This window comes from Leucopleurus acutus, assembly GCF_964270905.1.
Source record: "Leucopleurus acutus genome assembly, chromosome: 3".
Lineage (NCBI taxonomy): Eukaryota > Metazoa > Chordata > Mammalia > Artiodactyla > Delphinidae > Leucopleurus > Leucopleurus acutus.
This window is the reverse complement of record NC_139145.1, coordinates 78,222,374-78,510,731: the sequence shown is the minus strand read 5'-3', so window position 1 is coordinate 78,510,731 and position 288,358 is coordinate 78,222,374. Positions and strand designations below refer to the sequence as shown.

The following is a 288,358-nucleotide window of genomic DNA, read 5'->3' as shown; positions in this document are numbered from 1 at the left end:
GAGATAGATCTGTGATAGTCACTAGGGCTGTTCACAAATACATCAGTCCTCTTTCATGATACATGATCACACTGCATTTTCTAGCCCCTCTGAAGTTAGGCATGGCCATATAACTTGACTTGGTTAATGAAATGTGAGCACAAATACTGTGTGTCACCTCTGGGCAGATGTTTTAATAGTGGTGTATGATTCCCCACCTCTCTTTATTCCTTCCTTAATAAAAGTAGAGTGATGTGTCTAGATGGTGCATCCATCAGCCTGGATCCCTAAGTGACTATAATTAGCAGCGGTCCCCCTGGCAATCCCACTGTACAGACAGTGTGTTATGCCATTCTGATTTGGGGGTTTTGATGCAATCACTTACTAGCTATGTGTTCCCAGATAAGTTAACCTCTCTTCGCCTCGTTTTCTTCATCTGTAAAGTGAGGAATATTATGTCCATCTTATAAGGTTATGATTATGGTACACTCACATGATACATTTAAAATGCTTAGCATATAACTTGGTTGATAATAAATGATAATGTTTCTCTTTACATTCATAACATTATATTTGGGGCAATGTGAAACTATATGAGAGGTTTCCTGGTTCAGAAGAACAAAGAAAATCCTCTACTTAAAAAATTAGTTTCTAAAAGTTTATTTGGGGGAAAATCAGTGTTCTGTAAATCCTCTGTCTATAGATGCAACGTGACAGTTTCAAAAGACCGTTATTAACAACTACTGGTGATGAGTAGAGCTAAGACATTTAGGTTACAGCACAAAGCTTTGCCACGTCTAGTTACAAAAGTTCATAAGGCTTCCAAGGTATGAGTAACCCTGGTACATATTATAATGGCAAAATGAAAATCACCAACTTTCAGTTCAATTTTTCTGTCAATCTATAGACAAGAATCAGAGGCAAGGAAAGGCAAAAAGGTGAACTCTTCTTGAGAGCCCGGTGTCAGGCAATTAACATACATTATCCCATTCGATTCTCATAACAATATTATGAGGTAACTATTTTTTGTATATTGCAGATAAGAAAACAAAACCAAAGAGATTACATGAATTGTCTTTTGGCAAAAACTGCTGATGATAAGTGATAAAGTTTTAACTCAAACTTGCTTCAAAACTCATATCATGCTATCTCCAAGTGACTGAAAACTGCTCAAGAATAAAGGAAGAGAAAGAATCAACAGACTAAGAAGGCCATTCTATGCCAAGTTCTTTATTTTGAGGAGCCCTACCTCTACAGAATGAAGCCAGCTGAAAAATTACTACTCTCCCCATCATCTTAAGGTTTTATTAGGATGCCCCTAATAAAAGGTTATTGGGGGGAAAAGGCATGTTATAGCTTTCCTCCCCAGGAAGGAAAGAAAACACCTATTTCAGAGCAGATGTTCAGAAGAATGTACTAATTTTTTTATTGTAGCTATATTTAAACAAGCTGGACTTGGTGTTCCCCCACTAAGAAAGCTAATTGTTTGCCAGATGTAATAATAAGCAACTTGGGATGTTTCATATGCTTTTTTTCTGCTCATGTTCCTGCGACCATCTTATCAGCACCTCCCAAATCACATGTCTGATTATCAAACATCCTTCTTCTACTCCTGGTCACTATAGTATAACCACTCCTGGTGACCAAAGCAAAAAGAATGAGAACTCCAGGACCCCACTTTTGCTTTGGGATTTTATGTTCAACTTGATCCACAGAAAAAAATAAAAGCTCCAAAAGCTGAAGAGATGATAGATCCTTATACCCTTCTGTCTCTTAAACTCTGCCTGTTGTAAGATATTATACTAAAAACATAAGACAGGTTTCCTGCTGTGACAGTACATTAATTAATATCAGAATAATATATCTAATAAAGCTGGAAAGGGGGGAGCAGTAGCAGCATTTGTAGTAGCAGTAGTAGTACAAACCCTATGCCAAACCCTAGCCCTATTATACTATAACTACTACTACTAAAACACCACCGTTACCAACATTAAAGCTTCTGTTTAGGAATGCAGTAAAGATCCAATTCCAATTGTGGGAATAATAAATATAAATCCATAGAAGATTCTTTTTATAAACCAAAAAAAGAAGAGGAACGAAATTTTAAATTTATAGCCAAAGACCATTATATTTTTCCCTCAAGATTTAAACTTTTAATGAGGCCTATGTCTGATGTTGGCTGATCCTAGGATTTTACATCAACAAAAAGGAAAATACAGAGACTGTACAGAAAGCAAGCTTAAACAACAGCCTTGGGTTCCATCTTTCCTTTAAGACACCTAAAAATAATGTTGTTTTCTGCTGAAGAACATACACAGATGATGGTTAATAAACAAAACAGAGAGAAAAGTATAGGGGTATATTAAGTTTTATATTGATGGAAGGTACATGGGAGTAGGTGATAAAGTCAGAGGGGAGAAAAAAGAGTCTGAGAACACTCCCTGGTCATTTGGAGGAAGGATTTAGGATCCCTCACGCATTTTTTCCCTCAAAAGAGAGAAAGAGAAATTGCCTAGACCCAAAACTAAGTCTACTCACACAGATACACACAAAAATAGCCTACTCATGAAAGCCTACTTCTTTCAAAAGAAGAAAGTCTCCAACTCTGAAACATACCATGGCTTAGGGTAGGGGAGAGAAAAAGGGCAATTCAATGCTTCTTCTGGCATTCTTTAACTCCCCTTGCTTTGGAGGTCTTTTTTTCTTTTTCTTGGTAACTAATCCACTTACCCAGTTACTCTGACCTAAGCTTTTATCCATTATTGGAATTTCCCTCATGGCTAAGGCACACTTTTATAATAGAAACCATGGTGTATAATGAGAAAGACAGAAAGAAGGCAGGAAAGAGCATACTTTGTGCGTGTGTGTGTGTGTGTGTGTGTGTGTGTGTGTGTGTGTTAGAGGAGGGAGTTATAAAACTCCATTTAGTTTGCTATTTTTTTCTCTTGTCATAAATGGAAAGTTTCTTACATGTTCTAAAAGGTTGAGATGTTGGTGAGCTCACTGAAACATTATTATTTACTAATGATTATGAATTATATATGAAATCATCAGGCTTCCATGGAAATTAAATAAAATGTTGATTGCAGGTTATAACCTTTTCATATTCTGTAAGCTTTTTTCTCAAGAAAAATTATATCTTTTTATACCCTAAGCAAGGTTAATAAGATAAACAGGAAGTTGGTATATCTCCTTGAATAAAAGCACCAATGGAAAAAATCTTGCTGTAAAATGTTCTTTTAAATAAAAAGTCTAGTACAAGAGAACACGAAAGACTAAAACAGAAATACAGACTACTGAAAGACATATCTAGCCCAAAAAAACTATATTTAATGTTATGCTACTTAAAAACGATTTAGCATATTACAAATGCTGTTTGCACAGCTTAGAATGAATATTTAAATAATGCAATCTGGAACGTTAAACTAACAGAGAAACACCAGAGGGGAAAGGAAGGTTATAAAAGTGCACAAATTTCTATCACAGATACAGTCTACTTGTCACTTAAGTTACAAATTTAACAAGTTATGCATTTTAAATTTTCTAGACAAAAAACTCCTACTTTCAAAAACTATGTAACTTTCCAAAGACATACCTCTTGTATGTAATTATTTTTCTCCAAGATAGAAAGAGCAACAGCTGCACACTCCAGTGTAGAAAGGCACCTATTAGTTGGTTGCGCCCGAATTACATACTGACTAGAAATGCTGGTTTTTAATTGCACCTGAAATCAAAAACAGAATAGAATGTAATTTTTCTTTTAAGTTTAAAACTATAAGGTCTGTTTTTTATTTTATTTTATTTTATTTTTGCAGTACGGGGGCCTCTCACTGTTGTGACCTCTCCCGTTGCGGAGCACAGGCTCCGGACGCGCAGGCTCAGCGGCCATGGCTCACGGGCCCAGCTGCTCCGCGGCATGTGGGATCCTCCTGGACCAGGGCACGAACCCATGTCCCCTCCATCGGCAGGCGGACTCTCAACCACTGTGCCACCAGGGAAGCCCTTAAGATCTGTATTTTAAATACTAATTACTCTAATTTCCTTCCAAAATTGCCAGTTTATAAATATTAAATGTATCAATATCTTCTATACATAATATCCTTTTATTATTGTTTTGTTAAATAGAAGCAAGAGGATAGTTATACATCTGACAAAGAAAATGTATTCAAAATATATACAAATTCCTACAAATCAAAAATAAAAAGACTAATAACCCCCTCCCAGTGGGCAAAAAGAGTGAACAGACACTGCACAAAAGAAGATATACAAGTAGCAAATAGGTACATGTAAAAGGGCTCAACATGATTTAATGTAAATTAAAATCACAATGAGGGGCTTCCCTGGTGGCGCAGTGGTTGAGAATCCACCTGCCAATGCAGGGGACATGGGTTCGAGCCCTGGTCTGGGAAGATCCCACATGCCACGGAGCAACTAAGCCCGTGCGCCACAACTACTGAGCCTGCGCTCTAGAGTCCGTGAGCCACAGCTACTGAAGCCCGTGCACCTAGAGCCCATGCTCTGCAACAAGAGAAGCCACCGCAATGAGAAGCCCTCACACCGCAATGAAGAGTAGCCCCTGCTCACCGCAACTAGAGAAAGCCCGTGTGCAGCAACGAAGACCCAACACAATAAAAAATAAATAAATTAAAATAAAATAAAATAAAATCATAAGGAGATAACATTTCACTCACTAGAACAGTTAACATCAAAAAGACTAACACCACCAAATGAGGATAGAGTAAATGAAACTCTCATACATTGAAGTGGAAGTGAAAATGGTTTAATCACTTTGGAGAACTGACGATTGGGATATTTTATTTTCTGGTTTATTCCTCCATTATTTCTTAAACTGATAAGCATTATGTCTGTGTGGGTGTAAATCTATATAAACACACAGAGATACACACACATACCAACACACATACACACACACACACATATATATATCCTCTTTTTAGATAAAAGAAGCATACTACAGATACTTTTCTCCATCGAGATAATATTTTAGCTGAGATAGAGTCAGACATGAGAAAGGCAATAGAAAACTGAATGTCAGCATTTTGGCCCTTTGATTCCGACTTTAATTAAATGAAACTCAAGTAACCTTACACTCATAAAGCCCACACTCTGACCAAAATCACATTTAAGGATATGTGATGGGAAATATGGTTTTTCCACTCTGATTGCTTTTTGTTCAAAAAATTATCCTCTACAACTTGTTTCCTTTCCTTCCTCAAAAAGAGATGAGGGGAGAAGGGGGAGGGAGAGAGAGAGGGAAACAAAGTGGGCATCATAAAAGATTCACTATAGAATGTATTGCCCTATATATGATTTTGGAATATATTATTTAAAGCATATTTGACTAATTATATTTTAGATATCATATTTAAATTACTCTGCATTTCTACCAATGGACAAGATGAAAAATAGATGCAGGGAGAGAAAGAGATGGAAGAAAACGGTTGAGAAACATGTATAATGATAAAAGAAAGCCTATGTTTAAATACTGTAAGAATAATTCATGATGTTGATTAATTGTAATTACTAAAAGCTTTGATATTTCATCAGGTCAACTAGTAGAACAGAGTACAGACAACTACTGCTTTCAATACTTAATTCCAAGTCATCACTGGAGGAATTTATAACAAGCATCTGATTAAAACAAAACCTTTGGAAAACATGCAAAATTCACAGTGGATTTTGTTTATTGGAATTAATTTGATTTTTAAAAGAAATTTGTTATTTCGGGAGGGTGTTTTATTTCTTACTGTGGCTCACATGGCTGTATGAAAACAGAATTTGAAATATATCATTTGTTAAAAGACTTCAAAATATGCTTCACAAATCATCTCTCTGGGAGTTACCTAGTAACTGGATATATTAAAAGAGTATATATAACTAAGATCTGTCATATTATTAGGATACCTGTTATTAAAGCATGCTAATGTGATCTCACGGCACCTCCTTTTACGCTTACGTGCTATATCACCTTCATCACACACTTAATTCAGTGAGTAAATGAGCAAGACTAAAAAGAAACCCTGTTGATCCATCTTCTTGAGAAGTCACAAGCATCATAATTTTTCAGAAACTGCCTCATCTTCATGAATAAGTGTTCAAGAAAATCCAAGGCAAAATTAACTATTATAAGAAATGAAAAAAATTAACATATGATGAAAGTATGGTATGTAGAAAGAGGAACTACTGAAAGACCAATATTATTATATCAAAGTTGACAATAATTAATCACTTAATTTCAGTCATTTAGTTTCTCAGTTTCTGCTCACTTGATAAAAATCAGATAGCTGGACCTGATGGTATTAAAACCTATTTTTTAGTGATCAATCCCAAGATCATATAATGTATATGTAATTTTAATGCTACATTAATTATATATCATTACCATTTCCAATTTTTGGAAGCCATGCTGATGCAAAGAATGCTTCAATAATTTTGATCTTCTTGGAAGTTGGTTCTCCATGGGTAGAAGTTGTCTGAGTGCTCTTAATGTGACTTCTTTAGGAACAGGAGTATCATTGGTTGGTTCAGAATTCTACTGGTATAGGTTGTAAGCCTATAATATAACTCCCATTTTAGAAAGAGCCAACTCATCCAAATTTGACTTCTAGACTGAGCTTCAGAACTTTTCCACTGATTCTCTGGATTGGCTAAAATTTGAATTCCTTAAAATTCTTTTGTTGTTAATGCCTTCCTTTATTTTCTTCCATTAAATATATATTTAATATATAAATATACCAGATAACAGTTTGACAGCTATGATCACTGTTCAGATGCTTTTTAAAAGGGTTTTTCCAAATGTCTCCTTCCTAGATAGACCTTTAGCTATTTTTGTGATTTGTGTCATTAATAGTGTGGAAGTCATAGCATGTTCAGTGGTTTAGTAATGACCTTTAGGACTCAAAAAAATATCCAAAGGATTAACATGCCATGGCTTATGTTTGCATAACATATGTCTTTAAAATAATTTACTATAATATAGTTAATTCTTTTGTCAAGAAAAATAAACTAAAAAAGACCTCAAAATTAAAATTTTAATCATCTCCACACACACACACACCCAACAAATGCTGTATTTTTATAATCTGATGGTGATTACGTGTTATCTGTTCTCAGGCTCTTTTAAGACAAGTTTCATTATTACATAAAACTATTGTGCTCCTCACTTAATTATTAACAGTCACAAGACATTCTAATCAGTTGATCAGCTTCCTTAAAGTTTTCTAGGAAAATCAATCTATTTTGCAGGCTTTCTGAAACAACCCTAGTCTAGAACAAGCTAAAAAAATTCTTTTTACTAACATTCTGAATTCCTTACCAGTGGAAGACACACATAAAAACCCTCCTTTCTGAAGCACCCTTTTTTCTATGATCTTTCACAAACGAGAATCAGTATCTGAGCTTATGAGCTGCCCTTTGAAGGAGTGGTACTAAATCTTTTCTTCTAGCCCCAATCCCTCAATCCACTTCATTCCTTTAATTTCCTCAGTTTAGTTCAAAACTATGATCTAATAGTGATAAGAGTCCAGCTTTGGCATCAGACAGTTGCCAGTTTGAACAGAGACTTAACCACTTATATGCAAAGTCTCATGCACTTGGACAGTAAGTGCTATTCTAGAAAATGTACATATATTGTCTCATTTAATTCTTGCAAAGAACCTATGAAGTACTATTATCTCCATTTTACAGATGAGGAAACCAAAGTACAGAGAGGTGAAGTAACTTACCCAACGTTCCAAAATCAATCATGGTAAAGCAGATAAATGAATTTATAGTCTTCTTTGAGAGCTTGAGCTCTTCATAACTAGGCTAATAATTAAATGGATGAATTCTTAAGCAAATCCCAACATATTAAACAAATAAAACAAAGCTATTCTGCTGGAAAGCAAGGCTGAGGGACTCCTGAATAATTTTAGGGGTCTTATGAACAGAGTGTAAAAAAAAAATGATAAAGGGGGAGGAGTCTTCTCAAGAATGAAAGTTTCTCACACATATCAATATCTATGTCTTGCTCCCATCTTCCCACACTGTGAAGCCTGTAAAGTTTTTATAGAAAGTTAAGATTCCAGGATTAATGTTGAAACTCAGAAAATTTGATAAAAATAAGGTTAAAGGGGGCATTAGTTATAGATAAAATGATAATATTGTGCTACTTCCAAAACACATTATTGTTTAAATTTTTTTTTCTGAGTTGACCTGAGAAACTTCATTTCATAACAGTTTCTATGGTAAAGCACAATTCCAAAATTACCAAAGAACTTGTAGAACGAACACATTGGGTTTAAAATTTAGTACTTTCTTACACATTAAAATGATAATTAAAGTTACACATTGCTTTTCCAACACACAAAAACTTTGATGTTAAAAATGCAAACATACAATTCAGAAGCCTAAAAATTATGCACTTACAAATTTCAAATTTAAGCAAATCTAAATAATGATACAAAATTAAAATTCTGTTGAGTGACATATTTAATCAAATATCTTGACTAGTGTTTTTTCCTACTAATAAAAATATTTAATCTACCACATAACTCCAAGTAGTGCATATCTGAAGTCACTGAGAACTATGGGTATGGAAATATCTAGAGAAGGAAAGTAAAAACACATAGATTCATGAGATCACAGAATTGGAAGTTATCTTTATAAGTCAAATAGTAATCTCCACGTTCCCAGGCATAATTATTCTTTTAAAAAGTTTAGAATGACAGAATTAAAGTTTAAAATAATATTGAAATATAATAATTTCTCTTAAATAAAAAAAGTTTTATCTGAGTTTTTAAGCTTCCTCTTTAAAAAAAAAAGAATAGAGGCATGAAAACAAAAATTCCTTAAGATTATTGGCTACCACCCCTGGTGGCGCAGTGGTTAAGAATCTGCCTGCCAATGCAGAGGACACGGGTTCGAGCCCTGGTCCGGGAAGATCCCACATGCCACGGAGCAACTAAATCCATGTGCCACAACTACTGAGCCTGTGCTCTGGAGCCCGTGAACCACAACTACTGAGCCCACGTGCCACAACTACTGAAGCCCACGCACCTAGAGCCTGTGCTGCACAACAAGAGAAGCCACTGCAATGAGAAGCCCGCGCACCGCAACAGAGTAGCCCCCACTCGCTGCAACTAGAGAAAGACCGCACGCAGCAACGAAGACCCAACGCAGCCAAAAAAGTTTAAAAAACAAAAAAACATCATTGCCTACAATAACTTCAGAGTGATTTCAGTAAATTAACAAAACATTACACCATTAAACAAGCCAGAAAGAAGAATGTGACTATAGATTACACGTCTTGGCATTACTTTCTGCTGCTATTTTCCTCAGCAATACTTAATGGAGACGAGTCTCTGTTGAATAATACTATAGAAACTAACTTTTGTGATATCTCCTGAAATTGAAATTGTCCAAACTAAGCATGTCTACATGTATGCATTTATTCATACTGGGCTTACACCAATTTATATCCTTTATTAGGAAACTTAGAACAGAAACTGACTTAGGATATTAGAAATTGATTTACTAGTCTCACCTAAGTAATAACCAATTTTATAATGTCTTGCTAGTGAAACATTTTCTCACCAAAGATAAATTTCATTTAACAATTATCATTTCTACTCATTTCAAAAGCTGTCATGGCTTTATAAACAGCTATTGGAAAATAAATCATAAATTAGCCTAGGTGTGAAATAAAGCACACATTAAACAATTACTTCATAAGTTCAATTTGTCACATAAAATTTTTATTTTAAAATTTACTGAGTTAAATTGTACACTCTTTTACTTTATTAACAACACTTTTCTATAACCTTGAATTAAAATAATGTGCATGAATTGGGAGACAGAAAAGCACAGTAACTAAAAGCATAAGAAAGGAAATTATTAACTCTACAAAGTAGTAGTACGACCTCAAACAAGATTTAAACTCTCAGAGCCTAAAACATTAACAACCTTAAAGAATGATTGTGCTCAGGCTTCCCTGGGGGCGCAGTGGTTGAGTGTTCGCCTGCCGATGCAGGGGGCGCGGGTTCGTGCCCCGGTCAGGGAGGATCCCACATGCCGCAGAGCGGCTGGGCTCGTGAGTCATGGCCGCTGAGCCTGCACGTCCAGAGCCTGTGCTACGCAACGGGAGAGGCCACAACAGTGAGAGGCCCGCAAAAAAAAAAGAATGATTGTGCTTTAAGATGCTAATATATGTGAAGTGCTCAGCAATGCCTGCCATACAGTAAGCAGGCAATACAGGCAAAGATGTTGATGAGGGTGGTACTGATGCTACTGATGTTAACCAGGATAGTGCTAGTGATGATTTACAGTGCTTTCTTCACAATCTAATGAATAAGTGTGAAGCAACTCAGCTTTATCGCAATAAAGCCAGATGAGTAGCCTGACCAACAGTGTGGGATAAGATAAAACTTAGAGCTAGAAGAATGTCAAATTTTACAGGATGGAAGAAGAAAAGCTATTGAACAGGTAGAGAAAAAGCAGTCTTAGAAGCAGGAGAAAAAACCAGAAAGGAGTTTCACTGAATAACAGAGAACAAGTTACATTGCCAGATAAATAAAATATTCCTAACGGTAAAATCCTGAAAAAGGCAGAAATATTTTCATTAAAGATATAATTTATATACAAGGAAAATATTCATATTTTACTCTTTTGCCCTTTAAGTACATGATCTAAGCATCATTAAAATGTGCAATAATTCCCAAAGTACTGAATCTTGTATCTAAATCTTTGATATTTCTTTAAAACATTCCCAAACAACACTATGTAAAAAAAGAGACAGACCAAGAATTTATAATGATTTTTGAAAATACTTTTAAAATGAAATTTTTTCATTTCTTGAATAACCTTGCATGACTCTTTTATCTGCCTAATATTTTCAATATATTTTCTCATCTTCTTCTACCTCTGCACATGTGTAACTTATCTGTAATGTTTAATTGATTTTATGACAGTAAAACTGGCAGACGGACATAAAAAAGAATTGGCTAACAATAGGGTGCTATGTTCCTTTGAAGAATACAGAGTACAGAATACTTAAATGATAAGAAATTATGAGTTGCAGAATATCACAATTTTTTTAACTGAAGTATAATTAACTTACAATGTTAAATAGTTTCAGGTGTACAACATAGTGATTTGATATTTTTATACCTTTTATTACCTTTGATCATTTTACACCAAAATGATCACCAGGATAAGGATAGTTAACATCTGTCACCATACAAAGTTATTACAATATTATTGACAATATTCCCTATGTTGTACATTATATCTCCATAACTTTGTTATTTCATAGCTGGAAGTTTGTACCTCTTAATCTTCTTCACTTATTTTGCCCATCCCTTTACCCACCTCCCCTCTGGCAATCACCAGTTAGTTCTCTGTATCTATGAGTCTGTTTCTATTTTGTTATGTTTGTTTTGTTTTTTAGATTCACACAGGGGAATTCCCTGGCGGTCCAGTGGTTAGGACTCAGCACTTTCACTGCCATGGCCCAGGTTCAATCCCTGCTTGGGGAACTAAGATCCCGCTAGCCACACAGAGTGGCCGAAAAAAAAAAAATAAAAAAGTGATATCACACAGTACTGGTCTTTCTCTGTCTTATTTCACTTAGCATAATACCCTCTAGGTCCAGCCATTTTATCACAAATGGCAAGATTTTGTTCTTTTTATGGTTAAGTAATATTCCATTGTGTATATATACCACATATTCTTTAGCCATTCATCTTTTCACAGACAATTAGGTTGCTTCCATATCTTGGCTATTGTAAATAATGTTACAATGAACACTGGTATGCATATATCTTCTTTAATTAGTGCTTTTGTTATTTTCAGTTAAATACCCAGAAGTGAAACTGCTGAGCCATACGGCAGTTCCATTTTTTAATTTTTTGTTTTCCATAGCATCCGTACCAATGTACATTCCTATCAACACTGTACCAGGGTTCCCTTTTCTCCACATGCTTGCCAACGCTTTTTATTACTTGTCTTCTTGATAACAGCCACTCTGAAAGGTGTGAGGTAATCATTTCATTTTGGTTTGGATTGCATTTCCCTGATGACTAGAGAAGTTGAGCATCTTTTCATGTGCCTGTTAGCTATTTGTACATCTTCTTTGAAAAAATATCTATTTATGTCTTCTGCCCATTTTTAAATTAAATTGTTTGGGTTTTTTGATATTGAGTTGTATGAGTTTTTTTAACCTATTTTGTGTATTAACCCCTTATTGAACTTGTCATTTGAAAATGTCTTCTCCCATTCAGTAAGGGGCTTTTTCATTCAGTTGATAGTTACCTTCACTATGCAAAAGGTTTTCAGTTTGATGTAGTCCCACTTGTTTACATTTGCTTTTGTTGCTCTTGCTTAAGGAGACAGATCCAAAAAAATATTGTTGAGACCTATGTCAAAGAGCATACTGCCTATGCTTTCTTTTAGGAGTTTTATGCTTTCAGGTCCTACATTTAGACTTTAATCCACTTGACTTTATTTTTTATAGATGGTGTAAGACAGTGGCTTAAGTTTCGTTCTTTTGCACATAGCTGTCCAGTTTTGCCAACATCACCTACTGAAGAGTTTGTCTTTACCGCCATTGTATATTTTTGCTCCTTTTGTCATAGATTAATTGACCATATAAGTGTGGGTTTATTTCTGGTTTGTCTATTCTGTTCCTTTGATCTATGTGTCTGTTTTTGTGCCAGCACGATATTATTTTGATTACTACAGCTTTGTAGTACAGTTTGAAATCAGAGTGCATGATGCCTCCATGTCTGTTAATTATTTTCTTAGACTATTTAATAGAGCTAGTGAAATCCAAAAAGTGAATTGGCCTTTCTTAAATAAATCCATTCAAACACAATTTGGACAACATAAAGTACCCTGCATAATAGCCATTAATGATATAATATATTCCCCTCAGAAATATAACATAATTCTGTCAACTTTGTAGCATGAAGAATATGTGCATAAATGTCAGATACTGAATTTGACAAGTGAATTAGTTTTTAGTGACACAAATAAGGCTGAAAAATTACCACCCAAAAAAAGGGATGAAAGACTGATAACTGCAATGAAGAGTAAAAATAATATGGGAAAAGAACACAAGGTAAAGAATTCTTTAAAAATTACAGGGATTTCTTTTCTATTCAATAGGAAAAGATCTGATTTCAAATTAAAACTTAATTTCCCCAAAGCTTATAATTCACTTTTCAAATGACTTAAAGGAAAATTCTATTAGATGGTTAATCAAAACACTGGCATGGGCTCTTCGGTGGGGCTAATGGTGGATTCTGGGAGGGCTCATGCCAAGGAGTACTTTGCAGAACTTCTGCTACCAGTGTCCTAGTCTCCACGGTGAGCCACAGCCACCGCCCACCTCCAGAAGAGACCCTCCAACGCTAGCAGCCGAGTGGCTGACAGGGTCTTCGTGCACTGGACGGGTGTCAGGCCTGAGCCTCTGAGGTGGGAGAGCGGAGTTCGGGACATTGGTCAACCAGAGACCTCTGGGGCCGATGTAATATCAAACAGCGAAAGCTCTCCCAGAGATCTCCATCTCAATGCTAAGACCAGCTCCACTCAACAACCAGCAAGCTACAGTGCTGGACACCCTATGCAAACAACTAGCAAGAGAGGAACACAACCCCACCGATTAGCAGAGAGGCTGCCTAAAATCATTATGAGGTGACAGACACCCCAAAACACACCACCAGATGTGGACCTGCCCATCAGAAAGAGAAGATCCAGCCTCATCCGCCAGAACACAGGCACCACTCCTCTCTACCAGGAAGCCTACACAACCCACTGAACCAACCTTACCCATTGGAGGCAGACACCAAAAACAACGGGAACTATGAACTTGCAGTCTGCATAAAGGAGACCCAAACACAGTAAGTTAAGCAAAGTGAGAAGACAGGGAAACACACAGCAGATGAAAGAGCAAGGTAAAAATGCACCAGACCAAACAAATGAAGAGGAAATAGGCAGTCGATCTGAAAAATAATTCAGAATAATGACAGTAAAAATGATCCAAAATCTTCGACATACAACGGAGAAATGCTTAAAAACCATCTAGAAGAACTAAAGGGGAAAAAAACAATGATGAACAGCACAATAAATGAAATTTAAAATTCTCTAGAAGGAATCAGTAGCAGAATAACTGAGGCAGAAGAATGGATAAGTGACCTGGAAGATAAAATAGTGGAAACAAATACTGCAGAGCAGAATAAAGAAGAAAGGATGAAAAGAATTGAGGACAGTCTCAGAGACCTCTGGGACAACATCAAACGCACCAACATTTGAACTATAAAGGTCCCAGAAGAAGAAGAGAAAGAAAAAGGGACTGATAAAATATATGAAGAGATTATAGTTGAAAACTTCCCTAATATGGGAAGAGAAAGAGTCAATCAAGACCAAGAAGCACAGAGAGTCCCATACAGGATAAATCCAAGGAGGAACACGCCAAGACACATATTAATCAAACTATCAAAAATTAAATGCAAAGAAAAAATATTAAAAGCAGCATGGGGAAAACAACAAATAACGTACAAGGGAATCCCCATAAAGTTAACAGCTGAACTTTCAGCAGAAATTCTGCAAGCCAGAAGGGAGTGGCAGGACATATTTACAGTTATGAAAGGGAAAACCTACAACCAAGATTACTCTACCCAGCAAGGATCTCATTCAGATTCGACGAAGAAATTAAAACCTTTACAGACAAGCAAAAGCTAAGAGAATTCAGCACCACCAAACCAGCTCTACAACAAATGCTAACGGAACTTCTCTAGGCAGGAAACACAAGAGAAGGAAAAGACCTACAACAACAAACCCAACACAATTAAGAAAATGGTAACAGGAACATATATATTGATAACTAACTTAAATGTAAATGGATTAAACACTACAACCAAAAGACACAGACTGGCTGAATGGATACAAAAACAAGACCCGTATATATGCTGTCTACAAGAGACCCACTTCAGACCTAGGGACACATACAGACTGAAAGTGAGGGGATGGATAAAGATATTCCATGCAAATGGAAATCAGAAGAAAGCTGGAGTAGCAATTCTCATATCAAACAAAATAGACTTTAAAATAAAAACTATTACAAGAGACAAAGAAGGACACTATATAATGATCAAGGGATCAATCTAAGAAGAAGATATAACAAGTGTAAATATTTATGCACCCAACATAGGAGCACCTCAATACATAAGGTAAATGCTAACAGCCATAAAAGGGGAAATCAACAGTAACACAATCATAGTAGGGGACTTTAACACCCCACTTTCATCCAATGGACAGATCATCGAAAATGAAAATAAGGAAACACAAGCTTTAAATGATACATTAAACAAGATGGACTTAATTGATATTTATAGGACATGCCATCTAAAAACAACAGAATACACTTTCTTCTCAAGTGCTCATGGAACATTCTCCAGGACAGATCATATCTTGGGTCACAAATCAAGCCTTGGTAAACTTAAGAAAACTGAAACTGTATCAAGTTTCTTTTCCAACCACAACACTATGAGACTAGATATCAATTACAGGAAAAAATGTATAAACAATACAAACACATGGAGGCTAAACAATACATGTCTAAATAGCCAAGAGAACACTGAAGAAATCAAAGAGGAAATCAAAAAGTACCTAGAAACAAATGACAAGGAAAACACGGTGACCCGAAACCTATGGGATGCAGCAAAAGCAGATCTAAGAGGGAAGTTTATAGAAACACAATCCTACCTCAAGAAACAAGAAACATGTCAAATAAACAACCCTTATATCTAAAGCAATTAGAGAATGAAGAACAAAAAAAACCCAAAGTTAGCAGAAGGGGAGAAATCATAAAGATCAGATCAGAAATAAATGAAAAAGAAATGAAGGAAATGACTGCTTATTGAAGCAAAGATCAATAAAACTAAAAGCTGGTTCTTTGAGAAGATAAACAAAATCGATAAACCATTAGCCAGACTCATCAAGAAGAAAAGGGAGAAGACTCAAACCAATAGAATTAGAAATGAAAAAGGAGAAGTAACAAGTGACACTGCAGAAATAGAATCATGAGAGATTATTAGAAGCAACTATATGCCAATAAAATGAACAACCTGGAAGAAATGGACAATTTCTTAGAAAAGCACAAGCTTCTGAGACTGAACCAAGAAAAAATAGAAAATATAAACAGACCAATCACAAGCAGAGAAATTGAAACTGTGATTTAAAGTCTTCCAACAAACAAAAGCCCAGGAACACATGGCTTCACAGGAGAATTCTATCCAACATTTAGAGAAGAGCTAACACCCATCCTTCTCAAACTCTTCCAAAGTATAGCAGAGGGAGGAACACTCCCAAACTCATTCTATGAGGCTATCATCACCCTGATACCAAAACCAAAGATGCCACAAAGAAAGAAAACTACAGGCCAATATCACTGATAAACATAGAATCAAAAATCCTCAACAAAATACAAGCAAACAGAATCCAACAGCACATTAAAAGGATCATACACCATGATAAAGTGGGGTTTATCCCAGGAATAAAAGGATTCTTCAATATACGCAAATCTATCAATGTGGTACACCCAATTAAACTGAAGGGTAAAAACCATATGATAATCTCAATAAATGCAGGAAAAGCTTTTGAGAAAACTCAACACCCATTTATGATAAAAACCCTCCCAAAAGTAGGCATAGAGGGAACTTACTTCAATATAATAAAGGCCATATATGGCAAACCCCCAGTCAACATCATCCTCAATGTTGAAAAACTGAAACCATTTTCACTAAGATCAGGAACAAGACAAGGTTGCCCACTCTCACCACGATTATTCAACATAGTTTTGGAAGTGTTAGCCACAGCAGTCAGAGACAAAAAAGAAATAATGGAATCCAAATAGGAAAACAAGCAAAGCTGTCACTGTTTGCATATGACATGATACTATATAGAGAGAATCCTAAAGATGCTACCAGAAAACTACCAGAGCTAATCAATGAATTTGGTAAAGTAGCAGGATACAAAATTAATGCACAGAAATCTCTGGCATTCCTGTACACTAATGATGAAAAAGCTGAAAGAGAAATTTAGGAAACACTCCCATTTACCATTGCCAATGAAAAGAATAAAATACCTAGGAATAAACCTACCTAAGGAGACAAAAGACCTGTATGCAGAAAACTATTAAGACGCTGATGAAAGAAATTAAAGATGATACAAACAGATGGAGAGATATACCATGTTCTTAGATTAGAAGAATCAACACTGTGAAAATGACTCTACTACCCAAAGCAATCTACAGATTCAACGCAATCCCTATCAAACTACCAATAGCATTTTTCACAGAACTAGAACAAAAAATTTCACAATTTGTATGGAAACACAAAAGACCCCAAAGTGCCAAAGCAATCTTGAGAAAGAAAAATGGAGCTGGAGGAATCAGGATCCCTGACTTCAGAGTATACTACAAAGCTACAGTAATCAAGACAGTATGTGGCACAAAAACAGAAATACAGATCAATGGAACAGGATAGAAAGCCCAGGTGTAAACCCATGCACGTATGGTCACCTTATTTTTGACAAAGGAGGCAAGAATATACAATGGAGAAGAGACAGCCTCTTCAATAAGTGGTGCTGGGAAAACTAGACAGCTACATGTAAAAGAATGAAATTAGAACATTCCATAACACCATACAGAAAAATAAACTCAAAATGGATTAAAGACCTAAATGTAAGGCCAGACACTATCAAACTCTTAGAGGAAGACATAGGCAGAACGCTCTATGACATAAATAACAGCAAGATACTTTTTGACCCACCTCCTAGAGATACAGAAATAAAAACAAAAGTAAACAAATGGGACCTAATGAAACTTAAAAGTTTGCACAGCAAAGGAAACCATAAACAAGACGAAAAGACAACCTCAGAATGGGAGAAAATATTTGCAAATGAAGCAACTGACAAAGGATTAATCTCCAAAATATACAAGCAGCTCATGCAGCTCATATCAGAAAAACAAAAAACCCAATCCAAAAAAGGGCAGAAGACCTAAATAGACATTTCTCCAAGAAGATATACAAATTGCCAACAAACACATGAAAGGATGCTCAACATCACTAATCATTAGAGAAATGCAAATCCAAACTACAATGAGGTATCACCTCACACCAGTCAGAATGGCCATTATCAAAAATCTACAAACAATAAATGCTGATGAGGGTGTGGAGAAAAGGGAACCCTCTTGCACTTTGGTGTAAAGTGATACAGCCACTATGGAGAACAGTATGGAGGTTACTTAAAAAACTAAAAGTAGAACTACCATATGACCCAGCAATCCCACTACTGGGCATATACCCTGAGAAAACCATAATTCAAAAAGAGTCATGTACCAAAATGTTCATTGCAGCTCTATTTACAATAGCCCGGAGATGGAAACAACCTAAGTGTCCATCATTGGATGAATGGATAAAGAAGATGTGGCACATATATACAATGGAATATTACTCAGCCATAAAAAGAAAAGAAATTGAGCTATTTGTAATGAGGTGGATAGATCTAATGTCTGTCATACAGAATGACGTAAGTCAGAAAGAGAAAGACAAATACTGTATGCTAACACATATATATGGAATCTAAAAAATAGGTTCTGAAGAACCTAGAGGCAGGACAGGAATAAAGAGGCAGATGTAGAGAATGGACTTGAGGACACGGGGAGGGGGAAGGGTAAGCTGGAACAAAGTGAGAGAGTGGCATGGACATATATACACTACCAAATGTAAAACAGATAGCTAGTGGGAAGCAGCCACGTGGCACAGGGAGATCAGCTCGGTGCTTTGTGGTCACCTAGAGGGGTGGGATAGGGAGGGTGGGAGGGAAACGCAAGAGGGAGGAGAAATGGGGATATATGTATATGTATAGCTGATTCACTTTGTTATATAGCAGAAACTAACACACCATTGTAAAGCAATTATACTCCAATAAAGATGTATAAAAAAAAAATTCAGGGGTTCCCTGGTGGCGCGGTGGTTGGTAGTCTGCCTGCCGATGCAGGGGACACGGATTCGTGCCCCGGTCCGGGAAGTTCCCATGTGCCGCGGAGCGGCTGGGCCCGTGAGCCATGGATGCCGAGCCTGCATGTCCGGAGCCTGTGCTCCGCAACGGGAGAGGCCACAACAATGAGAGTCCCGCGTACCGCAAAAATAAATAAATAAATAAATAAATTCAATACCTCTGTACATTTTTAAAAGTTTAAAAATAAATAAATAAAAGACAGATCATCCTCATAAATAAATAAATAAACAGATAAAACATTGGCATGTTAATTCCACGCTTCTTATGGAAAGCATTAATTACAATAAAAGTATCACTATGATGATATACAATATTTAACAAATTGTGGTTTACTGTTATGTTGCTTTTCACCATCTGCTTAATGAAAGGTTCTGTACTTTAGCTTACTATTATTTTATTAAGATTCCCATCAATTCCTTAATCCATATAAAAGCTATTTGCGTGTATTTAATTTATTGGCAATATTTACAGCCTAATTCCATCTATCTGTATTAATTAGTTCTTTTTCTACTAGACAAGGTTAACAGTCTCAGCCAGAGACACAAACACATAAGTCTTTGTAACTATCAGCATGACTTTTATTTTTTAATAACATTCTTTCCAACAACAGTACTCAATTCCAAGTCAATATCCTTTCTAGACTGAATCTCTGCAAATGCCTATCTGGACATCTTGCTTCCACTTCAATCTTCTTAGAAATCCTTCTATATGTATCAGCCAAGTGAATTTCTAAAAAACAAACTGATCACATTATTACTCATATTAATATCCTTAGCTTGCCACTAGGCAAAATCCTTACCATGGTCTATAAACTATCCATTTCATGAAGAACACTATTTCCCCACCTCCCTCACTACATAGCCAGACTAAGTATAAAAAAGTATTTACCTTTTCTTTGCCTGGCTAACTATTACTATCCTTCAGTTCTCAAATGCTAAAGAGGTCTTCATGAATTCCCAACTTCAATCAAATTGCCGTTTTAAAGCACCCCCTATATGCCATTCACAGAATTTAATTTGTAATTATATACTGACCTAAGTGGCTATTTCCACACAAAGTAAGCTCCACTAAGGCATGGATTATTTTACTTACAACTTACTGTATTCTAGTGTCAATAACAGTGCCCCATAGTGGCTGGTATTCAATAAATACTGGTTGAATGAATGAACGCTGATGATAATCATTAGAAGAGAAAAAAACTATAGCTATGAATTCAAACCCAGCAGTTAAATACTTAAATTTATGGTTTTTTGATAACTTTGCTGGGCAAGGAGACGTGGAAATGAGAGGTGGAGAAAGGATTTGTATAAAGACATTAGGGTTCTCTGTCTGAATTTAAACTTATGAAGTTGAAGGAATTCCCTGGGTGGTCCAGTGGTTAGGACTTGGTGCTTTCACTGCCAGGGCCTGCGTTCGATCCCTGGTCGAGGAACTAAAAACCCGCAAGCTGCATAGCATAGGCCAAAAAAATAAATAAGTAAAATAAACTTACAAAGTTGATAAACAACTGCTTTAGTCAATTATTAAATTTTATATAGAAAAGGTGGAAATGGGAAACAAATATTATTAGTCATAATTTATCTCTTTTGAGGGACTTCAGTAAGTTGTGTTTTAATTTTTTGTTTTTTAGGTAAGACGTGGATTTATTTAGAAATACACATTCCATAGGCAGAATGCAGACCATCTCAAAAGGCAAGAGTGGCCCCAGGGCATGGGGTCACCTTGGAAAGTGAGAGCGGCCAAGGGAGAAACACCCTCCACAGAGTTCGGGCCATCTCAGAAGGTGAGAGGCCTAGTAAGTTTATTAAGCAGGGAGAGCCCACTGACATCACACAAATCCTTTAAGAACTAGAAATTTAGCCAGTTGTTCATATTACAGGAAAAGAAATGCAATTCCTTTTAAGCTGAGAAATTTGTAAAAAAAATTGGACTTTGTGAAGCAAATATGAACTGTTTAATGAAAAAATATATATATGTATATATATAAGGTACATATCAAATCCTCTTGTAGGAATTTTAAAGGGATTACCTTCTTTTATTCTATGCAATTCTAACATTGTTTTCTATAATGCAAAATCTGAAAACTTTACATCTAAATATTTTCAGCAATTTCTTTTGAGATACTGGAAAAATTCAACCAGAGCAAAACTCAGCATGTTATTGAAATCTACATCAAGAACATAAATAAGTTATCTTTTCCAAACACTATGCTTTAATTCAAAGTGACATTTTTAGAGCACCTATTTGGAGAAAAAATTCTAAAGGGAATAAATGTCATGCAATTTTTTAAATTATAAAATCATATAAGGAAAGTAAGTCACAAAAACCTTTTCTATAATTATATTTGTCTAATCACATATATATGTACATAAACACATGCATAATTATTCTACCATAAAAATGGAGACACCAAAAGCTTCTAAATTGTCAACTCAAGAATATGTATAAACTTGATACCATGGGAAGCCAGTGTTTCATGGTCAATTACATTATATCATTCATATGTTTCTAAGACATTTAACATTCTGTATAAAGTTAGAATTTTTTAAAAGATTTTCAAATAATCACAGAGACTCACTTTTAGTAACCACATCATTTCTATTTTCTTCCCTTAAAATAAAAATATTTATAATCTTTTGCCCCAACTTCTCATAATAACATATTTACATTTAGTTACAGGTGTTAAAAGAAATTATAAAGAGATGAAGTACCATGCAGAGGATATTTGTTGAAAAACTTAAAAAATAAACTTTTATTTATAATGAATGGTTTTGGAATTGTTTAATAGTATTGCATACAAGTGGATACTTAAGTACTGTATCTGTAACAATGTAACATATATTAGTGGTCTTCTGACCACTCAAACATCAGCTTTAGTTTTAAATTTAGATATACTTTATATCAGTGCAGAAAACACTGACCCAAATTTGGACTTATTAAAATTCTGGTGAAAGATAAATATGCTTATCTGAAAGTCTCAAGTGAGAGTAAATGCTGGGCTTGGTGATTTTCAAAAACAAATATCCTTAGTATTAAGTCCAACATGACAGCTTTGTAGACTAGCATATAACTCAAGGTTAACATCTCATTAGCAAAATGAAAAAACTTTGAATTTGTGCTTTTACTTTCAATAGTCATCTATGTCTTTTCTAGATATTAAAATTTCATGTCAATTATAAAAGACCTATAAGATTTAGAAATGCATAATATAAAAAGTGAGAGTACCCTGTAATGTCACCACCAAGAAAAAATGACTACCATACAGTATTATTTCTTCTAACACCTTAGTTTTTAATACATAATTATAAAATTTTTAATATCTACAAAAGAAAATATGCAATATTTGAGTCATGAAGAATGACTAAAACTGGCATCCCTGAATCTTTTAGTAACTATTTAAGAAATACAATAGAAATAACCAAAATGAATCCTGAAATATAATGTTGTTAAAAAGACAACTTTATGGTTATTGCTTTTCATACTATGTTTAAGGAATATTAGACACCAAAGTCATCTAAAAAGAAAAGTGACAATGGTACCTGCAGACACACAGGGTTGGGTATGGGCCTGTTCCCACCAGCCAGACTAGAAAATCTCATGATTCATAGGTTATTGAGCAGAGTACACAGAAAGGTCTTTCCTCTCTAGTGGGGAATACGCAGCCCTAGACTGAGCACTTGAAAAGTGCTCATACAATTATACTCGCTTGCTTCCTTTTACACATCTGCCATCATCATGAGAGTATGACTGGGATAACCTACAGGAGAATGAGAAGTGGAAGAGCTTAATCATGTCGGTGACCATCCAAGAGCCAGTCTACACCAGTTATAAGAGTGAGCCCAGCCAAGACCAGCAGAGCTGCCTAGCCAACACCCACCTGACTCTGTAAGCAATAAACTTATTTTATACTACTAAGATTATGTGCTACTAAAATGCTTCTGGTTGATTGTTACACAGAATTATTGTGGCAACATGTAACGGAAACACTGTGTAAACTTTCACTTTGATCTTAAGGGAATCACAGAGCTTTGTATATTTCAAAATGAGATCTTCTTCTGCCATCTAAAATAATAAGATATGGGTTTCCCCGGTGGCGCAGTGGTTGAGAGTCTGCCTGCCGATGGAGGGGACAAGGGTTCGTGCCCCGGTCCGGGAAGATCCCACATGCCACGGAGCGGCTAGGCCTGTGAGCGATGGCCGCTGAGCCTGTGCGTCCAGAGCCTGTGCTCCGCAACGGGAGAGGCCATAACAGTGAGAGGGCTGTGTACCACAAAAAAATAAATTAATTAATTAAAAATAAAATAAAATAATAAGATAGTTGAACACTTGAAAATGTACACTTAAAATGGTTATAATGGTAAATATTATGTCATATGTATTTTAACACAGTAAAAAATGGAAAGGATCTTTCCATTATATAATGCCAGGCATTAATACCAAGGATGGCATTAAATACTCATCCCCAATCTAGGCCCTATCTTTCTTGCCCTTTTACTACTTGCACCTTATCTTCTAAGGATCCTGATCATCCTTACATACATGATGCTTTTTCTCTTGAGACTGTGCTCCCACTTTCCCCTTTACAGAAGCGTCCTTCCTTCTCTTTCCTGCTCTCTCTGGGTGACTCAACACATTCCTTAGGTGGGTTAACACCTCTTCTACAGGAAACGTTCCATAACTTCCCCTGCCAGGACACATGATATTTCTCTTCTTCCAAAATACCTACTATCAAGTTCTTGACACACTGTACTGTAATTATATTTATGTATTTATCTCCTCCAATTCAACTGTGCAACTAGAAAAAAGAAACCTTGCTTCTTCCTCATACTTGTGTTTATGGTACCTAAGAAAGGGCCTGGCACATAAGAGGTGCTGAATATAATTTTGCTTTATAAATACATATGCAAGTAAACAAGCAGACAAGCCAACCAGTCACACTCCCCTCCCAGGGCAGAAAGGAGGAGCTTTACCTTCTAATTCCTTCTATCCCTTTTTCCTCACCACTAAGGAAAGTACCCTGGAATAGGATCTCATTAACTGAAAGAAAAGTATCTAAGATTTATGAAGAAGACAGTAAATAGAAAAGCAGCTTCTGTACTCAGATACTTAGTGATAGTTATGAAAAAAGAAAAATTTTATACAGTAGCGCAGCTCTCTGTAAGTACTCTGAATCACAAAATACTGCACAGCTCCAAATATGTTTCCTGTCTCTATAATGGGAGCTACTTTTAAAAGTAAGGAAAGGATAAGGAATCTGGTCCCCTAACAACAGTTCAGTAAATATTAAAATGCAACTTCAGGAAGGAGATTTGCTTAAAAATGAGTTAGCATGACAGCAATAGAATTTTTTTAAGTAAAACTACTAAACAAGTAAAAGAAAGGACAAACCTGTTTCCCGCACTGATATTCAATGATATTCCAGAGTTTATATTTCATACACAAATTTTTATTTGCTGTTGAAAATACCACTTTAAATAAACTTTAAATAAATATATATTTCTTTAAATAAAGAACTATATATAAAGTAAAAAAATTAGATTTCGGTTAAGAGATTGATGAATGAACTACTGTGACTTTTTAGATTTGGCTCACTTTTTAATAAACCTTTAGCAGGAACACTATGAGATTTTCAAAACTATAGAACAATGAAGCTAAACAAAATTCCCTAGCTGGATTAGGAAATGACTTCCCATTAATTAAAAATATGAACAAACAGAACACTGTGTAACTTCATTATTCTTCTAACTTGTTTTTCTTACCCTTAGCTTTTACTAATAATATTCCCTCATTCATGATAGGCTAGCAAAGATTAAATAAGGTAAAATGAACAAATAAATAAACAGAATAGATTCCTTCATCCTTATAGTTCTATAAACCAATGAAATAATAATCTTATCTAATTATATTGTTTTCCTATCTTAGAAAAACAATTATTACAATTGGTTGTATCTGAACTCTTAAATGTATTAAAGATAATATGTATGAGAAAATAATTCCATTTTAAAGAAAATTACTCGGAAAAACAAAATGAATATCCATTATTTCCTTGAAATCTTTTTTATCATGGATCTATGTTAAAATATTATTTGAAATAAAAGCTACAAAAGGTTCCTTATCTATTTATTTTTCTGCCAATATGTCAGGTTACCATACAATATATCATTATTTTACGCACCCCCATAATTTTAATAATCAATGATTAAAAGTGATACAAAGTTAATGCACAGAAATCTCTTGCATTCCTATACACTAACGATGAAAAATCTAAAAGAGAAATTAAGAAAACACTCCCACTTACAATTGCAACAAAAAGAATAAAATCCTAGGAATAAACCTACCTAAGGAGACAAAAGACCTGTATGCAGAAAACTGTAAGACACTGATGAAAGAAATTATAGATGATACAAACAGATGGAGAGATATACCATGTTCTTGGATTGGAAGAATCAACATTGTGAAAATGACTCTACTACCCAAAGCAATCTACAAATTTAATTCAATCCCTATCAAACTACCAATGGCATTTTTCACAGAACTAGAACAAAAAATTTCACAATTTGTATGGAAACACAAAAGACTCCGAATAGCCAAAGCAATCTTGAGAAAGAAAAATGGAGCTGGAGGAATCAGGCTCCCTGACTTCAGACTATACTACAAAGCTACAGTAATCAAGACAGTATGGTACTGGCACTAAAATAGAAATATAGATCAATGGAACAGGATAGAAAGCTCAGAGATAAACCCATGCACATATGTTCACCTTATCTTTGACAAAGCAGGCAAGAATATACAATGGTAAAAAGACAGCCTCTTCAAAAGCGGTGCTGGGGAAACTGGATAGCTACATGTAAAAGAGTGAAATTAGAAAACTCCCTAACACCATACTCAAAAGAAACTCAAAATGGGTTAAAGACCTAAATGTAAGGCCAGACACTATAAAGCTCTTAGAGGAAAAAATAGGCAGAACACTCTATGACATAAATCACAGCAAGATCCTTTTGGGCCCACCTCCTAGAGATATGGAAATAAAAACAAAAATAAACAAATGGGACCTAATGAAACTTAAAAGCTTTTGCACAGCAAAGGAAACCATAAACAGGACCAAAAGACAACCTCAGAATGGGAGAAAATATTTGCAAATGAAGCAACTGACAAAGGATTAATCTCCAAAATATACAAGCAGCTCATGCAGCTCAATATCAAAAAAACAAAAACACCAATCCAAAAATGGGCAGAAGACCTAAATAGACATTTCTCCAAAGAGGATATACAGATTGCCAACAAACACATGAAAGAATGCTCAACATTACTAATCCTTAGAGAAATTCACATCAATACTACAGTGAGGTATCACTTCACACTGGTCAGAATGGCCATCATCAAAAAATCTACAAACAATAACTGTCGGAGAGGGTGTGGAGAAAAGGGAACCCTCTTGCACTGTTGGTGGGAATGTAAATTGATACAGCCATGGAGGTTGTATGGAGGTTCCTTAAAAAACTAAAAATAGGGGCTTCCCTTGTGGCGCAGTGGTTGGGGGTCCACCTGCCGATGCAGGGGACACGGGTTCATGCCCTGGTCCAGGAGGATCCCACATGCCGCGGAGCGGCTGGGCCCGTGAGCCATGGCCGCTGAGCCTGTGCGTCTGGAGCCTGTGCTCCGCAACGGAAGAGGCCACAACAGTGAGAGGCCCGCATACCACACACACAAAAAAAAAACAACTAAAAACAGAACTACCATATGACCCAGCAATCCCACTACTAGGCATATATGCTGAGAAAACCATAATTCAAAAAGAGTCACGTACCACAATGTTCACTGCAGCTCTATTTACAATAGCCAAGACATGGAAACAACCTAAGTGTCCATCAACAGATGAATGGATAAAGAAAATGCGGCACATATATACAATGGAATATTTCTCAGCCATAAAAAGAAACTAAATTGAGTTATCTGTAGTGAATTGGATGGACCTAGAGTCTGTCATACAGAGTGAAGTCAGAAAGAGACAAACAAATACTGTATGCTAACACATATATATGGAATCTAAAAAAAAAAAAAAATGGTTCTGAAGAACCTAGAGGCAGGACAGGAATAAAGAGGCAGATGTAGAGAATGGACTTGAGGACACGGGGAGGGGGAAGGGTAAGCTGGGACAAAGTGAGAGAGTGGCATGGACATATATACACTACAAAATGTAAAACAGATAGCTAGTGGGAAGCAGCCGCATAGCACAGGGAGATCAGCTCGGTGCTTTGTGACCACCGGAGGGAGGGTGGGAGGGTGGGAGGGAGACGGAAGAGTGAGGAGATATGGGGATATATGTATATGTATAGCTGATTCACTTTGTTATACAAGAGCAACTAACACAACAATGTAAAGCAATTATACCTCAATAAAGATGTTTAAAAAATTAATTAAAAAAATGATTAAAAGTGATATAAAATAATATCCCTGAAGATGACGAGAAAAAATAAAACTGACCTAAGTAAATTTGGAAAACGGTATTTTAACTTGCTACTATTGAGCTGAAGATGAAAAGAACTGTACATAAACATAGTAGTCTTGTTGGTGTGTTTTCTTATGGGGACGGAAGTTAATAACTCTGAAACTAGTTTACATGCACTGAATTCAGGTTGAACAAATAGACAAACTGTAGTAATGGAAAGGAGGTTCCTCAAGGTCAGAGAACAAATTTACAAATAAGCAAGGGAGAAAGGCTGGAATGAACCCTGTGGTGCTGGATTACAGTTGGAGACACCAGTACAAACTCATTTGCTTTAATATGTATGCAGATACAGACTAGCTAGATGCGGAAATAATTAGAGATGTATGTACACATATATTTTCTAGGGCTGTCAACTGAGAGGCCCTATCAAAGTGACACCCCAGTAGCAGCAAGCATACCTATAGCCCACAGATTAGTTTCTAAATATAATTTTTGTGTGTGTGTGTGGTACGCGGGCCTCTCACTGCTGTGGCCTCTCCCATTGCGGAGCACAGGCTCCGGACGCGCAGGCTCAGCGGCCATGGCTCACGGGCCCAGCCGCTCCGCGGCATGTGGGATCCTCCCGGACCAGGGCACGAACCCGTGTCCCCTGCATCGGCTGGCGGACTCTCAACCACTGCGTCACCAGGGAAGCCCTCTAAATATAATTTGTCAATGGAAGGAACCAGGGATCAATGGAGAAATGGCTGAGCTGGAGAAATTTTAGGACTGGGGCAGGAAAAATAGAAGATGAGCCTGGAGTACATTAGAGTGACAGAAGGTAAGGAAGTACTTGAGAGAGAGGGGAAAAAAGGCTGAAGCATGTCAGAAGGACACAGGAACCAATCTGAAAGAACTCCCAATGGCCAAAGCCGATATGACAGCTTTATAGTTTCTATCAAAATTTGAAACATGAATACCCTTTGACACAGCCATTTTACTTCCTGTTATCCACCAGATAAATACACATGTATACACATGTATTAGGATGTTTACTGTAGCACTGCTTATATAACAGCAAAGAGCTGGACACAAACTAAATATACAGCAGTAGGGAAATGGTTATATAAACTACAGCACATCTATTCAATGGAATGCCATGAAGTACAGTTTTTTGGTTTGGGGTTTTATTTTTTGTATATCTTAGGTATTGACAAAGATTTCTATAGGTGAGGCACTGTATTTTAGTGGCTGAAAGAATTCTAAAGCCAGACTAGAACTCGATTCACATCTAGACTGTTAACCACTTTTTATAACTTTAGACAAGTTCTTCTACCTTGTTGTGCTTGTAAACAATAACCTTGTATTTTACTGATTCTTAGACACTCATTTTCTCTCCACATTTCAACATCTCTAAAATTAGAATATGTCTTATAATAGAATTTTAGGTTCCTAAACTTCAGAAACAAACTGTTTTAAAAGTTCATTAACTCAAAAACACTCATCATAATCAAGTGGTAACAGTTGGGATTCTCTTCTGACTTTTTAAAAATCTCTTACACACTGCCTAATTTTCAACTGGAATGGGTTTTTTCATTAGGTTCCAGACACAACTAACTTGTTATTATTTTTCCTTGTTTATTTTTTAAAAATACATCTCAGTTTTTTTTCCATTCCCATATTATTTCAATTCTCATATATTTGTTAGGCTTTGAGACCTCTATAAACTCACACTACTGGCAAATATCAAGTACTAAAATGCATTCAAACTTATATATGAACCAAGACCTAAACTCTCTAATTTAAGTAAGCATTTTGCTTTGGGATTTTCCTTAACAACTAAGGTAAGTATGCTTTTTGGTATTTTCATTTGGCTTACTGAAGCACACTGAAAATCATTTCAATCACCTTAAAATTCTGATGCTATCAGCAAAACATTACATGCAAATGATCTGATCATCCTGATTAGTAACTTTGTACAACAGAATTAATCTCACAGTTTTAATGTTTTATATCAGATTTTGAATGCATTCTAATATACATCTATTTTGGAATATACATTTTATTTCTCCAACAAAACATTTAACAAGAACACTACCATGTATTTATCATATGTTCAAATTCACACAGAAAAAGCAAACAGTGAAGGTCTAAATACCAATCTTTAACATATCTATTAAGTGACATGAATCTTACAAGAACATGATCCAAATGCTATCTTTGCTTTCTTTTTTACCAGATTCCTATGACTCTAAATACCATGATCTAAGATTTTTTTTTTAAACCTCCATTGCTTACTTGAAAAAATGAGATTTGAGATTTTGAAAGTTCATGAACCTAAGAAATAACATGGTTTATAAGAGTATTATCAATTGAAAATATCATTTCCTTCTAATGACTTCCAACATTATTTGAAACTCATTTTTCTAGAACATCAACAATTCTCTCAAAAAATAGAGGAAAATCAAACACTACTCATCTTAGAGGGTAAAATTACTTCAAAAAATAAACAGCTGGCAAAAATGACACTTGAAAATGGTGGTGCTATGAGTTCGACAAATATTTATATTTTTGTACCTAATGAGTAGAAGAGACAGAATAGTATAGTTCAAGATAGACATCAGATTTTTGTAAATTTACAAGGGTTCTTCTTCTGTAGATACAACTTTGCAGCTATCAAATGAGAAACGAACAGGCAAAGAGAAACATGGAAACTATAATGAACATTCCCCATCTCTGTTGAACCATATATAGAATATTGCTAATAAAAATTTTCAAGAAGCACTAAAATTTAAGAGAAATGTACACTTCTTACTCCATGAAGAAGTTTTTGCATGGACACTTACTTTCATTTCTCTTGCATAAATACCCAGGAGTGGAATGACTAGACCATATGTTACGCGCATGTTTAACTTTTTAAGAAACTGACAAACTATTGTCTAAAGTGGCTGCATCATTTTACATTGCCACTAGGAGTGTACGAGAGTTTCAGTTACTCGACAGCTCTGCCAATACATGGTGTGAACAGTCTTTTTTAATTTTAGCCATTTTAATAGGTGTGTAATAGTATCTCATCATGGTTTTATTCGTATTTCTCTAATGACTAATGATATTAAGCATCTGTTCATGTGCATATTTGCCATTCATCTATCTTCTTTGGTAAAAGTGTTCAAAACTTTAGCCCATCCATTTTTTTAATGAGATGTTTGTTTTCCTATTACTGAAAACTGAAAGTTCTTTACATATTATGAATACAAGTCTTTTCTTCAACCTATTCTTTACAAATAATTTATCTCAGTCTGTGGCTTTTCTTTTCATTCTCTTAACAGTGACTTTTGAAAAGCAGAAGTTTTTATTCTGATGAAAGTCCAAGTCAATTTGTTCTCTTACAGATGGTGCTTTGGGTGAAATCTTGAACAAACCTAAGATAACAAAGAAAACTCCTCCCGGGGCTCTGGTCCTTCTCTCACAGGTACCTCCTTGCATTAACAGGCCTCAAATAAAAATGAGTAAGCAAAAAAAGAAAAAAGAAACAAACACAGGATCCATACAAAGCTATTACCAGAAAATTAAGGAGAAAAATGAATAGGAAAAACAAATGACAAAGGAAGAATAATTTAACATCAAGCAATAAATTACAGTACATCCATACATGAGATACAAGGCAGCTAAAAATGAATAAGGAACCTCTTTACATACAGATACAGACAGGTCCTAAAATAAATTGTTAAACGAAAAAGGCAAGGAACAGAGGAGCAGGTATCTACCACATATCTAGGAAAGGGGGGATTTAACTGTATATAAATAAAATAATCTGGAAAAATACATAAGAACTTGACATATTGGTTACGTCTGGGAACGGGAAATGGGTACGTGGGGTATAGAGGCGAGAAGAAGACTTTTCACTCTATACTCTTTCATATCTTTTAAATTTTCAGCCATGTGAATATCTCACTTTTATTAAAAATTAAATTCAAAAAAACTGAATGATACTTATGGTCTTTTCAACAATTATTTAATTATTGTGATGCAAGAAAAAGATTAAGTCATTGCTTTCTGAGACTAAAATGTATCCCTTAAAAAATACAGTTTTTCAGGAAAGAATGAAGAACTTTACTCAGTTTTCTATTGAAACTCAAGACCTTCTAGCTTCAGAAATATATACTACATTCTGTTACTATTTGGTAATATGAAGTAAAGTACAATTTATTAACTAAGAAAAAAGTAAATGAATTAGGCAAGCCTCAGTTAGCCAACGACATTATATACATTAGAAGTAAATAATACTTAGTGGGTACACACTATGAGCCAGGAGCTATGCTAAATACTTTGCCTGTATTATCACATTTGAATGTCACAATAATCTATTAAGTAAATGCTATCATTATTTCTATTTTCCAAATGAAGAATCTAAGAGCAGAGGTAACTTGCCATGTCAAACAGCAAGTAAGTTGTGGAGCCAGGTATAAAGCGAGGCAGTCTGACATCAGGGCCTGGGCTGACACTCATTAGGCCATGAGGCCTGTCCTACACATTCCATTAAATAAGGTACAATAAAGTTCTAGGCAGATAATCTTGTATATACTCTTCAGTAATTCATATTTTATAAACTCTGAAGTTCTTAGATTTTGAATTAATTCATTTAAATTTCTGTGTATCGGACTTCACTGGTGGCGCAGTGGTTAAGAATCTGCCTGCCAATTCAGGGGACACGGGTTCGAGCCCTGGTCCGGGAAGATGCTGCAGAGCAACTAAGCCCGTGCACCACAACTGCTGAGCCCACACGCCTAGAGCCCGAGCTCCACAACAAGAAAAGCCACCGCAATGAGAAGCCTGCACAACCCAACGAAAAGCAGCCCCCACTCGCCTCAACTAGAGAAAGCTCATGCACAGCAAAGAAGACCCACCGAAGCCAAAAATAAATTAATTAATTAAAAAATTTTTTCTATGTATCTTTTTTTAACATCTTTATTGGAGTATAATTGCTTTACAATGGTGTGTTAGTTTCTGCTTTATAACAAATTGAATCAGTTATACATATACATATGTTCCCACATCTCTTCCCTCTTGTGTCTCCTTCTCTCCCACCCTCCCTATCCCACACCTCTAGGTGGTCACAAAGCACCGAGCTGATCCCCCTGTGCTATGCAGCTGCTTCCCACTAGCTATCTGTTTTACATTTTGTAGTGTATATATGTCCATGCCACTCTCTCACTTTGTCTCAGCTTACCCTTCCCCCTCCCCGTGTCCTCAAGTCCATTCTCTACATCTGCCTCTTTATTCCTGTCCTGCCTCTAGGTTCTTCAGAACCATTTTTTTTTTTTTAGATTCCATATATATGTGTTAGCATACAGTATTTGTTTGTCTCTTTCTGACTTCACTCTGTATGACAGACTCTAGGTCCATCCAATTCACTACAGATAACTCAATTTAGTTTCTTTTTATGGCTGAGTAATATTCCTTTGTATATATGTGCCACTTCTTCTTTATCCATTCATCCGATGATGGACACTTAGGTTGTTTCCATGTCTTGGCTATTGTAAATAGAGCTGCAATGAACATTTTGGTACATGACTCTTTTTGAATTATGGTTTTCTCAGGGTATATGCCCAGTAGTGGGATTGCTGGGTCGTATGGTAGTTCTATTTTTAGTTTTTTAAGGAACCTCCATACTGTTCTCCATAGTGGCTGTATCAATTTACATTCCCACCAACAGTGCAAGAGGGTTCCCTTTTCTCCACATCCTCTCCAGCATTTATTGTTTGTAGATTTTTTGATGATGGCCATTCTGACCAGTGTGAGATGATATCTCATTGTAGTTTTGATTTGCATTTCTCTAATGATTAATGATATTGAGCATCCTTTCATGTGTTTGTGGCAATCTGTATATCTTCTTTGGAGAAATGTCTAGGTCTTCTGCCCATTTTCTGATTGGGTTTTTTGGTTTTCTGATATTGAGCTGCATGAGCTGCTTGTAAATTTTGGAGATTAATCCTTTGTCAGTTGCTTCATTTGCAAATATTTTATCCCATTCTGAGGGTTGTCTTTTGGTCTTGTTTAGGTTTCCTTTGCTGTGCAAAAGCTTTTAAGTTTCATTAGCTCCCATTTGCTTATTTTTGTTTTTATTTCCATTTCTCTGGGATCTATGTATCTTTGAAAACTGGTGGACCTTACTTTTTAGATAGAATGCAATCCTTAGGATATAAATTACAGCAAGTCACCAAAAGGCAAAATCCTAGTTTCACAAGTTTTGTGCTTTAATTACATGAATTACCTTCTTTAATTCAGATGTCTAATGAAGGCAGAGGCAGAAAGTGTTTTTTAAAATGTATATAGTGCATTATTATTAATCAGGTAAAAGAACAGAACAAAAATACATGGAGGGCTAAGTGTGAAATTTTGCAGGGTGACATTCTAACATATTTATATAACAATTTTATCAAAAATGAGATTTCATTAGTAACCTCTAGATGCAATAAAAGAGATATTTTAGTATGTCTTCTTTTTTCTGACTAAATTTGGCTACATTTTTCCATTTGTATTCAGGTTGTTTCCTGAATCTATAAGAATTCTGATTCTTTTTTTAAAAATTATTTTCATTATTAGTATATCAAAGTATTAGAAGGTCAAGTATTTTTTAGCCATCTGTTCCAACTACAGCATCCACATCACTTCATAAACAGAGGCAGTTTTATCGACGATGCCCTGTAAGTGAGGCACATAATCATACCAGCTGCCCAACTAGTCCAAGCATGCCTGCTATGCAAACAGCTCTTCTTTCTCTGAAATAATTGTGTCCACTGGGCCAATTGAATGCCGTGCTTCTCCAGCATTCCCTCTGCCAACTGTGACAGCTGTTGCAAGAAAGTCTACAGTGCATCCACTGCCACTCACATTCCACCCTAAACTGGGTGCAAAACATCTCTGAATAATGTACTCCTCTGAAAGAATGCAGTCAATTAGAGGCTTAAATGCCATCAGTATCATAATATGGCTCACAAGAAGTTACAGTAATTAATATATACAAACACAAATTCGTTTCACATTACTACTTTCACATATCACAACCCAGTAAGATCCATTGGATCAAACCATTAATATTTAATAAATAAAATGCATTACAAACCTTATAACAGTCATTGAAGTGACCAGGATAACCAATTACTACTGATTGAATTAAGACCAAACAGCTCTTATCTTAAACTTCTCTTAAACTCAAGCATCCAGAAGACACTCACAAACTGTTATGAAAGCAAGACAATAAAATAATCTAGCTCAATGTTGTCTAATAAAAACATATTGCAACATACGTATGTAATTTTAAATTTTCTAATAGCTGAATTTTTAGAACGAAAGGGAAAAGGTGAAATTAATTCTAATAATATATTTTATTTAACCAAAAAGATCAAAAATAAAATATTTTAACATATAATCACTATAAAAGTTATTAAGAGATTTTATATTCTTTTCTTAAAACCAAGTCCTTGAAATCCACTGTATATTTTATATATACATAACATCTTAATTAAGGGGCTAAATATCAAACATAAATTTTTTAATCTGTATTTAGATTTCATCAGAGTTTAAAAAGTAGTTCATGTATCTAAGTTGTTCAAAATATACTTCAGTTTTCCAATAACACATTCATGTACCACATAAACACATGCCTTCAATATTTTCATACACATTGACAAAATTGGTTCATCTTTTTTTAATTTTTTATATCTTTATTGGAGTATAATTGTGTTACAATGTTGTGTTAGTTTCTGCTGTACAACAAAGTGAATCAGCTATATGTATACATATATCCCCATATCCCCTCCCTCTTGAGCCTCCCTCCTACCCTCCCTATCCCACCTCTCTAGGTCACCACAAAGCACCTAGCTGATCTCCCTGTGCTATGCAGCAGCTTCACACTACCCATGCATTTTACATTTGGTAGTGTATATATATCAATGCTACTCTCTCACTTCGCCCCAGCTTCCGTTTCACCCCCACCGTGTCCTCAAGTCCGTTTTCTATGTCTACGTCTTTATTCTGCTCCTGCCACTAGGTTCATCAGTACCACTTTTTTAGATTCCATATATGTGCATTAGCATACGGTATTTCTGTTTCTCTTTCTGAGAAATAACTCAGTTTTGTTCCTTTGTATTGCTGATTAATATTCCATTGTATATATGTGCCACATCTTTATCCACTCATCTGTCTATGGACATTTAGGTTGCTTCCATGTCCTGGCTATTGTAAATAGTGCTTCAGTGAACGTTGTGGTAAATGTCTCTTTTTGAATTATGGTTTCTCAGGGTATATGGCCAGTAGTGGGATTGCTGGGTCATACGGTAGTTCTAATTTTTGTTTTTTTAAGGAACCTCCATATTGTTCTCCATAGTGGTTGTATTAATTTAAATTCCCACCAACAGTGAAAGAGGGTTCCCTTTTCTCCACACCCTCTCCAGTATTTATTGTTTGCAGATTTTTTCATGACGGCCATTCTGACTGGTGTGAGGTGATACCTCATTGTAGTTTTGATTTGCATTTCTCTAATAATTAGTGATGCTGAGCACCCTTTCATGCGTTTGTTGGCAATCTGTATAGTTTCTTTGGAGAAATATCTATTTATTCTTCTGCCCATTTTTGGATTGGGTTGTTTGTTTTTTTGATATTGAGCTGCATGAGCTCCTTGTAAATTTTGGAGATTAATCCTGTGTCAGTTGCTTCGTTTGCAAATATTTTCTCCCATTCTGAGGGCTGCTTTTCGTCTTCTATATGGTTTCCTTTCCTGTGCAAAAGCTTTTAAGTTTCATTAGGTCCCATTTGTTTATTTTTGTTTTTATTTTCATTTTTCTAGGAGGTGGGTCAAAAATGATCTTGTGATGTACGTCATACAGTGTTCTGCCTATGTTTTCCTCTAAGAGTTTTATAGTGTCTGGCGTTACATTTAGGTCTTTAATCCATTTGGAGTTGATTTTTGTGTATGGTGTTAAGGAGTGTTCTAATTTTATTCTTTTACATGTAGCTGTCCAGTTTTCCCAGCACCACTTATTGAAGAGGCTGTCTTTTCTCCACTGTATATTCTTGCCTCCTTTATCAAAGATAAAGTGACCATATGTGTGTGGGTTTATCTCTGGGCTTTCTATCCTGTTCCATTAATCTATATTTCTATTTTTGTGCCAGTACCATACTGTCTTGATTACTGTAGCTTTGTGGTATAGTCTGAAGTCAGGGAGCCTGATTCCTCCAGCTCCATTTTTCTTTCTCAAGATTGTTTTGGCTATTCAGGGTCTTTTGTGTTTCCATACAAATTGTGAAATTTTTTGTTATAGTTCTGTGAAAAATGCCATTGGTAGTTTGATAGGTATTGCACTGAATCTGTAGATTGCTTTGGGTAGTAGAGTCATTTTCACAACGCTGATTCTTCCAATCCAAGAACATGGTATCTCTCTCCATCTATTTGTATCATCTTTAATTTCTTTCATCAGTGTCTTATAATTTTCTGCATACAGGTCTTTGTCTCCTTAGGTAGGCTGATTCTTAGGTATTTTATTCTTTTTGTTGCAGTGGTAAATGGGAGTGTGTACTTAATTTCTCTTTCTGATTTTTCATCATTAGCGTCTACAAATGCAAGGGATTTCTGTGCATTAATTTTGTATCCTGCTACTTTACCAAATTCATTTATTAGCTATAGTAGTTAGCTATAGTAGTAGCTATAGCAGTTTTCTGGTAGAAAACTACTGGTTTTCTGGTAGAATCTTTAGGATCCTCTATGTATAGTATCATGTCACCTGCAAACAGTGACAGCTTCACTTCTTTTTCGATTTGGATTCCTTTTATTTCTTTTTCGTCTCTGATTGCTGCGGCTAAAACTTCCAAAACTATGTTGAATAATAGTGGTGAGAGTGGGCAACCTTGTCTTGTTCCTGATCTTAGCGGAAATGCTTCAGTATTTCACCACTGAGAACGATGTTGGCTGCTACTCCAGCTTTCTTTTGATTTCCATTTACATGGAATATCTCTTTCCATCCTCACTTTCAGTCTGTATTTGTCCCTAGGTCTGAAGTGGGTCTCTTGTAGACGGCACATATACATATCTTGTTTTTGTATCCATTCAGCCAGTCCATGTTTTTTGGTTGGAGCATTTAATCCATTTACATTTAAGGTAATCATTGATATGTATGTTCCTATTACCATTTTCTTAATTGTCTGGGGCTTTTTATTGTAGGTCTCTCCTTCCTTTGTGTTTCCTGCCTAGAGAAGTTCCTTTAGCATTTGTTGTAAAGCTGGTTTGGTGGTGCTGAATTCTCTTAGCTTTTGCTTGTCTGTAAAGGTTTTAATTTCTTTGTCATATCTGAATGAGATCCTTGCTGGGTAGAGTAATCTTGGTTGTAGGTTTTTCCCTTTCATAACTTTAAATATGTCCTGCCACTCCTTTCTGGCTTGCAGAGTTTCTGCTGAAAGATCAGCTGTTAACCTTATGGGGATTCCCTTGTGTGTTATTTGTTGTTTTTCCCTTGCTGCTTTTAATATGTTTTCTTTAATTTTTAATAGTTTGATTAATATGTGTCTTGGCATGTTTCTCCTTGGATTTATCCTACATGGGACTCTCTGTACTTCCTGGAATTGATTGACTATTTTTTCCCATATTAGGGAAGTTTTCAACTATAATCTCTTCAAATATTTTCTCAGTCCCTTTCTTTCTCTCTTCTTCTTCTGGGACCCCTATAGTTCCAATGTTGGTGCATTTAATATTGTCCCAGAGGTCTTGAGACTGTCCTCAGTTCTTTCCATTCTTTTTTCTTTGTTCTGCTCTGTGGTAGTTATTTCCACTATTTTATCTTCCAGGTCACTTATCCGTTCTTCCGCCTCAGTTATTCTGCTATTGATCCCTTCTAGAGAATTTTTAATTTCATTTATTCTGTTGTTCATCAGTTTGTTTGCTCTTTAGTTCTTCTAGGTCCTTTTAAATGTTTCTTGTATTTTCTCCATTCTATTTCCAATATTTTGTATCATCTTTACTATCATTATTCTGAATTATTTTTCAGGTAGATTGCCTATTTCCTCTTCATTTGTTAGGTCTGGTGGGTTTTTGCCTTGCTCCTTCATCTGCTGTGTGTTTCTCTGTCCTCTCATTTTGCTTAACTTACTGTGTTTGGTTCGTAGTTCGCATTATTTTTGGTATCTGCCCCCAGTGGCTAAGGTTGGTTCAGTGGGTTGTGTAGGCTTCCTGGTGGAGGGGACTGGTGCCTGTGTTCTGGTGGGTGGGGCTGAATCTTGTCTTTCTGGTGGGCAGGGCCACGTCTGGTGGTGTGTTTTGGGGTTTTTGTAAACTTAGTATGATTTTAGGCAGTCTCTCTGCTAATGGGTGGGGCTGTGTTCCTGTCTTGCTAGTTGTTTGGCATGGGGCATCCAGCACTGGAGTCTGCTGGTCATTGGGTGGAGCTGGGTCTTAGTGTTGAGACAGAGATCTCTGGGAGAGCTCTCGCCAATTGATATTACGTGGGGCCAGGAGGTCGCTGGTGGTCCAATGTCCTGAACTCGCCTCTCCCACCTCAGAGGCTCAAGCCTGACACCAGGCCAGAGCACCAAGAGCCTGTCATCCAAACGGCTCAGATGAAAAGGGAGAAAAGAAGAAAATAAATAAAATTAAAAAAAATAAATTTTTTAAAAATTATTAAAATTTAAAAATATTAGTAATAGAAAAATAGGAGAGCAACTAAACCAATAAACAAATCCACCAATGATAACAGGCACTAAAAACTATACTAAGAAAAACTTCAAAATTAGAAACAAATCAGTCACAGACAACAAACCCCAAGTCTACAGTTGCTCCCAAAGTCCACCGCCTCAATTTTGGGATGATTCATTTTCTATTCAGGTATTCCACAGATGCAGGGTACATCAAGTTGATTGTGGGGATTTAATCCGCTGCTCCTGAGGCTGCATGAAGCTCCTGGGCTTCAGCTTTGGTTTTGGCCCCACTGCTGGGTGTAGGTCGCCCTCAGGCATCTATTCCCACCCAGACAGGATGGGGTTAAAGCAGCGGCTGATTAGGGGGCTCTGGCTCACCTATGCCAGGGGGAGGGAGGAGTACAGGTAGCTACAACTGGATTGCGGAGTGTGTCTGTGGTGGCAGAGACCCGTGTGACATTGCAACAGCCTGAGGCATGCCGCGTGTTCTCCTGGAGAGGTTGTCCCTGGATCATGAGACCCTGGCAGTGGCTTACCCAAAGCCACCTTCTTCCTACATTTGAGCTTACCAAATTATTTTTTACCCAAAGTATTAATTGGACTGTGTCTCTTTTATCACATGACTCATATAAACTAAATAAAAGTACATGCAAGTTTTCAAATTTTGAATCAACTGATCTTTGCTATTGTGGGAAAGATCTTACATCCTATGAGCAACTGTATAGTGCCTTAAGTGAAAATCTTATATTTTTTGTATTCTCCTAAGTTTTTAACAAAATTTCCACAACATAATCATCTTTTTTACCACCTCACCATCTAAAAATGACTTACATGTGATCACGTAAGTTTTTAAAAACCTAAGAAATCTATTAAAAACCTACTGCCAATAATAAGCAAATTTTAAAAGGTCTCTGAAAAACAAGGTCAATATACAAAACTGAACTGTATTCCAATATATTACAACAAACAATTAGAAAATTAAATCAACAAAATATAATGTCAATATAATAGCATAAAAAAACATGAAACACTTAGAGATAGATTTAACAAAATATGTGCTAGACCTAAATGCTGAAAGCCACAAATTTGTTAAAACAAATTAAGGAAGAAAAATTAATAGAAAGATATACCATGTTCACGTTTATGGACTGACAGACTCAATTGTGTTAAGATGTCAATTTTCTCAAAACTGATCTAAAGATTTAAGGTAATCCAAATCAAAATTACAGCAGGCATTTTGGCAGAAACTGACAAGAAGATTCTAAAATTTACATGAAAATGCAAATGACTGAGAATTAGCCAAATCAATTTTTAAAAAGAACAAAATTGAATGACTTTATAATACCAGACTTCAAGGTGGTCTATAAAGAAAGCTACAGTATTCAGAAGAGAGTATTATCACTATAAGGAAAGGCACAGATCAATGGAACTGAATATAGCATCCAGAAATTGATCTACCCATACATATTCAATTGATTTTTTTAAAGATGTTAAAGTAATTCAATGAAAACAAAGATAATTTTTTCAATAAATGGTGGATAGTCACTGGGAAAAAAATAAACCTCAACCCTTAAGTCACACATACCAAAATTAACTCAAAATTGACCACCATAAAAGCAAAACTACAAATGGGGCTTCCCTAGTGGCTCAGTGGTTAAGAATCTGCCTGCCAAAGCAGGGCACAAAGGTTCGAGCCCTGGTCCGGGAAGATCCCACATGCCGCAGAGCAACTAAGCCCGTGCGCCACAACTACTGAGCCTGTGCTCTAGAGCTCACAAGCCACAACTACTGAAGCCTGTGTGCCTAGAGCCCATGCTCCGCAACAAGAGAGGCCACCACAGTTAAGAAGCCCACACACCGCAACAAAGAGTAGCCCCCGCTCACTGCAACTAGAGAAAACCCACACACAGCAACAAAGATCCATTGCAGCCAAAAATAAAATAAAAAATAAAATAAATAATTTTTTTAAAAAAGCTACAAATGTTCTAGAAGAAAGCATAAAAGAAATAGTTGTGATTTGGAGGGAGGTAATTTCTTAGGATATGAAAAACATGAAACATAAAAGAAAAAAATTATAAGTTGGACTTCATCAAAATTATAAACTTCTGCTCTGTGAAAGGCATTATTTAGAAAATGAAGAGATAAACCACAATGTGGAAGAAAATCCACTGCATATATCTGACAATATACTGATATCCAGAATATTTACAACTCATTCATAAAAAGATAACTTAATAATAAGAAGATACATAAATGGTCAACAGTCAAACTAAAACCATAGTTACATACAACTAGTCATCCATTAGAGTAGCTAAAACTAAAAACACAGGCTATACCAAATGTTATAAAGGATGTGAAGCAACTGGCTCTCAAACACTATTGGTGGGAATATAAAATGATATATATTTAGAAAACAGTTTGATAGTTTCCTATAATGTAAAACACACACTTACTGGCAATTTCACTCCCAGGTATCTACCCAAGAGAAATGAAAATATATGTCCACACAAAAACCTGTATAAGAATTTTCACAGCAGTTTTATTAATAATAGTAAAGACTGGAAAGGACCCAAATATCTATCAATAAGTAAACAGATAAACAATTACCCATACAATGAAATACCACTGAGTAAAAAAAATGAATAAATTATGCACATGCTTACATGGATGACTCTCAAGAGCATTTTGCTAATCAAAAGACATCAGACATAAAACAGTACATACTATACGATTACATTTATTTAAAATTCCAAAAGGCAGGGGGCGGGGAATCTATTGAGACAGAATTCATATCAGTGATTGTCTGGGGCTGGGATGAAGGATGGAGAAATTGAGCACAAAAAGGACAAGGAACCTCTAAGGGATGATGGAAACATTCTACATCTTGATTGTTGTGGTGGTTACATGATTATGCATTTGTCAAAAATCATCAACTGTATATTTTAAATAAATTCATTTTACTTCCTATAAATTATACCTCAGTAAAGTTAGTTTTTTAAAACTATAATGAGATACCATTTCTCACCTATCCAATTGACAAAATTCAAAAGCCTGACAACAAATTTGTTGAAAAGGCTGTTCGGAAGCAGGCACTCTCAAACATTACTGATAGGTACGTAAAATGAGAGAAAATAGTTGGAAAGGAATTTGATAATATTTATAAAACTACATAAGTATTTACCCTCTGATCTACCAATCCCATGTCGAGGAATTTACCCCAAAGAAGCACCTACACAATCATGAAACAACATATATACAACATTATTTGTCAGAGTAAACACTGGAAATAATCTAAATGCCTTTCTATGGAAACTGGTTGAATAAAGTATAGTTCATCTATTTAAAGGATATAAGGAATACAGGTACTATAAGCAAAAGAATAAGGAAGATCTCTACAAACTGATATGGAGTGATTTCAACGATAATGGTGTTAAGTTAAAAAACATGCAAAAGAATATGTATAGTAAGAGAGTTTTGTGTAAAAAACATAGAAATGAGACTATGAATATATGTATATATCTGCTTGCTTCTTGAAAAATGCTATAAGAATAAACAAGAAGTTAGTAAAAGTTATTACCCATGGAGAATATGTGGAAACGAGGAAGAAGGGATATGAAAAAGAGTGAGACTTCCGAGTATAGTTTTTATACAGTTTTCATTTTTGTAGATGTAACTAAATTACAGATCTTGATATAGGAAGACTCTCTCGAATTATATGGTGGGTCCAATCTAATCACATGAGCCTCTAAAATCAGAGAACCTTTCCCAGCTGGTCAGAGAGATAGGACTGAAGGGAAAAAAAGAAGAAGAAGAAGAAAAAAAGGATGCATGAGAGGATCTCAACCTGCTATTGCTGGATTTGAACATGGATGATGAGTACCACTAACCAAGGAAGGTGGACAGCCTCCAGAAGCTAGGAACAGCGTTTGGCCAACAGCCATCAAAAAATCAGGGATCTCAGACATACAAGCACAGGAATGGAATACTTCCAACAACCCAAAGGAGCAGGAAACAGATTTTCCCCAAGGTCCTCCAGAAAGCAACACAGGAGAAAAAAACATAGGAGATCAACACCTTGATTTTAGTCCAGGAACTGTACCAGACTTCTGATCTTCAGAACTATAAAATAATAAATTTGTGTTGTTGTAAGCCACTAAATTCATGGTAATTTGTTAGGGCAGCAATAGAAAACTGATAGAGGTTTCAAAAGTATGTACTTGCACCAATGTCTTTCTTCTAGTCTTCACCATCTATCACCTGGACTATAAGTTGTTCTGTCTCCAATCCTACTCTCTTTTAATGCACTCCTGCACTCTGTCAGAAGAGTGACCTTTCTAAAATGTAAATCTGATTGGAAAAGGTCATTTCACTTTTTCTACCCATCCTCACTTGGGATTCAATACAATCCCACTCCCACTTATTTTATATTGGAAAATAAAAAACAGATGCTAAAAGGTATACAGAAATGCAAAGGAAATCCAAAACAATTTTCACAAAAAAAATTAAAAAAAGGAAAAGAATAGAGTTGGTTGGCTTACACTATGTGATTTTAAGACTTACCACAAAGCTACAATAATCAAGGCAGAATGGTATTGACATTAAAGATAAACACATACGTAAGTGGAACAGAAACAGAACCATAGATGGTCAAGGTATTTTCAACAAATGAATCACAGTAATTCATTAGAGGAATGACAAATCTTACCCACAAAAGGTACTGGAACAACTACATAGCCATATCTTTTTAATGAAATTTTACTTTCTTCACACCACACACAAAAAATTAACTTAAATCAAAAATATCAGCTAAAAATGTATCACTCAAATAAAAATATATGACTTCTAAAAGAAAAAGTAGGAGAAAATCTTTGTAACCTGTGGGTAGACAAATATTTCTTAGGATATAAAATATACAAACCATTTTTAAAAAACTGATAAACTGGACTTGATTGAAATTAAAAGCTTCTGCTCTTCAAAATCAACATTAAGAAATGCAAAGGCAAAACACAGATCAGAACAAAATATCTGCTACACATATGTCTGAGAAAGAACTATTCTGCAGAATATATTTAAAACTCCTGTAATTCAATAATAAAACAATCAATCCCCCCAAAATAGGAAAGGACACTTCACTAAATAAAAAATATGATGATCAACTAAAAACATGCAAAGATGCTCAACATCATTAATCACCAGGAAAATGCAAATCAAAACCACAATGAGATACCACTACTCTGCCCTTAGATTAGCTAAAATTGAAAACACTAAGAAGTGTTGGCAAGAATGTGGAACAATTGAAACTCTCATACAATGCTGATGAGGAAGTAAAATGGTATAACCACTTTGGATAACTGGCCATTCCTTATAAAGTTAAACAAAAGACACAGGAATTCCACTCCTAGGTATTACTGAAGAGAAATAAAAGCATGCAACACAAAAAGACTTGTACAAGATCATTCAAAGCAGCTTTATGCAGCCTTTTTGCTTCCTCAGAAACATAATATACTATCAAACATCCTTTCTTTCTGTGACACACTTGACCTCTCCCTCTCAACTAAATCCTTCCCACTGTTTTTTAATTATACTTAAGTCTCCCCTACTTGAAATATATAATAAACGAAAACATCTTCCACCAACTTCACAATTCCCTTGTTTCTACCTCACTTCTCTTCTTACCAAACTACTTAAGATAGTTTTCTATACCAACTGGATCCATTTCTTCACCTCTACTTGCCACTTAAGCCTGACTGCCTGGTTTCCATCCTATCACTCCACTGTAACACTCTGACTAAAATAAACAATAACCGTCATGTCACTAAAACTAATGGATACTTCTCAGTACTCACTTAACTGATCTCTCAGGAGCATTCAACTTTGCTAACACTCTTCTTCCTTTGTTCTCAAGACACCACATTCCTTTAGTTTTCTTTCTACCCATCTGGCTACACATTCTTTGTCTCCTTTGTGGTTTCAACCTTCTCTCCTGGTTATTAAATACTCAAGTTTCTCAAGGTCCAATCTTAAATACTTGTTTTTAACTCCATATTCTCATTCTAGATAATATCATCCATAACCTGGTTTCACTTGCCACCTAAGTGGAAATGACTCACAAATGTATATACCTCAGTCTTTAACCACTCCCATAAACTTTAGATTGAAAATTATTACTTTAAAGGGATTCTAAATTCTCAAGTTCATTTTACTGGGAATAGTTCAGAAGATATGCATGCATATATATATATATATATATATATATATATATATATATACACACATATACACGAAAACATGGTAAGTGCAGAGATTCAATATCTAATTAATAGTTTAGGATTATCCTAAGGAAGTAGTATACTCTGATGGAAAAAACCTGAAAGTCCCTACTATTTCAACTTCAATATATATATGCTAGTGAGAAAAGGAAGAAAGTAGATATGAGTGAGTCCACACTGTAGGGCTGCCCCCCCAAAGAGAGTGACCAACAGTGCAAACATCCATATCTTTAGTGACACTGAAATGGTGGTCAAATAGCCAAAAGCACTCTAACTTGTGAGTGAGACAAGGTCAGAAGAGTCAGGTGGATGGTACCACCATGATCCTATCTTTGGAACAAGATTCCAGTCAGTGGGTGGAGCTTCTGTGGTCCAGTTTCTAGGAGCAAGAACTAGGGAGGTGGGGATTTAAGGCAGAGTTCAGTCCCACTGGGGGAAATGGAATGATAAGTCAGAAATCAAGGCTGAAATTCAATCACCTAACTGAGCACTCTAAGTGCACTAAAGCAGAGGGGAGACTCACTGTGATCATGAGTGTCCAGGGTTCACCTCAGGTATCCAAATATCAATCTCAGAACATCCCTGATGCAAGTGGACTGCATAATATCCTGCCTGCCTTGATCAACATTAACAACAACAACAATCATCTAAACACCAGGACTCAGGATGGTAGTGTGGTGCCCCTAAAACTGAACAGATGCCCATGAGCAGTGGGATTTGGAGTCATAAGATCTCCATTCTCACTCTAGTTTTTCTATTTTCAAACTTAAAAAATCACTCTAAGCCTCAGGTTTCTCATCTATGAAGTGGGATAATTAACAATACTATTCAAATCCACAGGAAGATGGAGAAGAAAGGAAATGACCAAAATGCTAACTATGATTATTTATGGATAGTAGGATTTCAAGCAATTTTTATTTTCCTCTTTGAAATTTCCAGCTCAATGTAGAAAATTTTCAAAATAATTACAAGGAGGATAATGAAAAACCTCTTGTGTCCCTAGTACCCAGAGTTTTGAGCTTCCTTCTATCATTCTAATTTAGAGATTATTTTTATTTGAATCTCAAAAACAGAAAAAAATAGTATTGTAAATAATTGGAGTAAGCTATGAAAAGAGACAACTTCTTAAAATGAGAGCCACATAATATTCACAAATATGAACTATTACAATCCAAGGCATATACAGAATGCCAAATTAACTGCTACTATAAAACACTATGATTCAATTTTTAAAAAATACTTATTCAAACCATCTAACAATTTGCTTAAAGAATGAAATTATATAATGCATGCTAAAATTTTCTAACATGCAATATTATCTAACAGAGATGTCATTTATTGTTAATACCAAAAAATAAACATGATTGTTGAATACAAATAAATTAGGATTGAATAACATTCACTCAGGAGTCCTGAAGGAACTCAAATGTGAAGCTATCAAACTATGAGCTAAAATTTGTAAAAGCCGCTGAAAGATTTCAAGAATTTTTCATGTTATTCATTTAAAAAAAGGCTCCAACGGCTCTCAAGGAACTACAAACCAGTGAGTAAAAAAGAAATATTTCTAATCACAGGTTTGAAAATTTTCCACTTAAGTGAGAATAATTTCTAGCCATAAAAAGTAATAATATTTTCTGCAAAGGGAATTCATGCCTCTATGGTTCTTCTGGAGGAAAAAAATATATATATGGTGCATCTCAGCCTATCATATTGCATATAGGTCAGATTTTTCATTTTCAAATGAAAAAATGAACCTGGAAACGGTTAAGATAAAAATAACTAGAATAGTCACTCTCTAAAGAGGATATAATAAAAACATTCTCTTCTTAGAAATATGAAAGCCAAAAGAAGATGTTACATGTTAATAAAATCACAAAGAGTACAGATAACATGAACACAGAATTATTCAGCAGAACAAAAAGATATCCCTTAACACTCAAAGGGAAGGTAGTTTGGGGAAAACAAAAGGAATTAATAACCACACATTACAAAATATGTGGTAATACAGGGAATTCAGAACTCCAATTATTCCAGCTAAAAATAATAATATAAGCTATTTCAGCAGTATAAAATAAATAAATGATCGGTCTATTCAGAATAGTCTGATTCTTAATTGGCATTTTAGGGCTGTAATACAGGAGAGGCCATATGTAGGCAGTCCAGTCAACAGTCCCAGCTGAGCACAGCCTTCCATCCATCGCTGCCAAAGTGACAGATTCATGGAGAAAGCTCTTGGACCCACCAGACCAAACCAACTATTAGATGAAAATCACCAAGTGACCTCTGTCAACAAGTCAAACTGAATTCTTGACCAACAAAATCGTGAGATACAATAATATGGCTGTTTTAAGATACTATGTTTTGCAGAATTGTGTTATGCAGTTTGCCATGGGTTCCCAAGACTACTCACAGGTCTAGTGATTCACTAGGACTCACAGAATTCAACATCTAGTTCAACGTATGACTAAGACTTATTACAGCAAAAGAACACAAAGCAAAATTACCAAAGGGAAAAGACACATGTCCAAATGAAATCAGGCTCAAGCTTCCAAGAGTCCTCTGCCAGTGAGGTCGAAGAGGATGCACTTAAATCCTCCAGCATTACACTGTGACAACCTGTGTTAAGTGCTGCCTACCAGAGAAGCTCATTAGAGACACAGGGCCCAAGGTCTTTACTGGAGATTAGATACATAGACACCCTCTGCCTGGCACGCACCAAAATTTCAGACTCCTACAGAAAAGCAAGTATTCATTGTACACCACGTTGTTTGTACAACAGTGAACCACTCATCCTTTAGGGAAAGTTTATATCTCTGCAGCAAACTGTTTACCATTCACATTCTCAGATGCCAAAGGCCGTTCTTGCAAGAATGTTTCTAAGGGGCTTCCCTGGTGGCGCAGCGGTTGGGAGTCCGCCTGCCGACACAGGGGACGCGGGTTCGTGCCCCGGTCCGGGAGGATCCCGCATGCCGCGGAGTGGCTGGGTCCGTGAGCCGTGGCCGCTGAGCCTGCGCATCCGGAGCCTGTGCTCCGCAACGGGAGAGGCCACAACAGTGAAGGGCCCACACACCGCAAAAAAAAAAAAAAAAAAAAGAAGAAGTGGCATATATATACAATAGAATATTACTCCACCATAAAAAGAAATGAAATTGAGTTATTTGTAGTGAGGTGGATGGCCCTAGAGACTGTCATACAGAGTGAAGTAAGTCAGAAAGAGAAAAATAAATACCGTATGCTAACACAGATATATGAAATCTAAAAAAAAAAAAATGGTTCTGAAGAACCTAGAGGCAGGACAGGAATAAGGATGCAGATGTAGCGAATGGACTTGAGAACACAGGGAGTGGGAAGGGTAAGCTGGGACAAAGTGAGAGAGTGGCATGGACATATATACACTACCAAATGTAAAATAGATAGCTAGTGGGAAGCAACCGCATAGTACAGGGAGATCAGCTCGGTGCTTTGTGACCACCTAGAGGGGTGGGATAGGGAGGGTGGGAGGGAGACACAAGAGGTAGGAGATATGGGAAAATATGTATATGTATAGCTGGTTCACTTTGCTATAAAGCAGAAACTAACACAACACTGTAAAGCAATTATACTCCAATAAAGTGTTAAAAAAATACATAACACAAAAACTATTGAAAATGTAGGAAAAAAAGGGGCTTCCCTGGTGGTGCAGTAGTTAAGAATCTGCTTGCCAATGCAGGGGACGTGGGTTCGAGCCCTGGTCCGGGAAGATCCCACATGCCGTGAAGCAACTAAGTCCGGGGACCACAACTACTGAGCCTGTGCTCTACAGCCCACGAGCCATAACTACTGAGCCTGCGTGCCACAACTACTGAAGCCCCTATGCCTAGAGCCCGCACTCTGCAACAAGAGAAGCCACTGCAATGAGAAGCCTGCACACTGCAACAAAGAGTACCCCCCGCTCACCGCAATTAGAAAAAGCCCGTGTGCAGCAATGAAGACCCAACACAGCCAAACATAAATAAATAAAATAAATTTAAAAAGAAGAAAATGTAGGAATAACTTCATTAAAAACACACAAATAGAAGCTTTCCATATATCTTTTTCAATATAAAATAGCCCGGGCATGCCAAAAATAACAGCATAAAGTAAAACCACAATAACAAACTAAAAAAATGTAAACACTTTCATTGTTAAATAGAGAAGGTAAATTTTTTATATTCATAGAACATGCACAAAAATTTGCCATGTATTTACCCTGATAAAAATCATAAAATTATTCACAATATTGTTGGCAATGTTATTTTATCATGATCCAACAAAATAAAAATAAAAATAGCTACAAAAATGTTATAACACTTGAGAATTAAGAACTCTGATAATCCATGGGTAGAAAGAAATCAAAACAAATTACAAATTATATCAATGGTATAGATACAAAAACACATCAATCCAAAACTATAGGATACAATGACAATTATACTAAGAAGAAACATTACAGTCTTCTTTCCCTTTATTATTAAAGAAGAAACTCACTAATCTTAATAAAGGAACATAGTACTTATAGCACAAATCTTACAATCAGAAAAAATAATTTAGCTGAAAAAGGTAAAATAAATTGATCAAGCTAAAAGTTCAAATTGATGAAGTAAGAATAAAGTTTAATAGCCATTAAAACGATCTAAAGGCTAATACTTCTAAAAGCTCAATAAACAAGGAAATCCCTCTTGAGTCTGTTCATGGGGGAGAAAAGTGTGTGTGTGTGTGTGTGTGTATGATTAGAAAAAAAAAGGGAAACATCCAGAAGAAATTAAAATAAGTACTTAAGAATATATAGGTATATGGCAAATAATCTGTTAACCCAAGGGAAAGGAATAATTCCCTAGAAAAGATAAACTATTAAAAAATGAAGCAAATAGAAGTAGAAAGCTTGAATAATTTTCATGAAAGAGTTTGAAAGAAGGGTTTTAAAGTTACCATTTTAAAGAGACCAGTACCAGGTGGCTTCACCATAGAGCTCCATGTAATTTTTAAGGAGCAAAACTATTATTTTTTTTTCTTCATTCACAATTTTTATTTCTTGCAGTGAACTTTTTATATCTTCAAAGTCAATTTGTCTTTAAAAAAATTAATACTTCTTATTCATGGTACAATCCATCCCCCCTCCCCCAAGGAAAACAAATTCAGGGACGGAGTCATTTGGGGGAAGTTGAAATAGGTACTATAGATTCTTGACAAAGGCTTCCCAGCCCACCGTCCTGTACATATACAACAAAATGGCAGCACCTCAAGTTCACCTAAATGAAGTTAGGTTAACTATTATTTAAACTATTCCAAGCCACAGAAAAATATTAAAATCACTCCTATTTATTTGGTGAAGCTACCATTATCTTAGTACCCAAATATTATAATAAAAGTACGTAAGACATATAAATTATAATTTAAAGCCATTAAATAAAATATAAGCTTCTGTAATATATCAAAAGGGTAGTACAATATGACCCAGTAGAGTTCATTCTAATAATACAAGAACAGTCCCACATTAGGAAATGTATCATCATCAATTACATCAACAAACTGAAGGATAAACCATATGATTATAATCATGAATGACAAAAAAAAGTATTTCATAAAAACTCAGTCATGCCTAATAAGAACAAAGTAATTTAGTATTCCAAAAATATTTAAACATAACACTTCTTAACAAAAACATTAATACACATAGAAATAAATAATCCTTACACTGCTCTGATTAAATGTCTGAGAAACTTTTAATACAGCTAAATACCTAAACTATAGTGAAATTTGATGGTAGGAACTGACAAAGAAGGACAAATTTGAAATTTTCTGCTTACATATAAAACACACACAAGCATATACATACCTCTGTACATACATTCGCATATCTAAACACCATCAAATTCATATATAAACGCATATGTGTGTCCTCTCACAGAAGATATATACATGTATAACCATACATTTGTATTTACTCTATGTTAAAATACTAGTTTACCTGTTTAGGCAGTCGGAACAAGGAATTCTTGTAGAAAATGTCCTTAGCCTGGCTCCATGTACCATCGATGATGATGATTGTGGAAGGATAAATAGGAGAATCTAATATAAATTCTTCCAAATTAGCAGCTTCAGCCCCTGGATATAATATTAATGTATCAGACTTCCGACAAACAGTTGAAAGTTCAGGATCTCTAAAAGTTTAAAATAAAAGTCTTTATTAGCCTGGCGGGGGGGGTGGAGTTTTATTATTCTTATTGAACTTCATTCAAAAATACATGTCAAAGCATTTTGTCACTAGAGATATAATAAAGAATGACACAGCCTCTGTCTGCAAGCAACAAAAACTTCAGGGGGAAGGAGACAAGTTAAAAGTCAATTAAAGACAATAAATGGTATAATCTTCAAACTATAATAATAAGTAGCATCTACAAAAATATACAGCCAATACCATATCTAACAACGTCCTTTTAGATTGGTATCAAGGTAAAGATAGGGGCTTTTGCCACTCATAATACACATTGTACTGAAGGTCCCAGTTACTACAATAAGGCAAGAAAAAGAAATAAGAGGCATAAACATCAGAAAGGAAGAAATATAAATGACCCTATCTGCAGATAATCCTACTTACATTGAAAGTTCTAGGGAATCTACAAAACAATTTCTACAACTAACAAATACATTTAGAAAGTCATAGTATACAGGGTTAATATACAAAGCCCAACTGTTTTCTTATATACTAGTGGCAAAAAACTGAAAATAAGTATTTTTAAATTCCATTTACAAAGGATACTAAAAGTAATAAGTCTCTTAATCATTCCCCCATGGTTACATCACATACTCTAACAAAAAACTAAATCAATCATTCAGGACTTCCCTGGTGGTGCAGTGGTTAAGAATCCACCTGCCACTGCAGGGGACATGGGTTCGAGCCCTGGTCAGGGAAGATCCCACATGCTGTGGAGAACTAAGCCTGTGCGCCACAACTACTGAGCCTGCGCTCTAGAGCCTGTGAGCCACAACTACTGAGCCCACGTGCCACAACTACTGAAGCCCTCACGCCTAGAGCCTATGCTCCACAACAAGAGAAGCCACTGCAGTGCGAGGCCTGCGCACCTCAACGAAGAGTAGCCCCCACTCGCCACAACTAGAGAAAGCCCACACGCAGCAACAAAGACCCAATGCAGCCAAAAATAAATAAATTAATTAAATAAATTTATAAAAATAAATAAATAAATCATTCAATTACCAGATTAATATTAAATCAATAATCTTAATCAGCTTTAGTTTAAAATCCATATGTGAATAATAATTTACTGAGTAAGCACTATATTTGGTACCATCAAAAATACTGAGCTTAGGGCTTCCCTGGTGGCGCAGTGGCTGAGAGTCCACCTGCCAATGCAGGGGACACGGGTTCGTGCCCCAGTCGGGGAAGATCCCACATGCCGTGGAGCGGCTGGGCCCATGAGCCATGGCCACTGGGCCTGCACGTCCGGAGCCTGTGCTCCGCAACAGGAGAGGCCACACCAGTGAGAGGCCCGAGTACCGCAAAAAAATAAATAAATAAATAAAAATTTTTAAAAAATAATAATACTGAGCTTAATATCATAGGCTCAAAATGGGATAGGCTATTTAGAAAAATATCAAGTTCCTCATCCCCACGCACATCTGTGGAAGGGTTACATAGCCAAATGTCAGGGATGACCCAGATAGTTTCCACTTCTACCACCACAGATGCTCACCATTTTTGCAATAAAATAACCAAGATCCAAGCTGGCAGATTATATATCCACATCTATCCAAGAATTATAGAGAAACTATCATTATAAAGAGCCTCTGTGTGAAAGAAGTGTCACAGTGTAAATTATGTGGTTGCTCCCCATGTGAAGGGCTCTGGATGGTGCTTCCACTCCCAACAAAACGGCAGAGTCTACAACGGCAGCACCAAGCCCAGAGCAAAGCTCACCTCTGGGGGACAAGGCAATGCAAACTGTGCAAAAGAAAAATCTATATGAGAAAAGAATGCCTAACCAATAGTTTCAGAGAAAGGAAAAAAATGATTTTATAAAGTTCTAACATGATGTTTTCATAATATAAAGCTAAAATAATAAAGGAAGGAAAAAGTTTGGTCAATTCCTTGGGCTTGGTGCTGCCACTAGTCTTACTTAGCATTTTCATAGTGAACTGAAAAAGAAATCTAAAAATATATTTAACTGTGTAGATAGGATCAAAGTAATTTGTGAAGGCTCTGAATAGGTAGAAAAGCAACAAATATGCTTCAAAGGTAAGAAACAACTTGTAGAAAAATTTCAATATACATACAGTATATTATATATATTTATAATAATGGGTTCTGTAATACAGTGTAAAATAAGATCCAAGAATATTACAGAACTGTCTGTGAAGATATCAACTAACAAACCGCTGCACATACTGGGCCTCATCAAAAAAAAATATTTTAAACACAACAAGAGAAGGCATTCTATCATTTTTTTAAAATATGGATGTGCCTATAACTGGAACACTAAATATAGTTCTAGTCACTGTACCTTAGGAAAGCCTTCATGGGCTAGAAATGAATATATGTTTATATAAATGTATATCATATATAATTGTAAAAGAAAAAGAAAGAAAAACATTAACTAAATCTAATACAAGTACACTAACATCCTGAAATAAAATATCTTAACAAAAATGAAATAAACAGGAAATATACATGCCTTTTAGGCTCAACATATATACCATGGAATTTAGATAATGCTATAATTTGTTTATTCCCTTTTGGTCTGTTTTTGTTTATGTTTTGCTTATCTTGTATTATTTTGAGAGAGAAGGCAGAAATTAAATTTTTTAACCATTTCCAATGTACCATGTTCTAGGTCTAATAGGTAACTTGAAGGAAACCATTTTTAAAGTAAAAAAAGAATTCATTTAAATTGCCCTAAAAGTTAATTTACCTTTCCTCACTGAAGCGACGACCAATCTTGACTTTACACTTATCTTGGGGGAGACATGCTGCTAGCAGAGGAACTGTCCGCAACACCTTGTTCTCCTGTAATTAAAAAATTAATTAAAATGTAGATTCTAATTAGATAAACACGCTTTTAAAACCTTTTGATGAACATCTGATTCACAGCATTATGTATAATTTTCACAAGTCTTTTACTACAGACCACAGTTTAATAAAAAGAGGTACAGTTTCTCTGACTTATCAGTATTAAATACAAGTGTATATTTTTATTCTATTTGGGTGTATTTACATGTTTACTGATCAAAAAGGATAACATTATTCTAAATAATAAAGATTATGAAAAATGTTAATTTGTGTTTAACTAAATTGAATTCATTTATTCTGACAAACTTTTTATTTCACTAGTAATTACATTTTGTAGTATGTCAACTTGAAGGTAACTGCCTAGATATTTATGCCCCAAAAGCAAGGAAGTGCTCAAAAAAAAACAAAACAATAGGGCATATCAACGGGACACAGAAGCCAATCTTAAAGAGCACCCAATGGAACAACTTGAGCAACAAAATAACAGTATTTGGATTATAACCCAAAGTATAAAATAAATACAGAGTCTAGACTGATATAAATAAATGATTGAATAAATAAATGGGAGAGAAGTGACAAATCTTCCTCATAGAAGAATTCCAAGTAATAAACATAAACTCTCCCCTCTCCAGGAGGTGGAGTTTAATCTCTCCCTCCTACTTGAGTGTAGGCTGGATTTATGGCCTTCCTTCCAAGGAATAAAGTATGGAAAAAGAAAATAATTATAACTTTAGTGTGAAAAAAGCTGGTGACCATTTCTGTAAATTGCATTAACTATCATCATAGATAATGTTCACCATAAATCAGTGGGTTTTTTTCAACGTCCTAACTTCCAACACTAAAAACCACCTTTCTGGTTGCTGCAAGAATTCCATTCTTAATCCTTAGTAAAGTCAGGTGCTTAGCTATTCTGCTTTAGCCTCATACTTTTCTTGATTATTTTGGTCTATAGTGCTCAGTCACTGCCTGGCTCTTCTCCACTGGCCCATCTCGGAATGTCATGCTTGATCAAATAAGTGACAGAGGCCCTCTCTAATCAGTTTACTTACATAGAGCCCAATGTTAGCTTTACCAGTTTATATAATCCTGCATATACATATCCTCACAGTGAATAACTTGTGTCTATAAAAAAGACAATGTACTAAAGGAATATCAAATATTACTTACTTTCCTTTAGGAATATCAGTTATTTAGTAAATACACAAAATAATAAAGTTATATATGAATTTATAAAAGTAATTAAAAATAAATTTATAATTACATTATTTACGTTTAAACAGAAACCAAAAGTATTGTAGTAACAGTATCCAACAACCAAACAGACACATAGATATACCCTCAGGGACATTTTTGTGTTTACCTCTTTCACCCCTGGGTCTTGGAAGTATTGATTAAAATAGCATGTAAAAGGTAAATTTACAGATGCTGAGAGTAGTTAAACTGATCTACCTAATATAAAGTTCAAAAAGGAAACAGAAGAGTCAGAATTTGCTGGGATTTTAACTAAAAAGAACATGTAGCAGGCTGGCACTCTGAGGAAGCCTGAAAACAAGTTGGAGCAGCTCCTATGATGAATGGGACTAGCAGGAGATAGGTGAGAGGGAAGTTTCAGGACATTTTCCAGCGTCTCATACTGTTTTCCTCCCTCCTTACCATCACTATTGAGACTTCGACACATAATTAAATCACTTTCCAAACTTTTGTCAAAGTAACACATGTAAAATAGTCAAATTAAATGGTGCCTAAAGATTTGTAATGTTCCCAGATACACTCCCCAATACTACTTCCTAGAGGCAATCACTTTAACTTTTCTATTTCTTCCAGTAGTTATGTCCATATTTCTATATATGTCTTGCTATTTCTTATCAATTTTAGATATTATCTAAAAACTACCATTTATTATCATAATAGCTAACTTTAACGTATATAATTCTAAGTGCATTTTATATATTATTCATTTACTATGCACCACAAACAAGTAATGAAGTATATTTTTTATTATGTCCATTTCACTAATGACAAAACTGAAGCACAGAGAGGTTAATTATCTTGCCCAGGGTTACAGAGTTTACAGAGCTGTTAAGGATTTAAACTCCTGAGCCTTACTCTTAACTACAGCATTCTATAACTACAGCCACTCGTAATAAATGAAAATTTAGCTTTCTTACAACACTCCTTACCCTTACATCTTCTAATATTTTTAGTTAAATCAATAAACAGTATTTACATCATTAATGCCTACATATACGTAGTTCACAAAACGCCAAGCAATTTAACACAACGTTTCTTTCTTGTATTTTTGTTATTCTTGAGATAACTGTTTTGTTTTTATCCTTAAGTAATTTTCTATATGCATATACCTACTCTTTGAAATGCTCCATCATATCACCTCCATTTCATCCACTCCATCAAGTCTTCTTTTCTCAAAGCTCCCTCCTAGAGCCTATCCAAATGGTTTTCAATCATTTTTTAGGGGAAGTCATCAAATTGGCTTATTCTTTTATTGAAAACAGTATGCTGAGATTAAGCACAAGGCAGCCAAGTATGACTGACTTAGATTAAGATTGTAAAGGTCCTTGGAACTTTAAGGAAAAACAATATGTATGTACTTGTACATACATAAAATACATTTATAGCACACACAATTATGGATGAATCATCTAAACTGTGAATTAACTATGAAGGAAGGAAGGAAGGGAAGGAGGGAGAGAAGGAGGAGAAAGTGGGGGAGGGGGTGTGGAGGACAAGAGAGGAATGAAGAAAAAAGGAACAAATAAGAGATATGAAAACATTAAAACTGCCACAAATCTATGAAAACACCTACATTTTAAAAGCCATCTTATGTCTGGAACCATACAACAATGAAAAGGCCCCATACTATGTACATGGCAAAATGAAAACAGCACTCAACATCAAAAGTCAAGTTTTAGCCACAACTGTTATGGCCGGTAAGCTATCATTTTATGTAAATTTGAGCTGCACCGTGTTGTATGTTTAAACGCAGTAAAATAATGCTAGTGATTAAAGTGTCACAATCCTGACAAAAGCATGTTGTTAACACTGAAAAAAAAAAAAAGGCTGCCCAACAAATGAAATATTTAACAATTTGCAATAAAAGAATAATTGCTTCATCATTTGGAAAAGGAAAGTGACAGATTAATATACTTTAATGTCTTTGTTAAAGTCTTCAAGTGGTATACACCTCAGAAATTTAAGAAAAAATTACTCCTCCTTCAAAAGCCTGGAAGAGTTTTAACTTCAGTTTACAGTAAACCCATTTTTGTACCATGCATCAACTAGTTTGGTATTGATGATAATTTCTGGTTTTCTATGATCTCCTTCGCTCCTCTCTTCATTACTGCAGTTAATCAAGAGTTACTAACATACATACACACTAGCACATGCATAATTCTCACCAACATATGAAATTATTAACTAAAAAGTCTTTCTATACAACACGTACACATATTTTTATATATTTATTTTTATATATACATGTAAAACATACATATTTGTTCTATTCACTTAAAGAAGTAAAAAATTTATTTTACGCATTCATTTTATAACACTAAAATGCTGAGCATTATCTCTGCCCTAACAAGAAAAGACATCAAAGGATAAAGCTATGACCAGAATTTAAAAAGCAATAATTTCTTAGCTCTCTACTCACAAAATCTTTTTTTCTCTACACAAAATTGTTGGAGTTCTAAACTTCTATATATTCAATATTCATTATACAATTCAGTAATGTACTTTCTATGAAATAACACCATTTTATGAAATAACACATTTTTTGTCTGTCTATAAAGCATATGATACTATACTATCATATAATATATAAAAGAAACTTTTTTTTTCCCAAAGAGAGCATTTATCATCAATTTATTTTCAAAAATGCTGAAGAGCTGAAAGGGATGAGTATGTTCATCTGTATGCTTCCTCTTGTATCCTAATGTTCTATCTGAAATTGTGTATTTTATAACATCTTACCTCTGCTGGATGCTGAATTATGTACAAGTGGGTAGAGATGTGTAGAGGATGCACTGGTAGAAACGGACACAAACACACTTTCTGAGGTCGGCTAAAGGGCAGAAAAAAAATGAAAACCTGTATGTTTAAAATAAAATTATATACCAATAACCTAAAATTTGAACATAATCTCACTTCATTATATAGATTTGCTAAAGCTGCATTCTTTAAAATGATACCAAGAATGAATTTAATCAATCATATTTTCAATATGAGAATTTGAAAAAAGACTCAAGTAAATTTTTTACCATCCATATAGATCAAAGTACCTCAAAAAATCTTGCCTTAATTATATTCAATGGAAGAATACTCATAAGTCACCACCATGGTCTTTTTATTCATGAAGAAACACTTCTAATAATTTGCATTCCAAATCAAGAACAGATCTCATGTCAAAGAGAAACCTGGCAATTGATCTAAATCATCTGAAGTTGGAGAGAACAAAATGATGATAAAATATTAGAATATAATTACCACCTAGAAGAGAGTTCTAATCAAACTTAGCCATCAGTCAACATGGAGAGCTTACCAATTGTGAGAAGAAACCCAAACGGGCCACCAAAATATTTTTGGCTAGAATTATATCCACAGAACGCCAGTCTATCCATTTGTTTTCCCTTTTGTTATTGTTTACTTTGTTGTTTTTTTTACTTACTTTTTAGTGCTTTACTACTGTTTCAAAAATACTTATTACAAAATTCAGATGGAATAAAAGGGTATACTTCCCATCTCAGTCCTCCAGCCTGGTGCATTCTCTTCCCTAAGGACAACCAGTGATTAGTTTCTTGTGTGTCCTTCCAAAGGTATTGAAGGAATATACATGGATAGTTTACCATTATATCCTATATTTAATATGTGTGTTTATAATATGAAATTCAACAAACGGCCAGATACAGTATATGATGGAAGTAAATTTCACAATGGATCACTATTATAGGCAGATGTTACATGCCATTACAATAGTACACAAGTGAATGTTATATTAAAGGGAATTCCCAACAGCATACTTACTACTAGAAAACTGATCACTATCAACTGTTTCCTCAATTTTACTTATGTTGAGTTATAGCCTAAGGTAAGAAATACTTATATTAATAAAACACAGTTTGAGTAAATTGGTTCAATTATATCTACCACCTCATTCTACAAGAAACTGTCAAACCTTTGCTCCTGCTGAAGAAATCATCTAGATAATATCTTACGCAAAGGTAGAAATGTATTGTACAACATGACCCCACTTGCCCTCTCCACCAATGAACCCAGAGTGGATGATTAACCAAAGGAAAATCAATATACTTGTTTTCCAGTGATGTCTGAAATGATTCCGTGTGACTACTCAGTCCTACAATGGGTTCCTTCTCAGGAATGTGAGATTTATAGGAATGGAGAGTCTTTCAGCGGTCCCAAGAAGACCACTTAAACATAAGTAAACACCGCAGCAGTGACTGATGGAACTACGTATACTGACAAACAGATCAAGGGCTGCAATTAGAAAGGATTTCCCATTCAATAGGAGGAGGAAGAGAATGAGATACATTAGAATTCTAAAAGTTTAAGTTTCTGATTTTTTTTATAAAGATTTTTTTGATGTGGACCATTTTTTTTAAAGTCTTTATTGAATTTGTTACAACACTGCTTCTGCTTTATGTTCTGGTCCCTTGGCCCCGAGGCACGTGGGATCTTAGCTCCCCAACCAGGGATTGAACCCACAACCCCTGCATTGGAAGGCAAAGTCTCAACCACTGGACTGTCAGGGAAGTCCCTAAGTTTCTGATATTTTTATATGAAACTCTGCATATGACTGCAATGCATGATCAGATGTCAGTAAAATTCTTTTATAAAATGTAATTTAAGATCAGATGAAGCCATTTTTAAAAAATCAGAATTTAACTGGATATCAACTTACATATTTATAAATTATATGATTCTAAGAATATGAAAGAATGCAAAAATGTCATATGTCTTATGCAGGAAGCATCTACATATCAGCAGGGCCAAAGAACTGCAAAATCCAACAAGTAAACAAGCTGAGTGAAAGCTGTAGATTTCTGTGGGTAGCAGAAAACTAGGTAAAATAAACAGTTAAAATAACATCTTTAGTTCATGACATATATAGTAATTATAAAGGTCCTTAGTATGACAGTTAGGATAGTGCAAAGAACTGCTTTAGCTATTGATAGATCTGGGTTTCATGTCTGACCAGAACCTCTGTTCATGGGGGGAAAAAAAGTTACCTGGGATAGTAATTTCTTTACTGGAAGGACATGTTTGATCTTTAGGAAGATTTAGAATTAAATAGTTTGGAGAGTTCTGCTTCCAGGATAACAGGGAAAGTTGCTTCAGAGACCCACACTCCAGTGAAACAAGCAAAACTGACAAATACTGTTTTATAAAACCACCATTTAAAGTCTCTGGAGGGACTTCCCTGGTGGACAAGTGGTAAAGAAGCCGCCTTCCAATGCAGGGGACGTGGGTTCAATCCCTGGTCAGGGAACTAAGACCCCACATGCCACGGGGCAACTAAGCCCACATGCCACAACTACTGAGCTCGTGCGCCTCAACTAGAGGGCCTGTGTGCCACAAACCACAGAGCCCACGCACTCTGGAACCCGCGTGCCACAACTAGAGAAGAGTAAACCCACACGCCACAACTAGAGAGAAGCCCACACACCACAACAAGAGAGAAACCCGCACGCCACAACAAAGAGCCCGCACGCCACAAACAAAAGATTCCACGTGCCTCAACGAAGTTCCCACGTGCTGCAACTAAGACCCAACACAGCCAAAACTAAATAAAATAAATAAATAATAAATAAATCTTTTTTAAAAAAACTTAAAACAATAATGTCTCTGGAAATTGTCCTAAGGGCATATTCAAATGAAGAAACATTATTCAAGAAAATCTATGAAAACTTGGTATTGGGATAGTTTGTGGCATTTGAGCCATAACCCATTTACTACCTTGCCCCAGTTTAGGTTGACAGAAACTCCACTCCAGGTAAGTGTGGCCAAGAGAACAGAGCTTCCTCTCAGCTTTCAATCAAGACTTACCATATGTCACAGAGAAAGGTAGACCATCAGCATCTCTCATCCTTCCAACTCCAAACTGAAGAAAATAAATTCCTGGTGAGTGTGGCCAACAGAGCAGTCTCCCTTCCTCCACCCAACCTCCACTTAAAAAACAGAAGCTTTACTACCGTGCAGTAGGCTGAAAATGCTGGGACCCCAACTGTTCTCACCCCAGTTCACTCGTAGGACAGAAGTTCGACACCAGAAGCAGCAAGTCAGAGGCTACTGACTAGCCCTGTGCCCAGAACAGTGACTCAGAGAATCCACCTTGGAGGAGAGGCAGACTATAAGAGAGCTCTGAAGCTCTCCCTAAAGTAACTGACTTTATTTGAAATGGAGTGTGAGAAGTTCAAGCCTAAGGGTGCTCTCAAAAACAATAACTCTTCTTAATTAAGAGCAACAGCTAAATCATAGGCCAGCTAGTTCGTCAGAAAGAACCATGGAAAGAGACAGCTAAGAAGAACACACATGCAGTCAGAAAAAAACTCAGAGTGGCCTCAAAAACTACCCCTCTCCAAATTTAACTGGATCAGACTGCTGAGCAATTTATTCTCCAGGGCACTGTATCGAAATGATAAAATGATCAACTGATAATTAGTGGAGCCTAATGGACAGGATGCAATACCAAAAGAAGAAGGCAGCTTAAAAGAAAGATGTTGTAAAGAGATACTCAAAGATAATCTACTAAAATCATTGTAATACTGGTGGTGTTTGCACAACTTTGCTAATATTACAGAAAACCTCTAAATTATACACTTTAGTAGGATAAATGCCATGGTCTGTGAATCGTATCTTAATAAAGCTGGTTTTTTAAAAAATATAAAAATGCAATGAAAAAAGAACGTTCAACCTAATTAGTAAGAAAGAGGCATTTTACCACTATTTGACATCATGTTATGTTAAAGTGGGTTTCCTTCTCTACAATGTAAGCTACCTAAGAGCCAAGGACTTGACCTACTTTCTTCACTTTTATATCCCACTACCTAGCATAGTAAGCTATCAATAAATACTGTTGAATACATGAGGGAATACCTTTGCATTCCCTCTTACCTTGACCTTGAAATTCCTTTCTCCTCCTACACAATTTCTTATCCTATCCTTTCATTTTCTTACATATCAAATACTGATCTCTCCTTCACTTCCTCTCTAGTACTAAAGCAATTAGTTTGTATTATAAATGAAATTCAGAGTCTCAGATCTTCCTTTGACATTTTTGTTGTTTCGTTTTCTTTTGGCCACAACGTCCAGCTTGCAGGACCTTAGTCCCCCAACCAGGGATCAAACCTGGGCCCTGGCAGGAAAAGCTCCAAGTCCTAACCACTGGACCACTAGGGAATTCCCTCAGATCTTCCTTTGTTATGATTTGTGATCTTTCTGGTAAGCAATACCATATAGGGAGAAAAAATATTTACTGAAGAAAATATTTACTTAAAAAAAAAACAGCTAAGCACTTTATGTACAAACACTGTTAACTGTGATTTAAGCTAAACCTAATTGTTTTGGTTTATGCTTTAACATGCTCATAAAATATCACTACCCATTTATTTTAAAGCATGTCCCCTTTATTAACCCCCTTATTAATTAATTAAGAATTTTGCTTATTTGTTATTAACAGCAATTTTTCTCATACTTTCCTACTCCACAATTGTCTGCATGTACTATGCTGGTGACTAGCTATCCAAATGTTAAACCATCTCTTACCAAACTAGTGAATAAGTGCAGAGAAATTGCTCTCCTCAATTTAAAATCTTTTTCCAAAAGAATAAAATACCTAGGAATAAACTTAACTAAGGAGGTGAAAGATCTGTATATTGAAAACTACAAGACATTAATGAAAGGAAATGCAGAACACACAAATAAATGGAAAGATATTCTGTACTCGTGGATTGGAAGAATTAACATTTTTTAAATGTCCATACTACCCAAAGCAATCTACAGATTCAATGCAAACCCTATCAAAATTCCAATGACATTTTTCACAGGAATAGGACCAAAATTCCTTAAATTTGTATGGAACCATTAAACCAAACAGCCAAAGCAATCTTGAGAAAGACAAATAAAGCTAGAGGCATCGTGCGCCTTGATTTCAAACTATACTAACAAAGCCCTAGTATTTAAACAGTATTATACTGACATAAAAACAGACATAGATCAACAGGACAGAACACAGAGCCTACAAATATACCCATGCATGTATGGTCAATTAATTACCAACAAAGGAGCCAAGAATATACAATGGGGAAAGGACAGTCTCTTCTAAATGGTGTTAGGAAGGTTGGACATACAGATGAATGAAAATGGACTACTATCTTATACCATACACAAAAATCAATTCAAAATGGTTTAAAGACTTGAGTGTAAGGCTGGAAACCATAAAACTCCTAGAAGAAAATATAGGCAGTAAGCTCCTTGACTTAGGTCTTGGTAATGATTTTTTTAATCTGACACCAAAAGCAAAAGCAAAAGCAGAAATAAACAAGTGCGACTATATCAAACTAAAAAGCTTCTGCACAGAAACAGAAACTATCAACAAAATGAAACGACAACCGACACACTGGGAGAAAATATTTGAAAATCATATATCTCATAAGGGGATATAAAGAACTCATACAACTTAAGAGTAAAAAAAAACAATCCAATTGAAAAATGGGCATAAAATCTGAACAGACATTTTTCTAAAGAAGATATACAGATGGCCAATGGGTACATGTAAAGATGCTCTACATCATTAATCATCAGGGAAATGCAAACCAAAACCACAATGAGATATCACCTCACATCTGTTAGAATGGCTACTGTCAAGGAGAATAGCAATAAATGCTGGAGAAGGTGTGGAGATAAGGGAACCCTCCTACACTGTTGGTGCAAATATAAATTGGTACAGCCACTATGGAAAACAGTATGGAGATTCCTTAAAAAAATAAAAATAGAACCACTATATGATCCAGCAATTCCCCTTCTGGATATTTATCTAAAGAAAATGAAAACATTAAATCAAAAAGATATCTGCATTACCATGTTGAGTGCAGAATTATTTATAATAGCCAAGATATGGAAACAAAGTGTCCATCAGTAGGTGAATGGATAAAGAAATTGTGATATATATGCAATGGAATATTATTCAGCCATAAAAAAAGAATGAAATCTTGCCATTTGTGACAACATGGATGGACCTCCAGGGCATTATGCTAAGTGAAATAAGTCAGACAGAGAAAGATTAATACCATATGATCTCTCTTTATATATGGAATCTTTAAAAAAAACATAACAAAACAAAAAAACCTAAGCTCATAGATACAGAGAAAAGATTGGTGGCTGCCAGAGGCAGGGGATGGAAGGGGGAGAAATGGATGAACTGTTTTTGTATTTTTTAGTTTAAAAAAATTGAACAAAAAAGTAAGTAAAATTTTTAAATAAAAATAAAATATTTTTCCAAAGAAAAAAAAAATCTCCCTACATTCAAACTTAATCCTTGAAGGCTTAAATATTTCAAGTCAATAATGGATTAAATAATTTGTAAATCCAACAAAATTTTATTCAAACATTTACTGTACATCTTAACTATGTACCAGACATTAAGCACTTGGGACAATAAAAGAGAGAAAGATTACTGCCCTTATTGAATGTGTATGTTTTCACTGTGCCAGAAAAAAATTTTTTAAAAGTTCCTTGCTTCCTATGAACTATTATGGATGATAGGAAAAAAACAGATCAGATAACTACACATCGAACCTTATTATTTATCATTATTTATAAATAATGAACATTCATCTTAAAATAAAAATCAAACTACTTTTACAATTTATATAGATCTAAGGAAGAAAATTTAATATCTGAATAAATATCAACAGGTAAATTGGGTATAGGTTTAGGGAATAACTATTAAGATATGTCACTGACAATATCATTGTCTTGCTATGTGATCCTGACTGTATCAGAGGTTTTCAATTTCCTTCTTCATAGAACTAGTAATAAGATACCAAGAAAGTTCTGGTGAATAACTACTGAATCACAGGCAAATGTAATAAAAATGTAATTTTTCAACTAACTTATAACAGAATGACCAAAGTAAGAGCTGAGATTTTTTTCCCTCTTCAACACCTACAACACATTGAAAATGTATTGTAAATACTGTTCTCTATCACTGGGGTTTATCTTCTTTAAAATCTATACAACCAATTAATGTTCATTATATTCTTAACATATAAATGGAATTTTCAAATAATTTCCCTGAACAAATTTTATGAAATAAGCTTTTTCTTCTTTTCTCAATAAGGTTGTAAAAATAAACACGTAGGCTTCCTGTCAGACTAGGACTGACTGGCTTCTGAAGTGAATGCTGTAAAACAGGGGTAATCTGTCACTCTGGGTATGCTATCTTTGACAGCCTGTAGGGAAATAAAATTATATCTGACATATGACTAGAGATGCTAAAACCTACAAAAACATCTTCCAAAAGTTTAATTAATATTTGAAAGTTTAATTAATTTCTAACATAATATTCACTGAAAGCTATTTTTCTCATAGTACTAATAAGGCATACTTTAAAGATTAGTGAATACGGGACTTCCCTGGTGGAGCAGTAGATAAGAATCTGCCTGCCAATGCAGGAGACACGGGTTTGATCCCTGGTCGGGGAAGATCCCACATGCCGCGGAGCAACTAAGCCCACGCGCCACAACTACTGAGCCTGTGCTCTAGAGCCCACATGCCACAACTACTGAGCCCACGTGCTGCAACTGCTGAAGCCCACGCGTCTAGAGCCCGTGCTCCACAATAAGAGAAGCCACTGCAAATATAAACCCACACAATGCAACAAAGAGTAGACACCACTTGCCACAACTAGAGAAAGCCCACACGCAGCAACAAAGACCCAACATAGCCAAAGATAAATAAAATTAAATCTTAAAAAAAAAAAGATCAGTGAATAGATTTACAAGAATCACTATCTTTAAAAGAATTTCTTTTACCCACTAAACAAAAGCAAATGTAGAGCCCAGAAAGATAACGCACCTCAAGTTTTCCAACACTCAACAAAAAATTTTTAGTCCCATAGACTGAAAAAGCAAAGAACAAAGAGTTTCATCACTTTTCAATAGATCAGTTGAATAGATACACTGCATTACACATAAAAATGGCAACAACTTTCTAATTTTAAAACAGACTTTGAAAAACGAAATGCCACAGTGCCCTCTACTGTCACTTTAAAGAAACTTAAATAATCTGTAAAATAAACTCTAGGTTTTACATTTTTGAAACTATATCCAATATAATCAATGAAAGAAGAAACAGCTTTTCCTTATTAATATAATATTATAATAAAATTTCATCTCATAAAGAGAAGCAATCTCAACCATGTCTGATTGCTTCAAGTGTAAAAGAAATGATATTCTCATAACCCCTTAAATCTGTTTTTTATCACTACATTATTTTATTTTATAAATGCCTTCAGGAGTAGAGGAACAATAGACTTAGAAAAAAATCACTGTTATAGGAGAGGAAGTAACTCTCTAAAGATAATAAATATCTTTAAATGAGACATATTGACCTAGGCATGCTTAGAAGTGTGGTGTCCAAAGTGAGTTAAGTAAAATATCCCAACGGGGTGCAAAAAGATAGTATCAATATTATCACTTCTATTTATAATTAAACAACTGATATTTAGTACATAGAATAACACTCCCTCTGTGAGATGGTATATCACATGGTAATGTGTCAGGATATGCAGTATCCTAATAGAAAAGGAGGAGTTTCATAACATGAAGTGTTAACAACAGCACCCACAAAGAAACTATATATACCCACAAAGAGTCTATACTGAAGAAATTCTAATTACATAATCACAAATAAGTATATGGCAGAGCTGTTCCTTTCTTACTGCTACTTCAAACTCTTCATTAGAGTTAATAAATCTAATTAGATGACAATAACTTTAAAAAGTAGCAATTATAAAGATTATTTGAACTATGAAATCACATCTTACTATCAGTAAGTTACTATCATAAACCTTACTGTAAGTATATATTATGTCTCAAAAATACTAAATAATAAGACTAGGACCCCATCACAATTAGCAAAACATTTTTAAATAGTTTATTTCACCATTATCTCTTCCCTTTTATCTATGTTTTTTTATGGTTTAAGAGGCAAGTCATACATTAGTATATGATAAATGTATATTATCATAGATAAATATGTATACCTATTAGAATTACATCCTAAATAGTTTAACCAACTGTGGTATGTATTCAAAATAATTTAGAGATCACTGGCCTAGAGATAAGCTTGTTCCTACTACAAGATCTATAACTAAGAAAAATTTTAGTAAGTGTTATTATATTAAAGAAGCCTTCAGGGCTTCCCTGGTGGCGCAGTGGTTGAGAGTCCGCCTGCCGATGCAGGGGACATGGGTTCATGCCCCGGTCCGGGAAGATCCCACGTGCCGTGGAGCGGCTGGGCCCGTGAGCCATGGCCGCTGAGCCTGCGCGTCCAGAGCCTGTGCTCCGCAACGGGAGAGGCCACAACAGTGAGAGGCCCTTGTACCGCAAAAAAAAAAAAAAAAAAAGAAGCCTTCAGAGGAGCCAGATGCTTGGAAAACAAAAGCCTTGTGTCCAGAGAGATGACTATATACAGCATCTATATAAAGCCCCTACTAGAGCTGCAATGACAAAGTGACAGATCAACTGAGAATCTTGTCATAAAGTAATCATCTACAGTCAGTTATCCTATTATTTACTTTGTCTTCTTATATCGAAATAAAACAAATATAAAAAAATAAACATCTTTCTTAATAGCAAGTTAAGTAAATCACTCTTTGCTCTACAAACTCTTATTTTATACTTTCATAATTTGTCTTAAATATTTATTACATAGACATGTTTTCCCTCACATTCAATTCACTATGAATTCTAGAGGAAACAATTTCTTAATTGTTTTTCTATGACCCAAGCTGTGCCTTTACTGGATAATGAATTAATAATGATTGAATGAACAAAGACTACCCATATGATTCATCAAATTAAGCCTCCAGATCCATGTGCAGCAGAATTCTATGCTCCTTAGCCACTGGTCAACTAAAGGGGACAGCATGAATGGCCATCCTGACAAGCAAGGAGGCAGAGGTTAAATTTTCCCAAGGACCAGCTATACCTCAGTAGAGATATTTTACAAAGAATAGCATAGAATGAAGGGACCATGTTACTAGAAAACATCTTCATTTTCTTTATTCTTTCTTCTCCTTTCCCTTGCCTAAAAGCTGTCTATATTTTAAAATGCAGATTTGGAATACCTGATTTATTAAGGAAATATTCCTCCTAAATTTATATAAAGGTCCATTTCTTCAAAAGAGCAAAAGAGAATTGAGAATCTTCTTTGATATAAGAGAGAAAAATATATAAGGTTTAAGATAGGGTTACTTTACTACATAAGAGAACACAAGAATGCTATGAATAAACCACCGATTTTGATGTCCCTAAAAAAAGTATTTTTCATCAATGGAATATTTATTTGTAGCTGGAAAGTGAGTATTTTAAAAGCCCTAGGATTATAAAATCTCCATCATGAGGCAATTTAATTATGGTGACCTGCAACATTAACATATGCAAAGTTATTTACTTGCCCTTAATCTCTGAATCTAGAAAAACTACCCAAACAGGGAAGAAGATGACTACAAAATAAACCAATTTTGTAAATAATAATAATGATAATTCATGGAGGAGAAAAAGAATGAGGGAGGAGGGAGAAAAAGAGGGGAAGGAAGAGGAGGAAAGAGAAAAAGATAAGAGATGAGAACAAGGAGGAAAGGGAAAGAGGAAGAATTTAACAACTGCACAATTTTGTGCAAATGTGCATATGCTATAGGCACTATGCTAAACACTTTACCTTCATTTAATTCTTACAAAACCTGTCAAACAAAGGTAGTATTATTGCCCTAATTTACAGATGAAGAAACCAAGGCTATGAAAGGTTAAATAACTTTCTCAAGAGAAAACAGAGCTGGGGCTAGAACCCAGTTCTAATTCCAAAGTGTATGCCCTTAATCAATACATTTTGTTGATTCCATATAAGCATTTAATATCAATAAAAAGTCTTAACATAACTCTGTAGTGCTTCCCTAGGTCCCAGAAGGCCTAGCACTAAAATTAAAATATTTGATGATAAATAAACCTAACCGGCTGAAAGAGACAAGGAAGAAGCAAAAAGTCAAAGTCAAAGAAAGGTCAAAGAAAGAACATTCCATCCAAAAGCAGGAGAATACACATTCTTTTCAAGTGCATATGGAACATTCTCCAGGATAAATCACATGCTAGGCCACAAAACAAGTCTCTACAAATTTAAGATGACTGAAACCATATCAAGCATCTTTTCTAAACACAAAGGTATGAGACTAAAAATCAAGAACAATAAAAAAAAAATTGCAGAAAACACAAACACATAGAAACTTAATATGCTACCAATGTGTCACTGAAGAAATCAAAGAGAAAAGCAAAAAATATCTGGAGACATATGAAAATGGAAACACAACAATTCAAAATCTACGGGAAACAGCAAAAACAGTTCTAAAAGGAAGGTTTATAGCAATACAAGCCTACCTCAGGGAATAAGAAAAATCTCAAAAAATCAATCTAGCCTTACATCTAAAGGAAGTAGAAAAAGAACAACAAACAAAACCCAAAGTTAGATTCAGGAGAAGATGGTGGAAGAGTAGGATGCAGAGATCACCTTCCTCCCCACAGATACATCAGAAATACATCTACACATGGAACTGCTCCTACAGAACACCCACTGAATGCTGGCAGAAGACCTCAGACCTCCCAAAACGCAAGAAACTCCCCACGTACCTGGGTAGGGCAAAAGAAGAAATAAACAGAGACAAAAGAATAGGGATGGGACCTGCACTAGTGGCAGGGAGGTGTGAAGGAAGAAAGGTTTCCACACACTAGAAGCCCCTTCGCGGGCAAAGACTGCGGGTGGCGGAGGGGGGAAGCTTCAGAGCCACGGAGGAGAGCACAGCAACAGGGGTGCAGAGGGCAAAGCTGAGAGATTCCCGCACAGAGGATCAGTGCCGACCAGCACTCACCAGCCCAAGAGACTTGTCTACTCACCTGCCAGGACGGGCGGGGGCTGGGAGCTGAGGCTTAGGCTCTGGAGTTTAGATCCCAGGGAGAGGACTGGGGTTGGCGGCATGAACTCAGCCTGAAGGGGTTAGTGCGCCACGGCTAGCCGGGAGGGAGTCTGGGGAAAAGTCTGGAGCTGCCGAAGACACAAGAGACCTTTTCTTGCCTCTTTGTTTCCTGGTGCGCGAGGAGAGGGTATTAAGAGCCCTACTTAAAGGAGCTCCAGAGACGGGCGCGAGCCGCGGCTATCAGCACGGATCCCAGAGACGGACATGAGACGCTAAGGGTGCTGCTGCAGCCACCAAGAAGCCTGTGTGCAAGCACAGGTCACTGTCCACACCTCCCCTCCCAGGAGCCTGTGCAGCCCGCCACTGCCAGGGTCCCAGGATCCAGGGACAACTTCTCCAGGAGAACACACGGTGCACCTCAGGCTGCTGCAACATCACGCTGGCCTCTGCTGCCACAGGCTCGCCCTGCATCCGTACCCCTCCCTCCCCCCGGCCTGCGTGAGCCAGAGCCCCCGAATCAGCGGCTCCTTTAACCCCGTTCTGTCTGAGCAAAGAACAGACGCCCTCTGGTGACCTACACGTAGAGGCGGGGCCAGATTCAAAGCTGAACCCTGGGAGCTGTGAGAACAAAGAAGAGAAAGGGAAATTTCTCCCAGAAGCCTCAAAGGCAGTGGATTAAAGCTCCACAATCAACTGGATGTACCCTGCATCTGTGGAATACCTGAATAGACAACGAATCATCACAAATTGAAGAGGAGGACTTTGGGAGCAAGATAGATTATATTTTCCCCTTTTCCTCTTTTTGTGTGTGTGTATGGTTATGCTTCTGTGTGAGAGCTTGTCTGTATAGCTTTGTTTTCACCATTTGTCCTAGGGTTCTGTCCATCCGTTTTGTTTGTTTGTTTGTTTGTTTTGTTTTGTTTCGTTTGTTTTGTTGTTCACTATTCAAAATTTTTTTCTTAATAATTATTTTTTATTTTAATAACTTTATTTTATTTTATCTTACTTTATTTTTTTGTCTCCCTCCCTCCCTTCTTTTCTTTCTTTCTTTCTATTTATTCTCCCTTTTATCCTGAGCTGTGTGGAGGACAGTCTCTTGGTGCTCCAGCCAGGCGTCAGAGTTGTGCCAATGAGGTGGGACAGCCAGCTTCAGGACACTGGTCCACAAGAGACCTCCCAGCTCCACGTAATATCAAACGGTGAAAATCTCCCAGAGACCTCCGTCTCAACACCAACAACCAGCTTCACTCAATGATGAGCAAGCTACAGTGCTGCACACCCTATGCAAACAACTAGCAAGACAGGAACACAACCCCACCCATTAGCAGAGAGGCTGCCTAAAATCATAATAAGTCCACAGACACCCCAAAACACACCACCAGACCTGGACCTGCCCACCAGAAAGACAAGATCCAGCCTTATCCACCAGAACACAGGCACTAGTCCCCTCCACCAGAAAGCCTACACAACCCACTGAACCAACTTTAGCCACTGGGGACAGACACCAAAAACAATGGGCACTACGAACCTGCAGCCGGCAAAAAGGAGACCCCTAACACAGTAAGATAAGCAAAATGAGAAGACAGAAAAACACACAGCAGATGAAGGAGCAAGATAAAAACCCACCAGACCTAACAAATGAAGAGGAAATAGGCAGTCTACCTGAAAAAGAATTCAGAATAATGATAGTAAAGATGATCCAAAATCTTGGAAATAGAATAGAGAAAATGCAAGAAACGTTTAACAAGGGCCTAGAAGACCTAAAGAGGAAACAGGCAATGATGAACAACACAATAAATGAAATTAAAAATACTCTAGAAGGGATCAATAGCAGAATAACTGAGGCAGAAGAACTGATAAGTGACCTGGAAGATAAAATAGTGGAAATAACTACCACAGAGCAGAATAAAGACAAAAAAATGAAAAGAACTGAGGACAGTCTCAGAGACCTCTGGGACAGCATTAAACACACCAACATTCGAATTATAAGGGTCCCAGAAGAAGAAGAGAAAAAGAAAGGGACTGAGAAAATATTTGAAGAGATTATAGTTGAAAACTTCCCTAATATGGGAAAGGAAATAGTTAATCAAGTCCAGGAAGCACAGAGAGTCCCATACAGGATAAATCCAAGGAGAAACATGCCAAGACACATATTAATCAAACTATCAAAACTTAAATACAAAGAAAACATATTAAAAGCAGCGAAGGAAAAACAACAAATAACACACAAGGGAATCCCCATAAGGTTAACAGCTGACCTTTCAGCAGAAACTCTGCAAGCCAGAAGGGAGGCATTTGATTTTGCTTATCTTACTGTGTTTGGGGTCTCCTTTTCGCAGGCTGCAGGTTCGTAGTTCCCGTTGCTTTTGGTATCTGTCCCCAGTGGCAGGACATGTTTAAAGTGATGAAGGAGAAAAACCTACAACCAAGATTACTCTACACAGCAAGGATCTCGTTCAGATTTGATGGAGAAATTAAAACCTTTACAGACAAGCAAAAGCTGAGAGAGTTCAGCACCACCAAACCAGCTTTACAACAAATGCTAAAGGAACTTCCATAGGCAAGAAACACAGGAGGAGGAAAAGACCTACAATAACAAACCCAACGCAATTAAGAAAATGGGAATAGGAACATACATATGGATAATTACCTTAAGTGTAAATGGATTAAATGCTCCCACCAAAAGACACAGACTGGCTTAATGGATACAAAAACAAGACCCATATATATGCTGTCTACAAGAGACCCACTTCAGACCTAGAGACACATATAGACTGAAAGTGAGGGGATGGAAAAAGATATTCCACACAAATGGAAATCAGAAGAAAGCTGGAGTAGCAATTCTCATATCAGACAAAACAGACTTTAAAATAAAGACTATTACAAGAGACAAAGAAGGACACTACATAATGATCAAGGAATCGATCCAAGAAGAAGATATAACAATTGTAAATATTTATGCACCCAACATAGGAGCACCTCAATACATAAGGCAAATACTAACAGCCATAAAAGGGGAAATCAACAGTAACACGATCATAGTAGGGGACTTTAACCCCCACTTTCACCAATGGACAGATCATCCAAAATGAAAATAAATAAGGAAACACGAGCTTTAAATGATACATTAAACAAGATGGACTCAATTGATATTTATAGAACATTCTATCCAAAAACAAAAGAATACACATTTTTCTCAAGTGCTCATGGAACATTCTCCAGGATAGATCATATCTTGGGTCACAAATCTAGTCTTGGTAAATTTAAGAAAATTGAAATCGTATCAAGTATCTTTTCAGACCACAACGCTATGAGACTAGGTATCAATTACAGGAAAAGATCTGTAAAAAATACAAACACATGGAGGCTAAACAATACACTACTTAATAACGAAGTGATCACTGAAGAAATCAAAAAGGAAATCAAAAAATACCTAGAAACAAATGGCAATGGAGACACCACAACCCAAAATCTATGAGATGCAGCAAAAGCAGTTCTAAGAGGGAAGCAATACAATCCTACCTTAAGAAACAGGAAACATCTCAAATAAACAACCTAACCTTGCACCTAAAGCAATTAGAGAAAGAAGAACAAAAACACCCCAAAGTTAGCATAAGGAAAGAAATCATAAAGATCAGATCAGAAATAAATGAAAAAGAAAGGAAGGAAACAACAGCAAAGATCAATAAAACTAAAAGCTGCTTCTTTGAGAAGATAAACAAAATTGATAAACCATTAGCCAGACTCATCAAGAAAAAAAGGGAGAAGACTCAAATCAATAGAATTAGAAATGAAAAAGGAGAAGTAACAACTAATACTGCAGAAATACAAAGGATCATGAGAGATTACTACAAGCAACTCTATGCCAATAAATGGACAACCTGGAAGAAATGGACAAATTCTTAGAAATGCACAACCTGCCGAGACTGTATCAGGAAGAAATAGAAAATATGAACAGACCAATCACAAGCACTGAAATTGAAACTGTGATTAAAAATCTTCCAACAAACAAAAGCCCAGGAACACATGGCTTCACAGGCAAATTCTATCAAACATTTAGAGAAGAGCTAACACCTATCCTTCTCAAACTCTTCCAAAATATAGCAGAGGGAGGAACACTCCCAAACTCATTCTACGAGGCCACCATTACACTGATACCAAAACCAGACAAAGATGTCACAAAGAAAGAAAACTACAGGCCAATATCACTGATGAACATAGATGCAAAAATCCTCAACAAAATACTAGCAAACAGAATCCAACAGCACATTAAACGGATCATACACCATGACCAAGTGGGGCTTATTCCAGGAATGCAAGGATTCTTCAATATATGCAAATCAATCAACGTGATACACCATATTAACAAATTGAAGGAGAAAAACCATATGATCATCTCAATAGATGCAGAGAAAGCTTTCGACAAAGTTCAACACCCATTTATGATAAAAAAAAAACCTGCAGAAAGTGGGCATAGAGGGAACTTTCCTCAACATAATAAAGGCTATATATGACAAACCCACATCCAACATCATCCTAAATGGTGAAAAACTGAAAGCATTTCCACTAATATCAGGAACAAGACAAGGCTGCCCACTCTCACCACTCTTATTCAACATAGTTTTGGAAGTTTAGCCACAGCAATCAGAGAAGAAAAGGAAATAAAAGGAATCCAAATCAGAAAAGAAGAAGTAAAGCTGTCACTGTTTGCAGATGATATGATTCTATACATGAAGAATCCTAAAGATGCTACAAGAAAACTACTAGAGTTAATCAATGAATTTGGTAAAGTAGCAGGATACTAAATTAATGCACAGAAATCTCTGGCATTCTTATACACTAGTGATGAAAAATCTGAAAGCAAAATTAAGAAAACACTCCCATTTACCATTGCAACAAAAAGAATAAAATATCTAGGAATAAACCTACCTAAGGAGACAAAAGACCTGTATGCAGAAAATTATAAGACACTGATGAAAGAAATTAAAGATGATACAAATAGATGGAGAGATATACCATGTTCTTGGATTGGAAGAATCAACATTGTGAAAATGACTCTACTACCCAAAGCAATCTACAGATTCAATGTAATCCCTATCAAACTACCACTGGCATTTTTCACAGAACTAAAACAAAAAATTTCACAATTTGTATGGAAACACAAAAGACCCCGAATAGCCAAAGCAATCTTGAGAAGGAACAATGGAGCTGTCACCCAGGTTATTATAGTAAAAACATTATTGTAGTCAGAGATGGAAGGAAAAAGTTAGTGCACTTACCCTGAGGATCAGAGAGATGTATTACTGGCAGCGCCCATCATATTTAACTCATCAGTCTGAGCTGTGTATATCCAAGTCAAGATGACAATACCAAAAACTCAATTAGTAGGTTCAATTTTAGCTGCCATGCTAGATTTATCAGGGGCATGAAAGAAATATTAAGATAGCAGAAAGGGTTCTGTGGTCGAGGCAATGTGGATGGATATATAGAAAAATATTTGAAAATCTTTTTATCTCCTGTAAATGCCAGAGAGTATCTATCACAGAAGAGGCACTATTCAACCAAGTAGGCAGAATGACTCAGCCAGTTTGCATCAACCGACCTCAGTAAACAGCTACACTGATGCTGTCATGATAGGCACCTGAACAGAATGACCATAAGTAAGGAGGAAGGCCATGTATGAGCGCTACAAGTGAGGTGGATGGACCTAGCGTCTGTCATACAGAGTGAAGTAAGTCAGAAAGAGAAAAACAGATACCGTATGCTAACACATATAAATGGAATCTAAGAAAAAAAAAAAAAAAGGTCATGAAGAACCTAGGGGTAAAACGGGAATAAAGTCACAGACCTACTAGAGCATGGACTTGAGGATATGGGGAGGGGGAAGGGTAAGCTGTGACAAAGTGAGAGAGTGGCATGGACATATATACACTACCAAACGTAAAATACATAGCTAGTGGGAAGTAGCCGCATAGCACAGCAAGATCCTTGCTTATGATAATTGCTGCATTTTTTCAGTGATTTCTTTCTTTGAGGGTTTGTATTAAAGATTCAATTTCAAGTACATTAAGGGTGATATATATGCTTTGTTAACTACTCAGATAACTGTGTACCTTCAATTTTGTGGAAATTGGAACTCCTGTGCATTGCTGAGGGGAATGTAAAATGGTTGCAGCTGCTATGGAAAACAGTTTGGCAATTCCTCAGAAAGTTAAACACAGAACTACCATATGACCCAGCAATTCCACTCCTAGGTATATATCCAAAAGAATTAAAAGCAGGAACTAGAATAAATATTTGTATACCAACGTTCATGGCAACACTATTCACAATACCCAAAAAGTGGAAACAAACCAAGTGTCCATCAATAAAAGAATGGATAACAGATAAATTAAGATGGCATATACATACAATTCAGCCATAAAAATGAAATTTTGATATATGCTATAACATGGATGGACCTTGAAAGCATTATTCTTAGTGAAATGTCAGACAGAGAACAAATATTGTGTGATTATACAAAGTATCTAGAATAGGTAAATTCATAGAAACAGAAAGGAGAATAGAGATTACCAGGGGCTGGGGGGAGGAGGGGATGAGAAGATATTATTTAATGGGTACAGAGTTTATACTGGGGATGATGAAAATTTTCTGGGTATAGATAGTAGTGATAGTTACACAACATTATGAATGCATTTAATGTCACTGAATTGTATGCTTATAAATGGTTCAAATGATAAATATGTTATATACATATTAACCTGATTTTTTTTAATTGACCTGCCAAATAACAGATTTACATAAACAGGTAGATCATACACATCTCTTTTTTTTAAGTTTTTTTTTTACAGCTGTTTTAGATTCACAGCAAAATTGATGGGAAGCTACAGAGATTTTCTATATACCCGCTGCCCAAAGACATGCATAGCCTCCCCATTATCAATATCTCCCATCAGAGTGGTACATTTGTTACAAATGATGAACCTACAATGACATTTTGCATAGACTTTTAAAAATAATTTTGAACTCTCTATTGAGTCTCTGTTGAGTCACGGTCATTACATTTTTTTTCCTTTAATTCTTTGAACCTATTATAAGCGTTGCTTTGAAGTATTTTTCTACTATATCCAAAATCTGGATCCACTCAAAGACAGTTTCTATTTGCTGTTGTTTTCCCTGTATGTGAGTCACACTTTCCTGTTTCTTTGCATGTCTAGTAAGCTTTGGTTAAAAACTAGACGTTTTAGACAATGTAGTGTAGAAACTCTGGACTCTATTTAATTCTTCTGGATGCTGTTCTTTGGAAACTGCCTGGACTTAACCTGCAGACTCCCTCCTCTTGTACTGTGCAGTCACTGGTATGTCTGTGCAGTTTTCTTTTCTTTTTTTAATTCTTATTTTTATTTATTCCTAGGGGTCACACCTGTGAGATCAGACACATTTCTATCAGGTCAATCTCTCTAACTCTTTGCAAGGTCAGGAGAATCATTCCATACCTTTCTGTTTTTTTCCTTGATTAATCCTGGAACACTTCTACTTACTTCTCTTCACTGCTCCCTTTTTCCCCACAACTTTTCCACTAGGCTTCCAGTAGACAAAAAACAAGAAACAAGCAAACTAAAAACTCAGCAGAGAAAAAAAAAAAAATCCTATCAATCAATAATACCTTCAAATTTGCCTTTCTAATTGAAATATGAAGAGCCACCAAGAGAAATGAGAGCTGACCATAGGCAGGTAAAGGATTCAGGAGGTAAAGGGTGGACCTTAAAAAAGGCAATAATTAAAATTGCCCATCCCAAAATAATTAAAAATAGCCATGGACAAAGGAAAAGGAAAAGAATCTATGGATTAGAAGAAGGCAAAGGAACACCTCACTGGAAGTATATATTATATGCAATAGGAAAACAAAGAAAGTCATACCGTTCATTTTAGTATAATTCATTATTACGTGATGCAGTAATGAAAATATGAAAGTTAAAGCAGCTCTGCCTCTGCTACTCCCCTGCCCTTAAGAATATATAAAAGAGAATAACTATTTAAATCACAAAGTTGTCTTATATAGTAAATAAAAACATACATGTAAGAAAGCACTTTGTAACCTGTGAAGTCTTTTAAAATAATGCCAAATTTATTTAGATACAGAGAACAAACAGGTTGTTGCCAGAGGGGAGGTGGGTGAAAGGATAAGTGAAAAAGGTGAGGGAAATACAAGATGTACACACTTCCAGTTACAAAATAAATGTTACCTGTATGAAATGTATAGTGTGAGGAATACAGTCGATAATTATGTAATATCTTTGTATAGTGACAATGGTAACTAGACTTATCGTGGTGATCATTTTCTAATGTATAGAAGTATCGAATCATTATGTTGTACACCAAGAACTAACATAGTGCTGAAGGTCAATTATACTTCAAGAAACAAACTTAAAGAAAAAGATCAGATTTGTAGTTACCAGAGGCGAGGAGTGGTGGGAGCGGGAGAATTGGATGAAGGTGGTCAAAAGGTACAAACTTCTAGTTGTAAGATAAATAAGTATCAGGGATATAGTGTACAACATAATATAATTAACACTGTTGTACATTATAAATGAAAGTTGTTAATCAAGTAAATCTTGGGACTTCCCTGGTAGTCTAGTGGTTAGGATCCAGCACTTTCACTGTCGTGGCCCAGGTTCAATCCCCAGTCGGGGAACTGAGATCCCACAAGCCACGCAGAGTGGCCTAAATAAATAAATAAAGTAAATCCTAAGAGTTCTCATCACAAGGAAAATTTTTTTTCTTTTTCTTTTATTTTTTATCTACATAAGATGATAGATGTTCAATAAACTTAATCATTTCATGGTGCATGTAAGTCAAATCATTATATTGTACATCTTATACAGTGCTGTATGTCAATTATATCTCAATAAAACTGGAAGAAAAAAATAAAATATATTACATATTTTAAAAATAAATGAAAAAGACAAATTTTAGACTAGACTATTAAGGAATATATTCTCTCACTACATAAGCATTAACAGTTATGAATTATTAATTTGGGGCAAATGTAAACATACTTAAAAAATTAATGTCCTTTGATATTCTTTGAAGAAAACTTCTATCTATCAGAGGGTAATAATAATGTTGTTATTTTTCTTGGGGAAAATAAATCAAACATTTAGAAAGCTCTAAAGTGGTTTCTTAAAATTGGTCACTCCTCTTTGGAGACTTAATTAAGAAAAAAATTCCCTCTTGAGATATATCATCTTTGCTCAACTTTGAACATATGATTAGCTTGCACAGTAATTTGTAAATCAGTTAGCTTCCCACATATCTTAGGAACGAACTAGTTCAAAGAATAAACATATTTTCTGTATTAACAAGAAAGAACAAATTAACTTAGTTAATGCACAAAGAATTAAATTTGCACGCTATCAAAATTTTTACCCTAAAAATTACCATCAATAATCTAGTTTATTTTAAATTTACCAAAACAGTTGGTTTTCTAATTCTAAGTGTTGATACCAGTTCAACAATCTTAATTATTGTAAACTAATTGCTTTGGGAGTTACCATTTTTCACTTCTACCTACAAAACCTGCAGACTGATTTACCCTCCTGCTCAGGCTGACCAGCCCACAATGACGTACATGAGACCCAGATCAAAAAGCAAATGCCTATGAGAGGCAGGCAGTTAATCATAGTTGAATTAAGCAGGAATGACTGGGAGCAATGATGACCTGGACAGATCACACCCAATCTAAAGGCACAACCAATACTCCGCTCAGCCAACTATTTTGCTCAGGCAGTTGACCCCCAAGCTGCTAGATCTTCCCATTCTCACAGAAAACAGAAATCTGGATTTTGATATAAAACACCTTCATTTTTAACTATTAGCAACTGGTAATTTAAAACTGGTAAAAATATAGTTTTAAACAAAACATCTGTGGGGCTGCCAGTTTGTGGCTCCTGTATTCTTCTTAAACACCTGCAACCTTCCCTGCTTCGCTTTCTCATTATTTTATCCCCAGCACCTTCTTCTCCAGAATAACCAAGCCTAAAGAATACGGAAAAGGTTAAGACATGGAATAAAGAAGCTAGACGTTGTTAAAGGGTACAAAGTTGGAACTAGAAGGGGAACAAATGCTGGAGATCTAATGCACAGCATTGTGATATAGTCAACAATACTGTCTAATATACTTCAAAGTTGCTAAGAGGCTACATCTTAAGTCTTCTCAGCACAAAAAAAGAAATGATAATTAGGTGACAACAGCTAACCACTACCAATGATAACCATACTGCAATACATAAATGTATCAAATCAACAGGATGTACACCTTAAACTTATACAAATTATACAACAAATATATCTTAATTTTCATTTTTAAAAAAAGGAGCTAAAGAATACCAAAGCTCAGGAATCCTGTTACTAAGCTTGAAGTAAACATACTTCAGCTTAAAAAGTATGAAAATCAGAGCTACTCCTGCAGCCTTAGTGGCTGCACTTCAGCTAGTGACTACATCCACTCGGCAAACAAAATCATAAGGCTTCTTCAGCAAGCGTGGAGCATAGAGCAAAGCCAAGCATTTGCAAGAGCTTGGAAGCCAAATGGACTGGAGCTGGAGACCCAACTCTGCTACTTGATTGTTACCTCTACCTTCTTATCATTTAAAAGCTAATGATATCATCAATTCTAGAATGCTGTTATGAGAAATAAATAAAATATTATACATAAAGCACGTAGGCTTGGTGAATAACCTGCAGATGACCAGTGCTTAATAAACGGGTGCTAAATATATTGATGTGGCTTATTATAATCCTTACAACTTTGTACTTTTGTAAGAAGAAAGCACTGGAGAGAGAAAAATTTCTGTCTCAGGGCCTATCCGTGTCAGCTTGTGTACATGTTCTCCCTGCTGTCTTCCTCCCTCTGACAAATTAAAAAATACTCTGTATTTAGACATGATTCCATTATTCTTATGATCAATGAATTTCAAGTGGTTTCTAACTCTTGTCCTCAGGCAGGAATATAAACAGAAGATATAAAAAAATAATTAAGATGTCTGGCATTTTACTGGAATAAGGCCCTAACTCTTCCCAGTCAAGCCTTTTACCATTGTATCACCATTCAGTTTGCATTTTTCTTAATATATAAAACAGAGTACAAATTGTGATAAAAGCCACCTATAGAAGTCAAGTTGTAACATCCATTCAAATATAAAAATACTTCAGTGGCTGTTTTGTTGGGTTCTAGTGCTTTAAGCTCAAACTCCCTAACACAGTTTATTTGGCCCTTCCCAGTGCAACCACCATTAATCCCTGCAGCCTCGTCTCTCCTTCCTTTCTGCCAAGCTCTCCAAATACACTGTACTCTATACAATGTACTCCTGTACATGCTGTTCCTTCTAACAGGGACACACTTTTTATAAAATCTGTATCTTGCAATAACAAATTAGTTTGGGATCTTTTAAAGAATATTTCATTAATGTTTAAGATATGTTGTATTTCTAACGAGCAAGATTCTGCTGAGAAGTTAAACTGAGTTTGCACTTCCTGAACAAAACCAATCTCTAGAACTCCTTAGGCTGTGACAATTATAGTAATGTGTTTAGAGAAATGAATAGTGTTTTAAATAAATGGCCAAATAACTGTGACTTACTGATCACTCAAATCTAAGAATGCATTTTAATTTTAAAAACTATTATAAGCATAAATGTAAACAAGTTCACTCAGGGAACTAATTAAAACCCTAACCGCCTAATAAAATAAAATATAAAGAGCTATAAATATTATACTGATAACACCTAAATATTCTCCATAATTCTAGAACTGCACTCTAACCAATTAAAACAAACAAAATGCACAGCATGCCAAGGGAAAGAGTCTTTAAAAGGTAGAAAATTTCACTAGAAAAAACAAAGTGCAGAAATGTCAGAATGAATTATAATGTTAAAGGATTAACTAAATGAAACTGAAAACAAGCTAAAATCCAGCAAGTCATTTTTACTTTTTAAACAGTAGATCAGGTTAGAGGGTAGAGAGGGATGAAAAGGCAGAGCCAAGAGGACTTTTAGGGCAGTGAAAACACTCTGTATGCTATCAATACTATAATAGTAGATATATGTTATTACAAATTTGTCCAAACTCAAAATATGTACAACACCAAGGGTGAACCCTAATGTAAACCATGGACTTTAAGTGATAATAATGTGTCAATGGAGTCCATCAATTGTAACAAATGTACCACTCTGGTAGGGGATGTTGATAACTGGGAAGCTCTGTATGTGTAGGGGCAGAGAGTATATGGGAAATCTCTGTACCTTCCTCTCAATTTTGCTGTCAATCTAAAAGTGCTCTAGGGCTTCCCTAGTGGCGCAGTGGTTCAGAATCCGCCTGCCAATGCAGGGGACACGGGTTCGAGCCCCGGTCCGGGAAGATCCCACATGCCGGGAGCAACTAAGCCCATGCGACACAAGTACTGAGCCTGTGCTCTAGAGCCCACGAGCCACAACTACTGAAACCCGTGCGCCTAGAGCCCATGCTCCGCAACAAGAGAAGACACCACAATGAGAAGCCTGCACACCACAACTAGAGAAAGTAGGGCACAGCAACAAAGACCCAATGCAGCCAAAAATAAATAAATAAAATAAATAAATTTTTTAAAAAATAAAATAAAAGTGCTCTAAAAAATAAAGTCTATTAATGGGGCAGAGAGGAGGAGATAAGAAAAATTATAAATCTTTGCTAGCCATAGAAGACTAATTTTTAAACTATTATAACTAGCAGTTCTGAGTAGACTAAAAACTACATGATAAAGCTAGCATAATTTAGCTCTGGATTTGTATTTGAAATACTTTTCTTTCCACCTCCTAGTGAGAGCCCTTCGAAGCATTTTTTTTTTCTTGGGGGACTGTGTTGAGTCTTTGTTGCTGTGCGCAGGCTTTCTCTAGTTGCGCGAGCGGGGGCTACTCTTCGTTGCAGTGCACGGGCTTCTCATTGCGGTGGCTTCTCTTGTTGCGGAGCACGGGCTCTAGGCGCATGGGCTTCAGTAGCTGTGGCTCGCGGGCACTAGAGCGCAGCCTCAGTAGTTGTCGGGCACGGCTTAGCTGCTCCGCAGCATGTGGGATCTTCCTGGACCGGGGCTCGAACCGGTGTCCCCTGCATTGGCAGGCAGATTCTCAACCACTGTGCCACCAGGGAAGCCCCGAAGCATTCTTAAGTGCTATCTCCTAACAACTTTAGACAACTTATTTAAATAAATTGTATTCACACACCCCGTCTGTTCCAACACACAGTCTCTTTTAGACACAAATTATTCACCCTCGTCAAAGGTCTACTGAGTATCTACTGCACATAGTACATTCAGAAAATATAAAAGGATCCTTACACTCAAGATCCTTCCTCTGAGGTCTTAGAATTCAGCTCTGGGAAAAGGTCAAAATGGCCCTGGTAAGAGACTCCAAGTATGCAAATGCTAAAGACAATCAACCAGCCGGTTCTTCTGTTCCCCTTCTTGGAACACTTCTCTCTTGGCTGAATCCTTCTTATCTTTCAAGTCTCAATATAAAGGCTATCTCTTCACAAATCTTTCCTGACACCATCCTGCTATTTTCTATGGCGGAATCCCACTTCTTTCATTGCTGTTCTTTTTTTTCCAATCTGTAATTACATATTTAGTTGCTTGTTTACTGGTTTATCATCTGTATCCAATAACAAACTGAACACTCTATGTGGACAAAGACTCCACCGTATTACCAGTAATTAGCAAAGCACTCAGTACTCAATGATTAAATGAATGCATACATCTGGTGCTCAGGAGAAAGGTCTGAGCTAGAGAGACTGGAGTAGAGGTGATAACTTAGCCATGAAAACTGGTAAGATCACCTGTGAGAAGTGTATGGGGTTAGAAGAGAACCTAGAACCAAGACCTTGAGGTAGCCCAACATTTAGAGTTTTAATAGAACAGGCAAAGAAGACTAGGATACAGAAGTCAGATAAATCAAAGCGAAACCAAAGAGACAGTGTTTCAAGGAGTGAGTATTTCAACTGCAGAATTCTGCCAAGAGGTCCAGTAAAAAGTGAACAGAAAAGGATCCATTAGATTTCACCTCATTAAGGTTAATGGTGACTTTAGTGAGAGCCATTTCAGAGCACCTAGGATCTGAGGACAAATTACAGAGTGATTCCCAGGTGAGGAAGTAGAGACACAACCTAATTGTTCAAAGTGTGAAGGACAACAGAGAGGTAGTAACCAAGAGAAATGATCCTGAACACCCAGGAGGTAAATATAATAGTATATCTGTATAGCATGAGATTCAAACAAGCAGGGAAAGCAATCCTCACAATCCTGAAAGTACACCAGCATAATTCAAACGGTCAAATAATGTTAATTGTTGGTGTTGCTAGTTTAATAAATTGTCTCCCCATTAGACTATAAGTGACCCAGTGAGCGCAGAGATAACGTATGTTTTATCCATGCCTAGGTTTCTAGGAACCTAGAACAGTGCCTGCCACACAGTAGGTGCTCAATAAATATTTCTAAGTGAATTCATAATTCTGAATACAATGTCAACTACTGGAATAGCCACCTTGATTGTCTCCTCTGATCCATTTTTTCTTTTTTTTTACTGTGAGATGACTATGTCACATAAGCATAAACGTGTTTTTACAAATATTACTGTCATTACGCCTTACTTCCCCTACCAGACACTCAAGCTTCTTAACAGCGGAACTTCTGTCTGCTCATCCCATGACCCGCTCAGTGTCTTGCAGGAAGAAGTAAGGCTAAATAATCCTGAACCTGGAGAAATGGCTTCTTACGAAAGAGCTGTGACAGGTATTTCACAGTGATTCCAAGGTCAACCAGTGGACCCTGCCACCCCAAGCGCGGAGACGCCAGAACCAGCGCTCCCCCGGCCTGGAACCGCAGCTGCCGCCTCCCCGGCAGAGGGCGCGGCAGCCACCGCGATACACATCCCCCTCCAAGTCGGCCGCCGGCCTCAGTCCCCGCCCCCGCCCGGCGGTCACCTGCAGCGGCTGCACTCGGGCCTCCGCTCAGCCGGCTCCACTGGCAGTTCCCACAGGCCGTCCGCACTAGCCCCGTCCGCCTCCGCGTCCAAGGCAGTCGCCGCCGGGGCTGAGCCGCCCTCCCGCCGCTCCTCCTCGTCCGGCTTCTGAGACCTAGAGGCCCCGGGTAGCCGCGCGACGGGGTCCCTGGGTGTTCGCGCCTCTTTCTGCAGCTCCATGGCAGGCGCTCAGGTCCGACCGTCACATTGAAGCCTCGCTGCCGCCAGGGGACGCCACAAGCTGGAGAAACCAGCCTCCGCCGCCCGGCGCCACGCACGCACGCCACGTACGGGGGGCGGGTCTCCGAAGCCCAGGCTGGAGACCCCGCCCCGCAGCGGACAAGGAATGAACCCATTGGTCTGTGCCCTGTGGGCTAGTTCACCTAGAACCCGGAAGGGAAGTGTGGATCGTCCTGGGGAGCAGGTGAGGTTAGGAAAGCGTCTCGGGGAGAAGTAAAGGAATCGCCTCTGAAAACACCTCAGGTGGCAAACTTGAATGTACTTTCCTTGTTTTCACCCCTTTAAAAGTGAAAATATAATGGAATTCTGCGTTTTCCCCCTTAGGAGGGCAGTTTAAGAATTAGCTCCGTGACCACGCGCAGTAACAAAGACTCAATGCAGCCAAAAATTAATTAATTAGTTAATTAATGTAAAATTTTTTTAATAAAAATTTTAAAAAAGAATTAGCTGGGTGAGTGCACACAGCAGTCTCAGCATCTGATGTACTTGATCAGCTTGTGTACTTGTTTCAGGCCTACAAAGGAGAGGTTGTACCGATTGAAAGTTGAATTCACGGCTGGTCTGTTTCAGCGGCTTTCTTGCTCTAGAAGGGCAGGGACCTTTGTCCTGTGTCTTGTACTTGGTATTTCTACTCGTCATCAAGAATACTGTTTTACGCTAGACACTAAACATTTGTTGAAATGCGGTTTTTAAATTGTCCGAGGCCACTAAGATCAAAGTAAGAGAGCTGAGATTTCATGTATGAGGGGAAAAGTAAGCCACAGAAAGATAACTACCTTGCCCAACTTTTTACAGCTCTGGAAAACAGCAATATAGCCCGCAGTTTTTTAAAAGCCAGAATGAACTTTACGTCAGCATGAAAGTGGCACTACTTCTTGCCCTATATCGGTGCTGATTGTTTTCATTTAATACTTTGTTACTTCTACCAACATTCATCGTTTTAAACAAAAATATTAAGTTTTTACCAGTTATATGAGCTAAGTTTTGCAATCATAATTATCTTGATTCTAGAGCTATGAAAGTTTAAATAAAAAACAAAGTAGATTTATCACTAACAGTAATAGAGCAGTATTGTATTTCTTAAAATAAAGTGTTTATCTCACTATTAAGTTTTTAGTCATCTTAAAATCAAGCCTGTAGGGCTTCCCTGGTGGCGCAGTGGTTGAGAGTACGCCTGCCGATGCGGGGGACACGGGTTCGTGCCCAGGTCCGGGAAGATCCCACGTACCGCGGAGCGGCTGTGTCCGTGAGCCATGGCCGCTGAGCCTGCGCGTCCGGAGCCTGTGCTCCACAACAGGAGAGGCCACAACAGTGAGAGGCCTGCGTTCCGCAAAAACAAACAAACAAAAACAAAAAGTTCAAACCAGAGATTCCTTATAAAAGTTCAAGCAATACAGATTTAAAGGATCCTATGTGGTTAGTCACTACTCTTGCTAGACTTATACAAATAATCAGGTAAAGTTTATTAAATCTAGACTTACTTTGCAAACAAATTAGTCTTAATTCGGCTATCTTTGTTAACAATTAGGGTGAGATTTTAGAGAGAATAGTTACGTTTCAATTAAATTATAATACATACTTGTAGATATTAGATTTTTTTGCTATTAACTTTCCTTGAGGTTTTGTAATTTACCTAAAAACTAGACTGAATTTTTTTAGTTTTCTCCAATATCTGGCTACAACTCTCTAAACTAACTTTTCCAATTTCTTCCCATCCATTTGACTTGGAATCACTGAGACCTAAAACTTTTCCTGAAGCCCTGCAAACTGAAGCTAAACGAATTGATATAAACTTCAGAGAAGTTGCCACGACAGCTTATATTTAAATAATCCTTGTGCCTGTTACTGTATGTCACTCAGAAAGTTTACCTGAACACCCAGTGACATCATCAGAGACGTTTCAAACTGCAAAAGATGCTTGGACACTGATATCTAGAAATTCTCTTGACTGACTGCCCCCGGGCTAAAAAACTGGTTTATAATCTGCTCCAATTCTTAACGTATGTTTTTCTTTTGTTTCCATAGAAGTGCCTCTTATTAAATACCCGATTCCTTGCACCATAGATCTGGCTTTGGGAGCCCAGATGCATTACTGAAATGAGATACAACTGTTTAAATGACCTGTTCTCAGAACTAAGAAACTGGTTCAATGAAATGGAGGACTCTGCTAACCTGTTCTCTCTCTCCACCGTCACCAGCTCAGCTTTGACTATGTGAAACTTCCAGGGAAGTTTCAGAGGAGGGAACTGTTGGAGCCCAGAGTAGGTTGTGCAAAGTGTGCCTCAAGGGCATATTGATTATTTTGAATTAAAATTACTTAAGAAACAGCCAACACAAGAGGGATACTCTGACCTTCCTGTCTCCCTGAAAGCAGGAAATCAGTGTTTCATGTGAAAGGTGCACCCCTGCATCTGGAGGTAGAAGGACACCCTTGTTGTCAAAGATAAGGAATTCCAGCCTAGAAGCCTGTGTAAACAAACATTGTTACTTCTTTAATTTACTACCTCAAGCCAAAACTCTGTTTAGATTCTTCACTAATAGGGCATGCAAAACCTACACTTCATTGTCCTGCCAATTCCTCACAAAGTCACCTAGCAAGTATAAAAAATGCCTGCTTTGGCCACTTCCCATGTCTCATTTCTCTGAGACCTCCATGCACATGAATTAAAATTGTTTCTTTTTCTCTGTTAATCTGTCTATGTCAATTATATTATTAGTCCAGCCACAAAAATTCAAGAGGGGTAGAGGGGGAAATATCCTCCTCCCCAACTGGTTCTTTTTGGCTGGGCCTGAGAATTAAATCGACATAAGACAGATCAAAAGGAGAAAAGAATACACATTTTTTTAGTGCAAGCTTTTTGTCACACGAGACCCTTCATAAGGAATAAGATCCAAAGATATTATGACACCAACTTGTTTTTATATTAGGTTGAACGAAGAGGCAGTCGTGGAAAAGTGACTCAACTATGTGGGCAAGCTAAAGTAAGATAGGAATTATTTTAACAAAGTCTGTTTGGATGATAGCATTCTCTTGATCTTAACTTCCTGTCCTTGATGATTAGAATGTACCTTCCTTCTGGTATAGAGAGGATATCTTTCACATAGGAATTTCACTTCCTGCTTTTAGGGGAAAAAAAAGTAAAGTCAGAGTGTTTTTCTTCTATCTGCAGTTTTTCACATGGCTTTAACTCAAAGGAGTCAATATGCCAGAGAGGCATATATTTGGGGAAGCATGTTCTGAACTCATCCCCTTCCTCTATCTTCAAAGCCAGTAATGGCAGGTTTTGAGTCCCTTTCGTGGTTTGACTCTCTCCTGCCTCTTCTTCCGTAGTCACATCTCTCTGACTCACTCTCTGCCTTCCTTTTCCACTTCCTTTTCCACCTAGATAATCCAGGATAATCTCCCTATTTTAAAGTCAACTGATTAACTGCTTAATTCTATCTGCAACCTTAATTCCCTTTTGCTCTGTAAAGTAACATAGTCTCAGGCATAACACCAGGGAGTGCAGAACTTGAGGGCCAAAATCTTACCTTCCATATCTGCACATCTAAATCTATGGATGCAATTCATACAAACTTCACATGAAAAAGAAAAAGGAAAAACATATACCCAAAGTATTACTGATACTTACACCAAGGTACTGGGATTAGAAGTCTCTGTGTGAGTGTGATTCTCCTCTATCTTACAAATGTTCTGCACAATGACCATGTAAACCACATTTTTAGAAAGAGGAATTCAGAACATTAACAACTAGATATCAGAATATTAAATGGTATGATTAATGGCAAGTAATATAAAGTGGAAGATGGTTTCTATTAATTCCATTCCTTGTTTTCCTTAGGCTACCTTTCCTTAAGACTGTATTTTTGCGTCTTTTTTATGTGAATTAGTAGTGAGTCTAGTGATTCTTTTATTTAATGCAAGTTCCCTAAGTACATGTGTCATGATTATTTTGACATAAATTGTTCTTAAGTGACCCAGTTCATGATAGGGAGGTGATTGCGTTTCCCTCACCCCCAAGTCACTGGACCCTTTGGTTTTCCTCAAGGATCTACTCTAATTTTTATATTTCCTGACTGTGCAGTTATGCTTTCATATTTTCTAAAAATTCTAGGTTTACTTAACTTGGAAATTTATTATCCCTTATCTACACATACAACATGGATCCTCTGCTCACAGGATTTTTTTTTTTTTTAAGCATCTTGTTTGCTTAGATTTGTTTGTTTTACCAATTAGTTTTGGAGACACTCATTTTTACATTTTGAATTAAATATCCCTGCATAGAATTAAATAATTAAAATTTATAAATCCAATTCAGATGACTGGCAAATTTTTTAACTTAACTATTTTTATGGCCAAGACTTACCTCAATTATTAGAAACAACTGAGTTTTAGAGCAGGAAGGGAATGTGAAGATCATCTAACACAGTGCTTTTCCAGCCTGTCTTACATGGGAATCAGAGGAAGAGCCCTACCCAAAGCCAATTAAATCAAAGCCTGGAAAGAAAGAGGGAACCCCAGGCATCAGTGTTCTTCTTGCAGCTTGAGTTGAAAACCACTGATCCTAAGATCCAGCTTTTTACAGATGAGGAAGCTGAGGCCCAAAGAGGGGAAATGGCCAGGTAGAAAGTTTAAAACTCCTGACTTCTAACCTAGTGAGTTTTCCCCTGACCTTGTTGTTCTCAATCTTTGCGGTGTCAGGGAGCAGAATTCGCCACCCTAAAATGTCTCTTTAGCATGCAGATGATTTCAAGCTGAAAAAATGATCAAGGCCCAAGACTCAGGAAGAAACTTTGATTTTCCCCCTAACTGCCTAAAAGAATGTAGGTAGGGCTTCCATGGTGGCGCAGTGGTTGAGAGTCCGCCTGCCGATGCAGGGGACACGGGTTTGTGCCCTGGTCTGGGAAGGTCCCACATGCCGCGGAGCGGCTGGGCCCCTGAGCCATGGCCGCTGAGCCTGCGCGTCCGGAGCCTGTGCTCTGCAACGGGAGAGGCCACAACAGTGAGAGGCCCGCGTACCGCAAAAAAAAAAAAAAAAGAATGTAGGTAGATGACCTGTTCCAGTTACAGATAACTAGGAGACAGGAAAGTCTGTTTGCTAGAATTCCTCTGTGTCCCATTGACTCTGCATGGCCCGGCAAACATTTGTCTGCCAAACATTTGCTTTTCTACCTAGAAGTCAATTTCCTTCTCCCCTTAGAAACCTCAAACCGCCACCTCCAACACGCTCCGTTATGTTTAGCTGAAAATGGTACTTAGGGTGAGGGTTTCAGCCATTTTGGCAAGTTACTCAGTTTTCCTGAGTCTCTCTCACGTATACGTGTTATTAAACTTTCGTTCGATTTTTCTCCTGTTGATGTGATCGTGTCAATCTTAGACCAGCCTGAAGAACCTGGAGGGTAGAGGAAAATCTCTTCCTCCCAGACAGGGATGCTTAGAACCCTCTTTAGAACATTCATAATTACTTGATAAAGCCCAAAGTTCTACCTCCAGCCTAATGAAGCAGAATCGGTCACTCCCTAGGTAGTTCAGATGAGCACCAAAGTTGAGAATCATTGCATCTTACCTAAAGTGGTGATTTTTCTCATAGGAAAAGAACAGAACATAATCATAATTTCTCTCCTCTATCTTTTAAAATTGTCAGTCTATGCTTTTGTTGGCAGATATATATATATTTTTTAATATACTACAATCCTATTTAAGGGGACATTTTCACCACAACAATAATTTGTTACCACTGTTGAGGAGGGAGAAATTTTCTCTACCCCTCTCGAGTTCTTGTGACTGGACTAATAATAAAATTGACACAAGATAGGTTAACAGGAGAAAAACAAACAATTTTAATTAATGCGCATGGAGGTCTCATTGAAACGGGATCTAGGTAGTGACCAAAGCATACAGCTTTTATACTTTTGAGATGAAGAAACAATAAATTTGTGAGGAATTAAGAGGACAAAGAAACTTGGGCTTTGGGTGCTTAATTAGTGAAGAACCTAAACATTTTGTCCTTGGGGTAGTAAATTAAAGTAGTAACAATGTTTGTTTGTATAGGCTTCTCCACCCTAAATTCCCTATCTCTGGTGATAAGCGTGTCCTTCTACCTCCAGATGCAGGGAATGCACCTTCCATATGAGAAATTTATTTTCTGCTTTCAGGTACACCCTGAAATGACATCCTGTATGTTAAACAGTCTCTCTAAGGGGATAAAAAAAATCTCAACCTTGAAATTCCTTGAGGAAAAACACCTCCTGATAGCTTTGAGCTGCAGGGCATCTTGATCTAACAAGTCATCTGTTGGCAATACCTCATTTGAGCCAATAACTAAAAGGCATATGCCCCAACCCTAGTTCTCCTTTTAATTCTCTCTGTGTTTTGAATTGAAGTATAGAGGGAAATATGAACTTTGCTTAAAAGCAACCTGGCAATTATGTTCTGCTCTTCATCCTCAGATATCCTTGAGGGAAAATGTTGCAAAAGTAATTATTAAATAACTTTTAGTTTTCAAAGTTGAAGTTCCAAAACCAGTATATAGAGTCACAATCCTTGAGCAGAGAGAGGGGACAGGTTTTGTTCATCTTCCTTACTCAAAGCAACAACCCTGTATGTGAGCTCCTATAGCAACCTGCTAGGACCTTAAACTCAAGACCTGTGCCTTTCATCACCCTATTCTTAATGTAGTGAGCCCATCCATTAACAAGGAGCTTCAAAATGGTGCTAGAATTCATCCTGAGGTGAAAATGAGAAAGGAAGGGGGCAGGGCACAACCTTTAAAAGAATGACATAGCCAGAGGATACGACATAAACTGGTTAGAATCAAATTGGTCTAAGATGGCGGACAAGCTGACTTCCACTAGACCTCGAGCCTCATTTTACGCTCATTTTAATACATTAGCATATGCTAAATGACACATCCACAGGCACCATGACAGTTCCGAGGCTGACCATAAAAGGCAGTAAAGTGGGCGGTGGCCCAATTCCTGGAAATCCCCACCGCTTCCCCAAAATAGTTGGAATAATCCTCTCACTCATTAGCCTATGAAATTACCCAGCCCTATAGAAACTGACAACCCTGTACCCTGGTGCCTCTCTTGCCTTCTAGGATGGCCCACGCTCTTTGGAGTGTGTTTCTCCCATGGCTTCTCTCACCTTCCAAGATGGCCCACTCTGTCTATGGAGTGTGTATCTCCCTGAATAAACCTTTCACTTTACTATGGCTCACTCTTGAATTCTTTCTTGCGAGAAGCCAAGAACCCACATGTGGCAGCTGACTCACCTGAGACCTGGGAAGTGACCATCCTCTCCAGCCCCACTTTCTTTCCTGCAACAAAAAATGGAAACACAGGGGCTTCCCGGGGCTTCCCTGGTGGCGCAGTGGTTGAGAGTCCGCTTGCTGATTCAGGGGACACGGGTTCGTGCCCCGGTCCGGGAAGATCCCACGTGCCGCGGAGCGGCTAGGCTCGTGAGCCATGGCCACTGAGCCTGCGCGTCCGGAGCCTGTGCTTCGCAACGGGAGAGGCCACAACAGTGAGAGGTCTGCGTACCGCAAAAAACAAAACAAAACATGGAAACACAAATCATCATCATGGAATTATGGAATTCTAGAACCGCTGGGCTCCTCAGAGATGACCTTCTATAATCTACTTATTTTATAGCTAAGAAAACTGAGGACCACACATTTTAAGTTACTAATGAAAGACCAGACAGCAAGGCAGTACTAGATAGAGCCGAGTCCTTACTTCCTTTCATGTGTTTTCTTAAAGGTACTGTAGGGGAACAAAATTTGCCACCCCAAGATGTCTCTTTGGCATGTGGATTATTTCCAAGCTGAAAACAATGAAAACCCAAAAGAATCAGGAAGAAATTTTGACATTTCCCTTAACTGCCTAAAGAACGCAGAGGACCTATTCCAAGAAGGAAACTACCACTGTAGATAACTATAGTGTGAACTAGGTGTAGTAGACAGGGAGGAATCTAGCAAAGTCGTCTTATTAAAATTCCTCTCTGTGCTATCATCAGAAGACCACAAATAACAAATGCTGGAGAGGGTGTGGAGAAAAGGGAACCTTTTTACACTGTTGGTGGGAATGTAAATTGGGGCAGCTACCATGAAAAACAGTCTGGAGTTTCCTCAAAAAACTAAAAATAGAACTACCATATGATCCAGCAATTTCACTCCTGGGTATATATCCGAATAAAAGGAAAACATCAATTCAAAAAGATATATGCACACCAATGCTCACAGCAGCATTATTTACAATTGCCAAAATATGCAAGCAACCTAAGTGACCATCAACAGATGAATGAATAAAGAAGATGTGGTACACACACACACACACACACACACACACAAATTGCTCTCTGTGTCACACACCAGCAAACCTTTGGGGGATTAGTGATGGGAGTAACTGAGTGATAATGCTGTCATCAATTGAGATAGGGAAGACTGGGGTGATGAACATGTTTGGGGGAGACGGGTATTGAAACAGGGTGCCAAGAATGCTGTTTTGTCCATGCCATGTTTCAAGTACCAACATTGAAATTAATATAGAAATATCAAGTATGCAGCTGGATATAAGAATCTGGACTATGAGGGAGAAGACAGGGATAGAAACATTAAATATGCTTCTTTTCCTTCCAGTTTTATTGGGATATAATTGACTTACAGCACTGTGTAAGTTTAAGGTATAATGATTTCACTTACATCATGAAATGATTATCACAGTAAGTTTAGTGAACATTCATCATCTCATATAGATATAAAATTAAAGAAACAGAAAAAATTATTTTCTTGTGATGAGAACTCAGGATTTATTCTCAACAACTTTCATATACAACATACAGCAGTGTTAATTATATTCATCATGTTACTAAATGTGCTTTTGATTTAAAAAAAAAGATTCAGCTATACCCTAGAAATACCAGGGGTTTGTCTGATTTGAGAGGGAACGGCAAATAAAACAAGCCATCACTGTACTATATGTCGCTTTTACTATAGCCAGCTCCATAGATCTTTTCCAATCCCTTTGATTATATTATATATTTTCAAGAGGCCTGGAACATGAAGGTGACCATTGATGCTTCTATATCTGTTTTTAGTTTATTGTTCGGGAGTAGGGCTGGTAGTGAGAGGAATGGAGAACACATGAACAGGGAAAAATCTGATATTTCTCAAAACAAATGTAAATCATTGAAATAGCATATATATGACTTAACAGAACTAGAATTCTAAAATAAATATCTTTTGAATTTCATTATAATACTAAGCTCAAAATTTCTGCAAAGATGAATGTGCTATAGCCTTGCCACTGACATACCCCTTTGAGCAGTTCAAATACAGCAGCATTACATTGAATTCCATGCTGAAGCAGATGATACTATAGCAAAGCCCTGGTGTTATTTCTGAAATTATAACTTACATTTACATAGCACTTTACAATTTATAAAGTCTTTTTACCAACATTATTTCATTTTGCTTTTCCCTACAGCCTTATAAAGTAAATAAGATGTTTACTTTTATTTCTTTTTGCCAGATAAGGAAAAATGCCAGGCTCTGAAAATGAAATGGTTTGTCTAAATTAAAATGGCTATTTTAAATTTATTTATTTATTTTTGGCTGCGTTGGATCTTCGCTGCTGCACACAGGCTTTCTCTAGTTGCCATGAGCGGGGGCTACTCATCGTTGTAGTGGGCGGGCTTCTCATTGTGGTGGCTTCTCTTGCTGCAGAGCACGGGCTCTAGGCGTGCGGGCTTCAGTAGTTGTGGCATGTGGGCTCAGTAATTGTGGCACAGGGGCTTAGCTGCTCCGCAGCATGTGGGATCTTCCCAGACCAGGGATCGAAAAAATAGCTATTTTAAGTGACAAGACTGTGTTCAGAAACCAGATCTTCTAACTCTGAGGCTGTTTCTTTCTGTGATACCATAAAACTTCTTTAGTTTTTTCTACACTGTTGAGTGGATATGTATTAATTGTTTCCCCAATTTCATAATAAACAAAATTGAGATAACTTAGAGTGAAATGAATGTCTTTACACCATGAAATTATATTGGAAAGAGCTAAGATTAGAACCTACATTTCCTAAGTTGCTGTTTCTTAACTAATCCATTAAACATTCACTGATGATTCAGCTAGAGATGTTTACCACTGTAAATCATTTCTACTACATAAATGCCTTGAGCTAAAACCTATGAGCAAAATATGCCTGGCAATAATTCAATTTCTTACCACTTTTACTACATTTTTTTCAAGTTTTCAGAGATAATTCATGTTTTTAAAACTCTCTTGAAGGAGGAAGTTTAAAAATCACAAACTTGCTGAAGCAGTTGTGGCTGTGACCAAAAAAAAAAAAGAGGAAGTTTAAGAAAAAATGTACAAATAAATGTTAGAATATCAGGTGTTAGGATGCTTGAGTGGACTCATTGTGGCAGTCACATATGGGAAATCTGACGTTTCACATGTTCCATTTTGAGACCTGTTATACACAAAGCCCCTATTCAATGAAAATCACATTATATGGGCATATCATGGATGACTTTTTGTAGTTTATTTTAGAAAAGATGTGAGTACCATTTAAGACTAGTCCAGAAAATCGTAAGTTGAAATTTTCTCCTCTAAGTATCATGTTTCTCTTCTAAAATATCTCTCCTTTTTTGTACAAAATCATTGTCAAATAATAGCTTTTGAATACAAACTCCAGAATTAGAATTCAATACGGTAACATCTTAGATGACAAGAATTAATTTTGGTCTGAGACATATGGCTTTATTCACAATGACTTGTTACTTGCCCTGGAAGTACTCCTATACTAAAAACACATACATTGACCCACACCTGTTACATAAAACAGGCCAATAGTTGAAGACCAAAAAAATTCATATTTTTCTATACATATATTTAGCAAAACCAAAATTATTCTAAGACAATATAATCCAATGATGTGAAACATCAGTGGTGTATATAATCCAAAATAGTCCATAATTTCCAAAAAGGAATTTAGGACATGCATTTTAGTAAGACATGGATATTTGACATCCTGAGAATTCACAACTCCTTAAAGAGATTAGGTTGTATTATGAATACTGAAGATCTAACTAGACAGGAGCTAGGGTTTTTAAAATTTTTTTCAGCTGCACAGCCTGCAGGATCTTAGTTTCCCAGTTCCCCAGCCAGGGATCGAACCCATTCCCCCTGCAGTGGAAGCATGGAGTTTTAACCACTGGACCACCAGGGAAGTCCTAGGAGCGAGGTTTTATATTCTGGCTCTTAACTACAATATTTTCAAACCAAAAATCATGATGAATTATCTAAAATAGTCTGAAATCAGTCCTGCTCTAGGTAACCCGTGAAGGCTAGCCAACACGCTTCTAGCTCTTAACCCAGTTTCCTGCCCCCATATCCCAAAGTCCTCTTCCCAAAGACAGAAACTGTTGATTCCCTGCCTGGCCCTATTTTGCAAACAGTGCTGTCTTTCCTTCAGTGGGACAGTTCAAAAGTTCTTTATTATTATGCTTTTCTGTATTTTCTAAATTCTCTATATAAGCAAGTTTAAAAATCAGTTTTTAAGAAGCAATAAACATATTTTTAAGGAATTTAAGGATTACGAGTTCAATATGCAAGTGATTCAGTAATAAGTGATACCTGGTCTTGCCCTTTGTTACATCCTAGCTCTGATTCCCAATAATGATCACCATTCTCAGACCCTAGGCCTTCCTGGTTGGGAACTCTATTTCCTTCCCTCCACTATCACAGAGGGCTTAGAGACCTTCACTGAGACTGCTTCTTGCCACTCTCATTCCTGAAACCCATTAACTGTTGGCTTATTTCCCTCTTACTGCTTGCTATAACACCACTTTCAGGTCACTCCTTTTACATCTGGTTAAGCCTTCCTGATGGTGACCACTTCTCTGGCTCACCACTATTATCTGTTGTCGTATCTCCTAGAGATTAAGTTCTGTTAAGTCTTGGGGAGGTAACAAACAGATGGCCCATAGGGCAAATTTGGCCCAGTAACAGTTGGTTTGGCATTATCAGTATTTGAAATTTTAAAAGGTGAATGTCTTTAGACCAAAAATATGTTCTCTGGTTTGCCACAGTCTCCAGCACTCCCTATTGTATTACACCTGCCCCTTTATTAATTTGTCTAACTGCCTGAGACTTGAAGTTATTTGAGTTAGACCTCTAGAGAGACAGCCCCTCCAACAACCATTTTTTTTTAAGATTTTTTTTTTTTTAACAGAATCTTTTTAAAAATTTCATTTATTTTGGGCTGTGTTGGGTCTTCGTTGCTGTGCACGGGCTTTCTCTAGTTGCGGCAAGTGGGGGCTACTCCTTGTTGCTGTGCGTGGGCTTCTTACTGCAGTGGCTTCTCTTGTTGTGGAGCACGGGCTCTAGGTGCACAGGCTTCAGTAGTTGTGATGCACAGGCTCAGTAGTTGTGGCTCGTGGGCTCTAGAGCACAAGCTCAGTAGCTGTGGTGCAAGGGCTTAGTTGCTCCGTGACATGTGGGAACTTCCTGGACCAGGGATCGAACCCGTATCCCCTGCATTGGCAGGCAGATTCTTAACCACTGCGCCACCAGGGAAGTCCTTCTCCAACAACATAACAGAGCTCTCATCATCATCCCAGCTGGGTTCTATTTACCCAGTACCTCAAAAGAATGTCTAATTCCAAGTCTCAGTTTCTCTTAGTCTTTCTGGCTCCATTGATACAACAAGTCCATTGTGTGAAACGACAACACCATCTCAGATGCCAAGAAAGTAGGGGATGGAAGGGGTGACATTTGAATGCTACTCTGGAATTATTGACTTGTACTGCAACCCTTGTACTACATACCTCCAAATTACAGATGCACTCTGAAAAAAATCTAAAAAGGAACTCAGCAGAAGAAGGAAGCAAAGAACAGCCCAGATATCCATGAAAATGAAAATTCTCACTACTGATGTGAGAATTAACCACACTTTTTGGTGAACTAAAAATGACTATCACAAACACGGATATTCCTTGCTCGGCCTCTCCATGTGTAGTAAGTCAGGGCTCCCTCCAGAAAGTGCCTTCAGACCTATGCCCACATCAGCTAAGTATTCATGCCTGCATTCCATGCAGCACATTAGGAATTTGTGGAATGCTGTAAAGCATTTCGTATCCATCTGGGGAAGATTTGGAGGGGTAAAGAGTCAGGATAAGTGGAACAAAGAAGGAGAAGTCATAGATTCCATATATATGTGTTAGCATACGTATGGAATCTATGACTTCTCCTTCTTTGTTCCACTTATCCTGACTCTTTACCCCTCCAAATCTTCCCCAGATGGATACCTAGGGGTAAGATGGGAATAAAGACACAGACCTACTAGAGAAGGGACTTGAGGATATAGGGAGGGGGAAGGGTAAGCTGTGACAAAGCGAGAGAGTGGCATGGACATATATACACTAACAAACGTAAGGTAGATAGCTAGTGGGAAGCAGCCGCATAGCACAGGGAGATCAGCTCGGTGCTTTGTGACCACCTAGAGGGGTGGGATAGGGAGGGTTGGAGGGAGGGAGACACAAGAGGGAAGAGATATGGGAACATATGTATATGTATAACTGATTCACTTTGTTATAAAGCAGAAACTAACACACCATTGTAAAGCAATTATACTCCAATAAAAATGTAAAAAAAAAAAAAAAAGGAGGAGTCAGAATGGCATAAGAAGCAAGCAAGCCTGAGTGGAAGTAAGGAGGAGGGAGAAAGGAAGGCAGGGAAGCAGGAAGGTAAATTAACAGTTTATTGAGCATGTACTAGGTACCAAGGGTGCTCATTCCTTTTATACACATCATATTTAATATTCACGCCCCCTTAAGTTCAGAGAGTTAAGGACTTACTCAAGGTCACAAAGGCACAAAACAACAAACTTAGACTATAAAGCCAATTCTAACTCAAAAGTCCACTCCCTCTTCCTAACACCACAACTCTCTCAATGATGATTTATTTTAACCAGTGCAGCAAGCAAGTCTTAAAAAACAAAATTCAACTGAGTACATTTGAAGATCTAATTGGCTTTATTAGGCCACTTAGGAATTGGGCAACATTCCATCTAGCAACTGGAAGGGAGCTTGGAGGGGTTGTATAGATGGGGCAAGGAAGCTATTAGCAAAAGAAAGGATTAATTTGGGGCCAGGACATCTTTTGTCGGGGAGAAAGGAAAGGTGGAAGAGTTTTATCATGCAAATTGTCTATTTCCCCTGGGGTGGGGAGGGGGATAAAGAGGGCCCACGTGGCAGATTACTTCTTTGGTGCTAACCAGAAAATTCCAGACTGGTTGATTCAGCTTACATTTCTGGTGAAGATTGAAAAACTGCAATTAGGTTAGGTATTAAATCTAGCTTTGGTACCATGGGCTTTAGTAAAGTGATGCCATTTGGGGCCTGTAGTTTTTCTCTTTAACAAGAGTTAACTCAGTAGTGTTTTGGGAATGGGTTGAAAGACTAGGTAAATTTAACTTTCAAAACAATCCTGTGAGATAAGTATTGTTTTTTCCTTTTTTCACAGAGTCAGAAACTAAAGGTCAAAGAAGTAAAATAACATACGAAAAGCCAACCACTTTTGCAAACATCCGCAGTATTACTCGGTGTATGCCTTAGGCAGAAGGGTCCCCCATACTCTGTTCATGTTGCAAAGAGATGAGTTAGGTAGGGTCAAGGTGAAGGGGGATGTATAACAGGACTGTGCTTCGAGAGAGGGATCCCACCCCCTGTTGCTCTCTCTTTACAGGGCAAGATGAGAGTGGACTTAGAAGCAAGGGACATAAAGTCTGGGCTTGGGCGCTGAATGGTCTGAGCTTAGGTGCCATTTGTCTGTGAACACTAGCCGTTAGCTCCTGTGGGAAGTTGGCTTGTTGTGCAGCTCTTCCCATGGGGAGAAAGGAAATCACTGGTGCCGCAAGAAGTTGTTTGAGACACAGCCCCTTCCACTGGTGAGGGGAGCAGGGTCCCCTGCCCCAGCTAGTTCACCCAGGCAACCCAGAGAGAACTTCTACAGTCATTTATTGGACAATCCAACTTCTCTTTATTCATTCACCAAAAATAGTGGCAGAACAAGGACTTAAATCATGGTCTTTTGTTTTTAGAATCCGGGTAGAAGTTGGAGAGCTAACCCTGGCTGAGTGAAAACAACAGCCAGATCCAATGGCTATGGCAAGCTCAGAACTGTTTCACGACTTATTTGCGGATTTCAGGTGTTCAAATGGCAGATGATAGTCAAATAGAAAAATGCCAGCATTCTGGTTCCAAGTGATGGAATCACTCATAACATCCTAGACACAGCTAAGAGCTTGAGGAGGAAGACGTCTCCAACTGGGAGAGAAAGGGCACCTCACTGACTGACAAAGGAAGTCAGGAAACCATTTCCATTAAACTCATTGGTTGAATTAAAGGGCAGCCTCATAAATAACTGTACTCTCTATTCTTCACCACAAAGGTTCTTTATGATAGAATTTTCCATATAGACAAATATAGAGGATCAAAGGACATTTCTACTTTACGAGGGTTGGATCTGTCCTAATAATTTTTTTTTTTTTTTTTTTTTGCGGTACGCGGCCCTCTCACTACTGTGGCCTCTCCCGTTGCGGAGCACAGGCTCTGGACGCGCAGGCTCAGCGGCCATGGCTCACGGGCCCAGCCGCTCAGCGGCACGTGGGATCTTCCCGGACCGGGGCATGAACCCGTGTCCCCTGCATCGGCAGGCAGACTCTCAACCACTGTGCCACCAGGGAAGCCCTGTCCCGCTAACTTATAATATCATTTTTGTTAGTAAAATGAAGTAGACTCTATGTAAGGAGTCCTACTGTGAATATTTTTGTGAATAACTACCCCACGATTTTTTAAAATTTCCAATTAACTTTTTAACTATAATTAATTTTTAATACAGGTTTCCTTATAGTGTGTTTACAGTTTTCTCTATTATATTTTCATTTTATCTCTATAGTAGCTTTAGAGTAAAAGACTTGCATGTTTCTTTATTCTCTAAAAGGTTGAGAGATGTTTTGTTATATCATGTAATAAACCGTTCTTATTAAGCAAGTACTGGTCTGAGAATGCACCTGTGTTTATTCCTTTCTATTCTAAAACTGAACCAGAGATAACAGGCAAAAAATAAGAGGCTTTCTTTTTTTAATGAAGCTTTTTTTTTTTTTAATAAGTAGCTCATTGATGAAGTGATATTACCTCCTTTCTGTCTGAGATCAAAATCAGGGCTTCAGAGAACAAATTGGTGGTTACCAGTGGGGAGAGAGAAGATGGGAGGGGCAATCAATATAGGGGTAGGGGATTAATTATTACAAACTATTCTGTGTAAAATAAGCTACAAGGATATATTGTACAACAGAGGGAATATAGCCAATATTTTATAATAACTATAAATGGAGTATAACCTTTAAAAATTGTGAACCACTGTATTGTACACCTGTAACTTATATAATGTTGTACATCAACGATACTTCGATAAAACAATTTCTAAATCAGGGCTTCAGTGTTCATTTACTCTTACATTTGCTCCTTGGAGGCATGGATCTGCGGATCAGATGACATATTGCTAAAGTACATGATTCACGGAAGTCATTTAAAGATAGAACATTCACCTTGTAAATAGATTTATTCTTTCTGTCTCTTCCTTTTAATTCCTTCCTTCTTCCTTCTTTGCTTCCTTCCTTTTTCCCCCTCTTTCCTTTAGCCTATAAGTTAACCCTTAAATAAACCTAATATTAATAATAAAATTATATTTTATGATAAAAGAACTGAGAATTTAAATATAAATATGAGAAAGTAACATTTTTCTTAATGATATTTTACAATATTTTACTTTCTGCATACAATTTACTATATTATTAATATAATATGTGCTTTGAACCTGTATATTGGTAGTTTTTGCGAGACCATTTCTTGGTACTTGGGTCAGTGGGTAGGTGGGTGCAGTGTGTCTTAGACTTAGCTTCGCCAAGGCATAGCCTGAAACCAGGATTTGAGTGCAGTTAGTTTACTTTGGAGGCGATCTCAGAAGCAGCAGTAGAGGAATGGGGAAGTGAGACAGGGAAAGGAAAAAGGAGCAGCAAAAATTATTATTATTATTAAGCAGATTACAGCTGTGGGCAACTGAGACTCAATCCTGCTGGATAACTCTGGCAGATAGGTAGAAATTGCTATTGAGTCATACCACCAAGAGCTAGGCCTCTCCCTGAGGGAGCAATAAGATATAAAGATGGAATGAGGGATGATAAGAAAGATCAGGTGACATTTGATTGGAACTATTAGTATTAGTAGAAACTCAATTTTTAGAAAGCATATAGAGGTGTGTGTGTGTGCCTATATATATATATATATATATAGGCACACACACACACCCACACAGAGTGATGGCATATCTACTGGAAGAGTGAGGTTTTGTCTGTGGGTTGACTGAACATTTTAAAGGAAAGGACCCATACCTGAGGGAGCTAAGACAGGTGGTAGTGACCTGAAATGATGTGAGAAATTCCCCAAGGGGAAACCCAGAGGGAAAGAGTTTTCTCTTTCTTTTTGGACAATATCCTTCTGGATCTCTTCTCTGCTATAAACTGTACATATTTTGCATCTTATTCAATAGGAAACTTGCCTAAGTCACTTTTCCCTTAATCAGTTCAAGAAAGCAGAATAACATTTACCATAAAATAAGCTTTTCTTCATTTTTATAAAATAAACATAAGGGACTAAGTATGCAAACTCAATATTTGATAAATAAGAGGGTTGTAGAAGTAAGAGGAATAGCATTAAGTAGAAGATTTGACGCTTTGTTTAAAAAACAGAGTGAGGTCAGCTGATTCATAGTGGCAGATAAGGTAATTCTTTTGGATCTTTTTGCTGAGGACAGCTATACCTCTGCAATAAATATAAAACATCTGCTCATGGACATCAGTGAGCTAAGAAGTCAATAAAGAGGTACTGGGTCAAGATGCAGGCTAGGACAGAACTACAGAAAATGAACCTGATATTTGGGAACACTTCTATTCTGGGTATGTATATCAGTTACTGAAAGAAGTTACTAAGAGTCTGAATATATTGATGTTCATAAATATATACTTGCTCTCCTTTCTCCTCTTATCTTCCTTAAAATACATTAAAATTACATAAATTAATAATTATAACAATGTATCATTGGGTCTTTTGACATTTATAGATATACAGATGAAATATGTATAACAATAATAACACAAAAACGGGGAAGGGGAATAAATCTATAAAGGAGTAATGTTTCTACATCTCACTGAAATTAAGTTAGTATACTTCTGAAGCTGATTGATGCTGATAAATAAAGAGGTATATGGTAAGCCCTAGAGTAATCACTCATGAAACAACCACCAAAATAGTGGAAAAAATCATTAATGAAGTTAAAATGCTACATTACAAAATATTCACTTAATGAAAAGAAAGAAATAAGGAGAAATAGAAGAACAAAACAGCATGATATATAGAAAACAAAAAAATCAAATGGCAGATGTAAATCCAACTATACCAATAATGGCATAAATGTGAATGGACTAAATCTAATCAAAGCTAGAGTGTCAAACTGGATTTTTTAAAAAACAAGATCCAGTTACATGATGACTACAGGAGATACATTCAAATATACAAAGAAGATTGAAAGTAAAAGGATAGCAAAAGCTAAATCATTTAAACATTTTCTCCTATGTTCAAAGCGATTCCCAAAACCCATCCCAGGTCCCTGAAAAAACTTTGGAACAGGGACTTCCCTGGTGGCACAGTGGTTGGGAATCTGCCTGGCAATTCAAGGGACACGGGTTCGAGCCCTGGTGTAGGAGGATCCCACATGCTGCGGAGCAGCTAAGCCCAGTGCGCCACAACTACTGAGCCCATGCACTGCAACTACTGAAGCCCGCGAGCCTAGAGCCTGTGCTCCGCAACAAGAGAAGCCACCACAATGAGAAGCCTGCACACTGCAATGAAGAGTAGCCCCCGCTCACCACAACTAGAGGAAGCCTGTGCACAGCAATGAAGACCCAACACAGTCAAAAAATAAATACATAAATAAATAAATAAGTAAAAAATTTTTTTAAAATTTGGAACAAATACCTTTTGCCTATGGAAATTCTGATCATTTTTCAAAGTTCAGTTCAAGTTCATCCTCCTCTGTAAAGACTTTCCTGACCATTCCCAGAGCCTTCTCCCACATTGATGAATATCTCCAGTCAATATTGTTTATACCATTTTTAGTAAAGAGTATTTCCAATGAATAAATTAGTATCTAAAAGCAAACAAAATTAACTTCCTTGATTTTTCCTGGGGCTCTGCCCATATCTCAGATCACTCTTTGCTGGTTCTGTATACCAGCCCCCCTTCCCCTTCCACAATGCTTTCAACTGGCCAGCACCTGCAGCACCTTTACCTCAATTTATACTTCTGGGACTTAAGTGACTTCCCCTTTTTGTATACAAATTGAAAAATTATTTCTTTTGGGACATATAACAAGGCGTATTAAGCTTTATAAATATCATACTAGTTTATTCTGAGTAGTTCACTACCTCAATTTATTGTAAGTACTTAAGGTAAACTTAGTAGTATTATGTCTATGAGTATATATATATGATTTGAGATTTTTTTGTCTTGGTAAGAAAAAATGATCAGACAATGCAGTAGCTACTTCAGTGCATCACCCAGATCTCCCCTTCAGGACCAAGGCACTCATTTTCCCAATTGCCAGTGTGAGCCCTTACTGGGAATCGTCCTCAGCTGAACAGACCTGCCTTGCTCAAGGTTAGACACCCTTCTTAGGTGTCCATATGGGGATAAAAAGGCCCAGGCCCCAAACTCAGTTGAGCACAACTCAGAAGAACCATCCCAGACCCATTTTCCCGTAAATTCCATAGGAGACCTCTGTTGCAACTACACTGAAGTTCACCTTTTCTCACTGCCCAATCCTGCTCCAGTGTTTTTCCCAAGAGCATTCCTGAAAGATCTCTTAAATGCAAATCTTTTTCTCAGAGTCTCCCAAAGAACTGTCCTAAAACAAAGTCATGCTTGGCATATGTATCAGTTTCCTAGGGCTGCCATAACAAAGTACCATAAACTGAGTGCCTGAAACAACAGAAATTTATGATCTCACAGTTATGGAGCTAGAAGTCTGAGATCAAGGCATTGGCAGGGCTGTGCTCCCTCTAAAAGCACTAGGGAAAGGTCTGTTCCAGGTCTTTCTCCTAGCTTCCAGTGGTTCTTAGTGGCAGCGTAACTCCAGTCTTCCCCTGGCATTCTCTCTGTGTCTCCATCTCTATGTCCAAATTTCCCCTTTTTATAAGGCCACAGTCATAATGGATTAGTGGTCACCCTAATGAGTTCATCTTAACTTGATCATCTGCAAAGACCCTATTTCCAAATAAAAGCATGTTCACAGATACTAGGGGTTAAGATTTCAACACTTTTGGGGGAAAATAAAATTCAACCTATAGCAGCATATTACAAGAATCAACATACAAAACATCCTCTTTATTTCAAAGGGCCTTTTTTTTTAATTTAAATATATTTAATTATGTACTTATTTTTGGCTGCATTGGGTCTTCGTTGCTGCGCGGGCTTTCTCTAGTTGTGGAGATAGCGGGCTACTCTTCGTTGCAGTGCAAGGGCTTCTCATTGTGGTGGCTTCTCTTGTGGAACAGGGACTCTAGGCTGAAGGCTTCAGTAGTTGTGGCGCATGGGCTCAGTAGTTGTGGCTCACGGGCTCTAGAGCGCAGGCTCCATAGTTGTGGCGCACGGGCTTAGTTGTTCCGCAGCATGTGGGATCTTCCCGGACCAAGGTTCAAACCCGTGTCCCCTGCATTGGCAGGCGGATTCGCAACCACTATGCCACCAGGGAAGTCCCCCAAAGGACCTTTTAAAAACACAAAACATAAAAACTTACATAGTCTAGGCAGTTTCATCCTCATTGGCCTGGGACTAACTGAGAGTCACAGTGCAACAACAGTACTTCTCTGACTTGGCTCAAACAACTTTGACAGAACTCCAGCTCCTCAAGGTGTTCCCAGACTGTTTTGAGGTCCTCAGAGGGTGACTTTTTTTGTACTCTGTGGACTACTCTGTTTTTTCATATGCACAATAGTATCCATTATTTTTCTGAACTACTGCTTCACCTGATTGAGACCATGTAATCTGCCCTTGCTGATACCCAAAGCTCCTGACACTTTTCTCCTCAAAGTGTCACCACAGTTAGTGGATATTGAATCCATTCTTGTTTGCACAAACTACATGGTCTTAATAAATGCAGCCCTATGTGATTGGGCAAGTGCTTTCAGCACAACCTGCTTCTTCTCTTTTTTCCACTTCTTCCTCAGGAATGTCTTGGCTGATCTTGGACCTTTGCTCTTCTTTATTATATACATGTTAGAGTCAGCTTGTCAGTTACAAGAAAAAAGGTTATATTGAGGTTCAGATTAGAATGTCATTGAATCTATTGATTCATGTATTGCATCTTCCTGCCATGTGGGAAATTACCTTGATGCAATGGTGGCCACTAAGTATACTCCCTGGCAAGCTATCCCGGACACCATAGGGCAGAAGGGCTCAAGGCTAAATTAAAATGCTCAAATCACATGGGTTGTTAAACCACTTTAACACACAGTGAGAAACAGGAGAAAGAGAGGAGTAAGTTAATACACTTAGGATAGGATCCAAGCTGGGTGGAAGGGCCACAGCACCTGGCTCTGTTTCTCTCTCCACCACATGAGCCTTACTCACTGATGGTGTGGTTACAAGGCCCAGTGCTGAGGTCTGAGCAAAGCAGCCCAGGCATTAGGTGCTTTGGACCAATGATACATAATTGCCCTATTGGAGAGACTCAGGGCCAAATACACTTGGTCACAGCTGTGGTTTTCAATTAGCCTATTGAACAATCTTGAGTTTTATTTGTGTTTACTGGGTAGAGAATACATGGGGCCAGAATGGATATCAAAAATGGATGGAAGTTGAATTAAGACCTCATGAATATTGAGTGCTTTCATATGCTATGCATACTTAGTGTATTATCAGTGCACTATCATACACGTGCACTACATACTAACTTCTTATTTATACTTAACACATCTAAAGAATTTTATTAATCTCATTTGTTTTCTTTTCTTTTGTAGCAGGATTTAATATTCTCAAACAATACAATACACTAACTATCCAAGAACATTGTACATTTTATTTGGTTTAATTTACTTAAATCTCCTTCAGTATCTTTCAGTGGTTTTCTTTCCTGCTCCTTAAAGGACTTATACAACATTTTTAAATGATTTATTCCCAAGTACCTTATATCTTTTGTAGATATTATAAAGGATCTTATAAATCTTTAATGACACCTTTACTGACACTCTCTAACCCTATTCAGGCAAAGCATTATAGTTGAAAGAGCATGATCTTCAGAGTCAGATAAAACCATGTTCTCTGCTTACTAGCTATGTGATCCTGGGCTTCTCAACCTCTTGGAAGGTCAATTTCCTCATTTATAAAATAAGGATAAAAATACCTAACCCACAGAGTTATTGTAAATTTTGAGACATTTTGTCATGTGGAGCTGTCCTGTGCATTGTAGGACGTTTAGCAGCATCCCTAACCTTTATCCACTGATACCAACAGCATACATCACCCACCGACCCCACCCCCCTTTTTAAAAAAATGAGAAAATATGTATAACATACACAGAACTAGTAAGTTCTCAAACATTGGTAGTTATTATTAATGAGCCATTCTGGGCATCTGGATAACCGAGTTTTTATATTTTACAAACCTAGAATCTCTTATTTTAATCAGATTTGACAAATATATTTCCAATATATGTTAAATATCTGCTTTCAAACAAAATACAGAACTAAACTGAACATTTTGTTGATCACTTGGAATCATCATTATGAATTATTATAATTTCAATAAAGGGGGAAGAAATATACACTTGAATGCCTGCAGTGTTATAGGCAATTTATGTCCATCATAAGATTTAATCCTCATAATAGCTCTTAGAAGCAGGCACTGTTATCCCTGTCTTATAAAGAAGGAAGCTGAACTGCAGAGAAATTAATTTCACTCATGCTAAATCACTGCTAAGTGACCAGGCCTGTCTGATTTCGAAGTCCATGTCCTATTTGCCACCCCAGACAGCCACATAATAAATCTGTCAAAATGAATAATGCATGTGAGGCTATTTGTCCTTAAACAGCCCAGATCACTGTATTTTTGAGTTTGTGTGTCTTGTTTTGCTCTGCCATGGACTTGTGCAGCAGAACCTGTTGATTCTGCAGGCCATCTTCTCTACAGCCATCCTTCTCTATAGCCTACACCCCAGATTTGTTCCTTGCTAAGAGAACCCCTGCTTCCTCAGGTCTAGGGTAGCCTTTAGATTTAAGGCAGACTAGACCCCTCCCCAGTGATCTTGTTTGGTGCCAATTATTGTCATTCCATTCCCCTTGCCAACAACTGGTTTAAGCATGGGCACGTGAAGTAACTTTGGCCAATGAGACATGACAGGAAGCCTACTAGGGGGTGTCCAGCAGAAGTTTCTCCTGGCTGATAATAATAGACCCATGGAAGAAAGTGAGTCCTCTTCTTCAACTTGATGACATATCATCTTATATCATCTTGTGATCATATGGGGACCTGCCTCAGAGCAAGAACAAACATGCCAAAGATGACAGAGCGCAAAACAGAAAAAGCCTGAGCCTTTAATGATATCATAGAAATTAATACACTGTACATTTCAACAAGGTACAGCCTGGGTATGCAGCTGGTGTTTTTTGTTTAGTTTTGAACATGTAATGTGCCGAACATCAGGTAATGCCTCCCTTCTTACATGTCTTCTTTCTAATAGATGAAAAACATTTGAAAAATAAAAATCAAAGTTAAGAAGGTAACAAAATGATTGCCCTGCACCCTTCTCTTTGTTTTTGCTCTGTAAAGTTATTTAGGAAATAGTCCTATCTCAAGACTATTCTAGACTTAAGAATGTTAGGGCTGGCTGCTTCACTACTATGGGAAAAACAGCAAGAAATGAGATAAGATGTCAGGTGTTCGTTATTGTGCCAATTTTGTAGAACACTGAAAAAACATTCCCTTGTCCTTAAAGGAGAGTGTCACACAGGAGGCAGATGGCAAAAATGTTTATCATGCCTCTAAATCTCTCCTGCAGTTCTGCCTATGTGGTACATCAGAGATACCATAATGATCAAGTCCGGTGGCCAACCTGTCTTAAGCATTTTAGGTGCAGGATAACTTTATCACTACTGGTCATATTATTTTTGCTTTTCTTTTTCGCCTTCTCTTGGGGACTCAAAGCATTATTTTGTTTAAAAGTATATTAATATGAGACAGTGTGAGAGCTTTTGGCCAAGCTATAATAGTTTGGGGTCTACTCATGGGTAACACAGAAGGACCTGTCCATTCTTACGTTCTATTTATCTGTGCCTTATATGTTAGCATAGATACTCAACAAATTACGGTATGAGTGAATAAATGGATGCTAGTATAAAATAAATGTAAACAAATTTTGATTAATGTATTCATTCATTCTCCTTGCTGTTGTAAAGTTTATTATACAGTCATGACAAAGTAAATAGATAATTATAACAAAGAATTATAGACATTACGCTAGAGGTATACACCGGGTACTGTGAAAGAACAGAAGCGTGGCTTTTTCAAGATGTGTATTTCAAGCAGAGGGAACAGCATATTCAAAGGGACAGAGAATTGTACATTGTCTGTTGTGGCTGTAGTGAAGAGCTAATGATGGCCTGCTCACACCTGTCCTTCCAACATTATTCCCAGAACCACTATCTTGGTTATGTCAATCTTTGTGCCTTTCAAGCCCGCATTAGGCAATTTAGCTGCAGGAGCAAAATCAGAAAGATCATGAGGTAGAAAGAGGATAGATGGGTAATAATGAGCCATAAGTGAGCTGAAATGTTGACTTAATCTGTGGGGTAAAGAACATATACGGGCAGAAAAAAGACTATGTGAAGCAGTTGGTAATTGGAGGAGAAGCAAATAGATACCTTGAAACAGATTCAAAGAATGTAGTAGAGATATATTAAGAGGGGAGCCCATAATTGTTCTAAACTTCAATTCCTATGGTATCACTATTTTCCTTATTGATAACTACCACCTTAAGAAAGTTAGTCTGAATGAGTTTCTCTGTTCTTTACAACTCAGAGTGCCTAATGAAAACCATCCCTTGTTGGTTCTCTCTGTTTCTGTTAACTAGGATTCTTCCTTCATTTTCCTATTTTCCCATAAATATGTCACTTTCATCCCTGCCTGTCTTCCATCTTTTATGTCATTTACCTTAGACGAATTCCCTTTTCTTCCCTCTAACTAGTCGTTCAGCTGACATTTGGAGCCTAAACAAAGTGCCAGCCACTTTGCTAGATGCTGGGGCTACAGAGATGACTCACACGCGGTCCTTACCTTCATAGTTGGAAACAACCTAAATGCCCAAAGAGATATGTTTAAAGTAATTATGGTATGCCTGACAAAACACACCACTCAACAGCCCTATAATCATTCTAAGAAGAACATTTAGTGACTTGGAGAAATTCACAAAATCTAATGGCAAATGACAAAAGCAGGTCAGGGTAATAGTAGAGAATACAGGCCACCAGCTTTGTTTTAGGCTTTGTAGTCAGATAAACCTACATTCTAGAGTTGGCTCAAATACTTTCTTTTTTTTTGGCTGAGTTGGGTCTTCGTTGCTGCACACGGGCTTTCTCTAGTTGCAGCGAGCAGGGGCTACTCTTCATTGCGGTGCTCAGGATTCTCACTGCGGTGGCTTCCCTTATTGTGCAGCATGGGCTCTAGGCATGCAGGTTCAGTAGTTGTGGCACAAAGGTCCTTGAGTGCAGGGTGTTCAGTAGTTGTGGCGTGAGGGCTCAGTAGTTGTGGCTTACTGGCTTAGTTGCCTGGTGGTATGTGGGATCTTCCTGGACCAGGGAGCGAACCTATGTCCCCTGCATTGGCAGGAGGATTCTTAACCACTGCACCACCAAGGAAGTCTCTCAAATACTTTCTAAATGTATGACCTTGAACATGTTACTAAACCTTTCTGAGCTTCAGTTTCCTTATCTATAAAATGGGGATAATTAATAGTACATATTTTCATAAGGGTCTTGTGATGATTAAATGAGATAGTATATGTAAAGTACTTAGCCTGGTGCCAGCTCATAGTAAGTGTTCAATAAACTCTACCCACTATTAGTATATCATAGTATACTGAAAAATATATATACATAGAAACTGGAAAGAAATATTGTAAAATGTAAATATTGATATTGTATCTGAGTGATATGACTACAGATGATTTTTGTTTTCTTCTTTATACTTTTATGTGTTTTCTACATTTTCTACAATGGCAATATTTTACCTTATAATAAGAAAAAAGTTATTTGAAACAATTATTAATGTTCTTTAAAACATGTTAAATATTTTCTAATTTGATATTTTTAAACAAGTCAAATGTTACAAGTTTTTAATTAGTAAAGTTAGAATTAGATTCTATTATAGCTTAAATTGTGATATTATTCTAAATAATATGCTTTTATGTATCCTAAGTCTATTTTACAACTTAATACCAGAAGTTAATGAAGAACACTGAACTTCCCTTAGAAAATATATATATCAAACATGTGCTTATATAGAAAGCCCTGCTTTAAGTGAGCCATTTTAGATTTAAATTTGCTGAAATTATGGTGTGTATGTATCACCATAGCAGCAGAAGCTGACTTAGCAAAATAAAATAAAACAAGATAAAATAAAAATGAAATGAAGCCAATGTTGTAAACACTGTACATGAAGAGTCAGGAGAAAAAAATATTGCTAGTCCCTTGGGCTATTGATATAACTACACCAGTGCCTATAATGAGGAATCACATGCTAACTATTCAAAACTGAAGCACGGACTCAAAGGTAACAAGACACAGGCTCAGAAAATGTGGAATACCTAAACTATCCATGAATCTGAAGTCATCACACATACTGATTTCTTCTTTTTAATTTTTAGCTGTGATGTGCAGCTTGCGGGATATTAGTTCCTCAACCAGGGATTGAACCCAGGCCCACGACAGTGAAAGCACCGAGTCCTAATCACTGGACCACCAGGAAATTCCCACACACTTCCTAGTTTCAAACTATATTTTAAAGTTATAGTAATCAAAACAGTATGGTATTAGCATAAAACCAGATACATAGATCAATGGAGCAGAATGCAAAAGAATGAAACTGGACCACTATGTTTCCGCATACACAAAAATCAACTCAAGATGGATTAAAGACTTGAATGTAAGGCCAGAAACCATAAAACTCCTGGAAGAAAATATAGGCAGTGAGCAGTGAGCTCCTTGATATCGGTCTTGACAATGATTTTTTTTCCTTTGGATTTGACACCAAAAGCAAAGGCAACAAAAACTAAAACAAATAAGTGGGACTACATCAAACTAAAAAGCTTCTGCACAGCAAAGAAAACCATCAACAGAATGAAAAGGCAACCTTAAAAATGGGAGAAATTATTTCAAATCATACATCTGATAAGGGGTTAATATCCAAAATATATAAAGAACTCATACATCTCCTGGACAAAAAGCATATAATTTGATTAAAAAATAGGCAGAAGAACTGAATAGACATTTTTCTAAAGAGGACATATATATAGCCAACAGGTATATGAAAACGTACTTAACATCACTAATCATCAGGGAAATGCAAATCAAAACCACAATGAGTTATCACCTCACATCTGTTAGAATGGCTATCATCAAAAAGATAAGCAATAAGGGTGGTGAGGATGTAGAGAAAAGGGAACCCTCATACACTGTTTGTGGGAATGTCAGTTCGTGTAGCCACTATGGAAAACAATATGGAGGTTCCACCAAAAATTAAAAATAGAACTATCGGGCTTCCCTTGTGGCGCAGTGGTTGAGAGTCTGCCAGCCGATGCAGGGGACGCGGGCTCGTGCCCTGGTCCGGGAAGATTCTACATGCCGTGGAGCGGCTGGGCCCATGAGCCATGGCGGCTGAGCCTGCGTGTCCGGAGCCTGTGCTCCGCAACGGGGGAGGCCACAGCAATGAGAGGCCCGTGTACCAAAAAAAAAAAAAAAAAAAAGAACTATCATATGATCCAGCAATCCCACTTCTGGGTATAATTCAAAGGAAGTGAAAACCGGATATCAAAGAGATATCTGAACATGTTCATTGCAGCATTATTCACAATAGCCAAGAAAGGGAAACAATCTTCAGCATTATTCACAATAGCCAAGAAAGGGAAACAATTCTAAGTGTCTGTCAATGGGTGAGTGGATAAAGAAGATGTGATATGTATACATACAATGGAATATTATTCAGCCATATTAAAGAAGGAAATCCTGCAATATGCACCAGCATGGATGAAAGTTGAGGTCATTAAGCTAAGTCAAATAAACCAGAGAAAGACAAATACTGCATGATATTACTTATATGTGGAAGCTAAAATAAAATGTCAAACTCATAGAAATAAAGAGAAGAAAGGTGCTTGCCAGGGGCTTGGGTGGGGATGGGGGGTGGAATAAGGAGAGGTTAGTAAAATGAGTAAGGTATGAGGATATAATGTAAAACATGGTGATGATACTTGATAACACTGTATTGTATAACTGAAATTGCTAAGAGAGTAGAACTTAAATGTTCTTACAAAAAAAAGAAAAGATAAATATGTGAGGTGATGGATGTGTTAATTAGCTAGATGGGGGAAATCCTTTCACAATATATGTGTATATCCAATCACCACAATGTATACTTTAGGTTAATAAAAACACCTAAATATGAATTTTATAATTCCCATTGACTTTTCCCATTATTAAATGATACAGAAAACTGCCTTAAAGGTTTATACACTTTTAAGAAAATGACTATTATATGTTATTTTTCAAAAGGGCAAATGTTATAGGAAATGAGTACAAAAAAATAAGAAACAGAAAGTGGAGGTGGTTTACAATGGTTTTAATTTTGCTGCTTGCTTTCACCCAGACAGAAAAACCTGCAGAGAGCTTTAAATACTATGCATGTGCTGATGATTCAGAAATTTACAACGCCTGAAAAATTCTTCTCTTCTCTTCATCCCAGACGTCCTCTTGCTTGTTCTTCAACTCCCAGCCTGAATGTCAATTTCCAGAGCTCCTTTTCCTGACCAAGACTAGGTCCATTTCCTCCAAGAGAGGAGCTTTTAATCCTTATGACTTTGACCCACAGTAAGAAATATATTTCATATACTGATCTGGTGCACACCCAGGGAAATATTCATTCCTGAATATCTCTGTGTGCCAGTTACTATAAAGCATGAGAGATACAAAATGAATAAGACTGTTAAAAACTCTTGTCCTGACAGAGCTTACATTCTGGTGTTCCTGCTTCTGCCTTTACCTCCCTTAAAGCTATTTTGAATCTAGCAGCCAGAGTAATGCTATTAAAACATAAGTCAGATCATGTTACTCTGTTGCTCAACATCATCCAATGGCTTCCCATCTCACGCAGAGTCAAAACCAAAGGCCCTTCTATGAACTACAAGGCCTTACATGCTCCAGAAACCCCACTTGCCCTTTCCCCTCATAGTCTGCTATGTCTCCCATTCACTCCCCTTTACTCACTTTGGCCTTGCTTTTCTTCAAATTCAGACAGGCCAGGCAAGATCAGTGCCTTTGCCCTGGCTATTGCTTCTGCCTGGAATGCTCCTCCTCCAAATATCCATATGACTTACTCCCCCAGTTCTTTGAGGTCTTTACCCAAAAGGCACCTTCCCATGGAAGTCTTCCTTGGCTACTGTTCCTAAAATTTCAACCCATACCCCTGACATTTTATATACTCCTCCTTGCCTTTTGTTTTTCAGTTTTATCACCTTCTAATATATTCTATATCTTACTAATTTATCTTATTATCTATCTTTCTCCTAGAAAGCACACTCCCTATGGTCCTGGATTTTTGTCTTTATTCACTGACTATATAAACTGAAATTTAAAAATTCACAAAATAATACTTACCTTATTAGGTGTGATTTACTCTGATATTTTCTGTTATTCCGTTTATTAAAAATACTGGTCTTAAGCCACTAGATTGGTTTCATGATCCACAGTTTATATTATACTGCCTTCATGTATGGTCTCATAGTGTCGTGTGTTTTTGTTTCATAGCATATCTCCTCTCTGTCTCTCTCTGTCTCTCTCTCACTACTAGTCCCTGCCATACTGTGAGTCCTATGAGGGTGAGGGCTGTCTTACTCAGTACTATATTTCTAGCACCTAGCATAGTACTGTAACAACTCCAAATCAGGTAAAAGCAGAAAGGGAGCAGAAACTGTAAGCAGAAGTTAGCCACCAGGCAGATAATGAGCAGAAGCAAAGAGGGAAGTAGAAACTATGACCCATGAGAGAGAGACAGAGCTGTTTTAAGTCCATAAGTATCTTTTTAGCAAACTTCTTTACCCTCTTTCTTAATTAGAGTGAGTTTTTTATCTTTTAAAAATAATGTACATAAATAGCAGATGAATGAAACATCTTCATCAGTCAGAGCAAACAATCCAAACACTTTAATAAAATAAATACTAATAGTTTCTAAATTTCAGATGGGTGTTAATGGATAAATGGAAGAATTACTTTAAAGCCTGGAGATGAGAAAGGCAGGAGAGTATGTTTGCTTCAATCAGCCCCCCATGTCCCTTTACCCGCTAGCCAACTTCCTTCTTTGCTCTGCTGCATGGCTGTGCCACACAGGAAGAGCTCCTGGCTGACCCCTTGCCCAGAAGGACAGATGTTCTAGATTGTATAAGGAAGATGCTTTCAAAGGTAAAGAGAACTTACAGGAGTAATCTCTCTCTGGGTGTCTTCTCTTCTTAGAGGTTTAGGTGAAACAGGCCTGATCCCCACCCAGGAAAATGTCTAGGTTAAGAATTCAGGCTTGCTCAAATTTACATTCTCTGTCTTACTCTTTTTCATTCTAGCACATTTCATTACTCCAGACTTCATTTTACACAAGAGTTTTGAAAGCTGAGTTTCAACTTTCACCAACTTTCACCATTTAGATGGTCCAGTTAAACTCACTAGATTCGATGTTGGAGAAAGGAGATAAAAATCCCAGATTGAAATAGTGTTCCTATGGCTGTTTCTGGTTTTACACACACACACAGACACACTTTTTTTTGGAGTGGTGTTTGTTTGGAGATACATACATATGAATTTCCTTGGCAGTGAAGATTTAACCCTGAAGCTAACAAAGTTTAAGCTTCAGTGCTTCTCATTTTCATGGGGCCCTTCTAAGAAACTAATCTAATTTTGTCTATATTTTTTAAAAGGGCCTCCAGAAATGGATAATTTTCATGCCCTATTAAAATCTGGATCTGCCTGTGCCTTCAGGAACATTACTGGTAGCATAGTCTGATTAAGGGTAGAGCTGTGTGTTTTAGGAACTCAGGTCTGCTCAGTAGTCCTGGCTCTCATGAGTCCTGACAGCTGTGTGGCAAGTTGAGGAGTTGCTGCTGTGACATTAAAAGAAAGGGAAAAATGGGACTTCCCTGGTGGTACAGTGGTTAAGACTCCACGCTCCCAATGCAATAGGCCCAGGTTTGATTCCCTCATTAGGGAACTAGGTCCCACATGCATGTCGCAACTAAGAGTTCACATGCCACAACTAAGGAGCCCGCCTGCTGCAACTAAGACCTGGTGCAACCAAATAAATAAATAAATATTTTTTAAAAAATTCTTTTTAATTAAAAAAGAAATAAAAGAAAGGGGAAAAAATATGGAGCAATTTTTGGTTTCTTCTTAGCCACTGAGGTGGGTAAATCAGGGTTCATAGGAAAGTACAAACAGAGATGAGCGACCATAGCTTAGCAAATGAGTACAGAAAGAAGTGCCAATAGCACAAGTAAATTCTGAATAAAAAATATATAATACTTTATAATCTTTATTTGCCTTGTGATTAAAACAGATCTTTAGTTAATCTTGGTTTGAAATGTTCAAGATAAACTGGAATTCTGGACAGAGAGGTATGAGACAAAACTGAATATTCACGTAGTTTTCAAGATCATTGTTATAAAAGATAACATGAGAAACATTTTTAAAAAGTGGTGAAGGCATGACACCTGCCTTGAAACAAATGAATAGAAACTATATGTGTCATTTTCAGGTTGAAGATTTTAAGAGTAAGTGTATAATTTATCATGCTTTCTTTTCTCTTATTCAGCAACCGGTGATGTCTAGATGGTGGAGGTTATGTTAAGCTGTGTATCTGAAAGAGGAAAATATGGAGCAGAGCTGTAACTAAATTATAATAACCACATGTCACACAAACAATAAGTGAACCTGGGGTTGTTTATTACAGCAATATATCCTAACCTGTTCTAAGTTTTGAATGTTTAAAAGGTCTATTACCTTTAAACCACTTCAAATTATTTCTAACTGATGTATGTATGATGTGGTTAAAAAAAAGGTAGACATATTCCACCATTCACTATCTGAAAATATTAAAAATCAGAAAAGAAACCCGGGTAGGATACAATACGTTTTGTTTTAATCCTCAGCCTTCTATTCCATCACTATAGGTAAATTGAACAAATTATTTTACTTTGTCCCTTTCTTTGTAAAATAAAAGGTGTCTACCCCCCCCCCAAAAAAAAAGTAAACGTGATTCTGGAGAGAGGAGGAAAATATCTTTCATACCTCCTTCCCTATTAACCATGAGACAAAGGAAATATCCCCAAAGGATATGGGGCCTACACAGGACACTTGATGGAGAGAGAGTACCATTCTAATAGGCCCTTAGAAATCAAATAGGATTGTCACCTCAAATCCACTATATTTAACTGCTCAATAGGGTAGAAAATTGATTGGGATGAATATTTGACTCTGAGAGAATCAGAACTAAAAGGACTCTTAGAAAAAGAAACTTTAATCCTCTTTGTTGTATAAATATTCTCTTTAAAAGATCATTTGTCTAAAGTCACAGAACTAAGACTGAACCCCAGCATTTGTAATTCTCAGACCAATGCACTTTGTAGGACATCTTATTCCTTCTCCATTTCAGAAAATCAAAATCCATGTGCATTAATTCTACTTGCCTGAAGTTTTTTACTTCCAAATTAGAAATCAATTTCTTTTGCCTGAGGAAAAACAATCTCTTATTTCTTTTAGGAGCATTAAATGTGGCTGGTTGATGCTTTCATGTGACATTTGATTTAGTTATAATAAAAGTATAAAGAGAAATACTAATTATTCCTATAATTAAAATTGCCAAAAATTCCACAAGAGAGATAAAGTATTTTAAAATCTTCAGCATCTATATAACATGTTTTACTTTTTAGATGTTTGTGGTGTTTATATAACACATACAACTTATCTGGTCAGGCAAATGCAGGCTAGCATACAGTTCTCCTACTCATTCTAAAATATAACCTAGTTTTTAAAAATTACTTTTGGGGGAATTCCCTGAAATAATATCCATGATATCATAAGCTTGAGGTGCTATTTATATTTTTATATATTCAAATATTTTAAAAATATTAATCTGTGTACTACCTAAAAGCACCTCATTGTGGGAAACACTGGTATAGTTCATGGAAAGAGCACTGAATTTGGTACAAAAAACAACAGGGCTTCAAAATTCAGTTATTATTTTTTTCTGTTAAATTTCTTTACCACTCTGAGCCTCTCTCCTAATATGTAAAATGAAAGAAGATACCCGTTCCGCTTTCCTTCCTAGGTTATTGTGAAGTTTAAATTGCGTAATGGCCATAACACTTTGAACTGTGAAAAACATGTTAGAAGATAAGAAGAATTTTATATAGGAAAATACATAATAAATATAAAACAGCAATACATAGGACAATAATAAAGTCAACTAGTTTTATGCTTACTGTATTTAAATAGTTACTTTTTAATCTGCAAGACTATACCTTTCTTTATGAAAGCAAAAATTGGGGTATAATATAGGGTTGCTATCTATCCCATCAACGAAACAACTGAGGAGGTGGGAAATCCTTGCCTTTTTCAGGAACAGAACCATTCTGTTCATTAGTTTGGTTTTAGCCACTGCAATCCCATAGTCTCTGAGGGCCATCTGCAGGGAACAGCCCAGAAGAAGGCAGAGCAGTGTGTGACTCTAACAGTGCACATATATCGACATGAGTGATCAGTGCAGAGCCAATATAAGCCATGTTTTTTTAATCGGTCAGTAAAACTTAAAGGGTGGATTCTTACACTCTCTTGCTACGAGGAGTCAGCTGAAGAACTGCTCTCAGGCTTCATTCAGGGTCACCTAGAGACACAGCAGCCTCTAGGAATCACTGATATCTGAACATTGAACATCAAAGGGCCACATTCAGCCTTCTGAAGTCATGTTAGGTATTCTCGAGAAAACAGAACATATCTAGGCTAGCATGTGTCATAAGGCTTCATATTTATCTCTGGTGTGCCTTAGCCTGAATACTAAGGTTCAAGCAAATGTGTCAGCACTATGCTATATACTTTTGCTTGTGTTAATACATTTAATACCTATTAATCTTGCCATTTGTGAGAACTCTAATGTTAACTAATGTTATCTAACTCTAATGTAATGAACGTGCCTTATAGCCTAACAAATGTTCGGATTTACCCACATGGTTATAAACAAATTATTCAGCTTCCTTAGGTAAAATTCCAATTATCTGTGATGGTTGGACATATGACTGTTTTACATATGACATTTAAACTGTTATTTTTTTTAAATTAGAATCTAATAAACAGTATTAAACTTATACTTAATACATTTAAATCTTTTTAATCTTAATCATCACTATAAATTCTATTATAATTGTAATGCTGTATTATGGCTATAAAATTATAGAAAACAAAATTGAATTCATATTAATCTCATGATTATTTCTTGTAATCTTAAATGCAGAAAAAATAGTTATTTGGATTCTCTGACAGTTTGGCTGAGAGATAAATAAGAATTTATTATAATTGTCAATTTTCCTAATTAGCAAGAAATTAGAATATGATTTTTTTAAGTTGTCAGCTATGCCCAGATAGGACCAGATCATCTCGTAGTGCCAGAAAGTAAGGAAATGCTAAAAGAAACAAACAAAAAACAATGATGTAGTGTATCAAAGCAGCAACGGAGCCAGTTGAAAGAACTCCTAAGGGCAAAAAGCTGGAACAATTTGAGTCACAAAATAAAGTAGCGTGGGATTATAAACCAACATATAAAGTAAAAATCCATGAGTACGTACTAATATAACAAATGACTGAATAAATAAATAAATGAGGGAGAAGAGGCTAATCTCCCATTCAAAAGAATTAAGAAATAATTTATGTAGATACTCTACCCTGAAGGATAGAGACCATAACTCCTGACTTACAGAGTTAAGGAAACTCCGAAAGTGTTGTCTGTGAATAGTGTCTTCCTTCCATAGAGTACAGTATGGGAAGGTGGGAAACAGAATGAGAAACACTACATCAGTCAACATCAACAGTGATAAACCAAGTAGACATATGTAGCCTTAACATGATGTGGTGAAAATGGCACTTCACTTCTGTGGTATTCTCCCAAAAACGCATAGTCCCAGTCTAATAATGAGGTAAAAATCAGACAAATCCCAATAGAGGAACATCTTACAAACTACTTGACTAGTAGTCCTCAAAACTTTCAAAGTCATCAAAAATTAGGAAACGTCTGAGAAAGTGTCACAGCCAAGAGGAGCCTAAGGACATAATGACTAAATGTAATGTGGTATCTTAATGGGATCTGAGACAGAAGCAGGGCATTGGGTACAACTAAGAAATCTGAGTAAACCACGGACTTTAGTTAATAATAATGTATCAATATCAGTTCATTAATTATAGCACGTGTACCATAATAATGTAAAATGTTGAAAATAGGGGAAACTAGGTACGAGATATATGGTAACTCTCTAAACTATCTTCTCAATTTTTCTGTAAATCTAAAACTGTTCTAAAAAATGAAGCCTATTGTAAAAAGAAAAGTTTTCAGTTATTTTAATAAAAGCATATCATTTATATATTACATCGTACTTTTTGCTTAATGGTAAGAGTATTAGGAGAATGACATTTTTTAATCTTAAAAAAATTAAGATAGGTTTAATTCTACTTAGCCAAAGTGTAATAAGCAACTGATTTAATTAATTTAATTTATCATAGGCTCTGAATATTGTGTGGATTTTTCAACTTAATTAGGAAAACTTTTACATTAAATCAGTACTGAATGTTTGCTTCTTTCAATTTATTTTATTTAACCTAATGACAGAAGCTATAAAACTTCTAATAAGATATTTCATTTGGAGGGGACGTGGGTTTTTTTTTCCCCGCATAAATAAGTTATCCCAGAATTGATCTCCAACAAAACTAAAACCTCTGTTTCAAGTTTTATAAACTATATTTAAAAATAAGACTCTCTAACGTTGTAATTTGCCACCACCCTTTATATGTGCATTTCACAGCACCTTATGGTACATTTATAGTGACATTTCCTAAATGAGAGAAGCAGATGAGTCAAATGACTTATACCAGACTCTCCATGAGTCAGAGGTGGAACTGTTCCATTGAGTCATTAACTGTCAGTCCTAAAGTAATTTTCAGGATAATTATTTAAACAACAACCATCTGAAATCAAAGTAAGGAAATAAAATAAAAGCCATTTTCCTACTAGTTTTCAACAGTAGGTTGTACGAGAACAAATTTGGGGGATTCAAATATCTAAAGATACCACTAAACTGAAATACAAAGACAGTGCTCTCACTTTTTAAAAAAATTTATATTAATATCTGTTGCATTTATGCTAACGTTAGGGACAAATACCCTAAGCCACTTAGAGCTTAAATCCTACTCTAAGACCCTTTTATTCTATTATTGTGCCTATATAGGAAGTACCTTAGACAAGTCAATAGCTGTCTATTAATTCTGTCATTACTCTCTCAGTATCCTAGCTTCTGAGGTAACCACCTTATAAGTAATGTAACGAACAATGTTGTATCAGAAAACATAATTCTGAAATTTTTGAATGCCATAAACCAAGAGTATCTGACCGCAGAGTTTTCACTGCTCCTTCCTTTAGTGATGAAGATTCTTATGAGCATATATACCAGAAATAAAACATCAATGTTTTGTATACAACTCTGAATTCTTATTAAAATTAGTTCTCACTTAGACCTCAAAATAGTCTGGGCCCAAGTAAGCTTCTTTTCAACCTACCATGTGCAAGCCTGTGCGTGTAAGAAACTGTATTTCAGGTAAAATCCATTTAAAGCTGTACGTTTTTTAAAATGGGTATTAAGCAGAAAAATACTCAACCTGAAGCACACTGGGAAAAATGATATTAACACAGATGATCCGGTAATTCTGGAACTGCTTGACATTGTCACAGGAGTCTCTAACCTTGTTGGTGGAAGCCTTGAGGGCAAGGAGAATTGTTGTGTCAAGCAAACAGCAGACTCTAAGCAAATTCCTGGTTGCCAAGTTACAGTACTCGATAATGAAAAAATAAAAACACTATTCCTATCAGTTAGTACATGTTCTGTTAGTATAAATTTATGGTGACATAACTAATAAAATGCTGGGACCTTACCCAAAGTGTGTATATAGTTTTGTATAATATAAGGCCTTGTTGAATCCTAGGGACGTAGGAATAACACCAAGAAATATCCCAAAGCCCCCATTAGAAAGTCATCTTATCATGAACTCATAGGATGTACGCTGAGGAGAATACTTTGCCTTATGGCTTCATTATAACACTCTTCCCAGGGCCCCAAATTGAGGACTCCTTTATGGGTGGGACCATGCACCTTCCCTCACAATCACCTCATAAATAATTTCCTCTAGTGGAGCCCAACACAGACTTGTGTCATCAAGGAAAGTCCAATTTCACTAAATATCTGTTTAACTCAAGTTTCTGTTTAATGAACCAATTCCCATATCCAAGCAAATAACCCATTAATAGTAAGGCAGGGGATATAGTTCAATAAATTGCATTGAATGGAAAGCTCCATATAGAAATGTTGTTCCCAAACATAGGTATATCCAACCCGACTATTTTAGAATTAAGTCTTTATGCTGTAACTGATTTTACATGTTGGAACTTTGATGGTCTACCGAAGAGAGGAGAAGGACAGGGAAGTGAGGCAAACATGGAGAAACCCACTGGGGCAGCTTTAAAAAAGTGCAAAACTCAAATGCTGTCAGGATAGAGGAGGTAGGCTAAGGACAAATTTACTGCTAAAAACACGCAGAAAGAGGTAGAAATAAAACAGGGGCACTTTGGTATTGGATTTGAAGCCTAACTTGACATCCTCCCATATGATGAGATTCAATAGCAACAACAACAAAGAATTCTCTAATATGAAAGTTATCCGTGTAACTGACAGACAAACCCAAGAAAAGACACTAGTTTACTAATTTTTTTTAAAGATCCATCTAGACTCTGTAACACTTGGTTTTCTTTAAAACATTCTTTAAATTAATCCCAGCAATTGTGACATTCTACCAAGTTCATCAAGTGGGAGTTCAATTAAACTGAATGTTTTCATTTTGTGAATCAATTTATAGCAAATGGCCAGCAGGGAGAAACGACTACTTGATGTTTAGAGGCTGAGCTGAACAGGTGCTTAGGTTAAATGAGATGTGTCAAAAATCAGTACGACAATATGTCTGGAAGAGTACCCAAAACACAGTGGTTGGGCTTCCCTGGTGGCGCAGTGGTTGAGAGTCCGCCTGCCAGTGCAGGGGACACGAGTTTGTGCCCCAGTCCGGGAGGATCCCACATGCCGCGGAGCAGCTGGGCCCGTGCGTGAGTCATGGCCGCTGAGCCTGTGCTCCGCAGCGGGAGAGGCCACAGCAATGAGAGGCCCGCGTATCGCAAGAAAAAAAAAACAAAACAGAGTGGTTACCTCTGGGAATTGGGTGGCTGGGAGACGAGGGCAGGAGAGAGACATCTCACTATATACCCTTTTGTATCTTTTAAATTTTAAATCATGTGACTGTACTATCTATTCAAAGAAGGAAATACAATATTTTAAAAGTTAAATTAATGTGTTTCCCTTAAAATATTAAGAAGACCAATGACAACATAATCTCTTAGGAAAATTGTATTCTTGAAACAGTAAAATATACAGCAAATGCCATTCTATCCCTCAGGTTAATGAGCTGTGCTATCTTGCAATCATAAAGAATGCACTCAATCAAGTGTCTTCTGGTGTCAAAGAGCAGTACTCCTAAAAGCTATTTAAACAATTGTATGTGTCGTTATACATTATTTAATATACCTTTAGGGCAAAAAATAAATGTGATTCCAAACTAATACTATTAGCTCCTACAGATAAAAGAGAAAGTTAGAGTATAGAGGGAAAGCAATGTTAGGTTTCTTTTTCTTTTTTCATCTCGGAAGCTTTTAGTGATCCCAGGGCTGACAGAAACATAAATCAAACTTTGAAGAAGGAGGATGGACAAGACCATAAATGACAGACCTGTGAATTATTCAGTGTAGATTATTTTAAATCCTATAATAAAAATATTTCTAATTAACTATATTATTACTGCTGATGGGTATTAAAATTACTGAATCCATTCATGACAACAAAGAAAAGCCCTTGGAATTACTTCTCTTTAAGGCTAGAATCATCAAGAAATTGGAGAGAGACAGAAAAAAGCAGCCAACAGAATGTTGTACAGAAGATGGGAGAGCATAATGACTATAGTGTTTTCCTAGACCCACTTCTCTGACTCTAGCTCTATACTTGTACCCCTTCCTTCCTTCCCTCCCTCTTTCCCCCCTTCCCTCCTTTCCTCCTTCCTCCCAACAAGACATTATCCCAGGCAACAGGAATTCTAAGAGGTATCTCTTCGATTTGTACACAAACAATCAAAAAAAATCACATATAGCCAATAAATGACAAATGCCATAAACAGAGCTATGAACATACAGGAAGGTGCAGATTCTGGTGTATTCTGACCTGGCCACATTCTAGCGCCATGAGTCCCAGTGTTGCCACAACAACATTTTTGCAAATGAAGATAAAGTTTGGATTAAGAGCTGTGATAAGGGAAAGAGAATTTAATAAACCTACTGAAATGAATGGTACACTCAATGAATAGGTACACTCAATTCTGCTTCCTCTTGGCAATTATAGGCAAATATATTTTTGCTGGAAGTTTTCGTTAATTTATTATTACAATTTTTAAAAAAGTGTTTATTTAAATGATCAATGGCAGTGCTTTGAATATTTGACAGCAACTCATAATGTAAAACTACTATTTTGCATTAGAATGCATTTGAGCAAGAGTGGAGGTAAAGGTTTACCTTTCTTGTGACGTTTTGCTGGAGCTAATGGTAAGAATAATTTTAGTCTGTTAGGACAGTAATGAGCTTTAAGCAGAGTAAACTGGATGAGGGAAAATGGTAACTAAAATTTTGCCAGAGTTAGTCCACAGAGAAGGTAATCCAAACTTAAATATACATGCAAGGCATTTAAATCCAAGGAAATACTGTCTGATTCTTTTCCTATTACTCTTTAAAAATGTTTCTCCAAACTCTTCATACATGCTTTTCAGCTAATGCCAACTGGCTATGGCTTCTTTTAGCTGCTTCTAACAGATTCAGTTCAAGACTAGATTAGATACTGCAAGGCTTAGTGATGGCATAAACAATCTCCCTCAGCTAAACTGACCTGAAATAGTAAGGTAAAAAAAGCAAAAAAGACTGAGATGCGAGGTTCATAGAGGAAAGGAAAACATTCAGTGTACTCAGAGGGCATTCATTTAACAGTATTTATATACGTGTCTACTGTGGCCCAGACATAGGATTGTTCTCAAATTGTTTCTATATGTCTAAATCTACAATGAGAAGCACCACTTCTGAACACATTTAAATTTGTGATAATCATGGTTAAAACCAGGAATATCAGAAGGGGCTTATATGCATTATTATTTTACTTAAAACAGCAATAACCACCACGAACATTTATTATAAATCACATATTAAGTATTTACTGTTTGTCAAAACTATGCTAATCTCTTTACTTTCATTTTCTCATCTAAACCTCACAACAACTCTGTGAAGAAGGTACTATTTTTAACCATTTTACAGATGGGAAAATCAAGGTAACTGACACCCAGTAAGTGTCATGACTGACTTAAAAGCCCACACACATCCTCTGTGCTATATTAACTTGGAATTTTAGCAATTTTCGCAATGAGGAGAAAAGAACTGGTGTTATTTATGTCACTACGAAGTGATTCACATCGGTATCTTGATGACAACTGCTCATATAAATTATTTCAATTTAAGCCAACTTCATCCTCTAATTTTACCTTTTAGGTGAACAACATTCCAGTTAGGCATACAGTTTTGGCTGTAAAACTAATTTGCCAATGTTAATAGAGCCTTTAGTATGGTCCAGGTGCTGGCCTGAGGTAGGTGTTATTTTTGTCAACCCTACTAAAGCCCTAAGGGGTTTAGTTTATACTGCTAGTGAGCATGAGAGCTGGGATTCAGACACAGGCAGTGTGACTCAAAGGCTCCATGTCGCTGCTCTATACAGCCCTTCAATTAAAACAGGCTAATGAGCCAATAATGATAATGAATCTTGTGCCTTGAGATGTGAGGGTCAGAGCAGAGTGCCTTAGGGGGCCCAGGAGTTCCATCATTTTACAGCATAACATTTCCTCCTTTGGAGCTAAATATTAAGTCAGAATTAGGCATCGGAGAGGAGAGGAATGGCCATAGCTATTCAAGTGGCCTAGGGGCCCACTGTATCAGCTCCCACTTAGGACCACCCACTTCCTAAAAGAGCAGCTGGTAAGGTGCACTGAGGGCTTGTTATTTACAGTTTGGGAATAAACATGAAAAGCTTCAGAAAAGATAAATTTCTGATTGCCTGTCATTTACAGAATATCTGCTCCTCCTGTCTTACTGAGTCCATAACCTTAGGTAGGTTCAATGCTCTACGCTTGCTCATCTTTGAAATGTCTTATTAACGCCTGAGTGGAAGGCACACTACTAATACCAAATATTAATTATACTTATCTTCAGGATTATAAACATAACTACAGATTTTAATGAGGTGGCATAAATTATTAACATTTATGTAGGGCTTTAACTTTTCACAATCTTATTTAGAAGGCACAATTTGCAATGTCATTTCCATGTCTTAGTTGCAGAAACAAAGTAACACTTTGGCAAAGTGACTTGCTTAAAGTTATGCAGCATACTGATAGTGGATATTCCTAGCCTGGATAGCTCTTTGACCAAAAGTTCTTATGCCATTGGTGATATAATAACAGTAGCAAAATGTAACGAGCACTTAACATGTACCAGATGCTGTGCTGAGCACTCTAAGCACATAATCCAATTCTTACAACAACCCCACGAGGAGGTTATTATTATTCCTATTTTACAGATGAGAAAATGGAGTCTCAGAGGGGTCAAATCATTTACCCAAGATTACATGCTCATTGGCAAAGAATCAGGATCCAAACTCTAGTCTCTCTGACTCCTAAGACTTCCCTCTAAACCCTGCAGAATAAGAGTACACGTGTAAAATATTTCCCTTACCTAAAATGTTTTAAAAAGTGAGAGGATGGGAGGAAGGGTTGCACATCTGGGCCATGAAGAAGGAAGTATGGTTATTAGCTTAACCCTCGAAACCTAAGGTTCAAAAAAAAGAAAACAAAGGTATGACATGTTCCTGTGTCTATCATTAGGTTTTACTCTGCTTATGTTCTAAATAAAAACCTACTGGGTTAAGGGCATTGAACTGTAGTTCAGCTGATTTAACTGTAATACTCCTCTCCATGTACAATGTTTACTAACAATGTTACATAGCAATAATAATTAGGAAACCATTAAGTGACAGCATGTAATGTTGGTTTTAGGTTGTAAAAGGATACTACAAAAATAGGAAATGATACTTGTGGGTACACATATACAGCTATATGCACATACACAGACACACAAATGTATATTTGTTATTCAGGTATAAGAATATTGGCCAAGTCTAAAAGTTGCTTTGTGCACTTGAATATCAGAATATGACTGCTTTTCAAATTGAATAACATCTGGTTAAAAGTAGGTACATTTGCACAAATTTATGCTTGTCCAGAATGAGGTTTCAAAAATCTGCAGCAACTAGATTGTGGTAGGAGAAGGTATATATTGAACATGTGGCATAATTCTTTTCTTAAAGCTAAGTCTTAGGGCAGTTAAAAATATAAGTAAGACTATTTATCAGGATCAAGATATATTTATAATAGTAAAAACAGAAACTTTCAGGTAAAACACCCAATTTATTAATCAAGAATTATGCTTTTACCAAATTACTTCCTTTCCTTTAAATTGCTTTATTCGAGGCAGGGATCGGGGTACCCACATTTCCCACGATAAACTGATCTCTTATTTCGGTCAGCCAATTTTTCTAGCCACCCAAAATGCAAGTCCTTGTGTAATAGGGAAGAGCCAAATCTGACTACATGTCGGATCTGTTTCTCTTACTTTAACCTTCGTTTCCTGTTACTTTTGATCACTACAAGGATACTGTCTGTACACCATGGTCTGCCTCAGGGAACCCTGCCTCTCCCTGAATGTTAAACCAGAGTGCCTTTGTTCAGGGAAACATCCTGACCCTGTCCACCTGTGGATGGCTGCAAGAAAGAAGAAATTAACACATACCCTCCCCGAGGCTGGCCATTCCAGGGGATATTTGCAAATCTTATGCCCTTTTTACTTTACTTCCTCATCTCCTCCCCTTCTCTGTTTTATAAAAGAAACTGGTATCCAAACCCCGATAAGATGGTTTTTCGGAGACACTAATCTACCACCTTCTTGGTCTGCCAGCTTTCCGAATAAAGTCGTACTCCTTGCCTCAACACCTCGTCTCCGATTTACTGGCCTGTCATGCGGCGAGCAGAGCGAGCTTGGACTCGGTAACAGAAGGAATGTAGCAGGATTTAAAGTATATATTATAACAATGATCAGAAATATGTAACAGAAAATGTAATAGGATTTCACAGGAGGTAAGTTTATTTACGAAGAACTGTGGTGTGTTTTCAGTGAGAATCAAAGATTTCACAGTATGGAGGAACATCAGATTTAAAGGGGGTCCCCCTAACAACGTGTCGATGTTTCTACTAGATTAGTTGCTGTGACTACTGTCGTTAGACAAAGCACAGTGGGAAGCTGATTATAAATCACAAAAGGCCCGTTCATGTTTAGGTTTCAAAAGAAGAGGTTTCCTTACCAAAGACTTAGTTCCTAAAGGTGCTTTTAACAGACGCTATTCAAAGACGTCATTATTTCAGAAGAGTTGGGAATCCACTTTCTGAAAAAGTCAGTGCCATCTAGGATTCTTCGTAATTGTCTTTGTTACTGGCCTGGCAAAGTTTTGAACAGCCTATAATCTGTCAGAAAGAAAGGGTTTATCTCCTCCAGATATATTATGTCCTAGCTAAAGAACTTTGATAAAATTATAAATTCTCTTTGGGAAACTTATAGCCTTTCTGAGCTAAAACAGTAAGTAGAGAGAATCAGTCTTAGGACTTAGATCATCTTTAGAACACAACAAAAGGTCATCCACATTTTGTTTACATGTAGAATCCCTGAGAAATTTATAGTCTATGAGGTCGTGGTTGTGGAATTGTGAAAAGCAAGAGTGTACCTCTGAAATTCTAAGCATAACTGTCCAGGATAATTACTGATTTTCCCAGGAAAAGGTAAACAAACATTAACTATTTGATCTAGAGGAAAATGTCAAATGGTGGAATTTCCTGGGAGAATCATCAACTCCTCAATAGAAGGTATCGAACAACAGTTTACATCCCAAGACTTGCCCCAAAAGCCTCACCTTGCTGTGTCTACTAATTCTAAACTATAACATCCATGTAATTCATATAACGATCCATATGCAATCCTAATCAACACTCCTCTCCGCCTAAAGTTAAAAGATCTGCCTTGAACCAAACTTCACAATCTCAATAAATACCCCAACTTTGTCCTCTCTCTGAGACACCATTAAGACACTTTTGTGGTAGTGTTCTCTCTTACTGCAGTAAACAATAAACTCAGCTTTGTCGTATCCACAGACTATTTAGCTGATGTGGGGGAACGAGCATTTGACCGTCCCTGGAGATTAGGGATTATGTCTTATTTATTTTTGTTTTTTACAATGCCTAATGAAACTTAATATACCCAGTAAACACTTTAAAATGTTGCAACTTAATATTTGCTGAATAAATGAATGACTGCAATATTTTTGAATTCTTGAATGTTAGGCAAGTTGGCAAAGCTCTTTCTGAGAGGAGGTAGTTCTCATGAGTGGTGGTACCACCTCTCTAGCGAGACTTTGGGTTAGGATTGCCAGATTAAGCATTTAAAAATACAGGGAGGGGGCTTCCCTGGTGGCGCAGTGGTTAGGAGTCCGCCTGCCGATGCAGGGGACACGGGTTCGAGCCCTGGTCCGGGATGATCCCACATGCCATGGAGCAGCTAAGCCCGAGCACCACAGCTACTGAACCTGTGCTCTAGAGCCCGAGAGCCACAACTACTGAGCCCACAAGCCACAACTACTGAAGCCCATGCACCTAGAGCCCATGCTCCACAGCAAAGAGAAGTCATGTCAATGAGAAGCCCGAGCACTGCAATGAAGAGTAGCCCCCGCTCACGACAACTAGAGAAAGCCCACAAGCAGCACAAAGACTCAACACAGCCAAAAATAAATAAATTTTTAAAAATAAATAAAAATTAAAAAAATAAAAATACAGGGAGCTGGAGCACAGAGGATTTTTATGGCAATGAAACTACTCTGTAAGATGTACGTACTACTCAATACATGTCATCATACATTCGTCCAAACCCATAAAATGTACAACACCAAGAGTGAATGGTAATGTAAACTATGTTCTTGAGGTGATAATGATGTGTCAGTGGAGATGCATCAGTTGTAGGAAATGTAACTTTCTAGTAGGAGACGTTGATAATGGGGGAGGCTATGTATGTGCAGGGGACAGGTGTATATGGGAAATCTCTGTACTTTCCTCTTAATTTTGCTGTGTATCTAAAATTGCTCTACAAGAAAAAAATCTATTAAAAAAATACAGGAAGCCCAGTTAAATTTCAATTTCAGACAAACAATAAAGTATTTTTAGTATAAGTGTATCCCATATAATATTTGGAACATACTTACATAAAAATTATTCTGAAATGATATGAAATCCAAATGTTATCTGACAATCCTATTTAGGATATGTACAGGGTATATTTGGTTGACATACTGTGAGATGGGGGGCAGTGGGGTGTGTGAGCCCTGTTGGCAGAGGCCAGGAATACTTAATGTCCTGAAATTATGGGACAGTTCCATGCAACAAAAAACTGTCCCACCAAAAATGCCAATAGCACCATTTGTGAAAACTGGCAAGACTTGCTGGGTAGGAAAAAAACTTTTCCTCTACCCTCTTCTGTATACTAATTGGGGGACTGCACATTAAAGTGACAAAAGACAAAAGACAGACTAACAGGAGAGAAACAGTTTATTTGTATGCATAAGGGAACTAACAAAAGAAGTAGCTAGCTCATTAAGTCGTTGAAGTTAGAGGTTTATATACCTGACTCAGTAAGAGAAAAGGAGAGAGGAGAAAAGACTTCTTTGGGAAGAATTATAAGTTTATTTAAGAGAGACAAATGGGTTTTAGGAGAACAAAGGAGAGATAGAAGTTTGTGATAATGTTTTTCTAAGCAGGTACCAGTGGTCTTTCCTCTTAAAGGTTATAAATCTCACCAGAGAGGGGATTTATGATAGATTTACTCTTGGCTTCCTGGGAGTAAAAACTGCCAGAAGAGGGAATTTATGGCAACCTCATTACCCAAAAGTTTCTGCTTTTAATAAAGGAAGCTCCAAGGCAGCTTCTTTCTTCATCTGTTGAATCTCAAATGTCTTTAGCTTAAAATAATCTTTATACCAACTCTGGGGGTCTGAGTGGATCCCCATAGACTCTTCTGTTTGGGCTGTGCCGCGAGGCATGCGGGATCTCAGTTCCCTGACCAGGGATGGAACACGCCCCCTGCAGTAGAAGCTTGGAGTCCCAACCACTGGACCGCCAGGGAAATCCCTTCCATAGGCTCTTATTTGTGAATTTTCTTTCTTCTTTAATGTCTTTTGTGTACAATCTTTGGAAAGAATATTCTTAATTATAAGCAGAATTTGTTAATAACTTTTCCTTTTTATCTTTAGAGGAGGTCAGCTGTGATACACTTGAAAAGACAGAAATTGAAGCCTACGGTTTGAATGTGTCTAAATAACTTCTTTTCTATACTATATACTCTCATAATAGTGCATAGGGTACTCTTTTTAATCAGTCCTGTAGTTCCTTTTTTTTTTTTTTTGCGGTACGCAGGCCTCTCACTGTTGTGGCCTCTCCCGTTGCGGAGCACAGGCTCCGGACGCGCAGGCTCAGCGGCCATGGCTCACGGGCCCAGCCGCTCCGCGGCATGTGGGATCTTCCCAGACCGGGGCACGAACCCGGGTCCCCTGCATCGGCAGGCAGACTCTTAACCACTGCGCCACCAGGGAAGCCCCTGTAGTTCCTTTTTTAAAAGTAAAAATCCAAGGGTCAATGTACTCAAAGTTAGAATTATGAACAATTTCTTCATTCATTAATAACATTGAAAAACCAGTGTGGTTCTTTTTCTCAATTTATATAATAAAAAGGTATTGTCAACTGAAAAATACTGCACAACCGAAAAGGAGTTTTTGCCAAAAAAAAAAAATAATAATAAGGTAGTTGGAACACGAAGAGATTACCGCTAATTAAAGAAAATCAGACATCTCAAATTAATGAATTTAGCACTTTTCTATATATGGGAAGATGCAAGAGTCTGGGCTTATTGAAATTGTTCCTTTGATATGCACCTTAACTATCTAGGGCCAGTATCCTGCTTTTCTCCATCCTGAATCCCCTCAGGGTGCACAGTCGGGGACAGCTGCAGTGGCTGATGGCTAGATGGCCTCAACATCTTTGTTTACTGATATGGCAGGCCCTCAGCCACAGTACAATGAATATTCTTTGAGTTGGGAAGTTACTAATTAGTAGCACTCCTTCACAACATATGACACGGTCACAGTCTGAATGAAAAACAGTTGTTTTGTTTTTCTAAGTTTTTGAGTTTTGCAGGGATCCAAGGTCTGAAAAATTAAGTTACACTTTCCCAAATATCAGCACTTTTTTAGTGTTTTACTTAAAACCTCATTGAGAAGTACAGAGATGCTTAATGTGACCCAATTCAAAACTGAATGAAAAGAAAAACAAATACCATAATTAGGAGTAGTTGTTAGAAACACTTTCAGCTAACTTATTTGGGATAGAAACATCCATGCCTTTCGTTCCCTTAGGTATATATCTGGGGGTCATACAGGAGAATTCCAGGAAAAGTTAGCTGTTACTACAAGAAATCTGTAGTTCTCCCAAACTGACTGGAATCCAAAACACAAATCTACCTTAAACAGTTTTATTTTCATAAAATATTTTCATATGCTCATGTTTTGGTTTTTGAAGTTTTGTTTGCTGTTCAAGTCTGAGATTTTTCTTGTCTTAGTCCTCAGTTTTTGAGTTTTATCTCAGTTTAAATGAAATCTGCTCATATTGGAAGTTCCTCAAGCACATATTTTCTGGTTGTATTATACTTTTTCCCAGTGAATAATGTAGCAGACCGTTTGGTAGCCTACCTAAAAGCCATTTCCAGTCCCCTCCTTTCTTGTATTTCTTTATCTAAGGCTAAAAAGCCAGTTATTCATTCACTTCCCAGCCTCCCTTGAAGCTAGGTGTTTGCAATGTGACCCAATTTTGGCCATGGAAATACAATAGGAAGTTTGCTTGGTAACTTCCCAGAAAGATTTTCCTCACTGGTAAAAGAAAAGTAGAAAGTGAGGACAATGCCTCTTTCCTTCCCCATCCTTCCTGCTTTGTTTTCTGGTGAGGAAAAATCTGGAGCTGCTATAGTCAACGTGTGCCCATCAGGAGAAATCCCACATTTTGTTGCTGTACCATCCTGGAACTATTTTTATCGTATGACATACTTATATGTCTTTATTGTTTAAGCCACCACTGGCTGCCTAGTCTGTTATGTACAGCCTAAAACAGACTATATAAATATTATTTATGTATTAGAATATTTACTATATCTGTCATGTTTACATTTGTTGATTAGGAAACATATGGTTATGTTCCATTTGTTCCTCCCCTGGAATGACTGCCAGAAAGTTGAAAAGGTTCTGTGGAAACCTTTGGAGCAATCTAATATTTCAATGAGAAAGGAAGAGGGGGACATATAGACGATTGCAATCGCTCTATATAGAAACATCATTAAAGGGATCCGTAACTAGGAACTGCCATATTAATATGAATATGCCTTCTAAAACTCAATAATTTTCTAATCCTATCCCATCTCTTACATGCACTCCTTTTTTAAATAGCTTTATTGAGACACAATTCACATATTATAAAATTCATACTCCCTCTTTGGAAAGGATTAGCATCCCACTTTGCAGAAAAGATGAAGACTATCAAGTTGAACATTTCTTGCCCCACCTCTATCCTCTCTAACCAAAGGTCTCTATTTCTACACTTACCATTGACAATTCCAACCCCTCCACCCTGGATTCCTTATATCCTTGGTTTTTAACTCCATCAAGAATGTTTAATATCTTTACATTTATGTAAGGAGGTAGCTCTTAGATGGGCCTTTCCAAAGGAGACATAAGCAATAGGGTGTGACCCAAATGGGGTTAGCTAAGCAGTGTGGTCAGACAGCAAGAGGCCTGGGCAGGGCAAGATTGCTGACTAGACTGACGCAGCAGGGCATGGCAAGTTTAGGAGACTCAGCAGGCTTTAAGGCGTCTTCAAAAGGTAGCAATCAAGGTCAGAGAAGCAAACTAATTAGACCCTTCAGGACAGTGCTCCAGAGCCAGTGCTACAAAGAACTTGTTCTCTGACTGAAGCCTAGGAAACCATTGCCCTTTTGTCAGTTGTAGTCTAAGTGTTCTCCAGTCAGCATCTTTCCCTGTCAGAGCTTTCTAGATATTGGGGAAAACTAAAACAAAAATTAAAAAGATTTTAAAAAGAAGTATGGTGGAAAGGAAAGAAGGAAGGAAAAAAAAAGGAAGGAAGGCAAGGAAAAAAAAGAAGATACTGTCTTCATCTATTCAAGAGCTCTCAGTGTCCAAGTCAGATTCAAGGCTTGGCCGAAGGACTGAGTCCCTCATGGTGGGCTAATTCTTCCAAGCCTTGTAATTTTCTTCATAGTTTTCCTTTCAGTTCCTGCCTTGGGAAAAGGACAATAAGTACAAAGGCAAAGACAATTTATAGATATTGCTGCCAGTTGATGCCTCCTTATGTCCTTTTCATGCATTTAGAACGTCACCAGTGATCTAAAATCCTAAATCCAATGCCAATGCTCTCTTCTTAGACTTTAATTATTTTCACAATCTGAGAAGCATAGTGTTTTTCAAGCAACATGCTTCTTAAAGTCCCTGCTATGTTTCCTTGATGCCTCTCCCATGCGCCTGACTACATTAGAGGAGCTGACTCCTGATTACTACTATTGGGTAGTCACTAAGCTTTAGTTTTTGGTTCTTCATTCCTTGCTTTCTTCACCTTCTCTCCTTAGAAACCACCTTTCTTCCTGAGGGTCAACTCCTGATACTTTTAATGTCTCTTTCTTGGTTTTATATTACTAGCTCTGTAATCATTCCTGAGCTCCAATCCCATTTCTCCAACTATCTTCCACCATGGATGTACCATGATTACTTCAAATTCAAACACTGAAATTAGTCTTAGTCTTGCCTACCCAAAATGGCTTGTCCTGCTATAGTCTCCTTATTTTTCACACATTAGTAAAACGCCAGTCATCTAATGCTGTCAATGAGCAGCCTGTCTCCATTCCTACTCTTCTATGAGAAAATTTCAAAACCTTATCTCCCTTCTTTTCCAAGATAAAAACTTTCTAGGAAGAATATTAAGCAAACAAATGTACCATGTTAGACACCATACGCCATTATCAACGAGAGAAATTTAGAAACAGGTAAAAAATAACATCGTATATATTTTTAAATTTCATTTTTGAAAATCACAAACTTGAGGATTTTTTTTTTCAGAAATAAATACTGTTAAAGTGACCTTTTCATGTATAGCAAAAGGGCATTTCTTTTATCTACCTCTGGCTCTTAAGATTCAGAAAGAAAAAAGTCCTATTTACTAAAAATCCATTATTGGTTCAGATAGATGTGCTTTAACTGAAGCACTGTTTACAACCTGGAACTCTCTGTAGATGCTTTTGATCCAGAAACTATAATCAAAAGCCTCTGCACTGAGCATAAGGCAATGTACTTCTAGAACACAGGAAAATTGTGGCCATCTGAATTCCTGGCAATTTCAGCTACAGAAAAGAGTTTTTTTTAAGAAAGCTGCTTACTGAATTTCCCTCTTAAAAAGGTTCTCTTTTTCTTTCCTCTGTTGTATGGAAAGGAAAAATCAGCAGGTAAGGTCAGAATAAGTAATTTATTCATTTTTCAACTCTGTTTTCTTTTACTTGCTCAGAGCTCTATTATACGTTTTCTGTGGAATTAATTTTCTACCTGGTGTCTATACTTTTATTTTTTTAAATCCTACAGGCAGGAATTGAACCAAGTTATGCTGAATTATGTAAAAAGCACTTTTCAGGAATGGTATTCTTGCCTTTCTCCCATAGCTAATGCTGTTCCCTCTGCTACTTCACATGCTAATATTTCCCAGATTCAGGAAAATTGGAACTCTCGTGCTGGTTGGACTATAAGTTACCATGTATTAGCCTTGTGATCCAAAGTGACAGAAACAGAATTAAAACTCAAACTAATTTAAGGGGTGGGGGAAGCAGGTGGGGAAGATTTTGGTCTTACATAATTGGGTAAGATGGGCACTACACAGGACTGGACCAAGGGTTCAAGTGAGATTATCATGACATCTTCTTATTCCCAATCAAAAATGAACTTTACTTTTCTCTCTTTGTTCTTTCCTAAAACACTCAAACATCACTCTATGTTCAGAGATGGTGGTCCTTTCTTTCAAAAATGTAACTGTTCCCTGCCAGCTACAGCAGAGAAATCCCAGAGAAGGGTTCTGATTGACCCAGGGGTCCATCCCTGAGTCAATCACTGTGGCCAGGGAACCTAAAATGAGCAGTATAGCCTAGAGGTTAATAGCATGTACTCTGATGGAATTTTGTAGATTTATGTTATCTCCTTTTAATGTACTCTCTGATACTTGCCAGGCTCATATCCCATTTTCATGGGAAGTCCCACTGCCATTTCCCCAGTTCAGTGTAGGGCCCTGGAGCCAAAGCGTTGACCAGTGAGAGGCAGCCCAGGTTCTGGCTGTTCACTGCTCTTTTCATCCATCCCTATATAATAGCTATTTCCACTTCCTTAGGTAGAAGAGGAAAAAAATAAGGATATACTCTCAGTCCACTTCTCTCTAAATTTGGGATTATTTGTGAGAATTCTAATGATTTGATTGTAACTTTCAAGGACTGCTTCTGGTAAATACAAGTAGAGCCACACTAAGCTTCAGCAAAATCTTCCACTTGTACATTGGTTGTAATTTTTTCTGGTTTATCTCTGTTCCTTTCCTAATGTAGCCATTACTAAAAAAATTTTGCTGGTAAAAAATAATAGTAATAATTTATATTGGGACTTCCCTGGTGGTACAGTGGTTAGGAATCTGCTTGCCAATGCAGGGGACATGGGTTCGAGCCCTGATCCAGGAAGATCCCACATGCCCTGGAGCAACTAAGACTGTGTGCCACAACTGCTGAGCCTGCGCTCTAGAGCCTGCGAGCCACAACTACTGAGCCCACATGCCACAACTACTGAAGCCCATGCTCCTAGAGCCCATGCTCTGCAACGGGAGAAGCCACCGCAATGAGAAGCCCATGCACTGCAACGAAGAGTAGCCCCTGCTCGCCGCAACTAGAGAAAGCCCATGTGCAGCAATGAAGACCCAACGCAGCCAAAAATAAATAAATTAATTAATAATAATACATATATATACTTTTATTTATATATACTTATTTATATATAATTTATATATATATATAAGTTATATATATATATGTATAATTTATAGAGGAAGTGTTACTTAATTAGATATTGGTGGACAGAGTGTGTGACTCAACTTCACTCCCCCATCTTCATGCAGAATTAGCCTCAGCTTATATTGCACAATTAAAGGAGCCACTCAAGTGACTCTCACCTAGACACAGATTGCTTCAAGTGTACTTGCTATGTTGTCCTAGGCAGAAAAGAGGCTCGCAGTTTCTTTTATTGGAAAATTTTGTGTCCTGCCTCATCAGTTATTCTATAATACATACATGAGTGAGTGCAAGCATAGCTCTGATAAGCTTTTTTTATAATCTAATTGGGTAAAAAACCTTTTTCCCCCGTGCACACATCTTCTGTTTTCTTTGCTTTCAGAATATATGTCTTTTGTAATTATTCCTTCCCATGTTTGAGAAACATTCCCCAAATTTCTGTTCATTCATTTACCTCCCTATCTTGTCTTACTGTTTCAGCTAGGAGGAAGTGGAAGGCTCTGATCATTTACCGAATCATAGTCCCCCTTCTTTTTTTTTTTTTAAGACAATTTTTTTAGAGAAGTTTTAGGTTCGCAACAAAATTAAGAGGCAGAAGCAGAGATTTCCCAAATACCCCTGCCCTCACGCATGCATAGCCTCCTCATTATCAACATCCCTAACCAGAGCGGTACATTTGTTACAACTGATGAACCTACACTGACACAGCATAATCACCAAAATTCATGGTTTGGACAAATGTAGAATAACATGTACCCATTTTGACAGTACAGAGTATTTTCAACATGCTCTTAAAAAGACTCCGTGTTCTATCTAGTCATCCCTTACCGCCAACCCCTGGCAATGACTGATCTCTTTACTGTCTCCGTAGTTTTGCTTCTTTCAGAACGTCGTATAGTTGGAAATCATACAGTATGTAGTCTTTTCAGGTTGACTTCTTTCACTTAATAATATGCATTTAAGGTTCCTCCATGACTCATCATGGTTTAACAGCTCATTTCTTTTCAGCACTGAATGATATTCCGTAGTCTTGATGTACCACAGTTTATTTACCTGTTAACCTACTGAAAGACAGAGTGTTTACTTCTAAGTTTTGGCAAGTGTAAACAAAGCTGTCATAAACATCAGTGTGCAGGTTTTTGTATGGAAATAGTTTTTAACTACTTTGGGTAAATTCTGAGGGGCATGATTGCTGGATTGTATGGTAAGAGTACATTTAGTTTTGTAAGAAACTGCCAAACTATCTTCCAATGTGACCATACAATTTTGTGTTCTCAGCAGCAACGCATGAGAGTTCCTGTTGCTCCACATCCTCTACAGCATTTGGTGTTGCCAGTGTTCCAGATTTTGGCCATTCTAATACATATGTAGTAGTATCTCGTTGTTTTATTCTGCATTCCCTCATGACATATGATGTGGAGCATTTTTCATATGCTTATTTGACATCTATATATCTTCTTTGGTGAGGTGTCTTTTAAGGTCTTTGGCCCATTTTTCAATCAGGCTGTTTGTTTTCTTATTGTTGAGTTTTAAGAGTTCTTTGTGTATTTGTGATAACAATCGTTTATTAGAAGTATCTTTTGCAAATATTTTTTTCCCAGTCTGTGATTTGTCTTCTCATTCTTCTGACATTGTCTTTCACAGACCAGAAGTTTTTTTATTTTACTGAAATTCAGCTTATCCATCGTTTCTTTCATGGATCATGCCGTTGGTATTGTATCTAAGAAGTCGTCATCAATCCAAAGGTCATCTAGGTTTCTCCTATGTTATCTGCTAGGAGTTTTATAGTTTTGTGTTTCAATTTTGGGTCTGTGATCCACTTTGAGTTAGATTTTGTGAAGGGTGTAAGGTCTGTGTCTAGACTAATGTTTTTGCACATAGTTGTCCAGTTTTTCCGGAATCATCTTTTTTTTTTTGCAGTACGTAGGCCTCTAACTGTTGTGGCCTCTCCCGTTGCGGAGCACAGGCTCTGGACGTGCAGGCTCAGCGGCCATGGCTCACGGACACAGCCGCTCCGCAGCATGTGGGATCTTCCCGGATCGGGGCACGAATCTCGCATCGGCAGGCGGACTCTCAACCACTGCGCCACCACGGAAGCCCTCCAGCAACATCTTTGCTCCATTGTATTGCCTTTGCTCCTTTGTCAAAGATCAGTTGACTATAGATCACAGTCTATTTCTGCATTCTCTGTTCTGTTCCAGTGATCTATTTGTCTATTCTTTCCCCAAAATCACACTGTCTTGATTACTGTAGCTGTACAGTAAGTCTTGAAATCAGATAGCATCAGTCCTTCAGATTTGTTTTTCTCCTTCAATATTGTTTTGGCTATTCTGGGTATTTTGCCTCCCATAAAAATTTAGAGTCAATTTGTCAATATGCACAGAATAACTTGCCGGGATTTTGATTAGAATAATCCCTCCACTTCATCACTGTCCCAAAGCCCAATGCTCTCAAGTTGCTCCCGGCTAACCAAAACTGCCCGCTGCTGTCTTCCACATGGCCTCTCCTTTGCCTTTCAAACTTACATCTCTTGACTTCTGCTTCCCCCTTAATGAAAACTCCAGTAGGTGTTAGAAGACCCACAATCTGATGCATGTGACTTATTGGTAGTTCCAAAACATTCCAAGAAGTACTTGCCTTTAACCAAGTGAATACCTATAACTGTGTATCAGGGAGTTTTCTGGTTGGAGATGTTTATTTTACCATTTAATAAAAGCTGCCCTTTATAGTCTGGGCGTGGGTCAAGGTAAGGAGGTGAGCTTTCCTTCCATCTTGTGGAAGGAGGAGAAAACTGTTTTGGGAAGATGGTTCTTTTTACCAGCTGATCACTGAAGACTCAACTTAAAGAAGTCCTGTCTCTTCTCATCTTGCCAGCTAGGGAATAAATAGTAGGCCCTGACTGAATCCACTTTGGGATTCAAGGGGCTTTGGAGAACACTTAAAGGGCCTTTGCAGCCCAAGAGATCTGAGTTCAAATCTTTGGGTGGCAACATGACCTTGGCCAAGTTATTTAATTTCTTTGAGTTTAGGTTTCTTCATTTGTAAAACAGAGATATTACCCTTAGAGTGTTGTTGAGATTTAAATGAGATAAATAAAATACCTATTACAGTACAGATCGGGTGTTTAATAAACACTAGCTTTTATAAATAATTGCCCTTTAATAGTTTATGGGTGGAAAACCCTCCAGTTGAGCAAGTGAGGGTGAGCCAATAGTATTTAATGGCCAATAGTATTTAATCTTCAAATATTAGAGGTATTGGAATTAATTTTTCTATAGTAACAGTATTATAAATAATGGCTAGGGTCCTATACCATTGCTCAAATATCTATTTAACCTATAATATTGCTGATGGAGTTTTCTATAGTAAGGTTGCTGTTGGCAATACAGGCAGGTTTCTGGGGCAGTCAATATCTTAGATGCTCAGAGATCCTCATTACTTTTGTGAGATAATGAGTTCAGAATGCTTACATGAAATTCCAGCAACATAGTCCTCCTGATTCAGCCTTTGTTATAGGATTAGGAACTCTTTTCTTCTGACCTCCCTCATCTGTTGGGTGTTGGCTGTGGGGATGGAAGCCCCTCTTGGTGGGTCCCTTGGCACAGGCCCTAGGAGGAAAGGGATTTATATTAATGAGTTTAGGATGGCAGGGAGGAGAGTAATGACAGGGATGTCAGTAAATAAGCTAGTGAGAAAGAGGCATGATTACTTCTCCATCTGAGCTGACTTCCTATATGCTCCTTCCCCCACCAAAAAAAAAAAATCTCAGAGTTTAGCCTGTTTGCTTTTCCTTACACTGTAACCACCCCTCAGTCTGATAAAAGTCCCCTTTCCCTTTAAGACCAGCACTGAAGAGAGCATATCTCTTTGTCCTGCCAGTCCCCAAAACCACAGTACTTTGGTTTTCTAAGAGATTTTGCTGCTAGCAATAAGGCAAAATAAGGCAAAATTTTATTTAAAAAAATTTATTTAAAAAAAGACTTCCTTTTTCAGACCCATCCTTCCTCTTTTATTTCTTAGAAATAAAGCTGAAGAATAAAACTAAAGAAACTACAGGGAAAAAAAGAATGAAAGAAACTAAAGGGAAAAACCACAAAGGCACATAGCCTTTGAGCATTCAAAGGACAGAATAACAAAATTCAATTACAGATCAGGGAATAGTTAGATTCAAGAATTCCCCTGGACTTTTTGTGTTAGGAGGTGGACTTGTGGCCTTTGGGCAGAGGGGACAGGGAAGGGAGGATGAAAGGCATAATTTACCTCCATCTCTTCCATTTCCTTATCTTACTAATTTTGCTACAAGGTCAGAGTTATGCTCAAGTTGCATAAGAAGTCAGGACTGGATTTAGGATTGAATAGAACCTTGTCAAGGGGGAGGTGAGTGACATTACAGGGTGATCTATGAAGAGCAGCAGTTTGAAAGTAAAGGGATTGCCTATGGCCACTTCTCCAAGGTAGTTCTTCAGGGACTCTTTATATATATATGTAAGTCAGGTCCTGTCTATATTCAGGGTTCAACTATTAGTGAGGATCTACTCTGTGCTATGATAAATATTGGGGAATCAGGGATACAATAGATGTATTTAAAGATGCTTGTGTAATCATCAACATGAAATGTTTTACTAATTAAGCTGAGTGGTCATGCAGGACAACAACCAGTCTGCACAGCAAAAGCTATTTCATAGATCATAGAGCAGTAGAGGATTCTTCCTATAAATTAGGGGTCGGCAAACTTCTTCTCTAATGGGCCAAACAGTAAATATTTTGCTTTGCAGGATATATAGTCTCTGTTGAAACTACTCAGCTCTGCAGTTGTAGTGTGAAAGTAGCCACAGACAATATCTAAATGTCTATGCATTGCTGTGTTCCAATAAATTTTACTAATGGACATGGGAATTTCATATAATTTTCATATATCATGAGATATTTTTCTTCTATTGATTTTTTCTAACCATTTAAAAATGTAAAAAACATTCTCAGCTCAAGGACTATATAAAACCAGACAGCAGGCCGTAGTTGTAGTGGAATAAATAGATATAGTAAAAGGATTTAGTTGTTTCATTGAAAGAGTCCATCTGCTAAACATCAAAGATAGGTTGTTGAATGGGCATTTTTTTCTGAATAAGAGTAAAAGGAATGTCCTCACTTTTCATTAGTTGTTGTACTGTAGTCCCATAGTTTTGGATACAGACTGGGATGGCCTCAGAACATTTGTGGCGTCTCAAACATCACTGGAAAATTTGATTTGGACTGAGGTTTGACACTATATGAAAACTTTAGAAAGAATATGTCAAAAGGTTAGATTTAATTTAATAATAATAGTGAGTAGCTAACATCTATTGAATTCTGACTATGTGCTAAACACTGTGTTCATTTAATCTTCATGATAATTGTATGAAGAAAGTCTATTACTATCCCCACTTTACAGATAAGGAAAGTAAAGCACGAAGAGATTAAGCAACTTGTCTAAATGACTGATTAGGCCAGGAGTCAAACTCTTGTTTATTTCAAGGATGAAGGAATTTAATAAAAACTAACAGATGTTTGTATGGAAATATGTTAATATAAATGTTTCAGACATTACATGAAATTTCTAAAAATCTTATATGTTCTGGTATAAGTCATAATTCTAGTTGTTACTTTAAAATATATATCTCAGAAATAACTAAATTTCCTTGCCAATTGCATTATTATGTACTTTCATCAAATCTTTAACCGTGGTCATTTTTAAGTCTTTTGTCATTTACAGACAGTTCTGGGTGTACTCTGATGCTTTTGCAAAAATATTCCCATAAAAGGGTTTCATCTTCAAGGAATTCATGGAAAAGACTCTGACAAGTACAGGTTTCTGGTAATTGACTATACTGCTGAACTGAATGAATAAGCATTTTCAGAACTCTAATGGAAAACTGATGAATTCATAAAAGTGCTAACAAAAGATCAAGATAAAAAAAATTAATTACATGGGACTGAGTGAACTGATAAGGATGATTATAAGTTTTGTGACTTTCTGTTTGAATAATAAAAAAAAAACCTAACAGATGTTTATCAGGAATAAAAATGCCAAGTAAAATGTGTTGATAATCAGGTTAAACTTGTTAATTTTACAGATGACGAAAACAAAGTTTACAAGACATTTTCCATGGTCACACAGCAAATGACAGATCAGGAGTAGATCTCAGATTTTCTAACTACTAGGTCCCTTAGTTTCTTTTATTCTGCTACACAGTATGCCCTTCAAAACCAAAAGATAGGCAGAATAGAATGAGTAAACATGTTAAACTTTGGGCTATACACAGAATTATGTGGAATATAGAAAAACCTTGATTTAAGATCTAAAATATAAAATTAACTTAAAGTCATTTAAAATAAAATCTGAATAATTAAAACACAAACTAAACTGTATGTTAGACCTCAATAAAATAGTTTTTTTTTTTTTTAAGACAAGTTATGTTTTAAATCCCTTATTTTTATGAGGAGACTGGGATAAATAATGGAATTCATTTACATCTTTCAAATTAAGAAAAGGGAGATGGCTCTTAAATTTATTTTTTTAAAAGTTTTTATTATAAAAAAAGTTTTTATTATAGTTGATTTACAATGTTGCATTAGTTTCTGCTGTACAGCAAGGTATATCTGTTATACATATATCCACTAATTTTGAGATTCTTTTCTTAAACTTATTTTTTAAGTAACTTTTTTTTATTGCTAAACGAAGTATATGTATACTGCAAAAAACTTAGGGAAAGCAAAAGGAAATAAAATTACCAGTACTCCTCCTACCCAAGTAATAGTGTGAACTTTTTGGGGGGTTGTTTGTTTTGCTTTCTGTTTTTTGTTTTTTTACCACAAGAAAAGGATATAAAATCAAAATCAGTTCACCAATTTTTTTTAAAAAAACTACTTTTTCTTTTTTTTTTTTGGTGGGGAGTTCCTATTTACATTCACTCATTTAACATTTTCTGAACACCTAGGTTGGAAAGCGCACTGCGCTAGACACTTGGGATACAGGACAGTTTGTCCCTAAGAGGGTACCTGGGAGGAGACATAAAGAGATGTTTATCAATAATAATACAAAACTTGTGTTAAAATACAATTAGAGTCGAATCTCACAGTTGAGACTGTGACACTAAACATTCTGGAATTCTTAGGTTTTTCCAAAACAGCTTAACGCAGGGCTGTTGCAGTACTGTTATCAGCACTACTTCAAAACGAATGTTAAGTTAAACATTGGCGAAAACCCTTCATTTTAGTACTTGTCAAATGTTTAAACCTTTCAAAATTTTCCTTTTTAGCGAACTGGAAACGCGCGTCCTGCCAAGGTAACCATTGCGCGGGGACAGAGACACTGCAGGGTTCACATTCACTTGGAGTATTCGCGGGACGCCTAGGGGAGCGGTGCTTGTTGGGACTTGTAGTCTCTACCGGGGCCGAAGACACCGCAACTGCATTTATAATGCACTTCTCCCTTTTAAGCTTTCTGGCCCAACAGTCAGATTAAGCCCCAACCTAAAGCATAATTTGACAACCCTTACCTCTTCCAAGGCTCTTTATGTTTTTACTAGGTTCCTTACGTTCAACATTCAAACGCACATCGTCCCTCACAAGCCTCAAAGAGATTGGTCTGTCCTCAGCAGTGGGCGGAGCCTTAGGTGGACTGGATCTCTGGATTGGCCAACATCTCACTCTAAGAGGCGTTTTCCACTTGCCGTTCTGCACACTGTGGTAAAAAAGTAAATCGTTTACCGCAGTGTTCCTTTTCGCCGCGAGAATCTCGCGATATTTCCGCCAAAGGGACCTAGCGACGCGTAGAGAGCCGCCGAGGCCAGTGGGGGTGGCCGGCACCGGAGCAGGGAAAAGCCAGGTTAGGGGGCAGAGGACTAGCGGGTGCTACTAGCGTCATTCGGGTTCGGTCCGGGCCAGCCACCCAGAACCCAGAGGAAGTGTTGTGGACGGCGTGTCCCTCCTGGCCGGTGGGTCGGCCCGGGGTCGCAGCCGCTGGGTCAACCCCGAGTTTCACCTGGGCCCGCGCGGGTTGTGACAGGTGCGCGGAAGAGCGCGGCGCTCCGCCCGCTCGCCGGTCCGCCCCCTCCGGGCCTCGCCTGCGCGGGCTCGGGATGAGCTGCGGGCCGCAGCTGAGCGGCTCCCGCTCCTGGCGCCTGTCGCTGCCGCCGTCTCCTCCCAAGAGCAGACGCCGCCCGTGAGGGAAAGAGGGAGGGAAGCGGCCGCTGACCCCGGGCATGAGCCGGATGCGACATCCGTTGCTGGATTAAGACGCCGACATGAACCTGCACCAGGTGCTGACCGGGGCTGTGAACCCCGGCGACCACTGCTTCTCCGTGGGCAGCGTCGGCGACCAGCGCTTCACGGTGAGTGAGGGAGGCTCCCGCGTCGCCCGTGGCGAGTCCGCGCCCCTGAGTCAGCCGGGCTCGGCCCAGAGTGACGGGCAGAGGCCGAGAAAGCCTCGTCGCCCTCGCGGGGCGTCTCCTACGGAGGTCCCAGCTCCTTAGGGCCGGCGTACCTGGCCTTTGAGAACGAAGGAGGCAGTAACGCTTCGGTCATTGAGTTATTTAATGTACAGAGGCTAAACTCGGAAGTTAGAATGTTTTGTAGGATTTTTAAAGTTTTCAATCTGACGTCCTTGGGCTGGGGAGGTTTACTAAAATCGTTTATCCGAGAATCGTCGGTGTGTAATGTGTATGTGGGCTTTTTATTGCCCCACTCCATAGGCTCTAATTGTCAAGTTGAGGAATAGTTGGGATTGGTTTCATTTCTTCCTCTAAGTTTAGGTCAAGTGTCTTTGTAGTTGAAAAGAATGGGTGTCTTAAAAACAGGTAGCTGTCAACAACTAGCGCTGAGTGAAAACAGTGCTTTTCACTTATTTTTCTTTAAATTCACTGGGAATAACTTTGGAAAGAAAAAACTATTTTTCGTAAATGGTTCACTCCTGCCATCCTTTGAATTCCATATGTAACAGTTTAGTAGTCCTGGGAGGCTTATATTTATTTTAGATTGTTCACATTAATTACTAACAGTTGCATTACTGTTTCTCAGTAAAATTCCTCTTTGATGTGTAGTGGTAATTCCAGGTTAAAGTTTAAATGAAAGTGTCTTGTTTTTCATTTGTTTTCCCCAGATAGTGAAAGGAAGAGGGCCCCAAACTTTTGCTGTTTATCAGTATATTGACATTTTCTGCCTTAACTATAGCGGTTTTTTTTTAAAGAATTAAGTATAGTTTTTATAATAATTTCAAGCTATAAGTCAGTATTACACATGATAGCCTATATCTGAATATATGTATAGTGCTCATGATTTTTGCTACAACTTGAATAGCTATCTCTTAGTTGTGATTAAAACTTAATTTTGCATAAAAAAGTGAAACAAAATAAACATCTTAGTAGATGCCCTAGATTTTCTTCTCAAACGATTTTGACTTTTTTTTGTCATCTTTATCAGTCGGAATAAATAATAGGAAAAAAAAGTAGTCATTATTTAACATGGTGTAGGCATTTAATACCTGAATTGTGCTTTTAGATCTGTGCCAACCAAGTACTTTGCTTTTGAATAGAGTCTGTACCTCCCCTGTAGAGTGACTCACACACACCTTAACTTGCACTTGACACTAGCAGTTTTAGAGATTCTAATTCTAAATGTTGACCTCGCTTCAGTGCTCAAGAGGAGGATGAACTCTGAGGGTCTCAGTGGGCAACCATAGTCTCCCTGCAGTTGAACATTGCTCACTGCTCTTGCTATTTAGAAAATAAAGATCATCCTAAGAAGATTTTGCTAGTGGTAGATTATAGGATGGTAACATTACATTCTCTGTCATCTCCTAAAATTATATGAGTGCTTCCTCCAATGTAAATTCTAACAACTTTTTCTGTGAAGGCATTCAGAATCTATGTAAGCAGTGATATGAACTTCAAAGCATATACAATATGATGGCCTATTTATACACCTAGATGATCCTTCTAAGTGTATATAAAATCTTGGTGAATGCTTCTGTTATGTTAAAGGAGAAATGAGTTAATGTACCAAAGATAAGACTATCCTGCGCCATCATGTAGCTTGTTGCACAGTTCTACTGAATTTTAAAGTCTGTTTCCATAGACCAGGCTTTAATCATCTCCCACCAAGCCTACTGCAGATTTCTTCCAGATCTCAGGAATCAGTCCAGTAAATAAGGTAAAAATAAACATTTTGTTGTTATTTAGTATAAAGAGATCCCAGGTCTCTATAATTTTGGTGATAGTTTATTAACAATCATCTTTTTTCCTTTGCAGCTAATCCATCCCTGACTCTCTAACATTAAATTGATATTCCATTATAAACCAAGTTTCTTGCCCTCGGTCTACTGGACACTATATACATCTTAAATTTATCTCTCTTGAAATTACTGTCTTTGCTAAAATGTAGAATCTGTTGTTTACTCCTTGAATTTTGTTTTTAACCTCTTTTGATTTTGGCTTCTTTTTCTTTTCATAGAAAGAGAGCAAACATTAATGGTAGATGGTATGTGCAGACTAAAAAACTCTCTCCAAATTCCAGTTTTACTTGAGCTAGGGACATGAAATCTTCTTGCAGGCCCACTTGAAGAATTACTTTGTTTGTCCTGTTACATTATGCCTTCTCTAAAGACAGACTTTACATTCGTAATTCATCTCTTTGCATGTTTGCAGATAACTTATTTGTTCTTGTTTTGAAAGATTACAAGAGATGAGATCTCATTTTTTGAATACAGTCTGACAGGTTTTAAATTGAAATGAAATTGAGTGCCATTTCTCATGGATTCTTGACTTTAAAATATGAAATTACTAATATAGTTAGTATATGTAAGTATTAGATACTTTTTTACTACTTAAACTGGCATCAAACAATTTTGACTTTTCTCTTAATAAGAAAGCTTCTAGTAGGCAGTGACCTTTTCTCTTATACTTTCAAAGCACTTTATTTGCGCTTTCGTTATATTAGTGACCTGTCTTGCCTTGTGTATGTCTTCCACAGTTTCATTGTGAGTGCCTGGAACAGTGATTGAAGTACTGGTGTCACCTAATAGTAGAGTCATTACCTGAATTCGATTTCCAACCTAGTCCTTATAGTTAGTTATGTATCCATGGGCAAGTTCTTTTACATTCTTTGAATTTCTTTTTTTTCTTATCTGTAAAGTGGGGCTAAAGAAGAACTTATTCATAGGGTTGTTACATGAAAAAGTGCTAAATTCATTGCTTAGTACCTGTAAAACCCTTGAAAATGTCAGTTATTATAAAGGCTAAACTCATTATAATGCATAGCACATAAAAAGTGCTTAATAAATACTGGTTGAATTGATGACTAATAGATAAAGAAGCCTTATCTATGTAATTAAAAATTGTGTTTTTAAAAAAATATTTTTAATAATTTAGATTTGAGTCCAAATAAAATACTTCAATTAAAGTTTAAAATTGTTTTCCAAAGTCATTTATTACGCATTTTGCCATAAATATCAGGTGAGTAACCAGGAGAGATTTCAGATACCCGAAGCAAAAATTCTTTAATTTTTATTTACATGAATTTTTCTCTCACTCCTTTTCCCTTGTTAATTTCATACTGTCTTTAGAGTGAAAGTATATGAGCAACCTGGTCCTAATCTGTTGACAACTTTTGTTTTTAGAATAAAAATTTTATTTGTAAACGACAAATAATAAGTTAAAAACAGGCATAGTTAGTTAGAATCTGGATTTTCTAATGTTTCTGTGCATGCAATAGATTATCCATACTTAGTGTTGAAATTGTGTTTTTACTGAAATGGAAAGGGAGATAATTTCCAAGAGACAGATTGTGTTAATATTTAGGACTTGCTGTCTCTAGTTTGGAATTTAAATGCCTTTGTTATACGAGGGATAACAAACATGTAATAACTCCAGACTCCCTTTTGTATTAGACAACTCTGTGTTCCCAGCTAAGGGGACCCAGATTAGAAGTCAAAAGACTGACTGCAGCTATCCGGGTGTTGGTAGAGAAATGGAGGCTGAATTAGCATTCTCCTTCTTTCTGTAATAGTAGTTTAACTTTTTGTTTTGTTCACTGTAGGGAAACCTTTATAGGAGGTTCTTATTTTGGAGAAGCACGTTAATGTTTGTGGATGGAGAGATACAGGAGGGGAAAGTTTGATACTGTTTGTATCTGGAGAAAGAGAATGATTTTTGTGGTACTCATATGCTATTACGAGTACAAATTGGACTTCTTTTTACATATTTAGCCTATTTAAAAATTTTATGTTTTAAATAGTATTAAGGTTCCTTTAAAATTATTGAAGTAATACGAATTCTTAATGTTGTGTTTAAAAAAATGAGAATAATGTTAATTACAACATGCCAAACATAACTCATTTAACCAGGAAGTATACCAGGAAGAAATTCTTTGGGATATTTACCTGGTGTGGTTGGTTAAAACAAAACAGTGAAAACAGGAAATCTAAGTACAGAAATCACAGGATTTCCAAATTAGAATGCTGACTGTGACAGCCTTGGGTAATTTTTGAATATTGGAGAAGGTTGTCTGCCAAATTTAAAGTTAAAAATCATGTTTCAGTTGTATGCTTGAAAGCACACATATGAACTCAGTTCTTTCTTTGCACCTTGTTTAGTCTCAAAGTTAGTAAACCCAATATTATGTATGCCTAATAAAAGGATTTTCGTTTCTCAATTTAATTTTCATTGCTTAGTAATAGGTTATTCTGATTACAGATCTTTTGACAGAAGCAGCTAGTGTACCAATTACAATATATACATATTAATTTCGAAGCTCAGGTAGTGTGGCAATTTATTTGATGAACCAGTGCTGTTCTTTTTGTTTTGATAGTAATAGGGCACCTTGAAATGAATTTTTCAGAACAATTTATTTTGGAAAAAATCTATAAAACTAGTTTTAGATTTTGGTTTAGAATGTTATGTATAGTATTACATCTTAGGTTTTTATTTAAAACCAGGGAGATGGGTTATTTTTATTTAAGAATTTAGTAAAAATGGATTATTTTAAAATCACACACAGCACATTTTATTTATTTTTTCTTCTTTATTTTGTTTATGTATGAATTACATTGATTGACTTTTAAAATTGAAGTACAGTTGATTCATAATACTGTGTTGGTTTCAGGTGTCCAGAAAAGTGATTTGGAGATTGTGTGTGTGTGTGTGTGTGTGTGTGTGTGTGTGTATACACACACACATATATATGATTATGTTCTATTATAGGTTATTACAAGAATAGTGTCCCCTGTATTATACAGTAAATCCTGTTGCTTATCTGTTTTATGTATAGTAGTTTGTATCTGTTAATTCCATACTCCTAATTTATCACTTGCCCCCCTCCCTTTTCCCTTTGGTAACCATAAGCTTGTTTTCTATGTCTGTGAGTCTGTTTCTGTTTTATATATGGATTCATTTGTATTATTTTTTAGATTACACATATAAGTAATATCATACAATATTTGTCTTTTTCTGTATGACTTCACTTAGTATGATATTCTCTAGGTCCATTCATGTCACTGCAAATGGCAATATTTCATTCTTTTTCATGTCTGAATAATAGTCCTTTGTATATATGTACCACATCATTATCCATTCATCTGTTGATGGACACTTAGGTTGCTTCCATGTCTTGGCTGTTGTAAATAGTGCTGCTATGAACTTTGGATGCAGAGCCCATTTTGAATTAAAGTTTGTTTTCGTGTATTTCCATGCTTATTAACTCATCATGTTGTATAAACTCTAGAGATTGAATTAATTTTAATAATATATTAAAAATATCCATAAGAAGATATGTTTATTTCAAGTGATTTTTGCATGATATCCAGTTTGGATTTTCTGTACAGATTCATCTCTCTATTTTTTCCCCCCAAGCTTTATTGACATACAGTTTACATGAAAATTGTGTAAGTTTAAGGTGTGCAGTGTGATGATTTGATACACATATATAGTGTGAAATCTTTACCACAATAAGGTTAGTTAACATATCCTTTAACTCACATAATTACCATTTTGTTGTTGTTATGATGAGAACATTAAAGCTTTATTCTAATAGCAACTTGCAGCTGTACAATACAATATTGTTAACTATAGTCACCATGCCGTGCATTAGATCCCTAGAACTTATTCATCTTATAACTGAAAGTTTGTATCCTTTGACCAACATCTCCCATTTCCCCCATCCATAGCCCCTGGCAACCACCATTCTATTCTGTTAGTACAATGTTTCTATTAGTACGATCTTTTTAGATTCCACATATAAGTGGAATACATTATTTGTCTTTCTCTGTCTGACTTAGCATAATGCCCGCAAGGTTGTCACAAGTGGCAGAATTTTCTTCTTTTTTATGACTGAATAATATTCTTCTGTGTTTGTGTGTGTGTGTGTGTGTGTGTGTGTGTGTGTGTAAAACATATTTTCTTTATCCATTCATTCACTGATGGACACTTAGGTTGTTTCCATATCTTGGCTATTGTGAACAATGCTGAAATGAATATGGGAGTGCAGATATCTCTTACAGAGATTTCATCATCTTTGGATATAATCCTAGAAGTTGGATTGGTGGAATATATGGTAGTTCTGCTTTTAATTTTTTCAGGACTCTTCCATACTGTTTTTTACAGTGACTGTGCCAATCTACATTCACACCAAGAGTGCACAAAGATTCCCTTTCTTCACATCTTCACCAACACTTTTATCTTTTTGTTGATAGCATCCTAATGGATATGAAGTGATATCTCATCCAGTTTTGATTGGCATTTCCCTGATGAGTAGTGATGTTGAACATCTCTTCATGTACCTGTTGGCCATTTGTACATCTTCTTTGGAAAAATGTCTAAGTCTTCTGCCCATTTTTAATTGGATTGTTCATTTCTGGTAATGAGTTATATGAGTTCCTTATGTATTTTAGGTATTAACTTTTTTTTTTTTTTGCGGTACGCAGGCCTCTCACTGTTGTGGCCTCTCCCGTTGCGGAGCACAGGCTCTGAATGCGCAGGCTCAGTAGGCATGGCTCACGGGCCTAGCCGCTCCACGGCATGTGGGATCTTCCTGGACCGGGGCACGAACCCATGTCCCCTGCATCGGCAGGCAGACTCTCAACCACTGCACCACCAGGGAAGCCCTAGATATTAACTTTTTATCAGATAAGGTTTGCAAATATTTTCTCCCATTTTTAGGTGGCCTTTTCATTTTGTTGGTGGTTTCTTTTGCTGTGCAGAAGCTTTTCAGTTTAATGTAGTCTTACTTATTTATTACTGCTTTTGTTGCTTGTGCTTTTGGTGTCCAAAAAATCATCACTAATTGTCAAGGGCCTTTTCCCCTATGTTTTCTTCTAGGAGTTTTGTGGTTTTAGGTTTAAGTTTTTAATCCATTTTTGAGTTGATTTCTGCGTGTGATGTAAGACAAGGGTCCGATTTTATTCTTTTGTATGTGGATGTACAGTTTTCCCAGCATCAATTTATGGAAGAAACTGTCTTTTCTCTGTTGTATATTCTTGGCACCTTTGTCAAAGATTAGTTGACCATATATGTGTGGGTTATGTCTGGGCTCATGGTTCTGTTCCTTTGGCCATGTGTCTGTTTTTATGCCAATACCATACTGTTTTTTTTTTTTTTTAACATCTTTATTGGGGTACAATTGCTTTACAACGGTGTGTTAGTTTCTGCTTTATAACAAAGTGAATCAGTTATACATATACATATGTTCCCATATCTCTTCCCTCTTGCGTCTCCCTCCCTCCCACCCTCCCTATCCCACCCCTCCAGGCTGTCACAAAGCACCGAGCCAATATCCCTGTGCCATGCGGCTGCTTCCCACTAGCTATCTACCTTACTACGTTTGTTAGTGTGTATATGTCCATGACTCTCTCTCGCCCTGTCACAGCTCACCCTTCCCCCTCCCCATAACCTCAAGTCCGTTCTCTAGGAGGTCTGCGTCTTTATTCCTGCCTTACCCCTAGGTTCTTCATGACATTTTTTTTTTCTTAAATTCCATATATATGTGTTAGCATACGGTATTTGTCTTTTTCTTTCTGACTTACTTCACTCTGTATGACAGACTCTAGGTCTATCCACCTCATTACAAATAGCTCAATTTCGTTTCTTTTTATGGCTGAGTAATATTCCACTGTATATATGTGCCACATCTTCTTTATCCATTCATCCGATGATGGGCACTTAGGTTGTTTCCGTCTCCGGGCTATTGTAAATAGAGAAGCAATGAACATTTTGGTACATGACTCTTTTTGAATTTCGGTTTTCTCAGGGTATATGCCCAGTAGTGGGATTGCTGGGTCATATGGTAGTTCTATTTGTAGTTTTTTAAGGAACCTCCATACTGTTCTCCATAATGGCTATACCAGTTCACATTCCCACCAGCAGTGCAAGAGTGTTCCCTTTTCTCCACACCCTCTCCAGCACTTATTGTTTCTAGATTTTTTGATGATGGCCATTCTGACTGGTATGAGATGATATCTCATAGTAGTTTTGATTTGCATTTCTCTAATGATTAATGATGTTGAGCATTCTTTCATGTGTTTGTTGGAAGTCTGTATATCTTCTTTGGAGAAATGTCTATTTAGGTCTTCTGCCCATTTTTGGATTGGGTTGTTTGTTTTCTTGTTATTGAGCTGCATGAGCTGCTTGTAAATTTTGGAGATTAATCCTTTGTCGGTTGCTTCATTTGCAAATATTTTCTCCCATCCTGAGGGTTGTCTTTTGGTCTTGTTTATGGTTTCCTTTGCTGTGCAAAAGCTTTGAAGTTTCATTAGGTCCCATTTGTTTATTTTTGTTTTTATTTCCATTACTCTAGGAGGTGGGTCAGAAAGGATCTTGCTGTGATTTATGTCATAGAGTGTTCTGCCTATGTTTTCCTCTAAGAGTTTGATAGTTTCTGGCCTTACATTTAGGTCTTTAATCCATTTTGAGCTTATTTTTGTGTATGGTGTTAGGGAGTGATCTAATCTCATACTTTTACATGTACCTGTCCAGTTTTCCCAGCACCAGTTATTGAAGAGGCTGTCCTTTCTCCACTGTACATTCCTGCCATCTTTATCAAAGATAAGGTGTCCATATGTGCATGGGTTTATCTCTGGGCTTTCTATCCTGTTCCATTGATCTATCTTTCTGTTTTTGTGCCAGTACCATACCGTCTTGATAACTGTAGCTTTGTAGTATAGTCTGAAGTCAGGGAGCCTGATTCCTCCAGTTCCTTCTTTCGTTCTCAAGATTGCTTTGGCTATTCGGGGTCTTTTGTGTTTCCATACAAATTGCAAAATTTTTTGTTCTAGTTCTGTGAAAAATGCCAGTGGTAGTTTGATAGGGATTGCATTGAATCTATAGATTGCTTTGGGTAGTAGAGTCATTTTCACAATGTTGATTCTTCCAATCCAAGAACATGGTATATCTCTCCATCTATTTGTATCATCTTTAATTTCTTTCATCAGTGTCTTATAATTTTCTGCATACAGGTCTTTTGTTTCCTTAGGTAGGTTTATTCCTAGATATTTTATTCTTTTTGTTGCAATGGTAAATGGGACTGTTTTCTTGATTTCACTTTCAGATTTTTCATCATTAGTGTATAGGAATGCCAGAGATTTCTGTGCATTAATTTTGTATCCTGCCACTTTACCAAATTCATTGATTAGCTCTAGTAGTTTTCTGGTAGCATCTTTAGGGTTCTCTATGTATAGGATCATGTCATCTGCAAACAGTGACAGCTTTACTTCTTCTTTTCCGATTTGGATTCCTTTTATTTCCTTTTCTTCTCTGATTGCTGTGGCTAAAACTTCCAAAACTATGTTGAATAAGAGTGGTGAGAGTGGGCAACCTTGTCTTGTTCCTGATCTTAGTGGAAATGCTTTCAGTTTTACACCATTGAGGATGATGTTTGCTGTGGGCTTGTCATATATGGCCTTTATTATGTTGAGGAAAGTTCCCTCTATGCCTACTTGCTGCAGGGTTTTTATCATAAATGGGTGTTGAATTTTTTCAAAAGCTTTCTCTGCATCTATTGAGATGATCATATGGTTTTTCTCCTTCAATTTGTTAATATGGTTTATCACATTGATAGATTTGCGTATATTGAAGAATCCTTGCATTCCTGGAATAAACCCCACTTGATCATGGTGTATGATCCTTTTCATGTGCTGTTGGATTCTGTTTGCTAGTATATTGTTGAGGATTTTTGCATCTATGTTCATCAGTGATATTGGCCTGTAGTTTTCTTTCTTTGTGACATCCTTGTCTGGTTTTGGTATCAAGGTGATGGTGGCCACGTAGAAGGAGTTTGGGAGTGTTCCTCCCTCTGCTATATTTTGGAAGACTTTGAGAAGGATAGGTGTTAGCTCTTCTCTAAATGTTCGATAGAATTCGCCTGTGAAGCCATCTGGTCCTGGGCTTTTGTTTGTTGGAAGATTTTTAATCACAGTTTCAATTTCAGTGCTTGTGATTGGTCTGTTCGTATTTTCTATTTCTTCATGATTCAGTCTTGGCAGGTTGTGCCTTTCTAAGAATTTGTCCATTTCTTCCAGATTGTCCATTTTATTGGCATAGAGTTGCTTGTAGTAATCTCTCATGATCTCTTTTATTTCTGCAGTGTCAGTTGTTACCTCTCCTTTTTCATTTCTAATTCTATTGATTTGAGTCTTCTCCCTTTTTTCTTGATGAGTCTGGCTAGTGGTTTATCTATTTTGTTTATCTTCTCAAAGAAGCAGCTTTTAGTTTTATTGATCTTTGCTATTGTTTCCTTCATTTCTTTTTCATTTATTTCTGATCTGATTTTTATGATTTCTTTCCTTCTGCTAGCTTTGGGGTGTTTTTGTTCTTCTTTCTCTAATTGCTTGAGGTGCAAGGTTAGGTTGTTTATTCGAAATGTTTCCTGCTTCTTAAGGTGGGCTTGTATTGCTATAAACTTCCCCCTTAGAACTGCTTTTGCTGCATCCCACAGGTTTTGGGTCGTTGTGTCTCCATTTGTCATTTGTTTCTAGCTATTTTTGATTTCCTCTTTGATTTCTTCAGTGATCACTTCATTATTAAGTAGTGTATTGTTTAGCCTCCATGTGTTTGTATTTTTTACAGATCTTTTCCTGTAATTGATATCTAGTCTCATGGCGTTGTGGTCAGAAAAGATACTTGATACAATTTCAATTTTCTTAAATTTACCAAGGCTTGATTTGTGACCTAAGATATGATCTATCCTGGAGAATGTTCCATGAGCACTTGAGAAAAATGTGTATTCTGTTGTTTTTGGATGGAGTGTCCTATAAATATCAATTAAGTCCATCTTGTTTAATGTATCATTTAAAGCTTGTGTTTCCTTATTTATTTTCATTTTGGATGATCTGTCCATGGGTGAAAGTGGGGTGTTTAAGTCCCCTACTATGAATGTGTTACTGTCGATTTCCCCTTTTATGGCTGTTAGTATTTGCCTTATGTATTGAGGTGCTCCTATGTTGGGTGCATAAATATTTACAATTGTTATATCTTCTTCTTGGATCGATCCCTTGATCATTATGTAGTGTCCTTCTTTGTCTCTCTTAATAGTCCTTATTTTAAAGTCTATTTTGTCTGATATGAGAATTGCTACTCCAGCTTTCTTTTGGTTTCCATTTGCATGGAATATCTTTTTCCATCCCCTTACTTTCAGTCTGTATGTGTCTCTAGGTCTGAAGTGGGTCTCTTGTAGACAGCATATATAAGGGTCTCGTTTTTGTATCCATTCAGCTAATCTGTGTCTTTGGTGGGAGCATTTAGTCCATTTACATTTAAGGTAATTATCGATATGTATGTTCCTATTCCCATTTTCTAAATTGTTTTGGGTTTGTTATTATAGGTCTTTTCCTTCTCTTGTGTTTCTTGCCTAGAGAAGATCCTTTAGCATTTGTTGTAAAGCTGGTTTGGTGGTGCTGAACTCTCTCAGCTTTTGCTTGTCTGTAAAGGTTTTAATTTCTCCATCAAATCTGAATGAGATCCTTGCTGGGTAGAGTAGTCTTGGCTGCAGGTTTTTCTCCTTCATCACTTTCAGTATGTCCTGCCACTCCCTTCTGGCTTGTAGGGTTTCTGCTGAGAGATCAGCAGTTAACCTTATGGGGATTCCCTTATGTGTTATTTGTTGTTTTTCCCTTGCTGCTTTTAATATGCTTTCTTTGTATTTAATTTTTGACAGTTTGATTAATATGTGTCTTGGCGTATTTCTCCTTGTATTTATCCTGTATGGGACTCTCTGTGCTTCCTGGACTTGATTAACTATTTCCTTTCCCATATTATGGAAGTTTTCAACTATAATCTCTTTAAATATTTTCTCAGTCCCTTTCTTTTTCTCTTCTTCTGGAACCCCTATAATTTGAATGTTGGTGCATTTAATGTTGTCCCAGAGGTCTCTGAGACTGTCCTCAGTTCTCTTCATTCTTTTTTCTTTATTCTGCTCTGCAGTAGTTATTTCCACTATTTTATCTTCCAGGTCACTTATCCGTTCTTCTGCCTCAGTTATTCTGCTATTGATCCCATCTAGAGTACTTTTAATTTCATTTATTGTGTTGTTCATCGTTGCTTGTTTCATCTTTAGTTCTTCTAGGTCCTTGGTAACTGATTCTTGCATTTTGTCCATTCTATTGTCCATTCTATCTCCAAGATTTGGGATCAACCTTACTATCATTATTCTGAATTCTTTTTCAGGTAGACTGCCTATCTCCTCTTCATTTGTTAGGTCTGGTGCATTTTTATCTTGCTCCTTTATCTGCTGTGTGTTTTTCTGTCTTCTCATTTTGGTTATCTTACTGTGTTTGGGGTCTCCCTTTTGCAGGCTGCAGGTTCGTAGTTCCTCCTGTTTTTGATGTCTGTCTCCAGTGGCTAAGGTTGGTTCAGTGGGTTGTGTAGGCTTCCTGGTGGAGGGGACTAGTGCCTGTGTTGTGATGGATGAGGCTGGATCTTGTCGCTCTAGTGGGCAGGTTCACGTCTGGTGGTGTGTTTTGGGGTGTCTGTGGCCTTATTATGATTTTAGGCAGCCTCTCTGCTAATGGGTGGGGTTGTGTTCCTCTTTTGCTAGTTGTTTGGCATAGGTTTTCCAGCACTGTGGCTTGCTGGTCGTTGAGTGAAGCTGGGTGCTGGTGTTAAGATGGAGGTCTCTGGGAGATTTTCGCCGTTTGATATTATGTGGAGCTGGCAGGTCTCTTGTTGACCAGTGTCCTGAAGTTGGCTCTCCTACCTCAGAGGCAGAGCCCTGTCTCCTGGCTGGAGCACCAAGAGCTTTTCATCCACACGGCTCAGGATAAAAGGGAGAAAAAGTAGACGGAATTAGTAGAAGTATGAGGAAAGAAAGAAGGAAAGGAGGGTAGGAAGGAAGGAAGAAAGAAAGAAAGAAGCAAAGAAGGAAAGAAGGCAAGAAGGAAAGAAAGGAGGGAGGGAGGGAGGGAGGAAGGAAGGAGGGAAAGAAGGAAAAAAGAAAGAAAGAAGACACAGTAAAAATAAAATAAAGTATAATAAAGTTATTGAATTAAAAAATTCTTATTTAGGAAAAAAAAAGGGACGGATAGAACCTTAGGACAAATGTTGGAAGCAAAGCTATACTGACAAAATCTTACACAGAAGCATACACATACACCCTCACTAAAAGAGGTAAAGGGGGAAAAATCATAAATCTTGCCGTCAGAGACCACCTCCTCAATTTGGGATGATTCGTTTTCTAAAGGAGGGAAGGAAGGAAAGAAAGAAAGAAAGAAAGAAAGGACGAAGGTAAAGTATGATAACGTTATTAAAATTAAAATTGATTATTAAGAAAAAAATTTTAAGAAAAAACCATGGATGGATAGAACCCTAGGACAAATGGTGGAAGCAAGACTATACAGACAAGATCTCACACAGAAGCATACACATACACAGTCACAAAAAGAGGAAAAGGGAAAAAATCATAGATCTTGCTCCTAAAGTCCACTTCCTTAATTTGGGATGATTGGTTGTCTATTCATGTATTCCACAGATGCAGGTACATCAAGTTGATTGTGGAGCTTTAATCCGCTGCTTCTGAGGCTGCTGGGAGAGATTTCCCTTTCTCTTCTTTGTTCTCACAGCTCCCAGGGCTCAGCTTTGGATTTGGCCCTGCCACTGCGTGTAGGTCGCTGGAGGGCGTCTGTTTTTTGCTCAGACAGGATGGGGTTAAAAGAGCCGCTGATTGGGGGCTCTGGCGCACTCAGGCCGGCGGGGACGGAGGGGCACAGAGTGCGGGGCGGGCCTGCGGTGGCAAAGGCCGGCGTGACTTTGCACCAGCCTGAGGCGCGCTGTGCGTTCTCCCGGGGAAGTTGTCCCTGGATCCCGGGAACCTGGCAGTGGCGGGCTGCACAGGCTCCGCGGAAGAGGGGTGTGGAGAGTGACCTGTGCTCGCACACAGGCCCCTTGGTGGCGGCAGCAGCAGCTTTAACGTCTCCCGCCCGCCTCTGGGGTTCGCGCTTTTAGCCGCGGTTTGCGCCCGTCTCTGGATTCCGCGCTTTCAGCCGCGGCTCGCGCCCGTCTCTGGATTCCGCGCTTTCAGCCGCGGCTCGCGCCCGTCTCTGGATTCCGCGCTTTCAGCCGCGGCTCGCGCCCGTCTCTGGGGTCCGCGCTTTCAGCTGCGGCTCGCGCTCGTCTCTGGGGTTCGCGCTTTTAGCCGCGGCTCGCGCCCATCTCTGGAGTTCCTTTAAGCAGCGTTCTTAAACCCCTCTCCTCACGCCCCAGGAAACAAAGAGGGAAGGAAAAGTCTCCTGCGTCTTCGGCAGGTGCAGACTTTTCCCCGGACTCCCTCCCGGCTAGCTGTGGTGCACTAACCCCTTCAGGCTTTGTTCAAGCGCCAACCCCAGTCCTCTCCCTGCGCTCCGTCCGAAACCGAAACCCGAGCCTCAGAGCCTCAGCTCGCAGCCCCGCCCGCCCCGGCGGGTGAGCAGACAAACCGCTCGGGCTGGTGAGTGCCGGTCGGCACCGATCCTCTGTGCGGGAATCTCCCCGCTTTGCCCTCCGCACCCGTTGCTGTGCACTCCTCCGCGGCTTCGAAGCTCCCCCTCCGCCTCCCGCAGTCTCCGCCCGCGAAGGGGCTTCCTAGTGTGTGGAAACTTTTCCTCCTTCACAGCTCCCTCCCACTAGTGCAGGTGCCGTCCCTATTCTTTTGTCTCTGTTTTTTCTTTTTTTCTTTTGCCCTACCCAGGTATGTGGGGAGTTTCTTGCCTTTTGGGAGGTCTGAGGTCTTCTGCCAGCCTTCAGCAGGTGTTCTGTAGGAGCTGTTCCACGTGTAGATGTATTTCTGGTGTATCTGTGGGGAGGAAGGTGATCTCCGCGTCTTACTCTTGCGCCATCTTCCGCCTTCACCATACTGTTTTGATATTTATAGCTTTGCAACATGGTTTGAAATAAGGAAATGTGATGGTTCCAGCTTAGTTTTTCTTTAAGATTGCTTTGGCTATTTGGGGTCTTCTGTGGTTCCATGTGAATTTTAGGATTTTTTTTTTCCCTATGTGAAAAATGCCACTGGAATATTGATAGAGATTACATTGAATCTATAGATGGTTTTGTGTAGTATGGACATTTCAACAATATTAATTCTTCCAGTCCAAGAACAGAAGATGTCTTTTCATTTATTTGTGTTGTCAGCTTCTTTAATCAATGTCTTACAGTTTTCTGTGTAGAAGACTTTTCACCTTGGTTACATTTACTCTTAAGTATTTTATTCTTTTTGATGCTATTGTAAATTGGATTTTCTTAATTTCTTTTTTGAATAGTTTATTGTTAACATAAAGAAATGCAGTTGATTTTTGTATGTTGATTTTGTATTCTGCAGTTTTGCTGAGTTCATTTCTTAGTTCTAACAGTTTTTTGGTGGAATCTTTAGGGTTTCTATATGTAATATCTTGTCTTCTGCAAACAGACAATTTTACATCTTCCTTTCTGATTCGAATGCCTTTTATTTCTTTTTCTTGCCTAATTGCTCTGGCTAGGACTTCCAATATTATGTTGAATAGAATTGGTGGGAGTGTGTGCATCCTTGTCTTTTTCCTGATCTTAGAGGAAAGCTTTTAGCTTTTTATCATTGAGTATATTAGCTATAAGCTTGTCATATATGGCCTTTATGGAACCATCCTTGCATCCCAGGGGTAAATCCCACTTGATTATGGTATAAGATCTTTTTAATGTGCTCTTGAAATCAGTTTGCTAGTATTTTGTTCAAGATTTTTGCATCTATATTCATCAGGGAAATTGGCCTGTAATTTTCTTTTCTTATAGTGCCTTGTGTAGCTTTGGTATAATGGTAATGTTGACCTTGTTAAATGGCCTCTTCAGTTTTTTGGAAGGGTTTGACAAGGATTGGTGTTAATTATTCTTTAAATGTTTGGTAGAATTCACTGGTAAAGCCAACTGGTCCTGGGCTTTTATTTGTTGGGAAGTTTTGATTACCTTATCAATTAGTGTATTATATTTTCTCAGTTTTCTAAAAGAGTAAATATTGATAGTGATAACCCACACAAACTAAAGCTCTTGGGGAGGGAGAAGCTAGGGTGGTTATCCTCAGTATTTTCTTAAGTGTACAAAGGATTACTGAAACCAGAGAGTTTGAGAACCATTGCTTTATAGTATTCCATTGTATGATTATACTGCAGTTTTTTTTTAAACTTTTTATTTTACATTGGAGTACAGTTGATTAACAATGTTGTGTTAGTTTCAGGTGTACAACAAAGTGATTCAGTTATAAGTATCTATTTTTTTTCAAATTGTTCTCCCAATTAGGTTGTTACAGAATATTGAGCAGAGTTCCCTGTGCTATACAGTAGGTCCTTGGTGGCTATCCATTTAAAATATATATACTACAGTTTATTTATGCATTCTATTATATGTTTGAGTTGGTTCTACTTTGGAGCTTTTACGAATAGCTATGAATGTTCTTGTACATGTCTCTCAGTGTACATATAGACACATTTCTGTTGGGTATAAACTTAGAGGTAGAATTGCTGGATCATTGAGTGTGCCTGTGTTTACCTTTCCAAAGTAGTGGGACCATTTTATTTTACATTCGTATCAGCAGTTATGGGAATTCTGGTTGCTTTACATCCAAAGAAGTCATTTTTAATTATAGGAAGAAATTAGGGGACAGTTATTAAATTCACATCATGTTTATTTATAAGGCATTGTATGGCAGCATAGCAGAAGGAGTAAGAGCATGTTCTTTCCCATTAGTTATAACTTGCTTTCAGTCTCATTTGTGTCTGATACTAGCTCTGAGACTTGAGCCAATTACTCAATCTAAGTTCGAGTTTCCTTATCAGTAAAATGGATTGATTATAGTAAATATCTCACAGGATTTGTTGTGAGGATTAAATGGGATACCAGTGAAAAGCACTTAGCATTTGGCCCTGTCAAGAAGAAAAAATAGGCTCAGATGACTACAGTGAATGAAAGATAGAGGAAAGCACAAAAAAGTGCCCCCCTCCCCGCCCCCATCTCTTTTTCTGACTGTTTATTTGTATCCTTTATCACACTGGTAAGCATAAGTGTTTCCCTGAGTTCTTCGCACTGTTTTAGCAAATAAATCCAAGGGGGAAGAGGTCATGGGAACCTTTGACTGGGACAGAAGTTGTGGGTAATCTGAGGACCTACTATTTGTGATTAGCATCTGAAGTGGAGGGCAGTCTCAGTTAAGGCTGAGCCCTTAACTTGTGGGATCTGATGCTATCTCCAGGCAGATAGTGTCAGGACTGAGTTAAATTGTAGGATACTCAGTTGGTGTCACATAATTGCTTGCTTGGTGTGGTTAAAACCCCCCCCCCCCATATCTGTTGTCAGAAGTGTTGTGAATGTGGTAATAATGTGAGAGCAAAGGAGAAACACGGGAGGAAGACTAGTTTTTTCCTTCTCACTCTCCAAGGCTGCAAACGTATAGTCAAATTCTGTGTTCATAAGTTACTTAGTTCCTTCCTGCCTTCTTTCTTTCAGTGTAGATATAGTATTTGTTTGAAATGTACTTAGTTCCTTTGTTTCACCTCCCCCCCATTCTGATTGATTTAAATCAGTTTTTTGAATATGTATGATGTTAACGTGTTTCAAAAGTCATAACTAGTGTCCACTGGTAGATGAATGGATAAAGGTGTGTGTGTGTGTGTGTGTGTGTGTATATACATGTATACACACACAGTAGAATATTACTCAGCCATAAAAAAAGAATGGAATCTTGCCATTTGTGACAATATGTGTGGACTTGGAGGGTATTATGCTAAGTGAAGTAAGTCAGACAAAGACAAATACCGTATGATTTCACTTATATGTGGAATCTAAAAAACAAAACAAATGAACAAACAGCAGAACGGTAACAGACTCATAGATACAGGGGACAAATGTGGTTGCCAGAGCGGAGGGAAGGGGGAGGTGGGAGTGATAAGTGAAATAGGTAAGGGAGATTAAGAAATAGAAACTTCCAGTTACAAAATAAATGAGTCATGGGCATTAAATATACAGCATGGGGAATATAGTCAATAATACTGTAATACCTTTGTATGGTGACACATAATAACTAGACTTAATGATGATCACTTTATAATGTATGGAAATGTAGAATCACGGAGTTGTGCACCTGGAACTAACAGAGTGCTGTAGGTCAGTTATACTTCAATTTTAAAAAGAAGTCGTGAGTATATAAAAAGTTATACTCAGAAGTGTTATTCTTTGCTTCCACTTCATCTTCTTCCCTTTTGTAGGTATCCAACTTCATTTTTCCCTAGTTTTATTCTCCCTTTGTTCCTTTTTGTAGCAAGCCAGGTACATGTGTTTTATTTTCCTTGTTCCTTACACACAAAAAATTGCCATATATGCTCTTTTCTACTTTTTTTTTTCACTTTATAATATCCCCTAGAAATCACTCCAAGTCAGTTCATAGATTTCTTCCTCATTCTTTTTATAGCTGTTTAATACTCCATCGTGGCTATGTACCACAGTTTATTCAACCAGTATTCTGTGCACAGCAGGATTTTTAAGGAGATGTTTACACATTCTTGAAAATGATTAAGAAATGGAACAAAACACAAATAGAGTTTGAGTCTCTAATGCATTTTATATTTAATTAGTCAAATAAACTATAAAAATTAAAATTCTGTAGTCAAGAAAACCAGAAGTTGTTTTTATTATAAGCCCCAAGGATAATAGTCAACTGATGAAGTGTAAACTGCAGTTCGTTATATTTGTTTTTTGTTTTTTCCCCATTTACCAGTTTATTGCCATCCGTTAGTTATAACTCTGAAAGAAGAAAGTGAGGACTAAATGACAGAGATATTCCAGATGAAGATCAATAATTTTTATTCAATTTAAAGTTTGCCAAAACTAGGGATAGATAGCTTTGCACCTTCTAGTGCCGTCACTAAGGAAAAATTAACTGACAGGCAGTGATAGTATAATAGCAGCAGCAAAAGAACAAGGGTAATCCAGAACTGGATAAGTCTTTGAATGATCAAGGTTTATTTGTATTATAAGTTGGCATCTTTCTATAGGGATAGATGTTTATTTCTGAGGTAACTTTGCATTTATCAAGTTTATAAATGTTTAATACTTGTTGAATTAAACAGTAATTTTGTGAGGTACTTCAGGATTCATGTAGACTTAATTCAGGAAAACTTAGAGTCCTGATTGACAAAAATAGGTGCAACACAATATCTGTAAGTAGATATATAATTGCAGGTAAACAAATAGAAGGCAAAGTTATGAACACATTTTAAAATATATATATTCTAGTTAATGGAAACTGAAAAAATTTTGTTTAGTGAGGAGGAAATCTACATTGTAAACATTCCAAATTTAATACAGTATTTTGGTAAACAGTGACAATCAGTATTTTATCAAAATATAATATTCAGGAGAAAATCAGTTTCTAAAATATTAAGGTATTTTAGAGTATTGTTAATGACATTTTTCATAAATTAGTTTTTGGAATTTATTCTGGCTGTTAGTCTTGTGACAAGCCTTATGATCCTATTGTGGATATTTACACCTAGGTGAGCAGACCATCATGAGGTTTTTTGTTTGTTTACTGAGCCAGTTTTTTCCACTGTGTGGCACTAGTAGAAACAGACTTGATTTCCCCTAATTCCTTTTAGGAAAATTCCAGACAAGCATGCTTAACTAGGGAAGTTCCTGTTCTGACATCAAAATAGCACTAGATCAAAAATCAAGAGATCAGAGTTCTCAAGCCCACTCTGCCACTAAGAAGTTGTCGGCCAATTTAGGCCTCATTTTCTTGTTGATAATGTGAGCAGATTTATTTGTATGTTCTTTCAAGTCCCTTTTCTAATATTTTTTGGTAGCTTGTACAGAACCATTTTGGCTTTGGTAGGAATTATGGTCATGAAGTATATATTAAGTATAATATTTTTTACATTAAGTAAGGTGTATGTATATGTGCAAAAGTGATGAGAAAGTAAAGAATTACTAAAATTTTAAGAACTTAGGATGGAAAGCAGTTTGTGATAGATATTTTATTTTCAGAATTATGCTGCATGTAAATTCTAGGACGACAGCCACGTACTCTTAAATGGAAGAAACTCCTGTGATCTAAGAGCAGAGAACAAGATAAACTTGAACCCTACTTTTTCGTCTTGGACCTTAACTTGTAGTAATGGAAATGGATAACAAGCAAGATATTTACAAATTGTGGTATATGCTATGAAGAAGAAAAAGAGTAGTGTGATGGAAAGTAATTAGGGGAGGGGGGAAGAATATTGATCAATATGAGTATATTCAGGAACTGAGACATGAATGTTGAAAAGAAGCTAGTTAGACAAAGACCAGGCAGATAGAAGGAAGGTAAACCACCTTGAGGTGAAAAAAGATTGTTACACCCAAGAAACAGAAAGAAGGGCAATGTAAGGGCAGGAGCCAATTGAGGGAATGAAAGAGTAGCTTGAGATGGATTTGGGGAATTAGGACAATCATTTAGGGCATTGACATTGATAAGAAGTTGAGATTTTATTCCAAGTGCGATGAGGAAACTATTGAAGGGAAAATTACTTGGTGTAATAAACATTTTTAAAAGATCACTCTTGTCTGTGTGTGGAAAGGAATTAGAGGGAAGCAAGAATGGAAGCAGTCAAGAGTATAAACAATAATGCAGGAGAGGGATTATGGTAGTTTAGATAAGGGCAGTAGCATTCAGTGGAGATGGAAAAAGTGAAAGGAATTGGTATATATTTTGCAGAAAGGACTGACTGATGGGACTATATATGGGAGGTAAGGGGAATATTCTCAAATAATAAAGATTTTTTAAAATATTTAAAATTAGTCTGTTAATATTTAATGCCAGTGTTATACATGATAAATATTTTCTTGACAATTTTATCATTTTTATTTTACTTTGTTCATTTTTTTCTTTGTTTTTAGGCTTATGCCTCTGGATGTGACATTGTTATACTGGGAAGTGATTTTGAAAGACTGCAAATAATCCCAGGAGCTAAACATGGAAATATTCAAGTAGGATGTGTAGATTGTTCAATGCAACAAGGCAAGGTTTGTAAGCTTGTGGTGATATGAGATTTGTTTTGAATATGGTTTTTGTAAGTATAGTCTCTGAAGTATCTATTTCCTATTGAATTAGAGACTTGCTGTGTTTCCAAGACAATGTAGCTACAGATTTCTTTGGCTCTCTAAGATGCACTCTAGAGAACAAAATTCCTGACTCAGATGTATCTTAGAGATTGTCAGGAATTCTGTTCTCATATAATCTTGAAATATAGCATAGTTTTCTCCATGAATTGACAAACAAATGTAATATTACCTGTAGAATAGGTATAAAGCTTACTTATTTAAAAATTGATTGGATTGAGGGAAAGGAATGACAATAAACTTCAGTCTATTTAGAAATAAACCCTGAAAAGAAATTGTTGTTAGAGTCCTTTTTTGTCTGTAAACAGGTAGTTATCTCCTTGTAACTTCTAGATAAACTTTGTACAAAAATGAACATAAATTGATAATTTTTTAAATAATTTATTCCAAGTCTATAAGAAAAATGAAAAATTTAATTTGAACTTCTGTTTACACATGGAAAGTATAAAGTTACCTTGAAAGTAAAAAAGCAACAAAAACAAAAGAAACAGGGCATGGGCTTTCCTGGTGGCGCAGTGGTTGAGAGTCCGCCTGCCAATGCCGGGGACACGGGTTCGTGCCCCAGTCCGGGAAGATCCCATATGCCGCGCGGAGCGGCTGAGCCTGTGAGCCATGGACGCTGAGCCTGCGCATCTGGAGCCTGTGCTCCGCAACGGGAGAGGCCACAACAGTGAAAGGCCCGCGTACCGCAAAAAAAAAAAAAAAAGAAACAGGGCATATGATTTAACATCAGGTTAAATACAGTTCTGTATAGTACCAGAGTTGGGAGAGTTATAACTTATAGGCAGTATAGTGTATAGCTTAATATAGCACCATATAGGCATAGATGACCAGGCCTAGGTACAGTTGCAGCTAGACTAGGCTGAACTTTGCAAATTTAATTTTTTTGGTAGATACTTAATTCATGTATATTGTTTGTGATTCTACCAGAACATTTTGTGTGAGAAATCAAAATGGGCCCAACCTTATTTTTTTTAATGTAATCATTCCTAATAAGGCTGCCATTCTGAAAAGTTACTTCTTGGGACCTAGTTTAAAGATACTCGTAACAAAGGAGTTTCAACTCTTGTAGTCTTTGCCTACTTTTTGGACTACTGTTCTTTTTGTTATTCCTGTGTTCCTTCCTTTCAGTAGAGTTACAGGTATCTCATCTGTCTTTCTTTTGTTCATGCCTTTCATTCTCACTGTACTACGAAAGTGGTTTTTATTATGGAATGCTAAAAATCCTTGAGACTTTTTTCCCTTTCTCTTCATGTTTGTTTGATCTTGTAGCTCTGTAGTTCTGTAATCTTGATTGTATATAAAAACTTACTTATACCATTTAGATTCACATAGGGCTTGTTAATGTTGGAAATCTAATTTTAGAAATTTTCAATATGAGTTATCTTTTAATCTATATTACATGAAATCCAGGTTAGAATGAAGAGGTCATTTGGTTTTATAATTATTCTAATAAAGGGTAAATTTCCTTTGTTTTACAGAAAACAGTATACTCAAATGATTCCTTAAGGTATCAAGACGAAATTTGTAGATTTTGGTACTTGGGATTTCTGTTTACCTTTTAGAAGGAAATGCTTCTTGATACCATAGGCATCAATATTTTATCATTACTGTTTTTTTATTTGTACTACCAGATTAATTTTCCTAAGAAAATTCATCTGCATTTGACTTGTTATTCATTTGCTTAAAACCATTCTTAGTTTCCCATGAACTTAGAAAAGTTCAAATTGTTCACCTTGGTTTGAGACCTTATTTAACCCACTCACACTTGCCTTTTTGGCCTCATGTCCATTATTTCTCTCTTCTGCCTGGGCTGGTGCTCAGTCACCTCCCAACGTACTTTACCTCTTTTAATATTTACACTCGTGGGGACTTCCCTGGTAGTCCAGTGGTTAAGACTCCACACACCCAATGCAGGGGCCCCAGGTGCAATCCCTGGTCAGGGGACTAGATCCTGCATGCGGCAACGAAGATTTCACGTGCCGCAACTACGACCTGGAGCAGCCAAATAAATAAATATTAAAAAAAAAGATGTACAGTTGTGTTCATACTATGCCCTATTTCTAAAATTGAACACTCACTGCAGTTTGAAATTCTATCCACATTTAAAGGCGCAAACTAAATACTCCCAGGTGAAGTCAGTGCAGATGATTTCTACCTTCTAAGATCTCAGAACACTTTAAAATATCCATTGAAAGTTTTTTTTTCCATTATGTATGTTACATCCTCATTTCTTACTGTCTTCACTAGATTATATGTTCTTATTTTTATCCCTGATCATTCATTCTATCTATATATCTCTCTGATTTCTGATGTTTTAATGTTCTTCATTTGTGACTCACTCAAGCTATAGTAGTAGCTACCTTATAAAACAGAGCCAGCAAGGGTTATGCTTCATTGATTTAAGAGTAAATATTTGAAAGTTACTCAAATAAAATAGAATATTGAAAAAATATACTCCTTAGAGAGTTTACAAAGGAATAGATCTAAGTTTTACTTCTAAAAAGTTAAATATACACTGACAGAATTCTGAACTTTGAAGACAGATAACCTAAAAACTTGATTTTTAAGTCACGTCAAATTCTATACTTGACAAGGAATACATCAATACATTTTCTTCTGTGAGGAAGGGAATTAACATTTACTATGCATCTTATATAGATAATTCTTTACCAGGTGCTTTACAAATGTTATTTCAACCCTCAAAATAATCCTATTAGGAAGATAGTATTATATATACTGTAAATATAGATAGAAACTAAGGTTCAGAGAGCTTAACTTGCTGGTACACAGTGACAGCACTGGAATTCTGATCCAGATATGGTAGTCCCCAAAATTGACATTCTCAAGTATTGGTGAAAGAAATTTTGTGTTGGGTATTTTTTTTTTTTTTTGCGGTACGCAGGCCTCTCGCTGCTGTGGCCTCTCCCGTTGCGGAGCACAGGCTCCGGACGTGCAGGCTCAGTGGCCATGGCTCACGGGCCCAGCCGCTCCATGGCATGTGGGATCTTCCCGGACCGGGGCACGAACTCGTGTCCCCTGCATCGGCAGGCGGACTCTCAACCACTGCGCCACCAGGGAAGCCCTGTGTTGGGTATTTTTTAAGTTATACTGTTAATTTCTTTTGTTCTTTTGATTCATAAGTAAGTTAACATATCCATAAGTTTTCTTTCTTTTTTCTTTTTAAAAGATTGCAGCATCCTATGGAAATGTTGTATCTGTTTTTGAACCAGTTAACCTACCGAAGCAAAAGAAAAATTTGGTCAGTAATTCATCTTTTTCTCTTAGAAATGAAAATGTGTTGTGTATTAAAATATACCATTTTTAAGAGTACAAAATTAGAGTGATCACATAAATCAGTATAAATTATACACTGTAATTAAAGACAACATGTTAAATGCCACTTCCTTATTAAAGATGTATGTTTCATTGAAGTAGAATTAAACTAAATTGTGCATATGAATTATCTTGAAATGCTTTTCTTTTTTTTCCATCTATCATTTTTTTCTTTTATTAAGTAGTTGAAGAGTCAACAACTTGAAACTTGTTAGTTACTTTATTGCTAATGGCAAACATCATTGTTCAGTCATATGTGGCACTTGTTCTTTGTTTCTGTGATCTACTTTTAGGTAGTTTTTCTGCTTTATATATTTTGTTCTTAAAGTCTTGTTCTTGCAAAGTCTTAACCTACCCCCTGAACTTACTTTCTTGCACTTATTATATCATGTAATAATTGTTAGTGGGTCAGTGAATTTTTTTTTAATAAAGAAACTATATTCAGAAATAGTTCCTGAGAGTTGGTTAAAACTTTATAATTTATAAATATTGAGGTTATGTAGTAGATTTCTTGGGTGTTTAGATGCTCTTAAAGATAACAGTCAGAACAGGCTGTTTTATCCGTTTCTACTGAAGGTTAAGCTAGTGATTTGAACCATGTGGAAGAAGATCAGCATGGTGTGTCTAACGAGCATTGTAGTAGGAGTCATAGGACTGGTTTATTTCTCTGCTGCTCTGTAGCTATTGAAACTAAGCAGGTCAACCTTAAGAGGCTCTTTGCTCAATTCCGAAATTGGTTAATGTTTATTTTTGATGTCAAAGACTGTAGAAATGTGTTAAATGTAAAGAATTAAACAGTGTGTCAACAATAGATTTACCTTATATATCTTTTAATAGCTTTCATTTCATTTTCACTTAGCTCATTAGTATCTTACAAATTCCCTCTGACTTAGTTGGGCAGCTGTTACTTCTTTTTTATAAATAAGGCAGCAGAGACCCCAAAATAAGTGACTTGAGCAATGAAACAGCTATTGAGCCCCAGAACTAAGAGAGAAACTAGTTGTCTTGATTCCTGGGTGTGAGCATTCTTTTTCCCTACCTTGTGTTAATGAAAAATATTTTCTGTGGGTTAATTGATATCCATTTTAAAATTTCATGGAAGGAGAGTCCACAGTTCTCTCCTCATTTCTATTTGTGTTTATATATTACCTAATGAATCCAGTGTTAGAGGCTCTCACACCCTTATGAGTTAGTAACTGATAGCACTAAAAACAAATTTTAAAGGTGGTTGCTCCATCCAAAACACTGTATTTCAAATAATACTCAATAAGTATTTGTTGAATGAAATAGCTGACTTTAAAAAAAAATCAGTTTGTTATGTTAAAATGCCTTTATTGATAAGGGTAGAATTGAGAATTTCAGGTTTTGCCCATTTTCTCTTGTACTAATTATAATTGTTTAATATAATAATGTAAAAAATTCAATAAGAAGAGGCTTGTTTATTGGTAGGCAGCACTGACTTTGCAGAGAGGGTGAAAAAAAAGCCTGATGAATAAAGGGAAAACTAGATCAAATGGAAAAATCATAAACTTGGAAGATGCACAAAATCTTGAATTCCAGGATATAGTCTCAGAGAATCCTTAGAGCCTCATAAAAAATATTATATTCTTTTATTTGTACATTCTGGAATATTCTTTTAAGATGGTGGTTCTTCACAAGAGGTACACTTCAGAATCACTAGTTGATACGTGTGTCCATATCCTGCCCTGGGGAATTCTAAATGTGTAGGTGTGGGATTGTGCCTGTGTGCTTGTACATATAGATCTAGAGGGAGTTCTGATGTGTGCTGTGATTGAGAGCCATTCCTGCAGGATAGTGTTTCATAAAAGCATATTCTGCAGGCCACCTGTATCAAAATCACCTGGAGATGTTGGTTTAAAGTACAGATTTCCTGTGCCCAGTTCTGGACCTTTTGAATCTGAACCTTTGGGCATGGGTCTTGAGCATTTGAATTTTTAATAAACATCTTAGACTGTTTTCATACTAAAGTATGGGAACGACTACATTAAGATAGTGTTTATGGATCTCAATGTATTAGAGGTTAGAGAAGTCAACTTAGTAGGCCACAACCTGAATTTAAAAGAAAATGAAATATAATAGAAAATGTTAAGAGTGCATCACATGTATTAAGGGTGAACTTAGATTGCATTTATGTGTGTGTATGTGTGTTTGTTCTGGGTTATAGTGCAACATGTATTTCTTACTGGTTTGCAGGTTAAAAAAGTTTGAAAAATATTGCTTTAAGGAATGAAAAGCCCTTAAATTATGTAATGTAAGGGAAGTGTTAACATCTCTTATTCTGAATTTTCACACATAACCGTACGCCCTCAGATGAAGATGAAACTTTATAGAGGAGGAATCCTCAAATAGCAAACACAGACATATTTAAAATTAAACCTTTGTAACTATAATAATAATAAAGTAATAATTATAACTTTAAAAGGCTGAGGTTAATATATATGTTGTCCTAGTTGGCAGATACTTATTGGTTGTTTAAATATACTAAAGACAGGCTTTTGGACTTACAGGAATGGATGTTCTCTCACTGATCTCCTCCATCACATATTCCTTATTTTTCTTGATAAGCTGAACATTTTATTCTCTTTAAGTATGACTACATGGTCAATTATACCTAAAAAAAATGAGTACATGTATTGTTAAAAATAATTAGTGTCAGTATATACGTTTGACAGAAAAGATGCCAATAATTATTGACTAAATGACTTTTTAATTTTAGGAATTATATAGTCAGTGGCAGAAAAGTGGCCAATTTTTTCTGGACTCAATAGCACACAATATAACTTGGGATCCTGCAGGTAAGAATACAAGAAAAATTAACTGAAGTGAAATAACACTTGTCTAGGCTATTGCTTTTTTTCTTACTTTCATGTATTTCAGTTTTGCTTTGTGTGAAATGGTGGGGAACACAAAAGTAAGTAAAACAGGTTGTGCTATTTTAGAGCTTATACTGAAATGAGGAAAATATGCACCATAATAGTGTCCAGCTATTGTAGGAATACCTGTTGTTTTGGGAAGGAGACACTAATTCTTTGTGGGGAATCAAAGTTCCATTGCAGAGGAGCCTTTTGCCATGAGAGTAGATAGATTTTGACAATGAAGGTGGGAATAGGTTGAAGAAGGAAAAAAGAAGTGAATTCTAAGAAGAGATAATGTGTATATGTATCAGTTATCTATTTCTGCATTAGAAAATCATCCTAAAGTCATTTTTACCAATTTACCAGAGTGAGCAAAGAGGAACAAAGAAAGAAAGCATAAGATATATTCTAGTAATGGTTAGTACTTCATTGAGGCTGGAGTGAGTCTGGTGATGAGATAAGAATACAGCATATATGGAAAGCCTTTACAGTCATGTGAAGAATTAAAGAATTTTAATTTAATTCCTTTTAATTGTATAAAATGTATAGGTTTTTGAAAATGGCTAGTGACAGGCTAAGATTTATGGTTTTGCCAGATTTTTCTGGTAGCAGTAACTTAGAATGATCAGACACAAGAGGAACAGGAAGGTAAATACTGTATTATCTATAATTACCTTTGGAAAGTGTGCATTCACAGTAGTCTGAAAGAGAAATAAGAACTTATTTCAGTGCCTTTATCATAGTAGGTGCTCAATTAATATGGCGTGACTAATGAAAGGAATACATGGATATGAAATGCATTTAGGTAGTCGAATTGACATTACTTAACAACTGGATTTCACATTATTCTGTGGGTATCTTTGATCACAAGAAGAGTGATATGTAGAAGTTAGAGATAGTGGAACATAAATTTTATTTGGATGTATGGAATTTGAGATGCTTGCATATCCTATAGCAGTATTCATTAGATTGTTAGAAATTTGAATCTAAATTTATGAAAGAAGTTATCTTTGGAGCATAGAACTAGAAGTCATCAGTTAAGATAGATAAGATAAATTTTAATATAGTAGATAAAATGGCTGAGAAAAAATGTTAATTTAGAATACGAAGTTCAGAACCTTGGGAAATTATTTTAGAAGGTAAAAGAGATTATCTTAGATTAAATAAAAATCACATAATGTTTTAAGATGTTTTTTCTCATGAGATTGATGCTTACTAGCTGGTAGCCTACAGGTATATTTTATGCATACGGTGAAAAGAGTAAAAATTTGTCCTGGGTTCAAATTTGGCATTTAGTACAGCACTTTGAATATAACTCTACTCTGGATAGGGTCGCTGATGTCCAGTTTATGCCTGTTTCCTCATAAGATTATTAGCAGTGTCACCTTTACTTTCACAAGTGTTCCTATTTGGATGATAAATTATATGGTTACTCTGTGATAACACTACAATTTATTATAATTATTTGTTTACCTTTTATTAGGCAAGGGCTTAGAATCTATTTTATTCAGTATTTTATTTATCTTTAGGGGTCCATCATATATTAAGCTCTCAATAAATGTTTACATATATGACTACAAGTTTTGTGATCATGAGCAGATTACTTAACATATCAAGAATGGTTAACTCACTTTAAATTAAGGTAATATCTATTTCACAAGATAGTTTTTTAATGATCAGATATGGTAGTATATATGAAAGTAGTTGGTACCTTCTGTAAAAAGGTATTTATGTAGGTACTTACCTATAAAAATATTGTTAGCAAGTGAACTGGCTACTTGAAGTCTCATGAATAACTGTAATAAAAACATTTATTATTTGAATTGAGTGATATTTCTTTAGTAATGACATAGTAGTTGCCTGGAATTTTTGTACCTGCAGTCTGTAAGTACTAATTCTTTAGAAGGTAGTATTGATATTGTTATTGATATTGACAGTATTTTAGTTCTTCTAAAATCATCATTACAGAGTAGTATTAGAAGATAACTACTTATTTTCTTAACATATCTAGTAGTGACTTGCCAGTATTTCATGACCATTATCTTTTAAATCATGATTTATTTAAAATTCACATAAAAGTTTATCATTTTTCTTTTTATAATCAAAAAGTTTAAAATTTAAGTGGTTTGGTTGAGAAATGGGTTATTACTGTAATATATATTGGGGAGCTATTATTACTTTTGTAAATGAACTTTGTAATTATTTATATAAACAGATTTAGAATATATTAAGTGAAATACTAGTATTTTGGTTTTGATGAATATTTACTTATTAGTATATGCCAGGTATTGGGATATAAAGAATATTTTTCAGATGATGCTAGTAAACTGACTATAGTGCCTTTGTGTTGTCTCCAAACGCACTATTGCATCTTGCTTAAATCATAAGACTTACTATTTTAGACTTAATGCTTTTTTTTCCTACTTTGATATCTATACTTCTGCCTTTCTGTTCAAATCAATGTATTATGCCATACCTTACCTACTTTTGTTTCATTCCATAACTGGGATGAATTATTTTGTGTTCTATATTAATTTCTTAATCCTTCATGGGTTACCTTAGTTTCACCTTTAGTTTATGTTAAAGAAAACTTGTCAAAACTGAACGTATAGATACAGAGAACAGATTGGTAGTTGTCAGAGGCAGTGGGCTGGAGTAGGGTGGGGTGGGATTGGGGAGAGTAGATGAAATAGGTGAAGGTACAAACTTTCAGTTATGAAATAAATAAATCCTGGGATGTAATGTATGACATAGTGACTATGCTTAATAATTCTGTATTGTGTAGTTGAAAGTTGCTAAGAGAAAGTAGATCTTAAAGTTCTCATCATAAGAAAAAACATTGTAGCCATGTGTGGTGATGAATGTTAAGGAGACTTATTGTGGTGGTCATTTCACACTGTATACAAATATTGAATAATTATGTTGTAACCTGAAACTAATACAATGATACATGTCAGTTACATCTCAGTAAAAAAAAGAAAACGTATGTATGTTGCTAAGCTAAACAGTGGAATGATAACCATATTTAAATGGAATGTCTCATTAGTATCAGTACTTTCTGGGCTGTTTTTATCTGTCTATAGGACTTTCCACCTAGTTGCTATTATTTATTGAGCTTCTGCTAAGTGCCTAGCCTGTGCTAGATATGTAATACATATTATAGCTAATTCTTAAAACACCTCTACACAAACTTCTAATTTTATAGGTGAGAAAATTGAGACTCAGAGGTTGCCCAACTCGATCAAATTCACATAGCTGATTGAGTAACTTATTTGGGATTTAGACACAAGGATTTCTGATCTAAAGTCAGTGTTTTGCCACAGACTCACTTTTTAAATAAAGTGATCTTTCCAGAGAGATAGAATGCCTTATTTATTGTCAGCTTTTTGGCCAAAATTGTACTGCCTTTATTTTCTTTGATAGCACAATCTTCCACTCAATTCCCCAAGTCATAAAGTTGGAATCTCTCCTTGAAACCTCTTGTATCTCTCTGTTTTTTACTTGGTGTCATGCCATGAAAATTCTGTTCTTTTTTTTGAAATGGCTTTTAAATCCATGCTTATTACTTTAATATTTGATTCAGATCCTCATGATTTCCCATCTGTATTTATTATAGTCATTTAACCAGATTTCCCAGCATCTTACATTTTTCCTAATCTTGCCTATCTCTAGAGTTATAAAGAATCATAATTTACCCTTCTTTGTTTACTGGAGTTTTTGAAAGTACGGTGAAAATTATGGATTATCTCTCTAGAAAAATGCGCAAAGTATACCTATAACTTTTGCATGTATGTCATTGGAAGGAGGTTTATGGGCATCTTACGTCCATCTGTTGACAGCCCCTCCCAGTTGAGACCCCTTGTTCTAAAATACAGATACACTTATGTAAACTACACCCCCCCTAAATAAAACCTTTAACTTCCAGCTACCTATAACAAACTCTGAACTCTTTATGAACCTCAAAAATGCTTCACAATATGATCCCTTTTTTCCAAACTTATTTCTTTTTCTAAGTCTACTACGTACCTTATCCCTTAACTATAATGAGATTATGAGGCATTCTCTGGAATATATTTGAACTTGCATGTTTTCATGCTTCTGTTCATAATATTTCTCTACTGGAATGTGAACCCATCATGAAAAAGGACAGTCTTTCATTTCTTATTGTATTGCCAGTGCCTAGCACAGTGCCTGTTACAAAGAAGATGCTCATTAAATGTTTGTTGGATGAGAGATGATAAGATCTGTTCCCTTTTTTGTCTTAAGTTTCTTCAACAAAGTTAAAATATAGCCTTACTCCCCCATACCCCAAATCTCTTTTTGTTATTTGACTTTCTAAAAAAGTTGTATTATCTTTATAGTATTATATACAACTCTTGAGCATGTACTTAACTCACTAATTAAATACCTAAATAATAATTGGTGAATGATATATATATTATTTTTTTTGATATATATATATATTTTAGGCAATCGTCTTTTAACTGGTTCTAGCTGTTTGCAACTGTGGTCCAGTGCTAACTTGGAGAAATCAGCTGAAGATGAAAATCCAGATAAAACAGATCTTAACTTTGGGGATTGGAGATGCATTTGGCATTGCAAGTAAGCAATTAATTAGGGGATTAAACCAATAAACCTGTTCCATGTGGTCTTATATTATAAATGCATTTTAGTTGGTGTAAAACCATACTAACATAAAAAGTATTGATTTTGACATGCCTTTTCTTATATACAGAGGATTCACCATTTCCCATGTTCTGCAGACCCTTTTTTACTTTTTTAAAATTGTTGAATAAAACAACTAGGAAGAAACATAGAAATGTGTTAGGCCTATATGAAGATAGTTAAATAAGAACTTGCTAAATTATACAAAAGGAGACAGAGACACCTGTCATGATTTTGAATGGAAATTTTCCTATTGTGAAGAAGTATATTTTTCCCAGACTAATCTGTATGTTGAACATCATCCTTATCAAAATCTCATTGGAATTTCTACTTTTGAGCATAGTTCAAATTTTATTTAAAAGGACAAATATGGGAAAATCAGGAAAATCCTGAAAGAAGAAAAGAATGAAGATATACAGTATAGTAAAATGAATTCTAAAGCTACAACTGGTCAAGCAGTTTGTTGTTGATACAGGAACAGATAGATTAGGGTCCAGGGTTAGACCCAATTATACATGGAGATTCAGTATATAAGGTGGCATTTTACATCAGTGGGGCAACTTGCTAGCTCTGTGGTGGAGAAAATGACGTTAGAATCTCTTTCATACTTGGCACCAAAATAAATTTCAAAGGAAGAAGAAGCAATATCTATACAATGAAAAAATTTTAGAAGAAAATATCGGTGAATTGTCATAGTTTAATACTACCATGTCCAGTATGATAGCCTCATTTCACTTGAGCCCTTGAAATATGGCTAGACTTAACTGAGATGTCCTAAAAGTATGAAATGAACACTAGATTTCAAAAACTTTGCACAAAGAAAAAAATGTAAAACTCTTATTAAATTTTAATTGATTACACATTAAAATGATAATATTTTTGATATATTGGATTAAATAAAATATACTTAATTTTACCTGTTTCCTTTTACTTTTTTAAATGTCACTACTAGGAAATTAAAAATTACATATTGGGCTAACATTTATCATTTGTGTTCTATCACTGTTGGATGAGAAGTGCTATTTTAGAGTTATGGAAAAAATTTCTAAGTATGACACCAAAAGTAGAAACTGAAAGGAAAGAAAAGGAAAAAATTAATAGTTTTGTGTATCAATAAAAAATTTCTGTAAAGCAAAAAGACCATAAGGAAAAGAACCAAAAACTTGTTGGGAAATATGTGCAATTTTGGGTTAATGCCTTTTTTAAAAGGAGGTCTTAAAAATTAACTAGAAAATAACATATCTCAAAAGTAAACAAAAATGGACAATGAAGAGAAATTTTTTTTGAGAAAAATTTTAAACAGTAGTACATATGAGTAATGAGCATATTAAGAGTTGATTGACTTCACTCAAAATCATAAAGAAGAGAATGAATAATACCTATTACGAGTGAGTGGAGGAAAGGTATTCTTATATACTCTTAATAAGGGCATACAATTGGTATCATCTTTCTAGAGATCAATTTGGAAGTATGAATCAACAGGCTTAATTTTTCTTATGCCCTTTAGATAGCAAGTCCAAGTTTCTTTCATTCATTCAACAAATATTTGTTGAGTGCTTATCATGTTCCAGACAGTGGTAAAAGCGCTTAGAATATAGCTGTGAACACATAGGGGGAGATAGACAATACACCAGTAAATCAGTATGACAGGATGTTAGGAATGGCATTCTTCCTGAGTCAGTTTTACATATTTTTAAAATTTTTATTTTATTTTTTAAAATTTTGGCTGTGTTGGGTCTTTGTTGCTGCGTGCGGGCTTTCTCTAATTACGGCGAGCGGGGGCTAGTCTTCGTTGCAGTGCGCTGGCTTCTCATTGTGGTGGCTTCTCTTGTTGCGGAGCACGGGCTCTAGGCGTGCAGGCTTCAGTAGTTGTGGCTCGCAGGCTCTAGAGCGCAGGCTCAGCAGTTGTGGTGCACGGGCTTAGTTGCATGTGGGATCCTCCCAGACCAGGGCTCGAACCCGTGTCCCCTGCACTGGCAGGTGGATTCTTAACTACTGCGCCACCCGGGAAGTCCCCTGAGTCAGTTTCATATGAAGCAGTAAAGGGTATAAATCAGGTACCAAAGTCAGAGTAAGGCAGACCTCCTATATGTATAGAATATACAAAGGAGATTTCAAAGGAGCTGGTTCTGTGTTATTTTGCACCCCCTCAGCCAGATCATGGGTGTTAAAAAGGGTTTACATGTAGAGAGGAAATAAGATTTTGCAAAGATAGTTCTTTAGAAAGAGCTAATGGGGGAGAGAAGAACAAAGAAGTGCTATAGTGCCTTCACTGCAGATCTAGTAAGGGGATTCCTTGGGTTGAACTGAGAATTTGAAATGTATTTCTTGCATTTGGGAGAGGGGAAGGATATTAAGTTAAATCATAATCAGAGTTATACAGTGGGAACTTGGACTAGACATACTAATTGTTTATTTGAGGTGGTTTGTTATTTAAGTAAGCAATAAAGCCTTGGACTAGAAACTATGCCAGTTTTATTTTAGAATCAACTGAAGATTACACTAACTGGAATACATTTCAAAGTTGGGTTTGATCATACATTTGTGGTGCATTTAGAACACTGCTAATATCTGTTAGATGAGGACCAGTAGGTACGATAGAGAATAATTAAGTAGGGTGGGGGAAGAAGAGTAGAGGTGACATTTGAGTATAGACCTGAAGGAAGTGAGTGAGTAAGCTATGTGTGTGTATCTTCTGGTGAAGAACGTTGTAGGAGGAGGGAACTAGTGCAAGGCTCTGAGGTAAAAGTGTATGTTACCTTGTGGCTGGAGTAAAGTGAACAAAGTGAGGAGTAATAGGGAAGTCAGGAGTCAGCTTATAGGTTATTGTGAAGCTTTTGCCTTTTATTTTGAGTGAGTTGGGAAGGCCTTGGGGGTTTTAAGCAGAGGGTGTGTTGAGATCTAGTGGATTGGCCAAAAAGTTCGTTCGGTTAGTGAATACGTTCAATAAAGTTCTTCGTGAAAATGAAAACTGTCTCTTATTTTTACTTAAAACCAAACGAACTTTCTGGCCAACCCAGTAATTCTCTTTTAAAAGAACTGCTTTAGCTACTATTCTAAGAAAAGACTGTAGGGGCAACAAGGTCACAATCATGGAGACCAGACTTTTAATTATTTGTTTTAAAGATGTCCTTAGGATTAACCAGATGCATAAAAATGTGTGTGCAAAAATGTTCATTGTACTACTTAATGTTCATGACATATTTTAAAATAAATATTACAAAGCAGATTGTAAATATGGCATCAGTTTCCATCTCCTTCCCCACACCCTTCCACAGAAAGTAGATGGAGAGGGAATATGGAAGAGGTCTGGAAGTCAGTGTATTAAAATGTTAACAGTGATTTTGCATGGGAATGAGTGTTGTGGTATTGGTGAAGCTATGGATGATTTTAGTTTCTTCCTTTCACCCATTTGTATCAATATTTTCTCTTATGTATTTGTAACATTTAAAATCAGGGAAGGGACTTCCCTGGTGGTCCAGTGGTTAAGACTCTGCGCTCCCAATGCAGGGCAGCTGGGTTCGATCCCTGGTCGGGGAACTAGATCCCACATGCCGCTATTAGGAGCCCGCATGCCGCAACTAAAAGATTCCGAGTGCCACAACTAAAGATCCTGCACGCAGCAACGAAGATCCTGCGTGCCGCAGTAAGACCCGGCACAGCCAAACAAACAAATAAGCAAACAAATATTTTTTAGAAATCAGGGGGAAGAAGTTATTTTTATTTGGAATGAAATGTGACAAAATATCTCTTTGGCCTGCTTTACAAATAAATTTAGGATGAATCTATCTAAGCATGAACTTGGGTAAAGAAAAGGAAAGCAATCACAGTGAGAAGTGTCTTGAGATTAGTATATACAGGTAGCCAGAAGGGAAGGTGATGAAGGGAAATGAGCCAAAGCTCCTTGGAGAAGAAAAGACAACTATGTACCAAGTATGTTGGTGAACTTGGAAGGCCGAATCCATGATAGTTACAAGTCTCCCATTAACCCATACATAATCTTTAATTATGCAAATGCTGCCTTAAGGCAGAATTCATTTTAAAATACTGATTTACTGTCCTTGTAAATGTATGCTGGAATATAAGTATCTATGGCTCTGGAAATTAGGTTTCCAGATTAAAAAATGAAACCTTTGTTTCTCACATCCTAAGGGAATGAGACCTATGGCTCTTTTGTCTTAAGCTTTGAAGACTGACAAGTCAGGGCTTCCCTGGTGGCGCAGTGGTTGAGAGTCTGCCTTCCGACGCAGGGGACACGGGTTTGTGCCCCAGTCCGGGAAGATCCCACAAGCCGCGGAGCGGCTAGGCCCGTGAGCTATGGCTGCTGAGCCTGCTCGTCTGGAGCCTGTGCTCCGCAACGGGAGAGGCCACAACAGTGAGAGGCCCGCATACCGCAAAAAAAAAAAAAAAAAAAAAAGACTGACAAGTCATTCCTTACATGATTCTTATGCATGGATATTTTTACATAAAAAATAATTTTTATATTTAATATTAAGTTTTCTATTTTTTAATTTATTTTATATTTATGAGATATACTTATAAGTGAGTGTGAAACTTGTTTTATCACAAAATTTTCTATTTGAAGCAAATTGCTGAATATAGTTTAGAGAAGTAATGTTGCATTCTCTTATTTAATTTTCCTTGAGAATTATTTCTTGTCTGTTTAATTTACAGAACTGCTTCCCAAGTTCATTTAATGAAGTTTTCACCAGATGGAGAATTTTTTGCCACTTCTGGGAAGGTAATTTGTAAAAATACTATTGTCAAGTTGTGTTTATGGTATAGTTTGAAATGTCAAAAAAAATTAGCTGGCTTCATTAAGTTGAAAACATTTTCTGTTAAAAATGTTAAGTAGCAAAAATTGGCTAAATATTTTGTTAAAGGCAGTATGGTATAATTGAAACAACGTAGATCAAAGGTAGATCTGGGTATAAATTTGCCATTTACCAACTGTTTGATCTTGGGCAAGTAGTTACTCTCTTTGAGTCTTGGTTTTCTCATGTATAAACTGAGGATGATAGTACCCACCTCATAGGTCGTTGATCATCAGATTAGTTTAGACAGTGTATGTAAAGTGACTGGCACAGAGTCATGGATGAAGTATACTGTCAATAATCAACTATAACTACTGTTTATGTTATCTTTTAGCTGACAGCTATATTAGGCTGTATTTACAGTAAAAGAATTTACAGACTTTCTAGAAGGACATTTGTAACTTTTCTTTGTTGTTACCTGTTTATTTTAGAATAATGTATTCCCTTGAAATTATTTTATTTTTAATCATTGGTTCACAGAGCACTTTACATACAACTAATAGTCTGAAGTTATTGTTCCCATGGCTCAAAACCTGCAGACTAAGAATATGAGATATACCTTAAACCCTCAGTGAGGTTTTTTTAGGATAAAAGTAGAGCTGTTTAATCTAATTGACTTTACAGTCAGCTTTGGGAATGCAATTAATAGCTTAAGAACAGAACCTGGTACGTGCTAGTCTCTCTTGTTCTTGCTTTCCTTCTCAAATTAGGAGATGCAATTTTGATTGTGCTTAGAATATTTTACATAGTAGTAGTTGCTAACTAGTTATCATCAACATTTTCTTTGAACATTCACATGGTAATTTATAAAAACTGTGTTTTCAAAAATCACCAGTCTTTTGAAGTCTGCTAATGGTAATGCTTTCTTATTTGGTATTTGGCTAAGTGGGCACGTGAAGCCCTAACTTCATCTTTAGGTCTTTCCTAAATGACTATTTTCCATACCAAATGGTAACTAGCATTTTCCTTGAACCAACCCTTGCAAAATACACACATCCACACACATTAATTCTTAAAGAACAGTTAAGGAATGCTAGTAGAAAAGTATCAGAATCAGAGATTTTCTTCCTAATTTCTCCATGCCCAACTCCTCTTCACATCCCTAAGTTCCTTTAATTGGGGAGAAAAATCTTACTTTTGGTATTTGACTTAACCTTTAATTTAATTCTGATCTGGATGTTTTCTGTTTTTTTTTTCCCCTTAGGATGACTGTCTTTTAAAGGTATGGTATAATGTAGAAAACTGGCGGACATCTGTTGCCTCTCCAGATAAAAGTTCAGAAAAACAATCCCAAGGAGAAATTGACTTTTCTTTTGTATATCTGGCCCATCCTCGAGCTGTAAATGGATTTTCCTGGCGTAAAACAAGCAAATATATGCCTAGGTCAGTGGATTAGTCATTTTTCCGATGTATTAAGAGAACATCATCTTTGTGACTTTGACTGCTTTTCTCACTTTGAGAATCATTCCTTTAGGATTTTTGCCTATGAAGATTCAAGTAATACTAGATCGTTCTTGGACTGCAAACCTCTGGCCACCGGTCAACTATGGTTGACGCTTAAGAGGAGGGCCATATGAAAGGATAATTTACCTCTAGATCAGATATCTTTAAGTGACAGAGTTGTGCATCGTTTTCTTCTCTATGTTATGTATCCAATTCTTTCATCTCTTAATCATTCTCCAAATTGCCATTTGCATCAACTTTTTCACATTTCACTCCCTTATCTTGTCCCTTCTATATCTCCTCTGGTTTCCCTTTTTTTTTTTAATTAAAAAAAAAAAGGCTTTATTGAGAACATATACCATAAGGCCTCAAATATTTCTTTAACTGCACCCAGCATCTTTGAGGAGAAGTGCATGGGTTAATACATTATGATGCCGTAAACTAGGTATTAGTTTAACCTACACATGCATGCACAAACACACCTGTTAGTACTTTTCTTTTTTCCTGTAGTCCTTGCAAGACTTGATAATCCTGTTGAATTTTTGCCTATATTTAGTAAGTTACAGAGCTATTGTATTACTTAAGTATAGGTAGAAATCATTTTTGTTCCACATGGCCATTTTCAATTTGGCCACACTATGGATCAGTACAGGTTTTCCCTTATCTTTTTGTCATCTGAGATGTCTTAAGCTGATCCATGGTAGCATACCTAGATCATTTGTTGACTTTAGTTTTGCTCTTCTGAGCCAGCAGAGTATACCTAGATTTTTTAAAAATTATTTTAGACGTTTTTTAGAGCAGTTTCAGATTCACAGCAAAGCTGAAGGGAAGGTACAGAGATTTCTCACATAATCCTGTCCCCCACATATGCACAGCCTCCCCCATTATCAACATCCTCCACCAGAGTGGTACATTTGTTACAGTTGATGCTTATTTCAACACATTATTTTCACTTAAAGTTCATAGTTTACTTTGTGGTTCACTCTTGGTGTTGTACATTCGATGGGTTTGGATAAGTGTATAATGGCATATATCCATCATTGTTATACCTAGACTTTTTTGAGCTATTTTGGAGTGCAGTAGTTACCATTCTTCCTACCTCAGTCCTACAGTCTAACAAAGCATAGGAGTAGGACACTGTAGGTACAGTGATGGTTCTTTTGTTAGAAGTATGTTTCACAGTTTTTGGGCCAAGGGAGAGTGGTGTGGGCAATCTGTATTGTTAGCAAAAGCACCTTTACTCCAGCTTCACTTTGAGAACTGTTGCTCTAGTACCTCTGAGATCATTGCCCACACGTATAAAAACGTGTTTAGAATAGAATGAGCTATGACAAATGTAGAGTAAAAATAGCTGTCATCACAAACTGTTAACCTTTTAGAACTATCAGAAGATTACATTATTTCGGAGGCTGATTTCTTCTTCTATTCCAGGTATTTTCATATGCAGCTAGTTAGACCACCAGAATACTAAAAATGAGGCTTGTGAAATATTTTATCTTTTGAGAGAGGACAGTCACATCTACTCCTGACCTAGTTCACTTAGTGTTGGCGAAAGTGATCACGGTGGATACAGAGGCAGTACCTTAAACTGGGGCATTACGAATGCCCAATGACAGCAAAAAGGCATATTAAGGGGTTTTTTTTGCCCTGCTTATTTTATCTCTTATCAACTAAATTCTGCAACATAGGGAGCTGATACAGAGCTAGACTTTTCTGTTAGTTACGGCATCTTTTCAAGGTTTCCAGAATTTCATTTTTGGATCCATTTCATTAAAGAACCAGCTAATCTCCCTTAGTTCTTTTAGTTTTCATTTTTGTTTCACCAGCTGCCTGCAGATATATAGTGGGAAGGCTGACCCTTTCTCATGAGGATGAAAGAGATCCCATCAAAGACCATTATCCTTTCTGATATGGAATCTTAAAATTAAGATGCTTAACCAGATGGTAATACTTTATATAAAGGGCCTGCTGGCTTGAGAGAGAAGAATGGGAAGTGTTTGTAATGAGCATGTACTTCTTTACAAGTTAAAAATTGGTGTATGTAGGACAGGTTAGGAGGTCTGGTTATATCCCCCTAAAACGTCCAAAAGTTGGTTCTACATAACTAGTTTCAAAAGCATCTTAGCCTTTTGTTGCATCAACATAGGTCAGCTAAATAAAATAAAATTAAAAAAAAAAAGATAGGACAGCTGTTGCAGACACTTACCCATCACATGGTTGCCCATATAAGGTCATTCATTTATATATATATATATATATATATATTTTTTTTTTTTTTGGTTGGGAGGGAGAGTGCTATACCTGAATATGATATGCTTATTGGAGAGAGAATAAGATACCTTGATGAAGTGAGGAAGGGGGGAGGTATTGCCTGAGCAGTGCCTCAAATACATCTGGATATTTCTTCTATGCCATGCTTATATTACCTGCCAGCTGTTTGTAAGGCGTGGCATTATTTGTAAGGCGTGGTATCCTGAAGAGAGTCATCTGGGATCGAAGCCCTGTCCATGCTTCTGAGTTTTGCAACTTTTTAGCTTGCTTTGTTGGTCTTGCCTAAGTTCTGTACCTCTCCTGATTGCTGTCTGTTCAGGCCTTTAGTCTCCTATCTTCTGCTCTTTCTTTATAAGCCTTCCCATTCTGCCATTTACTGATTGGCACTGTGAACCTTGAACTTCCATATTGCCTTTTTGTATTTTCTTCTGTTTCTGTTTATTTTTAATCTCATTGCTACTGCTTGTGTGTATTTAAATGTACTAGAGAGAAACTAAGAGAGGGAAGGAGGGGAGGAAAAGGTCAGAGGGAGATAGAGGGAAAAAGAGGGAGAAAAATGAAGGAGGAAGAGGAGGGAGAGGCATAAGGCTGGGGAAAGGAAGGAGAAACAGAGGGTTTGGAAAGGTAAGAAAAAGGAGGGGCCCTAGGAAGGGGTAGCGGTGAGAGGTAGGAGAGGTGGAAAGGGAGGGTGGGTTGGAGAACGTGAGAAGCAGAGAATTATAGGAGAAAGCAGAGGGAGAGAAGCCCAGAGAGTAGATGGAAAGGGGAGAAAAGAAGGGGAGTATACACAGAGGGGGAGGGGAAGGGAGGGAGGTGTTAAAACAGAGGGAATCTGAAGGAGAGAGCTACCAAGACAAAGCAAGCTGTTCTCCCTTTTCTTCCCCTTTGCTATTGTTCTTAAATCAAGTAGATAACGTTTGTTTTAAAAAGTGACTACTACGGAATATTTTAATTTTTTTCTTTAACTTACTGGGTTACTTGATAGAAACCTTCTACTTACTGATTGTTCTCTTTTAATCAGATATGTTTGAATAAGTGTCTGTTATAGGATATTGCAACTTTTTTTTTTTTTTTAATTTCCTGGGTTATCCAGTAGAAAGGTAGTCTTTGTTAATAGGGTTTCAGCCTTTGAGCTCTTGATGCTTATGGGGTTTATTAACATATATGTAATTGTTTTGTTATTATTTTGTGGAGTGGCAAGACAGTAAATTCACTGAAAGTCAAAAATGACTAATGAAGGAGGTGGCTAAAAAATCATGAATTTTTCTATTGCACTTGACTGCTTTTGTCATATGTTAGGCAAGGAAAGAGTAAGTGTACTGGTTACTTTAGCTTATTAGTGACAAGTGCATGTACCTTTACAGGAAGTAAAAATGAAGCATTGTGAAATAATTCAAATAAACATCCACTGAATAAATCAGAAAATTTTAATCGAAGAAGTCAGGTTTTTTCCTTGTTTATTAACTGAGCAAGTACGGTATGATTTCAGTTTTTGTTCTTTAGATGTAAGAAGAATCTTAGACTACTGAAACAGGAACTACTGAGTTCCAGGCAGAAAAGAATAGGTTAGCAAGCATTTGCTGTGATGAAATCAAATACCCAACTCAGTTGTAATGGCTTTGACTAAATACATTACATAAATGTATATTGACATTTTCTTCATTGATACCTTAGTTGTGTGCATTTAAATAATTATAGAAACATTGTAGAATGTGATACTGTGGGAAATTTATACTTTTGCCTCTAAAATCTTTTTATTCCTTAGGGCTTCTGTATGTAATGTACTGTTGACTTGCTGCAAAGATAACATATGTCGTCTTTGGGTAGAGACATTTTTACCAAATGATTGTTTGCTCTATGGAGGTGACTGCAGCCATTGGACTGAACCAATTAATTTAACAAATAACTTCAAGAGAAATGCTTCCAGTAAAGAACGAGTTCAGAATGCTTTAGATGTGAGTGTTTTTGTTAGATGTTATTTCCTACAAGTTTTAAAATCTTTCGTACGTGGCCTTTTTTGTAACATTCATCTTAATTAATATTCAAAGTCATGGATAGTTATGAAAAAACATATATGTCTTAGGAAAACAGTTCTGAGAAGATTTTCGGGTGTTTTGGGGTTCAACAAGTTTTCTTAAGGATTTTGTCTAGCATAAAACTGCCTATAATTACAAAGTTAACCTTAGGTTAACTGATGATAACAAAAGGATGATTATACTTGACTTAGCTAAAATAACGTAAATTAAGATCTGAGAATGCAAAGATTTGACAGTAAAAATAATTTATTATTTTTCTTTCTTTAGAGCTTAGGGTGTTGGTCCTGTCATAATTACAGGAATGATTAGAGTAGTTTATCAGATTCTGTTCTACATTTGTTATCTTCCAAATCTCCAAGAACTTGAATTATTTACCTTACTAATTACTATAGTATGGAAAGTAAAAGCCAGTTTTTGGTGTTGGGGGTAATTCAACATAGACTAGTTAACACAGATTCTTCTTATTATTTTCTTAATATTGAAAACAAGAAAGTGACCTAAAAATGATTTATCTTTGAATGTTTTGTATGAATATGGAACCACTATTTCTCAAATTTAGATAGTATTCTAGTGACACAGAATATCATTAAGTATATATTGTGTAGAGACTCAACCACTGATAGAATGGTTATGTGTAATAATAGTTGAAAGAAGTCCTTGACTAGGAATCTGAAGACCTTTGTTTCACTTTTAGATGACCTTGTGTTCTCTATAAACTATTTTATCATATGAAAGATGAGAATAACAATATTTGCATTGTCTGCTTTATGGGTCAAATGAGATGATCTCTGTGAAAGTGCTTTGCAAACTATGAAATATCATCCTAATGTATCATGGTAGTTTTATTCAGTGCTTTGTGGTCATAGGAAGTAAACTGAGGATACAAAGAGAACAGTATACATAGGGACATCATTTTCCACACACACATTGTAAACTTTTTTAAGTTTAGGAAGTTAATTCTCAGAAAATATTAAATAAAAATTTAAAGTATTGTGTGATGGTTAAAAGAAGAGTCAAGCAGTTTAAGTTCCAGGCTTATTCCAGGTTTCAATTTTGCTGTACAAAAATACTGCAAGATATTTGTACATATAAACTTATCTGAAATAGGATATATGTACTATCTAACAATCATTATGTAACCTATACATATATGCTTATGACAATACAGGCATTAGTTTTACTTTGTGTTGCATTGTTTGACTTTGTTTTTATTCTCACAGGTAAATCTGAAACATTTTCGTAGAGGTCGGAGATCACTTGCACTTGTAGCACATACTGGATACCTGCCACATCAGCAAGATCCTCATCACGTTCACAGGAACACTCCACTGCATGCCAATGCACTTTGCCACTTTCATATTGCAGCCAGCATCAACCCAGCCACGGGTAATAAAGCACTGTTCAGAAAATGTTTTTTAAATTGATTGATTTTTATAACCAATAAGTTATACTTTTACTTTTTTAATAAGTAAAAAATTGTAGGTGACTTTCTTAGCTAACTTTTCATTTTAGCCAGCTCACTGATTATAGAAAAAGAAGGTTTTATTTACTTGTTTGCTTCTTAAGTCTGTGATTTGGTCTGTAATTTTAGATCTTGATAAGTCATTGAGATTCTGTACTAGTTTATTCAAACGTTGAGATTTGAGCTAATACATAACAAAGAGGTTAACACCTCAGAGTAGTATTTTATAATTATTGTATAGTTGTTCAAACGAAACCAATGTGTTTCGTACTTGATCTTTGGAGCCATTTCAGAAATAGGGCAGAAATATGTAGAAATTATAACTGGAAGAATTAAGAAACTTATCACTGTAGTCAAATAGGTACTATGAAACAGACTGAAAGATCTAGAATACCTGGGTTTATCTATGAATTTGAAGACTGAAGTGTTTATCATTTTAGTAAATATTTTCTGTGAGTTTAAAAACCAAGTGGTCACAGTTGGGGGCATTTAAAGTGGAACCTTAGAATATTACTGGGAAAAAAGTTAAAAATAATATTTGCACATGATAAATGCCATCTGTACAGGAAGTGTAAAGTAAAATCCTCCTTTTACCTCTATTCCACCCTAGTCTTCCTTCCCAGAAGATAACCACTGTTGATGAGTTTTTATGTATTTTGAGATATTCTTAAACGTAAATTAAGCATAACCTATTTCCATATAACACACTGGATTGCATTCTTCAAGAAACATAGCAATAAATACAGTCCATTAGTTACTTGAATCAAAGTGAGAAGTACTTTGATAAGTTAAAAAGTGCTGAGATACCTGTGGTAGGAATAAAGAGTATTTGCTGATTTTTAAAATTTTATATGGTTAACAACAGTCCCAGCTCTAAAAGAATCCAAAATCCATGAGCCATGAAAATGTAAATGGGAGAATATTGAATTATTTTTATTAAAAAATTGTTTTATTACCTTATCAAAAAATGTACATTGTCAGTGCTCATAGTATCCAGAGGCAACTCTAGGTCAGTGGAATAATTTTGAAAGTCTTTGCTGAGTAAAGGACAATATTTTGAGAATAAAGAAAGCTTGAATTCTCACTTTAATGGAAAAGGCTGAGGTATTATGAAAAAAATAAACCCTAAGTTCCTGTGTAACATCTCCCTGACTACCTTCCAATAAGGAAAACTCTAAAACCTTTCTTTAGATTGTGGGTCCCTAAGAAAAATTCATACATGTAGGGCAAATCAAAGCAAAATAATAATATTAGGAGCTATATTAGATCTTGTGAAAACTCCTTTCCCTAAATTAGGTCTGTTAGAATGACTTTCCTGCAAGGCCCAACTCAGATATGGCTTCACTTATTTGTCCATCAATGGAAAATGATACAGGAGAGGAGTTCATAATAGTGTGTTCTCTTAGTTCTAGTTCTTACACGCTTTCCATGAAGATTTCTCATAAAAAATGACTTTATCAGATTCTTTGGGTGAGGTCAGGAGGCAAAGGAAATGTGAGTATCTTTTCAGCCAGAATGCTTCTGCTAAAAGTCAGCATAAGCCCCTAATTTTGTGTACTTTACAGCTAGGCCTGTGATCTACTTTAGGCATTGCTTATCTCTTCTGAGTTGATTGTAAGTTGAAAATCAGAAAATCCTACCCATTTAGTTTTCTTGGGGACACTCTTTCAAACCCTAACACTATTGTGTATCTACCTAGGAACAGTGGGGTTGGCAGTTCAGCCCCTCAAGGGTTTTATTGGGTGTTTAGTCTGTGTCAGTATAGGAACTGGAGATAGTGGTAGGAACTGGAGATACAGTAGTGATCAAAACAGTGTGGTCCTTGCTCTTAGGAAGCATATAACTAGGTAGGAGATAGATAAATATTAATCAAATAATTATACTAATGAATATATAATAATAAACAGAGCGCTTGGATTAGATAATATCCATCAACTCTTAGAACCCAACGCCAATAAGAAGGGACAGAAAAAAGATTCTTTTTTTTAACATCTTTATTGGAGTATAATTGCTTTACAATGGTATGTTAGTTTCTGCTTTATAACAAAGTGAATCAGCTATACATATACATATGTCCCTGTATCTCCTCTCTCTTGTGTCTCCCTCCCTCCCACCAGGAAAAAGATTCTTCTATCCTTTCTTTTACCATTCATCCCCTATAATACTGTTCCTATGGGTGTCCATCAATAGACGGTATTTGAACAAATACTTAAAATTGTTTATATTTCCTTTTAAAAAAAATCAGTAGATTTGCTCTGGAGAAAATTATTTACCTTCCCTGAATCCATTCCAGCCTATAATGTTCAGCAGACACCAGCATGATCTAGATTTGGATTTTATTTAATAATGCTAGACAAATTTTTCTTTACCTCTATTAAGTTAGGATTGTCATTTTTCACAATTTACTCTGAATTTTTACTTCAGTATACTTAGCAATGATTTCAAAAGTAATACCAAGGAACAATTTTTTGTAGCTGAGTTGGCTTGTCTTGAATGCTTTTCTTGAATATAAGGGAACCTCAGTTTCATACTTTCTAACTTCAATCTTGATGCTAATAAATAAGCGGTATCTATCTTAGAATTAGATAGGTAGGTCATGAAAAAAGTTAATATGAGGGTCTGTTAAGTAAAAGAAAGTTGTTGCTGTTGAGATAAACATATCACTGGTTCCTTTGACAACTTAATGATGGCATTTTTAATGGTAGATCAGGTTAAAATATATTTCTAACCAAAGTTTCTATACAAATTAAGAAGATTACCCTATTAACATGTCTGCAAATTATAGACATATTTCTTAATGAGAATATTTTTTAAAATTATAGAAAAAAATGTATATATATAAATAAGTTATGGTATATAATGTAGAATTTTATTTCCTTTACAGTAAGTGTATTAAATTTACCATGTAACTCTGTTTTCATTAATAATAATTGTGTGAACCATTATACTAAGAGACATGGATGTTTTATATGCTAGCATAATAGAAATTTTAATTTTTTGTTGTTGTTGTTCTTTATAGACATTCCACTTCTTCCTTCTATTACGTCTCTGAGTCTAAGTGAAAATGAAGAGAAGAGTGGACCTTTTGTGGTACACTGGCTAAACAATAAAGAATTGCATTTTTCTTTGTCCATGGAAGTCTTTTTACAACAACTTAGAAAAAGTTTTGAGCAACCGTCTTCTGAGATGAGTGTAGAAGACTCTAATCAGGCAGATGTAAAATCTGATGAAGGTAAAGCTTTAAGAAGGATAAAAATTATAAAGTTTTATTTAAAATAGCAAAGATTTTTATATTATGGTAACACCAGCTACTGTTAGAAATAACCTTCAAATTGCAGTGGCTTAATACAAATTTGGACTAGCTCATTTAATAATCCAATGTAGATGTTCCTGTTCCAGGTGGCTTCTTTCCTGATGATGATATAGGGACTTAGACTTCTCCATACTTATGCTTCTGTCAGCCACTAGGGTCTTGCTACTTAGAGGACTATCTGCAGACTAGCAGCATTGTCATTATTAGGAATGTACAATCTCAGGCTTCACTTGGAGCTACACGAATCTGTAATTTAATGAAATTCCCAGATGAGTTATATGTATATTAAAGTTTGAGAAGCAGTACACTAGGGCCTTAAGGTTTGCATTCAGCCTCAGTCAAGTAGAGAGAGAAATCAAAAATGTTTTTGTTATTTGTTTTAATTACAAGATTGCACGTTCCCCTTTAAAAAAAATTTAAATTAAACAATACAGGCGTGTATAAAGTTTCCATATTGTTAAGTTTGATGAGTGTCCTTCCAGATTTATTCTTTTCTATGCTCACACAAATATATGCATAAAGGTAGTTTTTTTAAAGAGTTGTACTATGGGGGGCTTCCCTGGTGGTGCAGTGGTTGAGAGTCCGCCTGCTGATGCAGGGGACACGGGTTCGTGCCCCGGTCTGGGAAGATCCCACATGCCGCGGAGTGGCTGGGCCCGTGAGCCATGGCCACTGAGCCTGCGCGTCCGGAGCCTGCGCGTCCGAAGCCTGTGCTCCGCAACGGGAGAGGCCACAACAGTGAGAGGCCCGCGTACCGCAAAAAAAAAAAAGAGTTGTACTATGGGAGTTCATTTTTCAATGAAAATAGTGTGCTGCAGCTTGCTTTTTAAATTCAGTAACAGGCACTTTTCTTTCTCATTTTTAACAGCTCCTGAGTCAAGAGACTCAAGAGAAAACTTAAGCATTTTTTCTGATGATAGCCATTTAAATTGTTTTTCACTATATACTGATAATGGTAGAGTAACACATCTCTTCATCTTTGTGTGAATTTTTCTGTAAGGTAGATTCCTAGATGGGGAATTAGCATAGTGTATAAGCATTTTTAAATTTCAATAAGTTCTGTCAGATTACCCTCTAGTAATGTTTTACCAGTATATGTTCCCTCTAAGTATATGCAGATATCCTTTTTTCACATCCTTGCCAACACTGGATCTTTTTATTTTTTGGCCGTTGATATGGACAAAATGGTGTCTTGTTTTATTTTGAATTTTCTTGAGTTAAATTGAGCAGAATTATGTTAACCCTTCTGTGGTTTGCCTCTTCGTGCCTTTTGCCTAATTTTCTGTTGAGTTATTTTTCTTTTTCTTAATGATTTTATGTCTTGACTAATTTTTAAAATCTGGTAAACAAGCTAACATTTTTTGATAGTGTCTTAAGAAAGGCTTTGTATTCCTAACCAGGAATAGGGGCTTGGATGTAGAGGTCAGAATATACATATTTATTTGTATTAATAAGTTGGCATGTGTTGAAGGAAATCTGGAAATTAGGCACTATAAAATGTATTTCTTTAAAATAGTTTCTTTAAGGTGTCATATCAGTTATAAATGCTTACACCTAGAGGGTGGCTAGTGTGGTTGACTTAGGTTTTATGAATCTGACATAATGAAGAAAGTACAAATTACATTCCAATAATATATTTTAAAAATTCAGCCTAATTTCAACTCCCTCATGTTAACATGAGCAAAACTAGGGTCCAGAGAAGTACTGTGTCTTACTTCTAAGTAGTTACTTGTGGTACATCTGGGTTTGGAAACCAGTTTACCTACTTTCCAGTCTAGTATTAGTCCTTCTACTAATAATCCACTGAATCAGCCTTATAGGCCTTCTGAGTACTGAGTTAACTCCGTGGCCTTATATTCCTGGAGCAAAGTTATTTTTTAAAGGGAACCCCATTTCTTGTTTATATGAAAACTTATGTTTTTCATTTTGAATGCATTTGTAAAGATATTTCTTAATTTTTAGTAGTAGCTTGATTGTATTTACTTGGTTCATGAACCCTTTTGCTTATAGAGATTGATGACGGTATTGATGATCTGAAAATAAATCTTGAAAAGAAGGAATTGGGCAGTGATAAATTGGTACCAAATTCAAGTTCTGTACCATTACCATCAGCTGCAATTGATCATCAGATTGAAGTACTTCTGTCTGAATGGAGTAAAAATGCAGACATGCTATTCAGTATTCATCCCATGGATGGTTCTTTGCTGGTTTGGCATGTGGATTGGCTGGATGAATACCAGCCTGGTATGTTTCGTCAAGTACAGGTATTATTTTTATGATCTCTGGAGAGCTACTTGTTAAATGTGGGTACTGTTTTGTAAAACCTCTTTATATAATTTCATGAATTCTAATGCTACTTTCTTACTTCTAGGTGTCCTTTGTTTCCAGAATTCCTGTAGCTTTCCCCACAGGTGATGCAAACTCTCTCTGTAAAAGCGTAGTGATGTATGCCTGTACCAAGAATGTTGACTTGGCTATTCAGCAAGGGAAACAAAAAACTTCCAGCCTGACACGTTCCACATCAATGCTTATATCTTCTGGTCACAGTAAATCAACTAATAGTTTGAAATTAAGCATCTTTACCCCTAATGTTATGATGATTTCAAAGCATGCTGATGGCTCCCTGAATCAATGGCTTGTCAGTTTTGCCGAGGAATCTGCCTTTTCTACAGTTCTCAGTATTTCCCACAAATCCAGATATTGTGGTCATCGCTTTCATCTTAATGATTTAGCTTGTCACTCAGTATTACCATTATTGCTGACAACGTCACACCATAACGCATTAAGGACACCAGATGTTGATAACCAAAAGGAACCTTATGGTGCTGTGAATATTGAAGAATGTTCTTTGGCACAACGAAATAAAAGCACTATTGACATGGCCTTTCAGGATCCCAATGCAGTTTACAGTGAGCTTATTCTTTGGAGAGTTGATCCAGTTGGGCCATTGTCTTTTTCTGGAGGTGTTTCTGAGCTTGCCCGGATTAATTCTCTCCATGTTTCTGCATTTTCCAATGTGGCATGGCTGCCCACTCTTATACCCAGTTATTGTCTAGGTAAGGATTCTGATTTTTATTTAAGAACTTGAGATTTTCTGACATTATTGCTTAAGGGTTAAATTTCAAATGTTTTTAAAATACATCTAGGTGCATACTGCAACTCTCCTAGTGCATGCTTTGTAGCAAGTGATGGACAATATCTGAGATTATATGAAGCAGTTATTGATGCCAAGAAACTTCTATATGAGCTTTCCAATCCTGACATTTCTGTAAGTAAATGGCTTTTGAAGCTAAGGATATAATATGTTTTTAGATACTTTATACTTATTGGGCATGTTCTAGAATTGTGACATATAATTTGTAATAAAATGTATATTTTTTAGTAATTTTTTTCACATTTTACTCTTACAGTGATTCTAACCTCCTTTAAAAAGAAACCATATCTTTCATTCATTCCAAAAGTAGAGTCTAGTGTCCTACAATATGTGTTTCTGTTGTACTTTTTTTTTTTTTTTTTGCGGTACGCGAACCTCTCACTGCTGTGGCCTCCCCCGCTGCGGAGCACAGGCTCCAGACACGCAGGACCAGCGGCCATGGCTCACGGGCCCAGCCGCTCCGTGGCATGCGGGATCCTCCCAGACCGGGGCATGAACCCATGTCCCCTGCATCGGCAGGTGGACTCCCAACCACGTGCCACCAGGGAAGCCCACTGTTGTACTTCTTTGCTCAGAGATAAATGGGGACTACTGACAGTATATGGAATTATGTTGGTTCATCTGCAGGTTTTTTTCTAGGCAAGGGAAGCTGAAATAACAGGAGTGGAATTTTAATCTTAACCAAGAGGAAAGAGCTTTCAGCTTGGTTGCACTACAGGCAGGAGTTTTTTCAACACCATTGCAAAGCTTTTGTCTTATGACAGAGGGCACTTGTTCCTGTGCCCAACTAATAGCAACCCACCATCTGCATTGTCTCAGCACCTCCAAAAGCCAGTATTTCCATTCTTTTGGTTTTTGTGTTTTTAAATATGCCCTGAGGTAACTTTCAGCCATACTGAGCTTCCTGTTTAAGAGAGTCAAACTGTCCTCTCAACCATCAATTAATGTCTTTGTTAATGCTCTGGTTACAGAATTGCATAGGTGTCAGTGGTCTGCTCCCATCTTGATTTTTCCCTGTTATTTTTATTGCATGGTTTTACAGAATACAAAGTTTTTCAAAACATATATAGTGTTAAATTAGAAACGTATATTTCTCGAGGGCCTTCTATTTTTCAGGAATTGTTTTAAGTGCTGGAAATTTAGATATGAGCAAAACAGACAAAAATCTAAGCTTACATTCTAGTGAAAGAATATAGAAAAAAGGTAAAAATATATTAATAAACACTTTGGAGAGAAACAATGTTGCAAAAGTAGTATGGAGTGCCAAGTAAAGTGCTGGTCGGGGAAAACCTCACAGAAGTGGTGCCATTTGAGTAAAGACCTGAAGGAGATAAAAGAGCTACCTATATCGATATGTAGAGGGAAGAGTATTTCAGGAAGAGCCAGTGTAAAGATCCTGAGGCCAGAGCATGTTTGGTATGTAAGGAACATCAAGGAGGCCATTGTGGCTGGTGCAGAATAAGTGAGATGGAGAGTAGTCAAAAATAAAATCAGAAAGTGAGCCTGGCCAGATTGTATTGAGAGTAACTTTGACTTTTACTCTGAATGACATAAAAACTAGTGAAGAGAATGACAGTGATATGATCTGACTTAGGCTTTAAAAGGATCACTCTGGTTGTTATATAGATTAGACATGGGAAGCAGAAGTGTTATCAGAGAGAACAATTCAGGAAGCTATTACAGTAGTCTAGGAAAGAATCAAAGGGGTTTAGAGTGGCAGGAAATGGTGGTGATAAAGATGCTAAGAATTGGTCAAATCTGGATGTGTTTTGAACATTGAATAGTAAGGATTGGACTGGATATGGGGTTTGTGTGACAAAAAGAAGATGACTCCCAAAGTTTGCCTTGAGATGAGAAGTATAAATAGCAGTTTTGGGGATTTTTTTTTTGGCCACGCTGCCTGCCATGTGAGATCTTAGTTCCCTGACCAGGGATTGAAGCTGTGTTCGCTGCATTGGAAGTGTGGAGTCTTAACCAGTGGACTGCCAGGGAAGTCCCTAAACAGCAGATTTTGAGGAGCAGGGAGATTCAAGAGCCGGGCTTTAGACATGTTAATTTTGAAATGCCTGTTTGATATCCAAGAGATCTAGTAAGCTAGTCTCTGGAGTTTTGAGGGAGGCCTGGTCTGAAGATAGAAAATAAGTAGTTGTCAGAATATAAAGTTGTGGAGCTGAGTGAGATCACTGAGGGAGAGACTATAGCTGGAAAGTAGAAATGATAGGAGGATTGAACCCTGGGGCATTCCATTGCTAAAAGTGAGGTGAGCGTGGTGTATAATGGAAGCCAAAATGAAGAAAATTATTTCCAGGAGGAAGGAGTAATCAACAGAATCAAATGCTGCTGATGGATCCAGTATGATGAACATTGAATTTAACAACGTGTGCTTGACTAGGGCAGTCAGGAGATAAGTGGCTCAAGAAATCAGCATATGTAAATAGTATGTTAACTTGTTTCTTTAGCTTTCTTTGTCAAAATTAATGCTTAAAAAACCTTGATTCTTAGAACATTTCCATGAGATTGAAGTCAGTCTTTCACACTTATAAATATAAAATACTTTTTTTCCCCTTAACAATTACCAAGCATTGCTTTTGGTTTTCTCTGCACCAGCTGAGCTGTAACTCTCTTCATTCCTGTGTAATTGCTTTGTAAAATCGTAAAATGTTTATAATGAAAAGGACTTGTGAATTTATTTAGTCTCACCTGAACTTATTTATTATTTGTTATGCCTGAAATTTTATGTCATTTGTTACTATTTTTTTTAATTGTTTAATAAAGGAGATATCCATTTTTTCAAAAACAGAAATATGTTGGTGAAGTGTTTAACATCGTAAGTCAACAGTCAACAGCCAGGCCAGGATGCATTATTGCATTAGATCCCATTACCAAACTTGTAAGTATTATTTTTCTGGCCACTTAGCATTAGGTAAATAATATGTATGTCAACTTACATTGGTATTTATTTACATTCAGCAAGGCAGAAAAACCCAGCTGCTTCATGTTTTTCAAGAAGACTTCATTTTGAATAACCTTGAGAAGAAAAGACTAGGAAAAGACAGAATATTATCTGATGCAGGTAAAGAAGAATTTTTCATGAAATGAGAAATAAAATGTAGAGTATGTTAGGCAAAGATAAATTGATATAATATTTATATAATATATAAAGTTATCTCAGCTTTCCATGTTAGTAGTGAAATACACCATTTATACCAACAGGCAGCTCACCTAATGAATTTTCGGAAAAATTCTACCTAATTGTAATAGAGTGCACCCAAGACAACCGTTCATTGTTACACATGTGGAATTTGCATTTGAAGTCCATTCCTGTCTCATTGGGTGAGTTTTTTTTTTTAAACTTTAAGTAGGCTTAGGTTAACAAATTATATATGGTTAGATAGTTCAGTGGATATTTTTTAAAGCTGTTTTTATTGAGAGAGGATAATTATAGTTTATTCTGTTAATTAAGAAAAAAACAATTTTCTGATTTTCTTGCCGTAAAGAATCATATTAATATGTTAACTTTTTTGTCTTTTATAAGGTGGTTTTGGATTATAAAATGTAGCAATTGTAATGTTTATAGGGTTTCTCTCCCAGTTTTTGGTTCTTTTTTTATGTTTTATAGATGAAAAAGTAGATACAAAAATATCTGAAGCAGTTTGGCAGCCAGAAGAACATTATTCTTCTTCTCCAGAGAAGATCTTATCCCCTTTTTCACAGAAGTATCAGGCTTGCAGAGCAAATCTCCAGAGTACCAGCAAGTTGACTCTGTCTTCAGAAATGGTTTATAGCCAAGATTTGCATTTGCCAGAAGGAGTTGAGATAATAAGTGTTAAGCCATCAGCAGGTTTGTAAATTTTGTAAAAGGAGACTAATCAGACTTCATAATGCATGAGTATTTACTGTGTATTTAAAAATAGGTGCAGGGCTTCCCTGGTGGCGCAGTGGTTGAGAGTCCGCCTGCCGATGCAGGGGACACGGGTTCGTGCCCTGGTCCGGGAGGATCCCACATGCCGCGGAGCGGCTGGGCCCGTGAGCCATGGCCGCTGAGCCTGCGCGTCCGGAGCCTGTGCTCCGCGACGGGAGAGGCCACGGCAGTGAGAGGCCCGAGTACCGCAAAAAAAAAAAAAAAAAAAAAATAGGTGCAACTCCCAGTTTTAAAATCTACACAGAAACAGAAATAGAAAGAATATCTTTAAGTACCCTAAATTAAAAATTTAAATTTCTCATTACGTTTTCAGATGACTCTGGCATTTGTCAGCCAGTTGTGGTCTTAAATATTGATTTCCAAAACAAATTTTTATTATCCTTTTGTGAAGACAAAGCGAAAGTTTCCAGGGCAGAGATAATAATGGGGTGGCACCTTATTTGCCAACTTTGATAATGCTGGTATTGGCTGCCTGGAGCTCTGTGCTGTGAAGGATTCTAAGTGTGTATTTCCTGATATATATATTTGTCATCCTTATCCTTAGGGCAGTGGTTCTCAAAATGTGGTCCCCAGACCAAAAGCATCAGCATTGTTTGGGAAGTTGTTAGAAATAATAATTCTTGGGCCACACCCTAGACTTACTAAATCACCAGCTGTGAGGTGGGACCCAGCAGTCTTGTTTTGACAAGCCTTCCAAGTGATTCCAGTGTACAAAAAAAGATCAAAGTATCAACGGTATCATGAAAACCAAGACAAAAATCCATCTTTTTATCACCTAGTTCTTTCATTTTCATAGTCACAGTGTGGATTTTTGGTCTTCTTTACTTGTCTGTCACTTTCGACTAATTACTTTGAATGCTTTTCAGTTTGCCACATTATCAGGTACTTAATCTTTTCTAATTGGTGAAGTTAGCAGGAGTATTAACAGTGTCCTGATAACTTTTACATTCTGGGTTTTTTTTGTATATTTTAATAAAAGAGGCATCAATGCAAGGCAAGTTAAAGTTTGAAATAGAATGACTTTTGTATTGGCACAGTTTTAAGAGCTGTTATCCTTAGCCAGAACAGTATAATCTTCACTACTGAATTCTATTAAAAAAACTATATGGCAGATCTAAGAGAAACTGAAGATGTTTCTAAAAGTAATCCTTGACGCAAGTTGAGTTTGAAAGAAAAGAGAAGTCCTAGGGCAAAGGAAAAAATTTGTTTTGTTTGGCAAAAACAGTAGCATGTGATAACAGCTTTTTTTCCTAGTCTTGAGAATTTTTTTTTTTAACCAAGACTTTTGGGAAGGGTAAGCTCTTTATTCTCTGTTCAGTTCAGAGAAACTAATAGACAGTGTTAATTGTGTCCTTATGCAGTACTGCTAAGTCCTTGAGGACTTAAAGAAAAACTTATGTTGAAATATGCTTTTAAAATATAATAAATGTTTTGTATAACATTTCTGTATTACGATTAGCAGTTTATGTTTAATAGTCTAGGATAGGGATTGGCAAACTATGGGTCACCTACCTTTTTGTAAGTAAGTTTGATTGGAACGTAGCCACACCTATTTGTTTACTTTTGTGTATGGCTGCTTTGTTCTACACTTGTGGAGTTGAGTAGCTGCAACCGGGACTCTGTGGCTAGCAAAGCCTAGTTGTTACTCTTTGGCCCTTTAAGAAAAAGTTTGTCAACCCCTGATTTAGGAAATTAAGAGTATGTAATTACATTAAGCCCAAGCAAACATATGTCCCACTTAGGAATCTTCTCAGCGTCATTTATATGAAATACACTTCAATCATGGAGGACTCTTTTAGTACTTAGGTAAGCATGAGCCATTCACAAAATTGTATTAAAAAATATTATAGAGAAGTAGCCAGTGAATATTGACAAATTTTTAAAAATGTATTGATATCTTTAAAGTGAGATTTATAATAATATATAATGCTAACAAAGAGTTGTGAAAAGAATGCTGGATTGAAAACCAGGACTAGAATTTAGGTTTTCTAATTCTGCCTTAGTCTAGCTATTTGATTTAGGCATAAGATACTTACACATTTAGTCAAGAGTCCTTACTTATAAATTATTACGGAGTTCTCTTTCAGCTCTAGGTTTTGGTAATAATGTCCTTTTTATGTACCTTTTTGACGTCATTAAAAGCATCTTACTGATCTTGCTGATCCTTAAGCTAAATATTGATTGTCATGTTGTTAACACTAGTTCATGCAAAAGACTAAAACCTTTAGTACAAGAAAACAGATTTATTTAACCAAATTTCACATTTTGTTACTGGATTATTTTTGTTTTAGGACATCTGAGTTCTTCTTCCATATATCCCATATGCAGTGCTCCTTATTTATTGGCAACTTCATGCTCAGATGAGAAAGTAAGATTCTGGAGATGTAGAGTAACAGCTGAAGAATCTGCCACTTCAAAGAATGGAGAAATGGATCTTATATACATTTGGGAAGAATGGCCGTTACTTATTGAAGATGGACTGCAGAGCAATAGTAGTATAACTGTACCTGGTAGGCCTATAGAAGTCAGCTGTGCACACACAAATCGTTTAGCAGTAGCATATAAGCAGCCTATGTCTAATAGTAGATGTTCTCAGGACTTTGTGATGCATGTAAGTATTTTTGAATGTGAGTCTACAGGAGGTTCATGCTGGGTCCTTGAACAGACAGTTCATTTAGATGAGTTAAATACAGTGTTGGATTCTGGCATTAGTATTGATAGCAATTTAGTGGCCTATAATAAACAAGAGGTATATTTATCCAGTAAAGAGAGTGTCACATCAAACACAAAGCATTTAGTTCACTTAGATTGGATGTCTAGAGAAGATGGTTCTCATATTCTTACTGTAGGAATTGGATCAAAACTTTTTATGTATGGACCCCTGGCTGGCAAGGTACAAGAACAGACGGGTAAGGAAAGCCTGGCATTTCCTCTCTGGGAAGGTACTAAAGTTGTGCCTCTTTCTAAATTTGTACTGTTACGAAGTGTGGACTTGGTTTCTTCTGTAGAAGGCTCTCCACCTTTTCCTGTTTCTTTATCATGGGTCCGGGATGGCATCCTGGTGGTAGGAATGGATTGTGAAATGCATGTATATTCCCAATGGCAGCCATCTTCTAAACAAGAACCTGTTACAACAGATTCATACAATGGGAGCACTCCATCTATAATAAGTTTAATAAAACAGAGTAACTCATCAAGTTCTGGATTACATCCTCCAAAGAAAACCCTGACTCGATCCATGACCAGTCTTGCACAGAAAATCTGTGGAAAGAAAACTGCGCTTGATCCTTCTGTGGGTATGGAAGATTCAGGTCTTTTTGAAGCAGCTCATGTTCTTTCCCCAACTTTACCTCAGTACCATCCTTTGCAGCTTTTGGAACTCATGGATCTTGGCAAAGTTCGGAGAGCAAAGGCCATCTTGTCACATCTTGTCAAGTGCATTGCTGGGGAAGTTGTGGCTCTGAATGAAGCTGAATCTAATCATGAACGCCGCTTTAGATCTCTCACCATCAGTGCTAGTGGAAGCACTACTCGAGACCCCCAGGCATTCAACAAGAGTGAAAATACAGATTACACAGAAATCGATTCTGTCCCTCCGCTTCCTTTATATGCCTTACTTGCAGCAGATGATGATAGCTATTACTCATCCTTGGAGAAATCTAGTAATCAGAGTACCTTAAATAACTCAAACCAGTTGTCAAAAGAAAGTTATGATGAGCTTTTTCAGATGTCAGCTTTAATGACTGATAGTCATGTGTTAAAGACAGAAGAAGAAAATACAAAGCCCAGGGTTATTGACCTTTCACAATACAGTCCAACTTACTTTGGTCCTGAGCACGCTCAGGTTCTTTCTGGCCACTTACTTCATTCTAGTTTACCAGGACTCAGCCGGATGGAGCAGATGTCTTTGATGGCTTTAGCAGATACAATTGCAACTACCAGCACTGATATTGGAGAAAGCAGAGACAGAAGCCAAGGTAAAATTAAATTGGGTATAGGATTAGAGGAAAAATTGATGTTAATATTTTTACTTATTTTTTTCACAGAAAATAATCTTAAATAATTTCTGTAAAAATGACAGCCATGAAGGTTTTTAAAATCATCATTGTTGCCTTCACAGTAGTTTTAACTTGAATATATATTATTTATCCCATAAATCATAGTACTCTGAGAAAGTACACAAAGATTCATTATGCCAAGTCATTTTTACCTGTCTACTTAATAATGTTAAGAATCCAACTAATTGCTTTTGAGTTTAGCAAAAGTTAACATTCTTAATAAATAATTACTTTAGAAACCCCAAAATAAAAGGTGCTTTCTCCTTTATTTGTTTTTCACATTGTAATAATTCACTGTTAATTTGGGTGTTTTAATATTGAGGTTTTAAAAAAATTAACATTAAGGTATACTCCTTCCTAGAATAGCAGCAAGCAAGCCTAATAAAATTAGGTCTTTTCCTCACCCAAAGAGCATTTTTTGTTTTTAATCTCCTGAGTTATGAATAAATTTGTAGAATTCCCATCAGATTTCAAATAAGATCTGATTAACAGTCTAGCCTTGTGCACCAGATATGTCAGTAGGATGCGCCCCTTAAAAGGAAAATGTGGGGTAAATTTAAGAAAAAAGAATAACAATAATAAAAATAAAAACTTTAAGAAAAAATAAGTTGGTCATGAATTGCGACATGAAATATTATTAGTAGATATTATGTTTTGATGTGACTGTATTACAAGTGTTTTATGTTTTTATTCATTTAAAGTAAAAATCAGGCCCCCTTACCATATAGCCATTTCTTCCAGTGTTAGCAGTTATTGGAATGGGTATGTGACTTGAATCAGTATGGATAATATTACAGGGAAGGTTAAACTATTTTAAAATTGAGTCACATTTAAATTAAAATATTCATGTCAGAGGAGATTATTATTAAAAATATGTCAGAGATCCTGAGTCAATTCATTCTCTTCTTTATTATTTTTTCATTTAACGATACAACTTTTTTCTGTAATGTATAATTATATAGGAAAAAGAAATACTAGATAATATTTAGACTGATAACTTTTGTCAGTTTCACACAATGTTTTGTCCCTGTATTTGGTGCTGTGACATACCCTGCTTGCCAGAATTATTAGCATTTACTTGTGTTTTGCTAATGAAATGGGTTTTTACAAGTAAAAATACCTTTTTTTTCTTTTTTATAGGTGGAGAAACTCTTGATGAATGTGGCTTAAAATTTCTTTTGGCTGTTCGACTTCATACTTTTCTTACAACTTCTCTTCCAGCTTATCGAGCTCAACTCCTTCACCAAGGTGATTTTGGCAATAATCTAGTAAAAGGAAGTAAGACGAGTAGAAGAGAGGCTTAAGAACATTTAAGTTTGTTTTTGCCCAGATATGATAATGCCAACAAGTTTGACACATTCTGAATTGCCTTAATTTATGTTAAAAATGTTTGCTTTCATCTCATCCTCTTTGCATAAAAATACTGGAGAGGGCTTCCCTGGTGGCGCAGTAGTAGAGAGTCCGCCTGCTGATGCAGGGGAAACGGGTTCCTGCCCCGGTCCGGGAAGATCCCACATGCTGTGGAGCGGCTGAGCCTGCGCATCTGGAGCCTGTGCTCCGCAGCGGGAGAGGCCACAGCAGTGAGAGGACTGCGTACCACAAAAAAAAAAAAAAAAAAAAAAAGCTGAACGATAAACCCCACATGTGTGGACCAGTAGGTTGAGAGACTTGCTAATGTAAATGATGCTTTATAAATATAAACGTATCTTATTAATATAGTGATTATGGGGTAATAAAAGTTATTATGTGCTAGGTACTATCCCAGATGCTTTAACTATATTATTTCTTTTAATCCTCACAACAATGTAATGAGGTAGGTGCCATGATTATTCACATTTTGTAAATAAGAAAATTGAGGAATCAAGAGGTTAAGTAGCTTGCCCAAAGTTATATAGTTAGTTAGGGTGGAGCTAGAATTTAATTTATGCATTCTGATTCCAGAGTTTTTGCAGTCTTAAGTTCTGTTCACCAGCTGTACTGTCTCCTTGGTGCTTTTTTGATTCCATGGAATTAAATCCACACAACAAATGTTGACCAAAGGATGTCAGACATACTAGAGAATAGAAAGACTCAGCACAGTGGCATTTGCCCATAAGCGTTTTTCCTTATCTTTTTAAAAAACTATATTTTAATTATAGAAAATATATGCTCATTGTAGAAAATATTGATGTGATGATTGAGTTACTTGGAGAAGCAAGAAAAAAGACCCATATTCCCTCCAACCCCAAACAGTTATAACTCTGTGAGTCTTATATAAACTTTTAGGCATTTTATTGCAACTATGGAACACACATTTCTGATCATCATTATATAATCATATTTATTTTCTTATAAACATTATTTTTGATATTTCTTCAGGCCTGTCTAGTAGTCATTTTGCCTGGGCCTTTCATTCAGTAGCAGAAGAAGAACTGCTGAACATGTTGCCAGCAATGCAGAAAGATGATCCCACATGGTCTGAACTTAGAGCTATGGGTGTGGGGTGGTGGGTCCGGAATACCCGCATCTTACGCAAATGCATAGAAAAGGTGAGTGTTTTATTTTGGTGTAAAAATGAATTAATATATATTGCATGTTTATTTACATGATATTCCATATTTCCTCTCCTGTTACTCTTTTTTTTTTAGCAGTAAAATGCTTTTAAATAGTCTTTATATTTCAAAATAGCATAATTTTTAACAATTTATATTCTAATTCTTAAATTGCTAGTTGATATATTAGCATTTTTTATTGATATATACAAAATAATATATATACACATTTAGGAAAATAAAACAGTACAGAAGAGCTTGCAATGAAAAGTGTAGTCCTGTTTCCATCTCTGTAATCTTGGAGGCCACCACCATGATTACTTTTGTAATTATAAAATAAATTAATAAATTTACGTATACATGCGTGTGTTCATACACATATTTTTTAGTTTATTGAACATTTAAGTAGAGAATGTATGACAGTCTCATATATGAAGGAAAGTATTTATTTAATTAAAAACTGTTACCGTGAAATTTTGACCAATATTTTCTAATTATAGGTAGCCAAAGCAGCCTTTTATAAAAAGAATGATCCTTTAGATGCTGCCATTTTTTACCTTGCAATGAAAAAGAAAGCTGTGATTTGGGGATTATATAGGTAGGTGAAAAAACTGCTTCAAAATGAAAAACTTTCCATAGAGTATGAAGTAAAGATTTGTTGTTCTTGTTAGTGTGATTCATGTGGATTCTTAGTTATTTTTGTATTTAAGAGATTTCATGTGAAAGAAGCCCAGGTTACAGAGCAGAAGAATCTTGATGAGGTCACATTAGCGTTTTTTAGGTTTATCAGTCCAGAAAAACATTTTTTTTTTGCTTATTTTAATAACTTCTCATGATGCTCCTGTAGAACAAAAACTAAACCAGAAACTTTATCTGGAGTGGGGAAGAAGATGAATTGGTGGAGCTTTGAAGATACATCTACCCTCTGCCCTATCAAGGAGCTCTTGGACCAGGCTATTCTTCCAAACCACCCTCTTCCTAAGGGCCCTGACCCCATTCTTGAGCTAGAGTCATTTAGAATTTTTCTCTTTCACTTGTTCTCAGCTAGACTTGGTGAGCGTGATCGCCATAAATAGTTCATTATTCGTTTGGGGTTCAGTTCTAGATATATCCATATGATCAGCAACCTTTGGGGGAAAATCATGGTATCAATCAGTTGTAAGAGACTAGATCTTTTAGGATTGTTTTGCTTCGGGACAAATTCCTTGGATTTTTATCATCCAAGTCATCTTCAGGTGGGCAGTGGGGCTAAAGGCAGTTGATTAAATGGTAAAATAGCATAGAAGTTAATGTAAATTATATATTTGTATAGATTTAAAAATAATTTTTCACAGTGCTGTTAATGTAGTTTCTTCGTAGTTTGAAAGAATGTTTTCAATAATCTCTGAAATTTATATGGAAAAGTAAATGTTTACCATAAATGCTATTTTTGCTCAGAAAAGCAGCAGATGTATAGTAATTTATGAACTGGTAAATGTTTCTTTTGAGTCTTAACTTTTAAGTGGCTAACTTCATAACAATTGGTTTTGATGTAGAAGCATTATGTTCCGAAATTTTCAAACTTTTTTCTTTATAGATCCCAAAAAGATTCCAAGATGACACAGTTTTTTGGGCACAATTTTGAGGATGAGAGATGGCGTAAAGCAGCTTTAAAGAATGCTTTTTCTTTGTTAGGAAAACAAAGATTTGAACATTCAGCAGCATTTTTTCTTTTAGCTGGTTGCCTCAGAGATGCAATTGAGGTAATGAATGAATTTTTTTAAAAATAGCATTGTCATTCTTTTAAGCTCTTCATGGTTTCAATTTTGTTTTTTAATTTCAACTCAAGTATAGTGGAACTAACACAAGGCTTAATGCCTAAAGGCTTAATGCCTAACTGGTAATATTTAATGGTGACTTTAAAATTTTGTCATTTAGCTTGAATGGTATTTATACAGAATTAAAATTAACCAGGTTCTGTTGGTTGGTAGAGATAGGTAGTTGATCTGACTTTTAAGAATATTTATGAACAGGTTAAAAAAATAAAATATTTGTCCTGTCACTTTAAACACATTCGGACGTATATTTGGCTCTGTGTTAGTTGACAAACCTTAGGAAATTTTTAGCTAATTATTTCTAAGTAAACCTTACAAAAGGTTATAAATATTTAAAATATAACATTTCTGTTTCAAATTGCCCTTTTGCTCAGAGTTTCATACAAGTGATTCAAAACATCTTTTTGATTTGGAAACATTATAGTCTGCTGAGGTGGATGGGGAAGGGTAAAAGCTCAAGAATAAAACAAAGCGTGTCATTTTAGCAATTATTCAGTGGTTTTTCATTAGGCTAATTCTTTTTGCAAATATGTATTTGGTACTACCAGATAAATTAACATAAATGTTGTCAAGTAGATTTGCTGAAGCAAGCAGCATATGTTTTGTTTATTGTCCTTGTTCACTATTTTCAGATATTAATAAAGCTTTGTGTTCATCTAGTTATTAGTGAGTTAATTGAGTTTACCTTAAAATGAAAGATACCCTTATTTATAAACAATATTTCTTGTTTTGAAGGTATGTCTTGAGAAACTGAATGACATTCAGTTGGCTCTTGTAATAGCAAGACTCTATGAGTCTGAATTTGATACATCTGCAACATATAAATCTATTTTACGTAAAAAAGTTTTGGGAATTGAACTCAATGAACTCAATTTGTTGAATATAAATATGCATTATGATCCTTTTCTTCGGAGTATGGCATATTGGATTTTAGAAGATTATAGTAGTGCTCTGGAAACATTAATAAAGCAACCTATCAGAGAGGATGATGGTAAGCTATACTTCTCAGATGTTAATGCTTAAGAGTTTTATTAGTGTTTGTCAGGTTCAGAGCACACTGTTGGGTGCTAAGGATAATGCAGAGCAAATTGAAGACGTACATGGTCTAAGACTTTATGGTTTAGTTGGGGAGACAGAGTTATGTATACAGTTTTTTATTTTTTATTTCCCCCCCCAACCAGGAAGCTAAATCCTTTGAAAACCAAGGACTTTGGATTTTCTTATTGAACATAGATGTTTTCAACGTTTGAATATAAATGTTTTGAAGAAAATAGTGATAAACAGGGAAATAGAAGTGGTTGGATTTCAACTATAATTTTAAGGTTGACTAGATAGGACTGAATTGGATATGGAATATGAAGGGAATGCGAGTCAAGTTTAACTCCTGGGTTTTTAGTTTGAGCAATAGATAAGTGATAGGGGGAAGGCTAGGAGCAGAGTTTGGAGAGTGTTGCTTTAGATAGAAAAGACTTCTCAGATAAGGTAACCTTTGAGATGAGACCTAATTGAAATGAGTGAGTAATCAGTCAGTGCAGGTATCTGGTTTTTAGGCCAAGGGCACAGTAAATAAAAAGGCCTTGAGGCAAGAATATGTACATGTAAATGGAAACGTAATGTAGGCCTTTGGATATAGCATTCTAGATTTACAGGGTGAAATTGCTACTAGAAATAGAGATGTGCACGTTATCACATATAGATGGTATTTAAAGCCATGGGACTATAGGATTTAACTCAAGGAGTGTAGATAGAAAGGAGGTCAAGTACTGAACTCTAGGACACTCAGCATTTAAAAGTAGAGAAGATGAGGAAGATCTAGCAAAGCAGACTGTCTGAGATGAAGTGTCCAGGAAAGTAGGAGAAAAAGAACTAAGAGTGTGTAACTGGATGTTTTAAAATGTCTTAGATTGTTTCCTGAAGAGATGTGAAATCAGCATAATCTTTGTTTTCCTACTATGTTAGAACGCTTTCATTACAACTGTGTTCCTGTCTATTCAGTGCTATGTATTAGTTTGGTCTCTTAAATTTTTCTTAGAAGACCAGGTAGATAAAGGTGCCATGGTAGAGAAAAAGGGCTACAGTACAACCCTTGAAGAATTTTTCTTGGCTCATAAAATGAATTTACTTTCAGATCAAGTCATGATGTCAGCCTGCAATCCTGCCGTTTTTAATTTCTACAATTATCTAAGAACACATCCTCTTTTGCTGAGACGTCATTTTGGATCATCTGATGCGTTTTCCACACACATGAGTTTAACAGGAAAAAGTGGACTGGCAGGAACAATTAATTTAAGTGAAAGAAGATTATTTTTTACTACTGCCAGTGCTCATTTAAAAGCTGGCTGCCCTATGTTGGCTTTGGAAGTATTATCAAAGATGCCAAAAGTCATCAAAAAAACGAAACCTTTTTGTAGAACATCTAGTTTTCTGGATACTAGTAAAGTCTGTTCTCCTTCTTCTCCATTCAAATTGGATGCAAGGGAAGATAAGTCTTCTGCTATTGATTGGTCACAGTCACTGATGAATGGTTTTGGATCTTCTTCAGAGGGTTCCTCAGAGAAGCAGTCAAATTCCACTCTTTCTTTTGACTGGAGCCAACCAAGTATTGTATTTCAGGATGACTCTTTAGAATTAAAATGGGACAGTGATAACGATGAAGAAAATGAGGATCTCCCTGTTTCAATGAAAGAACTAAAACCTTTACAGAGAAAAGTAGGGGAAAAAATAGATGAAACAAGTTCTAAGTACACAGACTCTCTCAGCACACTAGATGAACATGACATTTTAAATCCATCAGAAGATATCATTGCAGTTCAGTTAAAATTTAGAGCATGTTTAAAGATTCTCACGGTAGAACTTCGTACTTTATCTACTGGATATGAAATAGATGGTGGAAAATTGCGATACCAGCTGTACCACTGGCTTGAAAAAGAGGTGATAGCCCTTCAGAGAACTTGTGACTATTGTTCAGATCCTGAAGAATTACAGTCTGCATTTAGTGAAAATGGAGATGCATTTGGATTAAATGAAGATGCTGAAGATTTGCTTCATCAAACAAAAGTGAAACAACTGAGAGAAAATTTTCAGGAAAAAAGACAGTGGCTTTTGAAATATCAGTCACTCTTGAGAATGTTTCTTAGTTACTGCATACTGCATGGATCCCATGGTGGGGGTCTTGCATCTGTGAGAATGGAATTGATTTTGCTTTTACAAGAATCTCAACAGGTATGTAACTTACATGATAACCAGTCAAAATACTACTTGTATGAAAAACAGTTTTTGAGATTGCTTTTTTAGTTTTAAAATGTTAAAATTGTTGATTTTCTTAATTATGGTTGCTTTAAGGAATTCTGCTTTTTGTGTGGTGCTTCATATTATGGATTTCTAGAGTTGTGAATGCATTGTGGTTTAAGGACAGTTTGATATCAGACCCTGTGATCTGCTTAATTCATATTAAACATTCTTATACGAATGCCTTGTGAGATGATGATACGAGCGTATTGTCCCATCAGTTTTCATTATAATTGGTGGAAGGTTGATCGTCCCTTCTAACTCTGTAAAAGTTTGTTATGCTTTTAATTTTTAATTGTTCTGAAGTTTTTCAAAGAGACCCTGAATTACTTAATGGATTATAACTATAAATAGTTGATTAACCTTTTTTCCCTTTGTTTTTTAAGGAAACAGCAGAACCAATATTTCCTAGCCCTCTTTCAGAACAAACCTCAGTACCTCTCCTCTTTGCTTGTACAGCCAGTGCCAAAACAGTAGTTGCCAATCCGTTATTGCACCTTAGTAATCTAACACATGATATTCTGCATGCCATAATAAACTTTGATTCACCACCCCATCCTGATATCCAAAGCAATAAAGTAAGTATGCTTGGTTTCAGACATTTAATTTACCTATATACTATGATAAAACTAAAAGATAAGTGTTAAGGCTTTTTATAAACAATTTTAAATATCATCCTATGCATAGTGATTGTTTCATTGCCAAGTTTATATTGGTTTTGATCAAAGAAAACTTTTGGTTGTAGGCCAAGTTCATCTTACTTGTATTACTTATACCCAATAGGGTACTTCAGTTTTAAAGTTTTACTTCGTCTTATTTAACTGCATCATTTTGGTAAGCATAATAGTGTGTATGCACATTTATGAGTAAATCTTCAGCAGTACACTTAGCCAAAAAGCTGGGGTTTTTTTAGAGACAGAAACTTAATATTATGTAAAAGTACTAGTATCTCTTTTTTTTTTTCCTCATAGTCTGCATTTGATTCTCTCCCCCACCTCACAGGCTGTGATATCATGCCATCCATTTTCTTTTTGTCTAGTGGTAGCCTCTCCTACAGTTTTACCTTCCTGGATAACCTTAACCCTTATAAATTAATTTTGTCACTTTGTTTCCTATACTGCTCAGTAGAATAAATGCCCACATTGCATATTATACAATTAGGAATTTAATTTTGTTTAGATTGTGCTGATTTTAACCAAACTTTATTCCATATTCAACTTTAATAATAAGCAAATAATAAGCATAACCCTGGTGTATCAGCTTTTGCTGCTTAAGAGCCACCCTGAAACATTAATAGCTTAAAATAGCCATGATTTATTTAGCTCATGATTCTGTGGGCCAACTGGACTGATAGCTGGATACCTTCATTTGTCTTTGGTCAGCAGGCAGGTTGACTGGATTCTGGATGACCTAGGATGGCCTTATTTACATTTCTGGTGGTTGGCAGACTGTTTGCAAGGCTGACAGGAAACTTTGGGATGACCAAAGATTTTGGGATGTGTCACATCCTCCAGTAGGCAAGCCTAGAGTAATTAGCCTGGGTTCTCTAAAGAAATAGAGCCAGTAGGGTGTGTGCGTGTGTTTTTATAGAAGGAGGCTTGTTGTAAGCAGTTGGCTCACTTAATTATGGAGGCCGAGAAGTCTCAGGATCTTCAGTTGGCAAGTTGGAGACCCAGGAAAACAGATTGTGTAGGTCCAGTCTAAGTACAAAGGCCTGAGAACCAGGATAGGTAATAGTGTAAGTTCCAGTCCAAATTCCAGCAGGCCTGAGACCCAAGAAGAGCCAGTGTTTCAGTTCTAGTCCCAAGGTAGGAAAAGACCAGTGTCCCAGCTCAGTGCAGCCAGGCAGAAGTTCCCTCATACTCAGCTTTTTTGTTCTATTCAGGTCTTCGATTGATTGGATAAGGCCCGCTCACAATTGGGAGGGCAATCATCTTTACTCAGTCTACCAATTCAAATATTAACCTCATCCAAATTTACCCTAACAGACACATCCATAATAACGTTTGACCAAACGTCTGGGCACCCCTTGGCCCAGTTAAATGGACACATAAAATTAACCATTTCACCTGGATTATTTCATATAGTGGTTCCAGGGGTTTAAAGAGCAAAAGTAGAATTTGCAAGGCCTTTAGAGAACTCGGTTCAGAAATAACACATCACTTCTGCCGTGTCCTCTTGCACAAAGCAAGTCTCAGCCCAAATTCAGTAAGTGGCGAAATAGACTCCACCTTTTGATTGGAGAAGCTAGAAAATATTATCGTTTTTGTAGTCTATTGTATGTGGTCTTCGCTGTCTTCATTCATATAATGTTGTCCTTGATTTTAATTCATATCACATGTCTATTGATCATTGAAGGAAAAATAGCAATTAGATTTTAATATGCACAAAGAGTATCATACAATTAGATCAAGAACCTGGTCTTTTAATAGTCTAGCCTCCTTTCTTACCTAGATTAAGCTTCTCCCTTATCCTCAGATCTACTTCTGTTACTTCTCTTGTCATGCCATGTTTGGAGCCCTGTCTTCCTCAGTACACGTATTTGCCTTTCAGTTGCTGTCTTTCATACCTTCTTTCTCTAAAATTTCCCTCTCTTCAAATTGTTTTCTGTAGTAACTCGACTGTGTGATAGCATATTCTTCAGTGATCTTTTCATAAGTGAACTGTCATTTACCAGGCTGGACTTCATATTTTGGTTGAAGAAGGAGCAGTTTAAGTCTTGGAGGGCTTGCTTTTAATGCATGGCTCATGGCACTACTGAATAAGCTAACATCTGTTCTCATTTGCCCTTAAAACAAATTAGGTAGTAGGTGTCTGTTTTATAATTTCTGCCAAAGTCCTCAGGTTTTGTGTGTGTGTTTGTGTGTGTGTTTTTAATTTGTTTGTCACAAGACCTTTCAGACAGAAATGAGTATTAGGGAGAAAAAGGAAATAGTTTCTAAGGGCAAAATCATTTTTTCATCTTTTTTAAAATGCTGATTATATTAGGTCTTGAAAAAAAGCTACATTTTTCAAAGTTATAATTCTGTTGTTTTTTTTTTTTTTTCCAGGTATATGTAATGCATACTTTAGCAGCTTCACTTTCTGCTTGTATTTATCAGTGCCTTTGTGGTAGTCATAACTACAGGTAAATATCTTGTGAAATTTAAGAATGTTTGCAGTAACTGATGAGGTTTGAGAATTTGTATGCTCTTGCTCGAGAAATACTGTGTACTGCAGTCCACCTTAAATAATGCAAAAAGCATATGGCTGAAGTGTTGAGTCCTTTTTTTTCATCTTTGAAATTTTAGCATATGTCTTTATGGCAAATGCATCTCAAGTAAACTCTTCACAATATAACTTATTTAGCATCCTTTTATTGATCACTGTCTAATGCTAGACATTGTGATATACGCTGGAATAAGGTCTCCTTCCTTAAGGTCAATCTAGTTAGAGACAAACATGTGAAATGATAAATGATATGTAACATGACATCATACTTAAATGATATGTCCTATAAGATGATAGGTAGTAAAATCTCAGGGAGCACAGAGGAGGGAGTGACTGACTTGGAACTGAGAAAAATTTTACAGAGTAGTTGATTATGATTTTTCTCTTTATGTCCTCAGGTTTCACTTAGGACTTAAAGATAATAAAGCCTAAATAATTTAAAGCCTAGATAATTTATCTAGGCTTTCAAAACATGTTGTTTGACAGTGTGGGGGTCTGTATCTTTCTTTAGTTCTTTGAAATTCCCTTACTCTATTTCTTCAAATATTTTATCTTCTCTCTTCTCTTTCCTTATATGAGACAGATATTGGAACTTGTGGGTCCCTCTTATTTTTCTTTTAGCTTTCCTCTCAAATGATCCCTTTCATTATTTCTTTATTTTTTGCTTCATTTCAGGAGAAATCCTAGCTTCATTTTCCAGACACTAATTCATTCTTCAGCAATGTCCTATCTTTTATTTAGCCTATTTGAGTTTGTTTTAGAAATTCTATTTTCAATTTTAGTATCTCTTTATTTATTTTAATAGCCACTTAAAAAAAATAACTTACTGTTCTTTTTTTAGTTTTATTTTTTTTTAACATCTCTGAGTATAAACCACTTTCCTTAATGTTCTGGTAAGTCTTTGCTTCCTCAGGTGTAGGTATGTCGCTGAGTTTGTTTTCTCTTACATGATGTCAGCATTCCTTTGTGTTGATTTTTGATTATCTGTTTATCTTATGTGTTTGAATTCTCCCAGGGGTCACCTCAGCTTACTACTCTGGTTATGTATTCCCATAGTAGCTTCAACTTGATTTCTTTGACCTTGGTCCTCCAAAAGTTCACTTTCTTACTACTGAGTATGGCTTTGTTTTCATCAACATATTTTTATCTTTCTTATCATTTCCATAGGCTTACTTTAGCAGGGGAGATTTTTGGTTTTTGTTACTCTTCCATCTTGAAAATGGAAAGTAAAGCAAGAGAAGCTATTTCCATATATATCAAACTGTTAGAACTAAGACAACTTGCCAGTTAGAACAGATCTAAACAAATAAGTGTGCTATTTTTAAATATTATATTCATTTATTTAACATATGATATAGGAACTACTGACAGGGTTTAACAAATTTTTCGTACCATTTTTCTATTGTATTTATTTCATAGTTTGTGTCAAGCTGTAATTTATTTTGTCCATTGATCAGTTTATTTAGTTTTAGCTTAAAGTGCCATTTAATTAGAGAAGCTTACGCTGAATTCCCAAACTGTGTGAAATCACTCCTCCCTTTTGCTTTCATATCACTGTATGCATAGGTTTTGTCTTTAAAAACAGTATGATAAAATTATTTGTGTCTGATTCCCCCACCAGGCTATAAATCGCATGAGGACGGAAACCATGTGTTTCATTAAATACCTGTTATCTGGTGCATATACCTGATATAACCTACCCTAGTGTAGGGTAGAATAGCCATTAAATATCAAATTGAACGTAAACTGACTTTTTCGACTCAGTAACCTTGTTTTAAATTTTGATATATAAGCTTGCTACTTGTGGTCAATAATGATTTAGTTTTTTCATTTGTACATATTTTATGTCTTACAGTAAATATATTTAAAAGCTATCATATCTGTTTTAATTTAGAAAATTTAAAGGACACTTTGTTTTATTATAATACTAGACTATAAAGCACAGTACTTAGGTGTAAAGCAGTATAACTAATACAAAAAATTTTGTATTTAAGGTACCCTAGATGATAGATCTAAAACATGGAAGTATTACGTGTGAAATTCATTTTAGATCATTGTATGTTATTATTGTTTTATTATATCGTTGTTATTGTAGGTCATTATAGATTGTTATTATTTAAATTTTTTTTTCTTAGTTCATTTCAAACAAATCAGTTTACTGGAATGGTGTATCAGACAGTACTGCTTCCCCATCGACATTCTTTGAAAACAGGAAGCTTAGATGAAGCCATAACTCCCAATACATCACCAGCTCAGTGGCCAGGTATAAATAATTTATATATGTGTGAGTGTTTTTCTTAGCCTTATTGAATTTAATCAGATGAGGAAAAAGTAGGTTTGGCTTGGGTTTGCTGTATGATAATCATTGTTGTTAACTGTTGTTAGAATTGATACCAGTTTATTATTCACCACTTATTACAAATTATTCAGTTATGTAATGTTAGTTTTTCCTTTATCATCATACTAAAATAACTCAAATATTTTGTTATATCACTTTTTATAATTTTGCTTTTGTCATAATAGAAAAACATTTGTTATGGCAATGAAATTTTATCTATCAGATTTGAATCAGATTACAGATTTCCAGCGTTTGTCTAAATTGAACAAGTAGCTCAACATTTATGCATTAACTGCAATAACCTCTACTAGTCTATGAATCTATGGCAGAAAATATTTTAATCCTGATGCTGTAACTTTTTTCAAAAATTAGGAAATGTTGATTATTTATTAATTTATTGTCAATGATAGCTAATGGTAGCTATGTTTGTTGTTTCTCCTAGGAATAACTTCTCTAATTCGACTTTTGAATTCTTCTGGGGAGGAAGCCCAGTCAGGGCTTACAGTCTTGCTCTGTGAGATTCTCACAGCAGTGTATCTTAGTCTCTTCATCCATGGCTTGGCAACACATTCTAGTAACGAACTGTTTCGGATTGTGGCCCACCCTCTAAATGAAAAAATGTGGTCTGCTGTATTTGGTGGAGGTGCACATGTTCCCAGCAAAGAACAGACACGCTCAAAAGCTTTACCTGGTTAGTTTTTAAACTGTTTTATTTTATTTTTTAAGGCTACAGCTTTATTTTTTCATCTGAATGATAACTTTGTTAAATGTAATTACATTTTAATTCATTCACAGAAAGTTCTGTTACAGACCATTTTCTTAAAGCATGAACAAATAGTTTTGTGGTAAATATGCAGTATAAAGTTTCTGGTGTAATTATCAAACTTTAAGATACTCATGCACCAGTGATTAGAACTATCTAATGTAATTTAAAATCTTTTACTATTGAAATTTTCATTTGTTTTGAAATATACTGTAACATTGGTTTTTGTTCTATCCCAAATCAGATCTCTCTTCTTTCTTTGGCAGGAAGGTACTTTGCTATGCCTAGCCCCCACCAGGTAGTGGTATTCTCCATGGAATGTGTGGGCTTTTCCAAAGCTCTTTCAACCATCAGTTCTCATAGCCCTCCCAGTCTTGCAGGCAAGATATTAGCTTTAGAAATAGGCTTTTACAGTTCAGCTTGCTTTGTGTTGTTTTGGAGGGGTTGGGGTACAGTGGGCCAGTTTTATTTTGTTTGGCACTTAGCAAACTGAAAATTTTCCATTAATCAAGTCATATTTTTGATTTAAAACAATGATTAGCATTTTAGAAAACCATCCCTGCTTTTTTATTATGCTTTAAGTTCTTCATTTTGATGTTTTCTATTCCTTAGACTTTAACATATTTTTAAATGTGTAGAAATAAAGAAACGTCAGTGCTAATCATGATAAATCAGACTATGGCTTGAAATGACTGGAAAAACATTTCAAATAAGGCTGCTTTATGTTCTGCATATTATGATTCCAGCCATTAGGGTTTTGGATTTCTAAGTGTTCATAATATCATGCAAAGTAAGTATTTTAAACAATTGTATTACCTTTTCTTAACTTCCTAATGTTGTAACTGTAGGTACTGTATTTATTTAAAGACTGAAACAAGCTTTTGACCTGAAAAGAATCTTCATGATGCTTTCTGCCTTTAAGTTTTCTTTTTTTTATTAGCCCATATGTGATAATCTTGGCTTTAAAATTTTTAACAATATTTTAAATTTTGTAACATCTCCTTTCTAATTTTTAAAGAGTAATTTCCTGTGCTTTATTTTTTATATGGATAAAAATAGAAAAGACTAACTTATGAAACTCATGTTGGAATATATACTTAACTTCAGGTATTTGAATTCATTTTAGAAAAAATTTCAAAGTCTGAGAGGGAGTACGATTTATAGGTCTACTGAGATTAAAGACTGTGATCTTGTTATTACAACATGTTATAAAGGGATAAATTCTTGAAATAGAATGTCCACATACTTGTAAAATATTAAAAATACATTTTTACTAACCAGTCAGCAAGCCTCAACTTCAACAATTCCTGGAGCATTTCTGAGCACAGATACATAAACAACCTTACTCAAAGTCCAGGTTGTTCTTTGTTTAACCACTCAGATATAGCTGTTTGTAGTTACAAATATCATATAATCAACTCTATCTCACCACTTACTGAATCCGAAATAATCAAAGTGAAAAAAATTATCTGCATCTGTATGTTTAACCTCTTGCGTTGGGAGATGGTAGCCAAATAATACAGGATACTTAAAAAATGAGGTTAACTTAGTGATGGGGCTGGATATAGCCACATATAGATTATGTGATGCTCATCTGTCTATAAGAACCCAGAAACAATTCTGAATGCAATCAATCATGGATGTAACTGAAGGAGCATGTACAGAAGACATAAATGATATGATTTATCAGTTTGCTAACCAGAAAAAAGAGTACACTCATTTAATGATGAAACCAAAGGTCTGCTGTTTCTAAAGCTGATTTAGTTTGTGAAGGAACAAGTAGAAAAAGAAAAAAATAGAAAAACAGAATAAAGGGAAGAAGTGAAGATACTAGGTAGTAAAGGCAGTAATAGTAATTAGAAGTAGCAGTCCTATGAGGCAGATAAACTGACAGTTGGAGAGACAAAATCTGAGAACAGAAAAGCAACCAAGACAAAGGGACAAGCAGGGGTGGCTTTCAGTATAAGGCAGAGTTCTGAAATCTCAGTTTTTGAAGGCATTATTATGTTGTTCTGAAAGCACACCAACTAAAGCAGCACAGCAGCTTGATAAATTTTAGGTTGTAAGTAAGCAGCCCTGTATGTTCGAATTACTGTTGAATGTATTCATGATGTCTTAAGAGTGTAATTAAATTAGATAATATTCAGTATACATTGTTGACCAAGGGAATAAAATGATGTGTTTTAGAAAAGTTGATCTGAATTCAGCCAAAATTGTTATATATATTGATATATTTTTAGTTTCTAGTGTTTAAATATGGCCAAATGAAAACTGACAGGTCTAGAATATTTCATTTTCCTGACAACCTATTCGTCTATTCAGTGTCAATGTATTGTATATTGAAGATGAAATACATGCTTAGAACCCTTAAAAATCTGTTTTTAAAAAGTGTTTTCATAAACTTAGTACTATGAGAAGATTTTAAAAGTTACCATTTGTTTTCCTTGTTCTGGTATAAATTCTGATTTTAATTTTCTTTGCAATAATGGTCTTACGAACTAAATTTTTCTTTCTACATGTCTATTATATACTTAATGTACTTTTAGTGACATAAAATTTAAATATGACTTAAGCTTTGTAATATAAGAAAATGGTAGATGATTTTTATTAGACTTTAACTCAGCAGGTCAGAGTTCTTAACAAAAATGTTAAGGTACATAAATCAGTATTTTATTTTTTAGTCAAATTTACTTTGTGATTCCTACATATGTTAATGAGGGATTTATTTTTTCTAATTAATTAAAACTATAGCGTGGGTGAATGTTCATGGAGTTCTGAATTATTCTATTATGGTTAAGTTTTAAAGTAGATGATCATATAAGCAATAGCAGTTTTTGAAAAACTACTTTTTTTCCTGCTAACAGTGAGAAATCCATACTTTTGCTTTTTATTGCATATTGTAAAGCAAAACAAAATATTTTAAGAATTTTTGTTGTGTTTCATAATAATGTTTGCAGGTATAAGAATTGTCGTTATTCCTGTGCATACCTTAGTTTTTTTTTACCTACATTCTAACTTCTTAATGCCCCTTATAATTCATAAGCTCTATCTATATCCAAGTTCCTTTTCATTTCTCCCTAATGCTGATTTTTTTCTTTTATTACTAGTAAAGTAGCCATTTACTACCTTAATAATGGAACAGTAGAATCAGTTTGTATCCAAGGAGTGACACAGTTCTTGATATTTTATTATTAGCTTTTTTCAGAAACAAATGGTTAAGCACCCAGCAGCTACGCAGTTTCTCTTGGTGCCCCTCAGCTTCATGACCACTCGAACCCAACGTGATATAAGCATAAAGTTGTCTTAGGTCTTGCTGCAATTTGAGGGAAAAGAAGAGGGAGCATCTACCCTAATGATAAGCTTCAAATCATTTCTTGTTGCTAGGAGGTGTCACTAAGGTCTTTTAATTTGTAGCATTTCAGGTAATATAACATTCGGTACTGTGAACCTGTTTGCTGTTTTTCCCCTGTTGTCCTTGTGCATCAGAAATGTTTCAATAAGAAGTTTTATACTTCTGAAATTGAGTCTGTAATTTTAAATGTTTCCCCTCAGTGTGGTTAATTTCTTGTTTTCATGTCAATTATCTGGGTTCACACACTGTACTTGCAAATGTTTTTCTCTCTTAAAAAATTTTTTTTATGTTTTGCTTTAAAAACTCTGCTTTTTTATGACATAGCAAGCTTGGTAAAATCTGTGAATTTAGCATTGTAAGTTTTATTTTTCCCTAAACGTCTGTGTTCACATCACATGCCTTCTAATAATCTAAAAACAAAACAAGGAGAATAGTAATATTTGTCAAGTGATAAATTTATTTTAAAGCATAGCATTAATTTTTTTGACAGATTAAAAAAATACCCTTATATTCTAAATTTTTTACTCAATGAGAATTTGGTAAAACCACTGTTTAAGTTTTAGAATGTATATAAATGTATGCAACAGATATATTAGAAACATGATTGTTGATTATCAATTGCTTATAAGATCAGAGAGAAAAATTTACACATTGAATATGATGGTTCTTTTTAAAGTCATTTGAATGATTACATACCACTTTTTAGCAATCCCTTTGTATACTAATTTTATTCATCTTTATTTCATTTTTTCTGAAGTAACTAAATTATTGTTAGACTCAGCTTGGCTGTAGCTTGATATAATGCATGAGCATGCTGTTTATGCAAGCTAAGTAGCTTCAAGCAATAAAACAAAATTGTATTAAAACACAAATACTTGTATTCCTTTGGAAGGTAAGTGACTTCTTGCTGTAACCATTAAAGAAGAATATTGGTGTGCCTTAATATGGGGTTGTTTACCTATCTATTAGACCATGACTATGTCCAGGAGATCCTTGATTTTCTATTGGTGATTTGCATCTAGTGACTTAGTATTGATTAAAGATTTGTATAACTTGTTTTTCTTTGCTAATGCCCTTAATACTCTAAGGTAAAATACTAAGAGAATATTGACTGTTAAATGTTTAGAAGTTAAAACAATAAAGATTGCATTTTCTCCCTCTTCTTTGTTGTTCCATTGAGTAGAAAATTCTACCTCCAAGCCATTTCTAAAAGTCTGAATCAGTTTAGTAGGTAGTTTTGGTGTTTGAATTTTTTAATATTTTCAGTGAAAAATTAGTAGTAGTTTTTTAGTAGATAAAAGGCCAAGTGATTACTGAAGAATCTCATAACTGAGTTGTTGCCTTTAATTACCACTGACATCCCATGGTATTCTTCCCCCCCGCCCCATGATATTCTTAAAAAACAAAATAGAAAGATGTAGATAATTTAGATAAGTCAACATTCAGAGAGTAAGGGACAAGATGAGATAAAAACAAAGATCACTATACAAGATGATTTTTGTCTCACTTCCTCCACTATTTTCTTACCTTACTATCATAATAATCTCAGTTTTGTGTATGTACTTACTTGTAGCTAACCTTAGGTCTTATGTAAAAATAGATGAAATCAGAACAATGAAAATTGTACTTATTTTATAATACTTTATTTTGTTCTTGTTAGTTTCTTCACTAGTGGAAGAAGGAGAGAAACAGAACAAACGTTTTAGGCCATCAAAAATGTCTTACAGAGAATCTGCCTCAGTGACCTCTTCCTCACCACCAGTAAGCCAGGAATCACTGATAGTTAAAGAGAAGTTCATTCCACCTGAGCTCAGTATCTGGGACTATTTCATTGCCAAGGTAATACAAGTGTTATCCAGATGATTATTTGTGTAGTTAAACAGAAATGAAACTGTTTAAAATAAGTAATTGTTGGTGTTTCCAAATATTTTTCCACACTGGTTTAGAAAATTTTCATTTTATCAGGGTACATTATCACAAAATATACCCTAAAATATTTTGGACATATTTCAACCAGGTTTTAAGGCAGTTCTTTTATAAATTATGATCTTTGCATTTTAAACAAAGCAACGTTCTTAGTAAGATGAAAAGATAAATTGGTTATTAGCACCTTAATGCTTGATAGTAATTAAGGAATCAAGACTGCCAGAAGTCAAAGTGCCATCCATACTCTAATTCCTTTTCTATACTCCAGGCAGTCCTGCATTGTCCTGATATACACAGATTTCAGTTTTTAGTTAAATAACATCAGTGCCTCAACAACACTGTTCAATTTTAAAGTTACCACAGTTTATTAAATATGAGTAATCGCATAAAGTACAAACTTTCCTGCTAGCTATTCAGTCCACAAATCACTATGTAAATAACAGATGCACCTCATGATCAGTGACCAATCACAACAGTTCTTTCAAAGTCTGTCAGTGATTGGTCATTTAGTACCTGTTATTCAGTATTCAGTTCATACACAGACAGAAAGGCATGTGGTTGTCTTGCCTCCTTATCTCCCATAATAAACTCAAGTGACATTTTACAAAACTGGCTAATCAGAAGAGGGAATTGGCTAACACAGATAAAAGTGCAACTGAAAAATGAAAAGTGATAGTACTGGAAGTGAAATTCAAATCAAATATAAGTAAAGTTATAGAAGAAATAGCTAACTTTGGGAATACTGACATTGCTGTCATTTGATACACTTTAGATGTACAGCCAGAGGCAATTAGTAAAGGCCAGCTTATCAACATAAATGAGGAAAGTGTGGCAAAAGGATGAAGATGTCCCAGAGACAGTGAAATTGGCAAAAAACTTCACATTAAAAGAACTCTGGGTAATATTTCACAACATTGAAAGCGCAAAGAGTAAAAAGTTGAACGCTGATACAAACTTAGAAAGGAGTATGACGATTTGCTAACGATTAGAAAAGAAGCTTGCTTTGATTCCTGAGTTAGAAGAAGGCCAGCACTGTTCAAAGTACTCTTGATAAATTTCTTACAAAGAAATAAAACACTTTAATTCTCACTGTTTCTAATTACAGTATACTAAATAAGTATTGTTTTTACTATTTTTTTTTCATTTTCCTATACATTTATAGCTGACTGTAAAAGTTTTTAATGTTCTGACAAATTTCTAAATGGTCACAGAACATTTGTAATTTTTGCATGCTTCAGGGTAAAGAAGGGCATTTATATCACCTTGTTTCACATTGCCTTTTGCAGTCATTGATTCATTCAACAGATGTTTATTATGTACTCTGTTTATATTGGAATATCTTTATTTCATCTTCATTTTTAAAGCATAGTTTTACTTTTGCTGGGTATGTGATTCTTGATTAGCAAGGCCTTCTTTAGTTGTCTTGTTCCTGGATCTGGTTAAATTTCGGGCTGGTCTGCCCTTGTTCCAATCTGTATCTCAGCATCAGGCTAGTTGAAATGTTAACCTTCCCTAATTGTTTGCTGCTGAGAACTCTTGTTTTTGACAATGCTGCTGGGCATGGAATTCGTTGTTGTTGTTTTTTTAATTGAAGTATAGTTGATTTACAGTGCTGTGTTAATTTCTACTGTACAGCAAAGTGATTCAAGTATTCATTTATATACATTATTTTTCATATTTTTCATATGGTTTATCACATGATATTGAATATAGATTGAGGACCTTGTTGTTTATCCATTCTCTGTATAATAGTTTGCATCCCCTAATCCCAAAGTCCCAATCCCTACCCCACCTCCCTCTTGGCAACCACAAGTCTGTTCTCTACGTCTGTGAGTCTGTTTCTGTTTCGTAGATAAGTTCATTTATGCCATATTTTAGATTCCACATTTAAGTGATATTATATGGTATTTATCTTTCTGTTTCTGACTTACTTCACTTCTTTTTTTTTTTTGCGGTACGCGGGCCTCTCACTGTTGTGGCCTCTCCCGTTGCGGAGCACAGGCTCCGGACGCGCAGGCTCAGCGGCCATGGCTCACGGGCCCAGCCGCTCCGCGGCATATGGGATCTTCCCAGACCGGGGCACGAACCCATGTCCCCTGCATCGGCAGGCGGACTCTCAACCACTGCGCCACCAGGGAAGCCCCACTTCACTTCTTATAATCTCTAGGTCCATCCATGTTGCGGCAAATGTCATTATTTCATTCTTTTTAATGGCTGAGTAGTATTCCATTATATATATGTGCCACATCTTCTTTATCCATTCATCTGTCAATGGATATTTAGGTTGTTTCCATGTCTTGGCTGTTGTAAATGGTGCTGCAGTGAACATTGGGGTGCATGTATCTTTTCAAATTATAGTTTTCTCTGGATTTATGGGCATGGAGTTCTTATTAAAGTCAGCCCCCTCTGGCCAGGCCACAGAGTTCTTTGTCCTCACAGGCTGCTGTCCCTGATAGAACAAATGGGCCACAGAGGGCAGGGGTTGGGTTAGGAGTACCCCCTGGCCAAAATGCCAGATGCTCACTTTTGACCAGAGATTCAGTAGTTTTTCTTGAATAAATACTTATCTATGTGTTGTATGTATTTGGTCAGTTTCCAGTATCTTTAAATGGTTGTTTTTGACAACTTTTTCCAGTTTCATTACTTCTTTTTGGGAAGAGGACTTACCAAACTCCTCGCTCAGCTTTTCCAGAATTTCAACCCTCCCTGCTATGTTTCTTTATTGGGCTTCTTTGGACCCAAGATTTTATAAGTTTTCTTTTCAAATTTCCCACATCTCTTCTTTCATCCTCACTCTTAACTGATGACATCATCTTATGTCATTAAAAAAAAAATAGAACCAGACAAAAGTCTTTCATCATTCTGTCGTGAAGCCCTCATCTTGTTCTCTCTTGTTATTATCAAGGAAGCATCCTTCCTATCAAAGATTCATTGCTATTCTGAATCCTATCCTTGTTTTTCTTCTCTACCCTTCTCTCTTCACTACTGGCTCTTCCCTTCAGAGCAGAAATGTGCTCTGCTGTCTCCCATTCCAAATCCTGCTTTGATCCCAAAACTTTTTCGAACTATTATCCCATTTCTCTGCTTCCCATCCTCCTTCAACTTTTCAAAACTATAAACACATTATCTTTCTATTACCATAGGTCCCGTTCATATTTACCCATTGTATGACTTGTGACACAACCACCCCACTAAACCTGCTGTTGTTGAGATTCAGGTGGTATCCATGTTATCAAGTATAGGAAACTTCTTTGTCATCATCTTATATGACTTCTTAGCAGTATTCAACCCATGTGACTATTTCCTCCTTTTTGAATTTTCTCTCTTGTTGTATTGATACCAGTCTCTTCTAGTTTATTTCCTAACCTTACTATTTATTCCTTCATAGTCTTCTTTCTTCTTCCTTTTCTGCCTGACCTATGAATCTTGATCTTCTTCAAGATTTAGGTTTCTGATACTTATTTTCTTTAGTACTTCCCATGTCACAACCAAAGTCCTCCCATTTTAGTAAACGGCATCTTCATCCTTATACTTGCTCAAGCCAGAAACCCAGAAATCGTCTTTTCCTTCTCTTTCCCTTGCTCTCCAAATTGATCAGTAAATCTGTGCTTTTCCCCAAATATACCATGAATGTGTTATTTATCTCCATCTCCATCACACACCTGTATCCAGACTGCCAACTCTTGCCTTAGTTACTGATGTCTCCATTTCTTCTCTTGACATTTGACTTTTCTCTCATAAGGCTATGGTTATAGTAACATTCCTTAAGTATAAATCTCAATACCTATCCTCTACTTAAAACTCATCAGTGGCATTCCATTACACTCTTTACTGTGTTGTACAAAAACCCTACCTGATCTGTCATCTGCTGTTCTCTTCAGCTTTTCTCCCAACACAACCCTCTTGCTTTAGTAGGCTTCAGCCAAACTTCTTTTTTCTTTTTCCATACCAAACTCTTTTACCTTATTAAAGCCTTTTTACATACTATATCTACTACCTAAAATGCTTTTCTTCCCTCTTGTTAAATGGCTTATTCCTTCTTGTCCTTTAGGTCTCACTTAAATGACACTTTTCAAAGAGGCCTTTCATGATCAACTTATCTCAACTCTTGTTAATATTCTTGATGCCAATGCTATTTTCTTCTTTATAACACAGCTAAATACAATTTATATTTAGTTTTCTATTATTTGCCTGTTTTTTTCCCCCACTAAAATATAAGAGCTGTGAGGACAGTGACTATATATATGTCTTAAAATTTCTTACATTGAGTATACTTTTCACACATAGTGGATACTTAATAAATTTTTGTTGATTGGATGAATAAATAAGGGAATTGTGTAAAGTGATGTTGAAGGCATAGAATGTCAAAAAAGAAGCAACCAAGTACTGGTTACTTTACTTTCTTATAACAAAGTACCCCAAAATGGGATAAATTGCTAATATTAGACTGTATAATTGAATGTGTTAAATCAGATAGTTGGATGATAAATTCTGTAACTTTTTTATTTTAGCCTTTTCTACCTGCTTCTCAAAGTAGACCAGAATATGATTCAGAGGAGAGTCTGGAAAGTGATGACGAAGATGAAGATGTTTTAGCTTCAGATTTCCATCTCCAAGAGCATTCTAATTCAAATTCATATAGGTATGGAATATTTAATTTTAAGCTTCTTTAAAAAAATTCATTATGTAATTTTGAAAATAATACATGAAATTAATATCTTGGTGAATTATATTATAACCCAGATCTCTTTAGCTGAAATTGTTAAATTCCCTTCCTTAACAATAATTCCACAGTTAATTTTTGATTACCCTTGAATGGACAATCTGTACTTTTTTTCAGCTCTCATAAATCTTGCTGTCATATCATTCCTTGCCCTTTGCTCCCTACAATAAACAAACTGCATTGTTTTAGCCTAAAAGATCTAATGTCTTTTCAGCACACTAGTACTCAAAGATGTCAGTGATTTCTGTCTTAAAAATGGCATATGTGGAACACATATAAAAATCATAAATGTTCAAATACCCTCAAAGCTCCAATGCTACATTATCATCCTTACATGTATAAGTGATAGTATGATATGTTGTTTATATCTGAAAGGTGTATATATTTTAGTATGACATGGTATGTTAATTGTGTGATAGAAAAATATAACTTTTCCAAAAGAAACAAGTAAGTATATTAGGGAAAATGAAGTACTCCTTTATCGAAAAGAACAGTTTTTATGAGATTTTTAAAAAATTAATTTTTATTGGAGTATAATGGATTTACAGTGTTATGTTAGTTTCTGCTGTACAGCAAAGGGAATCAGTTATACATATACATATATCCACTCTTTTAGATTCTTTCCCATATAGGTCATTACAGAGTATTGAGTAGAGTTCCCTGTGCTATACAGTAGGTTCTTATTAGTTATCTGTTTTATATATAGTAGTGTATATATGTCAATCTCAGTCTCCCAATTTATCCCTCCCCCGCTTTATCCTTTTTCACCTTGGTAACCATAAGTTTGTTTTCTACATCTGTGACTTTATTTCTGTTTTGTAAATAAGTCCATTTGTACTATTGTTTTAGATTCCACATATAAGTGATATCATATAATATTTGTCTTTGTCTGACTTACTTCACTCAGTATGACAATCTCTAGGTTCATCCATGTCGGTGCAAATGGCATTATTTCATTCTTTTTTGTGGCTAATATTCCATTGTATATATGTACCACATCTTCTTTATCCATTCCTCTGTCAATGGACATTTAGGATGCTTCCATGTCCTGGCTATTGTAAATAGTGCTGCAATGAACGTTGGGGTGCATGTATCTTTTCAAATGATAGTTTTCTCCATATATATGCCCAGGAGTGGGATTGCTGGATCATGGTATAGTAGCTCTATTTTTAGTTTTTTAAAGAACCTTCATACTGTTCGCCATAGTGACTGTACCAATTTACCAATCTACATTCCCACCAACAGTGTACGAGGGTTCCCTTTTCTCCCACCCTCTCCAGCATTTATTGTTTGTAGATTTTTTGATGATGGCTCTTCTGACCAGTGTGAAGTGATTCCTCCTTGTAGTTTTGATTTGCATTTCTCTAATAATTAGCAGTGTCGAGCATCTTTTCATGTGCTTTTTCACCATCTGTATGTCTTCTTTGGAGAAATGTCAATTTAGATTTTCCACCCAGTTTTTGATTGGGTTGTTTGTTTTTTTCATATGGAGCTGCATGAGCTGTTTGATATTTTAGAGATTAATCCCTTGTTGGCCACTTAGTTTGCAAGTATTTTCTCCCATTCTGAGGGTTGTCTTTTTGTTTTGTTTATGGTTTCCTTTGCTGTGCAAAAGCTTTTAAGTTTAATGAGGTCCCATTTGTTTATTTTTGGTTTTATTTTCACTACTCTTGGCACTGAGTCAAAAAAGATCTTGCTGCAGTTTATATCAGAGAGTGTTCTGCCTTTGTTTTCCTCTAAGAGTTTTATAGTATCCTGTCTTACATTTAGGTCTTTAATCCATTTTGAGTTTATTTTTGTGTATGGTGTTTGAGAATGTTCTAATTTCATTCTTTTACATATAGCTGTCCAGTTTTCTCAGCACCATTTATTGAAGAGACTGTCTTTTCTCCATTGTATATTCTTGCCTCCTTGATCGTAGATTAGGTGACCATAGATGGGTGGGTTTATCTCTGGGCTTTCTATCCTGTTCCATTGGTCTGTATGTCTGTCTTTGTGCCAGTACCATACTGTTTTGATTACAGTAGCTTTGTAATATAGTCTGAACTCAGGGAGTGTGATTCCTCCAGCTCCATCTTTCTGTCTCAGGATTGCTCTGGCTATTTGAGGTCTTTTGTGTTTCCATACAAATTGTAAAATTTCTGTTCTAATTCTGTGAAAAATGCTATTGGTAATTTGATAGGGATTGCACTGATTCTGTAGATTACTTTGGGTAGTATAGTCATTTTGACAATATTGATTCTTCCAATCCAAAAACATGGTATATCTCTCCATCTGTTTGTGTCATCTTTGATTTCTTTCATCAGTATCTTATAGTTTTCTGAGTACAGGTCTTTTGCCTCCTTAGGTAGGTGTATTCCTAGGTATTCTATTCTTTTGATGAGATGGTAAATGAGATTGTTTTCTTAATTTCTCTTTCTGATCTTTCATTGTTAGTGTATAGGAATGCAAGAGCTTTCTGTGTATTAATTTTGTATCCTGCAACTTTACCAAATTCATTGACAAGCTGTAGTAGTTTTCTGTTAGCGTCTTTAGGATTCTCTGTGTGTAGTATCATGTCATGTGCAAATAGTGACAGTTTTACTTCTTTTCCAATTTGGATTCCTTTTATTTCTTTTTCTTCTCTGATTGCTGTAGCTAGGACTTCCAAAGCTGTGTTGAATAAAAGTGACAAGAGTGGACATCCTTGTCTTATTCCTGATGTTAGAGGAAATGCTTTCAGCATTTCACCATTGAGTATGATGTTAGCTGTAGATTTGTCATATATGGCCTTTATTATGTTGAGGTATGTTATCTATGCCCACTTTTCTGGAGAGTTTTTATCATAAGTGGGTGTTGAATTTTGTCAAAAGCTTTTTCTGCGTCTATTGAGACGATCATATGGTTTTTATTTTTTAGTTTGTTAATGTGGTGTATTACATTGATTGATTTGCGTATATTGAAGTATCCTTGCGTATACTGAAGTATCCTTGCATCCCTGGGATAAATCCCACTTGTTCATGGTGTATGATCCTTTTAATGTGTTGTTGGATTTGATTTGCTAGTATTTTGTTGAGGATTTTTGTGTCTATGTTCATCACTGATATTGGCCTGTAATTTTCCTTTTTTGTGATGTCTTTGTCTGGTGTTGGTATCAATATGAGATTTTTATTTGCTGGTTTCCTGTGTTAACCTGATTTTGTTTTTTTGAATATATGGAATATTTACATGGCTCAAAAGTCAATCTGTGTAACTCAACAACAAAATAACTCAATTAAAAAATGGGCAAATAAGTTGAACAGACATTTTTCAAAATAAGCACATGAAAAGATTCTCACTATCACAGATTATTGAGGAAATGCAAATAAAAACCACAATGAGAGATCCCCTCACACCCATTAGATTGGCTATTATCAAAAAAAACAGAAAATTACAATGTTGGCAAGGGTGTGGAGAGATTGAAACCCTTGTCCACTGTTGGTAGGAATGTGAACTGGTGCAAACCACTGTTCCTCAAAAATTAAAAGTAGAATTACCATATGACCCAGCAGTTTCCCTTCTGGATATATACCACAAGAAATTGAAAGCAGGTGTTGAACTGGTAGTAGTACACTCATGCTCATAATAGCACTATTCATAATAGCCAAGGGGTAATTGCAACTCAGGTGTCTGTCAGCAAATTGAATGCAATAAAGAGTGTGGTAGATACATAGAGTAGAATATTATTCAGCCTTTAAAAGGATGGAAATTCTGACACATGCTACAATATGGATGAATCTTGAGGACATTTTGCTAGGTAAAATAAACCAGGCACAAAAAGACAAATGCTTGTATAATTCCACTTATGTAAGATACCTAGAATAGTCAGATTCATAGAGACAGAAAGTAGAATGCTGGTTGCCAGGGCCTAGGAGACAGGGAAAATGGGGAATTATTGTTAAATGGTTATAGAGTTTCAGTTTTTCAAGATGAAAAGAATTCTGGAAATGGATGGTGGTAGTGGCTGCACAATATGAATGTACTTAATGTCACTGAACTGTACACTTAAAGGTAGTTAAGATGTCATATGTATTTTACCACAGTTTAGAGTAGTAAAAAATCAGTAATCTAAGAAATAAATTTTTTGCTTGAAAAAAAATGCCAAGGTATCTTTTTTTAATTAAAAAAAGGAAATCTGTATAAAAATATAAAATCTGAAGTCTCATATCCCTTCCACTTGAGTCCTCCTCTATACCCTCTACAGATACTTATTTTTATTAGTTTCTGGTTTATCCTTCTGTTTTCAAAAATAAGGGTGTGTGTGTGTCTCTGTGTGTGTGTAAAATTTATTTCCGCTGCTTTCTTACACAGAAGGTAGCAGGTAGCATACTATATAATGTTTATAACTTGCTTTTTATTTATTAATACATGCTGGGGTTCACTCCATATTAACATTGAAACATCCTTTTGGCTACCCTAAAACATTCCATGATTCAGAGCTAGTTATTCAACTATTACAATTACTCTGATGGGTAATTTCTACTCTTTTGCTGTTGTAGATAATGCTGACATGAGTAACTACATGCATGTATTGTTTTGTTTTTGTGGAGGTATATCTTCAGGGTAGATTCCTAGTAGTGAATTGTTGGATAAAGAGTGTGTAGTCTTCTCAATCCCTAAGTAAATTTTTAACAGATCTACTGTTGCTTTATTTTTAGTTGGTCATTGATGCGTTTGGCAATGGTGCAGTTGGTGCTCAGCAATTTGAAGACTTTCTATCCCTTTGCAGGTCATGATCTTGCAGGTAATAAATAGCTTAACATAAACTTATATTGCCATTGCTTTTGATTGACTTATTTTGTATTTTTTTTCAAGTAGTGGAGAAAACGTTTAGTAAGTTCCTATGGGTCTATCATATTGTTAGGTGCTTTTAGGAGGACAGGGTCCAAGAAAGCAGGGAATCTGAAGCTGATGTGATTGACTGTATTGAGACTGTGTTTATGGCTCTAGCCAAGGTGTTGAAGATTTAATAGTTGTAGACACGTAGGAAACTAAACAAAAGCAAAAATTTAGTAATTATTAACTCTGAGGGAGAAAAAGGTTGTACAGGAAAGAAAGGGGCATGATAGTATACCAAGTAGTTCAGCTGTGATCTCTATTAACATATATATAAAACAAAGTAGACACTAAATTATCAATCTAACTAAAAATTATTATGGACTGTATTGGAATGATGGAGAGAGGGGAAGTTTATTCTCATATTTCATAGTAGTAAATCAGTAGATCATTTCTAAAATAGAAAAAAATCATAAGCATATTATTTAGATTTTTGAAGGTAAACAGCAGAAATAGCTAAAAGTTGAAAGGGGGATCAGGATTCAGGAGTATGGAAGTGTAGAACTGGAAAGTGCTGACTTTTGTAATAAGTATTATTTCACTTTTTTTACCTTGTATATTATTTTACTTTTCAAAAGAAGTCTAGCTATGTGCTGTACATAAATTGGGCTGATACAAAGGCTTAAAGCAATTAATTTTCCTCCCAAACATATTTTTATAATATTCAGGTACATTTTTTGTGCGAAATTAAAGTCAAAAGCAGAGATTGCTATAGCAGTTATTTATTTATTTATTTTATTTATTTATTTTTGGCTGTGTTGGGTCCTTGCTGCTGTGCCTGCCTTTCTCTAGTTGCGGTAAGCGGGGTCTACTCTTCGTTGCAGTGAGCGGGCCTCTCACTGCGGTGGCTTCTCCTGTTGCAGAGCATAGGCTCCAGGTGCACGGGCCTCAGCAGTTGGGGCTCACAGGCTCTAGAGCGCAGGCTCAGTAGTTGTGGCACACGGGCTTAGTTGCTCCACAGCATGTGGGATCTTCCTGGACCGAGGCTCAAACCCATGTCCCCTGCATTGGTAGGCGGATTCTTAACCACTATGGCAGTTACTTAAATCACAAGTCACAAATGTTATTCCAAGTTCTAGTAGTAAAGGTATGATGTAATTTTGACCTAGATTGCCTTTTTATTCTGTTGTCCTAGGCCACTAATTATGTTGAAATGCTATACAGATTTATGACATTCTTTTCAATCCTCTGGATTTCTGTGCCCACCTCTCTTTCACATCGCCTCTGCCAAAATGTGTGTTTATATCTTATTCTCTACATTGAATATAGCATTTTACTGCAGAAGATAAATGTGGGTCAATTTTATTTTCTCTTTATAGAGCTTCCAGTTAGTTCACCACTTTGTCATGCCGTTCTAAAAACTCTTCAATGTTGGGAACAAGTTCTTCTCCGACGACTTGAAATCCATGGGGGGCCACCTCAAAACTATATTGCAAGTCATACCTCTGAAGAGAGTGTGTCTGCAGGTCCTGCAATTCTCCGCCACAAAGCTTTGCTGGAACCTACAAACACTCCTTTCAAGTAGGGTTTCATATGAATACTGTTCTAATATGAGTTTTATTAAATCAGAATGTCATCAGGTGGTATTTAAAGAAAAAATATTTTAGTACTTCCATATTTAATTTGCTGTTCTAGGCTCATATCTGTGTCTTTGTGTGATGCATATTGTAGTCCGGATGTTAGCAAACATTTCTTGCAAAGGTTCATATAGTAAATATTTTAGCCTTTACTGGCCCTACAATCCTTTTTGCAGCTATTCAACTCTGCCATTTGTAGAGTAAAAGCAACCATAGACAGTAAATGAATGGGCATGGCTATGATCCAATAAACTTTTTTTTTAATATTTATTTTATATTGGAGTGTAGTTGATTAACAGTGATGTGTTAGTTACAGGTGTACAGGAAAGTGATTCAGTTATACCCATGTAAGTATTCATTCTTTTTTGAATTCTTTTCCCATTTAGGCTATTACATTGTATTGAGACAAGTTCCCTGTGCTATACAGTAGGTCCTTGTTGCTTATCTATTCTAAATATAGTAATGTCAATAAACTTTATTTTTGAATATGAAAGGTAGGCTGGATTTGAGCCATGGGCCAGTGTTTTCTGACATCTATGTTGGAGCAGACCTATTTGGAATAGCTAGTTAGCAAACTGTTTTACTGTACATGAGGAGATAAAGCATTTGCACCAAGAGGTAAATCAATTCATTGCTTGCTTCATTAAGAAAGTCTTACTACAAAAAATGTTAACTGAACTAAACAGTGTACTTAGTGGCTTAGTGACGTAGTTGATTTACATTCTTTCATGGGCTCTTACCTCACTGCACATCAGTAACACAGTTCATGGTCCAGTATGTGTTCACAAACAACACTTTGAGTAGTTTTGCTTCTAGATCTTTTGTAGGAAGCATACCTCTTTTGTTAGATCTTATGTTCTTAGGTTAAAGGTCATCAAACTGCAGCCTGTGGGGCCAAATCCACTCTCCTTCTGCATTGTAAATAAAGTTTTGTGGATTACAGCCACACCCTTTCATTTTAGTATTACCTATGGTTGCTTTCCCACTTCAGTGGTGAAGTTAAGTAGTTGGGGGAGAGACCATATAGCCCACAAAGCCTGAAATATTTACTATCTCTTAAGAAAAAGTTTGCTGATTGCTACCCTAGATGATGTGGTCTGATTCTAGTTAATTTATTATTATAAACATTCATATAGCACCAAGGAAATATAGTCAGATTAACCAGAAATCTCTGAAGTGTATGATGAAACATGTTGTCTCTCTGTAGATCTAAACACCATCTGTCACTGTCTGTGAAGAGACTTTGGCAGTACTTGGTGAAGCAGGAAGAAATTCAAGAAACCTTTATCAGAAATATATTCACAAAGAAAAGGTGTCTAAATGAGGTCTGTATAAATTAAAACTTGTTTGCTATTTTATTATTAAAGTCTTTTGTATTTTTAACTATAAAGAATAAGTTGCATTTTACAGACTTTTAAAAACTCATTGTGTATGTCATAAACATGTATTATGTAGTTAATACATAGAAAAAGAGAGGGTCAGTATTTTCCTAACCAATTTAATTTAAAGTAACTAATTCAGATGTATTTGGGACTTTTATTTCCCAAAAAGATACTGTTTGACTTAAGATTTTTTGTCTTGTTTCCTGGTTTTGAGTTGTCATGATTACCATTTTAAGAGGCAAAGTGGAAATTTCAGTTTATCTTATAAGTTTCATTGAAACTAGGTTTGTATACTGCAAACATTTCAAATATGTACATTTTCCTTTTTTTGTATTGATTATACTTCTTAGTAAAATTTTGCAGACTGAAATTAATTTATAATTATACTGTAATTGGTTGATTATACCTTGATGTTATTATCATAAAGATTATTTTTCTCATTTAGTTCAGTGCTACTAGTAAGTCCAGTTTGATGATATGGGGAACCTGTACTGGAATATAAATTAACATATTGCCTCTTTCTTTGAAATAGTTTTGCTATTAAAAAGTTTTGGATAAATTAAACAGTGGACTTAGTGATGCAGTTAATTCCTTATCTTCTCATGGATCAGTAACAAAGAGTTCAAGACTGGCGGCTGGTTTGTGGATCACACTTTGAGAAGCACTGAACTAATCTAAAAGCAAGCTTTGCAGTTGTTGAAGTGGGAGGAGAAAAGGAAGATATTTCAGTTGGAAAAATAAGGAAATAGAACAGCTTCTTAATAGACAAGTTAGCAAAAAGCAAGATGGCATCTAACCTTATTGAAAAAGGAAAATTAAATATATCTCATTGTCTCTCAGTTTAAGAACTAATTTGTAAGAGGCAACTGCATGTGTTGTTATTTACTATTTGCCTGATTGTGTAAATATATTTGAATAGCCAAGTCAGGAAACAAAATATATAGTGTTCTTGCTAATAACTTAGAAGACTTCTGACATGTGTACCTTAGTATAACATTGAAATCTAGGCAAACAATAGATACAATTAGATATAATACAAATTAATGTATTTCTTTTTAACCTTATGTCAGATATATCTTAAATATTTAGTATATGAATTCCCTTTAAAACAGTTTAAGAAATTTTTTTGATAAATAAAATTAAAAATGAATGTGCTAAAAAAAATGAATGTGCTTGATAAGAGTGTCAGAGTAACTATAATATGTTTACTGCTGAGATAATGTTTCTTATTTTAAATATACCTTTGCCTAAAATAATTTATTACAAGTTAAAGCATCCTGATAATGGTATATGAAGCACTGCTGCATTCTGTATAAATGGCATGTTTACTCTGCTTGTTATTACTTCTTTGATTTCTTTGATGTACCGTGTAATATGAACATGCAAATATGGCATAGTAATTTCAAGTACAAAATCATTTTTTAAAAACCGTTGCCGTATTTGATTAATATAGTTATGAAGATAAAAACATTTCTCCACTGCTGATATATTTAGTGCATTTGGGAAATGAAATCATTCTCAAAACAAACAAAACAGAAAACTAGTTTACCACTGGATTGTCTAGTTGAATCAGGAAATAGAGTCATTAAGGAAATAGAGGAGCATAACCAAGCCAGAATGCATATGGAGGGATAATGGATAAATGAGTACAACTATTCCTGTTAAATTCCTCTGCTGTTTTATTCTTAGTTTTCTTAGGAGTTTCATGATATCTTAAGAAAATTTTAGTTATTTTTGTATTGTAATTATTTTAATCAGAAGCATGAATATGAATGTTGCACTGAATGTTTTATAGCTATCATTAAGCTAAATATTTTCTCCGATTTTAGTTTTTTTTAATCTCTAAAATGAATATGATATACCTTACAGTACTTTGATTAGCAGAATTTAACTTATATAAAACCTGGCGTGATTAATGGTAGTTATTAGAAATTATTTGTTACTACTTTGTTGTTTTATTCTTGATGATAGTGACATTTTGATAAAGGAAATATGAAAAGAAAAATTTTATGTAGTAAAACATAGATTAGATGGAATTAAGTAAAATATTAACTTTATAGAGTTGGTACAAAGTTATTTAATCTTTACTGGAAAGTTGACTAGCCTTTTTGTGGTATTAACAAAATTACCTTCCATCTCTCTGCTTTATAAAATGATGATTATACTTAAATAGTTGAGCCCAAGTCCCTGACTTTTCAGATGGTTAGGAAATATTAACAGATGTGTGACAGGCCTTGAATTTTCAGTGGGAGATGTTGGAAAGTATTTTGAGAGTGCTGTTTTATTTATTCCTTTACATGTTTGGAAATGAAATTTTCTTCATCTGACATTAAAATCCTGGTGTATCCTCAGTTCTTATCTTTTCGTATATAATGTAGTTTGCTGGCACATGCATTTTTAAAATAGAAGTTCTTTCCTGTTTGTGCTTATTTGGAAGTAAAGTATAGATAGCTGCAAATAGACTATATCTGAATCATAACCAACAACAAAAAAAATGCTTGGCAGCTGTCATTTTTATCCCCAATTCCTTTTTCTGTTTTTTTTTTTTCCATTTTCTGAGAACTAAAGATCTTGAACTATCTCTTTCTTTAACAAGTGCTAATATCCCCTTTTAAAAATGATATGTGTCTCCAAGCATTTTATTGGCTGTTTCTGGCTAAATCAAGAGAAGGAGAGAATTAGAAACCTAGGAATCAAAAATTTTCTAATCAGGAGGTCTTCCTTGAGGAATGAGGTATCATAATGGAGACAAGACTTAATAGTGTGTAAGAGAACAATTTTACTTTAATTTTCAGTTGATAGTACTCTGGCACTAGTAGCTCTGAAATTTGTAGTATAAAGTACTTTGGGCTCAATCTTACTTTAATGTCAATGTTTCAAATGAGTTAAGTGGGTAAAAATTTCTTAAGAAATAGAATAAAATTTATAGTGATAGTTAAGGAGTTCCGACGGATTAAGTTTTCCCCAAACCCCAATCATGCATCCCCACACATGCTTCTTTTAAAATATATGAAATTAAAAAAATAATAACTCAGTCCAGTGTTGTTTTTTAGTAAATTTAGTTAAAAATAAAATTTAAAAAAAATCCCCAGTATTTTGCATGTTACATCTCATCCTTACTCTTTGTCATGTGGTTATTCTTTCTTGATGAAGTCATTAGAGGACAGCTGTGAAACCATCAAAAATTCTATGATGGAGGAGCCAAACATCAATAAGGTACAAAATATCATTCAACTGAAATTAGAAATTGCATTCTTTAACAAGAAAAACAAAGTGTTTGCATTTTAGTTTTGGACTGGACTTTGTTTCTAATGCAATTAAATTACTATTCCCTCAAATTATTATTTTCTTAACAAGTTAAATATTGCAATCATAAAAATTGTTTCTGTTTTGTTATTAAGACAATACAGTTTTAAAGGGAGTTGAATGTATCCTGTTTTGGCTGCAGATTTTTCTGAGTAAATAAAACTAAGGTTCTTAATAAAATGTAATTACAGTAGGTATTATAGAAGTATAGTAGTATTGTTCTGTTTCTGCAAGTATCACTTTTGAAGATAAAATTCTCTCCTATGATGTAAATTACTTGAAATATATCAAATACTATTATGTAGCCTTTGTTTTACTGCTATCAGTAGCATATAGCACATTGCCTTATGCATAGTAAGTACTCAGAATACTTGAGAATAAGAGCAGAAAGGATGAGAAGTTGTACAATCATAAAATAACTCCCAGATGTTCTGTGATCAGACATTCAAATACAACTTTTAGTAGGTTGGTATTTAATTTATATGTTTCATATTCTTATTTTAAGACAATCTCAACAGAGTAATTTTTAGGGGAATGATTTCTCAAAATATTTTTTTTAAGCTACTAATTTCCACTTCTTTTTCTTTCCCAAAGGATTCTATGCAATTAATTTAAAAAGACTGATTTGATATAAAGTGTATATTGCCAAAACTTCGGCAAAGTAAATATATGCCGTCCATACTTAACTTTGGAAATTTCTAATGGCCTTCAGAAGTTTTGAGGAACGTAATTCAGACTTTTAATCAGTTAACAATATTCTTTGCCTGGGTACTCATTAATTATTATAGTCTATACATTAGCATGAATTCTTATCCTAAGACTTTTCTTTTGACAGATTTTATAAAATGTTAATAATCAGAATGTTGTATTTTTGTAGTCATCACACTACATCAAAAGGCAGTCATTCTGTTTGGTTAACATTATAACAATTTTTGGCCAGAATTTTCCAAGCCATCTGCTACAGTTTTATTTTAAACAGGTTTGTTAGGTATACCTGACTTAAAGTAACTGCACATATTTATTAAAGTGTAGAGTTTGGTCAACTTTGACATATGTATACATTGGTGAAGCCATCATCACAATCAAGATAATGAATATATCCATCAACCTCAAAACTTTAATTCCTTCCTTGCTTCTCCCTTCCTAACTTTGCCCTGTTTCTCTCAGACAACTACCATTTTGCTTCCTGACATTACTGATTAGTTTGCATTTTCTTGAATTTTATGTAAATAGAATCATACAATATGTCTTTTTTTCTCTGCGTCCTTTCTCTTAGCATAATTATTTTGAGATTCTTCCATATTGTTTATTTCAGTAGTTCTTTCATTTTTATCACTGAATTATATTCATTTTATGGCTATACCACAGTTTGTTTGTCCATCTACCTGTTGATGAACACTAGAGCTGTTACCATTTTGGGGCTATTTCAAATAAGACTACTTATCATATTCATGCACAAGTTTCTTTGTATGGGCATATGCTTTCATTTCTCTTGTGTAGATGCCTGGGAATGGAACGACTGAATCATAGTGTAGGTGTATGGTTAACTTTTTAAGGAACTGCTTAAGTATTTTCCATTGTACCATTTTACATTCTCAGCGACAGTATATGAAATCAGTTGCTTAACATTCTCACCAACACGTAGTATGGTCAGCCTTTTTATTTTAGCCATTCTAGTAGATGTGTACTGGTAGTTTGTTATGGATTTAATTTGCATTAAGCATCTTAATCATGTGCTTATTTGCCATTTGTGTAACTTTTTGGTTGAAGTGTCTTTTCAGATGTGTCTGTTTTTATAGGGTTGTATGTTTGCTTAGTTGAGTTTCAACAGTTCCTTATGTATTTTAAATACAAATCAGATATGTGATTTTAAAATATTTCCTCTTAGATGATTTCTTATCTTTTCATTCTCTTTACAAGTTCTTTTAAACTGCAGACGTTCTTTTTCTTTCTTTTTTTTTTTGCGGTACGCGGGCCTCTCGCTGTTGTGGCCTCTCCTGTTGCGGAGCTCAGGCTCCGGACGCGCAGGCTCAGCGGCCATGGCTCACGGGCCCAGCCGCTCCGCGGCATGTGGGAATCCTCCCGGACTAGGACACGAACCCGTGTCCCCTGCATCGGCAGGCGGACTCTCAACCACTGCGCCACCAGGGAAGCCCCAGAAGTTCTTAATTGATACATTGGAGCTCATCAAAATTTGTTCTGTGTATGGATTTTCTTTCTATAAGAATTTTGCCTGGGCTTCCCTGGTGGCGCAGTGGTTGAGAGTCCGCCTGCCGATGCAGGGGATGCGGGTTCGTGCCCCGGTCTGGGAAGATCCCACATGCCGCGGAGCGGCTGGGCCCGTGAGCCATGGCCGCTGAGCCTGCGCGTCCGGAGCCTGTGCTCCGCAACGGGAGAGGCCACAACAGTGAGAGGCCCGCGTACCGCAAAAAAAAAAAAAAAAAAAAAAAAACCAAAAAAAAAGAATTTTGCCTAACCTAACGTCACAAAGATTTTCTCCTGCTTTGTTGATGTTTTATAGTCATGGTTAGACCTATGACCCAGTTTCAGTTAATTTTTTAATACGGTGTGAAGTATGTATTGTAGTTACTTTTTTTTTAAAATCTGTGTATCAGTTGTCCCACCACTTTGATTATCCTTTCCTCCACTGCATTGCTTTTCTCTCTTAAAAAGTCAATTGACATATATCTGGAAGTTTATTTCTGGACTCTATTTTGGACCATTGATCTATTTGTTTATCTTTATGCTAATACCCTACTATCTTACTGCACTAACTAGAACTTCCAGTCTAGTATTGAATAGAAATGGTGAAAACAGACATTTTTATCTTGTTCCTGATCTTGGGGAGGAAGCATGCAGTCTTTTGTCATCAAGTATGATGTTATCTGTAAGGTTTTTTTAGAGGCCCTTCATAAGACTGAAGAAGTTTCTTTCTTTCTTCAGGTTGTTGAGAGTTTTTAATCAGGCATGGATGTTGGAATTTGTCAAATGCTTTTTATTTTTCTCCTGTTGAGATGATCATATGGTTTTTCTGCTTTGAGTCTGTTTAATATGGCTAAGTAGATTGATGGCTTTGTTTGATGTTAAATCAAGTTTGCATTCCCACGGTAAGAACCATATGGTCATGATGTGGTATATTTTTTATATATTATTAGATTTGATCTGTTAAAATTTTTGTTAAGAATTTTTGTACCTATGTTTATGAAAGATACTGGTTTTTAGTTTCTTTTAATGTTTTTGGGTTTTTTGTTTTATCTTTGTTTGTTTTCGTGTGTGTGTGTGTGTGTGTGTGTGTGTTTTAACAAATGCTGGCCTCACAGAGTGAGTTGGAAAATGTTCTCTCCTTTTTAATTGTTTGGAAGAATTTGTGTAGAATCAGTATTATTTCTTCTTTAAGTGTTTGGTAGAATTCACCAGAGAAATTATCTGGGCCTGGAGTTTTTAAATCTACAACTTCAGTTTCTTTCTTTAACAGATATAGAGCAGTTCAGGTTTTCAGTTTCTTCTTGAGTGAGCTTTTGGTAGTCCATACCTTTCAAGAAATTTGTCTGCTTCATTTCCGTTGTCATATTTATTGATGTAAAGTTATGCATAATATTCCCTTATCCTTTTAATATACAGTAGAATCTGTGGTGTTATTACCTCTCATTTCTCTGCTATAATCTTGAAAACAAAATTATTTCTTAATATTTATATTCCCTAATATTTTGGGTATTGGTGTCATTTTATATTCATCTGACTGCTTCCCATTTCTTTCTAGTATGCCTTTGATAGTCTTTAGATCTCATCTTCATGTTTGTTTTATTATATCATTAGAGTAGTGCTGAAGTACTCCAGGCATACAGCTTTATATTGTAGAAAATCTTAGTAACTGAAAACAACTAATGAGACCTGGAGTACAGCTTTTCTATAGACCTGTTCTGTGACACCGAGCTCATTCCACCCTTGAAGTCTTATTTACTAAAAGAGAGTTGATAGTTTTAAACATGCTGTTGCTTTAATTGAAATAGTAGTAGAATCCTGGATTTAGTCTGTTAGTACTATTCCCTTCTTCACTCCTAAGGGAAGCTTTGTGGAACCCAGACACTATTCAGATCAGTTTCCACATAAGATTTCCTTTTTTAAAAATTTTGGTAAAATATATGTATAAAATTTATCAGTTTAATCATTTTGAGTATACAGTTCAGTGACATTAAGTACATTCACATGGTTTTGCAACCATCACTACCATCCGTCCCCAGAACTTCTTCATCTCCCTAAACTGAAACTCTTTACCCATTAAACAGTAGTTCTCCATTTCTGCCACTCCTCCCCCCAGCCCCTGCCAATTACCATTTTACGTTCTGTCTATGAATTTTACTTCCTTAGATACCTATATAAGTGGAATCATACAATATTTGTACTTTTGTGACTGGCTTATTTCATTTAGTGTAACACCTTCAAGGTTCATCCATTTCGTAGCATGTTTCAGAATTTCCTTTCTTTTCAAGGTTAAATAATATTCCATTATGTATATATAGCATTTCGTTTATCCATTCAGATATTAATGGACATTTGGGTTGTATCAGTCTTTTGACTATTGTGGGTAGTACTGCTGTGAACATTGGTATACAAATATCTGTTCCAGTCTCTGCTTTCAGTTCTTTGTGTATTTACCTTGAAGTGGAATTGCTGGATCATATGATAATTCTTTACTTTTTTTTTTTTGAATTTTATTTTAGTTTTTTACAGCAGGTTCTTATTAGTCATCAGTTTTATACACATCAGTGTATACATGTCAACCACAATTGTCCTGTTTACTTTTTTTATCTGTTTAATCTCATAAAAACTCTTTTAGCATTCATATTTGGATTTTTTTCCCTCATATATCCAGCCCAATCACATTTTATAAGCATGACTTGAAACCTTATATTAAGATGACCTTTAAGACCATATTCATTGTGATTTTTTTAACATCTTTATTGAAGTATAATTGCTCTACAATGGTGTGTTAGTTTCTGCCTTACAACAAAGTGAATCAGCTATACACACACACATATCCCGACATCTCCCCCCTCCTGTGTCTCCCTCCCTCCCACCCTCCCCATCACACCCCCCAGGCGGCCACAGAGCACTGAGCTGATCTCCCTGTGCTATGCGGCTGCTTCCCACTAGCTATCTGTTTTACATTTGGTAGTGTATAGATGTCCATGCCACTCTCTCACTTTGTGCCAGCTTACCCTTACCCCTCCCCGTATCCTCAAGTCCATTCTCTAGTAGGTCTGCGTCTTTATTCCCATCTTGCCCCTAGGTTCTTCATGACGATTTTCTGTTTGTTTGTTTTAGATTCCATATATATGTGTTAGCATACGGTATTTGTCTTTCTCTTTCTGACTTACTTCACTGTGTATGACACACTCTAGGTCCATCCACCTCATTACAAATAGCTCAATTTCATTTCTTTTAATGGCTGAGTAATATTCCATTGTATATATGTGCCACATCTTCTTTATCCATTCATCTGTCGATGGACACTTAGGTTGTTTCCATCTCCTGGCTATTGTAAGTAGAGCTGCAATGAACATTTTGGTACATGACTCTTTTTGAATTATGGTTTTCTCAGGGTATATGCCCAGTAGTGGGATTGCTGGGTCATATGGTAGTTCTATTTGTAGTTTTTTAAGGAACCTCCATACTGTTCTCCATAATGACTATACCAGTTCACATTCCCACCAGCAGTGCAAGAGTGTTCCCTTTTCTCCACACCCTCTCCAGCATTTATTGTTTCGAGATTTTTTGATGATGGCCATTCTGACTGGTGTGAGATGATATCTCATTGTAGTTTTGATTTGTATTTCTCTAATGATTAATGATGTTGAGCATTCTTTCATGTGTTTGTTGGCAGGCTGTATATCTTCTTTGGAGAAGTGTCTATTTAGGTCTTCTGCCCATTTTTGGATTGGGTTGTTTGTTTTTTTGTTATTGAGCTGCATGAGCTTCTTGTAAATTTTGGAGATTAATCCTTTGTCAGTTGCTTCATTTGCAAATATTTTCTCCCATTCTGAGGGTTGTCTTTGGTCTTGTTTGTGGTTTCCTTTGCTGTGCAAAAGCTTTGAAGTTTCATTAGGTCCCATTTGTTTATTTTTATTTCCATTTCTCTGGGAGGTGGGTCAAAAAGGATCTTGCTGTGATTTATGTCATAGAGTGTTCTGCCTATGTTTTCCTCTAAGAGTTTGATAGATTCTGACCTTACATTTAGGTCTTTAATCCATTTTGAGCTTATTTTTGTGTATGGTGTTAGGGAGTGATCTAATCTCATACTTTTACAGGTACCTGTCCAGTTTTCCCAGCACCACTTATTGAAGAGGCTGTCCTTTCTCCACTGTACATTCCTGCCTCCTTTATCAAAGATAAGGTGACCATATGTGTGTCGGTTTATCTCTGGGCTTTCTATCCTGTTCCATTGATCTATATTTCTGTTTTTGTGCCAGGACCATAGTGTCTTGATTACTGTAGCTTTGTAGTATAGTCTGAAGTCAGGGAGCCTGATTCCTCCAGCTCCGTTTTTCGTTCTCAAGATTGCTTTGGCTATTCAGTGTCTTTTGTGTTTCCATACAAATTATAATTCTTATTCTCTCCAGCCCTGCTCATTTCATGAAGTCCAGACTTGCATATATAATCTATTAGTTACCTCCCCCTCAATGTCAAAACATAGAATTTTCTGTCTTCCCCTAATCCCAACCTAAACCTATTCTTTCTTCACTTTTGTCTCAGTATCATTTTTTGAGAACGGTCTGAAAACTGGGAGTCACCCTTGCTTCCTCTCTTTTACTCACTACTGTAGTCTCAGCCCATTGGCAAAATTTATCCTAATGCTAACCACTTAATCAGTACCACCATTCCTACTCCTCTAATCAAATACACTGCTGCCTCTTACTTCAGCTACTGTTGTTGCCTCTTAACTAGTTTCCTGGCAGCCAGTCTCACGCCCCTTATGTTTTGTCCCACAACATCCAGAATTATCAAAACCCACCAGTGGTTTTCTAACCTTAAAATAAAATCTGAATTCTTTATTATGGCTTTTAAGGCCCCATGCAAGCTAAACTGTGCCTACTTCTCCAAATTCATCTCCTACAACTTACGATTGTTCTCAAAATTGAATATGCATAAACTCTTGATGCCAAACACCATTCCTTCTACCCCACCCCACCCCCTTTAATTGATTCTCACGCAGATCTTCTTGGGACCGCACTATTGAGAAACAATGTTTTAGTAAATCTAGATAATGAAAGGACAGGAATGTATTCCCACACTGAAGAAGCGTTTATGAAGTTCATGCTTTCCTCTCTGTGAGTGTAAAGTTTGAAGAAGTGCTGCCGGTGAAACTGAAATTTTCCACCCACCCATTCATTACCAGCAAATAGCATATCCCTCTATTCCATGGAAATATCATTTGTCTTTATTTCCAATTTCTTCAACACCCAGTAGTGGACCCTTAGTGTACTTTAGATACCAGGCAGATAGGTGGTTAAGTTGGGATTTTTGTCATGAAATTACAGAATTTGACTTAGACATTCTTACTGGATGATGGACCTCAACCAGAACTAAGACTTTATTTAGAAAAGAAGTTGACTCTCAAATCAACCTAAATGCTGGTACGAGCAGTGAAATTCTTTCATGTTTGTCATCCAGTTGCATTTAAGATTAGAGTATATTTGACATCTTTACATCCAGTGACTATGAGTTTTGATTGCATATGGTTATTTTGGTTTGATTATGTCTCTTTCAACTTTGCAAATGAACTGTCATCTTAGTTGCCATTTTTAAAAATACTGCTCACCCTACTCAGTTCTGTGGTAACAAACAATGGATGGGGATTGGTGATATTTTATCTAAATTTTCCAGGAAGTAAATTTGTTTTCTGATTTCAAATTAATAACTTCTGCACTGCACAATGAGTTGTGAAACAATTTATAATAATTCATTTTAAAGGTTGAAGGTTAGAGAGGATAAAATAAAATGAAACAAAATAGTACATTAAGTAACATCTCCAACTCTTAACAATTGCCTCTTCATTTTACCTCTGTTTATTTTAGTAAATGTTGATTTTATACAGTACTCTCTTCTGAGTTGAAAGGTATATATACCTTCTGTGGGGTAAGCAAAAGGTCAAATAATATTTCCCTTGTCCAAAGTATATTGAATTATGGTTTATTCAGCTATTAAAATGATTACTGACTTGGGCAAATTACTATGCCTTTCCGGATTTCAGGGTCCTTTAATAAATTAAAAGTTATTTTAGATAAAGAGTCAGTAAAATATATTCATCTGGCTGTGTCCTACTTGTTCTTCTGTAGGCCATGAGCTAAGAATGGTTTTTATATTGTTGAAAGGTTGTTTTAAAAAAGAATATGCAACATAATTCTTTACTGGTCTGCAAAACCTAAGATATTTACCTTCTGACCTTTTAATATTAAAATATTTAAAATATCAAAGGATTATAATACTACGAAATGCGGTAAACTTATCTTAACGTTAATAATTAGAATGTCTTAAAGTTAACTTATTGCAGCTTAAGAACATAAGCAGTTAATGAAGTTGTATATCAATGATCTTTTTAATATGTGAAAAAGCAAATTTGAAAAGATGTAAATTCCTCTTGCCAAATTTTGTTTTAGAAATAAGTAACATGTAAAATAGTACCTTTGGATTTGAAATATCTGAAAAGTTTCTTAATTTATGCAAGTATTAAATGAAAGACTGACATATATTATGTTTTTTCATTTACTAAAATCACTGTATTTTTGTATTTTCTTTCCCTCCATTTAGATAGAAGCAGATTCGGGATATCCTGGAGGTAAAGCAAGAATTATTCATAAGGAATCTGATATAATTACTGCCTTTGCTGTTAATAAAGTAAGTACATAGACATTTTTCTTTTCTTTGATTAAGTATTCATAGTTGGAGAATGTCTCCTGTTCTGTCAGTTTATTCAGTAGCAGTGTTTCCCTTTCCCAGAGCTACTTTCTACTCCTTAAATTGCAATGTGAATACATTTTTTATTTTATAAAATGATTATATTGTTTGATAATTTATTTGATCTTGGATATATAGCAGATAAAATGTTTTAGTACTACACAGAGAGAGGTCTCAAGTATTTATATATGCAGTTGCCTTTAGAATTTATTTATTTTATTTTATTTTTATTTTTTGGCATGCGGGATCTTAGTTCCCCGACCAGGGATCGAACCCATGCCCCTTGCAGTGGAAGCACAGAATATTAACCACTGGACCCTCAGGGAAGTCCCCTGCCTTTAGAATTTATACAACACATGCAGCTAATCCAAAGAAAATGTTTCCTGTTTTCTTTATATGAATATGTTGAATGTGATTCTTCGTATAGATCAAAATTAAGCTTGTATGTGACTCACAGAAATTCTCCCTCTTTGACTTTCAGCTATAATAGCTGCCCAACTAGAGTGTTTTCTTTGTATTCCTTAGCTTTCTTACTCAATATCCTCCTTAGAGGTGTCTATAAGCTACTTACAGAAGAGGTAGCCTTCGGTACAGTGGTCCAAGGTTGAAATTTATCTTAGTCATTTTCCCCTCCTATCTTCCCTAATTGCCTTACTGCAAAATGTATAGGGACTTCTAGTTGATTCTTCATCTTCCTATGCTATGTCTGTCTTTTTTTTTGCCCTCACCGTGCGGCTTGTGGGATCTTAGTTCCCTGACCAGGGATTGAACCCACACCCTCAGCAGTGAAAGCGCAGAGTCTTACCCACTGGACCACTGGGGAATTCCCTATGTCTGTCTTTTCTTTGATTTCACCTAGATAGATCCTTTGTCATTCTGTCCTCATCTTTACCTGTGTTCTTCATCTCATATTCCTCATAGACTCTCCCTAACAGTGACTAGTTCTGTTCATAGCAGGCAAGTTTGGGATTCGCCCCTTAGCCAGGCAGTTCTCATGATGTGGTATCTATATAATATGATATATACATATTACACAATACAAATATAAAATTATTATTTACACTCAACAAGTCACTTCCTTCCCCTGAAGAAAATAAGGTTTTAATATTTTGTGCTATAAAACAGACTAGCTTTTTTCTCTTACTTGGATGTATTATATAAGTAAATAGTAATGAACAGTCATATACAAAGTCTCCTGTTGACTCTGTAAGAGTGTACTTGTTTAATTTTTATTTCTTCAAATATATTGTTTTTACATCTTTGTTAAATTTGTAGCTAAGAAATATCCTTTGCTTTAAATTGCAGTAATTTAAAATGCTGATGAGATTGAACTTTTCCCCGTTTGTTTAGTTGTGAATTATCTGTGTCAAGAATGATCTGAGATTTTCCCCTGCATTCAATGGAACAAGTTAACTTTCACAGTTTAATGGATACTGTTAGAAGACACAAGACCAGAGACAAAGGACAGTTTATTACTAATAGCAAAAACTAGAATGTTAGCATTTTTGCTCTGGTTCCCTGAGGTACAGTTCCCACAAAGGGACAGCAAGAAGGCCAATGATACCCAAATCTTTTCTAATGTACATTAAGCTTATCTGCCTTTTGATCTGGAGGGAGAGACTATAGCTATATAGACATCCTGGCAATAATACCGTGAAACAAAGGCAGTCATTGACTAACTCACAAGACATGCAAAAGTGGAGAGTCCCATGGAGAATTACCTTCCAACAGTCTAGTTAATATCCTTTTCCCACATATCTCTGGGGTCTCAGTTTTTTCTTATTAGTTTGTATTTAGCATTTTACATAATGGAAATACTAATCCTGTTTTCTTTTTGCTGTCAATATCTTTTCATTTTCTGTTTTAGAGATACATGTTTTAAATTTGTAGATGTTTAAAATTTTCTATCATTTAGTCTGACCAACTTTTCATTTATGATTTTTTCTGACATACTTCCCTCACTCTTCTTCACCTCTTCTTTGTGACCCTTTCCCAAATTCTGTTTGTCTTGCCTAAGATTGAAAGGCTTTAGGTGAAAGTGATACCATCTTATTTGAATAATTCACCATTATTTTTTAGTTTGGAGTTCCTTATCTCCCTTACCTTTCCTTACCTCCCAGGGCCCCTATATTGTTCAACATCTCACTCCACATTTCTGAACTGTGCAAACCTTAAGGAGATTGTACCATTCTAGTAGACTAGAGAGACAGTGCTGGGAGAAGAAATGAAGTGGCATGTGCATTTCCATTTATAGCTGACTTTCTGTTGAATGCTCTGGAATTCTTAGAATATAAACATATCTCCAAGCTCAAGCTGATGATTATTTCACTCAAAGTTATTTATTAAAATTAATTTAAAATATTTATTTGTGAAAATACTATTTATTCTATACCTTAAAGTTATCATTTCTAGAGGCTGTTTTGTAGTCTCCATTTTCAAAAGTAGCGCATATACATGTTACGCATTTTTATTTAAAAAGTACTGTATGATTTATTTTTCAGGCGAATAGAAACTGCATAGCAATTGCTTCAAGCCATGATGTTCAAGAACTAGATGTTTCTGGAATTCTGGCTACACAGATCTATACTTGGGTAGATGATGATGTAGAAATGGAAACCAAAGGGTACCCTTATACTTTGTTTTTATTTGGTGACATTGCAGTACGAATAATGAAATCCACAGAACTATACCTTTCAAATGATTTTTTAAAGGAATAGTCCTAGATTGTAAGCAAAGTGGAAATTGATACGCTAAAGAGTAAAGAAGGGGTGGCTGGAGCTTTAAAGAAGGGAATCGAGGGTTGGAAGAGAATAGGTGAAGGGATCTGAAATTGTTCACGTACGAAATTATTGTCTGTAAGTTGAGAGTTAAAAGCTGAAGAAAATTAATTTTAAAGGGAAATACAAAGTCATATATTAGAGCTTTCAGGTATAACAGAAGAAATGAAGAACTGATGGGTTGCTTTCATTCTGGCTGATATTCCTTTGTAGGTCAGAAGATTTCTTGGTTATACATGCTCGTGATGATTTAACAGCTGTGCAGGGTACAACCCCATACACACATAGCAATCCTGGTACTCCAATTAACATGCCATGGCTTGGTAGTACACAGACTGGCAGAGGAGCATCAGTGGTATGTAAAGTTAAACATATTTGTGTATAAATGTCCTGTTTTTCTCTCTAACTTAATAGATAAAAGATGATGTAAATTTTTTTTTTTTTTTTTTTGTGGTATGGGGGCCTCTCACTGTTGTGGCCTCTCCCGTTGCGGAGCACAGGCTCCGGATGCGCAGGCTCAGTGGCCATGGCTAACGGGCCTAGCCACTCCGCGGCATGTGGGATCTTCCCGGACCGGGGCACGAACCTGTGTCCCCTGCATTGGCAGGCGGACTCAACCACTGTGCCACCAGGGAAGCCCTAAATATTTTTTTTTAATTCTTAATTTTTTTAATAAGTCATACTTGTTGGAAATTATAAATTTTGATTCGAAGAATAATATGTTTTCATTTGAAAAGGGTAACAAAAATTATTTTAAATAAATAATTGAAAATACAAAGAGCTATATTTTAAGTAATAATTATTTGGAACCAAATTAGGCCTCAGCAAACTACGGCCTATGGGTCAAATCCTGCCTACTACCTGTTGTATCGACAACATGCTAAGAATGGGGTTTGCATTTTTCAGCTGTTGAAAAAAAATCAAAAGAAGAATGGTATTCTGTGACACATGAAAATTATATGAAATTCAGATTTTATTGTCTATAAATAAAGTTTTATTGGAACATAGCCACACTCATTTTTTTAATATTTTGTTTATGGATGCTTTCACATTACAGTGGTAGGATTGAGTATCTGAGCAGAGACTATATGCCCGTAGAGTCCAAAACATTTATTATCTAATTCTTTATGAAAAAGGTTTGCCAACCCCTAGTCTAGATAATATTTTTAAATGGTTATTGACTAATAACTGTTAGTTGATGCTGAGACAAATAAATTTTTCTTTTTTTGAACAAATAAAAATGATATAAATTTTTTTTAATTTAAGCAAAATATAATATGCAGATGAACTGAAACAGAATTTTTCTGTAGTAATGGAGGATCTTCTTGAGCCCTGATTACCTAAGATGTGATCCATGTGTATACCCACATGAGATTCCTTTGTTGACACTTAGGGTATAGGAATTGATACACAGAACCAAAGAAACCCAGCACCAGCAGTTCTTTCCATGGCTTTCTAGGTGGTAGGTGGTTTTTGTAAGGGTAATTATTTAAATAAAAGCTCAGTCATCTTTAATAATACCTGATAATATTTTATACTTAATGCAGTTCCTTTATCACTCATATAACCTTATTATTGTTTGAGATATCTGTTGTAATTACTCCTACTTACCATTCTTTAGATGAAGCTTGAGATCCAGAAAGGTCAAGGAATTTAACTCAGGTCACTATCTCAAATTTGTGGTAGAGCTTGTGTTAAAGCCCTCCATTCCCCTTCACTCATTGATTTCAGGTAGGAGTGTTTTAAGTATTAAGAATTTGAAAAGCAATCTAGTGATTATTCAAAAGAAAAGAGTTGGTCATTAATAGTTAAATTTTTTCCAATGGACAGATACATTAAAATTCATTTGTAAAACCTACTGATATTATTATCTTTTAAAGAACTTAAAGAGAATATACAAAATATACAAAAAGAAATAATAAGCACTTTTTCCAACTCCATTTTCAGAGAATGTGATACAATTCTTCCTGTAACAGCTTTCTTTCTGGTCTCTCTGCTTCTATACTGCTCCCTCTGTTTTATACACAGCAGGCAGAGTTGCTTTTTTCTAAAAGATCATTCAGGTTATCACTCCCATGCTTAAGACGTGAAGATTTCCCAGTACAGCTTTAAATCAAGTCCTTAACATGGCCTCTAAGGCCCTATGTGATTTAAACTCTGCCAGCCTCTGCAGCAGCATCTCCCTTGTTTCCACACCTGATTCTCTTTGCTCTGGTCACACTGGCCTTCTTTCTGTCACTTGAGCACATCAAGCTCAGAGCCTTTACCTTGTTTTCTGCTTGAAATACTCTTCTTCTGTTTACCATTCAGATCTCAACTCAAATTCCCAGAGATTTCCCTTGCTTCCTTAGCAAAGGTATCTGCTCCTCCCTACACTACTGCCAGTCACACTGTTACCTCATTTGATCATCATATTATCCCATTTTATCATCTCATCATCAATTTGGAAATTATCTATTCATTATTTGGTTGTCTTTTTTTATACCCTCTGCAATGCAAGCTCTTTGAGAGATTATGTTATGCCTACCTTATATATTGATGATCTCTAAGTAGAATAGATCTCTAAGTAGAACATTTAGTAGGTGCTCAGAAAATATTTGTTTATTCTCCAGAGTATTATAATATGGAAATTTACCATTGTTATTCCTCTTAGGACTGAATTTTCTTCCTATTTAAATGTTAGAAGGACATCTTTTTTAGTTGGGGTCATTGTGGTTTGTAAACATAAGTATTGGGATTATCCCACTCCATCCTCAGGAAAAAGACACCAATATAATAAGGTGGTTCCTTTTTATATGGATCTTCTAAAATAATTAATGATTTCTTTCCCTTATAATATTCTACATATGCTTTCAGAAAGTTATTTAACTTTCTTTTATTTTTTTACTCATGATTTTCCTTTGATGCTCTTACCAGAAAAAAAAATGATAATTAAAAGAAAGAACAGGAATCTTTAGACTTTTTCTAAATTAAGAGGGGCAAGGGATTTAAACATGAAGTTTACTAAACAGAAGTAACATTCAGAAGGTTGTTTTTTGTGTGTAGAGAATTTGATCAAAATTTTCTTAATCCTATTATTTTATTAAATTATGAATGCTAATGAAAATGAATACTAGTTATGACCAATTTCTGCTGTTTTGGAGTATAACTGCAGCCATATATATCTTTCAGTGTTTCTCTCCCTCACTGATTCTGCTGGCCTAGTTCCTTCCCTCCCTCCCAAATCCCCACTTTACTTACAGCTTTAGGCTAATTGAACAATTTAAAATCCAAAAGAACAGTAACAACAAAATATACATGAACTGGTGCTACAAACTTAGGATAACCTATAACTATAGTTAGAGTTATAAGTAGGAAATAGTCTATAAATTAAAATTATCCCTTTAATTTCACATATTTAGTTTACTCGTATTTGACAGGCTATGTAAATCATTCAAAGCATAATTTTAAAATGGGTAAATAAATAGTTCCAAACTATCAGTTAAAAATTTATACAGTTTTCTGTTTACCTCTTTTTTTTTTTTTCACATGCTTCTGCCTGTCTTTTTAACCTTATACTATTCAGGATTGTTCCAATAAATTTAATGGGATAAGAAAAGAATTGGCAAGAAAGGAGGTAAGACTAAATTCTTGAGGTGAATTTGTTCTTAGATACTAGGTAATGATGCAGAAAATGTATGTACACTTAAATGTTAGAGAGCTGAGCTATTAAATTTCATTTCTGTTACCATGTTTAGTATTTTTAGCACCCATTACGATAGTTATGGAATCATGTAAAAATAAATAAATGTTATTTGAATCTCCTGTCACAATTTAAATTTTTAATACTACTTTTTATTGTAACTGTAAAAGAATGATTTTTCTTTGTTAACAGATGATTAAGAAAGCCATTAATAATGTCAGAAGAATGACTTCTCATCCATCTCTTCCTTACTGTAAGTTGATAATAATTAGCCATTATTTTAAGGAATTTAAAGGAAACTTATAGTTTCAATTGAAAGATAGTCAACACTTTATTTTTTTTGTAGGGAATGTTTGCTAGCAAGTAAAATCACTTCAAAATTGGGTAAAAACAGAAAAAGTGATTTTCCTGAATTAATAGAGAAGGCTAACTTAACATGTAAATTTTTAGCATTTTGACTGAATATTTCTGTTATCACATTTTATTTTTGAACATTTTGCACATTGTTAAATTGTAGTTGATAATTATTGTTTTAATAATTGGATCACTCCCTTTTTTATTACATAGAACAGAACCGTATCTGGGTCACTTGTAGCCTCCTCATAATCAGTTTGTATTTTATTAACATTTTGTCAGTTTGTCTTTTATCAGATACACTAATAGTAAGTATAGGAAATGGTTATTACTACATTCTTACATTCTAAGGCAGGATATATTTATTTTTAGTTAATCTTCTTAGGAATCTCAAAAGTTTTTCTTCCTTTAACAAAGATTTAACGGGGAATTTATTGGAAGTATTGAAGCAGAGAAAAAATAATAGAGACAACTTTAACTGGTGGGTTGGAATCAGTATTCATATTGGCATGTGTGTATTCCAGGTTTTTTTAAATATAATTTTTAAGTAGTGCCCTTCATCAAATTGTCCTACTACACAGTAACAAAAATAGTGAAAATAGTGCATGTTAATTAAAAGGTACTCATGTCCTTCCAATTTAATAACCTATAAAAAAATTGTACCACCTTTTTTATGAGAGATGTTTTGATAAAATAGGAGTGGCAAAACGAGTGTTCTTTTCTACCTAATTATAATAAGTGCTGTAAGCATCTATTATCAAAGTTATATACCAATGTCTAATAAAATAGGAGTGGCAAAACGAGTGTTCTTTTCTACCTAATTATAATAAGTGCTGTAAGCATCTATTATCAAAGTTATATACCAATGTCTAATAAAAGGGTTGAAGAGAACCATATATTTAAGATGAAGAGGGTAACTTCTGTTACTTATGCTAGAGGTATAAAATAATATTGAAAATTAGCCTGTTTCCACTACATCAAATTTATTCAACACTAGAAGTATATGTTTTCTATCCACAAGTCTAATGTAAAGTAAGAACTAAAAACAATCATGAAGCATATAGAGGAAGGAGTCAAAGGTGTTTTATTTACAAAGCTTAAATAATATTAATCCTGCAGCAAGAAAATTTGGCATTGTTTAAAATCTATTTTACTCTATACAATAGGGTTTAGAAGTTTCCTGAAATATTGAAGGGATTTCATTATTTCTCAGTCCCAAAGCATGTATCATGACAGGTGACTAGTTTATAAATAGGCTCTACCTCAAGCCCATAAATTTAAATAAAATAATCCCTAGCTTCAAAGGCAATTAATGGACTTATTTTCAGAGTTATTATGTAATATCATGTAACTTCTGTCTTGCAGTAAGTACTTTCTCTGTTCAGAGAAGAACCACTGTAACTGGCAGATAAGAGACTTGAAAAATTAAATGCTAATTAAATTAATCACTGAAATTTTTTTACAGTATATTTTTTCATGTCATGAACAAGTCTCACAGATAGTAATTTAGTTCAACAATAGGCTCCTTTCATGTACTGGAAATGTTTTGAAACAAGTTTTTAAAAAATTTTACTCTGAATTACAGATACCTCAAAATAGTTCCTTCCTTCCTTTGGAATAGATTTTTAAAAAATCTTAGTCATTGTAAACCAAAACTTTTGGACTTCTACTCCAGGGAAGTTTTTTAGAAGTTAATCTAATAGGTTGAACTGAAATAGAAATGTAAGTCTTAAAAGGAAAGCCTCATTTCAAAAACAAAAAATGAATATATTAAGATTTTTAAGGTTGCATTTAACTCTTTCGTTACATGTATATGATGTAACAGACTTTACTTACTAATAAGGAATATTTGCTCAGACAACCTGGTTATAGGAACGTTTGTGGGTTTTTTTGTTTGTTTGTTTTTGTTTTTTAAAGAATTAATTTTTGGCCACATTGGGTCTTCGTTGCTGCGCACGGGCTTTCTCTAGTTGTGACGAGAGGGGGCTACTCTTCGTTGCGATGCACGGGCTTCTCATTGCAGTGGCTTCTCTTGTTGCAGAGCACAGGCTCTAGGCACGCGGGCTTCAGTAGTTGTGTTGCACGGGCTCAGTAGTTGTGGCACGCGGTCTCTAGAGTGCAGGCTCAGTAGTTGTGGTGCATGGGCTTAGTTGCTCTGCGGCATGTGGGATCTTCCCAGACCAGGGATCGAACCCGTGTCCCCTGCATTGGCAGGCAGATTCTTATCCACTGTGCCACCAGTGAAGTCATGGAACCTTCGTTTTTTTAAGTTTTAGTTTATAAGGTTTTAAGAGTGTTTCATTTTACATGTGAGCTACTAATAATTAGGGATTTTTTTCAAATAAATTAAATAAAACCATAAATAATAGAAAAATTTGAGTGGTTTTTAAATGCATCTAGTCCAGTTTATTTTTTTTGATTAAGCTGGGCAAGACTATAGAGGAGAGGGAGGATAGAATTAACATCCCTAGTCTCAAGAAATTCTACCCACCCTTCCATCCCAGCCCAGTGTTAAAACATGTCAAAACAGTTGAAGCTCCTTTTTTTTAAATACTTGGATATGAATGAGGGAAAATTGACTAATGTATGACCAGCAATGTGCTAGATACTTTACTTTTACATACATTAATATAATTTCTCACTACCTCTGTACCACATTAATACTGATAACTATTCTTAATGTAGATTTGGCCCTATATGTTAGGCATATTTCTGAATGATTTATGTGAATTATCTCATTTACTTCTCAGAACTGTCCAGTGACTTATATATCATTAATGATATATATCACTATTATAGTGACTTATATACCTTTTACTAGAAGGAAATAGGCTCAGGGAGATTAAGTAAGTTTCCTAGTAACACACAATTAGTAAATGGTAAAGTAAAGAATTTAATAATTACTTAGTTTGTTCATATTCCTTAATGAAACAGATAACATATATTTGAGATATCAGATCAGACAATAACTATTAGAAATGATTTTTTTAGCATGACTTTCAAGACCTTGTACAATCTTTTTTTCAGAGAAAAATGCATAAATTTAAACATCAGTAGTATGACTGATAAGAATTGGCTGTTAAAAATCCCAAGATTTTATACTGCTGAACTGAATGAATAAGCATTTTCGGAACTCTAATGGAAAACTGATGAATTCATAAAAGTGCTAACAAAAGATCAAGATGAAAAAGAAATTAATTACATGGGACTGAGTGAACTGATGAGGATGATTATAATTTTTGTGACTTTCTGTTTGAATAAAAAAAAAACCCACAAGGACTCAGAATCAAAAAATATACAAATCAATTTTCAGAATCAAAAAATATACAAATTAATATACAAAGTAAAGGAGCTGTTACCGTGGAGGATTACTGGACTGAATGTCAATATTATATGACATAGTATGAGTGTGTTTCGTGTTTGGTAATTGCAGTCATTGTTGCTTTTGTTGTGGTCATCCATTTACAATGCTTGGTGTCAGTTTATTTATCTCTTGTAAAAATAAAATACAGTGTGTGTGTGTGTGTGTGTGTGTGAAAAAAAAAAACCCAAGTTTTTTTTTTTTAAATACAGTTGACTTATTAAAGTGTTGTGTTCGTCTCAGGTGTACAACATACTGATTCAGTATTTTTATACATTACAAAATGATCACCATGATAAGTCTAGTTACCATCTGTCACCATACAAAGTTAAGTAACTCCAAGAATTTGATTCTTTATCATAAACGTTATCTACTAAAGGCTGTTAAAACGTAACTGAGATAATTTCAAAAGGAAATAAAGTTTATAGAGGTCTGATTTAATTGCTTCTGTTGTTTTGTGTGAGGATATGTTCTGTCAGTTGAAAGAACACCATGTAATCATCTGTTTTTAAGATTGAGAGTATTCAAGTGAAATTTCATACAAAGGTAAATTCATGTGAATTGACTATGATCCATTTCTTAGGTATTTCTTCCGTAAAGATTTTCACATTGGATTAAAAGATAAATTTGCCAAAGATTCCTGAAATAAATTTGCAATTTTTTCCCTCTTATAATGCAGATCTGACAGGAGCTCAAGATGGAAGTGTGAGAATGTTCGAATGGGGCCATTCTCAACAAATAACCTGTTTCCGATCTGGTGGCAATTCAAGAGTTACAAGAATGAGATTTAACTATCAAGGAAATAAGGTAGTATATAAAAATGTAAATAGGGAAAATGGTTTGATTTCATTAAGGGTTTATGAATATTACTCATTTGGGTTTCTGAAGAGAACAGCTCAATGAGCTAATGGTGAAGTATTAATCCATCTTATATGAATTCTTTTTAAAGAAATTCCTCTCAAAACTTAAATTCACTTGGTTCTTCCTGGAAAGACATTATATACATTTCCATTAAAATTCTCTTATATGATGCTTAAGGACCAAATGATTATAGGACCATCTTATATTACACATTTTTTATTAAATACATCTGCTTACTTTACCCTCTGGGACCTACTCAAAGTATGGTCAAGTACCAAGTAGTAAGTAACATCTGGGAGTTGATTAGAAATGCAGGTTATTGACTCTAGTCCAGACCTATCAAATCACCATCTGCATTTTAGCCAGATACTCTTGTGATTTGTACACAACATTAAAGTTTTGAGAAGCACTGCTCTAGAACAGGGTGTTAACAAACTACGGCCTAGCCACCTGTTTTGAAAATAAAGTTATATTGGAACACAGCTAACCCATTCATTATTTGTTTTCTATGATTGTTTTCCCAGTACTGCAACAGAGTTCAGGAGAACAAAGACTGTAGCTGGCAAGCCTAAAATATTTACTATATGGGCCTTTTAATAAAAGTTTGCCAACCTGGCTCTTACCAGCTTCACTTCCCGTAATCCTCCTTTCCTCAAACTGCCTCTCTCTGCTCCTCCTATCTTACTAGCACTTTAAACAACTACTGAAGGGGAAATCAGCCTGCTCTTTGTTTTCAGGGCCATGCTTCACTAAAAACATTCACACAGGCCCTAGCTGATGGTTCATCTTGCCTTTCGTTTTCCCTCAACCTCCAAACCTTCCACCCTCCTTACGTGTTACTTGTGTCATGGTGTGCTGCAACCTTTTTGCCTGCCACATTTATCAGATGGCTCTTATCATTTCACAGAAGTCAGTGATAATTTTTCATGTAGTTATGAAACAAAATTGAGAGCTTATAATTTCTTAATACCAATTAGCAACATTCTTTGCTCCTTAATGGGAAATTAAGGGGATTTAATCTAAAAGCCTTTAGAATTCTACTGTACTTTCAGCTGTATAACCTATCCATACCACTTACGTGCTCATATTTTTCCACTTTGGTTTGTCAATGTTACATTGTTCCTAACTAATCTCTGTATTTCGACCCTGTCTCTCTAATGCATTCTTCATGTTGTCAACAAAGTTATATAACAAATAGCATAGGGAATTCCGTGGTGGTTCAGTGGTTAGGATTCACGTGCTTTCAGTGCCGAGGGTGCGGGTTTGATCCCTGGTCCGGGAACTAAGATTCCACAAGCTGTGTGGTGTAGCCATAAAAGAAAAAAGAACAAATAACATAATTATATAACTACCCTATAGGTGAGAACATATTGTCCTTTTCAAGAACCTGCAGCCTCCTCATTTTATCCAAAAGCCCATATTCTTTAGTGTGGCATTCAAGTCCTTCTACACTCGGAGTTATTTTATAGATTTTACACTCACTACAACCTTCTATATAGGCTATTTTAAGTCACAACAAACTTCCTTATTGTCTTCCCAAGTCTCTTTGACAGGCAGTCAGCTTACTGTTGATTCACCTTAGCCATGATGGTGCCCAAGAGCACGACACCTAAGTGTGCTATCTCCCTTAGTAGGGAAGCCTACTGGAGTAATTGGAACAGATAACTCATACTACAGTATATCACAGTAATGCTGATCATTTTGTCAAAAGTCATTGGACATTGCAGAAAAACCAAGAGGATAAAAGGGAGCATTTAGCAGAAAAAAATGACCTGTGAGGAATAATTCCTTGGATTTAGGAAGATCCTACATTGTAAAACAAGAATGGGATTTTATGAACCAAAGGCAGTAGAACAGTAGAGAATTTTTAGAAGTTAAAAACATATGATTCCCCAAAATTAGGAGTAGAGGAACTACTGATTACAAGGGCTGAATAGCAGAATGGAAGTATTTGAAAATCAAGTTTGTGACTGGGAGGTACAAATTTGGAATTTATTCCATGGTGAAAATAACCCAAGAAGTAAATTGAGACTAGACCCAGGAAAATTTATAAAAGAAATTTAAAAGATGTATCGGAAGAAGAAAAAAGTTGATGGAAGAGAAACATTATATTAAAAGGAATAATAAAATAAAAATTTCCCCAAAGCAAAACATGGAATTTTAGAAAAAGAAGCACCTACCAAGTACTAAGCAGAAGTATTGAGAAACAGCACATGCCTAGACACAGCCTGATTATTTGATTTTTTTTTTTTTTAACTGAAGGATAAAGAGAGCTTCTAGAAAGGAGTAGGGGTAAAAATGATTGCTTACAACCTCTCCACCCCCCTATCTAAAATTAATGGCATTGGCCTCCTCAAAAATAGAGGTTACAAATAGACAATAGAACAGTATTCACAGAATTCTGATGGATAAGGAATGGGGTTGATGTCTATCCAAACTGTCATTTATATTTGGTGGCAAAATAAACACATTTTTAAGTATGCAGAGAATTAGCACATTCCATATACTCTTTCTGAAGAACGTACCTAAACCTACTCTAGAAAACATAGGATAAACCACAGAAAGGATAAACATCAGAAAAATATCTGTAACAAAAATAGTAAACAATGGATTAATATTCCTACTATTAGTCCTATCAGTCAGTTTTGTAAGAAGACAATGAAAAAGAAGACAAAGAATGAACAATTTACCAAAAAAACAAAAAACAAACAAAACCCTAGGCATGGCCAATAACCCTCACTAATAACTGAAGAAATGCACATTAAAATGAGACTTTATTTCTGATAATCAACAAATATTATAATTTTGTAGTACGCAGTATTGACTAATGTGTAAGAAAAATGGGTGTGTAAATTGATATTACCACTTAGGATTTAATTTTGGCTTCACCTACCAATTTTAAATGATGCCCTTTGACAGAGCTTTTTCTTTTCTAGATGTCTGTCCTATATAAATACTCAGAGGTGTATATGCAAGAATGTTCAAAACAGTACTTTTTATTATAGGAAAAATTGGAAATTCTATAAGGAAAAGCTTTAAAAAGTTACAGTGCAACTATATAGTGTAATACTGCACAGCACAAGAATGAGGTAGATTTATAGATACCAATGTGAAAAAATGGCTATAATAAGTAAAAAATGTAACTGTAGAACTGTATATTATCATAATTTTTAAAAAACCTTGTATCCTTGTATGTATGAATGTTTGAATATTCATAGAACAAATCTGAAAGGGAACACTATCAAATTGTTAATAGTTGTTATATCTGTAGATGGGAGAGGGCAGGAGTCCGAATTAGACATTTGTTTTATTTTAAGATCTGTATCATATACTCCCTTACTGGATTATTTTGTCATCTTTCCAGTCAAAATGCTCTGAGTTTCCATAGTGGAATTCTTTTACTGTGATAAACTTTGTTTCATTTTCTGCTGTTGTTTACGTGTTTTTCTTATTGTATATCTCTGGAAGTCCTTACTTTGTCTTTTTTAAGATGAACAGTTTTTTTATCTTATATATGCTAAAACTTTGTCACATGGCTTAATGTGTAAATCCAGTATTCTATTTTTGGAGTATTTACAGAGAATATACAGACTGTGCTGTCGGTTAGTATAATAAATTGAGTGATGTTAGTTTCCTTTATATCCACCCTGGAATTTTTTAAAGCAATAGCTAAATGTTTTTCTGGACTAGATCCATGCGTAGGTGAAGTGAAAAGTCAAGCAACTTATCAGTCAAATGTTTAAGAGTTAAAGTATGAGATTCATAGTGAGGGTAAGGGTAAATAATGTGCTTTTTTATTTGTATTAAATACTTTTAATATTTTTTTTCTCTAAGTTTGGAATAGTTGATGCTGATGGATATTTAAGTTTGTATCAAACAAACTGGAAATGTTGTCCAGTTACTGGAAGTATGCCTAAGCCATACCTGGTAAGCCAAGAATTCCTACCTTTAAAATTTTTTGAATTTTTATTTTAAAGAAACCAAGAATATATACTTGCAAGAAATATCAAAGCCAAAATATAAAATCTGTCTAGTCTTGTGTATTCAATCACTTTACTATAAGTTTCTGTCCTTGTATTATGTTGAAAATTACACTGTGAGGTATAAAAATCCTTAGTCTCTGGTAACTTGGAGAATAAACCTGTATGAAAGTACCTGTTTCTGATGGCAAGGGGAGATTAGATATGTGATTACTCAGAGGCAGGGGTGGAGAGGGGAAATTGGATGGAGGCAGTCAGAAGGTACAAACTTCCAGGTAAAAGGTAAGTAAGTACTGGGTATGTAATGTACAACATGATTAACATAATTAACACGGCTACATGTTATATATGAAAGTTGTTAAGAGAGTAAATTCTAAGCATTTTCAGAATAAGGAAAAATATTTTTTCTTTCATTTTATATCTATGCGAGGTGATGGATGTTACTAAACTTATTTCATGATGTATGTAAGCTAGAACATTATGCTGTACTCCTTAAACTTATGCAGTGCTGCATGTTAATCATTTCTCAAAACTGAAAGGAAAAAAAAAAAAGAAAACATAAGAAAAGTAAAAAAATCTCACCAGAAAATGTAAATAAATAATAAAGCTTGTGGATTAGTCACTCGATAAAGACCAAAGTAGTAAAATTAATTAAAAATGCAATGATTGGGCTTCCCTGGTGGTGCAGTGGTTGAGAGTCCGCCTGCCGATGCAGGGGACGCGGGTTCGTGCCCCGGTCCTGCAAGATCCCACATGCCGGCGGAGAGGCTGGGCCCGTGAGCCATGGCCACTGAGCCTGCGCGTCCGGAGCCTGTGCTCCGCAACGAGAGAGGCCACAGCAGTGAGAGCCCCGTGTACCACAAAAAAAAAAAAAAAATGCAATGATTAGTCAAGGGATAAATAAAATAAAAAGATGTTAAAAAAAAAAAAAAAGAAACCTGTATAGAACCAACATGGTAACTCTGGAGACCCATGAGTTACTCAAGCCCTTTTCTAGCCTCACTAAATGGCAGTGGCTATGATACCTAAAAAGAATGATCAACAGACCAGTGCATCTGGTGGTTTTTCTGCAGTTATTATCCCTTATGAACAAAGTAGAAAGGATATCCTATAGCTGGTGCTATTTTCTTGCCCATCTCTTAAAAAAAAAAAAAAAAAAAAAGATACATCTCTATTCAGGACCACACAGGTTCAGTGAACCTTCCGCAGCTTCATAGAACACTGAATTTATATTTGATGGATTCTTTAGTGAAGCCCTTTATAAGACTAAGTAATATCTATCAAGAAAAAAATTAAGAATATGGGTTAAAATTCCAGTAATTCATCCAAGGTTAAATGCTAGAATAAAGTACTGGTCTAAGTGAAAGCAAGCAAGGGAGTGTTGGTGAGGGTACCTTGAAAGAATATTTATTTTTCCTCATATTTTCATTCAGGCAGCAGATTAAATGTACAGGTGGGCCTTGAACAACACAGGGGATAGGGACACTGGACACCTCACCTCCCCAAGTTGAAAATCTGCATATAACTTTGCAGTCACCCCTCCATATCCATGGTCCTGCATCCACAGATTCAGCTAACCTTGGATCATGTGGTACTGTAGTATTTACTGAAAAAAATCTGTGTATCAGTGGACCCATGCAGTTCAAACCTGTGTCGTTCAAGGGTCAACTGTACAGGTTTATGTTTCTTAGGGGACTGCCTTTGTTTTAAAACTTCTAAAAAGACAAATTGGATTAAAAATGAACATTATTTGCTTTTGGGGATTAAAGTAGATTTTGTTTTAAAGACATATCATCTAGCCCAGCTGCAGTGGTGGTTGGGGGCAATGGGGAAGTGACTCACAGGAAAACTTTTTCATATGATGATTTTGACATATTTTTAAATATTATTTTTTATTGAAGAGAAACATCTGAACAGACATAACTTGGAAGCCTTTATAACTGACTAAACCTCTCATAGTAGTTTGTTATTGTTTGATGGAATATTGAGAAACATTGTAAATTTTCTAATTTGTTGACTATTACTAATATGTTTTTATTCACATATTTGAAAAAGTATTTGAAAGCTTAAATATTTCTGAAAATAAATAATTCAGTCTGAGATCATCTAAAATGCTAGTTTTTGTTTTCTAAGACAAAAATTTTCACAAGTATTCTAAGAAAAATGTTTGAACTTAACTTTCTTTTGTTTCCCTTTGAACTTTTGGTTGAACAAAAGCGGAGGTCATAAAAGGTCATAACGTATGCATCTTATTTAAATGGTTCAGGGAAAGGTGTGTGTGTGTGTGTGTGTGTGTGTGTGTGTGTGTGTGTGTGTGTGTGTGTGTGTAAGAGAAGAAGAGGCAAAACAAATGTGCCAAAATGGTAAACATTGGTGAATCGGGGTAAAGGGTGTATGAGAGTTCTGTATTACTCTTGCAACTTTTCTAAAATCTGTGGGGGAAAGAGCACAAGGATTTAAGTAAGCCACAAATTACATGATCGTTTTTTGATTAATACATCTACCTGCTTATAAAATTGTTTGTGATAGCAATAAACATGTGTTGTTTATAACCATTCCAGACTTGGCAGTGTCATAACAAAACAGCCAATGATTTTGTCTTCGTTAGTTCCTCCTCTCTGATAGCTACAGCTGGTCTTTCAACTGACAATAGGTAAGAGATTATAACTGAAATTGAAGTCTGTGTATGTATAGCTAAGCTTTATTTTTTAATTGCTTAATGTCCTTATATCTCAATAATGTCATAATTACACCTTTAAATATTTTTATTTAAAGAGACTTGTTTCTTAGAGCTTTTTTAGTGTTTTAATTGTAAAGCTAAGGAAATTCTGGTGACATTAAAGACAAAATCCATTCCTTCTGGATTTTTAGTATTCTAATGTTAAGACTTTAGTGTAGGATAAAAGAATTTGATTGTTGGTAGAGTTTTTCTCCATACTATTTGCTATGTGTTAAGAAAGCTTGAGGCCAAAAAAAAAAAAGAGTATTATTTATTGGCCATGCTATTTAGTTAAACCCTTGCCACAGCTTTATTATATCGCATTATCAATGTTTCACAGTAAGAACACAAGAAGCTGAGTTGTATAATAACTAGTAAGTGACAGCCCGTCCCCATCTCCCCAAATAGCTTAAATATGCAAAAAAAAGTCTCCTCCCTCCATGTCCAGGCACACTTTTTACTTTCCTCCTACAGCTGAGTTCTGTGATTAAGGCCTTCTGAGGTTGCTGAGCTTTTGTGTTTGTCCTGAGGCCTCACTTTACACTCAAAGTGGGAATTTTAGGAATATGGAGTTTTCAGCCCGTTTTTCATAGAAATTCTTATACACATTTGTGCCTTCTTTGTAACTCACAGAATGGAGTAGAAGCTGCTCCCTTTTGTAGTAGGAATAAGTTTTCTTTGTACTCAAGAAAATTCGGTGTGTCCTGCTACTTATGTATGTGGTCGAACTATTAGATTAGAAAATCGGTGAATACAAAAAGTGGTTCCCATATTCAGACTTCATATAGTACTCCTTGTAATTACATGTTAATCTAAAGTTATTCAGTTTGGGAAGCTATTAGTTTTTTAAATTTTTGTCTAAAAATTAATCATACATAAATATATTGGTTACTTGTATTCGATGCTTTATAAGTTTAAGAACTTTCTGTGTGAGCAAGGTTCAAGCGAGCTATAATGAGACATTGCTTTTTTTCATTGAAGTGTACTTGATTTACAACATTATATTAGTTACAGGTATACAGCATGGTGATTCAGTATTTTTGCAGATTATACTTCATTATAGGTTATTACAAGATAATTTTTACAATTCCCTATGCTATACAGTATATCCTTGTTGCTTATCTATTTTATATATAGTAGTTTTTATCTATTAATTCCATATTCCTAATATGTCACTCACCCGTCTTCCCCTCTTTGGTAACCACAAGTTTGTTTCTATATCTGTGAGTCTGTTTCTGTTTTGTATATACAGTCATTTGTCTTTGTTTTTAGATTCCACATGTAAGTTATATCATATAGTATTTGTCTTTTTCTGTCTGATTTATTTCACTTAGCATGATATTCTCTAGGTCCATCTACATTGCTACAAATGGCAGTATTTCATTCTTTTTTATGGCTGAGTAGTATTTTATTTTGTGTGTGTGTGTGTGTGTGTGTGTGTGTGTGTGTGTGTGTGTGAGAGTCACATCTTAATCCAGTCATCTGTTGATGGGCACTTGAGTTGCTTCTATGTCTTGGCTATTGTAAATAGTGCTGCTGTGAACATTTGGATGCATGTATCTTTTTAAATTAGTATTTTCATTTTTTCCAGATATGTACCCAAGGAGTAGAATTGCTGGATCATATGGTAGTTCTATTTTTAGTTTTTTGAGGAACCTCCATACTGTTTTCCACAGTGGTTGCACCAATCTACATTTCCAGCAACAGTGTACAAGGGTTCCATTTTCTCTACACTGTCTCCAGCATTTATTGTTTGTAGATTTTTTTGATGATGGCCATTCTGACTGGTGTGAGGTGATAACTCATTGTTGTTTTGATTTGCATTTCTCTAATAGTGAGTGATGTTGAGAATCTTTTCATGTGCCTGTTGGGCATCTGTATGTCTTCCTTGGGAAATTGTCTATTCAGATCTTCTGCCCATTTTATTATTGAGTTTTTTTTTTTATATTGAGTTGTATGAACTGTATGTATATTTTAGGTTTTAACCCCTTGTCAATCATCATTTGCAAATATTTTCTCCCATTCAGTAGGTTGTCTTTTCGTTTTGTTGATGATTTCCTTTGCTGTGCAAAAGCTTTATGTTTAATTAGGTCCCATTTGTTTATTTCTGCTTTTATTTCTTTTGCCTTAGGAGACTGATCTAAGAAAATATTGCCACAATTTTTGTCAAAGAGTGTATTGCCTATGTTCTCTTCTAGGAGGTTTATGGTTTTCCATTCTTACATTTAGGTCTTTAAACCTTTTTGAGTTTATTTTTGTATATGGTGAACAGGAATGTTCTAATCTCATTATTTTATATGTGGCTGTCCAGTTTTTCCACCACCACTTGTTGAAGAGACTGTCTTTTCTCCATTGTATATTCTTGCCATCTTTATCATAGATTAACTGACCATAAATGTTTGGGTTTATTTCTGGGGTCTCTGTTCTGTTCCATTGATCTATGTGTCTGTTCTTGTGGCAGTACCACACTGTTTTGATTACTGTAGCTATGTAGTATAGTCTGAAATCAGGGAGTGTGATTCTTCCAGCTCTATTCTTTTTTCTCAACATTGCTTTGGCAATTCAGGGTCTTTTGTGATTCCATGTGAGTTTTAGGATTATTTTGTTCTAGTTCTGTGAAAAATGCCATGGGTATTTTGATGGCGATTGCATTAAATCTGTAGATTGCTTTGAGTAGTGTGGCCAATTTAACAATATTAATCTTCCAGTCCGAGAGCACAAGATATCTTTCCATTGCTTTGTATTATCTTCGGTTTCCTTCATCAGTGTTTTATATTTCAGAGTATAGGTCTTTCACCTCCTTGGTTAAGTTTATTCCTAGGTATTTATTCTTGTTGATGTGATCTTAAACAGGTTGTGTTTTACTTTCTTCTTCTCATATTTCATTATTAGTGTATAAAAATGCAGATTTTTTTAATATTGATCTTGTATCCTGCACCCTTGCTGAATTCATTTATTAGTTCTAAATTTGGGGGGTGAAGACTTCAGGGTTTTCTATCTAAAGTATCATGTCATCTGCAAATAGTGACAGTTTTACTTCTTCCCTTCCAATTTGTTTTTTTTTAATTTAAAAAGAAATTATTTATTTACTTTGGCTTCACCAGGTCTTAGCTGCAGCATGCAGGATCTTTAGTTGTGGCATGTGGACTTCTTAGTTGCGTCATGCAGACTTCTTAGTCGTGGCATGCAGGATCTTTATTTGCGGCATGTGGACTTCTTAATTGCGGCATGTGGACTCAGTTGCGGCATGTGTGCACTATCTAGTTCCCTGACCAGAGATCAAACCCAGGCCCCCTGCATTGGGAACATGGAGTCTTACCCACTGGACCAACAGGGAAGTCCCCTTCTCTTCCAATTTGGATGCCTTTTATTTCTTTTTCTTGTCTGATTGCTGTGGCTAGGACTTTCAGTACTATGTTAAATAAAGTGGAGAGAGTGGACATCCTTGTCTTGTTTCTGAATTTAGTGGGCAGGCTTTCAGCTTTTCACTGTTGAGTATGATGTTGGCTGTGGATTTGTCTTAAATGGCCTTTATTATGTTGAGGAATGTTCTCTCTATACACACTTTGATGAAAGTTTTTATCATGAATGGACATCTCAGTAGACAGTTTTTCTGTGTATTTTGAGATGATCATGTGATTTTTATCTTTCCTTTTGTTAATGTGATGTATTACATTTATTGATTTGCAAATGTTGAACTATCCTTGTGACCCCAGAATAAATCCAACTTGATCATGGTGTATGATGCTTTTTATGTATTGTTGGATTCAGTTTGCTAATATATTTTGTTGAGGATTTTTGTATTTGTAGTTATCAAAGATATTGGACTGTAATTTTCTTTTTTTGTAGTGTCTTTGTCTGGTTTTGGTATCAGGGTAATGGTGGCCTTGTAGAATGAATTTGGGAGTGTTCCCTCCTCTTCAGTTTTTTTGGAATGGTTTAAGAAGGATAAGTGTTTGTTCTTCATATGTTTCGTAGAATTCCCCTGTCTGGTCCTGGACTTTTGTTTCCTGGCAGTTGGGTTTTGGTTTGTTTTTTTTTTTCCCTTACAGATTCATTTTCGTTTCTAGTGATCAATCTGTTCAAACTTTCTGTTCTTCTTGACTCATTCTTGGCAGGCTGTATGTTTCTAGAAACTTGTCCATTTCTTCTAGGTTGTCCAATTTGTTGGCATATAACTGTTAATAGTATTATAATTCTTTGTATCTCTTTCGTATCAGTTGTTATTTCTCCTCTTTCATTTCTTATTTTGTTTATTTGGGTCTCCTCTCGATGCGCTGGATAAAGGTTTGTCAATTTTGTTTTCTTTTCAAAAAATCAGCTCTTAAAAATAAATCAGCTCTTGCTTTCATTGATTGTTTTTGTTGTTGTTTTTTTTAAGCTCTATTTTGTTTATTTCCTCTCTGATCTTAATTATTTTCTTCCTTCTGCTGACTTTGGGCTTTGTTTGTTCTTTTTCTAATTCTTTTAGGTGGTAAGTGATAGGCTGTGTTGTTTATTTGAGAAGGCCTGTATTGCTATGAACTTCTCTCTTAGAATTGCTTTTGCTTCATCCCATAGATTTTGGGTTGTTGTGTTTCCATTTACATTTGTCTCAAGATCTTTTTTGACTTCCTCTTTGATTTTGTCATTGACCCATTGGTTTTTTAGTAGCATGTTGTTTAGTCTCCATGTGTTTGGGGTTTTTTTCCATTTTTCTTTCTGGAGTTAATTTTTAACTTCATACTATTGTGGTCAGAAAAAAATGCTTGATACAATTTCTATCCTCTTAAATTTGTTGAGGCTTGTTTTGTGACCTAGTATGTAATATGTTTTGGAGAACATTCCATGTGTGCTTGAAAAGAATGTGCATTCTGCTGTTTTGGGGTGTTATATTCTGTACGTATCATTTAAGTTCAGCTGGTCTATTGTGTCACTTAACACCACTATTACCTTACTTTCTCTCTGGATGATCTGTTCATTGATGTTGGGGGGGTGTTAAAATCCCCTGCTATTACTGTATTATTGTCTGTTTCTCCCTTTATGTCTATTAGTATTTGCTTTATATATTTAGGTGCTTCTGTATTGGGTGCATATATGTTAACAAGTATAATATTCTTTCTGTATTGATACCTTTATCATTATATAATATGAGACATATTTATTTTTATTCTGTGGTTAACTTATGTCATTCAATAATCTTTCTTTTTTTTCCAGAAACATATGTTTGTGGGACACTCTTGTAGCACCTTCCAATAGTTTAGTCCATGGTAAGTTTTGAAAGCATTTTATGAATCACAAACTCATAAAGTAAAAGTGATTTTTAAATGGATTTTTTTTTTAATGACACACTTAGTAGCCTGTGAGGTTTATTTTTGACCATGGTGGCAAAGTTTAAAAGCAGAAAAAATGTTGTATATGTAATTAACTCTTCACTGTACTTTAATGAAGGACAGTGGAACATAGATAATATAAAAATCATTTGTTTTTACTTTGAATCTGATAGCACAGGTCCGAACATCAGTTACAGTATTATATCCCCTCACACCACTCTTACTCAACTTTGTACTTGAAGTTCTAAATAAAGCAATAAGACAAGAAAAGGAAGTAAAAGTTATCCATATTGGAAGGGAAGAAATAAAACTGTTTATGCACAGATTACATGATGGTGTAGAAAATCCCAAAGAATACAGAAAAAAAACTGCTGGAACTGATGTGCAAGCACAGCAATGTCACAGGATACCAGGTCATTATACTAAAATTAGTTGCATTCCGTTATCAACAATGAACAATTGGAATTTGAAATTTAAAAAAAATATTACCATTTAAAAGAGCACCCAAAATAATGAAATACTGAAGCATAAATCGAAATATGTATAGCATCTGTTGGGAAAAGCCACAAAAAAAGTAAAAGAAAAAAAGGTCTAAATAAATGTTCATCATGTTCACAGATTGTAAAACTTGATATTGTTAGGATGTTACTTCCTCACAACTTTATAGATTCAGTGGAATTCTAATTAAACCCCCAGCAATCTGTTTTGTATATATCAACAAACTGGTTCTAAAGTTTATGTAGAGAGGCAAGAGACCTAGAATAATGCATACTGAATAAAAACAAACTTGGAGAACTCACATTACCTGATTTCAGGACTCCCTATAAAGCTACAGTAATCAAGCCATTGTGGTACTGGCTGAAGAATAGACACAGATTAGAGAGCCCAGAAATAGACCCACACATAAATAGTAGACTCATTGCTAATAATGGCACAAAGATAATTCAGTGGAAACAGATAGTCTTTCAACAAAAAGTGCTAATAACAATTGGGTGCTTATATGTGGAATAATGAACATAGGTACAAACCTTACCCCTTTCACAAAAATTTACTCAAAATGACTCATGTAAAACATGTAAAAACAGAACTGTAATACTTCTAGAAGGAAATATAGGAGAAAATCTTGGTGACCTCGGGTTTGGTAATGAGATTTAGATACAACACCAAAAGCACAATCTATTAAAGAAATGATATATTCAAGATTTTTTTAAATTACCGTTTTTCTCAATACCTGAATAGCAAATAAGCATATAAAAGATGCTCAACATCAGTAGTCATCAGGGAAATGCAAACTAAATTCACCATAATTTATCATACTACTCTGTATACTGAAATGGCATAAAGGTTCTAGACTACCAAGTGTTGGTGAGGATATGGAGAAACTGGAACCCTCATGATTTGCTGATAAAAGTATAAAACAGTACAACTGCTTTGGAAAACTGTTTAGCAATTTCTTAGTGAAGTTAAACATGCATGTAGCGTGACCCAGCAGTATATAGGTTTACATATGTACCCAAGAAAAATGAAAACACATGTCCACAAATAGACTGGTATTAGGAATGTTCTTAGCAGCTTTATTTATAGTAGCCAAAAACTGGAAACAACACAAATGTCCAACAGGATAACGTGGTATATTTATGTAATAGAATACTACTCAGAATTTAAAAGCATGACCTACTGATACGTGAGACACATCTAAAATGTGTTAAAGAAAAAGAAGCAGGCACAAAAGAATATATACTATAAAATTCCATTTATGTGAAGTTCAAGAATTGGCGAAACCAATTGGATAGAAATCAGGATAGCGATTGCCTTTGAGGGAGAGGCATGAGGGAACTTTCTGGGATGATGAAAACAGCTGTGTTAAAAGGCGTATTTGGTACAGGGCTAATTTTGCCCCTCTGTTGAGGCAGTACCCTTCTCAGTACTCTATACGATGCCTTGTGAATTATGAGGGTTTTTTCCCAGTATGGCTGGTGGAAATAGGAACCCAGATCAACTTGGGTTCCCCTTTCTTATGCCACGGCCAGAAAATACTCTGTAGGCAATAAGCTGGGGCAGTTATGTTGGTCACCCAGTTTGTTTCCCATTTTGCAAAGATCATTCTTCATTGCTTAGTGACCGGTGTCTCAAACCATTGTTTCCTGTATATCATTTGATATTTTAATTGTTTTAGGCAGGATGGTGAATCTAATCTATCATTCTACCTTCGCCAAAAGCCAGAAGTCTGTTTCTTATACTATTAAATAGTTTTTACTTTTTTTTCCAGCTTTTACTTGTCATGATAGCGGAGCCACTGTTTTAGCATATGCTCCAAAACATCAGCTACTAATATCAGGTGGCAGAAAAGGCTATACATGTGTTTTTGACCTTCGGCAACGACAGCAGAGGCAGCTTTTCCAGAGCCATGATTCTCCTGTTAAAGCCATTGCTATTGATCCAACTGAAGAGTACTTTGTTACAGGATCTGCTGAGGGCAACATAAAGGTAAATACAGTAATGCCACAATATCTATTACAATATGAAAAGAAATCTTTAGAAACCTTAGATCTTTAATCATATTGATGACACCAGTCTCTTTAAATAATAGAAGTATTAATTCCTTTGTAGTCAACAAGGTTAATTGCTATTTAATAAATCTTTTAATGAATGAAATAAAATAATATTTAACTTGAAAAATGCCTGTTTTTCAGTTGTTTTCAAGTATGCTTAACTAATGCACACGAAAGAACTGGATTTTCCATGGATATGAACATATTTCAGACATTAGAATTAGTCTTGACTCCATATTCAGAGTTACTGAATTCAGTTTCAGGGGCTGTGAGATATGCTGACATTTTCCCTTATTCCAAATTTCTCCCCATTTTGTCATTCATAGTATCAGCATCCAACAACTCAGTGCCTGATTCAAGAATTCTGATGTACCTGGATAAGCTCTGCCTGTAACAGTCCTTCTCAAACTCCACTGTGTTTCAAACTTAGAAGTTTGAATGTTAAGCAGCTTGTTAAAAATGTTAAGCACCTTGTTAAAAATGCATCCCACTCCAGAAATACTGTTACTAGGTCCTATCCCAAAAATACCCATTTGGTAAGTCCACGGCTCAGGAATGTGCATTTTTGGAACACAGAAATAGTGGTTTTGATGGTAGGTTCTCTGGCTACAGTCAGAAGGATCTGCAGGGATAAGACTAGTCCCTAAGTTACTCTAATGGTCAGCAACCCACTGGAGGAGTCTAGTTTCTTAGAATCCATTAATTTAAGTGCTACTGAGTACTTAGTACAGGTAAGTTGGACTGCTTTGTTAGAACTTCCATATTGTTTTCATAATTCTCAGCCAGAAGAAATTGAAGAATTTCAAAAAGGTTTTTCTTAAATATATACACCAGCTTCCATACAGAATTCTTTTTTTTTTCCAGTTTGAAGCTAGTTTCTTATTTGAACTGCCCTCAGTTTAGAATAAGTCATACTATGTTTTAGATTAGTTATTTAGATTAGTTTGTACTTTCATTCTGAGGTTTATTATTTAATTAAGTTATAAGATTTCATAGTATACCAGGTAGTATTCAGGACTTACAATTTAACAATCATGTCTAGAGTAATATAAATTAATGAATTTCTTAGGGAAAAGAAAGAAATATTTTTTTTTAATGTGGTGTCAAAACATCAGAAAGTTGTAATAATTTATCTTGCAGCTGGAATATAGTTTTGACTGGTCTGAAGGCCTCTAGGTGTTTGGTATTTTTCTCTTTCCAGCGGTTCTGATCCCTTGGTGGGTACTGTATATTATGGGGAAAGAATTACCCCACTATACAACTACACAACAGAAACTTCGCTGAGAGATAGGAAATCTTGATTGTAGTTCCTATAACATTACAAGTTTCTGTTGCATTGTACACCTAACCTCCTTGTACCTAAGTTTTCTCGTCTCCAACGAAGGGTTTAAAGTACCTCCTCTCTTACTGGATTGATTTTTGAAGAATGTGATATCAAAGAGCTTTGGAAAATTGCAACACCATATACAGAATCAAAATGTTATGACTGTAAGCCCACACAGATTTTTCTCCATTTTTGTTTTAGAAATTCCTTATTTGTGCAGGAAGACAGACGTGAATCTTTTGTTTGGATTTTTAAGGTAATGTCAACCCCAATTTTTATTTTGTTCTTATATATTTCAGATTTGGAGTCTCTCTACCTTTAGTCTTCTCCACACTTTTATCAATGAACATGCTCGGCAATCCATTTTCAGAAATATTGGAACCGGAGTGATGCAAATTGAGACAGGGCCTGCAAATCACATTTTTTCATGTGGAGCTGATGGAACAATGAAAATGAGAATACTGCCAGATCAGTTTAGCCCATTAAATGAAGTGTTGAAAAATGATGTGAAATTTATGCTGTAACATTTTAACAATAAGATGTATAATTTATTACCTATTCCATGAAGTGGCCAACACATATGATGTACAGTGATCAGTCTCTATGCCACAGATAAGCTAATGCTTTCCTGTTTTCATATTTATTTTATGGAGCTTTGCCCTTGATGCACTGATGCCTTAAAAATTAATAAGGTCATTCAAAATTAGACTACATTGCCTAAAGTAGAATGTATAAGTAATGCTGTAATAATACATATTTATAGTATAGTGAGTATATCATAGTGTTAAAGGAGTTTTGTTTTCTTGTTGTTGATAAATTCTTCTGCAGATATCTCTGCATGAATTTGTTTCACAGTAAAAATACCCTTTATGTAAAGGCAGTTGCACATCAGTCATCACTTAATTCACCACACTCTCACTGCCTTTTTCAAACTTACACATCTCACACTCCTCTCTTAATTAATGATAGATTGATATTTGGGTAAGAATCAAAAAATAGTGAACATCTCCATTAACACTGTCTTTGGGACTTTAGTGACAGGTGAGCCAAATGCCTCGTTATGTAAAGTTTTCATCAGTTTCTCCTCTGGACCCCAAGTTGTGTGTGTGTGGTCGTGTATATATATGTAATGTATCTTATACATCTTATTTGAACTTTGTGTGTGTGTGTATATGTGTGTATATATATATATATATGTGTGTGTGTGTGTGTGTATATATATATATATATATATATATATATATGAAAACTACAAGTCTTTTCATTTGTTTTTGTGCCATAACAACTACTGCCACCAGAATAACAACTTTTTCTGCAACTGTTTTTTTCACCTTTTTTTTTTTTTAAATTTTTGAATTCCCATCCTAATTTTCAAATAAATTTCAGGAAAACTTCCAAGATTATTATTTTAAAGATTACATTGAGTCAGATAAGACTTAGCAGGCAATAATGATTCTGTGTTGGCATATATGAGATACTTAAGCTTATAAATTTGTCAAAGGATTTCTAGGCACCATACATTTTACTTAAATTTTATTTTATTTTATTTCTTATTTTTTAGGTGCTTTTAGTCTCAACGTTCTGAAAACCTCATAGCAGTGTTTTTAGAAACAAATGTGAAAACAGTCAAATTAGATAGTATTTACAAATGTAAAATACCTGCCAGATCTACCATTAAAAGATAATAAACTAAGCCTTATATTTTATTATTTTTTGCCAAAATATATTATTTTATTATAAAATATGACCAAAATATTAAAAATGCACAATGCTTTTAACTTAAATGTGCTAACCCTATTTCTGTCTGTTTTGTGCTATACCTTTTCTGATTCAGAATTATAGAAAACTTGATAATACTTGATTTTAACCAAGAAGACTGGAGGCAGATGGGACTAAGAGTTTAAGGGACAATTATATACTGTTTAGCTTAAATATATTTTAATAGGAATATTAAGAGAACATTTTTATGTAACAAAATATGGAAAGCTATTATCTTGGAAACTAAAGAGTCAAATGAAGCAAAGAAATGAAGGGCTGGTAAAATGAATTTTGTAATATCCTCAGGATACTTTTAAAAGTATATTGTTAAAAGATTTTGTAAATTGTATTCATAATTTTAAATGTGTTGAGCAAGTTGCAGTGAAGACACTGTTATTATGTAGAGAGTTGATGTGCACATAATAACCTGTACCTATAAATTGTGCAATAACGATATGTGACTATTTTGCCATGGAGAAATCTGTGACAACATTGCAAACAATACTATTGTTTGATGTAGTTAATATTAAGTTATTCCTCAGTAATTTCTTCATGAATCAAGATTCAAAAGGCTTTAAACACTTTCAGTGAGATAGAAAATGTATTATTATGCTTACTAGGAAAAAGACATTGTGGATGAAGAATTAAGCATTTTAATTGAGGGTTTATATGAATAATAAATTATGTAAGCCCATATGTATTTACATCCAGAGTCATAATATTTTAAATAAACAATCATGCAGTAACTATTTTTAGCATGCTATTGTTTTAAGTAGTATTTATGCCACTTTAGTTGACTTGAGTGTATGTGACATTTTAAATTGGAGAACTTCTGTATTGTATTTGGTTAATGTAGGAAGAATTGCATAATTTTCCCAGATACCCTGTTCTTCCTTCTCTATAGTCTTTAACTTAATGAATAAGCATTATTCAAAAAAGGTGAGAATAAAAGTAGTTGGAATGTATGTTTAAGTATAAAATGGTATACATATATGTAAAATTTCATCCACACTAATGAAGTAGATACATCAAAATACATTTTTTAAATTGTGTGCTTTCTGAGAATGAGGCTTTGTAATGATGGAAGAATTCACAACATTGTGAGTCTCATTTTCTAAAATGTAGGATTTTTCTTATGTAGAATCATGGGACGGCCAATTCCATCCTCCTTTCTTGCTCTCTCTGTCTTGCCCCAATTCATTTCTTCTCTTTAAAAATTTTTTCAAAACCATTGAGGAATTTCTCAAAATGGTCTCAACAATTGGAACAAAATACAGAGATATACCTACTTAAAGAAAATCCTTATACAGCCTTAGAGTGGTGATGATCTTTTTATAACAGTGTTGGAAACCCAGAGAGACATATTTACTAAACAAAGAGTTTAAATGTCATATTGCAAAAGACCACAGTCTAAAGAACCGGTAGACGAGAAGAAATATGTGTATAGGAATAGGAAAAATGTTAACGACCCTAATACAAAGAGAATTTTAACATGATAAGTAATGGAGAAGTCACACAATTCACAGAACAGGACATGGAAAAGTCAGCAAGCACAAAGTATGTTCATCCTCACTAATAGTTAAAGGAATGCTTTAAAAAAAAGAAATGTGTTACCACTGTTCATCCATCAAGTTAGTATAAAGTCAAAACACAGTGACATCAGTTTGGTGAAGATGCAAGGAAGTGGGCACAGTGAAACATTGCTGGCAGGACTAAACTGCTACAAAGTTACCTAGATACATATTAAAATTGAAAAACATACTTTCACTGAGCAATCTTTTGAGAGATTATCCTTTAAGATAAAAACACCTATGCATAAAAATATATGTATATGGATGTTTATTGAGACATCTGATGGAGCAAGAAAACTGGAAATCTAAATGTTAATTAGTGGGTAAATTTTGGCATAAATTTTGGTACATCCATACAATGGAATATTCTCAATGGTAAAAGAATGTTAGATTTGTATCTGTTCATCTGAAAAGAGGTTGGTGAGATAAAATTTCAAAGTAAAAGGTGTTATATCCCTTATTGTTTCAGGTTTTTTCAATCTTTAGTTTTAGTATATATGTAGGAACATAGAAATGTGTATGGAAGAATACATACAAAGCAAAACTTTAACATGGGAGAAGGGAAGAAGGAGGTAATACTTTTCTAAACTCCTTTAAACCCCACTTGGTAACGTGATACCCGAGATGGTTGTGTATGTGTTGGTGAAGAAAATCTGTATTTTCATACCAAGAAGGACAACGACTTTGGCAACTGCTCTGTTGAGTGAAGTGGTCTTGTGTCAGGAATATTCCTCTTTGAATTGTTGAGATATTTTTGATGCTTGATATTACTTAAGTAGAAAGGTTAAGATGTTACCCTTCAGGGTACTTGGAAAAAGTTGAACATAGATTAGTTAAATGTACCTGTCAGCGTTAGATGTGTGTATGGCTTTTGCTACAGTTATTTTCAAAGCTAAATCTGTTTTGAGTTTTTTAGGACTTTTCTTCCCCTTCTGCTTACTTGGTTGTCTCCTGTATGTCTGTGGCCTATAAGTCAGGGAGCTGACACAGAGTTGCAGTGTGACATTATTTCACAAGTCTCCTTGGAACAAGAAAAATTTCTTAATGTTCTCCCACTGCAAATACAGATAGGTAATAGAAACAATTTGGTGGTACAACCCATTTCTTTCCACAGTGAAAATGCCTTACTCCTGTATGCCCTTTGTAACAGAATCTAAGCAGTGCAGTGTATCAGTCCAGGATATGTGTTTTAAAAGTTTTAAAATCTATTCCTCCCACATGTAAAACACTCCCCCAGAAAAACTCCAATGTTTTCATCCTATTACTGCATCAGGGTTAGGCTTTTGAACCCCAGGGTCCTGATGTCTAAATCAGGTTCAGGTGTATATGTGGCTCCTTAAATGAGGTTCCTTAAGTACAGTACTCAGTTTAAAGATCCATGAACTAATGAGGCAAGTTATGTGCCTCCCACATGTGAAATGTAACAGTGGTGAGACAGAGAGGCGATAGCTATCTCCCATTCTAAAAGAGGAAAAGTAAGTCACATGGTAGGTCCTGGTCCAGAGGGATTCTGGAATTTAGCTGGGTACATGTCACCAGTTCCTTGAGTACTCCTGTTCCCTGCAAGTAATTCTTTACAGCTCTTGGCTCCACCTTCTGGGCTGCTTTTTTCTATCCTTAAGTTATTCTTTTTCCATAAAAGTGGCCCAGTGTTTAACGGAAGTTTTCTCAGCCTGTTTTCCTGGATAGAGAAGTTTGAGCACTCAAAGACCTCTTTACATTTTATACTGTCCTGTCCCCTATGCTTCAGTCTAGTAAAATTGCTTTTTAAAACGTTGTGGGGGGCTTCCCTGGTGGCGCAGTGGTTGAGAGTCTGCCTGCCGATGCAGGGGACATGGGTTCATGCCCCGGTCTGGGAAGATCCCACATGCCGCGGAGCAGCTAGGCCCGTGAGCCATGGCTGCTGAGCCTGCGCGTCGGGAGCCTGTGCTCCGCAACGGGAGAGGCCACAACAGTGAGAGGCCCACGAACCGCAAAAAAACAAAAAAAAACCGTTGTGGGTTTCTTGTATATTAAATTATAATCCACTCATTAGACAAAAGCCACACCCGTATTTTATTTCTCTACCTTGGGCCCCCTGTGAGGTTGCTGTGGTGTATACCACCTTAAGATTCTTAGAAATCTTAGTGTCTCACAAAAACGGTATACATGGTGCACCCAAAAATCTTTCTGAGATCTTAACAAAAGGACTTAACCATAACCTTGGCTGTGTTTTTATTCTGAGACCATTTGCAATCCGCCACAATACTGAATACACGTTTTTAAAATCCATGTGGCCATTTTTATGTAGAGAGAGACAGATGAACAGACCCATGTACACACACAGAGAGAGGAAGCACAGGTACATGGAAATAACTAACACACCAACTCTTTACTCTGAAGACTGATAATGAGAGGGAAAGAAGTGAGGCTATTGAAAGAGGACAGTGTGGAAGTCAGAACCCACTAGGGGAGGGTGCTGTGCTTCGAGTATTCCAGGACTAAGGTGGGAGCCTTTTTTGTTTAAAATCACGTGATGCCTTGCCAATGTGGGCTAGCATTTCATGGGTGTAAGCGCAGAAGAGAACTCTTGATAGAGGCAGGAATTTAGACCCATATGTATAGAAAAAGCCTTTCAGAGTAGAATTATGCAGCTAAGGACAAAAAAATAGACTGTAGTATTGGGGATAGGCTCAAGTAAGATTTGAGATGATCAAAAAGGAGAAAACAGTTCAGGTGAGGAAGAACCCACAGAGATGGGAGAATCCAGTGGTGCAATCACAGAAAAATAAGGGTTCTGGGTAGGGGCATCACTATATTTTCTATAGAGGAATGGCTTAAGGGGTGAAAACCTGGAAATATGCAGAGAGCTTGGTTTCATGTAGAGGGTGGCTGATCGAATTGGGTAAGAATGTGGATGAAGTTACCTTTAATGCAGGCAACAGTTCTAGCAAACTTTCTTAGGAAGAGGTGTATTTTATTAACATCATAGGTAAGTAATTCTGAATAAAAAAGTGAAAAATGCTCTATGATGAAGGTATAATCACTAGTGGTGTATAATAGTTAGGAGTAGGGGTTGAGGTATATGGAAGTAATAGGAGAAGATCACTGACCCCCAAATCTTGATTTTTGTTCTATCCCCAAGTTTCTAGTTTGCATGACATTGAACAATTCTCCTACCCTACCCAGTATGCACCTTGACTTCTGTTAGGAAAAATGTACTCTTTACCATACCCATATTGTTACTCTAAGAACAAGATTACATGTTATGGTAAAGCTCTGAAAAGAAATGGGACTGGGAATAGAGTTGAAGCAGTAGACAATCAGATAGTGACCTTAGAGGATGGTGAAGTTATAGCCATGTTTTGAATCAGGCATGTTCATTGATATAGTCCCATTAAAATGTAGTTAAAGCACAAAGGCCACATAGATATTTCTGTGGGCTGTGTTCAAGGTGCACATCCTTGCTTCAGTGATTTTAGTGCCAGAAAATGTTAGACTATCTTTATTCTCTCTCCATGATGCCTGGAGTGCCCTTTTGCCGGGCAAGCTTGAGTTCATCCTTTTCGACTTGGTTGGATGGAACCTCCTTTGTGAAATCCTCTCCATTCCCCCAAGGAGTGTGAGTCACTTCCATTCTCCTCCCAGAGTATTTATGCATAGATTTTTATTGTACGTTTCACAGTGCCATGTAGTTATTTCCTTACACTCAAAAAGAGGAGGCTGACACTGAGTAAGCAGAGAAGAGGCTTGAAGCAAAAGAAGAGTACAAGAGGAAGCTGGGTCAGAAGATTTTTTCAACTTTAAGCTGTCTGATGTTAGTTCCTATACCTTCGACTGGGCAGAAGTAAAAATAGAAGGTATGCACAGAGGTATTTTTGGCATGCAGCTCTCATTACAGCTCTCTCCACTTCATGTGATTTATAGGGTTTGGGGTTTTTTTGGGGGGTGGGGTTTGGTCTGAAAGGATTCAATTAATCCAGAGACAGCTGCAATTATTTTAAAATATAATTAGCCGTTGAATAATGGATTAGTTATTAGGAGCTTCCTAGATTCTATGTTTTTTACAACTCCGAACTGGAAGTATGCAAGTGCTAGTTTGAAAATGAAATGATCCAAGTATCTTTTGGCCCAAGTAAGATAGGAAAGGTAATTATCTTACTAATTTCTAAATATTATCACTCTGTGTAGTAAGGTGGAATCCAATATCTTTATTAGAAGAAAGACTGGTTGTTCTTTGATGACAATGATGCAAGTTGCCTGGGATTTTAGAGGCCCCTTACCAGGCCTCCTAAAGTAAGCGCTGAGGCAATGCCCACTCTGAATCATTTCAGCTATCAGCTCCTGTAGTCACTCAGGTCTAGATGGCCCTAGTAAAGAGGGTTGCGGTGAGAGAAGGTGGTAGGATTCATGGAGATTTTTAAATTTTATCATTTTAACATTTTAGTATTTTTAAATATTTTGTGGGGGAAGCATAGAAATTGAGAGGTCCAAGATAGAAAAGAAGGGATAGTCAACAGAATGTGGCCCCTGTAGATAGAAGGGAGGGCTCCTTGGGGACCCAGAGAACTGGTGGATGGGTTTGCTCTGATCCACTGGGGTGAGAGAAAGGAAGTCAATGTGACTGTTGATGTAGATGGCATTTTTGGTAGCTGGGGTAGGAAGTAGAGAAAATTCTCTATTGATGATCTATATATTTCCTTTGGGGCTTCCCTGGTGGCACAGTGGTTAAGAATCCGCCTGCCAATGCAAGGGACATGGGTTCGAGTGCTGGTCCGGGAAGATCCCACATGCCGCGGAGCAAGTAAGCCCGTGTGCCACAACTACTGAAGCCTGTGCACCTAGAGTCCGTTCTCCGCAACAAGAGAAGCCACCGCAATAAGAAGCCCACGCACCACAACAAAGAGTAGCCCCCATGCACCGCAACTAGAGAAAGCCTGTGCACAGCAATGAAGACCCAACACAGCCATAAATAATAAAATTTTTTTAAAAGTTCACTCTATATTTTATTTGAAATAGGAGGTGAGATTATATATCAAGAGCAGGAGGGGTTAGGGGTGCAAAAGATGTCTTGAGGAAAGGGATAAAGATGGAACACACTTCTCCTTTCCATCCATGATGCAGGAGAAAATCCTCATGAATCTGCAGAGCATCAGGTTTTACACTTTTTGGTGCTTCTTAAGTAGAGCTTATGAATAATGTGGATGGCTAAAAATATTTGCCAGGTAGTAGAAGGAAAGGACAATGTAGTAAAGCAATAGGAGGCACTAGCAGTGAGTGACTGAGGTATTGGCTCTTGGGGTTAGGCTGTGTAGGAAAGGAAGCCAACTGGGAGAAATGCAAGTCTGCATGAGGTAAAAAAAGAGTGTGAGGACCAAGGATGAAAGGCTGCAGTAGGGGTGTAGAATGATGGAGATAAAGATGAAAGAATCTTTTTCTATAAAGGTAGAAATATCTCTGGAGATTGCTGCTCCAGGGTGCAGCTTGAGACAAGGGAGACTGAAATGAAGCAATGGTGAAAGTTACTGGGGTTGAGGTTACAGACACCATGACATCCTGGCTGACTCTCCCAGCAGTCACACAGATGGGGCTCCTATCTCACACAGTAGAAGAAGCCATGTTTCATTAAGGCTTTGTGCTTTGTCCAAAGTATCCAGCTTACACAGAGCAGACCCATTATTAGGACTCTCAGTTCGTGGTGACAAATATCACTGCCCATGGGCTTTCAGGGATTGTTTCTAATGATTTTGAGGAGTAGGGGAGGCCTGGGAGTGTACAAACCTTTTTAATCCTAAAAGGACCTGCCTTTATTACTCCCTGCACTGCGTGGCACTACCAAAGACTGAGCCTGGCAATCCAGAAACCCCATAAAGTGACCTAGATTATTCTCTTTCCCTTAACCCTCACATCCCATTAGTCTCCAGGGCCTGTGTTAAGCCTTGAATCCATCTTCTTTCCATCCACTTAGTTTAAGCATTCAGCGTCTGTAATTATTTCCTATTACTGCCACAACAAATTAACAGCAATTTAGGGGTTTAAAACAACATACATTTATTATTATACAGTTATACAGGTCAGAATTATACAGTATAATTGTAGAATTGTAGAATTGTAGAATTATACAGTTATACAGGTCAGAATTATAGAATTATACAGTATAATTGTAGAATTGTAGAATTATACAGTTCTACAGGTCAGAAGTCCAGTATGGGTCTCACCAGGATAAACTCAAAGTGTCAGTAGAGCTGAGTTCCTTTCTGGAGGCTCCAAGGGAGGATCCATTTCCTTATGGTGGTAGAACTGAGATTCCCATTTTGTTGTTGTTGTTGTTGACTGAGGTCCATTCCCAGCTTCTAGAGACCACCCACCCTCCTTGGCTCCTGACCCAGGTCAAGCCCTTCTCATGCTTTGAATCTCTGACTCATTCTTCCACTTTAGGGGAAGCATATGATTAGATTAGATCCACCCAAATAATCCAGGATAATCTCCCCATCTCATTATCTTTAACCTTAACACACCTGCCAAGTCCCTTTTGCCATGTAAGGTAACATATTCACAGGTTCTGGGGATTCTGGTGTGAACATCTTTCCTGGAGTTCTTATTCTGCCTACCACTGTATCCCAACCTGACTTATTTCAGTAACTCCATAAGTCAAGTTTCCTGGCTCTGATATTCTCTATGCTGTTTTCAGATTAACCTTTCTAGAACATTTGACATGTCTCCCATGCTTAAAATCCTTCTGACTTTCTCCAAAACAAGGGTCAAATTAATGTTCTTCAGCTCCTATTGGAAGAACGCGCTTAGATTTGGTTCTTTTCTATTGTTTTAGCTTCATTCCAATCTCCACTTCTTCCCTAACCCTTCTGAATGCTTGAAAAATGTTTACTGTGTCCTTTCTCCACCTATAGGTGCTGTGAAGCTCCCATTTCTTCTTCCAAATTGAGCTTAGACATCACCTCCTTCAGAAAAATCTTCCTGACACTCCCCTCCCCATAGCTATAACCACAGGAACAGTGTCTTAAACATCTCTGTTTAAGAGGTGTTTACGTCTTCTGTATACATCTTCTGTATATTCCTATTTTGGGCATTAAACCCAAATGTGTTGTGATTTTAGTCTATTTCACCTAACAAGTGTTTACTTTCCTGTGTCCCAGCCATGCTCTGCCACTCCCTAAATGTGTAACTTTGGGTAGGGTATTTTACTTCACTATGCCTCCCTTTCCCTATGTAAAACTTAAAGTAGCTACAGGATCTACATTTATAAGTTGTTGTGAGGATTATAAGTGACCTGCATATGTTAAGTTTTGCTAGTATTATTCATATTCCCAGCCCTCTGCACAGAACTACCATATAGTAGGTGCTTAATGGAGGACGGGTTCATCACACTCCTACGAAGGTCCAGCACCTTCGCCCTTGAGAAAGGCTACCCCGGGTCAGGGCTCTTCACCAGAAGGAAGGCCCAGATTCGGTCCCATTCCAATGAATAGCCAGCCTTCGGCTCCGTGGGCAGGGGCAGTCACTGAAGTCCACGGGGGTGCCACAGACCGGTCTGGCTTCCCAGGAGCCAATGAGCCTTTTAACTTTGAGAGGGAGCCCTGCACCCCCCGCGAATTGAGACTAGGAATCGCTAGCGCGTCAGGTATCGCCAGGTAGACTTGAGGCCAGTAGAGGCTGAAACACACACACACAACGTTAAGAGCAGGCGGGATTTAGGGGCTTATACGGAAAATGATGATGAGGATGATAACGGCAACAGATAACAGATGATAAAATTCATGCGTACTTGTTAGGTGCCAGGCATGAGCTCACTTAACCGACTCAACTCACTACGAGGTTGGTATCTCATTTTCACAGTTGAAGAAACTGAGAGACCCGAAAGGTAACGTCTTCCTTGCATATCTCCCAAGCCTGTCCTGGCTCCTCGCGCCCAAAAATCTTGCCTTGCAGCTCAAGTCCAGCTCCCAGGTAGCTGTCCAGCTCTCCTCCGCGGTCTCCGGAGCTCTGGCCACTCCTGACCCCCAAC

At 36.1% G+C, this 288,358-nt stretch overlaps 2 protein-coding genes across 4 annotated transcripts in view; one reads left to right on the top strand and one right to left on the bottom strand.

Moving 5' to 3' along the window:
* DTWD2 (DTW domain containing 2) overlaps window positions 1–85,960 on the bottom strand; it is an 88,329-nt gene extending 2,369 nt beyond the window's left edge. The window contains exons 1-5 of the mRNA XM_082835904.1: window positions 85,716–85,960; window positions 58,475–58,565; window positions 54,387–54,481; window positions 51,428–51,620; window positions 3,575–3,703 (exon numbers count right to left, since the gene is read on the bottom strand). Of these exons, the coding sequence (XP_082692030.1) occupies window positions 3,575–3,703; window positions 51,428–51,620; window positions 54,387–54,481; window positions 58,475–58,565; window positions 85,716–85,933 (726 nt within the window). The 5' untranslated portion in view covers window positions 85,934–85,960. The remainder of the gene's footprint in view (window positions 1–3,574; window positions 3,704–51,427; window positions 51,621–54,386; window positions 54,482–58,474; window positions 58,566–85,715) is intronic.
* Window positions 85,961–146,972: 61,012 nt separating this feature from the next.
* On the top strand, window positions 146,973–278,259 carry DMXL1 (Dmx like 1). 3 transcript variants are annotated; one of them, XM_082836306.1, is made up of 45 exons: window positions 146,973–147,505; window positions 168,515–168,640; window positions 171,927–171,998; window positions 174,810–174,888; window positions 179,418–179,550; window positions 184,288–184,354; window positions 185,632–185,810; window positions 189,907–190,096; window positions 191,398–191,563; window positions 194,659–194,871; window positions 196,963–197,216; window positions 197,324–198,008; window positions 198,099–198,220; window positions 200,907–200,996; window positions 201,077–201,179; window positions 201,320–201,439; window positions 201,726–201,947; window positions 204,320–206,005; window positions 207,227–207,334; window positions 208,445–208,614; window positions 209,118–209,215; window positions 210,194–210,359; window positions 211,167–211,422; window positions 212,560–213,653; window positions 214,106–214,297; window positions 216,770–216,846; window positions 219,065–219,192; window positions 219,710–219,958; window positions 220,297–220,410; window positions 225,043–225,221; window positions 229,820–229,950; window positions 234,708–234,793; window positions 236,205–236,406; window positions 237,670–237,787; window positions 240,998–241,060; window positions 249,959–250,045; window positions 252,607–252,728; window positions 253,096–253,237; window positions 256,757–256,817; window positions 260,959–261,086; window positions 264,975–265,067; window positions 267,682–267,773; window positions 273,036–273,088; window positions 275,421–275,638; window positions 277,327–278,259. In XM_082836306.1, the coding sequence occupies exons 1-45, from the start codon at window positions 147,419–147,421 to the stop codon at window positions 277,549–277,551; spliced, it is 9,246 nt and encodes a 3,081-aa protein (XP_082692432.1). In that variant the 5' UTR covers window positions 146,973–147,418; the 3' UTR covers window positions 277,552–278,259. The 3 variants fall into 3 exon arrangements, with proteins under 3 accessions (XP_082692432.1, XP_082692430.1, XP_082692431.1); XM_082836304.1 differs by lacking the exon at window positions 220,297–220,410; XM_082836305.1 differs by lacking the exons at window positions 220,297–220,410; window positions 240,998–241,060.
* Window positions 278,260–288,358: the final 10,099 nt, after the last annotated feature.

What these genes read in the sequence shown, in the direction of transcription:
- DMXL1 (XM_082836306.1), top strand. Translation starts at nt 147,419, where the DNA reads ATGAACCTGCACCAGGTGCTGACCGGGGCTGTGAACCCCGGCGACCAC. An exon ending in GTCCATTCCTGTCTCATTGG is followed by an intron (nt 201,440 to 201,725) that starts GTGAGTTTTTTT and finishes TATGTTTTATAG; the next exon opens with ATGAAAAAGTAGATACAAAA. An exon ending in GGTCTTTCAACTGACAATAG is followed by an intron (nt 267,774 to 273,035) that starts GTAAGAGATTAT and finishes TTTTTTTTCCAG; the next exon opens with AAACATATGTTTGTGGGACA.